We start from the raw sequence: 240,951 nt of genomic DNA on the forward strand, positions 1-240,951 counted from the left end.
AGAAATCTGTTCCTGCCTTTGTACATATACATTCATACAACTGTGGCTATGTATGCTCTGGTTCATTTCTCTTTCCACCAGAGTGGAACTTAATGTATGCCGTGCTTTGGCATCTCGCAGTCAAGTTATCACTTGTTTGTGCTGTCACAATGCAGGCATGTGGAAAGTACCCGTCCTCGAGTTATGTAAATACACATTTGATAGATAATTACAGTGTTTTCAACTAAAGCAGAGTGTGGACAGAATACTTAAAGCATGTGACAGCCGTCGTACTGCGCAGCTATTTCTTGTTTTGTCATGTGATTAAACCCCACACACACACACACACACTTTGACCCTTGGACCCCCTTTTACTTCGTGCCGACCCACGTTCTCGTTGAGTCTGCCAAGTCCAGACCAGGCCAGCTGTGGTACAACAGAGTCCATTGTGTTCTGCTATATGAAACTGTTATGTAAGAAACAAAGAGTGACATCACCATCCACAGGGCCAGTTGACACCCCCACTGCACGCGACACAACCCCCCCCCCCCCCCCCGCCCAGCCCTCCCTCTGCAGCTCAATCATGGACCTACTAGTTGGGATATTGGCAGAAAGTAGTGTATGTGGTGTTCAGTGACCAACGGGGTTAAATGTAGAGTTGGTTTCTTTCTAAAAGCAAACAAACTGATGAGAAAAGAAATGATTGAGGAGATGACGAGGGATTTGTTCTGTGGTGTGGTTGACCCATTATCACATAACACACACACACACACACACGTTTTTTTTATTTATTTTAATACATTTAATAGTGCACTTTGATTAACCTGTACAGAAATAATATTAATAAAAAAGATAAAACATTTGTTCATTTCAGTAACACAAAGCTGAACATTTACAATAAAATAACACAACATCGTATGATACAAAACAAACATATATCTGAGGTATAAATATATTTGTTTAAATTAACTGTCACTGTCATGCGTTATTATTTGGCAGAAACACAGTTAAAGGGTACAGACGCTTACAATAATGAACGATGGCTTAGAGTATTAATCATACAGCTCCACATGACGTATGCGAGTCCTCAGATTAAAGCGTGAGAGTTACTAAATAAAGGTCGACTTTCAGAGAGTTATGAAGACCTTCATCTTGACTTCTTTTTTTAAAAAACACTGATACGACAGCACGGAGAAAGAAGCTTACATGAAGAGAGTTGTTTATATTCCTTCTTTTGAAATCACACAAACATTCAATCCGCCCTCTCCTTTACAGTAAAACCTGTAAAATCTCCACCTTTATAAAAGGACCATTGTTTCTCTGCTTACTTCTCATCTTCTATAGGACTAGCCCGAGGTTTCTGTGCATTTTTTTTTTCTGTTCTATCTTTGTGAATTCCATATAAGTATTTTACTTTTATTTTTTTTACATGTATACAAGTGTTAACAGCTTAAAACGATAAAAGAAGGTGAACTGACGGTGCTCTAACTCTAACTTTCTACTAGTGAGGGAAAGCTCAATATGGGGAGGAGATTCCTTTCATCAAAATCCACATTTGGTCCTTTACTTTAGATCTGTTGGTCTTTCACTTTAGCTGTGTTGGTGTGCCTCTTTCTTCAACACAGCTTGTTCTGGTTTTAAATGTTAATGAATGAATGTATATTTTGTTATATATTATAACTTCAACAACAAAATGAACTTTGGATCAAACTAATGACCTCATTGAAGCTAACTGGATTTGACTTCCTGTCTAGGTCCTGTTCTGGATGTTTCTTTTTCTCTTTTTTGGTGAGCCAGCCACCCGTCCTCATCTGTTTCTACCTTTCTCTACTAACATCCTAACCTTCTGTACCATCAGCTGTCACCTCACCTCACCACATCCTGTCTATTGTCTTCCATTCAGTCAGCACATTCACATCTTTCTGCACCAATGGATTCATCAATCAGCTGATCATAATATTATCTTCTATAATAATAATAATAAACCTCCTGTGCTTTACTGTAACAGAAACAAAAAGAGGTAACACCATACGGACACAAAGCCTTACTGTGAACAGAATACTGTATGTACACATTATGCTGCCACTGGAAACCAGCGTGAGGAATATTTATGTATTGACTGTTTGCTGCTTATACCACATACACAAGCATACACACACACACGCGCGCGCACACACACACACACACACACACTTAATGAATCGTCCGTTACTTCTCAGAAGCAATAGCACCCTTTTCGATGAAACCTCACATCCTGTTATCGGCGACGTCACATCCTTTGGCCCAGATAATTGTTTGTGTGATGTGCAGCAGCGCACTAAGAGCCCCAACGGAGTGTTTTTGGGGTTTTTTTTAACGGTAAAATCAGTCTGCAAGAACAGTCCTTCAATCCAGGATCAGGGGTTTGTCCTCTAAATGGGAACCTGGATGGGTTGAATGATTCATTTCCGGTCCTCTGTAGGATCCAACAGTCCGTTTGGGACAGACAGTTTCTGTTGTCCATGTTATTTGTCCATGGAGACAGTGAACGAGTCACGTATCCTCGCCACCTCTGCAGCACACAAGTGTCCATACAGTTTGTTGTACCACTCTGGGAAACGACCCCTGGGGGAAAAAAAAAACAGAAAAGAGTTGTGGTGTCAGCTCATGGTACGATCAGATAATAAGCATCGATTGAAAACAGAACTTTGCTCTTTGTTCTCACCTGCAGTCGATCCTGGAAATATATGTGAGTCTGGATTTGTTGGTCCCGCAGGGCTCGATGTAGTAGCGTGAGGTGAGGACGTTTACGCGGACGCCTACGATAGGTGCGCCTTCATGGTCAACGGATGTACACACCAGAGCACACGCTCCCTTTGGCAGGTCTGTCATCCATGTTCTGAAGAGGAGAGTAAAGGGTATGGATTACAAAACAATGATTCGGCAGAGCAGAATATTGAAAAAGGTATATAAAAAAAAAAAGAGGAGGATGGATAGAGATGAAGAGGAGCAAAGCAGAGCTGCCTACCTGAGCACCAGGTGGTCTCTGGTGGGATGTGGAGCCATGGTGTTCCTGACGTACTGGTAGATCTCCGTCCTCTCATCCAGGGTCTCCACCACCCGGCTCTCGAGCAGGTCCTCGTCCCAGTGGCCTTGCTCCCGCAGCACCCTGGTCAAGACTTCCTCTGCGCCTGCAGGCAACTCCACCGTCACCTTCCATAGTCGCAGAGGGAAACCGTCATGAACCTGGAGAAACAGATGGAGAAAAGCCCATCACATTACACACTATTCACTCTCAAAATGTAAATAATAGTTTTTTTTGTTGATCACGGGAGGGCCCTTTGTTTAGAAACGGATCTAAAGTGGTGCTGATTGACGGCAGGTGTCGCATATAGAGAAGGAGGTCGATGGTTTCAGACCGTGGTTCGATTGCGCAAAGGCAGTGAAAGGACAGGTGGGGAGATATTGTATATTTTTGTTTTCCAACAAAATTATAAAAAAAAACATGGAAAAAAAACACAAAATATGTGTATTTAATAGATTGGCATATCCAACATTACACTTGAAACCTCATAGAGTTTAGTTCTGAGTGACTGAAGACGTTGCAAAAATGTTTTTGGACACATCCAAGAAACAAAAAGGTGCGTCATCAATGTAAGTCTTTGTTTGATTGCTGAAAGAGTTTAAATATTTTAACATTTAAGAGTCATTTAAATATACATTAAGCCCTTCAGGGTGGACCAGAGAAAAATATGAAGTGAGGAAAGGTGACCCGGACGTTATTTTAGTTTGATTATTTCTCCCTCTTGTTGTTCAAGTGGGAAGCAAGCGGTGAAAAAACACAAGCGCCTCGAGCGTCTTGTGTAAGTGTCCCACAAGGATATTTAATCGTATTAGTCTTATTTACAGAAAATTAGAAATCCAGATTGAATTCACAACAGCCAGTCTGTACTTCAGAAAACCACCCGGTGCCCTTCAGCCAAGTCAGCTGCTCCATCCGTTCTGCCTTCAGACGATAAAGAACACAACACTCCTCGCCTTGTGACTCCTCAAACATGAGGAAAGATAACCTCGTACGCTCGGCCCTTTGCACACCAGAACTCCGGAAATGTAGGCCTGGGATAACGTTGGAGGTTGTGTGATGTTTTTGTGTGTCTATGTCAGGCTGATGTCATTCTGGGAGAGAGTCCAGTGTAACAAGGATGGGAACGGAGAAGCTAAGGGCAAGGCCAGTTTCACACGGATGCGTTTCTATACAGGAAACCCAAACTGCTGGTTTTCCATGAGATATTTAGAGAGGCACAAGAGTTTAGAAGACAGGAAACCCATGGAGTTAAAAAAAGGACAGTGTGCGCTTTAGGAATAGTTGCTTGTTTACATGTTAAAGAAGGATTGGCTGTCTGCTTTTTCCCTTCTTAATTAATCTTTCTGTTGCAGATATAAGACTGTATTCAGCCTCTGCCACAATCAAACGCTGACTGAGCAGTAGAAAAAACATAATCTCCTGAGACAGAAAGAGCTTTTCTCACCTTCCTACAGGACAGCTCGGCGTGCTCGGGCGTGGAGCAGCTGTCATATCCTTTAAACTTGTCCTTGGCGTCTTTAAGGAGGGCGTCCAGGCTGTCTCGGAGGTAGGCCCGGTAACCTCCCTGTGCCGCGTTTTCACCCGCCAGCTCCTCCAATCGTCTTGGCAGCAGCGCCTGCTCCACGTAAGAGTTCCTGCAGCGATTCATCTCCTCTGGGATCTGAAGGGAATGAGTAGAAGGAAGAGGATGAGGTTTTTTTTTATTTTTTTATATCCTTTCATTGTGGGCAGGATGTATAATAGACAAATAATGTTTATCTGACTGGGAGTGAAAGCTTCAGTGAGAACTTGATAATTAAGTTTGCTATTGAGATTTCGATCAGTAAGGTTGCGCAACAATTAAAAACAGGAACATAGATCACAATATTCTAATCTTCCTGTTTCCCCAGCTAATTATATCCCATTTTTCTCTCTCCCGTCTCTTCTTTACCTGCAATCTCTCAGGTTTAATTACATTACAATCTAAGAAAAGGATTTTCATTCGATCATAGAGGGACTCCATGTATATTCTTGTCAAATATTTCATAGCTCATCCTATTTGTATGACCTCCTACGAGCAAATAGAGATTTAATTTCGAGAAGATAATTCAGGCGCTCATTGAGTTTGGCTGGTGTGTGATGTGATCACGACAGGAAGTCAGGAAGCTCCCCTACAATCTAATCAAACTTTGAACAGTAATGACCCACGGTATGCACCCTATTAGCTTGCACTGCACAACGGCATAACTTTAGGATAAATGGGATTGAAATTGGATTAGTATAAGTGTAGTTTGCTGATTATTTCCTGTAATGCAGTAATGTTCCCTCCATGTGGGCACACAGAACCAGACTGCATTTACGAAGGAAAGTCAGATTGTGCACAAGAGAAGGACAGGTGGAGCCTTTTCTCAATGTTATTATTGCGTGAGCAGATGACAACATGACATTGAATTAAAGAGTTAAGCAGCAAGGACGATGTGTTTGTTTACAGGACAAACAAGTGGAAACAAAGTGTTTGACAGCGACAAGTTGCAGCGAGCCAGAGGTGACATTCAGCGTTTCAGCAGCTTCATCCCTTAAGTTGGCACTTTGCCACTTAGATCTGAGTGTCTCTTTGTGAGACGACACACTGATGTTTCAGTACTGACCCTGAAGAGTTTCCTGCACTCCTGGATCATATGTGCGAGGCCGTGAGTGGCAGCCAGGTTCTCATTCAGGTCCCTCTGGTCCGGCTTTCCCAGTGTCGTCTTCCTGTTCATCACCCTGTGAGACAAAAGTAGGACACCATGAGTAACAGCAGCCATTATTGATCCATAGACAGTCGACATAAGAAAGAAAACGGGTCAGAAGAAATAACGCGTTCAACCTTCTTTAAAATATGGAACAAAATGGACTTTTCCTAATTTGCTAAAGATGTTAATGTAACCTGTCTATTTCCTCTATCTCTCTCCATTCCTCCTCCTCCAAGCTTTGCTCTCTTCCCTTTTGTTCTCTGTCCTCCATCTACAGCATCCTGCTCTTTTGTTTCATTCGTGCGACCATTTCCTGTTTTTCTGAATGTACAGAAAATCACACAGTATGCAAGCTGCTCCTGCATTAACCGTGTTCAGAGACCAACCTCGGGGAGGAGCTCTCCTTGCGGCGCAGAGTGTTGAGATGAAACAGGGAGGGGGCCAGACAAACGGCCAGGTTGGTGGGAGTCATCTGGTTCTCAGCCACGCTGGCTGTCACGTCGCTCAGCAGGCACAGCAGCGTCCGTAGAGCCTCGCGGTTCTCGTCGGGCAGCAGCAGCACGGCGGCGCGCACAGCCTGCAAGCGGAGCTCTTTGGGCATGTCTAAATAGAGAGAGAGGGAGGGAACTTTTAATATCATATCAAACCCCCACCACTAATAACTAATGTACAGCTACACCATGTCATGCTTTTGCCTCGCTGGATAACAAAAAAAGAGGCTTGTTATGCGTCTTTCCTCACCTGCCAGGAATGATAAGTGTGTTACATAAGCCTATATGTGTGCGTACATGTACGCTTCCTCCTTCATACATGAGTGGTTTTGTTTCACCTTATATAAACAGTTCCTTAAGTAATACTGTATTACATATATCCCCTCATTCCACAGGTATTTCCTGCACTTATCTTGCTTTGTGTTCTTGTCACAGTTTCACAAGTTCTTGCTTAATTGCAGGCAAGCATGTGCAGCACTGAAACAATACACGTAGTACACGTAGCCTCTTACAGATGTGTGGCTGTGAAGTCGAGGCACGTGTGACCGCATGTGTCTGTCTCGAAAAAAGATCTTGTTTACAAGTCTGTGTTCTTACACTGATAAATCTGGAGGAAGGTCTCGGACAGTTTGCTGGTGAGCAGGGGTTCTGGCAAATCTCTGAAGTACTGCTTCAGCATGTCTGCGACGTCATACGCTGACTGGCCCTCGTAGTTGACCCCGCCCCCGTCTGCGCCGCTGGCCTCGTTCATTTGGCGGAGGGCTTGGATGCGAGATTTGACTCCTGATTTCCTGAAAAGACCCACCTGGAAAAAAGGGCGAAGGACAAACAGAGAAAGAGTCACGTCAGAGAAACCTGATGAGTCAGCTTTGAACTATAAATCCCTTATTAGTCTCGTTTTGATCCTATTATTAAGCCGTTAGAAATTTTGATTCATGTGCCCGAAGCGAAAACAAAAATAAAGTCTGTTAAAGAAGCAGGTTGTTTTCATTGAAAATACTCCTGACTTATACTCAAATCCAGAGCTTACAGTCAATATGGTTACATCACTACAGATCCTGTTGTCTGTATTTACAAGAGGCATTTCGCTGAATACTTCATCGTGTGTAGGACCTCATCAGTGGCCTTGTAAGGCTGTATGAAAGGGCAAAGCTTGGGAGGAAAAGAGCGAAAGTCCGTTGGCTTGCCCGGCCTGAATATTTTCCATGAGCTTTCACCACTCTCAAACAGAGGCGCCTTGTCCTGCTTTGACATGAAAAAATATCACTCCATTTACTGTTGTGCCGAGCATTAATGGCTATTTTCTCTGTCTTCCCTCTTTTTTTTTTCCATCCTGAATGTGCACAACGCTCTCTGAAATAAATCTTTCATAATGTTTCCTTATAAAACAAACAGACACAGGGGAATTGACAGCTGCACACTTTGACTGTCTCCAGGCCTCCTCGCTTCAGCAGATGTGTGACACAGAAGAGAAAAAGGTGGACAGGATCTGAGTACACACGCTCACAACGCGGGTATCAGATTATTTTTCCAATGCTCCTTCTTATATAACATCCTTTGAAAATCCATAGCTGAATATCAGACTGATTGCAGATGTCCTAATAAACGTTAGTTAACTCCAGTACCTTAAAGAAAAGGTTTTCCTTTAACCTTTGGAAACTGCAAATAGTACTTCAAGCTAACTGACGGACTGGCAGGGAATTTGGTGCAATATGTCCAAGCGAATACATTACATGCACAGGTTTACATACATGTACAGATGTGAGTTTATTGGTGTGCTTTGTGTTACCTGGTCGAGGCATTGGCTGCGTAAATAGCGCATGGCCTGCTGGATTCCCTGAGGGAGGGGCTGGCCCGTCCGCTGGACGATGACTTGTAGTGGCACACCGAACACATTCCTGTCTTTGTAGTCGCGCACCTTGATGCGCTTCATAAACTTTGGCACAGCCCTGCAACACACACAAAAATACACAAACAATAAGAAAAAGCCATGCAATTCAAATGTCAAGAAATCCAGATTCACCACCATCAAAGACAGGTCTTTTTTCTATTTCTTTTTTTTCTTTTTTTTTTTTTTTTACAATTGTCAGTTAAATTTAAATCAATGGCAAAACTCTACAAGACAAAATCAAATTTCAGCAGTTAGTCAGGATACCAAAGTTTTTGTGTATATGTGTTTGTTTTCTGTGTTTGGAAGGAGGAAACCAAGCATCTGCAGAAGCATGTCTCCAGGTTTATGAGGGGGGAGGATAAACAGGGTGAGGGGAGAATGGAGACGGGGAGGAGGTTGTATGCTCGGGTGTTAAAAGGGGAGGATCCCACCGCTTTATACATCCGTGCAAAGTGTCTGTGTCACTATTTGTTGTGTGTGTATGTCTGCATTTGGATGCAAGTGAACACCAAGTGTGCAACCACAACCTCAGAGTTGAAACACGCAACTCTGACTATTTCCCAAGAATACACCCTCACATTTACGGCCGTGCATCTCTCTGCATGGGTGTGAGTGTGTTTAGCAGAAAGACGCTATGCGTGACTCGGGACAAGCTCGTCTTTGTGAAAGCGAGTCCAAAGGCTGAGAGAGTGCTTCTCAGAACCACACTTTGGAAGAAAAAAAGATGGAAAAGGAGCACATTATGATCTCGGCACGGAATTCTGAATATGTGTGGGCCTCCAGCGGCCAACAAGTGGCCTCTGTCTTTCAATGAGCGCCAGCCTGTCATAAGACAAGCCTGGGTCAAACCACTTTCTATTCCTGTCCAAGGAGGAATGAACAGAGAAAGTGGAAAAATACAAGAAGATGATGTGATGTGCCATTTTCAGATAGTTTCAGTCATTGGAAATTGTAAAGTCGAAAAATATCTTAAGATGCCAAAACACAGGCAATGCTTTGCATGTGCTGATTTTGTTTGGTTCACATTAATTCCGTCTGCATTATTTATTTTAAATTGGAAGAATCTTTATGCATGTTTTTTTGTTCCTGTCATGTAAGCTAAGCCTTGGAATCATTTCAAAATCTCTGAATAGATACAATAACAGGGAGGATATTAGATCCCACTGGATGACTACAAACAGCGTATGAAGTGACGTCACATCAATAGCCTCATGGTGGTAGAGAGGGTATATTGGTGGACGGATAATTGCTGGGGACTGATCTTTCAAGCCTCCAGCTCCTGTAACACCAATGCGTGTGAAGCGCCATGATTGCCCCGTTGAGAAAAAGACAATGTACACCCCTTCCCAGCAATTATGGGCCTGGGAAAAGAATGTGAAACCCAAGCTCTGTGGACAGCCGTCACCATGCTACATAACAACCTGCAGACGGATGGCACCGGGAGACGGATTGGGATGGAAGGAGGAGTAATTGGAAGAATTGAAGGCATGTCACATGATCACATACAAAATCGCCCTGTTCTCAATACGTAATCTCTGTCCACTCACCAGCTGAAGCCATGTTTGTTTGTCGGGGTGTGTCTCTCCAGCAGAGCAGTGAGCTGCAGCAGGGAGAGCTTCTGCAGCAGATTCATCTGTAGCACTGACTGGCTGCTAATCTGGAGCTGGGCCGAGGCCAAGCTTGGCCGATGGGAGTTCTGGAAGCTTGGCCAGCGAAGCTTCTGCGGTCTGGAGTAAAGGAGGGAAAGAGACGGACAGACAGCACAGATTGAGTTGTGAGAAGAAGAGAATGGGTTGATAAAAAAATATAGCTCTCTAAGCCCTCATTTATGTGTCATACTTTTGTGTAAACACAAACTCAGTATTTGTAGTTTTCTGTGCTAAATGATCAGGTCAGGGATTAGAGGGATTTATGTACACATCAATCAAGAGACTAGCTAAGAGACTATGAAACCCCACGCCCCTCGAATGTAACTCTGCCTGTGGATTCCTGAAGGAACAGCAACAATCGCCATGGAGACCAAGCGGCATTCCAGTGTTTTCAGCAGCATTACGTAAGGAGAAAAGTCTCAGCGTGTCCCCCCAGTTTATCCTCTGCTGTCACTTTCAATGGAAAACTCTTTCTTTTACCCCACTGTTTGTCTTTCTATTGTGTTGTCGTCCTTGAGCTTCTCATGCACTAAGTTAGTGTTGGGCTGGGGTTTCACACAAAGAGACTAAATGATGATCCTGTTAGTAGGCTGGAGGGGGAACTATATGGATAGGATAAAAAAGTTATAGAGATATAACTATGCTAATATAAGATATGCGTTTGTATTGGAACTACTTTCTAAAAACCCAAATGAATTCCTCCTCTTCATATTGGGATAAAAACTGGGTCCAAAAACCATTTACATTAATTGCGTAGGTTTGCTTCCAATTTAGGTTGACTGACACTTTAATATTTCTGATGCATTTCTAATAAGACAATTGAGATTTCTTTTACTGACCTGCTGGATCTGGTCAGAGATGCCCCGACACCAGAGTCTCTTCTCTCTCTCATCCCCTCCTCTCCCTCGCCCAGAGGGTTTCCTGTGCTGTCCTGGTCACTTCCGTTCTCTGTCTCCTCCAGCCGGTTCTGCAGAGGAGATGACGGGCACGGGGAGGCAGAGTCCAGGGCCGAATCCGAGTCTCCTTCTTCCTCTTCATCCTCCTCCTCTTCCTCCTCTTCCCCTGCCACAGCCTCCGACCAGGCGTTGACAAACCTCTGCAGGCCGCTGACATGTTGCAGCACTTCCTCCAGCTTGCGTTCGTCCCCCTCTTCCTCGTCCCCCTCCTCCTCTCTCTCAGTGCAGGGGACGTTGTCGTAAAAACTGAGCCTGCTGTCGACAGAGCCTGAGGAGACTCGGCGCTGGCGTCTGCTTTGCCTACCCCTGAGGATCACCGAGTTGCCGTTATCGTTCCCGTTGTTGTTGCGCGAACTCCCGTCCTGCAGGGCTTTGGGGAAGGTTCCCGGTTTGTGACCTTCTGGTAAGAAGAAGAAGATCCCGCCATCCTCTTGCTCCTCTTCCTCTTCCGCTTGTCCGCTGTTGCCTTGAACGCTGCAGTTGTTCCTGCGGTTCTGCTCATCCACTGTCATCCCGTTGCTGGCTTGGCAGGTGATGGGAGGGGCGGATTTGGGCAGGGTTGTTGGCTGTCGATCTGAAGCTTGTTGGAGAATGCTGAAAGGGTCGAACCCCTCTAAATACATCCCTCCTCTCTTTCCGGACCCTGTGGCCGTGCTGTGGCTGCGAGCCCGGGTTACTGGGCTCGGCGTGCTGACCGCACTCCCGCTGCTCGCTTCGGACTGGCTGCTCCCGGTGCTCCCAGTGCTGCCGCTGCTGGTCTGAGTGGAGTAGGAAACAGAACGATTCCGGTTAAGTGTCATAGTTTGAGAGGGATTGCGGTGGTGATTGAGGTTCTGGTTGAGGTTGATACTGGAGATGTCCACGCAGTTGAGACTTCGCAGCTTGTCATCATCCAGACCCTCTTTGATGACAGGGCCGCTGATTTCTATCTTCCCTCCACCTGTGCTCCCCTTCTTCTTTCTCTTCGAGGTGGTGCCACTGCGCAGTCGCAGGCTCTCCATCCTCTTGAGGAAGCTTTTAGCTCTTGAGCGTGTGCTTTTGCCGCTGCCACCCCCTCTGTCCAGACTACCTCCCAGTCCTCCCAGTCCTCCCATCCCTGTTTTCACATCGAAGGTAAAATGTTCAAGCGCCTCCAAGGGTGATGGAGGCATCCCATCAGAGAGAGAGTCCTCATTGGCGCAGCCTGACCCGCCTGTACCTGAAGACGAACACATGCTCGCTACGGAGCTAGCACGAGTAGCACCAACCAGGACGGCTTCGCTTGTCAGGGACGGCCCATGGCTCTTCTCCTCTCCTCTTCCTGCACTCCCGCTGCTGTGGATGGAGCCCACTTCAGGCTGCTCACTGAGGTCGGTCAGCACACTCTCTGAGCTGTTGCCTTCATGCAGAGCCAGCTTTCCCTTTTGGGATACTTGGTCCTTTGGAAAAGTTGGCGTCGCCGAATCTGTCGTCAGAGATGAGAAAACCTCCAGCTCGTCCATACGTGACCAGCGCTTGCTGTCTCTCTGGAAGGTCCAGCGGCCACTGATGGCACACGGCTCGTCCTCATCCGAGTCCTCGCTCTGGAAACCCGGAGAGGGAGGGGACAAGGGAGGGGGAGAAGGAAATCGAAGGGAGAGATGGAAAAAAAAGGAGAGGAAAGGAGAAGAACAGTTAGAGGATATTATACACTGCTATGTTCCCTTTTTGTCTCCAAAATTCCTCACCTATGTCCAGGAAACTTTCTGGTGAAATTATTTTTCTAAGTGTTGTCCCATTTCACCTTCAGTCCAGTTGCCATTTAGACTTGACATAGGTTAGTTTCAATGACATAAAAAGACAACGCTATTGCACAGCACACTGCTTGGACAATAGATACAAGACAAAACAAACAAAGCCAGAAGACTGAGTTACACACAGAACACAAGCGCATTAACAACATGCGCACACCTCCCCAGTTTGGCTAATCTGTGTCAGGCCCTAAGAGGAGTTCAGGAAATTCCATTTTGACCCCCAAAGCTCCCAATGCAGCCGGCCAGACTGGGGTCATTCCCCCCCTCCCCCCCTACTGTCTTTATCCCCTCCGTCTGTACGTATGCACTCAGTGAGTGTGAGACAGTGTCACTGATGCTTCTGTCTATCCCAAAGATATCCACCCATTAAGAGAGAAGCTAAGATCAGAGTTTCCAAAGTCTTCTTCATACTTTCTAATCAAAGAGAGAGACTTCAACTCCATAAAATAATGACAATTTACACATTAATAAAACTCGTATTAAATTCTCTAATGTCTCTCATCTGAACCCACACAATAACTTGATAAGTTTACGGAAATTAAAGTTTTTTGTGGTAAGAGATCTAATGCCAGAAAATCTGTTTTTTTGACAAATAATATTCCATTATGAAAGTGATCCAATTCAAAGAGTCTACTGACTATTACTTGAGTGTCAGTGTTTCATTTCCAAATGGGCATCAGATACAGGCATAGTTGATACAATATTTTCAGTCAGAACATGATGTAATTTCTAACAAAAGTGGACAAAAGCACAACCAAACGGGGTTTCATACAGTGCTTTACTGGAGACAGTCACCTTAAGAGGACAAGGGAAGTGTTTGTGAAATTTTGCATTCTGTTGTAGCCTTTTCTCTCTCCACAAGTTATGGAATGTGAGATAACAGTTGTGCTTATCATTGTGTAGAAAGAGACGTTATTGGCCAAAAGAGCTTCTACCATTCCCCAGCATTTAGCAGATAGCTTATCCTCAAACCATCAAGCCACCAAAGCAGTCAGAGCAGTGTTGGCCGCTTTGAATGTGACAAGGCTGCTTCAGCAGAATTTAAACTATTTATAATTACAATTAGACAGATAGAAAGAACAAACCAGAAAGAATGAGAAACAGACAGATGGGGATTTAAGAGAGGGGGAATGCGAAGACATGAGGAGATCAATGCATTCCTTTGCTGTGCAAGGGAGGGAGGGGGGTGTCGTCCTACAAACATAGCAAATAACCTCTTTGACTCTTCTCCGTTGACTCCTTAAATGAAAGGTGCCGCAGAGAGGGTCATCCTAATGAATACCACCACACACAGAACAAGGATGTTACTATGTAGCACTTAAAGCCATTAGAGAAACTGGGTCGATTTAGACTTTCTAGTTTACATGCAAAGGAACATTTCCAAGAAGCTTGTTTCCTTGAAAGTAAGACCGAAGTGTGTCAGTCTTTTTTTTTTTCTTAAAATCTATGAAAAAGCACTATTGTAAAAGTGTAGTGTACAAATTATTTTTTCAGGTGAGGAAGAAGTATGAGGAAGTATTTGAGGAAGAACGGGAGCCTGCCTTGAGTAGGGGAGGTCCTGTTGAATGAGACCCCTTCATTTAGACATTAAAGCTACCCTCCCTCCCCCTAGGGTCCTTACAGCCCACTTGATTCAGAAATAAACCCAACAGGTGCCTTCTCATTAAACAAGACGAGAGAGAAAACACAGCTTTGCCCTGTGGGCAAGAGTGAACCGATGGCTGAGGTGAGGAAATCCAATTGTGGTTGAGGAGCAGAGCAAACAGGCTTTTTTAAACGGGAGGAGTGGAGTTAATATATGTGTGTGTGCGTACTTACTCTTTTCCTTTGCGGTGAGATCTCTAGTCGCATAAGAGCACACTTGTTGAGGGTGTTCAGTCTCCTGCAAACACAAACACACATGCAAACTTGGTTACATTTAAACAGGCATTAAAATATTCCAGCCCCTTGTTTTTTTTCCGAGAAGACAAGCTGCTCATCACCAAGAGGATACATGATGGAAAAAAAGGATGAAGTCTGGAAAAAGAAGAAGGGAAAAGAAGGACGGAGGGGGAGCTTGTGTGCACCCATGCTGGCTAATGAGCTGCTGAAGGATAATCCCCATCTGAGCGGGAAGAGAATGAGAGGGGAGACAGAAAAAGGAGAGAGCGAGGAGAATGAAATCTGCTGGAGTGGCGACGACATATTCGGGGAGGAGGGGAGGACAGAAAGCTTATCCCCCCCCCCCCCCCCCAGCCACCTGGTGAAGGGGAGCGAGTGGGTGGTGGTGATGGTGGTGGGGTCCACCCTCTCTAGAGAGCTCTGAGAGCAGATCATGTAACAATGGAGAGATGAAGGGATGGCGACCTGGGGATAGTCGGGGTTGTGGGGAGGGGGACTTGAAGGCAGCCAAAAGAGGAGACATTGAGATGATAGCTTCCAGATGTGTTGAGGGACACCTGCTGAGGTTTATTACTGAGAGTCGGAATTTGATTAAGAAGTCGACTCCATTAAAGAGCCATTAACCTCCTCCTCAGATGCTAATTAATACGGCAGGGCATCTACTAGAATGCAAACACAGTCCTCTCCAATGACACTTTGGCTATTTACTGCCATTGTATTTCATATAAAAAAAAGATATATGACGTCCAAAACATTCCACAGAGATTTTCTGTGGCAGATACCAGTATGGATATCTACCACCAGTGCTGCCAACAATGACGCAGCCTAGTAGATTGTAACTAACTGCAACAGTGTGGGGCGAGTAGAGCATGTAATATTGGCCTTAGCTGGTGAATGTAAGTAATCAGTGTATTCCCACCAATGTTCTTATTCATTTTTATATTGCACTGGTATCCAATAAATAAATTATATCAGTCAATACTCAAGTCGTGGTGTCAGAAACAGTCTTGGGGGGAGGGGGGAATTATATTGAAACATCTTACTACCATTAAGCCTTTGTCATTGAAAGTAACTAAGATCTTTGAAACTTTATCTCAATATATGGCCCGCGTTTGGAGGCAAATGAGCTAGGAAAGGAAACGCTGAAAGTAAAGAGCATTGCGTGACAACTGTGAAATTTCAGAGTGAGATATGTGCTTGCCAGGACGATACAAAAGACTCGGATGATTGAGGTAAACACTATCAGCCCTAGAGAAAGAAGAACATAATGAGAGAGCGAGGTATGGACGTAGAAAACTAAATGGAGAGATGGAAAGCTAGAAACATGGCTCCAAGGTGCTTATCGTGTCATTCTTTCATCTCGTCGGCAACTCTCCAAAGCATGCCTCCTTTTGAAGTCATGCCCTCATGCTTTGGTTGAGATAGCACAGCAGTATGAATGGTTCGTAATCTCACCTGCAGAGAGCCTCGATAGCGTCCCGATCGAGGAAGTCATGGTCTCTGGTGACTGAGAAGATGTCGATGGGGAACAGGGCGTCTGAACAGAGAGAGAGGGAGTCAGATTAGTTTGGGCATCTCCCTGCTGCTGATTGGATCAATGTGTTCAGATTAAAACTAAAGATACATCCCCAATGGCCTCAAAAAAACACCCACCCACTCAAACACCCACCAAGGCCCTTCCGTCCCACCTTCTCCCCCCCATACAAGGCTCGATGAAAAGCTAAAAGAGGAAGTAGCGTCTTAGCCGACCAAACAAACACAGCTGCAGCTTTCAGAGCCGGCAGGCAGGGGGGATGCGGAGCACAGAGGGAGAGAACAGGGGATTGATTGAAGAATGACAATAGGTACTCCAACACTGCTCAGAGGTCCCACTTCCTCTCCTCCTTCTCTGTCTTTCTCCTCAAGTCTTACTCAGTAACAGGATTAAGAGTGGAGCATAGCTGGAGTGTGCCTAAAATCATACAGAAATCTCAAGCACTAGTCTGGAACATCGAATGACTGAAGGATTGACAGATTTTCAGAGGTTTCTGGAATCTGTTGAATCCAACCCAAAATGGGAATCTTGCGTCTAAATCCTTCGGGGTGATGATGAGAAGAAAAAGCTATTCAGGGACAGCAGCACATTTAACCACATGTGCTGAAACAGGCTTATCAGTTGGCTTATCTTTAGTGGGGCAATAGTCTTGACAGCTCAGACAATATAGATTGTCTCAAGAGAAAGAAAAACATGTCTTGCATCGGCACAAATTATTTTTTCTCTGCGAGTGACATGTCAACAATCTACACAGTGATTGATTGTGGTTGGAACTTTTGTATTACGTCATGTATGTATGAAGCAGCCTCATCACCTGGGCGCAAACACAATGAGCTTTCCCTTCAAATAGGAAGCCTTAACGGTTAAGTGGCAACAAGCAATGACCTGTTGACAATGGTGTCTTGGTCTATCTGTCATCGCCCTCTAGTTACATAAGTGCAACTGGTATGCTCATGGTATCCCATAGGATAGCAGGAGTAGCTATATGGAGCGTATAGAATGCTTGATGTGTTTATGGGTGTTTATGCGAAGGGTCTCCAAAGAATATTTTCCAGACATTTGCTTTTGAATGAGTTATTTTAGAGGGTACAGAAAACACGTGTTGTGCAACATGAACAGTAAGTAAAAAAGACCTTTGACCCTCAGAGTTACTGTACAAGTGACAGCATAGTTAATGTTTGGAATATAGTTGACTATGTTAGGGTTTGTGTGGTTTTAACGGCACAGCAAAGTACCCTTTACTTCTAAGGAATGTTACGCTGGATGTGGCCTGTTGGCATGCAAAGGGGGAAGATGTGTATGTTGGTGTTTTGTGTGTTGGACACAGGACAAAGTGGTCATAATTCTACAGGAGCTAAACACAATCAGTTGTTAAAATGACTCACAGTTTGGTAGAATGACCACTTGTATCTTATGTACATGAAAAATATTTGTATAATTAGCTACACTACATTAGAAGCTAGCCTAAAGATGATTTAAAGTGGTTTGAAAAATACTAGTGAGTTCACACTTGATTATCAAAGTCTAACTATATCTTTCTCATAGCATGACCTAGGAGTGCACCTTCTTTGTCCCTGCTATGTTAATTACAGTTAATTGAAAAGCCTAGGTTTGGGTGTGGCGGTCTTTTGGTCCTTACCTTCATAAAGCTGGGCATACTGTGGAAACCCTGCTGCTCGCAGCCAGGTACAGGCCTCTTTGGCTTCAATTTCTGTGGAGAAAAAACAATGGAAGAAAACCAAGACATGTTAAGGTTTTGTGGGAGACATTTTAACCTGCTTTAGCAGAAAATATTACCTAAGTACAATTATTGCAACACACCAAATATCTTCTAAAAACAAGCGTCTTGTATGAGGAGTTGTAATTCTTCGACACAAAGATCTTTAATTATCATTTAAGTTCAAATAAAACCTAATTTGAAAAAGACGCAACTCCATCAATATAGTCAGATAAGACAAAGACCTTAATGCTTGAACATGCTAACAGCTTATCAATGTGAACCCCTTGACCCTTTTAGCTATCTCACACTAGGTCACTCTCCTCTCACATGCTTCTAAAGCTAGAGCTCAAAGCATCACTCTGCAAATTATGTTAACCCCATCACACCCCAAGTGTGTGCCACTTAAGCTCCTTATGCAGGTAAGGTGAGGGTTCCCACAGAGATCTCCAACCCAAGACGTTTGAGTTGAGCCAGAACGTATGACACATATTTACCATTTGAATTGAATTGTCATTTGTGACGTTTACATGCTTTTAAAAATGTTTTAAACATACACACAAGTATGTACATGTGTTGTGTCCATCAATAACTCCTGTTGGACATGTGCACAACACATCTCCAACACTGCCAGACAAACTCCATCAAACACAAGATGCAACATTTGGGCTTGCTGTGCTAAGTACCGACTGAATGTTGACGTCCACTGTGACACAGAAGCCATTGCAATGTCTACCAGTTATCTGTGAAAGCCTTTAGTTGACATATGCCAAATGGCTGCAAACACCCCGGCCTCCTCAGTTTCTCCTAATCACCCCCACTGCCAGCAGTCTGCATAGAGAGGACAGACAGAAACATGTCTCCAGGCCTAAAGGAGCTTACTTTACAATGTCTGCTTTGGTGAAATAACAGTGAGCACAAATGTAACACAACCTTGAGAAAAACTTGTAAACCAGACCAGAGCAACAAAGGCAGGGAATGAAACCACTGATGAAAGCAGCAACATATGGAATTACTGCTAAACATGTTACCTCTTAATTCTGTTAGCAATACTTCAAGTTTTTTTGTCTGAAATTCAGGGAGAATAGTCAAAAGTTTTCATTTGAGTTAAAAAACGTACAGACTTAATAGTATGTACTTTACACTTTTAGAAAGGTTGATGTGTTGAGTTTAGCATACCTGATCTACACATAGTAACCACCATTAGTATATATTATCTTTTAAACATCTAAAAGTTCCACCTTATTTCAAGGCTAGATTACACAAAGAGCCAGGAGCATAAAAAGAAAGCATACTGTGAGTTTTTTGTTGGCAAACAACAGAGATTATGCGGACGTTTACCCGCAATAAATAATGTCAGACAAATGACACTCTACCAACTCAGAACTGACTTGACACAAAAGTAAGGTAACCATAAAGTCCTGTCACACAGACAGACTGAGGCCAGAAGAAGACTTCTGTTTCAAAGGGTCTGTTCTCAACCATATATGAGCATTTACATACCAACAACAAGCCTAGACGGCAGACAAACCCACTAACAACAAGGTGTGACACGACCAACACAGGGTCTACCCTCTACCACTGCAGGGGCCTGCACTCCTGAAGCAACCACTGCGACACTAGCATGCACCCAAGTGTGAAACAACACATTAACATCTATGCTTTAGCCCAGTTTTATTTGACAAATCAACTCTCATGTGGAATGGCATGTGTCAGAGGCTGTGTGTTCAGTGGGTGTGTTGGGCTGAGTATTTTTGGTGCATAGTGAACCCGGAGGAACGTAAAAAAAACCCAAGGATAATTATACCAACATTCTCGAAAGCAAGCACTGCATAGGGCCAGAGATTCTTGTGTTTGCTCATGTTTTTTTTTTTTTTTGTGTGTGTACTAGTGTGTGCACAAGCTGTTCTGTGTGCGTTTGCAAAGACCAACCTCATGTTTAAAGACAACCCACTCAAAAGACAGTAAAGCTATTGAAATGCAAATTAGACATACAAACACGTGGTTAGCTTTCCACCCCCAAACCCCAAAAAGAAGGCTATGGGATCCATTAAGTGCCTTTGGAGTGAATCTATCCAGTGACACACCCCATTGGGCTAGAATGTGTGTCAAATCTACTTTACAGTGACATAATGTAGACTTGGTATGCCTTAGAAACAAAAATAATGACAGTATTCAACACGCAGATGGGTACAACTGAATAATATTTGCTTCTGCACCACATTTTGGGACCATTTGTTGAGTAGGAATATTTTTTACATCTTTTGTGTGGCTGCAGGAAATGGACAGGGGCATCTGGCACAAACAATCTAACAATAGAACCACACACACATAGTGTCTTGTCTTATCTGGGATATAAAAGGTTGGCTCAACCAAGCAATAAAATAGGTTCATAGGAATTAACTGAAACTGAAAATGTCTTTCTACAACACCCAAACCTTTGCATTTCTGTTTACTTCAGGTCCATGGTTTATCTTTTTTTCATTTTTGTCTTCCCTGACTGTCCAACCCAATTCTTTAGCCCTCGCCAGAGAACTACTTCACTTCCTTTTCCTGCTTCCCACACAGGAAGAGAGCTGAGCGGCGCTGCGGTGGCTGCTGACCACCACGCTATAAGGCCCTGCCTTCGTTTGTTGCTGGCCAGATAATAGGCAAGGAGGAAGCCAAGACAAACACTGGCTCCGGTGATTGTGTGTACAAACCAAACGTCCTCATGGTTTAGAAAGCTACAAAGTCCCACTCAACAAATGTGTTATAGAAAGTACTAAGCACCTAAATATGGCAGCAAAACTATTTAAACACTAAATTATTCTCAAATAGAAATCTTGGTTTCACTAACTTGATAATGACGCTGAAGTTTGGTCTCCACGTGCCAAGTTGGCAGACATACAACAGATTATAAATGGGAAAGGAGTCAGGCCAGCGCCACAGTTTCAAGGCCAACTACAGAGCTGAAGATACTGTCATAGTAAACTTATTATCCAACAAATGACCACATATTTCATTATATGCAGTTTAATTTTTATAGAAGCACCTTCAGGACAAATCTCTATTCTCTTCATGTACAGATGTACTTACTGTGAGAAAGAACTACTAGGAACAATGGCAAATGCAGCAATATAAAGTTCCACAGGAACCCTACAAGACTTTTGTCATACCTAAGATATCGACAGAATGTAATTCCATGACTGCAAAAGGTAATATTCTGCAGAATCAAATCTTCTTCACTTTTGATGATCTCATTAGGATCACTGGTTATGGGCCTGGATGGCATGGAAACAAAACAAATGTGGATAGATTCATACACTAATCTCAGCCCAGACCAGAACTTCTGGTCCTACTGAGGAAGCCACTCAGGATGTCTGAAACATGTCCGCCAGGCTGGACAGAATGACAGATGTATTCGTGGCTAAAACTGAAAATCAAGCCTCCAATAAGGACATGTTTTACAGACTAAATGTATTTGGTGAAGACAAATCCTCTCAGTTGGAATAAAAATAAGTTACATTCGTTCTGGCCAAAGGGAATGAGCAAAAAACAACAGAAATACAGTACTTCAAAGTGGGAAAGAAAGATAAGAGCGAGTAACAGCAGATAACAACATTAATGAGAGTTGAGCTGATGCTAATAGAGATTTCATATAAATCCCATGGGGCTTTTCTTTTGGAACCTGGCCAAAGCTGAACTGGTAAGCAGCCAGTCAGTGTTAAGCTTCACCTTCTGCTCTGGGGTATCCACTTCTAAAATTATCCATCATAGAGTCTTTTCCTTTCCCCTGCTCTCACCCGCCTCTCCTCTGTTCTCTCTTTTGCTCTGTGGCTGTTTCAGCTCCGCTCAGCCCCTCTCTTCTCTCCTTTCCTGTGGCAGGAAATTCTCACAATTGCCGACCAAAATGTCCCTCCCTTGCAGGAGGCAGCGGGGTCTGGCTTGGCCAAGTCTGAAAGCTCAGCTCCAGTGGGAGTTCGTCAGCAGCTAGCAAACAAAGGATGCTGCTCCCCACCTCAAAGGCTCTGCTATATACATGGCAAACTGGAGGTCAAGACTCTGAATACAGTTATCACCAAAGCTAGGTCTTTGAAGTTGGCATAGAAGAATGCTTGACTAACAACTGTTGTGAATTGAGGTGGCTTATCTGGAATTAGCCGATTGTCACTGGGTCTGAAAGTACCGACTGTAAGACAACCCAGAGGCAGGCAGGGGGGGTTCTTATCAACTTCAGGTCTGAGTGGGTCATTCTGAAGGAGCTGCAAAGTGGGTCTAGACAGGTAATGTGATAAACCAAGCCATACTCTGTGGCTTGATCTACACCAAGGGAAGCTAAAGCCTAGATGCTGTCAATGTTGTCATCCGCCTCAAGTCATAGACAAACTCTTGATGTGTCCATGAACTTTAAAAAACATATTTCTGTTTAATTTGAGCTCTTCATGAATGATCCCAATGTCATTGGAACAACTAAAGAGGACTGTTTTTCTTAATGTGACCAATTTATAACCCCTCCAGTAGTCTCCTGGAATGCAAAGATGGGCGATAACAGATTTTCTTTCTGATGGGTATATGGTTTTCTTGATTCCACGCCTGAGACAGCTGGTGTTCCCTGAGAGGGTCTGGCTGTTAGCAAAGTGAGACGATGCCAGAAATATCACCATCTGGCCGGTCTTAAGCTATGCCCAATTTACACACACACACACACACACACACACACACACACACACACACACACACACACACACACACACACACACACACACACACACACACACACACAGAAAGAATAATGTGGTTACCATGGCCCATTTAAGTTATCTAGCACCAGTTGGGACAATCATTGAATGGTCAGACATATAAGCACTCAAACACACAGCTGGTCCACATGGATCATCGCAGAGCTAACCCCAAAAGCCCCTGCGCTCTCTGACAAAAGATTTATGCTCACACAGAGGGTCCCAGTTGTGGTTCAGGTGATAAGCTTTCCAGAGACAGATGACAGCCTACCAGCGTGGGCCCCCACTTGATAACTATCCTTTCATAAAACAGATCCCAGGACAGCTCAGGTACCTTCAAACCAGTGAAGGCAAGACTGGAAAAACAACACGTGTGTCTTCTCACAGGACGTGGAGAAACAAAGTGCCAACTGGATGTAAATCTTTCAGATAAGGCCCCAGCTCGCTTCCTGTTCAACAAAGACTGCAGATGAAGCGCGTTTCCTTCATTTGCTCGTCTCCGAGCTCAACTTTAAAGTACCAACAATTCAGCCAAGCCATGAGTGAAAGAGGGGAAGAGATGTGCCGATGCAAAAGGAGGGAGTCAAATCTTCAGAGCGCGTCTATATAAGTGGACTATTGTTAAGAGTCTCAATTTAGATTTGTGAGAAAGAACATTGTCTGTGATCATGGTTAATGTAGGTAAAGATCACTCAGCTTGTAAAACAATGGCTGGACGTTTGTGTGTGTGTGTGTCTCTGAGCATGTCCCGGGTGGTAACATTGCACAACTGAACCACAATGTACTCATATCTGCTCCAGAGCTGAGGTGGCTGATAAGAAGCCATGTGTTGGAACAGGCAGTTAAAACTGTTGAGACAAAGGGCCAAAACCCACAAATGAAGTGAAGCCTGCCAGTACAAGACTGAAAACGCAATTTTATACAGCTACAACATCCCCCCCCCCCCCCCCCCCTCACCACCCACCCCAATAGCAAAAGGTCGGCAGGCAAAAGGCAAAAGGCACAGGCATTTGAACAAACTGGAGGCACTGTAATGGCAGAGACGTCGCGGACTGGTTCCCTCTGATAATCTCAAAAGACTAAATACGATTAAGCCTGAACATTCCAGTTCACGACCTTGTTTCCACAACACGGATCAACGTTGGATCCAATTAAAGTGCTGGGGTGTGTGCTAATAGTCCGCGTAAAGATGGGGACATTCAAACAAAGATTTGGTCAATGTCAGAGAAGCACAGTTATTTGGCAGTGCGTGTGTTATGATAACATTCACCTGAACAGGATTTTCATTTCTTTCGAGTTCTGCACAGGAGGAGAATGGAGCCGTGGAGTGAGGCTGCGCGTAAAGCGGGGAGATTTCTTATCTGACAGCCCGCAGCGTTGCGCCTCAAACAAGACTTAAACAAGAGATTTACGTTTCAGCAAAAAGCCAAATACAGCGTCACATAAATTAATTTAAAAAAAAAGTTACTTATCCCATTGCAGGCTGCTTATTACACCTATAACTCGTCTCTTTATTTTTGATGAACAGGAAAGCCGTTTGTCTGGGCACGCTTTAACTTAGAATTGAAAACCATGACACAATCATCATTGTTTGAAACACTTGGTGAAAGAGATCAGACTTACGTGTTAATATCATTATTTAAAGTCTCGGTCGCGACCAGCCTCAGCAGAAAACCCGACCTCCCGGTTACTGTCCAGTCCAGGTCTACTCCACTGTTAAGGCGAAGCCCGCATGATAAATCCAGAGGGAAGGGGAAAACTCAGAACTGCACAGATTTCTGAACGTGGTTTCTGGGCGTTTCGCGAGGCAATAAATCCATGGTTAAGATCTGATTGGGCTGCGATTATAAACTCAATTCCCAAACAAAAAAAAAAAAAAATGTTCAAATCCTCCCGACACTGCGAGTGAATGAAACGGTCCCCAGCAGGAATGTGAATGGAGAGTAGAGTGATTCAAGCTTTAGGAATGGACAACTCTGCCCGTGGCTCCACCCCCACCCAATCCGCTACTCCCCACCTGATAAGGAGCTGGAGGCAGACACACAAACCCACTCGGGACACCCTCGGCACCTCAAAACGAAAGAAGCTTAAATATTAAATTAAGATGTTTTATATCTGCGCACCAACGCAGCTTTTGGATTCTTTGTCTGCGCTTCAACTTTTAATCTTTCACGAACTTATTCCAATATTTGTTACTTTTTTTATTGTCGTCTAATTAAGGCAGACTAGTCCTTTAAAAATATGTTTTACAGATGTTACCCTCATTAAAACGAAAGTGACTAAATGAGCTCTGTGGGATTCCTCTCAATCCATTTCAGCTCCTGCCCTCCTCGCCCTTGCTAATAGGCAACAAATGACTCAGAGGTGGGTAACCAGTTTGCATATCATTAGAAAATACTAGAGACAACCGAGGGACGCTCTTTTGTGACACGAGATTAGTCTGGAAAGCGCAAGTGGCCCAGTGAAAAGAAGACTGCAGGTATGGTAATGCCTGTGCTCCTGCCCCGTGACGCACGTTCACCGCGTTCACCGACTCGCCAATATCAACATTTGGTGCTGGATGCAGGGCAGATGTTAGGAAGTGTTGGTGATGTAAACACTGGGATTGCACTACACTTTGTAAGCATCCACAAAGAAAGACAATATAATGACTATAATCAGTAATTACTGTAATAATAGGATGGATCAAGAGGTTGATTTCTTGATAACCCAACACATAGTTTACACAAACACATCATTTATACCCATATATCCATCTTTTCCTCCAGTTACAATAACATTAAACAACAGTGTTTTGGAAACTCAAATCAAGCCTTATTCTGAATATATATATATATATATTTTAAATGTAAATGAATCTGTGTGCCTGTTTAGGCAGGGTCACACATTACTCATTTTTAATTGGTCCATTTTTTTCAGCACAGTCTGCCCAAGCTTTCCTGTTTTCTCCACTTTCTCCCTGGACATTTCAAGCACAGTTTTCCAAGAACCTTCTGAAAACGTCAGCCTTGGCACGGTTCAGTGTTCAGTGTTATTGCTATGGCAACACACAGGCACTGAGATGGTGCATGAAAAGGGAAAGCCAGACGAGTCACCATGTGGCAGGGAAATACATGTAATCCACAGCTCGGTCTGCCAAGCGGGGAGAGGATGATGCAGAAAATCCTGGCTGGCTAAGTGAGCAGTCTGTTGTTGGCTGCTATACCGCTCCCAGCTGACAGAGAGAGGAGTCACAAGTGATTCACCCAACAGAGATCCTGCCAACTGTTAAAGGGAGAGAAATCCAAGTTTATATACAGCACAGGCCCTCGGTAGAGGAGTGGGGATATTTTGAAATGTATGCATATATTTTTTTACAAAACCCTAAAAAGATATGTGCATGATTCTACAAAAACGACATTTTCTGAAGAATGAATAAAGAATCAGTGTTTCATGTCCTGTTTCAGATTCCTGATGTATTAAGGCCTTTTTTTTTTTTTTTTTTATAAAAATGTTAAACTCTTAATCATTATTATTGCATTATACAGGTAGATGCTTCATTATGGTTCTTATACTCTTACAAAACATTTGATTTTAATCTGATGACATGATTCAGAAGTCAATGTGTCAACTTCTTTATGGGTATCATAAGTTATGTTGTAAAACCTAGAGAAACAACATTTTTGTATATTTACTTTGCATTTGTAATATGTATCAGTAATACTTTAACTGAGAGAACTACAACTCCCACATCCTGAAGGAGTATAATGGTATTTTTTTATTAAAGGACTATCAGCCACCAGGTTTTTTTTATATGCTGATTTGTCTCCAAACACAATTAACTAAATCATTATTTCATTATTTCTGCACGATCAGAATCATGTGCTTTCTTCACCCAACCAACAGTAACGTCAGTTTCCACAACACAGAAGCCGATTTACAAAGATACAGCAATCAAAAATAAAGCTGCAAAGCTTAAGATCATGGAATATTTTCAAAGATAGAAACCAAATAATAAATCCTTTTAATCAGTCTTTAAAAGTGGATTCTTAGGACACATTTTGGCAAGAAGTAATTTTGAGGTGCACTACCCATAACAAATATAGTTTAGTATACGTCAACATATTAGAGAGCGCATTTCAATTACATGCAAATGGAAAAACTTGTCTTTATAAAGTGAGGAAAGCTGCAATATTTACACCAAGCTTGTAAATGAAGGGAGTAAAAAAGATACTCATTGTCTATTAGTGTGTATGAGTTAGAGAGAGTGAGAGAGAGAGAGAGAGAGAGAGAGAGAGAGAGAGCGAGAGAGAGGTAGACAGAGAAGGATACATAGAGAGAAAAGCAAAGAGAGGAAGAAAAGATGAAGAAAGATTACCAAACAAGGCCAAATCCCTGAGCCACAAAAACCCGACCACCCAGACGCTGCGCCCAATACCCCGACCCAGCTCTACCCTCAAGCTGAGATGGGTCAACAACCTCAGCACACAGCTGAAGGGCGACACACTCTCAACGTTGTTTTGTGTTGATAAACACACAATAATGCCAGAGATTGTTGCTGAATGTGTGTGGTAAAGTGTGAGGGATCAGACGAGCAGACTGCCGCTGCTGCCAGTTTGCTCGGGGGCAAATGAGTGTGTCTCTTCAGAGTGTCTGCAATTTTCATTCATCAAAGCTCGTCAGAGTCAGGCGCTTGTTTGGCTTATGATTCAGATACGGATCAAATGCACACGAGAATAATGAGGGCTTTGGACAAAAGAGAGGAAACGAGAAGATGCATCAGTGTTACAGCAGGCAGACACGGGGGATTAGAGTGAATTAAATGCAACTTCTCCCTGGAAAAGGAATATAAATAAACACTTTTACCTTCATGGAAATTCATATAGGCATGTTTCCTCGGATTATCACATAATTCAGCACTAGTGGCTGTCCTGAACTATCATTTACTTTGCAGCAAAAATGCACAGGTGTAAAAAAAAAAATGCACCACAAATGTTTGATTATAATAAAATTGCCCCTGAATGCCCCGTAAACCTGTTGCTGCTGGGTTGTCGGGTGAAGCTACTGTTGTTGTAGGTTGTAAACTTCACAGTGTCACCTCTGACCCTGACACACAGGGGAAGGGAGGGGCTGGAAAATAGAAGGGGAAAAAATGGCCAAAGAAATACTTCTGTAAAGGACTTTACCAAGATAGAGTAAAACAAACAATTCAGAGACAAAGACGAGATGAAAAAAATGACAAAGACATAAAATTGGGAGAAGGATCAGAGATTTTTTTACAGGATCTCTCCGGGCTCGCCTTGAGGGTTTATGCTCCCCTTTTCTTCCATTTCTAACCCCAAACAGCGAGGCCAGGTGAGGGTCAGCTGACGGACGTGTCAGTCCAAAACACACACACACACACACACACACACACACACACACACACACCCAAGGCCGTGTCAACAAAGACCCACAGAAGAGATAACCACATGATGGGTCTGCAGAGGTCGTGGAGGACTTGCTCAAATTGAGATGAACATGATAGATTCTGAAGTTGAAAAGGCTTTGATCAGTCGGGTGTTTTTTTCTAAGGAATAGTATGAGTGAAATTTGATTAAAAATCGGGAAAGAAATGGGCAAATGTGTATTTACTAAAACAATAAGTGAACTAACTGTGTCTGTGTGAATTTATTCAGAGGGAAGGCTCTGCTGCTGTCCTTGAAGCTCGAATCTAAATCAGTCCGATGACAACTGTTTGCCGTCTGTCTTTCACTGATGCAGAACGAGATACGTTTTACTGCTTTGTGTGTGTGTGTGTGTGTGTGTGTGTGTGTGTGTGTGTGTGTGTGTGTGTGTGTGTGTGTGTGTGTGTGTGTGTGTGTATGAGAGGGAAAGAGACAGCGAGTGAGACAGAGAATAGGGGAAATAATCTTTTCATAACAGGAATCTCCAGAAATAGCTCATCAATGGTCTGGGGGCTCAGCCCAATAAGACACTGATTAGAGATAGAGAAGAAATAGAAAAAGAGAGCAAGGGAGAAGGAGAGAGAGAGAGAGAGAGAGAGAGAGAGAGAGAGACACACACACACACACACACACACACACACACACACACACGCACACACACACGCACGCACACACGCACGCACACACACACACAAGATGTTGGGGAGGAAGTGCAGGGGAGACAAGAGGCTTGGTCCAGCACACACACACAAACACACACACACACACACAAACAAAGGAAGTGTGAAGCAGACAGTGGGCCGAATGCCTCGCTGACACCCTCTCCGGGCTTTGATGGACTGACCACGATCACAATAGAGGCTGACACACACACTTGCACAAACAATGGATCAGGGTTGTACGACCACATATTTTGTCAACCAGGTGCAAAAAAATAAAATCATTATGCTGGATCATACTAGTATTTCACTTTTTACTTGTTCACTACTTAGATCATACAAAAAGCTTAAACAGGAAAACAAACCATTGAAGGAGAGAGTGTTAATGAGCTTATAAGTGTGTGCTCAGTGTGGTTTGGTATTCATGTACACATGTGCTGTACATATTGTACAGGATTTCATGTTTTGAACAACACTATCATAGGATTAAGGTTGAAGGATAAAGGCCGTCTCTTTAAAAACAGAGTGATTATGAATGATTCTACACCGCAGACTTGTTTTCTAAAACACTAATGAACATCATAAAAAGTGTCATTCTCAAAGACACCTAAAAGACTAAGAGCATAGCACAGATGCTACAGGTGGTATTTGTACAAATCTGCAAGGTGTGACAAGTGATGTCATCGACATTAAACACACGTAATCACACACACACACACACACACATGGTTTGAATCCAAACCGGCTCATTAGTCTTTTACTACACGATTAGAGTGTCAGAATGTTGACCACACATCAGGTCCGACACGAGACGTATTCAAAGGGGTTCAAGTCCTGGCTTAAGGTTTCTCTTGGAAAGTGTTTGCTTCATGTGGATTCTGATGAGCAGATACCTCAACAAGAGTTCTCGTGGTCCATGTAGAGCACATAGAGAATACATTGAAATATAGATTTTAGAAGGATATTTCATTTTCAGAGGTCTTCTTAGTACCTTGTTTACCTTGTTTATCATCTTCATGTCATCAGGCGTTTTCAGAGGAACTTTTACAGAGTTCTAAGAAATTGGTTCGAGTCCCTGCCACTTTCAAACTGACTTTTTAAGCCTCTTTGTCTTCTCAGTAAGTACAAATCCTTTATGAGAGGAATCAAAAACCATAAACAGATGTCGCATATTATGCTACATTTGCATCTAGTAGTGGTAAAAATGAATAGAAACAAGAACAATATGATTTAAATATCGAACAGTATTCAATATTTGTGTTTGGCACCCAATTTTTTGTTTTTTTTGTTTTTCAATAACCGAAATATGAAACAAACTCCTCCACAGTCTACATAACACAAAAATGTTGGCAATGTGCTAACCCCCTCTACTCTTTGTATGTTTGTAAGAGATGTTAGTGTATCTTTCAGATCTTAATGAGATGCCATGGTAATGAGATTATTGACATGTAAATTTAAATGGACCAGCATTCCTCTTTCTCTATCTGTCTCTCGCTTACTATCCATCATTAAAAGAAAAACACGAGATTGTATTGTGTTAAAAAATCTGGTATAGAAAAATATTGAAGTATCCAAAATGTTGACGACTTTAAACTATAATCGCCCATCTTCTTTATTAGTATGTTACTATTATAAAACCTACATCACACAACAAACCTGCAGCTCTGACAGAGACATCCACCACCTTGTTATTGTATTACTTCCTGTATGTGTTATGAGTGCAAAAAAAAAAAGTATGGAATGCATGACAAGCTTCAATGATAGCATTTCCTCTCAGGGAGTCAACAAAAACTGTGTGGCCAAAAATTAGACATAATGTCAAATACAGAGTTTGACTGCTCTGTAAAATGTCATCATCTAAAAATGGAGGAATTCAATGTTTTAACAGAGCATGGGAACTGTGATGAGTAGGATAAATTAAACATATTATTGAAATCTTTGTCTGCTCATTCACTTCAAATCCCAGCAGCACTTTGAGGGTCTCCTTGGGTAATTACTCATTGGGATTACTTGGATAACCTTTAGTTGTTCTTTCTGTTTAGGTATCAATTTGGGGTTGGTTTGAGCTTCTTCTCTACTTGGACCAGGTTTGACTGTCATAAAGACCTGTTGAAACTGAAAGGTTTTTAATATGTTAGTTTGGTATCAGGTTCTAAAAAATCGTGTTATTCGTTTCCAATAATATGTTACACATCAGAAACAGGATGTTCACATTAAATTCTCAGATTGATTTAAACCATTGGGGGCAGGTTTGTGCTGAAAAGGTAAATTCTTTTCACTCAGTCGACTGTAAATCTTTGAGCATGGCCGACATCTTTAAGGAGTTAAATCACTATTTTTCCATTAAAACACAGCCATATGTGACTTCTGCTCAACCTTGGCCTTCACACAATGCCAGAGAATCATCGGCCAACTTTTAAATGTGTAAATGCTAAAGCTAACAGTTTGTAATAACATGCACACCTTCTGTGTGCGCTCTTAAAATACTAAAATTATCACAACTTTTATGAAAGACTTTTTTGAAGCAAACTGGATCCCATGTAAGTCTGCTGATTAGAAGCCCTCTGATCAAGATAACGAACTCACATAAGCAAACAGCTCCATATTACAGCTCATATTTTTCTCATTAGTCACGCAGATTAGTGATGGTTTTCTTTCGCCTGGCAGAGGAAGAGCCTAACCTAAGGGCAAAGGTTGGAGGTTTGGGAACAAGACATAAGAGGTATTTCTGCAACTAAAGATCATTAAACTTAAATTCATAAAGGAAAAAAAGAGTTAAACTTGTACTATGTGTCATACATTTCCATTGAGTTGGTGAAATGGGATCTGGAAACACACACAACAAACAATGAGAGCTGAAATTTCTCATTCAATGATTCAGGCCACATTTTAAGAAAGTGAAAAACCTCCATGTAAAACTGCAGCGGTGTCTCTGCAAACGCTGCTTGATTATTGTCGTTAATCTCAAACTCAAAACAACATTTTATGGCAAAATGCAGATGTTAGCAGCCTGAAGTGAGTGAACCAAGCTTGTGTAATTCATTTTTTAGAGGCTTGAACAAAAGGAAAAGAGTCGCTGTGAGTGTGTGTGACCACATTTTCTAAGAATTACAAGCGGTGGAGGTCTTCATGGGAAACCAGCTGAATACTTGGGGAGTGGTTAATGATGCCAACCATATGGTTGTGACACAAAACACATTTTGTGCTGAGTGCAAGGCCTGGAAATGTGAAGAATTCCCTTTATCCAAACCTACTGAGGTATGATAATTACTGTTTTTAACAATTTTGTGCTTAACAGTGCCTCATTTTCCAAACTGAACACATAAAATACTTATTAAATAATACATTCAAAATCATATCTTATATGAGTTTAAAGGTTACCAAAGTAGAACCAAGCTGGTAAGTTTAGTTTTCGAGATTGTTAGGCTTAGTTTTTATACCCATCTAATCTTTATTCAACAGATTCTGCATAAAAATGCAGAACCTGTAAATAAGACAAGACTATAAAGTTCTGATTTTTGTTTGCAGTTCAGGTAGTATCATCTAGGGGTGTGAATCTTTCAATATCTCACGATTGGATTTGATTAAATCCAATTTCGATCATGATTCTTGGAGTCACAATTCGATTCAAAACTGATCGTCTAATTCAAACAGTTACAACAATACATTCCCTGGCCTATATGTTATAAAGGGGTGCTTATTTAAGGATTTATTTCAGTCTGCTGTGTGCTAAGAAGCTGCAAATTAGTGTTTGACCGTTAAAAGCACAATCAAATGTGTTTAAAATCCTGCAGATTTGATGTTTTTATCGTATATTGGCCTGTTGCCATAATGTAAACACAGAGGAAAAAAACCTATAACAAAGAAATTGACAGTAAAAGAATTAAGGGATCATAAATCTAATAAAACAAGCAATGGATCTTGTTTTTTATTGTCCATTGAAAATTGGCTGGCAGATGGATTAAGTGATTCCTTGTGCACAGCTCAGTAGTCTACAGCCATTGTTCCTCTTATTTCTGCTTTGGGTGATGGTATATAAGCCCGGTATTTGTATAGTTCCTGAAGTACTTTACTTTAATTTTGCAGACCTCGCATATTGAAAACAATGGGTCTAGCTTCTTCTTACCGGGGAGATTTTATCCAAGGTGCGACAGAATGAAGACGGTACTGAATGTCTTAATGCTCCAAAGACAGTCAGTATTTTAGTACGTCGGACACAGACATACATTACCAATGGTAAGAGCTAGATAATGTGAACAGCACAACTGACTAGCAAGTATCGACACTTGATTGTGAGTCTGTCGCTTTTTCCCTACACCCCTCGCATCATCCACTAGCGTCATAGCAACACTGGCTGTAAGCAGTAGAATAGTTTGCATGTAGAGCAAAAGGAGGAAAACGCAATAATGTGATGCAATCCCATAAACCATTGGGGTTCATGTATTCAAAATATTATTTTAATTTCTGTCTTTTAACAGGCATCTCTGGATGCTACTGCAGCTTACAATTCTCTACTGGACTTCATCTCTCATCGCCAACTCCATTCCTGCTTCTCAAGTTGCTAGACGGACGGCAAACCATGGAGTTCATGAAAGGAAACTCTTAATAGAAAAATTCCTATCCTAAAATGTTAGCTACACCAGAAGCAGGGCTCGACATTATAACTGGCCCGCTGGCCCGGATGAATGATTGATAGAGTCCGGGCCAGCTGATTGCACGTTCAGCGTTTTTTTAAACGTCGCGCTCATAACTGCTACAGCATCAACGTATCATATCAGAATGGTTCAAGAGTAGCCTAAATTGGTGGCTGTTATTCTTCGAATCAAAAGTAACGTTCCTGGGCCAGCGGTTACAATGGTCGGGCCAGTGATATTTGAAAACCAGTGGCCCGGAGAGCTTAATGTCAACACCTGTTGACATTTTCTGCCACTCCCAACTTCAGGCGATTTCTGAATGTCTTTCAGCCTTTAACCTTTACAGAAATTTCCACTAACAGAAAAAGGCACCTTTTCAGCACTGAGTCTCATTTAAGTAGGACAGGTTTTCTTGGTCCCTTATATAAATCTTAAAGACATCTTGGTCTTTACGAGCGACTGCAAAGGTTAGGCTAATCTGAACATCTACAACTCCATTTGTTGATAAAAGTTCAGGTGATATGATCAAAGGTTCCAGTACAGCTACTAAATAGACCTTTAGGTTAAATTGTTTTGTCAAATAGATCTTCCCTGCTCTGATGGCTACCACATGGCACATCCCAATCGGCTGTAGAGTGGATTTTGACTCTTGGCAGTCATGGCGGATTTGAAGTAATCATTCCTGGAATAAAATGTAACGGCATCAGTCTTTAAGAATGTAATCTCGTTGGATATCATCAGGCATTGTGATGAATTGTTCTGGATGCAGATGGAGTTGGCACACATTGGTAGGAATGGGTGTGAAAGGTCCGCCAGCTACCTTTCAGCAGCAATAAATCATGGGACCTTGGGTGCGAGATTTAAGATCTGCAATGAGATTATGAGCCCTGAAGGGAAATTGGTGGAACGCGGTGTGTATGAAGAAAGAAGGGTGGGAGTCAAAGGATGTTGGAAGTGCAGAGGTTATGGAAGGTATAGGGGGAAAAAACCTGATGCATAAAGGATGTGTGTATGTGTTTGTGAATGCATTCCTGTTTGTGTGATTGGTATGTTATTATCTTTTAAATATATGGCTGTGTGTTCTGCATGTGCACACCCACACCAAGGTGTCCAATAACCCTTCTGACAATAGAAAGTGCAGGACTCTCGCCCCTTTTGTGATTTTCTTTCCTGTTTTTGACTTTTGTCATGCCGTCCTACACAAGCGGAGCAAAGACCAAATTCCAGAGTACCATACGCCTGTTCTGTCCCTCTCTCTCTCTCTCTCTCTCTGTGCAGAATCAGTCAGTGAGTAACGCAGGAAGTTGATGCTTTAGTCTTCCCTGCCCTGACCCGTGACCTCCTTTGAACCCTGACCTCTTAGCGCGCCATGTGACAAACCATGCAGACATGTAGGTTGTCATGAAAAACACAAACCAGGTTCAGGGAGGAGATTACCACTGATCCCGAGGCTCCTTTGTAAAAAGTGCTCAGAGCAGGTTTGAATTTCAGTAATTTCTTCCAAATCCCAACTTCTAACAGCTTCTGTTGTCTCGTGTCATATTTTAGAAGATAAGACAGATAAGAGAGCTACTGCAGATCAAAGAGTGGTGGGATGCAGAACAGACACACCATGATGGGTCCTGTGACAAAAATGAAGACATTTCAAGTGCCTCAAATCCGTTTTTAGAATTTTTTCACTGAAGTTTCCTAGCACTGACATAGTATTTTTTCTCCCCCCACAGTTTTGCTGCTACATGAGCCTAGATGAAAAAATTCTGTCACTCAAAATCTGTTTGTAAAATGGTAAAAACACGTTTTGAAAAAGAAAAATGCTAGTGTCACTCAAATTAGCATATTGACCTAAATAACTTGTGCAGATGTGCTTCCAGTGATTAAAAGACTTATCACCCTCAAGGTCAAACACGGCAAAGCAATTTTGCTTTACACCTTGTGTGCAGGTTATTTTCTGCCCTTCAGCTCTGGGCTGACAAACTGCAGACGGAAGACAGGCAGCCGGTGGATATTAACTCATTTCTCATGTCACAACCATGACCCACTAAAACCAGGGACGGACATGAGGCTAACAAGACAAATGCTGCGCGCGTGCAGGAGTCAAACACATTCAAGCCTTAATAGACTTTAATGCGTGCTTGGGCACGTATACATTTATTTACATGCTTGACATGTTTTAAGGTAAGCTTCTGTAAGCATTGACCAACAAGGAAGGTATTTTGATAAGATTATAAAGGGCCTCACTGCAGCTGGAAATCTAAATGTTTGTCTTTATGAATTGCTAACCCAAATCCACCGAGCTTAGGAATCTTGTGTATTAAGCCAAATACAAATAAACAGGAGGAAGTTGGTGTATATGTTTAGCTGTGTCAGGAGAAGGCACCAACCCTGTAGGTACTCAGCGGGCAGAGACTTGTTTTGATATGCTGATGACCTGATTCTACTCATTTAAAGTTGAGCAGAAATAAAAAACCTCCCTTTTAACCTTTTAGACCAAATTCAGAGCAACACTGTGCACCAATTTCTCTTTGAGACTGCTTTCCTGTAATTATACACTATATGGGGCTCACCTACATTTAAATTTAAACCAAAACTTTTTAACACTTAAATTGAATCCCTCCCAATGTTTCATCCAACCTGCATAAAAACCTTATGTACTCAGAAATACGTTCCAAAATGGAAGCTAGATATTGCCAAAATGCTTGACTGGCCAGATAAAACCCCAAGCTTGCTATTTGTCGTAATTATGAGTTTTGATCATCAGTTTTGATAATTCTTTGTTTCCTTTTCAAGTAGTTATAATGGTACATTTATTTGAGTGTCTGGTCATTCGATCACTTAAATAAACTTTAACTGGTTCATGTGTATAGCCCTGATGCCCCAAACCTTCATTCAGCTACTCTTTCTCTCTCTGCTCTACACTCAGACTCTCTGGGTTTATTTACTTTAGCAGCTAATGGAGAGCACTGATGTGTTTGAGGGTGATGAACAGGATATGTGATTCCCCCCCTCGTCCCTCTGCTCCTCATCTGTCCCTGGGGGATGATAGCTCAACTCCTGAGTATCAGGGGAGACTAATACTGTCCAGCTGGAGGTGGGCAGCAGGGACAGAACCTCCATATGCCCAACAGATTGGACCCTGGCTCGCATGCTGACCCTTCTCTGTTTTCCCTGCTCATCTTTCTGAAAACAAAAGAAATGGATTTTTCCACATCTTTGCAAATCCCTGCTCATCTTTCTGAAAACAAAAGAAATGGATTTTTCCACATCTTTGCATTTGTCATCTTTGGATTTTTCCACATCTTTGCAAATAATTGTGCCCATGCATATTTGTGTCATGTGATGGTGGCAGGGAATGAAATGTGAAGAGATCAACATAGTCATTTCAACTCAAATCACTCCATCTATTGTTATTTCTGTACCAAATGGATGTTTGTTTTAATGTTCATGACAATTTATCCAGTAGTCACACCATGTTGAGACATTAAGCATCAAACCTGGATGTCAACATCGTGCTGGAGAAACTAAGTAACTTGAATTTTCCTTTTTTTATTTTATTTTACACAAATCCAGAAAAAATTATGTGAGAAAATTTCACAGGAATGAATAAAATGATATCCTTTGTGGTGTTAGAGGTAAGAGCAACGAGTCAGCAAGGTCACATGAAGAATTTCTTTGTGAACCAAGAACATTTTGGAGCAATTTGAATTAAAATTAAAAAATGTTGTTCAAGCATTTTGTGGTGACGCAGCCTGACTAAGGTTTTAGCAGTTGCATATTGTTATAAACCCAATCCTCCCTTAGATTATGGATTGGAGTTTAAGTTATTTAAATTTCCACTTATTTCACAAATGAGGTCAAGTGATCAACTCTGTAACGGAAAAAAGGGGAAAAATGAATTCCTTGCTGAAAATTGGAAAGTGTTACAGTTTCAAACAAAGTCAAATCACATGATGCCAATGCAAAATAAATTACTTTCAAACAAAGAATCCTTTTCTCAGTGAAACAACAGAGGCCTTGTGATACTTGTGTAGACATCGTTTAAGCACAGGGAGATCAAATAACGTCATTGTCTAAGTAAAAAAAAAAAAAAAAATCAGGCCATAAAAAACAAACTTTACTTTACTTCCTTTCTTTTAGTGATAATGGCTTGGAGGCAATTAGACAAGCACATGACAAAGAAATCTGTTGGGTTACTCTGTTGTGGCTTTATTCACCTGCAGGTTTTAAACATGATCCTCAGAACTGTCATGCTCATGAGGCTTTGGGCAGCAGGGCTTTTCTAGCTCACATTTCAGTGCGTGCATATTGGTAAGAGCCACTTAAGTGGTTCACGTGACAGTTGTATTGAAAGTGCTGAAAGGTAGGCTAAGGGGAAGAAAAACCTAACATGTTTACTGTTCATTATGTTTCAAATGAAATGAAAGGAAAGGGCAGAAGGCACACAAAGGAATTTGTTAGAAACATCACTATAGAACCAACTTCACCTCAGGCAGAATCGAACAAAACCTCATTTTCGTAACATTCCCAAAATTCCCTTTTCAGGACATCTCAAACCTGCTGCTTTGCTGCAAAACAATGAATGAAAACTACTGATGGCAAATCTGTCAGGGCATTTAGTCCAAGACATGCCGGACACACATCGTGTTCACTGACCCTGACCTCAACCACACACGCACATAAAAGACATTAAGTTGTCAAAGTGTCACTTACCCCACATGCTAATGCTAAGCGCTCCAGTGCTTGTATTATTAGCAGCTGTAAGGAGTTAAAGTGGAGGTCGGCCTGGACACGGAGGGTGACAACACTCAGCCAGTGGCCTTGTGTTCACCCATTCATGGTGGCAGAGAGGTTACGATCCCTGAGTGACTACAAGGTGAAAGGTCTCCTGCAACACCTCTCCATCAGGAGACAAACGGACATTAAGTGAGCGTTCAGTCTAAAGAGAGAGATTATTTTCTAGCTTCTCAGAGGTGGTAGTCCTGTGCAATGCTTGTGATGTATCACATTGTTGTCCTGCTGTAAACTTTTCCAAGATTGTAGGACAATGCTGTTCAATGTTTCAACAGTGGCCTGCAGGCATTTCTAAACTCTTTCTCAGAAGCTCATGCTGAGTTTCAGCAGCCTCAGACCTCTAACAAACTCTTTATTTCGTCTTAGAAAGACTCACATTTCTTTTAGTATCCCATATAATTGGTAGACATGGTTTTGTACAAGAACTACTACTGAAAATTACCCAAAAGCTACTCATAACAAGGATTTGCAAAAAATCTGTCATACCTACCAAATGTCCTTTGGACTGTGTAGATTAAAGGGCTCACTTTGGAGATGGTCCTCTTAACCTTGTTGCTTTTAATTGTAATAATCAGGAATCTTCAATTCCTCCCAAACACAATGACAGATGTAGACTGGAAAGCATGATGAGATGGAAAAAGGGAAATGCCTTTGCCCCGAGGCACCAAGGTGGCTGTCAACGTCCTCATAAATAAAAGCACCAGACCCTTTCAGCAGATGAGGAGTCAAGAACCAGATCAGCATGAGCTGGAAGTGGCATGTTAAGCTGAATACCATATTAAACGCCATGCTGAACATTTGTGATCACTATTTTTCCCAAATTTCTTGGCAAATTCACTCACTAAACATAACATACTGTCTACCCTCTATCCAATATCCATTTGGATTCAGCCAATGTCTATATCATATCATCTAGGCTACAGAAATCGCTCTCAATAAAGCAATGTCAGGCGCTGGGTTGGTTGGTTGGTCACAAACATTGTTATCTTGGAAAATGGTACAGCCTTTTATTCTCCCCAAAGGAAAACTCTGGACACTTTATGTTCAAATACCTGATCTTTTGTTTGGGACTATAAGTATGTTAGTTCTTATATGGTGGACGTAGTTAACATTATCCCTTCAAATCAGATTTTCACATTTTAACCTTGTCATTGTGATCGGGTTAGCGATGTAGATATCTGCATTAAACTAGTACAGCCTCAAAGAGCTACTACTGGAGATCACGAGTCTCCAACAGAAATCCTGTTTTTGGTCACCGGACTAAAACTTGAACTAAAAGGCCAGTTTAGTGCTGAGAACAATATACATACGTCTAGACGGATATCTATGACTTTGACTGCTGAAGTACATGGGGGTATTTTATTGATGTGAAACGTGTGATGGTTAAATGATGCAGACATAGTGCCAGCCTTCCCAGGATGATGGATTGCCCATTTGAAAAGGATTAATTCTCTCTTTTCTTTATCCAAATTGTAATCAGTCATTATCATTTGGGTTAAGATTTAACATATAATGGTATTGACTTTGTATTCCCTTTATTAGACAGCACCTACCCAAGCCCAAAGTAAGTTTTATATTTTTTGTCCTTGGATTCTTGCAGTCTTGTGACCTGCATGGATAACAAGATGTCTATTCTGAGCTGAGGATAAATATCTCTGTAAACTTTTGGGATTTGGCTGTTAAATGGATGACCATCATGAGGAAAGACATTTGTTTGGCTTATGACTTTTCTGTGCATGGAGAAAATGTATGTGTGCACATCCTCCCATCAAATGATAGAAATGTAGCTGGCAAGTCAGTGGGGTGCTGAAAAAAACAGTCTAATGATAATAATCACAGGGTATCATGTTTTGGCAACCAGGGAGACACGTGAGAAAATGGGTCAATGTGTTTGTGTATTTAAAATACACTGGCACAACATCCTGGAATCTGTTAGGTTGTAGTAAGAAGAGCTTGTTAACGAATAAATACACACAGTGAGGGACATCTGCAAGCATGAATAGCTCATGTTACTTAAAACTGACAGGTATCCAGGATAACAGTTGTATCTATTGCTTACTTTTTGGATCTCTTTAATGTTCTATTTGACCAAATTCCTTTTTTTCTGTAATAGGTTACACAAATGTGAAATACTTTCTAAGATGTTAGTGTCATCCCCCTTTAATCTTTACTTTCTGATAAACTCCATCGGGACTTATTGCTTCGAAACTTGATTCCCCAATTGATGGCATTTAAAGGGTTAAAAATATCAACAAGAGCAAAGGGATTATCTCAAATCCTCCTGTGGATTGGCTGAGTGAATTAAAGATGGATAACCCTCTCGGACCTGCTAGCGTTGCAAAAAGCAGCAGGCACACAGGAAATGAAGGCCCAGCGGAGAGTAAACAAACAACATACCATGAGATCAGGCAACCCAACGGGCAGTTAAGGCACCAGTGATGAGACTATTTTAATGGGGCACTAAAACTTGTTGTTCGTGCCCATCTGGAATAGATTCTTCTGGAATGTGACTCATTTTACGACTAATGACCAGTGCCGAGTCGTCACGCCATCATCTTCCTCCTCTCGTTTCACATAATAACTTTGGGTGAACTCTGCATCACTGGAACGGCAGGTACTTAAACATGGCTTTTAAGAAACTGTCTTTCATACCAACTCTAATATATAGAAAGCTGGGCCATGTCGCCTTTAGCCAAGGCGACATGGCATAGACAGGAGGCTGCAGGAGTCGCAGTGTAATGTTAACAACAAACCCAAGGTGGTGGATGAAGCAATAGAGTCGGATGCTGTGCCTTTATATCCATGCTACGTGTAATTAGATGGAGTGATAGTATAAACTAAAGATTGGATAGATCAAGCTGGCAAGCAGACAAGAGTATGAGGTAGCTTCATTTAGTGCACAAATACCGAAGTAAGTGTGTGTTCTCTCAGATAAAAAAAAATCCTTCTGCTGTCGTTTATTGTATGACTGTGAATCCTTTCAGAAGATTCTTTAAACAAGAAAGGTTCTGGTTAACATGCTGTAAAACACGTTGTCGTCTTGGAGCCGGTGGCAGCAATGACAAGCATTAAAAATAATGTAATTGTGGAGATCACATAGAGGAATTTCATTGAATTAAGTGTGATTAGTTGGTAAAAAAAAACAAAAAAAACTCCTCGTGGTATATCTAAGGTCTGATACACATGAATGCATTCCCATCATGTGCACATATTTGATCAGAAAGCCAAGTATTCTTTATTATTCCAGTTCTTTGTTGCTTTTTTTTAAAATGCCATGTGCCATTTTCAGGTGGGGCCAGCCTCGATCAAGTATATTAAAGCAGTTGTATTTATTTCAGCATCCAGCTACCATTCATCTCACCTTGAATTGATACCATCATATCACCATCTGTCTGCACTGACATCACTGACAATGTCCTGCCCCTTTTGGATTGAACATACCTTTATGCTCTCAAGTGAAGAAAAGCTGTCATTATATTTTTTATATTCTTAATCATGTTTGGTCAATTCAACCTTCTGGTACATATTTCCTTCATTGGTTGGTTTTGTAATTGACATGTATTACTGTCCTCTGAAGCCATCATCACCAATCAAACCTCTGTTGGTATCAGTATTAATACCAAAATACTTAAAGCTGGGAAGGCACAACACACGGGTACAAGCCAAGCCAATGAAGACAGCTCTGTATCTGCCAACAAAGCCGCACTGCTTACAACAGCACTCAGAGCCCTTCTGCTGACGGAGAGAGAGAAGGTGTAGGAGGGCAACAGCCTGAAAGTCTGCGGTGTGAAATCAGACATTCTCGAGTGCCGAGGCAGGAGTGAATTCCACAATCTGTGCAAATATTTGTGCACACCACTTTGGGATTCCCAAGCTCAGCAAAATCAGGAGTTCTATAGGAGCGTCGGCCGATCTCTGTACATTGTCAACAGCCATTTGAAACAGCAAGCTGGTTGTTCCAGGTCAGTTATATCTGGATGTTCCCGTCTGTGAGGTAGACGAGTGTTTGCCAAAGTTCTGTGCTGAACAATCACATCGGCTTCCATCTGCAGGGGTAAAAGCATGGGCAGCGAATGGGACAATGCGAAGTCAAGAGCGAGCATCAAGTGGGCCACTTGTGGTCTTACTGAAAAGTGCCAGACGTCCCACTCGAGAGATGATTAGAGCGAAAGAAAAGAAGAATCAGAGAAAAGGCTTTTTAGAATTTTCCCTCCGAATCAGCAGACTAAGGCTGCAAATAGATGCTTATAAAGACTTAGATCTTCTTGGTGTCTTTCATGATTTATAATAAGATAAAAATCTTTTCAAAGAATAATAACTGATTGGTATGTGTTTCAGGCTAGAACCAGGAGCTACAAGATGGTCAACAGCACTTTATTGCTACAAGCTACAGAGCTGCTTTCTGAGTCAAACATTATGAGTGAGTTAAAGTGTTAAAAACAGAAAGTGAGAAAAGACCGAAGGCGAGGGAGCGCGAGGTAGAACAAGCAAAGTAAACAAGTTTGGTGTGAGCTTGTCGGAGTCACCGGGTTTAGCAAAACATTCCAGAGTGTTCCAAACAAGCGGCCTTGTGAGTGCACAGGGCCAGAAACAAGGGGGCTTTAAATCAGTGAACAGGAACAGTGTTGAAGGACTCTAATTCAATCATAAATATCTCAAAAGTGTTCACCCTTACACACAAATTTAAGTGACTACCAGTCAGCTATACTACAACAGCAGCAGCAGGACTACCAGTCAGAAATAAATAGACAAAGTATTGAAGAGGAAGATGTTATGGTTCACTAACACGTGCGGACGTTAGCAAAAGTTATCACAGTCCATATCCTTACTATGTTTTCTACATTAAGAAGAACTAGTGAAGAAAGAATAATGTTCATTTAAAACACCATGAACAGTGGTTTAGATGCAAGAAAAATGTAATATCACTGAGCCAAAAAATAGTATTGTTTTGCTAAAACATGGTAGAAAGACAGCAAGCAATGTAAAGACTGCTTAATAATCTTTACAGTTAATTACAGTAGAAGTTGTGGAAGGTCTTGGTTATACCATGTCCAATGAGAACAATGCATATTACTTACCACTGGTTCATTTATAACAGATACCAGGTGAATCAAAGTTGATGTGACTATTATAAAAGATTCAAGTCACACACAAACAGATCCAAAATCTACTGAGAGTCAGACAGGTGGTGCACTGTTATGAACCCAACATTATTCCTTAAGTCAATAATTCACTTTCACTTGTACTATCAGTGGAATAGTATTAGCTACTGGGTTGCTCAATGTCAAAGACAACAAAAAGGGGAAGCTCCAGAAAATGATAGTAGGTCCACTTTAAGTTGGTACAGGTAAAGACATTTTTCTCAAGGCAATAATGAGCTGTAATAATGTGAGAATCTGACATTTCACATGTGTAAGTAGTCTTATATTTGGCCACAAGCTATTTGAAAAGCTTGCTTCCAGTAGGACTGATTTGTTTTTGTAGTCAAGAGCTGAAAAAAAAAGAAAAAAGAACAGAGAGAGGAAAGGACAGAAGCTGGGGAAGTGAGAGTACATTCAGTATGTCTTTGGCATGTTTCCCATCGTCAGGTCTGGTCGAGCTTGAATGTAATCTTACAGTGAACATGTACAAAGAGTCCTGCAGTATAAGAGTCTGTGCATGCTTTTAGGCATGCACTCACACTCACACACTGTTTTGACGACTCTTTCAGTGGTTTAAGTGTGGCACGCTTCTCTCATGGGACTCACATGGGTTTGAATAAAATCGCAGGCACAAACAAGAGATGACAGGAAACACTGTTCTTGGCCTACTTTTTCACATCCTCATGACTGCGATGGGATGAAGGCACAGAAGAAGACAGTTGAGCGGTTCGTATGCCTTGATAAAATAATCAGGAGGTACTATTTATAGTCGCACAAATTGAACAGCTTGACCTAAATGTGAAGGCATACTGAAACGTGATGTGCGAACCGGGGGAACTGTTGCCAGGAAGAAACATCAAAAGCTGCTCTACAGAATGAGCGGTTAAACAACGCCACTGGAAAGACCACATGACAAGTCATCGTAAACAGATCTGTTGTGGGGAAATGAGAGACACCAAGAAAAGATTTGAACTATTACTGGAGGGTTGTGGTCTGAAGTGCTCCCTTTGACATCACAATGTAGATACAAAACGCCTGTTTTTAATTAGCAGATATGTTGTGTGAGAACCTACAAGATCTATCAAAGCTTGAAACAAATGTAAGAAGAAACCAAAAACACTCTGATTGTCGCTAAGACCGCAAATGCATATGCGTCAAACCAAAAACCAGCTGAAGACAATGTGTTAAAGCTGTGTTCAACACAACAGCAAGGCACAAATGTGTGTTCAAAGATAGTCATGTCTCTTATTATGTAGTTTGATCCCAGCAGTTAAAACGTTTCTAATCTTGTTGATATGCAGAAGAAAAACACATTTTAAATTTGTGTTTGGCATGTTTCCAAAATAAACCCCTGATGAAACTTTAATTGCTCGGTCCACTCTTGAGCCTGAAAGTATCTCATTGAAGCTAATTTGTTACATGGCCGCCTGTCGCGTTTCCATTCAAAGAGACTTCTGCTGATGTCACAGCAGTGTGCCCTTTCTGACTTCCTCTTTAGGCATCCTTGAGGCGTGAAATGGCCCTGCAGGGACCCTGTAGAGTCCTGTAGGGCCACAATAGAACTCAGGACATCTGTGTGGTTTAACAGTAAGCAGGGCTTGAGCAGACCGGAACATGTCCATGGACCTCCCACTGGCCCACTCTTAAGCCCCGTACAAAAGCCTGGTTTGCCTCTTAACAATAACACATTCATGCACAAGAGGGGTCACGAAGACCAAAATCCAACTCAAACAGTAGAACTTCAAGGTGACAAATATATTTCCATTAATCAATCCACTGGTCTTTTATTTTATTTGACTGGATCAGTAGATGAATTAAAGAGGGCTCTACACAAGGCTTTGTTGGGATGGTGATATTTTCCAGTGGGTTACATTCAAACGGCCTACTTTAATCCCTCAAACATTTACTGGAGAGTTATGGTCTTAATTGCTCACTTTGACATCACAATGTGGAAACCAAGTGTCGAAATGATGTGTGAGAGCTTATAAGATCTATCAAAGCTTGAAACACATGTTGGAAGAAACCAAAAACACTTTGATTGCAAATAGACAATTAGTGGATGACGTTTTCAGTTGGTTATTCAGTGGGCTGATGGTTTTGTCCAGTAGATGCCAAACTTCAATCAATCAAGCAGTACATTTCTATTTATATAGCGCCCAATCACAACTTAAGTTATCTCATTATACTTCAGTCAAGGGGAGGGTTGGGATGTCATGGCAGGTAAAGAATGCTTTTTAAAGGAGGGACTGCTTCAAGTTTGTGTTCAAGTCCAGACTAACAAAAAAACAGCCAAACTATCAAAAGATGAATCTCTAGATAAAACCTGTGATTGGATTAAAAGCTGACGTCAGCAGGAGTTGTTCTTATCATTGTCATGGTTGCTGTGTTAATTCTTCATGGAAGCGACTGAAAATACAGTATCTGAATTCATGTGAATGTTGGTGAAACATGACATGATTGCAGCAGCTGAATGCATGTTCACACCCATTTTACATTCCTGAAATTAAACCAGAGCATAACAGCGTAGCAGAGTGAAGCACAAATCCAAATGCTGGGAACATTTCTTAGTGACAATGGTTTATTGACCAACCTGTGATGATTATGCAATAGTATTAGCCTTGTAGTGTCATGACAGGCACAATGAGTAGGTAATACTCTAAAGTGGTGGAAGAAATATCCGCCATCTGTCAATCCATGATTATATTATGACACCATCCTACTGGAAAGGCACGCCATTATAAATGTGACCCAACACATCGTAGTGCTGTTCCTGTAATCAACACAAATCTCTTGCTTTCCACAGATTATCCTCCAACTGGGACGCCTGGGTTCAAGTCCGACCTGTGGCTCCAATCCCACTTTATTCCCCACTCTCTCATTACGATTTCCTACTCTATCAACTGTCCTGTCTATTAAAGGTAAACCAAAAATAAATAAATAATAATAATGATCAATTCACTTCAAACATATATGCACCTACGAGTTCCTCTAACCTCAAGGTTTAGGGGATAAGAGAATGAAGTGAAACAGTCAAAATGATTTTTTATTTTTTTGATGCACTGTACTATTTTGTCTCAATTTTGTTAACTCAACAAACAGAAATGTTTTCAATTGAATCTCTGTTCAGTCTTGGTAGTTCAGACTTATGGCAGAGATAATATATGTATTCAATTGACCCAAAACTAGAAAATTATGGGATAGGCAACTCTTTATCTTCGTCCTAAAATCGACAACTCTAGTCAAAGGGTTTATTTCAAATCTGTTTGTCAGTAAACTTGATAAATTTAACTGCGATTTAGTGGACGGACTAAAGGAAATATTTTGCAGGCAGGTCTGATGACAGACTATGTCATTGCCCTCTTTCTTTCTTGCTATCAGCTCTGATTTTAGATGCCCTTCGACCTCTTTAAACCATTTCAGGGGCAGAAAGCATGCCACTCATTCCAAACTTTGTTTTCTTCAGGCTCATATAAAAACCAACGTGTGATTTTTTTGAATTTAGTGGTAATACCATAGAATGAGTCAAGTCTAAAGGCTTTTTTGTAGGGTAATCTGAATTCCTCTAAACCATTATTCACATGCTGATGAATAGGCTGGAAGTCCAAACTGTACTCAGTCTCAGACATACAGTATCTGTGTCTGTTTTGTTGGAATTTCATATCTATAGCCTAAAGGAAGTGTTAAGAAAAAACATGCTTGAAGCCTTGGCCCCTTAAAGTTTCCATTCATACACCTTAAACACCAAAAGGAGCTCTGAACTGAAGAGGGCGTTGATTTAAGGGCCTACAAGGACAAAAGCCTGACACAGCAGGGATCTTTTTGATTATGTCTCCCATTGCCAAAGTGCACAAAGATTGTTTGTGACAGCTGGTTTTTGTCAGTGGATACACTCAGTGTTCTCGGGGACATAATTTCCCCTTTCAGCTGTAAACATGCTTAAAAATGCGATGTGATCATAGGCATGACAAGGGTGGGAAATGTCAACAAGGTGATTGGGTTTCAGGATGCGTGATGCTGCACAGAACTGACACGCAGTCCTTGAGAGCATGCCCTTAGTAATGTTAGTGAATGAACTCGAGTAATAGAGGGTCAGATACAGCAATAGTATTATCTCCATATGTTATAATCAATAAATATCAAGTCCTGGTTTATCTTTCCGTGGTAGTTATGCACCAGAAAAGTCAGTCTGGAATATCTAAGGGCCAGATAATGACTGACCATATTCACATGACTGCCATTTTTCTCTGACAATTTGCTGATGGAAAGCTCAAATGTTCAAATGTTGAACTGCTGTGTTTCATGTTATAGGTCATGAATATGTAACGTATCTACCAATCATAATCATTTTACTGATTGAACTATAAGACCATTGTTGGTAAAAATATAAAGGTACATCAAGCAATATTTGAAGTTCTAACAATATTTGACACAACATTAGCTACCAATAGAGAACAGCTTAGATTAGCATTCAGCCATTTCCTATCAGCTATGTAACTTCTGCTTCCCTCGGTCATGACTTTAAGGTCGGTTTTAATAGCTCAATGTGTTTAATATTGTCCTTCATCCAATTAAATATTGCCAAGAAAACATAAAAACAATGTAAAGGAATCGTGTCCTGGCATGAGCAGCAGTTCTAGACCTGAAATTGTACACTTGGAAAGAGTCAGAATAGCTTTTGTTGTTGACAAAACTGATGTCAGAATTTCCGCCCCTTCCTGATATTGATTGGCTGGTGAGGGAGAAGTGACATTGATGAGCGCAAAATTGTTCACAAGCATGAACAGCTTTCAACTGAGAGCTCTGTAAGCGTAGCGACAAAAAAAAAAACCCCGCTGACGCTTAAGGTTGTCTTTTTGCTCTGGACGCTCAGTGCTGAAAACGCTGAACCACATTGACTTTGCATTGGAAATGGGCGCAGCGCAAATAGTGCCATCTGTAGAAACAAGCTCTTTAGCTTTTAAACACAAACGTGACATCAGAAGAAGATGCCATATTAATTATTTGTAATGTAGGAATCTCAAATAGTGTAAAAAATGTAAGTTATAATCATAATCACAGGTTAAAGAATATGGAATCAGGCCAATTTGATTTGGATTCACACTCTAAGGAAACATCTATATTAAAAGCTTTTGAAGATTTATTTGCCTCTCCTAAGTAACGCGTTTCTGCACTGTGAGGTCAAAAACACTAATGCGTAAATTCACTCAGTCATAATGGTTCAATTACACATGCATTTCCTGTCAGAGCTAGCACAATCTGCATACATCTTGAAGACTAGTGAAGAGCAAATGAAAGGAAGGGGAATTAGTGCCATGTCAAAGCTGTAATTAGATCCTGTCATAATTCCTTGACCCACTTTTTCAACTCTTTCATCTGGGACAGTGAGCTATTTGGCAACAGCCTGAAACATCCTGGACACTGTTTGTAGGTTGATATTTATCACCTGGTGCTCACTACTTCAATAGAGAGGTGAGGCCACAGGGCACTGACCTCTGGGTTCAGTGGGAAAATGTGGTAACCTCCTTTGAACAGCATCACACCAGCACCTGCACTGACTTGGGATATGTCGAGATTTTCAAACATGATGCGTCCAAACGTTGTCAACGGCGCACCTCTTTTGAAAGCACTTTGAAGGGGCCAGTAGATGATATCAGCCATCTGCAGCTAACATTTACACGAGCCGCCACGTTCAATCCATTCTCTTTGCAGCTGCTCTTACATGATGGAGGACAGTCTGTATTATTTAAAAGCAAGCTAGCCAGGGAGTTGGATTCTAACGCACTCAGTCCAAGGAGTGTGCAAAACCAGCTCATTAGTTATACATGCGGGCCAAACCCGATTTTCAAGCAACTTTGGGTGGCAGGTTAGAGGGAAGAAAACGCTACACATAGTGTCACTCAGATTTCTGTCCAGAGAAATGAATCAGTATACATTAACATCCACCAAAACAAGTAAAGAGACAATTGTAAATATAACACTACCCAAGCAAAAACCAGATCAGAAACCGTGCTACAAACATGAAGTAGTCAGTGTCTGTTTTTCTCTAGTTTTTCTGCAGCATCATCCCACATCCATTAAATGCTGCCTATTCATCCGTTTGTCAGACACATGGCAGAAGCTTTGCAGAGAATCCTGTATTCTCTCTAAGAAAAGGAATACGCAGTTTCGCATCATGTCATCAAATTTCAGTCTAGAGGTAAAAGAAAATGCTCCAAAACAACATACGCCACACACAGGCATACAAACAGGTACCTGAACTGTACACATGCACACAACTATAGTGTATCAGTCTTAACCTTTGTCACTCACCTGCTAGGTGACTCTCCCGTGCTGTCTTGCTTAGTATGTCTCGTGCTTTGGTGGTGGAGGTCCTGATGTGGTCACTGAACGACCTCTGCAGCAGCAGCAGCCTCATAGAGCGAGACATGCTGACAAGCATCCACCGACAAGAATCTACTCCTACGTCCTCTCCACACCTGTTCCTGATCTGATAGATTATCGTGCGTCGTCAGTCCCACTCCTTTCCACTGCTACTACAGTTAAGCATACACCATATCTCTATGACTAGTTTCCCTTTTCTATCCTCTGCACTTGATTTATTTCATCCTACTTCTCTATCCCACTCTGTTCCTGCCTGGACCGCACACTCCCATCTGCTGCAACGAGCATCAGTGCAGTAACTGCTGGGACACATCCAGCCAGTGCTGCAATGCTCTCATATTCTATTCTGCCAGTGTGTGTGTGTGGGTGTGTGTGTACTGTATGTGTGTGCTTGTGTCTCTGTGAGCACTTTTGTGCATAAGTGTGAGTAAGTGCTTTATAACACGAGCTCCTGCACTCTCTGTGAATTTCTGAGTGGTTAAGAATCAGTTACCACCTCTCTCTTGCTATTATTTTTCATCTTCCATCTTTTTTTTGCCTCTCTTCTCTGTCACTTTCCTCCTCTCTTCCACTCTGTTTACCCACTGCCTCACCCTGTCTAGACACAGAGAGCATCACACGCCAGTTACATAACCCAATGCCAAAGCAACCTATCCACCTGTCCTTGTCAACACAGCACAAGACATTGCAGAAGTGAAACCAATCGATAGGAAGTGAGATGATGAAGTCACCCAGGACAGATTAGAGAATGAGAATGACATTATTCCTCGTGAAAGTACGTAAGGACTCATGCAGTATGTGTCACCCAAAAGGACATTGAGATGAAGAGAGTGAAAAGACGACTGCAGGAGTCAACTGCTCCCACTACCCTCCTCCTGCACCACAGAAAGCCTGCAGTTATTCCCCACAGCCAATAATAACTTTTCATCAGCCATTCAGCCATGAGAAACGCTCCAACACATGACATCACTTTAGTGTGAATGCATTATGCTAGGTACGCACATTCAAATGCCCTCACACAAGCACAAGTAAATACCATTAACTATTGAGGAATAGGAATGCTCTGTTAAATGTGTGAAAATAAAGACTGACACAGCTGAGATAGACACAAGTCAAAGGAATCCATTACTTGAAACCCTCTAATTAATATTTTATTCATCATGAACTCTTAAGAGGTCTGTGAAGAAACTTAGTCATCAGCGACAGGGAATAATTATAAGCAGATCGGTCGTATTCGAAGTGCAAAACGAGTGGAGTGTGTTCGTTATCTTCTTCTTTTGGAGCCCCTGGGAACTCAGAAATACAATCGGCATCTAACTAATAACTTAAGGTTCATATACATAATTGAAGACATCTATAAAGTATTTAAATCAGGCTCTCTAACATAACTGTACAAGTCACCAATTAGATTCATCATTTTGCATTGCAGAAGCATAATAGCGAACATTGCATGCTAACTGCTAGCTATGGGATGATTAGCATAGCATTTTTAACTCACCATTCAGTGACCAATTTAAATGAATCTTTTCCATTGGCAGGGCTAACTGAGATGCCTAAAACGTACTTTTTAGGGCTTACTGTCACAGGCGCCATTGTTATATAGTATGCAAAGCCACATCAATGTCAGTCAAAATGTAATTTTCCACACCCATACAGTTTGGAAATGGTCCATACCAGTAAATGAGGCAAGGGTTTTCTACTTGTAATTCAGGTTTATTTTAACTCAATTTTTTGGCTTAAACGAGTCTTTTAACTTTGATATCATAGATGTGTCCAATATTTCTGTTTCTGTTTTTTCGGGCTAAACAACAGACAGTAAGAAACATGAATACTTGATGTTGAGCGATACATATTCTTAATGGTACCTACTTTCTGCAAGCTTGAATTATCAATGTTTTCATGTCAGCAAAGGGTCTAATTACTGTGTGTAATGTGAAAAGGAAGCCTGAGGTGATAAACCAAATAGATAACTACACTCTAGTTCTCCTCAGCTATACACTTTTTTGTTTTTTAAATAATCCTTAAGCACATGGTTTTGGTGTGACAGCCTACTTCTTCACTGTTTTGATTCAGTGTTGTTGCTCTAAGATAAGTCATCTGAAAAACAGCACTCATATAACCATCGTATGCCACCTTCTCAACACCAACCTGCTCAGATTCAGATACAGTGTCTACCGAGCAAACAAAGTAAATTATTTTGAAGCTATAAGAAGGTTTACATTTTTGTTGAGTTGAGTTGTCACACCCAATCAGAGCAAAACGAAAAATGAACATTATACTTAAGTTTCACTGGTTGTAAAATAAATGTAAGCATTGGTGTAAACTTGTAACTGCTGGCTAACCATGTCACAGTTTTAAACTTTAGAATAGTACAATACAGTATGATTGTGACCCTTTTTACACAATTAATACTTATATATAGATGTGTGTTAAATGCAAGTTAGTCTTTACCTGAGTGTGCTATTTGTATGTTCCTGTAGCTGAGTGCAGTAAGTGCTGTCCAGAGTGCCTCCATTACATTTCACACTTAAGAAAGTCAGTCATGCCGATTGCTCCAGCATGTGGAGGTAATGTACATCTGCTTATTGCAGCCTGCTGATAGCATTGTGCTCATCGCGCCCAATTGATTTTATGGTCTCCCGTGGTTTACTGATAAGGCTGGATTCCCGCGTTTTTGCTTTTTTTCTTCACACCCCTTTAGTCTGCCTTTCTGCAATTGTGAAATGACCTCTTAAACGGCGTCGTAAAAGAGGATTTGGACGAGCTCCAGGAAAACAAACACCCGATAAAAGTTTCACGTTTTTACTATCCTCCCTCTCACACCTGCTAAGCTCTCGTGACATCTGAATCAAATTACGGTTTTCAGGCACGCTTGTGATCTGTCCCATTAGACACACAACTGCAGACCATCTAGGTCAGTACTCTTGTCACAAATACATGCCAGTGTACTCTCCGTCTCTGGTATACCTGTGATAAGGGAGCAAGACGAAGACTGTAACCTGGATATGATGGAAAATATCCTGAAGGGTGGAGAGGATGGTGTAAACTGGGTGAAACAATGGAGTACTCATTCTTCAGGAAAGAAAGTCTTGCCAAATGCCTGTTCTGTAAAACAGATTTGCAGCGTGCCAGAGGTGTGCACCTTCATCTACGTCGGGAGAGAGTCACCTGCCAACATACTGACCTAGAAATGGAGACTGAGGAGGTGTTTCTGGGAGGACTTCAAACAGTGAATGTAAACAGTTTGTGAGAGTCAATCATCAAATAGTCTGCGTAAAACAATGCACTATGCGATTCCTTATTGCATGGCCAAAAATGTGTCAGTATGTTAAAGCATGTATGGCGGGGTGTGCCCAACTGTAATTGTGTGCGAGTCCCTTTGATGTGACCATCTGCTCTGGGTCTAACTCTAATATCAAACATTCACTCCCTCACTATGTATTTCTGCCCTACTTTTTGGACAATCTGATAACTTGGCAATGTGTGTGTGTGTGTGTGTGTGTACACCGGTTCATTCAAGGCCTGTAACTAATCTTTACAGAAAGATATCAGAAAACCAGACACCGTAAGATAACAAAACATGTAATATACACCCATATAGAGTTTATACAGACTGTCTGCATCGCAGCCTTTCTGCATGTTCTAGACGATCTCTCACCTGACACCCAGACGAGGGAAATAAAGCAGCCAGAGAGAGACAGAGCCTGCTGAGCAAGGCCTGATTCATTAGCCTGGGGACAACATGGGCATCTCACCCCAGCCACACTGGGAGATTTACAATCCTCTGGTTTAGGATGAAGGTTGTTGCAGGATCATTTCAGATGAAGCACGATTTCATGTCACTAATAAACCCGTTACATGATAATCACATCGAGAGGGACCATTCTACTATTTTTCTTGGACAACACTATGTTTCATTCCAAAGCTCTCCAGCCAAACATCCCAAGTTCTTCTATATAGGACGACTCTACAGAATACTTGTTAGGATTCTACAGTTAGGGAATCCCCACAACATAATTTACTTAATATACTTCCTGTGCCAACATTCACTTCTGCAGCTATGAATAACTTTGTCCCTCACAGGCAGAGACAGAAAACAATGCGTGGAGGTCTGGGTGAGGAATGTACATGTAGCTTATAGCGGGTGTGCAGTTTAAGTTTATTTTTAACCAGAACCCTCCCTAACCTTAACATAATGGTGATTCTACCAAACCATGAGCTAAAACATGTGTTACGCCTGTTATTATTTCACTCAGCTTATCTCCTTTTTTAGTTTACAACCACTTCTCATGATGGTTAAATGAGTGTGCTTTCACATTTCTAGCTGTTTACTTGTTCGATTGATTATGTGATAAGGGCACCAATGTTTTCTGTTGACATTTGACAGTCAGTTGTATCGTCCCCTTTCATCTTTATTTTTCTTCTGTATGAATATGATTTGCAAGTTTACAAGTATAGAATGTTTGGTACGTAACTGAACAAACGGATCACATGTGAAAACCCAATCAGCTTCTGAGCTGCATTTTCCTTCAAAGTTATCGTTATGCTTTCTTTGTCTTCCTGATCCAGATCGAAACCATTCTATATTTCTGCACTTACAAAGTAGAAAAAGAGAATTTGTAAAAATGTGGCATTACAAAATGGTTCTTAAAAAAATAAGATTTCTTAATGCTGCATTGAAGTAGTAGGACTCTGACAGCTTATTAAAATGATCTCATAGGAAAATGAGAATATTCCTCTGTGTTTATTTCTACTGAATTTCTGTCTAATCCATATTCCACTGAAGCTGAATTCATATACCATATAACACTTTACAGTTTACTATCTACAGTTACTCATCCACCAGGTTCCATATAGAAAGAGCACAATGGCCTATTTTCTTACAAAAAAAAAAAGGGAATGCCAGATATTTTCATGCACAAAAGGTGACGCAACACGTACCAGTCTACTAAAAACTGGAGCTAAAATAGGAAAAATGACTGTACCTCTGTAAAATGTTCTTTCTTTAGAAGAGGGGAGACTTCTGTTGATGTAACTCTGGGAGTTTAGCAAGCTGACTTCCTGTTGTAAATTCCCCTTAATGCCATGGTTTCCTGCTCAGAGTACTTCAGCACAGATGGAGTTCCATAGAAAAAATCTTAAGACTATCACAAAAGCTTTCTGATTACAGTAAAATGACGACATGATAAGATGAGAAATAAGTTTATTCAAAGGATTCAAAATAAAGTCTGTGGAAAGACCTCAACAAAACAATGCATACAACATTTACCTTTCACAAACATTGCCTTATTCCATTTGAAATATAAGGTATGTCAATCATTAGAAATGTAGAATTAGTTGCCTTAAAGGGGAAGAGATCGCACCTTTGAATGTACACACAGTTGAGTAAGAAGTGTGAAATATAAATGGAATGAACTCCAGCATGTTACAGTACGGTACCAGACTCCACACAGGAAACCGAGAAGAGAGTGTGTCAAATGGGAGGGGTGAGGAGGGGCTGCTTGTGGGGGGGGGGGGGGGGGGGGGTTGAGGTCCGTGTAGATTGACGGGGGAGGCCAAGAATGTGACCTTGCACACACACATTCACACAGCAGCTCCTGTACTGGGTATGAAAGGGGGGGGGGGGGCAGACAAAGTGGGATCAGGCAGACTCAATAAAAGAGCCGGAACACGAAACAGAAACAGAGCCATCAGTCATTAGCTTTTTTTCTTTTTAAACTTAGCTCCAGGTTACATTTATCAAAGCACCTTCTCAGATGTGAGAGATGTCTTGAAGGGGCATTTGCGCTGGTCATAAATAACATGAGCACATCATTCAATGTAAATGCTAATTATTGTTATCCTGATGTTCTCTGAAATAAGTGGAATTGAGCATGGAAATTGGCCTGCTTCGAGGATTGGACATGTGCTCTGTTCGAACCTTAAAACTGGATCACAAGATCTGAGCATGATCGGGGATTCTCCGTCACCATCTGTTCAAAAAGGACTTTGTTTGTTGTTTGCCAGACGAATAAAGTCACATGACAGAACAACATAATGACATCAGATTAGATGTTTGGAAAAGTTTGAGGAGGACGTTATTCAAGAAATGATGTGTGTTCCTTAACGTAAAAGTTAGATGAGAATATTAAAATGATTGTCCCACTAAATGTGGTTTTAGTGTCAGCAGACAATCAGCTGCAAGCCAGGGGAAAAGTTAGCCTGGTTACACTATAACAGCTTTTACATTTCTGTTTTGCATTTTTAAGATAAACTAAGAAGTGCAGGTGGGCAAATACTGTCTTATACACAGCTTTTTACTTCATGCAATATTAAATATCATATCTATATCGCTACTTAAACTTCTCCTACTGCCCTAAAGGATTATAGATTCATAACTTGGTAATAAAGGGTATTATAAACAAATAAATGGTTATTTAACAGTTAAGTGGAAGACGGTTTACAGTGTGTCATTTTTATTTCAAGGGGCTTCAAATTTTTCAACAATATAGTCAATAGTCAACAATATCAGGAGATTTTATAGTGCTGAGGAATAGTATGACGTCATGACAAACATTGTGTTTGTTGTCAAACAATCATGGCCATTAAAAATCTGTGTGTGAGTGTGTGTGTGTGTGTGTGTGTGTGTGTGTGTGTGTGTGTGTGTGTGTGTGTGTGTGTGTGTGTGTGTGTGTGTTTACGCATTTTGCATCTTGCATGTCTAAATGTAAGCAACCCCAAAAAGGAACCATTATAGAGTAATGGGTTAATCTTAATATATCATTGATATAAAACTGTGAATGTAAATTCATTAAAAAAAAAATTATCTGGTCATAAATTGTTTCTGTTTTTTGAAAGGCAAGAAACGGTCAATCAGATAATGCTCTAATAACTTACAGTGCATCTTTCAAACCAGAGTTACAAGGTGGTAAACTAAACAGGCTGAAACTAAAGAATACATAAAACAGTCAAATGCGACAACAAAGAAGACTGTTCAGATGTGTCATACAATGATGAGAAATACTGGGATCCCCCACAGGTCAGGGGTAACTATTATGTAACAGTAAAAACAAAGCTGCCTTTAAAATTAGCCCCAAATACCAGAAACATGGATTTGTCACTGGAGTTCTGAGAAAGGAGGAACTTGAGTATACAAGCGATAACAGAGAGAAGGAAACCAACAGGAGCGCCAGACAGACAGAAACGATGAGACAAGTCATTCACAGGAACTACCAAGTCCCTGAAGTCCAGGTGCCCCTCCCCTTCCACGACTCCACTGAGGGTGCTAAAACGTTTCCTCTTTCCTCAGTTTTTTTTTTTTCCCTTCCTCCACCTACAGCCTAGGTTGCCGACTGCGAGGCTGTAAGTCCAGGTAAAAGGTCAGGCTTGAACCCTGTTATTGGTTGAATGCCCATCATTGTGTTCTGTTTATATATTCCCACTGGTTTATATTTAGGCCAGGAAGGTACAACATGTTGCCTCTAACTTCAGCTACAGTAAGGGAGAAAATAGACCATTCTTAGACACAGGAATCTCTGTGGTGTTGTGGGGTGTGTAGTACTGTGTTGACAAGCTCCGACACTGATTGGGGAACCAAATGGGAAGTGAACATGTTACACATTTAGCTGTCAACATTCAGAAGTAGGAAGGATGAGGTGTTCATGTCAATCACTGCACGTAGCTTGTGCAAAAGCAGAGTTGTGTGCAGCTGGATGAGTTCAACAATCTGTAACTGGGTTTGAAGTACACAATAAACAAGCTGTTTTCACAAATGCACTCCTAAAAATTAGAGCCCGACCGATCAATGGACCGGCTGATAATATCGACCAATATTAGCATATCACATGACTTTCGGAATCAGCTAATTTTATCTCCAATAAAGGGCCGATATAACTGGTTTATTCAATTTAGGTGTATTATGTATTTATTTAACTTAACTGTTCATTTATTTTTAAATTCGTTTTTCAGTTCATTGTTGTTACTCTGGTCAATAAAGGCTTTTGTTGGATGGAAGATAGATCTAATAAAGATGTCGATGCATGGATCGGTATCAGAATTTTTTTCTCTCCCTTATACTGGCCCCAAAAATCCCATATCGGTCAGGCCCTACTTAATATGTTCAGAACATTTCTGGACAGTCTGCCCCTGAAATCTTACTGAGTTGCTTATTCACACATGTCCGTCTTCAAGTCAAGTTTTCACTGTTGTGGCTGAGAGAGCAGACGTCTCAGGAGTCAGGACATGACAAAAGACAGAACATTTCAGGAAATCAGATTCCAGCACTACTATAATTTTTTTTTTTTGCCGTATGTCAGTGCTATCTGTTTTGACATAAAATGTCATGTAGCATTGTAGTTAGGTAGACATCTCAAGACATGTAAAGGTGAAGAAAATACTCTACATGCACCTGATCTGTTCAGTCTCCCCTTCAGTTCCTAAGACATGCTTAGGGCAGCTGTCATTAGAACTTTGATTTCGATGTAAATGATATTTTAAAGTCAGAAACAGTAATGACCTGTAGCATCCAGTTGACATAGACTTAACAAGAAGAGTATCTTGGTTACAAGGTTGACAGTCAAACACTTCACAGTGGCTTCTTTCATCAAATTCACTCAGTCTAAAAGCTCCTTTTACTAAACACTCAACCACTCCAACAATCAACCACACTCTCCTTCACCTTCTCAATCAGGAGGGTGAAGAAGAACCAATGGGGTTCTTCTTCGCAAAGAAGAACCAATGGGTTTAATGCTAAATGATTTGAAGTGTTTGGATGCCATTTCAAGCATAACACCTATACTATTCAACATAGTTGTGAGCATTTATAATTACTATGAATTCTTCATCTGTTGCTTAATGACTGTTATTTTACATTTTTTAATCACTCATGCAACCTAAACAGGCCAGCGTTTTTCAAGAGGTGTGAGGTCATAGGTCATAATCAACCTTAATTTGAAGATAAGAATAAGGAGTCTTATCTTTTCTGTAAAACAGAGTTTGCAGCAGAGAAAAATCAACCTATATTCCACAGAGGTGTATTGATGAACCTCATTGCTTATACTTGTCAAAATCAAAGTGATAATCAAATATTCTATTTCTTTGTTTTGAGACATTAAGATTCCTTTAGTTCACGGTTATGTCTTCACTGAATTTCATTTCAGTGAAGGAGCTTGTAGAATGCATTTTTCCCCTTAACATACAAAATGTGATGCATTATGCTTTAAAATAATGGTACTAAGCTGGCACGGGACATTAAATAATACGCTTTTGGGCTTCCTTTACATCCCGTTTGGTGCCTATTGACTTTGATTTAAAAAAGATAACTCACGTATGTCTTTCATCACATCCCATGCATCATCTCCCGCACCATGCCCAGCAACAGATAAGGCCGGTCATGCAAATATGATGAGTGACTGCTCTTATCATCTGCTGATGGCAGGTAGTTTGGTGTGAGCCTTTCCAGTGCAGTGGCCCATTGCAGGCCCACATAAAGCTCATGCTTGAGGAGGGACAGGAGTTCCTTAAAGAACACTTCTAAACAACAGGTTTCCAGTCATGACACTACGCCACTCAGTAAGGTACACTCAGCACTGAGGGGGGGGGGGGGGGGGGTCATCAACAGTCTTTAAAGAGTGAGCGCTGTGCTTCTGTTGTCACAGAGATGGTCAAATTAACCATGAATGAGCCGTCTTTCACAACAGGAGCCTTTAGGGCATGAGATGTGATGTAACACTGTCACAAATGTGTCATTCCCAGGGGCTTGATATAGAAGATATAGAGGGGGGCTTTGAAGTGTCACAATGAACACTGGGCTTTGTTCTCCATCAAGTCCCCCAAAACTCTGCCAACCCCAATCATATCCCCTCCCCCTTATCGCAGAGTCCTGTGTTCCATCACACAGGCCCAGATATGGAGGTTACATAACTTGCTCACAGGAAGTCGCACTGATTCAATTAAGAAAAATGACCCGGAGTGTGTGACTCCTTTGAAGTTTGCATTGGGTTCCTTTGCAAGTATTACCCTCCTTGTAAACAAAATGTTTGTGGTGTGCCAAAAGGTTGTGCTCACATGGGCCAATACAAATATCTGGACAGCTTTTTTTTTCCACATTTCCCATGAAACGTTTCAGCAAGCAGCAGTAATTAGAGGGAGAGACAGAGCAAGAGGACTCCCAGCGGGTTTGGACACAGCAGGGGGCAATATGAAAGCCTCGTCCCTGCGTCCAACCACCTCTCTGGTATTGTTTACTGGCGGGCTGACGACACAGGGGGGTGTTTAATGAACACTGCTCCCCTGCCGGCTGTCTGAAAGTGGGTCTGCCGTTCGGTGTTTTCCTGATGACCCCGTGCATTAACCAGCAGACTGCTGACAAAGAGGTCGGAGCCAGAGTGAAGGGGGCAGTCACTGGAGATTGGGTTTCTTCTGAAGATCGATTCATAATTAAGTGGTTGACAGCAAGCTTTGCAAAGGCATGACATAACTTCTGAATACTGAGAAGGCTATTCATTGTTAGGATGTCATGAGGACTGTTATTCCAAACAGCTCAACAGTTGAGCTAAAATGAATCAAGTCAAAGAAATTCATGTAGGAGCACCGGATAGTCTGGCTGTTATGTCACACGTCCCATGTAAAGAGGCTATAGTCCTCATCGCAGCGGTCATGGGTTCTGACCTCGGCCCTTTGCTGCATGTCATCCCCCCCACTCTCTCAAACCCAACATTTCCTCTCTCTCTTCAGCTGTCCTGTCTAATAAAGGCAAAATGGCCATGAAATTAACCTTCACAAAAAAAGAAATTCATGTGAGCAAGGAGAATATTCTTGAACACCATGGAGAAAATGTAGGCAAAAGGTTGATTAAAAAGTTGTGGCATCAAACACGACACCCAGTCTGGCTCTTATCTTGGAAGGCGGCATGGTTTGATGGTTTTGCAGATGAGTCTGGGATCTTATCTCAACTTTCATCCAGTGTCTCACAGAACAAGAGCCGGTCCTCCTCCACTCAAACCCCCCCCCCCTCCTTCCTCCCTTCCTCCCCTGTTGCCCCATGTTGTGAACACCAGACGAGGCTATCAATCAGAAGACACAGACTGCACTGGCACTCATACTTTTTCCAAACACAAACATAACAACGTGATCAAAACAGAAAGAACGCGCCGCCATCCTTTTGATCGTCAAGCCAAGAGCGAAGTGAACACATACAGACAAAAAAAGATCATAACACTGTTAATTATTATTATTATTATTTTTCTACTATTGATGTATAACCATAGTTATTGTATTTGTTCTGTGTTGTTATATGATGCTTTGGAAATATTGGTATTGTCACATTCATGCCAATAAAGATGTCTGAATTGATAAAAAAAGATTTAAAGAAAATAAAAAAAAAACAGCAAGGACTCACCAGCTTTTGTGTTGTCAGGAACGGAGGAGGTGCTCTGGGAAAGGGAAGAGAAAAAAGATTATAGTTACAATAGTTTCAAGTATGATACATTTACATGAGTCAAATATAAAATCATCTGTCTAAATAAATACCTTCATAGCTCTTCAGCAATGTGTTGAACATATCTAATCTCTTTACATGTCGTCACTTCTTTATTAATCAAATAGCTTCACAATCTGAAATCCAGTCAAGACCAAACAACGGGACGTAACAGTGGTGTTCAAAGCAGATGACCATGAGAGTGACTACAAAAATAAATCATCAGCATTCCAAACATATTCTGTTCTGTTCCTCCAAAAATCACTTAACGGTCTAATGAAAATGCCTAAAAGAAGCCGCAGCGATGCATTGCCACACACATAAACTAGACCAACATCAATCATCCACACAAAGAACTTGGATTCTAAAACATGTGCATGATTTTCTGATTCTGAAGAGAAGAGTCTTAAACAATGGTCAAAACACTCTTTCTAATCTACTTCAAAGGAATCCAAAATGTGAGCATGCAGCACATTCTCGTCAGACTCAGTGTTGATCCAACCCTCATGTAGACTTCACTGATAAAATCACATTTTGTAGTCATAACTGATTCAACCTCTTCGGGGCATTAAATATTTCCTTCTTTGGCTCTGTTGTGGGTTTTAAGGAGAATGATATGACAGCTGGGCTTTCTGGTAAAGAAGAGTATTGTGTCATTTCATTGGAAAAGTGCGTTTCTGCTTTCTGTGTTTGTGTTAGTGTGGTGGGCAGCAGTTAGTTGGAATGCAGAGGTCTTCTTTTTTTTTTTGCGACTGACATTTGACCTTTTGGCTCCTTGGTTGACCTCCACGCCCTGACCCATTTTAATCCACACTCCCCCTGGAACAGATCAGAGAGGACGAGCGGGACCAGGTACATTCCCAACACAATTCACCCACTTTGTCCACATTGGCTTTCAGTGTGCAGAACTTGTCAAAACCTTTCCTCCTGATATTTTAATTGAATTTGGATGCCTCCTCTTCGGTGGTGATTTTCTCCCCTCAGGCCTAATTAAAGTGCTTTAGCTCTGTCCTGCTGTGAATACTTATAAGCCTGTTTACTGTTTGGCACCTACTTAGACAGCAGAATCAGCACAGCCAAAAGCACACCAATTATCATCTTAACGGACGTTTGGGGAAATTGCTCTGTTTTTACTTGTTTTCCAACAGACTGAAGCCACTCATCAGCAGCCACTTAGCTTAGGCACAGAGATCAAAAATAGGGTGAACAGCTAGCCTGGGCCTGGGCAGTGTCCACATTTAATAAACTCCACATTCAACTCTAATGAAAGTTTATTAAGTATAAAGTATAAAGACTTCTTTTTGTCTTGTAGAGAGGCATTTTTTCACTCTCTCTGGGTAGCATGACAACCTCATGATGGCCATCTTTTTAAAGAGATCCTATACTGGCTGCTGAGGAGAAGATGTTTGATTACGAGGGCATATAATGCTGCCCTGGTGACGTGCATTCCTAAGGCAAAACAGGCATAAAGGGCATGACGGTATCGGAGGGAGAAATATTTATGATAGGCATTTATGATCAGTGTTGTCTTGAAGTGTTGTGGAAATTACTAAGACTTGACTCCATACAATAAGACTCAGTTGACTCAGATGGCTTACGTTGAATGAAAGTTTATACATAAGAAGAATACTCATGAGGAGACATGGATCAACGTCACACTTCTGTTCTCGTGTCTTGCTCAATCACATCTGCAGAACTCTTTGAAAGGCATCGCATATATCCCAAAAGACATTATCATTATCAGGGTCGTGTCACATTGACCCACCTAGACTAAACTGTGACGTCAATTAAACTGGAGCAGTCAATAAGTCTACCAAACGTCCTTGCAGATATCAGGAATAACAGTTGACACTCTCTAAGCTGTACGTGGTGTTCTCATAACAGCTGAAGTCTGTCAGGTCTGACTGACATTAGAGAACAGTGAATAAACCTAATGACATCTGTACATTATAATCTAAATAACTACAGAAATTCCACCACATGAAGCAGTAATGAAGGTAAGTGACGTGGGAGTTAAGATGCCCATGCTTGGAGAGCACATTTTTTAACCGCAGGCAAAGTAAAGCAAACAATAGCCCTTTTAACATCGTGAGTTCAAGGCGGGACTTTTACGCCCCTGTTATGCGTCATCTGCGATGTAAAAATGCGTGGAGGCGAAATGGTAAGGCTAAGGTCGCTATTGGAGGTAGCAAAAGAGGGCAAGTTTTATGAAACATCACGGCCAGCAGGGCAGGAAAACGCTGTGTGTGAGTACATGTCTGATACTGTGTTTGTGCGTAATAGAAGCCTCAGCTGTTTGTTTTGTTTTGCCTCGTGCTTCCGCAACACTTCGAGAAAAATCACACATTTGGACATCAATACTATGACGCCATTACAGGTAGACTCGCAATGTTAAAAAGGCTAAGGCTAAAAAGTCTGCTGTTCAATTTGCTTTCTGCTTTATAACTCCCTTAGTGGTGACTTTGCACAAATAACACGCATTCAAACCTTCACTGTGCTGTCCTCTCCTGCCAGCTATGTCTCTGCCTAAGCTAACACCAACACCAAACATGTGATCTAGCGAGATCAAGAACATGTTGGGCGACATAATTTACCTATCTAACGATATGTTAATGTAGAATTTCTTTATCTTCTCAGATCAGTTCACTGTGATCAAACATAAAACTCTACAATTCTGATGAAGAAGCTCTTGAACACACTCAGACTTTGGAGTAGCAACCACAGAAAAGAAAGAAAACTTGAGACTACAGTTGTTTGGTCTCTCACATATTATGGGGTCCTTGGTTCTTATGAAGAAGCATCACGAGCACAACGCAGTCTGACAGGAGCAAGCACAATGCCTGCTCTCATATATGAGTTTGTTTGTTGAACATGTTGGCTGATTAAAGCCGGATAAAGTTGTCTTGGTCCCAATCTGTCTCTCTCAGATTGTTTAGAAGATTGTGAGCCGTCTGTGCATACAAACTTTATCTGAAATCCAAACAAGTCCATCCGTCTTTGTACGTCTGTCCAGGTGTGTAAGTATATATGTGTACATAGTGTGAACATGCACTTATGCATCAAGGGTGGGCCAAAACAGCATTCAATCACTTCAGGGGTCACGTTTCAGACAAAAAGTGGGTTTAATTCTCCCTGTGGACAAATAGCTTTATGATTTATTGCTGATTAATGATCTTTAAAAGACACAAGGGAGAAGCCCGGCCAAAGACTCCCACTCACATCTGTCACTAAATCACCGGCGCAAACAGAACAACAACAGAGAGGTGAAATCAGAGATAGATTTATATTCACTACTGGTTCAGCTGTTGGACTCCAGAAACATTAGCTCTGCTTTTTTCAGTCACCAAAGAGTCCGTGCTGCATTCCCCTGTGTGCACACTGCACATATTGTGAGGTTCAGTCAAGACAACACAAAGACTCTTTCAAAAAAAACAAAACATCAGTTGTATATGAACCATCTCTCTCTCTCCAAAGGCCATTGCGCACCCCGTTCAAAATAAACGCAGCGGACTCAGTCTTCAAGGTGTCTGTGCGTTATGTTTTTTTTCTCGGATTACAGATCCAAAAAACAGGATTTTTTTTTTTTTTAATCGAACTCAGTGGGCAAAGGCCTTAACAGTTTATATGTAGTGAAAAATCACCTATACTGTTTTCAGATACCTTATGCAGTGAAAATGAGCATGTATTCTCCACATACATATCAATCCACAGCTGAAAGTAGTCCCTGAAGCTCCTGTGAGAAACTGGATTTTTGCATGTCCTGTGGACCAGCTGAATAATCCTCACAGGAGCTTTTAAAATACCTGTTTTAAGATATAAATTACATTTGCAAAAGGTAATGGAATGTTTGTCTGCCTTTATTAAACAAAGACAATGGAAAAACTGTAAATGATAGGTTGTAATGACTAAGCTTAGGACTGACTGCTGGGAGAGTCAGACATTTCAGAATTGCCTACATGTAGATTGGTTTCATATATTTGTAGGATTGATTGCAATCAGCAGAATAAAGAAAAGTTACAGCCTTTATGTTTAATTCTGTTGGTATACATTGAAATATATATATATATATATATATATATATATATTATTCTACATTCAGCATGCACTGATGTGTGCATCAGCACCAATCATTTATTACCCAACATTAAAGGCACAGTGGTATTATCATGATTTTTTAAAATTCTATAACATCCGGCGTTCATAACGATAAGCTACATCTCCACATCTCACAGAAAGAGCGGCCTTGACTAATGGAAAAAGTATGGGAGGTCTGTGTAGCTTCTCTGCTTAACACTAACAAGACATTTCAGTTGACCAGAGTGCGCCCTTCCTATTGTGTAAACAGCACACCACGGGTTCCTGTCAATGACCCATGAAGTCACTTAGACACAGTGTAAATCTCACCTTTACACAATGCTCTGTTTTACCTCATAATAGCAATTACAGTGGAATAAATGTGAGTCCAGAGTCGAACAGGAATGTGAATGAATGGGTGCCAGTAAGTACCAGTGTTTTCATAGCACCACGCTCACATATTTCCCCATGTTTTCCTGCGTTCCCCGTGGCATGCCACAGTGCAGGTTGACTCAGTGTGGGGTTGTGCGGGCCGTGTCAGGTGTCCACTGGGAGCTGTAGGCTGCACAGCACACAAGCGTCAGCTGCCACATTTACTGCCACTAATTTACTGGAAGAGGGTTGTGTGGGGCATGGGGGGTAAGGTATGTGTTTGCTTTACTCACACATGTGAGTGTGTGTGTGTGAGTGTGTGTGTGTGAGTGTGTGTGTGTGTGTGTATGTATGTGTGTGTGTGTGAGTGTGTGTGTGTGAGTGTGTGTGTGTGTGTGTATGTATGTGTGTGTGTGTAGTGGGGTGCAAGCATGTGCGCCTGCATGATTAACCACAGTGGGGTCATTATTGTCATTACTGCAGCAAGAAGCCGAGGAAAGTAGGGTCTTAAAACAAATAATTAGAGTTTGAGAAATGATTAAAGAATTGCCAAGAGAAATGTTTTAACTTGTTTCTGAGATCTTGGAAAGAAGTCGTTTTTTCCAGGTGAAAATAGAATGTTTGATGTCATGATTAGAGTTGAAACTAAGAAGTAGGGCATTTCAGTTTTATATTAAACAGGGATGTGTATACGTGTTTCAACTCTACTGTGTCTTCGAAGACTCCTTTAAAGACTGCCTCTCCACACTTCAAACTTTGATTGTCATCAGGAAAGTCAAACTTTTATATTAGATATTTGACTTTTGTCAAATATATACCTGATTCCTCTATTTTTTCACCCAGTGCAGCACTCACTTCTATCAAGCTGCTTACTGATGGTATATGACATTTAAACTCTGTGACTCAAACTAAAAAAAGACTATGATGCATACAGCCCCACAGGTTAAACAAACAGAAATGTTTAAATCTAAGTTTTTGTCATTTAAAAACACATTTTGCACAAATGTGGTCCCACACATATCGAGCATCTATGGACGTTTTTGGATATCAACCACAGTTTCTAATAACCTTCTGAATAATGTTCAAAGAATGACAAACGCAGCATGAGCTCTAAATCATTCACTAGTATGACATGACTCACTCCTGATATAACACTAAGGTGTTTTATATCAGGAATGATCTAATCAAAGAATCTGACCAAATATTTGTCGGCTTTTGGTGTTTGACAGATTTCAAATAACCTGCTGCTCTTACATTTTATTTGTAACCAAAGAACATCCAGCCCTCAGAACAAACATTGTGATCGTTTGCTTTTTTTTTTTTTTTTTCTTTTACAGATGTACGCAAACTTCACTTAGTTAGAGTTGTTAAGCAAGCGATTGGCATGAGGCATGAGCAGTCCACCATGCCTCTGTCAACCCCACCGCCACCTCTCATCCCCAGCCCCCCTCCTGCACTGCAGCTGCGCTATGTGTGTGTATGTGTGTGTGACCACCCATGGTCTCTGCTGGCCAAGGATTAGGGGGCTCAGGCTAACCCAAACCTTTTTCTCCACCACTTAACGCAAATGGCTAAATTGGTGCAGATGGCTTATGGTCAGGTAAGCTGGCGGCTCCAGCACCAGACGTATAAGGTAACTGTGATGGAAGGAGGGCAGAGAGACTTTGGTGCAGGTATGTGTGTTAGTCTGAGTGCACACACATACTTGTCCAGAGCCTTTGGAGATGTTATCTGGTGCTCATTTCTGTTTTTTGACTGGCATGAATGTGCTCTTTCTGCCCTGCACTTATACAAGAATTTGTTCTCAGCGCTCTGCCGACCCCTGAGTGCACGTGTGCAGGGGAACGTGGGAAACAATTTGATTTTCGCCTTATCCTTGAGGAAAACTCTAAACCCATTCCCCCTCCTCCCCAAAACCCCAACCCTAATACTCCCCCCCCCCTACATCCCCTTTCCACATTTTAACAGTTTCCATATGTCACACTTGAAGTGTGTCAACAGGAAGTGCGATGACTTGGTGTAATGATGCATTGGAACGTTTTCCTGCAGAAGATGTGTATTAGGGACCAGATGTTGGACTTAACAGCTATTTTGAAAAGAAAACTCCTCAGGAGGATTTGGGGCTCTTGGAAAGGTCTCAGTAATGCATATTGACATTTTTTTATGACGCTTAAAGCATGAGTGAAATCTATAGCATGAATGGGTCCACTTTCAGTCTTTAGTTGTGTGAGGAGGTTAATGATTTAACCATTACCCAATGTGCTCTTCCACACACACACACACACACACATGGGCCGCTAACTGAGGCCCACACTCTCGCTCAACCTTGAGTCATGAGATATGTTGTGCACGGGCTGATGTTGACTGAGCGAGAGTGAGAAAAGTGGACAAACAGACGCAGACATTCACGTATTTACCTTTGTAAGAGTAAGCCAAAGTATCAGGCTTCTTATTTCAGACAGTGTCTGCTAGGATTTAAGTGCTGGGCCCCTTCAGCATAAACCATGAACTGCTGACTGGTTCAGGGAATCCATCAACGGACGCAACCGTAACTCTTGACCCGTCTAACTGAAAAACTCTTCCTCCCTAAAGACAAAGAAGTGGTCATCACCAAACTTCACTACTAAGGTCATTTTTACATACATAAATCACCCTGCTACTATGTGAAACTGTTGTATGTAACTTCAGGTGTAACTTTAGCTGGTACAAAATTTGTCATGTCTTTTTTGCACAATTCTCAAGATTGATTTGTTAAAAGTAGAAAGGTAGGATAAAAGTGTTTTCACGAAACAAAGAACACCAAAGGCAAATGGTTTGACAACCCAATAATTTATGGTCCTGAAGTCACTCTTTGGGCCCTATTTTGGCGACATATACCGCGTTTGCACTGCAAATTGGCGCGTCAGACTATATTTTGGTATTTAGGCAACACACAATTTAATGCAGAGGGTGTTTAAGAATCAGGTGCGCCTGCGGGCTAACACATAATTATCAACATGGCGGATTTCAGGCTTTATTCCTGAATAGAACGGCTCATTTAACTTCTCTTGTCATTGTGCCCCTGAACACACAGAACATACACAGGACACTGTATGAGATATATATTGATGGCATATTGAAGTTATATTTCACTGAATTTCTCCCACAACATCAGAAATGATCAGAACATGACCATTAAATAAAAAAAAATCCCCAGACACACCAGCACATGATCGAAGAGGATCTATGCTGACTAATGTTCTGTGTTTTCAACATCAAATAAAAAGGTAGGCTGAAAAACATTTCACTTACTTTCTCTGCTGGAATCCTCAGCTGAATTCTCTAATACACGCGTAATGGACATTGGACATTCTGTTTCAATATCTGTGGGCTCGACTACCAGCAGCACCCATAAGAATTATTATAAATCCAACTCTCTGTAGCATGAGAGCGTCTGAGTGTGTGTTCTGCTGCACATTGGAGTGAGTATGCACAGAGAAGAACTTGGAAAAAAAAACAGAAACAAAAGCTTTTTGTCTCGCAGCCCTCTGTCCCATTAAAAATTCAGTTTGAATGTATCATAAAATGCACCGATATTAAATACATCACACAATAGGGTTCTTAATGTCTTTTTTTAGGCTCTCTGGAACAGGCGGAGTAGACTTAAAATCATAGAAAAACATCTAAAAAGCACAACAGAGGAGAACTCATCAATTCTTTTTCCATTGTTGGTTATTCTGACAAAATGAAGCCATGGTTTTCTTTGTCTTCTTCCATGATAAATCTGAAATGTACACTGATATCTGTCTCAGTACACTGATAGAGAGGCAAAATGTGTCACCTGCAAAATGTGTCACCTGTTCCCCGCTCACCATCAGGTTGACTTTTGTAGCTTATGGACCAGAGATAATGTGGATAAGCCTTTCGATCCCGACTGCACCAACAATGCTAGCCTGTGGATTAGCTGCTGACATTTTTGGGAGAGTGGGTTAACAACACAGAGGGATTAGACTGTCCTCTGTAGAAGACCTTGGTGGCCCCAGAGCAGTCCCTGCTGCAGACACACAGCTTACTGACTAACTGGAAGGACATGTGGGCGAGACCTTTGCTGGGTCACAGTTTCGTAACATTTAGTAAAGAATGCACTGTTTTGATGTAGAGGGCAGCTCATGAGGCTTCGCAGCAGGTTATTAATTACAAACATGTTGTGCACAGGTACAGTTTGAAATGCCACGATATGATATTTAGTGACAAAGATAAAAAAAAAACTTTAATGAGTAGGTTTACTGGGTAACTAAACTGGGAGCTATGGTGAAAGAAATAACCTTTTCATACATGCACAAAACCCCTGAAAAATTGTTCAGGGTGGGTCGCCTGTATGAATGCAAACTGCTGAATGGCTCACCTTGAAATTTCCGGCAAGCCCCCTAGTCAAACCTTTGCAAGAAGTTCGGCTGAGCCAATATGTGAAGGAAGCAGGAAGATTCAGGAAGATTCACCACGAGCAAGCAGGCAGGGTTGATGAGGTTTAAATCCTGCGACTGCTGTGCGACCTGTGCGATAGTTGCGCAAGTAATGGCGCAGCTTCATACTCTACGTTGATACTGTAAATAACTGTATTTACAGTTAGCATTGACATAAAGGCAAAAACTGTCCTTGAAGCTTCAGAATCTGTGACTTTGTCTGCCATCTTGAGTTTTGTTATTGTATGCCTACAGTGATAGGACAGTGGGTGGGGTAGGAAACAGGGAGAGAGTGATTTGAACCCGGGCCGCACGCTTTGGAAGATGACAGCCTCTGTACATGGGGGCGTGACCTAACTGCTAGGCGATCTGCGTCCCATAAGTGAAAATCCTCCGCTGTGAGCGACATGTGTGAAAGAGCAACTCAAAATGAGAGCAGGGAACAGAGAGCAGAGGGAATGCAGGGCTAACAGTGCGTGCATGAAAAAGGGCTTTAGATGCATATTGGCTGAGGTAATTCAACTTTAAGGCGAAACTGATTAAACACAAATGCTCAGACTGAGCGTCAACATTTAAGTCCCCTATCCTTGAATAACTTTGTCCTTAATTGCACCTGGTTTTCAATAGATTCCTCTTTGCATGTCTTAGCATTTATGAATGTGTGTTTCTGTGTGTGTGTGTGTTTGAAGGTGCATCCAGTTTGTTTGTTCGTTCTCTGATTTATGGCATTTCATTATCAGCCGGCTGCAGGGGTGTTTCCAGATGCCTGCATTTTCCAGTCATCCGCAAGATTTACTGTCAACAAGTACCATCATCCTGAAACTATTCCCCGTGCTTTTTACTGTCTGCATCACGTAATAGATGTACGCTCCGCTTCACTGACTCAATGCGTGCTCTAAACACTGATAACTACTTGTTAGCAACAATCACAGTGGAGGGTTGATTTCACATCGGATTAAAAACTAGGATCAATTTAAGCTTTTTTTTAAAGACTACGAAAAACCATATGGAGCCAGTGAATTATACCTGTGATTAAGTTTATGTGCTTCAGGCGTCGAGCCACAGTGTGTTGTCATCAAAACAAACACAGACAGAGCTGCCATGTAGCACAGCGGTGTAAACATGTAGATTTATGTGATATTTCCAAGAAGAAGCTACAACAGAAATCTCGTTCTGTGAAACAATGAAATATAGTAGATCTATATTGACAAAAGAAACAGTATGCACAATGAGTCAGGCTGGTACATGAGGACCATTTCAACCAATTTCACAATGATGGCATGTTTCATCTTTGTGCACTTCATTGTTCCTGCTTGTGTTTCTAACATTTATCTGCCAACTACAAAATTAGAGCGACATATTTAATTCAATGTGTCCTCGCTTCTGTTCTTGGAGTGCTTTATGCAACTTGCTCTAGCCTTGAATCGGCAGGAAAAACAAGATTTCCTGGTGGGGGGGGTTGAGAAGAAGTTAATTTTCCTCATCCTGTTCCAAACACAAGCCTTTTCTTTTTTCTTGTCCATTTTCTTTTTTTTTTTTAAACCACAGCAGCAGGCCCATGTTTGTCTCCTTGTCACAGCTGTGCTCAGCAGAGAGGGTTGACCTTGGGGACAATGACACCACACAAAGCAGCTAGCCGGGCTGTGACCAGAACCACTGCGAGCACCCCTTGTCAACACTGAATGGCGGTTAGTTTTACAGCTCGCTGACTCATTCAGGCCTACGACAGTCATTAAGCCAAATATGTTGCTAAACATACTTATTCCTGCAGGAATTGGAGTGGACTATCCAAAATGGGCTGGAAGTGCGATAATAATGCAGCTATAGAAAAGAAAAGTGAGTAAAGTCGTAAAATATTGAATGTGATTGAATATTGAAAAGGTGTGGTTTGGATAGAGGATGTTTGGGGACAGTGAGGCTGCCAAAGCGGAACACGGAGGAAGGACAGAGCAGAGATCTGCTGGTGACCTTAGCACGCAAACCACTGCACTTCTATTGTCCAGCAAACTTCATACAGATAAAGAGCCACGTACATACAAATCAAACTGGCAGAGAGTAAAATCTGTCCGTGATTTAAAAAGTAAAAACGTCACTAATCTCATCCTCTCCTTTGAATAAGGACATTAAAACTCCAGATTGGGGAAATCTGGTACTTTCAGAATCAGCCTAAAAAAGGAGCCAATCTCAAACAGGCAAGTTTTGTTTGGAGCGCTGTTGCCGTGGAGACAAAAAACAGATCCAAACATAGGGTTAGAGGTTGCCCTCTTATGGAATGTTTACCAAAGTCTGGATGAGAGCAGGTATGGAGCAGCGTCTTACCTGTCGCCATATGGATGACATGTTAATCACTCCTGTGCTAAATTTAACAGACAGCAACGGTCTGGGCCGTGTTCAGGGGCTTAAGTCTTTAGGGGGTTCAGAGTAAGTCATGCCTGTGGGAATGCTCTGCACTGAGGCTGACTGATATGTTGTTTCCGACTGTAACATTCAGAGGAAGGTGGTCAGGGGTCAGCAGCCTCCACCCACCTCTGCAGCTTGGCACATCCTCTGTAGCCGCAGGGATGATAAAAATAGAACCGAATAACAAATGGCTCTCACTCCACGCATAACTTAAGTTCGTCACTGTATATAGATTCCCTTTTAACAACAGCGCTGATTATAACAAAATGACTTCAGATAGGAAACACCAGAGTAGGAAATGTTTCTTTGAGAGAATACAATCAGAGCTGAAGCTATTCCTCGGATAAGTCGATTAAAAAATATATTTAGTTTGAATGAATCTATTCAGTAAAATAGCCAGCTTTGGCCTCAGATCTGAATTTGTTTCTCTTCCTATGCTCTTCTCTACATGTATGCAAGCTAACTGTTTGGATGTTAGATTCTTATTTGGACAAAAGTAGATATTTAACAAATTTTATAAAAACATTTTTGCATGCCAATTGATAGGAATAATGATCATAGGTTGACGTTAAAAATATAGTTATCCAACAAATAAGTGATGCTCTGCAGTCTTAAAAAACAAAAACAAATAAAGCCACCTGTTGCAACACAACAATGCAAACCGAATAACATTACATGACACCTGCTCCACTAAGGAAGGGATATAAACCTGCCAACAAAAACACACTGGGTAAAGAATAGCTTATACACTATGAGAAAGAAGCACCTGCTGTGGCACAACATCCGCGGCATTTTAGCCCCACAATCGATGCAAGAACAGCCACCTGCTGAAGGCTAACAATAGCCACCAGCTAAGCTATTCACTTGAACCCGATGCCTTATCCACAACTGTGACTGAGCGATGCTGTATATGCTGAGTGAATGTCAACTCATCACCGGCGAACACAGACACATACCAGCACTTCACATTTATCATTGTTACATAAAGGACAGAACAGCATGAGTGTGTACAAGGTACAATCACACCAAAGTGATACACTGAGTGCAGGGAGGTGTCAGTGGGGACAGGAACAACACAAACACCAGGTACCTCTTGCATAATCCAGCATAAGATGGAAGGAATGCGAGTGCATGATGGTAAACACTCCATGATCCGCACCTCTTCAAACCTTACCCCCATCAAAATATGCTGAGATAAACACACATACTATTTCTCTGCTCTACAACGATCCACAAGACATGAGGGATGAGACAGGAATATGTGTTTCCCCCTGAATTTGCTAAATGTACAAAAAGTTTTACTTTCTTAAAAAAAAGATTGTCTTAAAAATTCTTCAGGTATTTTTGGGGTAAAATCTAAATAAAGTCAGAGACCTTAAGTGCCCTGATCCCACACTCCTACAGCTACACTATGCGGCCCTCTAACTTCTTTCCAGATTGTCAAGTTTTATCCTCCTGCTGACCTCATCATGGAATAATCGATCTTTACTTTATATTTGAATAGAATAATAGAATAGAATAGAATAGAATTACTTTATTGATCCCAAACTGGGAAATTGTGGCGTTACAGCAGCAGGTTGTCCAAACACACAATATGAGCAAAAAACACAATGTTAGCAAATTTAAACACAATATAATATTAAATACAAAGTAAATAAGCACTAAAAATATAAAAACTAAGAATGGGAATATATACAACCAGGATTTAACTTAGCATTACTCGTCTTAAATATGAAAGATTAAATGTAAATGTGCAAAAACAACCAAGGTTGTGACGTAAAATCACCCACATAGTACGTATACTCCTTTTCTCACCTGCTTGACCCCTTTGTGTAAATCACAGGAGTGTTTACAGTAGCTATTTCTATGTTGTGTTTTCTTTAACACAGTTTGCAGTCATCATTCACCTTCCTAAAAATATATATATGTTGTTTGCTGGGTTAACTAGTGAATACCTTCTTTATTGGTTTAATGTCAGGACTTGTTCAAGGCAACACATGAAAGAGCATTTAAGCACAGAGTCTGTTATGCGTCTTACTTTAGAAGAGTCCCTGTCATCAATAAATCAGGTATATGGTAAACATTTTTTTTCAGTGTATGATCTGATTGTGTTGATGTGGCTATTTAATATGAGATGAATAACATACAAGGGAGTGTTCTGACTGAATATATTCCAAAAGACCAATATATTGGGATATATTTCTGAAGCTTGTAACATCCAGGATTATTCAACACCAAGTCAGAAAAAAGTATTGGATTAAACGCGATCAAAAATGTTTGAGGCTTGAGGTTTGTGGTGTTGTTTATTATTAACAGATTTGGAAAGTCATTCACCTGATAATCTAAAGAGACTGTCAAGGATACAGCTTCATAGTTGATACTAGAAGAAAGGATTGTGATTACTCCCTATGACAACAAGACAGCAACAACTTTATTTGCAATTACAAGTGAGTAATATTGTTAATAAAGTTCATCATTTTTTAGTGCTTGAATGCTGTATTATGCTATTCATGACTTGTAAAACACAACTGTGATTTCTGACTGAATGAAAGCACTAAGCTCAGCCCTGTTCTTCCTCACATCTGCTCTGTGTTTACATCATTTGAAGGATTTGTATTGTCTAGCTAAAAAGATTAAGGGGGCGTCACGACTCTGTGTGTCTGAAAGGACCCATCAGTCCCCTACTACTATTACCCAGTGAGCATCCCCTTCATGAAGTCATCATCTCTCTGGCCTCAATCAATCACTCTGCGGGGCCTCCACTGTAAAAAGCCTCCTATTAGGCGCAGTGAAAGCTCTGTTTACCCAAGCTTAGTGAGTTACCTTGGGTTACTGCAAGAATGGAGGTTGTGGAAACAGTTGGCCACAAACATAATGCTCAGCACGTCGCCTCTATATACCACTACGTTAATTATTACACAAGAGTGACATATTGGCAGCTTTTAAGATGGTGAAGACTTGTGACGTGCATCAAGACAAGGCAATATCTACAAAGAATTCTGAGAGATAATTCAGGAATGTGAGACTTTTTTTTTTTAAATCTAGGATTCAGGCTTTTCTTCTGGTTGCAGTGTTTCAAACTTGGTAAAGTGATCTTCAGGTGTAGAAACTTGCTTTTCAATCATTTTTCATGAGATAAAGAGTACGTTCAAATAGTTTTTAAAACACATGTTACTTGTTAGAGTAGCTCAGTCTGCTGGACAAAAGCCACGTTCACTTTGACCTCATTCTGACGGCGATAGCTAAGCAAGGCTGACAAAGTCATTAAGTGAGCAAGCAAAGGAGTCTGAAGACGCATGTCTCACTTGAAGCGTGTCCCCCCCCCCCCTTACTCACCCCTGCCCTGGCTTTTCACCCTTATACCCCCCTTCTGACCCCTTTTGTTGGGGAGAAGGGGTCTGAATCTTTGGACTCAGCTAATTATAGAGTTTTAACGTCTGCTTGACTAAGCCCTAAGTGCTGGAGGACATTCCTACAATTGGGAGATTCACTACAAGTGTGTGTGTGTGTGTGTGTGTGTGTGTGTGTGTGCGCGCACTTTCTTCAGCATGGTCCCAAGAGAAAAAGAGCTTGTTTTATTGGAAACGTGAGCCATTTAAACAGCAAATGTTCAATTAAAAAATCTCAACACATTGAAACTGAATTAAAAAAAAAAGGGAAACCAGACACTATTATAAAACTGCAGCAACTATACGTACACATTATGTTTCTAGGTCTTAGAATCATCAATATTGATTGGGAGGTTATGAAAGTTGATAATTTCTGTAATCTCTCTGAATCTTACTTTGTTATATTTTCATAAACTAAAATGATTTTAAGGTTAACATTCCCTATTGGAGACCCAAAGCCCTTCCAATTTCAAATCTTTCCAAAAATACAAACTTGACCTCCAAGATTTAGATTTAGAGGACTTGCCGACTGTGCTATAATGTATATATATATCTATATATATATATATATATATATATATATGTGTGTGGATTAGAGCTTGTGACTTACCCCACTCTTAGGTTTTGCTCCGAGGGCTGTTGTGGGTCCTGAGCTGGAGGCAGCACCAGCGTGCGGATGTGGTGGGTTTTGTGATTCTGCTGGTAAAGATCTTTCATCAAACTCCTGTAAAAGGCAAAGTCACAAAATTGTAAAAGTCATTGTTAATTGATGATCAAGAGAATGTTTGAATCAATGGAAAGCACACTACAAAGTTCATAACCACTGGAATGATGCCCAGTGTCTATAGGCATTGTTATGCCTAATATGGCCACTAGATGGAACGATATGATTAAGATGAAGATGAGGATGGAAAGGAAAGAAAAAACAAAATAAATGTAATTTGTTAAATAACTTTTGTTTTCTTTGTTTTGAATGCTGAATCCAACAGTAACAGCAAGCGTGTACCTGGCGTTGTCGTCGATGGAGGGTCGGGGTGCTGTCCATAGAGGAGGTGGCACTGAGGGCATTGTCTATTTCCTGGTCCAACTGGTCCAGCTTCATCAGCAGCAACACCATCGAATCGAGGCGAGCATGCTCTCGCTGAATAAAGACACCAATCAGAGGAAAACAGGATTATCACTGAACTGACCAAAACGTTTTACATTTACATTTGTAAACAACTGTGCCACAGGAGGTCATCCAGGTTCGATCCCCAGTGTCCTCGAGCAAGACACTGAAGGTGTTGAGAGGTGGAATAGTACCATAGACATGTAGCCAGTTTTCCATTAGCCTCACTAATAGATATTTTTGACGACTGGGATGATATCATGTAAGGCTGGAACCAAAGAAGATTTGTATTGAGATGTTCCTCACATCCAGGTAGACAGGTTTCCAATCTACTTAAGTGTAATACTGGGATAGCTTACTCTAAACTTTAGTTCATGTTAGCGTTCATCATACTTCAACATATGACAATAAAAGTTTGATACTGACATTCTTTGTGTTTTCAGTTGAATGGTGCACTTATCCATCCACTGATGAACTTGATGAACAGTGATTTCAGACTATAACTTTCGATATACATTTTGTTAAGTAAAATCTGGAGTAGCAGCATGCCTAAATGATTTTTATCACATCTATCAGTTTGCTAACTGAACCACTTAGCTGGCTATTATGGGTTAAGATACAGACTTGTTTAGTTGGAAGAACTATAATGAGCTCGTTGTGGCTTTATTGTAGAGCCAGGGGCAACTTCTGGTGTTCAAAGGATGAGGTAATTCTTTATTGCTCCCCAGAGGGGAAATTCAAGAGTTGCAGTGGAGGACACAAAAAAGCAAATAAATAAAAAGTATATACAACTGGTTACTATAGGAAGCCAATGCCAAATAATTCCATTAAGGTCCCATATTAAAATCACCATTTTTAAACCAAAAACAAATATGATTTCAGTTTGGCTTGTAAAAACAAAAACAAAAAAAAACAACAATTTGGTAGCTCATTCCCTTATTGGCCCGCCTCAGCTTTACTTCTTTACCGGCTCTAGATTGAGCAATAGTTAGCTTTAGACAGCATTTCCAGAAGGCAACAACCATCTTTTAGCTTCATAGGGCCTCTTCAGAAACCAAAGTGTGACATCACTGAGACTACGTCCTGTGTTGCACACTTAAACAAATCAGTTTTAAAATGACAGTGCCATTTAGTGTCTATTTAAGTTGTACTTCTTATTTGTTACTTTGCTCCTTGTCCAGGTAATTTTGCCTCTTATAATTGAAGGGCTCTCTTTTGTACAGTAAAATCATTCTTCTTTCCCTGCTGCTTACTTCCTTTCCCTCTTCCTTTTAAACTCGGGCTGATAACTCTTATCCTGACACTTTCACCCTCTGCTCTTCTGTATCCTTTCTACAGTTAAAATAGTCACAACTGTTTCCTCTCTTTTTTTCCACACACCCTGTGCATTTCATGTCTTTTTTTCATTGACACTGTACCTTTTTTTTTTTTTTACTTTTATTACTTCAAGACAATATATTCTTCTCAGTCCTCTAATCTGCAGAGCTCAATTATCCACTGTGATGCTATGATAACAAGTCTCATACTGACCTCAGGTGGTGTGTCTCCAGTAAGACAAGCTAAATGACATACAATCCAGCCGGCTCAAAACTCCACCAACCACTCTGTCCTTGTTTGCCATCCCTCAGTCCTGTTGTTAAACGCAACATAAACCTCCATCTGAAGTTTATTGTAAAATCCCTTTCTGGTGTTCTTTACATGGTGCATGTTTTCATTTCCTCCTTCCTTTCTTTCGTCCAAGCTCTGGGCGTGGCTCTCTGTCTGAGCAGCTCCCCTGAGACAAACCCCAAGAAATTACATCACACAGCTTGTTCATTAGTGCCAAACAAACCTTGTTACAATTTCCCTAACGGGCCCCGTTAAACACTTTATAGGGGTGATATCATGGGACGAACAGCAATCGTACATTTGTGAAAACATGTGCTCTGTCCTGTCTTTGGTGTGATGCATAAAGTGATGTGGGATAAATTAGACACTTAAGACAAATCATTAACATATCTGGTGAAGTGGCTAATGTGGCTTCACCCTCTATTAGTTTACTTTACAATGGGTGTGCTGCGTTAACGTGATTTTTTATAAGCTGACTGATGCTAATGTGTGTCAGTTTGACAGGTTTACGGATCCCAGATAGGATCTACATCACGATTAACAAGCTACAGCTCCAACCCTGGCCCCTGGCTCGTAGCTCCATCCCCTAATAACATCTTATGACTGGAGAGCTTACATTTATTTTCCAGTTAGGGCCCAATTAGCCTGTCCAAAGCAGTTCCTATTGGGTTTGCTGAGAGAGCACATAAGACACAGAGGGCCATGTGTGTCATGGAAATGTGTCTCTCATTGATGCATTCATTGGCATTCCTAGCCGGTAGAAGAGCAGATCGCTACGTTCTGTCTGCTTGGAAAAGTATCACAATGAAACATTGTACGGTGGTAAAACAATGACATCTTTACGAGGCATCGCTGAATGAACAAAAGCATCTGGCTCGGGATGGCAACAACAACCACAAAACAGAAGAGTCAAAAAACAAGTGCACATGATGTCAGGCGCCTCAGCGAGGCAACGTGCTTTAAAGGGGCATTCTGGTGGTTTGGGTGCTCTCAGAAGGTTTCTTTTTCTTTCTCTCCCATCTTTTGAGGTTTCTGTTACATTCCTCTCCACTTCCTGTTTTTATAGATGGGAGACAGTTCCCACACTGTTTGAACTCTGAGACCCTTCCTTTCCCATTCCTAGCTTTCTTTTTCAAACCCCCTCTTACACCCTGTGCCCTGCATCCCATTTCTCAGACCTGTCAGTGTCCTTTCCTGTGAGGCAACAACAGTGAGCAGATGATTACATATCAGAATTCTCTGCACATAATGTTTACTGTGGGTATGTTATTGGTTTAACCAAAAGACAGGCATTGAATTTTTATATGAGGCAAAAAAAAATGGTGCACTGAGACTGAGACTGAGATGATGTTGCCAGGTCGTCTGCAGTCAGATAAACAACAATTGAGCCAATGTGGCCCTCTGGTCAGGACACGACCTTGTTTCTAAAACAAATAAACACACTAACAAAGCCCAATATCAGGCTAATCTGAAGAAATTATGCAAACCAGATGGGTTCATTTTACAAACTCAACCTGCAACAACAGCTTGAGTCACAGAGGGTATCTTGTCAGAGATAATTCCACGCTGTTGTGTCCATCAGTTGTATAGAAAAAAAACAACAGTTATTTTCCTTACAATAATCAGGAGCTTCTTCTCTTTCCTTTAACTACAGCATGTTACCTCCCTTGGGGGTTTTATTGTAAAGTTGCACTGCCTGACCTTCTGTCAAGCACATTTTCTTGGTAAACTGCCTTCATACAGTATGTACACCACAGGGTAAGAACCACATGGTGCAGTCAAAGAGGAGGCGAGCCAACGCCATATGGTGCATGGATTGCCTTGGGGCCTACACTTTTATGGCTGAACTGTTTTTTGTTTTTTTTCCAGGAGCCAGTTTTTTCGGATACTTAATCCATTAGTTTAAAGTCATCCAAAAAGTGAAACTGGAGCCAGTGTTAATAAATGCAGCACTTGTTTTCCATGTCCCTTCTCTGGTCTGTGTTGTTGTCTCAGTTTTGGCAGCTGAAAGAGTGACATCAACTTTGGTCATGATAAACATGGCCACAAAAGAGTCAAGGTTGCAATCACAGATTACTGTTTTATTAATGCTGTGAGGAAAACTAAAATCTGTAGAATTACACAACAACACACATTATAATAACCTAAAAGACGGTAGGGCTTAAAGCAGAAAGGTTTCATTAGCATGCATTGGTGTATTTTAGGGAAGTGACCAGTAACTTATTGTCAATTAGAGCAAGTTAAAAGCAGTATACAAGTGAATAAGATCAAATGATATAATAAACCTGGCATTATATACAAATCAAACCCTCTATGTCCCACATTCAGACCACCAAGCCACTGCTGAGCTGACATGTTGGATAGTAGAGTTAACTGATAAAAAAGTGGGAAATGATAAGTTAAGTTAACAGTAGTTGATAATCTTGTTCATTCCCTGCTGAGTGCTTACAGAACTAATCAGATATTAACAGCGCATATCTGAAATGTTTACTGCTCTTTATATCATGATATACTTTCCTTTAATCATAGTTCTTTTGTTTAATAAATGCTTTAAAGAAATGCCACATATACACTTATTCAACCACAATAAGCACATGATAATGTTGATACATCTGCTGCTGCTTTACTAAACTATTAGAGTTACTTTTAAGGAGGCCTGGTCTTTTTCAAGACGTATGCTTCACAAGAATTTAACCTTCCACAATAATGTACTTGTCTAAACAACATTCTTGATTCGTGCATTCATGCCTTCTTGATAGGGCCTGTGTGTGTAAATAATGGATTTCTTGTTTTCATTCCTAAGAGGCAAATGGCAACTTGTAAAAGTGAATTAATTCTGTGTCAGTTCTCAGGCCTTTTCTTGTTTCATGGAGTCAAACATATGAACTGTTTTTATGCAGTTATTGCACTTTGCTCTTTATACCTAAACAGCACAGACCAGAAGGGCTTCTGCTACAGTATTTGCTGGAGAGCTAGTCTTTCACCCCAGAGATTACTTGAGCCTCCAAGCCCCTCTGTGTTCATAGTCTCCATGCCCTTATAGGACCTTGTTTTGCAATGAGCAGTTGAGAAAGAGTAAAACATTTCACAGATCCCCCCACTCACACAACTGCAAGCATGTGAGAGTGAAGTCATTGTTTTCCTACGTGCTTGCCAGAGTGTGGGACAAAAATGATTTGTTGGCCCAATATGCCCAGTCAGTTCAGAAGAAAATAACTTAATTTCAAGTTTCTGAGGTGCACGAGTCGTGTGTTCTCAACACAAACGGAAGGACAAAGACAGAAAGTATTGTAGCCTTCGTCAATCATGATCTTCCACAACTATATTATATGCATCCTTACCTTTCTCATGCGCACTTTGACCACGTTGTCATCCCTCTGATCACCAGGTTCATTTGTTGCTTCTAAAACCGGACTGGAAAGTTGTGTGTTACTGTAAATAACAGCTTTTGCCTCATCATCTGTCTCCTCCATTCTAGACCCAGTAGTTCCCATCCTGTGGTGTTCTCCTTGACCATCTGCCACCTTGGAGGCAGGTGACTCACCAAGGCAACACCCACAGCCCTCTAGGTTGCCATGGAGTTCCTCTGGTGAGAGCTCATCGTTGACCTCTGCAGTGCATGGAAGCAGGTTCTCTAGGTGCTGTTCAGTGGCTGCATGTTTATTGCTCACGCAGAGGTGCTGAACATCTGGACTTTGGGTGAAACATGAGATCTTTTCAGGATTCAGTGCAGGGGTGTCATCTGGCTCAACGTGGCTAACTTCTGGGATTGTATCCAGTTTTGAGGCGCAATTTTCCAACTGCATAGCCGTGACTAGATCCTCAGAACAAGCTGACTCTTTGGACACTGAGATTTCAAGGATGTTTTCTGTTGATTCACTGATGGAGGTCGTTGTTTGTTCATCCATGTTTGGACCCTGACTGTTAGCCTGTACTGGGTTTCCATCTGAATATTGTTGCTTGTCTAGTTTTGCAGACGACATAGCGTTGTTAACTGTCAAGGAGCAATGCTGACCATCGACAATAATATCAGTTGATGTGACTGGTCCATTCTTGACTTCAGATGCAATCTCACTGCCTTCAGCTTGTACACTTTCTTCTCCATGATGCCTGTCCATCACTGTTATTTCAACATTGTGCTGTTTCAATGATATCTGGGAGGATATTTCACAATCATTAGCAACATCCGATGCCCTAGTGGTGCCATGATGATCCAGCTCTCCTTCTTGAATGTCTCTTGAGTCATAATCAAGTCCTGTATTTCCATTCAGATGTTCTTGGTTGTTTAATCCATCCAGTTTTTCTGCAGAATCTGCACTCAAGCTTTCATTTGCTCTTTCGTCAGATACTTCTTCTACCACAAAAGTCACAACTGGTTCCACTGTTTTGTTAGCTTGTGACATCACTTCGCCACTCTCCATCATATTAAAGGAACAGTGTTGGAGACCATCAGGTAAGGTTACATTTATATCCGAATGGCCAGAGGTGGAAATGGTCTCTTCCTCTACATCTACATCTGGGAGGTCAGTGTGAGGATCCAGTTCTGTGGATGACCGGTTTAGAGCAGATATCTCAGGAGGTCTGCAGTCACCCTGTGTATGGCTCTCCTTTGTTTCCTGTTGATTTGGAAGTTTGCCAGGCTTCTCACCAGCAGATTCAGACAGTGGAAGCCCATTGTTAGAAGAGATAGAGATGCATTGTTGCTCTTCACGAAGAAAATGTGGATTTTTAAAGACACTATCATTATTGCAAATGTCAGAATTCTGGACACTCTCGGCACCATCTTTACCTTCACCATTAGTAGTTTTCTCGCCGTGACTACTGCTACAAACTGAAAAAGAATGGTCTGCTGTGGACATCCCACTGTTACAGTTAAATAGAAATTCCGTAGAATTTCCAACAACTGTGGTTTTGAGATGCTCTGATTCAGAGGCCCTTTTAGGAATGTCATCTTCCACAAACTCATGAAAGTGATTAACTGATTCGTCCTGCGAATCCAGAGGAACTTTTTCGTGACTTTCCATCGACTGTTCTGGTTCTTTATCATCATTTGTGAGCTCAAGAGTCTGGGCCGCATCCTCTGGGGGCAGTCGGTGGCAGCCCTCTGGCATGGAAGCACACCTCATACGTCGACCTTGTTTGGAAGCCCCTGCTGCCATCCAGGGACCCTCGCTGTCCACCCCATGACAGCAGACCAGATCCAAATCATCATAACTGTACTGTAATCCTGAAGGATGCGTCACATGCTCCTCCCAACTTCTTTTCCGTATGGCTACTGGCATGGTGGACAGCCAGTTTTATGCCATAGAGCGCGTTTTGTTGCCAGGGAGAAAAATGGAGAACCGGATCTGCTGCAAGCGAGAGGAAAAATGGGATGAGAAACCAGTGTTTCCAAATTATGAGTTAACAGAAAATAAATGAGCAGATGACAGCATGATACATAATGTTTTACTTTTAAAGTAAACAGTTGAGGAGTATTTCAAGAGGGGCGTATTTATGTTGCGTTCACAGTTTAAACTCTGCTGGATCTGTATGAGATGACAGCATCCAAGATTTGCTAATCTTAGTCATCTTAATCATAGAGAGATGATATCTTAATAGCAGAGCTGTGCCAGATGTTACTTTACAGTCTGATAACTACATTGAATGTCCTTCTTCTGATACAGTTGTCTTTGCCTATAGTGTAATGATGCTCTGAGGAGTAGAGTAAACAAAGCTTCTAAAACATCAAGATAATCAAGATAAATGAAGGTGTCCCTTGTTTACATTGTAACATATCTGTGAAGTGAACTGCAACAAATTTACACCGCAAATGTTCCCTAAACACTAACTTTAGAGATGCAAATTTAAAACTGGTCTTGGAGAATCAGGGTGTTGGTTCTCTTTCTTTCTATATCTCACCATGCACTCAAAAAACTTAAACTTCCAATGACAGCCAGTGTCCCTGAACAGCTGGGTCTGCACAGGCCAACAGCATCACATTAATCAAAACCAAGCTCTATACTGCGTTTTTTTTTCTCCCTGTTGTTCTAGGTCAGAGTGTACAGAAGCAAAAGAACACATAGATTCAAACAGCAGTAGGTACTTGATTCATGCTGTAGATCTGCCATAATATAATACAGAAGTTTAACTATATAAGCAAGCACAGGGTTAAAAGGACATCCTGGATAAGCCGTGATGTGTATGGAAAATTAGGCTTTAACATGATGACAAAATCGCTCTCATTGTTCACGTTACATGGATCACAAAAAAAGTTTCTGGACACTATCTCACTGAGCTGCTTCTGACCTAACATTTTATAAAACATGTTATCAAGATTTGAGATGGGTGTTTGTCTTTTCACTTCATCACCTCTTATTTCCTCAAGAGAAGATCCGGTGGGTCCCAACTGTCATCTGCACCCTCTGGCATGAGCCTAAATCCAGTTTTTTTCAAGAAATCCAAAGGAGATTTGTAAATATTGTACCAAAGTAGTTGCTCCTTCTACTCGTCCTTAAACCAACAGCGCAACTGACACCTCAATGCATTTCAGATATTTTATGCAGGAGTTTGATCAATGTTTACTTCTTTTAAATTCTTCAGTGGTTTAAATAATAATCCAGTCGCTGTATAGTTAGAAAAAAGTCAACCGGCAAGAATCCAAAAAATAGGTTGTAGATCCAGTATTTTCTTTAAGATCAGTTCTCCAGAAACGTCACAAGTTGCCTTTTCATTCATCCACTGAAAGGAATGCGTCCATGAAATATGAATCCATCTTTTTCCATGCGAGTTGATATAGGTTTTTATTTTGTAAGAAGTCCATAGTCTTGGTTTCTTCAAGCCATTTTCTGGACTCCAGTCAATATCCTGGCTGTGAAACTGTCCGAAAGGCAGTGAAGCCTCGGAAGGCAAGCAGAAAGCCGGGGAACAGTGAGACGTCCAAAGACAACTTCCATCTTGATCACATTAGGGTTTTTGCTGACGCTGAAAGCAGAAGGGTCGGGGTGGTGTAAGAGGGGCTGGGTTTTCTTTCCCCCACTCCACCCCTGCTCTCCTCCGTTCTATCCTTTTTCTCATCAGGTCCCCTCCCCACTGGTTTTGACAGGGAGTCTGAGTCACATCCTTGGAGCCCCATCCCCCGTCTCACAACTCACCCAGCACACTATACGCATTTATTCCCTCCTCCCTCCTCTAATGTACTTTCTCCCCTCGCTGTTTCAAAAACTTCCTCTCCGCGTCTTCTTTCAAATCTGGTCTCATTCCTCTTCTAAGTGGACGTTTTCCCTAGTTCTGCCTAAGTGTGCTGTTTCACTTAGGGTGGACAAGGCTACCACCAGTTGGTTTTGATTAGTAACAGACAAGCTGCCTCGCAAGACCTCCTGGCTGTGATCCAAGAGAGATTGCTCTAATATTTTGGCAGTTATTCCTGGAGCATGCTTTTCTTCTAAAAATGTGTCATCTTGTAACTGGTCAAGCATTCTTATCCAAACACACTGGTAATGACAAAAAAATAGCAAAGCTTGATATCTCTACAGATAAGCACGAGGAACACATTTTTTTAAAATATCTGTCAATTGTAAATCAACAACAAAAGTTTTATGACAAAAGGTAACATGTTGGAAGTGCTTCTGACTTCATATCTATATAGTATATATAGTCTATATAGTAGACAGAAAGGAGAAAAAACGTTAAAAGGAACAAAATGCCAGTAATTCATTTCCTAATATAGTAATTTGTCAGAAGCACTCAGCAGCCAGACAAAGCAAAAGCAGCAGTATTTACATATAATGTGACTGAAATGATTTACATTTAAATTAGCAAAAAATAATCACTGTATAAAATCATACAAGTGCTACAGCAAGCTATTTCACCTAAACTAACTCAGTAGTACAAAGACTAGTGTGTCAAAGCAGCAGGGACAAAATGGAATGAAGCCCCTTCCAACAATCCCTGTAACCCCAGCCTCTGACCTTTGGGTCATCCAGATGTTAGGTGAGTCCCTGGATGAGTCTTTTCTTAGGGGCCTCGCTGGGAAACTGTACACTGCCATCAATGTTGGCTCTCCAGGGACACAGATGGTTGTACTCAAGGGAAAAGATCCAAGTTCAACAAGACTCCTCTGTAGCATGTCACATGATGCGCTCTGTGGTTACGCTGAGTGCAGTGTAACGAAAGGCAGATCTTTTCGGTCACAGTAGCTTCCATGTGAATATGGCTTGTGATTGAAGAAGAGAGGCTGACACAGAGCATGACTCGGTCTATCCACTCATTACTTCATGTGGACATCCAACACGGGTCTTTAATTTGAAAAGCCTTCCCCTTCTGTCCTAACATCCTGCACGGCCACAGGATAACTGGTCTACGTCACAACTGATCCTTTAGTGACACTGTGCAAACACATGTTCAATCAACAACATGTGTAACAAGAATGTCCGCGCATGTGAGCTGCAAGAGAACCGGGCATTTAAATGGAGCATTAAAGCAAAATGTAATCCTGAACAAAACGTCTTCGGCCAGGCTCGCTGCTCTGTTGCACTCACAAACGCTTTGATGTCAACTGCAAGCATGCTAACACGCTTGTGTTTATCAGATAACAATATTTACCATGAACACCATAAGTTAAGTGTGTTTACATAAAAGTCTGGTCAAAATCTAATTGCAATCATTATTGTTCTATTTCAGTACAGATCACAGTGGTTGACCAAGGGGCAACCTTAAGGGCTGACAACAAAAGCCAACAAATAAGTGCCAGAATCTGCAGTTCCTCAGGAGCCACTTGACGTTGGCTCTAAAAAGTCGTTTTCAAAAGTGCACTCCAGGCTGCCCCTGAAATCTTCCTCAGTTGGTTGTTCACACACATAACGCTGCCTTGTCACATATGCTCACCCTGACTTCAGAGAGAAATTTAATAGGTTGCTGGCATTCGTTTGTTTCGGGTAAAGTCGGTGTGAATAATTCTGTTGCTTGAGCTTACACATGAATCTCAAACAGAAGTTTTTTGCCAGTGAAAGTACCAAAAGTGATATTACCCACAGGCCCCATGTTAAAATGACCTACTTAATAGCAGCAAAACACAGCTTATTTTCTGGTCCAAACAAAACAACTAATAATAGCTAATACTTGCCAATACTAATACTTTCAATATTCATGGCAACTTTAAGCAGGATACATTTGTATATAACTTGTATGAACTTATTGATATTTTCTCACTAATTGGGAAGTGTGAGATGCTTACCATTCCTTGCTTGTTAGATAATTTAATATTTGTCATACTAACATTATGTAGTGGCTGGTGCAAAGGTGTCAGGATTATTGTTGACCTTTCCCTCCTGAAAAGACAGAGGTAGGACGCCCTCCCACAAGAAAAAAGGGTGGGCAAGCATCGAGTCTGCAATGTCTGACATGCCCTCATAGTTTCTTTTATCTGATGAAGAAATAATTACACTCGGCAAATGCCACAAATAGAATTTCTTTCTTATGGAAACATGAGGTTTAGGTAGCTCACGTCACAAGCTAATAAATTAGCATGGTGTTGACATTTTATTTATGAAAACTTGACATTGACAAATCTCCATCAGAGATTCTACTTAAAAATATAGAATGCGGGGACAGAGACCTTGAATTCAGCATCCATGATTATATTAACTGCTTGATATACCGTAATACCCGAAAAGTTCACCGTCAGTCCAAGAGGTTATATCATCGTCGGAAGGTAACTGATGGGTTCCATACCCTACGCTCCTCTCAGGCATCACACTCTAGCCGAATAGGGAAAGAAAACCATCATGGCAGCAGCTGGTACACTTAAATGGAGGCTTCAAAAAGGCAGGGGACAACACATTGGCTGTTGCCAGTGGTTGCGTCCATTGTTTATACAGTCTATGTGTCAGATAGACAGAGACACCAACATTACCGTGTCTAGAAAAATGCCACTAGCATAGCTAAGGATGAGTCACTTTTCAGTTTTTGTACAAATCTTCACATCTTTTGACAGCGTCTTCAAGAAACCATATGAACAGAAAAATTCCAGGATTTTTGTGGTAATTGGAGTGTGTTTGAGTGTGTGTGTGTTTATCATCTATTTTTGAAACTGTGTCAATGATCATGTATTATGTATGTGGGTTCATTTAAAAGTTTGTATTTGTTTGCCCTTTAAGAGTCATCATTTCAGGCCAGACTGCGGCCAAGTTCCGCCACACAGCAGACGAGCATGAATGTTGTCGCAGGCATGCAAGCACCATTGGTCATATGTCTACAGCCGTCACATACAAGGTTAAGAAAGAGCCATTCACGATTCACCCTATAATCCCCCACTGTTCAATCCCTCGCCTTCTTTAGTGGAGCAGCGAGGGCCCAGAGGAAACAGCCTCACATTCCTCGCTGATATAGTTTATTATTGGAAAAATAAGCCCGTCTAAATCATGGGCATTGAAGAACACAGGGTGTTTGCCCATGTAGGAAAATGTAGGTGACGCTCGTAGAGAAAAAAAAACACTGAGTCACTCCGAGTTCTTACGTATACAAAGACTGCTTTGAGAGGATTAAGTTGCACCCCTTTTTAAGGCTTCCTTAAATAACCGCTTTCTACTGTACATGCCCAGTAGTTATGTGAAGTTGTAAAAACAGACTCTGGGTTCATTTACACTGAAAAGAAAACTAAACAAAATGCCAGAATCTCATCTGGAGATCTAAAAATAATACCAACAAACCACAGCAAGATCCTTGCAATGCTTTCCTGTCACTTGCTTTGCTCCGTGGTTAACGACTTCTTTTGAAAAGACCAGAGTCGTGTTGGTTGAAATAGCAACGTTTGAGGCCTGGTTGGGAACTTAAGCAATCGCAATATTCTTTAATGAAACATCCTGATGTAGCTGATGCAACTTACAAAGCCGACTGAGGGCTACATTGCTGTCTTTATTAAAAAAACAGTCTTAAATCATCCCTGGATTTCAACTCCCTTTGCTCCCGTGGGTCTACATGCAAGAAGTCGTCGTGGGAGAATCTGAGGGGGCCTTGGCCACTGAACATGGGTTATAGTGTAGTGTGACTGTTACCGTGGGAACAGGAAGTACAAGTTATTGAGGATACAGACCATAACAATCTCCAGGCTAAAATAATCTCTCTAATCTTCTTTTGAGAGGATCTGTGTGTGTGTGTGTGTGTGTGTGTGTGTGTGTGTGTGTGTGTGTATGAGAGAGAGCGAGAGAGAGAGTGCATGAGACAAGCGGAGGACCTTATATATGTGTATTAATGTTGCTCAGTATATAAGTTCAGTGCTGTAACATGTTTGTTTGTCAAATCAATTTTTACAGACTTGAGTCTTCTGACTTATAATTTATCTATGAAAACTGTGGAAAATACTGCATTAAAAACAGAGAAAGTCCTAATTCTGCTCCCTTTGAACTTTTTATTCCTTGTTTATTCATACTTTTTTCAAATGTCGTGTTGACCATCAGTTTCACATTAAAAGATGTTGCCATTTAAGAAGTGACTGCTCTTATTTCAAAAAAACATCCTGCATAAAAGTCACTCTGTTTGTAATGAATCACATTCCCTCTCAAGAGGCATGATGATCCATTCCATTAATTACTTGCCTGGGATGAATATCCTACTTTGTTTTCCTGCATGTAAACATGATATGCCAAATTAAAATGATTCTGATGATGACTTCATCTGCTTTGGTGAATAAACTTGCACTGGTTTTGCTCTTCTTTTATGTCACAATCACCCAGTCCACACCCATTCATACACCGATCGCAGAGGATGCTCTGAAAAGTATCCATCAGTCTCTACTAATCCCTACACACACATTCACACACTGAAGTTCATGCTACTGGAAACAAACAAGTGTTCAGTGCCCAACAACACTTTGACTCTAGGAACTAAGATCGAACCGCAGACCTTTGGACTGAAAGAAGACCGACTGTTCCTCTGAGCCAGAGCTGCTTTGTAGACACCTTTTTATATACAGCCATATTGGAAAATGGGATACTAATCTCTGAAACCTAGTCCCTAAATCCCATTTTTAACATTCTACCTTTTGTCCCTCACTTCTCAGCTCCTTTGTAAACCACTTGGAACTGCAATTGAATTCTGAAAGATGATGTATAAATAATGTTTGATTGATTGATGGAATCATTCATTGACGACAATGTAAGATGAGATTTCAATGCTCCAGTTATCTTTAAATGTGATTTCCAATTGGAAAGAAGGCATAAACAAAGGTGCCAAAAAACAAAGCCTTTGTTTCTTGAAAGGATCGCCTCTCTTCCCTTCTCTTACTTGCTCCTTTTTCTGACCTTGTCTTATTTCAGATATCGTAGATCTCTCATCTCCTCCACCTTCGGATGAATGGTGTCCAAAAGTCTGTTCCTGTTCTCCGTCCTCTATAAGGTAAAGAACATGTCTAACGTCCGAGGACCTTCTAGTTATCTCATTGCACAGAGTCTAAGGATTGTCATTGACTTGACTGACGACAAGCATCCTTCATCTCCGCTAAACAAACCGTATCCTATCGATTTGTAGTTAATGTGACATCACAACATCCTGTTTCAGCTGAAAAGGGCAAACATAAAAGATCTTGCGATATATAAAGAAGTTTCTACTCAGAATATCTCTCTGTATCAAACAGAACCTGCATATGGATCAGACAGGACGAGGAGGAAACAGCAGCTGGATTTCATCTTTCGACTCTTGACTCAAACAAATGTCCCATAACCCTTTAACCACCTGTGGCTGAGCACACTCTCACACTTCTGTAGCCTTCAAGTATGCTCAGGCCAACAAATATACAGAATACTCACATGTACGTTGGCATAACATGTGGTAAATGTTTCACTCGCTGATATCATGAATCACAATGCAAACTACACTGAATAGACTGTTTTCCAGGCAGATGTTAAACTTTGATTGTTTTAGGAGTTCCACATGAATGAGAGGGCAGTTGTCAGTGCCTGATTATCGAGGGTGATGTTTGTTATACCAAAGGTCAAATGAATCACACAGAGTCTATTGGGAAGCTTATCACACCTACTTCTTTCCATTCTTGCAAAAAAACAAATAGGTGCAATTCAGAAACTCCAAATTACTTGGAGTAATTGTACTTATTACTTTGGAATTACTCCCATGCTCCAACGCTTGACATTATAACAGCTTAATTCTCAAAAGTAACCAAGGACAGGGTCTCATAATATTTATCTTATTGTCTTGCTGTTTATGAGGAATGATTCTTGAGATCCAGCACAGTGACGTACTACAACAACCCCCACCCAGCCGGGATTCTGCTGAACATATGCTGTGCTGGCATTGACTCTTCCACTGGAGATCCAGGAAAACGTGTTGTCCTTGGACACAGTTGCCACAGCAGCATCAGCAGGAAATACTTGAGACAGAGAGTCAGAAAAGAAATCAGGGGAAAAGGAGCTGTTTCATTAAATAATGAGAGAGAGAGAAAACGGATAGTTTGGTTTCCGCCCTTGTAAGTTTGAAGTTTTGTTTCCAAATGTAACAGCTGCCCTATACACTGCATACATTCAAAAAGCATTCCCAAAGGCTTCCTACAATATCTCCAACTCTGTACTCTTGTTTTTCACTTGAATCCAAACAGATACAATAGGAGCTAGTATCAGTCCTGAGTAGTTGATGCATACTGTATGTGTTGGTATATCATGTTTTAAAAAGGGATTACGTATAACGTCTAAGGCTGAAGGAAACATACATTAGTCAGGGATGGAACTGATAAGACTGCCAGAGTTAAATATTTACCATCACTTCCGTTCTCCCACGCTGTGCAGCAGAAAAAAAACATTTATGGTGCAATAAGAGAAAAAGGGTAGTGAGTAACCTCTTTTTCTGAAAACCGTTTGACATTACAGCCCACTCAGGAACTGCCCAGGTGAGTAAAAATATTTGCCAGGAGGAGAAGAAACGTCCTGAAAAAAAAAAAAAAAAAAGCAGGCAGGCTGTAATGTCAACTCAAAAATGATGCTACCTAGAACATCTGACTCATTTTAATAGCACGTCCAACAAACTGCAAGAAGAGGGGAAAACGAGTGCACCAGGCCAGAAACTGTAGTTCCAGAGACTAAAAAATAGAGCCTAATGAGGCAGCTTTTCTAGAATTGAATAGATTTTTAAAGACAGCGAACAGAAACAGGATTATAATAATAATAACTTATATAGCACCTTTTAAAAACACAGGTTTACAAAGTGCTTTGACAAACAAGAACAAAGCAAACTAAACCAAACAGAGAAGAACACAAACAACAGCAAGAACATAACAAATGCAAAATACTAAAAATAATTAAATACAATTCAACAGAAAAGAACCCAAAGTGCACGATACCCAACAGACATATATAACCCCGACTGTCACAAGAACCATGATGAGAACCCAGGCAACACAAGAACCCAACAACACGAGCTGAGACCAAGAGGACCAAAGATTTAAAAAGATGTAAGAAACTAAAAGAGCTGAAAAAATAAAAAAAGATAACAGCAATAAGAAGGTAAGAGCAGTAAAAGAAATAGAAACAAGTGGTTAAAGGATCAAAAAAAGAAAAAAACTATAATATTAATAAAAATAATAAAGTAAATATAAATATGAAACAAAGTAAGTAAGATAAGAAATCACCAAGTTAAAACATAAGAGGAGTTAAGATATGAGCATAAATACGAGGTAAGAGCATAAATAAAAGAACAGTAAGAAGTAAAAGAAGATAGAAAATAGTAAAAAGCAGTAAGAAAAGACATTAAGAAGACGACATCACATAAAAGCCAGTCTGTAAAAGTATGTTTTAAAAAGGGATTTAAAAGAATCGAGGGAATCTGCGAGTCTTATCTCCTCAGGGAGGTCGTTCCGAAGTCGAGGGGCCCTGACTGAAAAGGCCCGCTCACCTTTAGTTTGTAAGTCTCGGATTGAAACTGTGATTTACAAACACTCACCTCTGCTAGGTTACAGGAGGTACTGTGCTTCATCTTGAGGGGCGGCAGCAGTCTCTTCTCACCAGTCAGCTGTTTCTGGGCAGGATGAGGTGCCTGTGGTCCCTCCTCCAGCAGAGGGACTACCATGCAGGCTCTGTAAGTAATCAATGCTTATGCATCTAATAAAATAAAAAAAACTGGTTGTAGTAACGTGACACAGACTGCTGATGGCGACAAAACCCCAAACTTATCATAGTAATTAGCTGTCGTTCACGAATACAACCGGCTACTAGTATCATAAGGGATGCAGTATATTGACTACCCGAGGCTGGCTTATTTTCACAGTCACATAAAACATAGAAAGTGCTGGAGGTAAAAGTTAAAATACAAAAAACACGTCTTATACGTCTTATAATATAAAACAGTCACGTTACAGTTCATTACTTCTTTACTCCAGCAAACGTCGCCAAAATCTACACGTGCGTCTGCTGTCTATCAGCAAGCTGCCACTGTGCTGCATTCACGGTACCTCGTGATTTCCTAAAGACCTACCCATGCGTGTACATTACTTTGAGTCGGTCTCAATATAATAAAAGAAACAGTCGTTTTTCTTGGGTTTGTCGTGTTTCAGTCCGATCTAAAGCTCTCTAAGGGTAATTTCGTTGCTATGTAGAAAATTAGAAAACGTCAAAGAACTCTTAGGGGAAATACCAAAAGACTGTCAATAATATTTTCTTACAGTTTCTGGGAAATACCCACAGGCAATGACCTAAATCTCCAGAATTCAGAGTGTGTCGTCTGATTGTTCTCTAAAGACAATTTCAAATATTCTTCTCATAGGAAAAGGTTATCTTAAAGCTATCTTTAGGAGTTTTGGAAGAGAAAACTAGTTCATGAAACAAGTTGACAACAAATAGCAGAACAATGCACGAACAGCGTCTAGTCTATTTCCCCTTTCTACTGTTTCTAGTCATTAGAATAAACTAAATATACATTCGTAAACACCAACCACCACTATGATACCGCGCTATTGCGTTTTGCTTGTCGTGGGATAGTTTCAACATTTCCGTTAGCCCGTGAAGGTAACATAAGAAATTTGACTTCTTCCGCGTTTACCTGAAGCTCTGAATGCAAGGAGGAGTTCTCACGTTTTTTTTTTTTTGGGTGTGTTGCTGCCTGGTTTGAACATGGCAATAAACAAAACGCAATATTCATGTCATGCAGTGGGTCATTTGTAGGAAAGAAAACGGAAAGGGAAATTGGCTGAATAGGCGGACAAAGTGCAGCGTTAACCGAAGAAAAGTCACGTAAACTTTTGCTGTCGTGAAGTTAAACAGAAGTTCCCCCGCCGTCGTTTTACAATGGGCTGTTGCGGCAGCACAGAGGTAAGTTAAAAAATGTAACAAAAAAATAGGAATATACTGGATGTTATTAGAATGAAAAGACAGTTTGCAGATTAGTTTCCCACAGTGTGTTTGAGTGTGTAACCACAACGTCACGTCCTCGGCTGCAGCAGCTTCCGAGTTGATTTGTCTGCTGGGTTGTTTTTTTGTTTTTTTTTGGAGCGGCAGGGTGGCTACTGTCCCGCTGCAAGGAGTCCACACACAAAGCGGAATTAAGGAGATCTGTGGCATCTTTTTCACCATCTATTATTTATGCCTTGGCAGGGCAAGCGTGACTGGAAACCACTGGAGGAGCGCAGCTGCACGGACATCCCATGGCTCATCATTTTCAGTTTGTTTTGCATTGGGATGGTAAGTTTACAACTCAAATGTGCGTCGTTTAGGATGCACACGCAGTTTCTGGTACTGTACGTCACTTCGGCTCATGCATTAGGCTATGTTATTCATGAAGGATTGGCTTTAATTCAGATCGGAAGATGGTGAAACCCTGTAAAAAAAAAAAAAGAAGTAAAACATACATTCAATGTTTTCTATTACGTGCTGGACTAACTTGTAAATGAATGCATGGCAAAAACTTTGAAGATAAAGCGGTCCTATGATGATGCCAACAGCATGATAGTCTCATTTTTACGTTCAGATTTGTTTTATAACTGATTCACAAAAGTGTCCTCAAACTTTAAAGCATTGCAGTCTGTGGTTATGTTAAAAAGAAATTGTGTTGTACTTAAAAGTATGTTTATGAAATCAATCCACTTTACCACTTTATTTACAATTAAATACGCTTACTTAATGGTAGAATCTCTAAATAATTTTCTTAAGATAAGTTGGTCTACTGTTGTATTTGCCAATTAAAGTACCAAATTCCTATATATATATTTTTTATAGATGATGTTATATATCTGTTGTTTATTTCTTAATCATATTTATTAATCGGACGGCCGTGGCTCAGTTGGTAGAGTCGTCGCCTCTCAACCGGAAGGTCAAGGGCTCGATCCCCAGCTGAGCAACATGTCCGATGTGTCCTTGGGCGAGACACTTAACCCCACATTGCTCCCGCTGCTTCAGTGGCGGTGTATGAATAGATTAGTGTTGTACTTACTCTCTGATGTACGTCGCTTTGCATAAAAGCATCTGCTAAGTGAATTGTTTGATCTCTCTGCTTGATCTGGTGTTGTCTCCAGGTGTGTATCTGTGGCTTCTCCATTGCCACAGGAGCTGCCTCCAGGCTCATCTCAGGATATGACAGTTATGGCAACACCTGCGGCAAGAAGAACAGCCCGATAGATGGCGTGACCCTCAGTGGCCGGGACATGACAGAAAACAAGCAAGTCACATTTGTCATAAATCACGACCTAACATGTCACAGAGGGAATCACAGAAATCCGTTGTATCTTTCTCTGTGATTACAGAGTTGAATCTTATTTGTCTCTTGTCGTCTATTAATAGACTCAGTACATGCACAGATTTTGAGACTTTGTATGCACTATGCAGGGATCTGCTGGGGTCAGAGAAAGAGGCACCAAACATTGCATGTGTGCATGCAGCGATTTCATCATGTAATCCTAATCTTTTCTAAAAACAAGTTGCTGCCTTTACAGACACTTCATGTTGCCTCCTGTTGTGTCTTACATATTTGAGCATTTAAGTCTTTGACTCACGTACAGTCAATTTAAGAATGCACACTCCAGTGCAAAGGGAATAGTTCGCTGTCATCAGAAAGAAAGTTTTATGTTGATTCATATCATCTACGCTTAGCTTAACTGATGTGTGTTTGTACTGTGTTCAGGTGATTGAGTTCATTAATATAAATGGAAATTAGTGTTATCCTTTGGTGAAAATATATGTGAAAAGTCTTTGATTATCTCCCTCTGTTTGTGCCGCGTCGTTCCATCAGATTGCAGCTTGCAGGCTCAGTTTTAGTGAAACAATGGGTCATGCTTTATTGATGGGCTGATTGCCCATGGAGGCTTTGAATAAAAGGCGTTGAGCTACAAAGAAGGATCTGTACGGCAGAGAAGCAAAATGTCAACATCTTTCATTTTGTGCCCAGGCTGAACAGTCCAAACTGGGAAAACAGGAACAAAAAAAAAAGCCAGATATTTTCATCAAAGGGAAAGAGTTTCTTGCTGCTAACTTTGAATTAAAGTGTTTAATTTTCTAATATGTATTGTTGTTCCTGGCAGGTACGTTTTCTTTTTAGATCCCTGCAACCTTGACCTCATCAACAGGAAGATAAAGTCCCTCGCCCTGTGTGTCTCCAAATGTCCCTCTGCTGAATTGAAGACCTACAGTGATCTGAAGCAGTTTTCCCTGAGCAACGGTGAGAAAACAGCACGGGTGACCACGACTTAAAGAAAAGATGGTCAAGTGTACATTAGCTAATTGTTATGACAAACGTTCAACAAAAAAAAGCATATACATATAATAACTTTATTAATGGTTTTTAAGCAGGATTATATAATTGAATTTAACTGGAATGCAATGTCATTTTTTTCTTCTTCTCTAGGATCTGATCTCTGCTCTTATGATATTTCTCCAACAAGATACACTGGCCATTCAGAAAGATTCACGAAATGCCCCAAACTCCCGGTTCCACCAAGGTAATCAGGGATACTTTTAAGGATACTGTTAGACATTTTTAACAACCCAAAGATGTTTGTCACTGGACAAGACTATGTTTCAAATAATGGGCTGGTCATGGGTTTCCTAATGCTGACAATAGAGATACTATCTAACATTTATGTACTTCCCTTTTTTTTTTAAATCATTTTTGGAGTAATTTAGATTTTTTTTTAAGAGAGGGATTAGCTGTGTGAGATTTGGCTTTAGAACTAACGACTGGAATTGTATTCTTTCGCAAAATCTCACACAGCGGTTCCCTGCGTTGGAACTTCTCATACTCCTTCCAGGACCAAATAGATGTGGAATATTATACAGCAAACTCTCTAGATCGATACTCTCACATCTTGTAGACGACACAAGATGAAGATGTCAACCCACATCCTCTCAGTGGGCAGATGTTTCACTGAGTGTCTTTTTTTCACGTTTGTAGTTATTTGGCTTTTTTCTGTCTCAACATTATTTTTAAATAAAGGAACCGTCAGTGATCTCAGGGCTGAACTCTCCTGTGAGGAACTTCCTTTTTGTGTCAATTCTGGCGCTTTCTGTGGAGGAAGCAGTATGTCTTTGCCTTTTGCTGATCTTGTCCTGTCATGTGTAGTAGTGTTTCATCGGTCAAATGTGTCACTCATTGTTAATCTTTGCTTTGTAAAATATAAACATCAAATATAAACTCCGCTCACACTTCCCCCTCTCTTCTACTTTTATAGCAAATCTGTCCCAATATTCCACCGCTGTATCCCGGTGGACGTCGGCTGCTACGCTGAATTCGCCCAGGCCTTCATCGCATTCGTCGGTGACAACAACACGCTGCGCCGACTCGCTGCGGGAGTGATGGCCAGCAAGGAGATCATCATGGGCCTTTGTTTGCTGGCTTTAGGTATAACTAACACATGTGGACATCTGGCTTGATTATTATTAAAAACAGATATTATTGTTAAATAGAAAATCGTTTTAATCTGATTTTGAAAATTGCTCCTTTGTTCTTTACTAATGGCTTCTCCCACGGCGCACATCAGTGTTCATGAGAAATCCGCAGGAATGCAACATTCAAAGGGAAGCTGTTTTTGTCATTTAATAACAGGAAATGACTGTGCGGTCTCCGGCATTTTATCCGCTGGAGGTTTGCCCACAGGGGAAGAAAGGCAGAATTAGTCCCATGTCAGTTTTAGTCTTCTTTTTATTGATTTTAGCTGTATGATCAGTCTTTTCTGCGTTATCTTTGCATGAAGGAAACATGGATCATAGCAGCACAGAGTCCACCTAAAAGGCAACCCATAACCTCATTTGCAGCCTGTTAAATGGACGCAAACCCCTCATGTTTTTTTCTCCTCAGTTCTGTCCCTGATCATGATGGTCGTCATCCGTTACATATCCAAAGTCCTGGTGTGGATCTTAACCATTCTGGTAATCATTGGCTCTATAGGTAAATGCTCCAACACTCTTACAGCTAACCACCTCATTGATTGTGTCAGTTCATGTGTCATGTTATCATTTTTCTCTCAATCCCATTTGAGCGGATGCAAGCACATGAGTTTTCTTTTGAGCCCTTTTTTCTGCTCTGATGTTTGGCAGGTGGGACCGCCGTGCTCTGGTGGCTCTATGTGGACCACAGGACCGCGGCTAATAATAACACCTTATCAGTGTTTGGGAAAGAAGTGGCCTCTGACAATGTTAAAGCCCTGCTTGTGTATGCAATTGGCGCTACAGTTTTCACAGTATGTCAGAGTACATTTCTCTTGTTTTGACAGTTTCACTAAAACACAAAGTATTCAAAATGAGTACTTAAATTTGAAGAAGCATGTACGATTTGGAGAACTGGTCTCTGTGTAACCCTCCAGGTAGTTCTCCTGATAGTGATGTTCATCATGAGGAAGCGAGTGGCTCTTACTATCTCCCTGTTCCATGTGGCCGGTAAAGTGTTCATCCACCTTCCCCTCCTGGCCCTGCAGCCTTTCTGGACCTTCCTCTGCCTCATGCTCTTCTGGGTCTACTGGATCGCCGTGCTCCTCTTCCTCGGAACCGCAGGTTAGGACAAAGGCTAGCTCGGACTGTTTCGCACATATTTCCAAGTAGTTCGATTATAGACTGTCTAGTACGCAGACTTCTATTTTCCCCAGCATCATCTGCCTCATGGCATGATTCACAGACAAGTAGAATATTAAGTAGGTCATTTTTGACATTTTGTCTCGATTTGGGGGCATGACTTTCCTCCCACATTTGGAATCTTGTGCAGTCTCGTGACGTGGGAGGATGGAGGCAAGAACAACTTCTCTCTTCATCTCCCACTTTCCTCTTTATGCAGCCGGGATTACATTTCAGCTAAGTAGAATTGAGGACTAAAGGCACACCCAAATACATCCCAAACATCCCATTTTACTTCTGGATGTCTCAAATGTTTGGTTCTATTTTGGTACCAATCAACATGTAGGCAACCATGATAACAATTACTGCAAGTACAGTTACATTTACGTTTGAATGCTGTGAATATTTTAGTGATTTAAGATGAACTGATATCTTGATTCGATCCATTTTATAAAAACTTTCCACAGATAAGAAGAGTTACATTTACAAAATATGATGATGTGCATATCAGACACTTTGGCACCAGCTAATGGGAATTGTGTTCAACTCTAACCAATGAAAGAGAATTAGAGGTTACAAGTAGGGGTGGGACAAAATATCAACATGACATTTTGGTAGCCCTGACTTCTGTGATATAATTATGGAATTTCTGGTGCAAGTTATCAATATAGCATTTAATAATAATAACATAATGCTCTCAACAGATTGTAGTTTGCAATTACAAACCCCTAGTTACAAGGTCAAATGAATCAGTAATGCGTGGCACACTGAAAATTACTCTACTGTCACTTTATTGTGAGCAAACAACGTATTTTGCCTGCAGCTTCCTCAGGTTGGCTCAGATTATTGATTTATTTTTCATTGTATGTTTCTTCAACCAAGCGGCACCTGCAATCTTGATTTAAGTGTTGCAGTCTGCAGTCAAAGGTGAACATTTTAATGCACAGGTAAAATACAGAGAGACGTACAGTTGATGCAACGTTTGAGCTCTCATGTAAAATGAATATATTGTAAAACAAGAGACTCAAACTGCTCCTTATTTTTCCCCGACAGGAACAGCAATAAAGAACAACTCGACAGGCGTGGTTGAATACCAGATTCAGGGGCCTCTTCAGTACATGGTGTGGTATCACGCTGTGGGTCTCATCTGGATCAGCGAGTTCATTCTCGCCTTCCAGCAGATGACCATCTCCGGAGCTGTCGTCACCTACTACTTCACAAGGTGCAAACAAGAAACAGAAAATCATTTATGTTTCAGTCGCATGAAAGCTTGTTATGTTTTCTTTGTGAAATCCCAAGTAAGATGGCGGGGAGGGGGATTTAGCATTTGAATTATTCATTCTACCTGCATCTGATTAACTCCAGGAATAAGTCTCAGATGCCAATTACTCCCATCCTGTCCTCCATGGCACGCACCCTCCGCTACCATCTGGGGACTTTGGCTAAAGGCTCCTTCATCATCACGCTTGTTAAGATCCCTCGCCTCATCCTGACGTACATCCACAGCCAGCTCAAAGGAAAGGTGAGCTGTGATATTCAATTCACAACCTTTATTTTAACTCGAAAGACACTGAGGTTTAACCCTCATTTACAGTGACGTCGAGCTCCCAGCATAAAAGCGGGGACACAAATAAAAGCGACATAGTGCAAGGTTTATCTTAAAACACAACAAATAAAATCAAACTGTTGTGGCTTCATGTTGACTCAGAAACTGGAAGTACTCTTGTCATTTTTTTATACATATATTTTCTAAAGGTTTGTTAACTTTCTCTCTTTTCCTCACGCTCTCTCAGGAGAACGCCTGTGCTCGTTGCATGCTGAAAGCTTGTGTCTGCTGTTTGTGGTGTCTGGAGAAATGTCTCGCATACTTGAATCAAGTGAGTAATATAAGGATGGGAAAGAACGCTCATGTTGTGCATCATATGGAGGAACCTGAGTATTCACAGTGCCCATGTCGCATTATTTCAGAACGCATACACTGCTACAGCCATCAACAGCACCAGTTTCTGCACCTCTGCCCGCGAGGCTTTCCTCATCCTGGTGGAGAACGCCCTCCGAGTGGCCGCCATCAACACCGTGGGCGACTTTGTCCTCTTCCTCGGGAAGGTATGTCACCTCAATCAGGCTGTATTGTCCACACACTAAACTGCTCTCAATGTTTTCTTACTAGTCCCATATCTCCACTCTCAGGTGCTCGTAGTCGCCTGCACAGCCTTTGCCGGCGTCCTGGCTCTGAACTACCAGAGGGAATACACCGTGTGGGTCCTGCCTCTCCTCATCGTCTGCATATTCGCCTTCCTGGTGGCTCACTGCTTCCTCTCCGTCTTTGAGAATGTGGTCGACGTCCTTTTCCTCTGCTTCGCTGTGGACACAAAGTATAATGATGGCAGCCCTGGACGCGAGTACTACATGGACAAGGCTTTGATGGTGAGAGAAAAGAGAGCTTATAGAGAGAACCTCAGTTTGTGCTTTCAGGGGCGTATTGGACATCATGCAAAAAAACTACACACAAGCTGATTCACTCCGACGTGTCATGGGTGAAGGGACCGATTGCTTTGCTGAAGAAATATATTTTTAAGCATCTACCTTTATGTGAAAACTTTCATTTTTATGTCTCTCAGACTGCTAAATATTTCTGCCAATTACAGAGAGCAGACTTGGACCTCTGCTGTGTGAAAACCTTGTTTGGATAACATTTTGTCAACAAAACAGAGCCGATCTGATAGCACTACAAGGCGATTTTATTTTGACTTTACTAAGCAAATTGTTGTAAAATCCGACAAGCACACACCTCATAAGCAAGCATCACCATTCACAAGGCCGGAGAGATCATGAGAAGGGATTCCAGCGACTTTGATTACTGGTTTAAACCAACAGCAAGGAAATCATGTGGAGAGGTTTACAGTAATCATACACAAATGTTCCTGCAATAGGCCCATTGGTTCAGTTGTCTTTTTTATGTTTAATTATTGATTTATTTATGATGTGCTCAAGTTTCTTTTCTTCTGTTGTGAAGTGCCTGCAGCTCTAAAGCTTCAGGCTGTGGGAACAAATTGTTTGTTATGAATCCAACAACAATGTTCTCTGATACCTTATCATAATCCTTTTACTCTTAACATTACACCAAATGGTATCGAACCAAAACCACATTTCTGTCTTAAATTTTACGGTGAGTTTAATAATTAATCTATTACTCTCTTTTCATTGCTAGGAATATGTGGAGAACAGTAAGAAAATGGGTCGTTACAAGCCAGAAGATGGAGATGGACGAGAGCTGAAGTCGATGGTGAGTAGTTAAATCTTTGTAGTCTTTCCAGTGTGATGCTTGTAGGTAGAAAGAAAGCCTGCAGTAGTTCACATCTGGTTTCTGTTCAGAACGTTATTTATTGATTTCTTTGTGTTGCAGGCACGTGGTGGCACTTAAGCTTGATCAAGCTTCAGTAAGACTGCACAAATACTAAAAACCAGCCAAAGCTTATCTCAGAGTTTATCATCATGCCACTCCAGGGAGAACCATAAGATAACAGCAAACTTTGTACTGACGGTGTACATATTTTCACAAAGGATGCGTGAAATTGAAATTGTGTATTTGTAGTGACTGCAAATTTGAAGTTCAACACTAATGACTTGTGTTTTTTTTTAATTAGATGGACTTCCAGTTATGTCTTTTTTTCCTTTGCAAACGTTCTCTAATATTTTAATGACATGAACAGTTGAACATGTTCTGTTGTATTTGTCAGGGACTAGTTAGCTACTGTTTGGTGTACATTTGTACTAGAAAGCTAACTCTGTTTTTGTAAAAGTCTATTCACAATGTTTTATTACTTCTTAAAGTTTTATACTAAATAACATGAAACCACAGTTCTGTTTTCTTGGTCTTTTTCATCGTCTACAAATTATAATTAAAAAAAAACACATCTATACAAATCGTGCTAAAGACTATTTAGTTATACTGTAGAACAGTGGTTCTCAACTAGTGGGTCGGGACCCAGAGTTGGGTCACGGAGCCATTTTCAGTGGGTCGTGAATGTGTGCCTGGAACAAAATTTGAGTAAAAAAGTACTTGAAGCGCTTTTTAAACATGTTTTCTGTGTTCAGTTTCTTTCTTCTGTCACGTTTTGTACCGACTGAGGTTACCAAAAGTTTTTCAGTAAATAAATTTGATTGGTCGAAAAATGTCAGACATTTGTGTCGCGATTTTTCACAGAGGAGTTGGTGGTGGGTCCTGAGGCTAGACGAGTTGAGAACCACTGCAGTAGAACACCCACTTCTCATCAGCAGGGGGCATAAATTACATTTAGTTTCATATATGAAGTGCGCAAAAAAACATAAATGCTTCAGAATTAAAGAAAAGAAAAGAAAAGAAAGCCATGTAACACCTGGTAAACAAAATAATTAGTGACAATTTCAAGTCTGTATTTTACATGAGCACAAAGACAAGAAAGGTAATGTGCAGAGGACAGACAAAAAGTCAAGAGATTCATTTGAATGTTAAGAAACACATTTGAAACATTAGATAAAACTGTCCCTGTGTTTAAATCAAGATGAAACTGAAGCTCAGGTTCATGAAGAGTTGATGTCGGGGTTAAAAAATATAAATACTGTTCAATTCAATTCTTTAAAGATGGACTGTAAGTTCATCTTCACCACAAAATGTGAAACAGAGATTTTTGTCCACCTACTGTCTTCTGATAGTAACTGCTGAAGCTACATTTAAGGTTGAACTTTAACCACCAGAGGGCGGTAGATTCCTTAAAATAAATGACATTGGTTTCCAGAGTGTATTCACTTGGGATTTTATGCCAAGAAGAACAAAAAAATATTTGATTTAACACCTGGACTAACAAGTTCTCTGTTTCTTCTTCAGGGAAAATAAATAATTCTTGACATTTTGACGTCTGATCACGTTATGGATGTCAGTCCAGAAAGTGTGACCCATTTACTTATCTGTTGAAATGGAACGTCATTGAAGAAGCTGGAAAGTCATGAGACACTGTGAAAAATGTTCACTATAAAAAACGACTACTCTCACCATCTTTATATATTCACTAAAGTATGTCAATGGTAGTTTAGTGGAGGGATCTGTTGAACATATAATTCACCAAAATATTTTATATTTAGGCTATGTAAAATCCTTAAATCTTTATTGTATTTCATAGGCCTGTTGATAATGAATTTCTTTTTAATTGTGTTTTCTGATGCAAATAAAATCAATTTCATGTTTTCCTGCAAAGCTCACAAGTCAATTTAAACTACAAAATGTTCCAGATCACCAGGGAGATAGACTCACACCGCCATAAATCCGATCCCCCTTGAGAGTATCCACAGTCCACTGATGTATAGATCACTGCTTCATCCCCTCCGGTTTCTTTCTAAACCAGCATTGACCAGACAAGATTTAAGCCACTAAGCAGTTAGAGGTTATTGATGGGAAAACTCTCTCTGCACGCTCCTGTCGGCCTCCATAAAGCGCAGGAAACCAGAGGAAAGCAGCTCGATGGCCTGTAGTGAGTCACACCTAAGTGATTTCTGTGTAGTACTTACAGAACACAACCATTCCTGGAAGCCTTTTGTCACAGGATAGAAATACAGGCATGTTGTGCCGGAGGTTGCTTAAGGAGGAAGCAGCAAGACCTGAGAACAGAGAGGGGAGTATTTCTGCTGTGTTAACTGGAGGGAATAATAGTATTCTGATAAGTTTGGTTTTTATAATGAACCAAGGCTGAATGAATGAATGAAACCTTTATTGCCCCTCGGGGAATTTTTTCTTGCATCAACATCATGATCATATATAAGAGACAAAAGAGCAACCATAGTGGACCACACATAATAACATGAACAAAACTCATTCAAATACATCCCTAAAGGGCGACAGTGGAGTAGTGGTTGGTCCTCACACCCCATGTACACAAGGCATAGACTTCCAAGCGGGCGGCTCGGGTTTTCCCGCATGTCGTTCCCCTCTCTCTCTCTCTCTCTCCTTGGTCTCTAACACTGTCCACTTCTCTAAATAGGGGCCCAAAAAGTGCCCCAAAAAATCTAAATAAAAGCCCATAAATAAACCTTAAACAAATACATAATGAAAGCATTTCATGATTACATGTAAGAGTTGTCAAGTAATAAGTTCAGTAACGTGCAGAGTGTTCCAAGTTCAGTATAATCAGAGCGTATGAAGCTGCTGATAGCTGCGTGCTACAAAGGATGTGATGCCTCTTTTAGTCCTCATCCAGGTGCATTCTGTACCTGCAACCTGAACTCATGAGTTCATACTGTGACCAAAGAGGGTGTTTTGGGTCTGCTGTGGTCTTGTTTGCTGGATTCAGTATCATGCGATGTGTCAGTTAAAGAATGCTGCACATTTTCTCCCTCTATAGTTAAACAGTCTTGTCCAGTTTGTTGTTATTCAGCACAGACAATGCTCCTCTCCCAGCTCTGCAAACAGTAGGTCAAGAAAGCAGAACTGGACATTAATCAATCAAACTTTATTTATATAGCACCTTTCAGACAAATTAAATTGCAGTTCAATGTGCTAACTGGGTAACTGGTTTGTGGTTATTGGTCTAAATAAACAGTTTTTTTTGCTCTGTTTGACTGCCACATTCCTTATTGCAACATTTCAGTATTCTCTAAATTTGTAGTGAATTCAACATATATGTATTCTGAGCCCTTCTTCATGTTTTTAAACCTTTATTTTGACACAGTTTGAAGTATATTTTCTGTATTTACTTATTCTCTACCTCTTAATTTAAGCTCTAAAGCTACGGGTAAACAGCTCACAACCATTAAACCTCTTCTGTCCTGCTCCTATATGGATGGCTATTGTTTGCGCTGACTCAGGCGCAGTAACATGAGCCTGATGAGTGTGTGTGTGTGTGTGAGTGTGTGTGTGTGCGTGCATGAGTGTGTGCTAGAGAGTGTATTGACCAACAGTGACTTAACCATTAAGGTGAGCTTTACTGCCTCCTCAGCAGCTCGCCCTGGAAGCTCAGAAAGGCACAGACCTGTTTTGTTTTTTTTCCAATGCTGTGCACATCTAGCACAGAAACAAGACTTCAGTGAAGAACAGAGCTGCTTCAGACGGCAAACGGAGAGAAAAACTGTTAAATAAACAATAGGAGGTAATGACTGTAAACATAGTTATTGTAAAAAGAGGGGAAAAACTCACCTATACTCAAAGGTCATGTTTAATTCAGTTTTCATCCTCTCAAGCCACAAAAGTCAACACCTAGTGAATTATGTAGTCTCACTATAAAGATAAAGCAGTCTATTGTGATACTGTTGATTCAGGGTTTGTATCTGTACTTGATTTGTCAAGTACATTGGATTGCACTTTGCATAGAAGTTGTTAAAAAATTCAATAACAGGTAGTGTCCGGTTGGTTTCTTCAGCTTTTGAAGCAAATGTTAATTTGAGATCACAATGCTGCTTTTCCTGGATCATGACTTTATTTCCGTTGTTTTCTGGAGAGCTCGAATTGTTTTGTTTTTTCTTGTTATTTGGGTTAACAAAGCTGATTTCCCCTTCCTAACAGATTGATTAATCTCATTATTTTAGGTGACAAAGCTTGATTTCTTGTGATAACGGCATGAGTTTTTGGCGATCTTGAAAACAAAACAGTGTGCTGGTCATTGCTATAGGCTAGATCCACAACATGCCATGCTGCCACGCCACACTAATGAGGTAAGTTTCTACGTTTGTTTTGTGCATTTTCAAGTCTTTTAACACAAGTTAAAAAAAGTCAACATTGCAAGAAAGCAACTAGAAATAATTTGTTATCAGAGAAAAAAAAAAACAATTCAATCTAGCATAGTCAGATTAGAGCTTCCGTACAAAACATAAAATAGTAGCAGAGACATTTGTCCCTGATTTGGCTTCAAGTGGCCTCTGTGAGGAAAAGGCGGCATTGTCTATAATGCCGCTGACAGCACGTGCCATTTGTTAAGTGCACTTTTTGGTCCAAAGTCTAATTAGAAGTGTAGGCCACACATGTATGACCGGTCCTGAACCAATGTTGAAATGTTATTTGAGATATCTTTGAGTGATGTGCCAATACTTTCATATAGTAGCTGTTTGTAAGATAGGGTTAAGTATTTTTAAGATAATAATAATATATGTTGCTCAACACTAATTGCAAGATTTGACACTGTGACATTGACACTATGATCAAATGCTTAATAACTCCCGTTGTTAGATTTTCTGCAGCTGCGATCAAATTGGTCTCTATCAGACTGATTTATGTAATCGCACAATCCTGGATGGTGATTGCACCTTATAAAGCAAAAAGACAAAACGCCTCATCCTGCAGCACATTACGGGAGTGATAAAAGAACCTGCGTCACAAAGCACCGCTAATCCAAGAAACCTGATTTCAGAACATCATAAGTGCTTCCTGCAATTTGAGGCATTTCCCATCAGCGCACAGTCATACTGTCTCCCTGTACGCAGGCCGATCACTTTTTATTGTTGGAAGGTGTCCAGCTACAGGCTCACACACACAGTGAGTGAGGAAATCAGATTGCATCTTTTCCACATATCCATGGTCAGCACATAAAAGGGGCAGAGGAAAAGTGTGTGAGAATGAACCTTTCATATTTACCCAGTGACTTCCTTATGTGGAAATGCTGCCAACACACACATAATAGTGTGTGCATTGTGAATTCCAGTGTGGAAAAATGTTGTTTAAATACTTTTCCAGGTCAGTGATTTTTTTCTTTTTTCCAGCATTCTCATGTAGTGTATGCTTTGCTCTACACATACTTTTTGCACATGTGCTTGTATGTGCTGTGTTAACCATGCACCTATGCTGGTGTTACAGCAGCTCATAAAATATTCAACTGCTCTTCTCCTACATAATGCAGCAATGTCCCTGCACACAGAACTCGTTGCAGAGTTCGTCACTTCTGACCACTGTCAACTTTTCTCTCCTTTTAAATTTGGCGTCAAGTGATGCATAAAAACATTCAGCTTCCACTCATGACAGATGTTTCATTTCACCTAAACTCACCACACCCCTCAGGTGCACATTTTAAAATAGGACAAAGGTCATGAAATACTGACTGAAACATGTGGGTTTTTAAGTTCCTGTGTTCACATTATATTTAACATGTGCAATGTGTACAGCACAAAACCGCCGCCCCATGTCTGCCTTTTTACCTAAATAAGCACGTCAAACGAGAAGCGAAAACGTCAAACATGGAACAGAAACTCCTATCACGAGGAAACACAAGGTTTGCACCTTGCAGTCACGTCTGCGGTCTAAAGAACACTCGAGACATATATGCTGTCAAGCAAAACCTTGGTCAATATAGCTTTTATTTCAGCAAATCATACATACACTGTAAAAAAATGCATCTGTATCGTAACCTTAAAACACTATCAGAGCTGTGATGACAGTGTGATTGGTTGAGAGTGGCTACAGTGTCTGAGGTCTTCAAATGATTTGCATGTCATCACGCTCATGAAAACAGCACACTTTAAAGACTGAAATATTTCCCAGTTTCTAAAAAGTGAAAAGAAACTCAAAGTTGAAAGGAATGATGTGAGCAAAAAAAGAAAAGAAAAATAACCTACAGGACAGTTAGATGGCACTTTGCAAGTCTTAACATGGAATTTCAACTAATGTTTGATTTAAAAAAAATAAAATAAATGAAGCCCGACGGCAGATTGGTTATTGAAAAATTAACATAGTTGCTCAGGAAATCCCAGGTCTGCATAAACAGTCACAGGGCTCAGCAGGAATACACAAATCTGGGACTCTTACAGATATACACTATAAGTAGATAGAGCAGATCAAGTACAAATGAAGCTTTTAAAAACAAAAGAAAAAGCAAAACACTGTAAGATGATCCTTTTTTTTTTTTTCAATATATAAAGCTGTCTAAACCAAAGCTTCCTCTAGCCGGTGCTCTAATATATAAACCATTTTCGAACCCAGCAGAATGTTATAAGTGTTGTTTATGCCTTAACTGTTAAGTATAACTGTGCTTCTCTACATTCTAGCTATCCTATGTCACAAATCAAAATATCTGAAACATGGCCTATGTCACAAGACCGAAAAAACACAAGCCATACCAAAAACCCGAATGGTATGTTAGCTTAACAGCAAAGCCGCTCTTATGCAGCGTTAGCTTACGTCGGTCCAATTAGCATGCTTCACCTACTATCACCGCCCATCTCTCCTTACCAATAAAAGGCACACCTTACCCATCATCCCCCGCCCCCCCCCCCCCGCCAGACATTTTCAACAGGTCTGCATGGCTCTGTGGATTTTAATTACTGTGCAAGAGATTTATTCAGTTACATGGCGAGCATGAGACTCAAAGCAGACATTTCTAAAACACACCCAAACTAACTTTTGTCGGAGTGGGTGTTTGCGACGTGAGCTGTGACGACGTTTTCAAAAAAAGAAAAAAAAAAAAGGCCGGTAAACATTTCCATCACACAGATTTGTGGCTCACGCAGAGCAAAACACAACGCAAGCGACGTTTCATCTGTAAAACTTCTTAAGAACTGTTACTTTTTTTTTTTTTCCCAACCCTCCAGCTTTGTTATATGTTGAGTTCCAGAAAGGTTTAGCATCTGGTTTCTACAGACTGAAGCAACATCAAGTAGCATTAGTAATGCTACCACAAATCTGTTCCATCTTCTCTATTCATCCAACAATGGATTAGAAAAAAATAGATCATATTTCCCCCCCCCCCACCTTAACACCACCGGCCAAGCAGTAATTGTCTTTCCTTTGTTGCTAAGCCTTAGAGATAATTTAACTTGAATTGTATCCCAGTGAAAACAGCGAGCATGCCGGTTCTGATTGTTATCCAACTCACTGCTTTTTTTTTTGTTTGTTGTTGTTGCCTTGATTCTCCTAATGAAGCATGTCTAACTCTTATCTTGTTTTTCCACACAGTTACAGTCACAGTTACAAATCAAGATGAAAAGAAACCTAAAGAGTGCAATATTCTCTTATCTACATCTTCAACATCCCACCTATACACAGGAACATTTGATAAGGAGCAAAAAAGGGAGAGGGGGGGAGGGGGGGGGGGGGGTGTTGGAGGAAGAGGATGAAGGATAAAGGAATGAAGAAGGAGGAGGAAATCTCTTTAAACATGGCGCCTCAGGCATCAACACGCTCAGGCATCAGAGTGCAGCACAAGGACAGGACACACCAAAACATGGACTGTCCAATGAGGGGAGAGGTCTTCGCACACATGACCAAATCCGAAGCACTGGATTGGCTGTTGAAAAGTCCTTATAAGTTCTCTGGTTGGCTGACACACAAGTGAACAAGTGCCATTAACCGATCACATTTTATACTTAGAGAGGAAAAGAAATCATAAACATTTGCCTGGAATATCGTTTTGTTTTTTTTGAAGTTTTTTTTTTACTAATGAACAAACAATACACAGAGAGTAGTCCGTAGGCTGTTAGTACGATTAAGTATCTGCCCGGGGGAGTCACCTAGAAACGTGCAGTTTGACCAAACAAACAGTTTTTTCTTTTTTTTCTTTTCTCTTGCAAAATTACGACAGATATTCGTCGTTGTCGGCATCGTAGTCCTCGTCTTCGTCGTCCTCGTCGTCCATCCCTGCCTGGTCGTTGAGGACAAACGAATCTTCATCGTCATCCGTGAACAGCGAGTCCCCGCTGGCGAGGTCTCCGGAAGATTCCAAAATGACGCCTGGAAACATGAGAAAGAAAAACAAACAATTAAATTAAAGGTTTCAGAAACTAGCACGCTGACATAATGAGTGACACCGCTTTTACGTTTTAAAAGGACATATGAGCGTTTTAAAATTTAAGGTATATACATATGAGCTTCCAGCAGCCAGTTAGAACTAGCTTAGCATAAAGCAACCTGGCATTGATCCAGGATGATACTGTACCTTTAGGAATATGTTTTGCTGGAGTTAAAACAATAAATGTGCCGATGGAGGTAAATCAGACTTCTAAAGTAAAAAAAATATCACCTTTGCAGAAAGTCAGCTTTTATTTTTCCAGGACTTGTATTAAGGTAAGCTAACTAGCTGCAGGTCATAGCTTAAAATTAAGAGGGGAAAAAAGGTAAGTGGCATCAAGAATGTCCCTTGAAAAGCAAGAGAATTCACCTACTTCCTCCTGAGTTGATGCTAATATCTAAGGATAACACCCTCTATGATGCAAATCAACTATGTGTTCTCTTGTACAGAAACACACCATGTTCTCCTCAGAGTTTTGCTTACCACAGTTTGCAGGGCCGTGTGTGCGTGAGCCGGCCACCTCGTTGCCATAGTGATCCACACACCAGCACTGGCCACTGCTGCTATGACACTGATGGGACCTGTAGTAACCGTCCTCATCACAGGATGGCAGATACTGACCTATAGATACAGACATAAACACACATTCAGTGAATGAGGGAAACACACGGTGTGTTTATGTGTGTGTGTGTGTGTGTGTGTGTGTGTGTGTGTGTGTGTGTGTGTGTGTGTGTGTGTGTGTGTGTGTGTGTGTGTGTGTGTGTGTGTGTGTGTGTGTGTGTGTGTGTGTGTGTGTGTGTGTGTGTGTGTGTGTGTGTGTGTGTGTGTGTCTCACCGAGCAGTTTCTTCCCTGCTTGCTTTCTACTGATACCGGAGAGCTCTGCTTTACATGGGGAGTCTGAAAAGAAGAGACAAGGGACCGTGGTCAGAAAATGCAGAAGTCTGCTTTCTTTTCTTCTGTTTGTGTGCGTTTTGCTTCATTTCTGCATTTTGCCTCTTTTTTCTTTGTGATGTTTGTCATGCCGCTGTCTTTGCTATAACAAAAAGAAAGGTCTCATCTGTCAATGCAGTTTCTTTATGACCAAAAACTGCTGCTACTGCTACATACTGTATTTTAATGTGTTTGTTTAAAACTATAATCTTCTATTCTGCACATGATAAATGGGCTGTTTTGACTGAATAAAAGGTGACTTTTATTTCTTTCTGCAGAAGTTGGCTCATAACACAAGAAAAAGGTTCTTGTTTATTACAATGAGAGTCCTGATTTTTGAGTGTTAGCCATCTTTTCTGATGGTTTTGAATAAAACTGTACACACCAAATCTTACTCGAGATTTGTTAACGTTGCACAAGTTACAGTTTCTCGTTACACAGAAAAGCTGTGTCAGGGCAAAACTACTAAATATGTCTAATAGGTCATGAAAAGTGATTTTGTTTGTATGCATCGGGTGTCCTTAGGGATTTGGTTTGGCAGTCTGCTGTGTAATGTTGCCTTTCCCATTAATATAAGAATTTAATATGATAGGATACAATACGATATACGAATCAGTACACAGTGCTTTGACACGCTACGATATGATACGATACAATACACTTTATTGTCCCCTTGGGTATTTTGCATAAGATCTGCATAAAACCACCATAAAAAAAAAATGAGTATGACCCCATGACACTATTGCACACGACTATCAGCATGAGATACATTGCCATACTGATTGTGAGCAGGGCAATGCCACCACATTCAAAATGAATTAAGTATCATATTGAAATCATAAAGTTTGTATGGTTTTTATCAAAAGATATAGAGCCCAAAGCTTGATAATGTCTGTATTTGCATGTATAACTTGGTGTGAAGTGTTTTTATTTGCATGTGAGTCCATGGTGACAGCGTACCTGTGAATCTCTGGAAGCATGTGCACCACTCGGAGCCGGTGATAACTTTGTCTGTGTGCGTATCGCAGGATTGAAAGAAAGCATCGGAGCACGGCTCGTTCCTGTCCAGGTAGAGGCTCTTGATCTCTGATTGGTCCAGCTGGAGGTCAAAGTTTGTGTCCAGACGGGAGAACATCCAGCCCAGAGGGTCCTTACAGATGGGTGAAGCCCCGACCTCGAACTCTGCGAGGAGGAGAATGTTTTTTATTTTTTTTATTTTTAAAGTTTGAGAAGTTAGGTGCAGCCAGGTATGAGTTAGATAATGCGTGACAAAATGCATTTGTGATTTATTAATGCCCTGTGACTCACTGTTCTTCTCCGGCTTCTGGATCGTGACTCTCTTGTGGTCGCCGTTTTCGTGCAGCACTCTGAACCAGTCCCTCAGACGACTCACCACCTCCTTCAGGTCAGACTCACTGCAGACTGAGGAACAATAACATTAACACTTAATGATGATGAAAGGATGCTTTATTTCCCCCCCTTATCCCCTGTGGAAACCAAAAGTCAGATTCAGCAGCCCTGAAAGTTGCAGGAATCCAGTACCAGGGGGGGCTTTAGTTTTGTCAGGAGGGGGGGGGGGGGGCTTCACCAGGGGCTCTGACGCCCTGAAAGACCTTTTAATTAAACAGAATTTACTGTTTTCTTCTGGGAAGCATCCCAGCTTGCAGTGTGTGCAGCCATGTGTGCAGCCCCCGCGTACCTTTCTTCTCTGCAGAGCTTGGTTCAGGCTGAGCGGGGCAAGGACACATGCCAGGACACTTCACGGCGATCTTCTTTCCTGTGATGCACGCCTGGTAGTCCAACTTACACTGAGCGGGAGCGACAGGGACAGACGAGGAAGTAAAACCAGGATGTGAGTCTTATCAGGAGGAAATGTGACTGTAAGGTGCTCAGATGTGTTTATTATTATTATCATGGGTGAGAGATGAAGTGATTTGACTGTGTGAATGTGAATGTGTGTGTGTGTGTGTGTGTGTGTGTGTGTGTGTGTGTGTGTGTGTTTGTACCTTGGTGGAGTAGCTGTGTCCATCTGTGCCACAAACTGGAGCGGGGTGAACCACAGGGCAGGGTTTGCACTTTGATCCCGGGCTCTGGTACAAACTGGCATCTTTAAAACTAGAGAGGCGATTCAAAAGACTGAGTTTGCACACACTTAAACAACAGAGGAAAATATTTCAAATGAAAACCTTGTGATGAAAACCTAAACGAAATCCTACACAATGATAGAAAACTAAGAAAAAAGGAAGGTTTTGTGCAATGGTTGTCGGTCTGTAGTCAAATTTGAGGGGTGGGGTATACACTGCACTTTGCATAGTACTGTTTTCTAAGCATTTGGATTCAACGCTGTTTTCTCTCTCTCTCCTTTTTTTTTTTTTTTTACATCAGTTTCAGGAAACGAGAGGATTAGGATTTATGTGTGATTATTTTCTGTTTTCTTTCTTTGTTGCTGGAATTGTGTTGCTCCTGTCAGAATGGGAATTGAGGTCAGTATGGCATTTTACTGTCCTCTGTCCAGTCTGCAGTCTACCAGACAGACACACGCACACACACACACACACACACACAACACACACACACACTCACACAAAGCCCATTCATATCATTTGGCAGGACTTTCGTGTCCGTTGTAAGGCAGTGCCAATTCTGGGGTAATTAAACTAAAAAGTAATGTCACACAACAGTCACAAGAGAGCCGGGGCAACCAGTAAGTAGACCAGCTGGCTGGGGGGGGGGGGGGGGAACAGAGCCCACCCCTCTGGTGTAACTGTGTGAATAAGTGAACAAAAAGAAAAACAAGACTTAAAAGGAAAGACAGAGTTTTGATTTGCTGGTAATCCACTCTTATTTTATGTTTGATTTCAGGCTTTGTCATGAAAAACATGCAACTGAGGGCCAGCCTTAAACTGATGCCCAATTAAAAGTGTGTGTGCTGTTACCTAACTCTCCTCTGGCTGACACAGGCGGCAGTCCTCGAGTCTTCAGCCACACACACCTTGTGGCGGCTGCATTTGATCTTAAGACAGGGGTCTTTTGCCGGATCAAGGGCTAAAAAACACACACACACACACACACATACATACAAAAAATAGATAAACAGTCAGAAACATGCGATTAGTATTTGTCCAACCGCATCACAGCCTCTCTATTTTTAACTTGAAAGGACAATCGCTTTAGCACAGAGAAATCATCCAAGGTTACATTTCACTGATGTTCTTTGAAATCCTTGATCAATAAAAGTTCTGTTAGATCTTTCTGTGTGTGTGTGTGTGTGTGTGTGTGTGTGTGTGTGTGTGTGTGTGTGTGTGTGTGTGTGTGTGTGTGTGTGTGTGTGTGTGTGTGTGTGTGTGTGTTAAATCCAGCAACCCTCTGTTCAGTAACTGGCAATGTCTCTCTCACGCTGAACTCAAAGCTGTAATACCGTTAAGTACACTTACAGCTAAAAACAGATGGAACTGGTTTTAAAGGCTACTTCTGGCCTTACATCATCCTGTGTTCTCTCACCCAGAGCCTCAAACTGATCCCGGATCAGATCTCACAGCTGACGACCGTAGTAGGCTTTAAAGACCAGTGCTGACTTTAGATCTGAGGGTTCAGATCTTTGTCGGTTGAGACAAGCTGACGCTTTCTGACCGCTTGTCAGCCGTCAAGAGTTGAAGCTGTGCGCCGGGTCTGAGGCCGTCAGCTGATCTGGGAACAGTTTGTGAATGACCTCTGCTCTAAAGAACCTTACTGTAATCTGTGTAGCAGCTTTGGCAGATTATCCTGCCTCCATCCTCCAACGCACTGTCTAATGCCATTGTTTCATTGACATGCGTGTGCGTTAGGGGGCAGTTGTATGTGTAATGTGTGTGTGTTTGAGGATACAGTGAGAGTGAATGTGTGCGTGTCCTTATGTGCCTGGATGTGTGTAAGGGCTTATCACTGTCTCTGACACGATGGAAAAACCTGATGACTTTTCTTTAAGTAGATTTGAACTGGTTTGTGTGGTGAAAACATTGAAGGATTGCTTGGAAATAACCCAATTTATACAAATGCACATCTGACATATCAACAGTTATAGTGTTGAAAATGTCTAAATCAGACCTATGAAAGTTCTCACATGTCCACCAGCCTTTCCTTAACGCTGCAAATCCTGTTAGCTAATGAGTGAGTCACAGGGCTGGTGTATATTGGTTACCAATGTTTAGATCAACAAATGGTTTCAACGGTCTTGGTTGGTGGAAAAGACTGAAATGATCAGTTAAACATGGCAGTATAAGAAGGGTTAACCTAATGTAATTATGCACAGAGCTGTAGTGTCAAGTTACCTCAGCGAGGTTTTTGTTTGCTCCTGATTGTTTGTCTGTTCCGCCCCGTTTACATGAGCAGTGTTGGCAACGAGCATAGGTTTGGGTAATCACATTACAAGTAGACAGCCCTAAGTACAGGTGTGAATAGATGTAAGACACGTCACATAGGGAATGAGACTATCTACAGTGCTTTTGGGTGGTTTGTTTATTTGTTTGTTTGTTTTTAGCAGGACATTTAAAACACAACCAAACTAATGGAGCATGTTTATTTTACCTCAAATGTATATTCATCTTTGGTTTGTTGGATTGATGGGAGTATGTTATGAAGGGAACTTTTCCTGCTGTTTGTTTTCTTTACTTTTTCTTTTTACAAAATTGGTCTCCACCCTTATTACTATTTTGATTAACTAATCATCTGGTTTGTATTTAAGGAGCTGATCGTGTGCTGAGGACTGAGACCGTTTGGGGCGCTATGCGTGGGTTGTTACCCAACTTTTTGATGACTTGCCTTGTTTTTTTAAAGTTCTATGATGAAATAGTCAATTTAATAAAGGCTTTTTACTTTTTTTTCCCAGAAGAGAGCATTGGTTTTACCAACTATTTGAGTTCCATGTGCTTGTGTTTGAATGATGTCTTTATATAGATGTTTTCTTCTTGGGGGTGTGGCCCCCAATTTTCAGAAACTATCCCCTGAAGAAGACCTCTGGATGGAATTTTGTCGTTTAATACATTTTCTTGTAGCGTTGAGGTAGTGTTCAAACATTTATCCCTTTTATGGCTGCAATAAATAAAATACCAAATTTCGGGTTTGTTGTGTTTTTTTCTGTTTCCTGTCTTGTGTTTCTTCTTTGTTTGTTTGATCACAAAGCCAACTGCACAAACACTCCAGGCTCTCTTCCTCACACACACACACACCTTGATCGAAGGGCTTGGATGGAGTCCATGTTCCAGGCTCCTGAAAACAAGATAAACCAATGAAAAAGATTACAAGATAATATTCATATGTCATCCAGAGTGTAATACGTGACAGATGAAGCAGTGGTACAAACCTCCACTTCCTTTAGGAGAAAGCATGGTAAGGAGAGAAAAGTTCAGTTTGGTTACATTTCTCTTTTTTCTTTTTTTGTTGTTGAGTGGAAACTTTGCTGAATTAAATAAACTGATGGAAATAAAGGTAACATGCACCAATACACCATCAAATCAAAATAACATGGAGTAAGCAGTAATGAAGATGAAGAATGAGATAGGGTTGATGTTACGACTGCATGCAGATTTACGCTGCGTGCATAAAAAAGGCCCCCTGTGTTGCTTTCTTCTCATTGTACCTCCATATGCTGTAGCTCTTAATGGAAATATGTAAGAGGAAAAAAAACACATCAGCATGAACAGCTCGAAGATATCAAAGGAATATTTACGTTTATTTTTCGCCCCTTAAAAAAAATAAATTCAACATGAACTGTAATCAGAGACATCAGGCTTTCTGAACGAGGGTAAGCTGGAGACTCTTAGGAAGGTGAAGATGGGTTTAATGTCAGCCTTATGTTCTAAAATACTCCCTTCTTTGTTGAATTTAGAGAACAGCCTCTTTGCAGTGCATAGCAGAGGAGAAACACATTAACAAGCTTTTGTGGAAACTTTAACCTGCATCTGATTGACTTAAGCGCACAGTATGTAGATTCCACCACCAGGGGGCTCTTAATCAAAACAATAACAAAAGATGATGTCGAGACCTCCAGCCCCAATAAAAATGAAGTCTGCGTTAACCGTAGTCAAGACAAACGGACGAAACCGACCCGAGGAAGAGAAAACGTTTACCAACGATGCATCCAAGTTTCATTTACATGACGTTTTTTTAATCACAGCAGCACATACAGCAACAGTACGGCAGCTGTATGTGCTGCAATTTCTTACGCAGCGGTCTTTGGCGAAAAATCTGGTGTTTCCATGGCAACAATAAACATGTCTGTTATGGTGGCATCCACGAAAGAGCAGAGCTGTTGCAACTATAAAATTCTGGATTTATCTGGATTTGATAACTGTTGGAAATATTTGAGCTAATTTAAGTACTCAACAAAAATATATATATATATATATAACATAAGTTGCGATTAAATTTAGTGTATTTCAGTGTATTTCAATCCCTGAAATGAGAAGCTTCATGGTAAAATAAAAAAACAAGGCGCTAAGGAGAATACTTTAAAGCGTTATGTAAAGAACGCTTAAGAAAGCGTAAAATAAAGAAATGCAAATGTTAATTATTTTTCCACAACAAGAAAGTTGTTTTGACAGTCAAACTGAACACTCCGTTGCCTAGCTTCATGTGCTTCAACCGTCTAAATAAGGAGAGCACAAAGGTGAGTGATTTGCTGGCTTTTATTAGAAGGCCAAGAGGGAGACACACCCAAGGGTGCTGGCCTGTGATGCAAATGTAAAAGGAGCTTAAGAAACAGCGAGCGTGTGTGTGTGTGTGTGTGTTCTGACTAGTTCTGACTTGGTTTGGTTCTTTCAAACCCAACACTCTCTCATTTAGATACTGTGCAGTAGCTTGCTTTATTTATTTTACATCAACATTCATTTACTAGGTAACAAGATGATCCTTGTTGTCAGAATACTAATTCAAAGTGCACACACATGGCTTTAGCATCTTCATTATGTAGCTCAGGAAATATTGTCCCTCTGTCTTTTGGGTGTGACGCGCCAGAACACAAAGGAAGGAGGGGGGAAAGAGAAAGAGAAACAAAATGTTATCAGCAAAAATCCCACGGTGTATCTCTCCAGAGGAAAACATCTGAACCACCCGGTGAGAGCTTTAATTTTGATAATTGTTCACTGTAATACTGTTCAAATGTTCATGTACAGGATGTATCAGATTTAGTGAGTGACAATGTTTACATCTTATTTTTGTTAATTTTGGACATAGTTACATCACATAAATAAATGTGTTTAGTGTTCTCCTCAGCTGATTGGCTTAGTTTGATTAATGTGTCATTTTTTCTTCGTCAGGTTTGTCAGACATTCTTGTTTTTAAGTTGCAGTTTGAATAACATTTCCTGTATCGTCAACCGCAGAGGAAACAAATACAATGACAGGATCGCTGACCTGTATTTCGTGACATTGATGCATGTTTATGTTTGACTCAATTGTTACTGAACTCATACCAGAGTTTGAATCTTACAGATATGATTCTAGTAAAGATCAAGTGATATTGATTGATTGAGGTTCACTGATTGTCAAAATCAGGGCGGATATCGATGTTTAAAACGACAATTTAGCCGAACGCTGATTAATTTGGTTTTGACCACAAAAACACGTCAGAGTTTGTGTATGCCAACGGGTGACTTCCTCTTCCTCCCACCAAAAAAAACTATTCTCTGAATCAGTAGCTAGGTGTACCAGATGCCAGCATTACACTGACATGACACAACAGATAATCATCGGCTTCTGACTTTGTCTTGTAACACATCATTTGCCGATTGGCCGATGTCTGTCAGCAGTGCTGACATCAGCTGCTACCGATGTTAAATCAATGCATCTGTGCATCCCTAATATTGATACCTACATACAGAAATACTGGCCCTATAGGCACTCCATATAAGGTAATTTCTTGTTTTATTCATAAAGAAAAATTGCAAGCAATGAAGCAAACTCCTGCGCACTGTATGAGTTGTGTGAATACATTGGCAATGTCTATTTATCTATCTATCTATCTTCTTTTGAAAAAAAAAAAAAAGTTTGGTACTTTTCAATACCAGCATCATTAAAACAACAGATTGATAAGTATCGAAGTATTGACATTTTTACAGCCATATCCTCAACACATCAATGCAACTCACCGAGTGTTTCACCTGTTTCAATACTCTGGATGCTTCATTAGAGAGTCATTCATTATATGACCTGCTTTGCTGGGATATCCACAACTCAACCAGCCTGAACTGGTTCTGTATATAGACTGTATAAATAGATGAATGAAATAACAGCTTCTTAAAAGTGAAACTTAGACAGTTCAGAGCTCCCCCTGCTGACTGGCTGCAGTATAAGTCATAAACTCAGTTTCAATAAATAAGATTTGAGCGCTATAAACAGTGGTGAAGTGCGCTGTTCTGTGAGCGTAACATATCAAACACTAATACAAACGTAATTTAGCTTCCCATCGCAGTGGGTGTCTGCGTCAAAATGACAATCTGCTCTGTTTTGAATGGAGCCGACTCGGCGGACCTCAGGGATCTTTAGCATTTGATTGTTGAGTTAGATTTGTGTTTATGGTAAGTGAAAGGGGCGGGACATCAAAACCACTGCAGTCTAATGTGCAACTATAACTCCAAATATGTCAGCGACCATCGTGAGGGTTATTTTAGCTTCACTTTTCATCAGCCATGGCTATATACGGTCAATGGTTCCATCCTAATCATCTTCAGCATTATGTTAAGATATCCATAGATTCCACTTTATGGTTTGATTGCACATTTCATTCATGTATGTGCCACATGTCCTTATAGAATGTGACAAAAAAATATAGCTTTAACTGCCTCACTTTGTGCACTCTATGAGGTGAACCGGGTCGCCTCTTTCCTTTTTCCTCAGCTCTTATTATTTCCATTATTGCCGCCTCTTTCTTACCTCCTGTATTTCCACTACATGCTCTCAATAACTCATTATATCATGAATCATGCCTCTCTACTTTCTGCTCTGAAGGACAGTACTGCACTTTACTTAAACATGTGTAATATGAAGGGAATCCACATGCTGAAAGCTTTGCAGAGATAGAGCCAAAGAGAGAGGTACTTTTTGTTTCTGGACAAGACGGTTCCCCTCCAGCTCTGCAGACCATTCGGTCTGAATAATGAGAACATTGCATTATGGGGCCGAGCCCTCCAGACCAGTCAAGACAACAAAAGTGCTCGCGGTGTGATTTCATAATGGAATCAACGGATGCACGCAAAATGCACGCACACACAAAAGAACTCTGCAACACACACATACGCACAGCCACATACACACAGAACTCTAAAAAACCAAACAAACTTATCACCACAACACATACTGGAGTGCCAGAATCTGTCAGCACTACCAAACATCAAATAACTGGATGAATGCACTCCACTGCACATGCATGCAACCAGCTTCCCACTTTCCAAAAAACCACACACAAAATGAAAATAAATTGAAAGTGCGTCTAATGGCCTCCCGAGTCAACACTGAACATAAGAATTCTCCAGTTACTATCTTTCAATCTCATTACACCTTTATTTTTCCATTACAGTGTTGTCGCACATTTGCTAAAACCACAAACAAAGACGACAGTGTGCATACTGGTTTGGAGTTGTTTTACCTGTCAATAACTGCCTCTGACAACCACTTTTCTCACCTTTCCTTCCCTTCCCCGTCTCCTTGACGCCTTTCTCTCTAACTTCCTACAGCAGAAATATGTGCATGTTTTCATTGTACTGGCTCTGCTTGTCTTGCTCAAGCTTGTCGCCAGCATGCACACACACAAATACACACCGAGGTGCTTTGAAGTGGAAAAAAAGGCCTCCAGCTCTGTACCTCCCCTGCATCATTCACCCTCCACAGCTCAAGCAACACAGGACGGACATACAGGGTTTGAAAATCACACGCAGTTAGAGCAGCGGTGAGAGGAGAGGATGAAAGGTGTAATCTGTTCTGATGAGGCCGCTCAAAACAAGATTCTCTCCTATACCTAACATTTACGCATCACTCTCATCATCATCATGCATCATTCATCGTGTTTGTCCGTACTTCTTCTTCTTCCTCATCTTTCATCTTTACTCCCTTGCAGTGCTGAAAGCAAGCCAAGGTCCAGTACACGGAGCAGAATGTCCAAAAAAAACAACTTGTGATGGCACCAGTGCAGCTCAGAGCGCTCCAGGCCCCTCCAGCCATCCTTACAGGACGTACAGTAAATCAGTGGCCAAGATCTTATCTAGTGCACTTAACAGGAGACCCACTTATGGGCCTTGCTGAAAGATGAAAGCGACAGTAGCCTACATGCCTAAAATTTAAAATTTAAATCACAGAGAAGCAGGGCCCGGCACATACAACTAAAACGCTGGTGTAATGGATGGTTTTGCTTCAGTCGTGCAAGAAGGAAAAATGTGAAATTCTCATACTGTGCTGTTTCCTTTTTTTATTAGAAAGGTTATGAAAAGAGGTGCAAATAACTCAAGTGTTTGAAAAGACTTTTGTCCCATAATATAGTCTAATTCCCAAATGTCAGCATGAAAACAAAGTTTAATCATCAGTTTCGATTCCAATCAATCAATTCATCAATCCATCGTCACAATCTGTGCGTGGTGAAGCCTTTCTTAGTTAGCTACCAGCTAGTTTTAAGCTGTGAAGCAACAGATAATGGTGTAAGGATTTTGGTTAATGGAGACTGTTGTAATCTGCTGCCAGCAATGTAAACAGTTAGCATCAGCTAGCCTATAACAGAACTAGTGAAAAAAAAAACATTTTTAGTTGGCCATATGCTAAACTTACTCTATAAAGACTTTCTTGAAGAAACGTTGTGTTGTATCATGAAACTATTTTCCGCCACACCAATGCTAATCCTAGTGCCTGTAGCCTATAGCGCTCCAACACTGGTGTTCATTTCTGTTCTCAGGTTTTCAAACGCTAACTTAGCCATGAATTCCTGGAGAAAATATTGGCCTATTTTTTAAAGTATACGTCAGGAAATGTTTTTCAAGGTTAGGAGTCTGATTTAGCTTACTCAAATAACATTTGGTGTTTTTATTTAGCTTTCTGTAAAAAAATATAAAATAATGCTATTTAATGTATAACCAGCTTCAAAGTCCAAAAACATTGCCCAAGTGTCATAACATGCTCATGTAGTCCACTTCCTCTTTAACTTTCGATCGCATTTTAATATTAGCTTTGGCTTTTAGTTCCGTCAGCTAAGCAGCACCTGGAGTTAGCATGAGCAAAAGCAATTTCACTTTTTTTTTTTCTTTCTTTTTTTTTAAACAGGAACTTTGCTGTCTGGTACAATCTGTTTAAATAAATGATGTGTATATAACTATCTTCTAGCAACATCCTCTATGGAAAAGTAGGATACATTTAGACTAAGATGGATGTAAAAGAGCAGACTGATTTAATCCCTACATGTTCTTTTTCTTCTCACAAAGGTCATGTATACTTCTGTCTGTTACCTTGCAGTCCTACATCCCTGTAACCGTAGTCTTTATGTATCTCATTGGACCAGTTGATATATACTGTACATGTTTACAGGCAGTGCAGCATGTTTCAAACTGCTGACACCATTTAATGCAAACCAGCCCCTCCAGCTGTGACCTCTATATGCACAGTGTGACTCTGTGACAGTATCGGGATGTGTGCATGTGTGCCATTAGACGTGACCATATTAATCAGTCTGGCGTCAATTCTAACTAAAGTACAGCAAATATTGAGCTATTATTATAGATACACATACTGATTTACTTTGATAAGACTGCAGACACAGTCTTATTTCATCCAAATAATTTCTCATTTAATTGCAATAATGCCAAGCTACTTTTTAAATGTGCAGGTTTTTATTCTTTCTATAGCAGTGGAAACGTCCAATAGGGAACAAGTATGAAAACAGAATGGTAAGTAAGTTACCAAGACTGTCCTCTGTCTCTGCTTTCTTTTATTGTTTTGTAGAATACCTTTGCACATTGTGCCCTTAAGTCTCTATAAGATCTCACAGAGACAAACAGACAATCTGGGACACACAGCACCAAAACAGGAAATGAAATGCACGCACCTCTATCTCTAATGCCTGAGCCTCAAGGTTAAAACTCAAACATGAACGCACACAGGGCCGTCAGTTTACTGCCACTCACTCCACTGTGCCTCATCTATCTATCTATCTATCTATCTATCTACCCTTTCCCTCTTTCTTTCTCTCTCTCTCTAAATAGAACAGCACATGGCCAATCACATCTCCTCTCTGGCATTTGGTCCTGACATTCTATTTGCATAATCCAAATCCTGCTCAACAGTTGAACCTGAGGTGTATCACATGTGACCACCTGAGCCGGCAGGTTCCCGCAGCCTGAATGTGACGGGGGAAGGCAGAGAGGAGTAAGAGATAGGAAAAGGCTGTTGCGTATAAAAACATGAAAAAGAAAGTATTAAGGAGGCACTTGCCATAAACTTCAAGAGCAAGGTACCCCTTGCTTTCTGTTCTCTCTGGCACCAAATATAAAAAGGGTTGTACGACTCATTAATGCTGGTGTGTGAGAGCCAAGTGTATTTTCTCCGGTGCGTTGTTGTAAGTAAAAAAAGCCTGTTTCTCATAATTAATGTGTGTGCCCTTATATGTTAATACAAGCTTCTTTTTGTAGTGTGTCTGCTTGTGTGCGTGTGAATGAGTGCAAGCAGTAGTGTGTACAAATCACTTCTGCTTATGTGGGTCCATTTACTGCAAACTATGCTTCGAGGCAAGATATCGTCCAACCACACACGATCCATCTGAAACGAAGATACAACCTTTTTTTTTTTTAAAGACTTTTTACATTGAGTAGAATTTTAAGGCATCAATCTGCAGACAACATCTGCTGCTTATTATCTGTCATTAATAGGGCCACACTACTGAAGAAATAAACACTTTTCTTGACATATTTTGATGGATAATTTCTAGCGAATGATGGGTGTGCAGGTAAAGAGCATAAAAACATTCTATGCAGCAACCCGACAAGGGGCTGAAGATCTCGCGGGGAGCCTGATATCATATCATTTCATGCATCTATCAATAGCGACCACACAGCCAAACAAACAGTTGACTGTCAAAGAAACAGCTGGCCTCACTGAACAATCTAAAACGAATAAAAAAAACAAAGTAATTCAATGTATTCAGGCGCACCTGCTTGGCTGTGTCACATCTGGAGGAACGGTTTGTTATGCAGGGAAAGGGGGGGGGGGGAATGTGCCAGTGTTTCATTATCACATCCATTACTACCTTATTCTGTATCTGTCTGCACGTGCATATGGCCTCACTGCTGACTGTAAAAAGATGACAACTTTAGGCCAGCACCTATTGGTTTTATTTTTGTCGACACTGATTATTTCTTCAGTTAGTTAGTTGATCAAATGCAAAAAAAAGAAGGGTTTGCTCAATGTCATTATCCACAGTCTGAAGTGTTGTCATTGAATCTTTTTGTCCCAGCAAACTGGCTTAAACAGAGAGATTTTATTTACCGTCATAAATGACGAAGCTGCAAATCCATCTCACCAACACGTTTCACATTCACAACTCATTCATTATCAAAACTGTTTCCTTCCCGTTTCTTTCGATCAACTTATTGATAAATTCGCTCATTGTAGCAGCTCAAACTAACATGGTGAAGTTATGAACTTGAAGACTGAATCTTTGTAAATCCTAGTCCTGACCAAACTGAGCCGACAGTCCCTGTTGTTATGTTTACTTTCCTGCTCCATGGACAGGTGGCAGGTGCTCTGGAGAAGGAAGGGAGGGACTGTGCTGTCCATCAGGACTTGACTCCAACCGTTCAATTTATAGCACATTTGGTTCCTCACCCAATCCGCTTGGATCGAGGGTTTGGTCTCCAAAAACCTGCCACGCGTGATCATCAGTCAAGATTCAAGGCTTTGCTGCAGCCACTCAGGGCTTAAGCCTCGTGAGCTGGCTGGCCTTGCACGGTCGGTAGTCTATGTGCCATGAACACCAGGAGCCGGCAGCATTACTCACCTTATATAAACATGTCAGTCAGGGTAATGGTGGCTGACAGCACCAAGACACTCAGCAGAATGAAGCAGATCAGTACCAAGAATCAATGCTACAAAATGTTCCTTTATTATCCCTACAGGATGTTTACACTGCTCGTGCTCTACTTTGTGCCCTTTGTATCTGTGTTACATGCTGTTTTTTTTTTGTTTTTTTTACATTACGATTGTAGGCCTGTTTCCTTTTTTATAACACACAAACAAGAATCAGAGAATGCGTAAAATTACTTCCACGCGATGATCATCCTCTGGTTTCCTAACATCACCCCGTGTAAGGTTGTTATTGCTTTAAAGAAAATAAATCCTCCAGGTTTCCCTGCTGCGGGCTGCCTCCCTCACACCTGCCCATAATTAGGCCCCATTTTCGGGTACTCAGTGTTGCCTCTGTGGCGATGTGCGTTCGTGTGTTTCTCAGAGGCCTTGTAGCTCTCTCCATGCTATCGCTAAAACACGGTCACGGGAAAGGATCATCTCAGCCTCGTTAGTGTATTTACTGTCTCAGTGGATCTGGAGATAAACCTGTGACAAACACCACAACACAACGGGCCCCGTGACGCGTCGCTTGGACACAACGAGAAAACGAGGAGCGCATGATCACAAGCCAATGAGGGGTGGCTATAGGGGAGAGCAAAGAAAGGGGGGGGGGGGGGAGCTGTAAATGAGATAATGAGGAGGGAAAGGGAGCTAATAATATGACTTACATCTCTGAATTTATCCCATCTTCCGGCGAGCCACTTATCATCCAAAAAATTGCCGCTGTCGGAGCGAGCGGAGACGTGTCCAAAGGCGACGGCGCACACACACAGCAAGGCGACGCTCAGCATCTGCGGACACACAACAACAGCACGGAGAGAGGAGGACATCAGAGCGGGCTGGAGGACACTGCATGTGTGTTAAAAAAAAACAAAAAAAAAAACAGGCAGTTCAATCGGAATTCACGCTAACAAAGAATGCTAATCGATAGCGCTGAGTGTTCATCACGCGGGGGTGTTTTTTTTGTTTTTTTTCTCCCTCCTACCTTGTCGCATCAACCGCTCTCCAGACTGTTTGTGCTCTCTGCCGTTTTCTGTCACTAGTAATAGCAGCGCTCGCTCTCTCTCTCTCTCTCTCTCTCTCTCTCTCTCTCTCTCCGCACCGGCTGTCTATGCGCAGCAGAAAGTGGGAACGCGCATGGCACCGTGCGCGCGCCTTCCTCTTCTCTCCTCAGTGCGGAGGAAAGAGTCATGATGGCTCACTGTGAGCTGCTATCAGGCCACCGCCGAAGTGTCCCACACTGATTACCTTTTATGACAAATAACATAAATTGCCATGAAGGTTGATAGAGTCACATGACGGCAAAAACACACAACCTTGCAAATCCACTTCAAATATATAGTTTCTTTGTCAAAATGAATGTCTTTGTGTTTGTGTTTGTGTGTGTTTTATTTGTCACACTTTCTGATTAGTTATGTCCATCACATGGGAGCTGTTCATGCTTGTCTGGGCAATAGTGACTCGTGGGACTTTCAAGAGAAATTCCTGGCAGAGGTGAGCTCAGGACTGTAAATTGATTCTACAAAATAACATGGTGGTTTCCATAAGAAATGCCCCTAAATGGCCCTCTCAGAATGATTTGTAGAGGTGGGTGGAACCGCTTTCCTGTTCTTTCTGGGACGTGTAAAAGCCCCAAACATTCTTCCCTTCGAGTTGTGTGTGTGTTATTGGAGGTGGGGGGGGGGGGGGGGAATGTAGTTGGTGCGGGTAGACATACAGATGGGCGAAAAATTCCAGAGAAAACACTCAAGCTTTTGGGAAAGCGCTTCAATTACGCCTGGATTTGATTTCTAAACATCTCAAACCCAAATTAACATTTATTTCTCTAAATTTAGAGCACTGTCAAACACATCAGGTCAATATTGCCCAATGACTCTTGACTACACAAAAGGCCAAAGAGTATGAATCATATTATCGAATTGCTCATCAGTGAATTAAGTGACCTCCTCATGCCCTCGATGGACGCACTAACTGAGATGTTTGACTGCTCATTTATTCAGTGTCTTTATGCCATTTGTTTAACCAATCTGTATGAAGCTGAGCGACATGAACAGACGATGAGAGAATGTTTTGAAAATAAAAGAGCCAGAAATCCCTGGGAAGATGGAGAGCATGCTTGAGAGTATTAATATTATAATTCACTCTCTTCACAGAGAGGCCTGATGGTCAAGAGGGTCACAGCATTATTATGCAGAGCTACTGTAGAAAGCAACCTTGACCTCAACTCCATATCTTCAGAAGAAGAAAAGGGAAGAGATGAGGGTGTGTGTGTGTGTGTGTGTGCATGTGGAAAACATGACAGTGTGCAGATATTTGAAAGTCAAATTCGAATTATGAAGCATGCATGACTGCATCAGAGGGACACAGGAGGTTGTATCTTGGTGCTGCGCACTGTTGAGATGCTAAATGGATGGTCAACTGCATGAAGACTCAAAGGTAGAGACGAGTAAAAAAGACTGTTTGATGTGAGTTTTGCGCTCACCCCATAAGGGAGTGTTCAGCTTGTAAACAGGAAGCTGGTCGTAAAGGAGTGGTTGTGGTTAAAGGAGAAGGATGAACTGATCTTCTTTGAAGCATGCTTTGTTCTCTCACATCAACAACACGAGAGCTCATCTCGGTTATGACAGGATAATTGTGAAGAGGGAGGTGTGCAGGACTGCGGATGACGCTGCCATTCTTTTACGAGTTACTGTTAGCTTTGGCTTTATGACATTTGTGCAGATGAGAGCAGTAAAAAGAGGTGTTTTGTGTGAGAGTGTGAGTGTGAGTGGGTCGTCCAGCCCAGGGGTTCATACATTATTCAGTCTCAGACATTAAAGATGTAGATGTAGATGTGGTCAGAGACATATGCAGGAGAGACACACGGGTTGCTCACATACACAAAGACACGCACATATCCAGACAAACAAGCACAGAGACGTGTGTTGTTGCCTAATGAAACAACATAGATTTTTCATTCTGCTGTAGTTTGATTTTTCTCTTTTTCTCCTCCTTTGAGTAAAATTCATGAGCATCACACATTGTTGACTCAATCCCGGCACAGACTGAGAGAGAGAGAGAGAGAGAGATGAGAGAGAGAGATGAGAAAAAGGAGAGGTGAAGAAAGGAATGAAATGAAGAAATGGGAGAAAAATAATGCATTGTGTTTGTGTGTGTGTGTTTGGATAGAGGCATGAAACGTCTCAAGGAGCTGAGATTTCACAGCCCAGTGACTCTGTCATTGTGCACCTGCTCTCTGAGACAGTAGGAGGGAGGAAATGAGAGGAGAGAGAGAAGGTGAGAGGGTTTGAGGTAACAGAGAGTACAAAATCCATCAAGATGGAGTTAGGGATGAGAGTACCAAAGGAATTTAAAGAAAATAAAATGTTATAATCATTTTGTGTATTTAACTTTGATAAACATTGCCAAAACATTGCAGCCTTTATGTGATTGCTCTATTTTTTTTTTTTTTTTTGGGGGGGGGCTATTATTATTTAGAGACAGATCAGTAGAGTAGAAGATGGGGAGAGAGAGAGAGAGAGAATGTGACATGTGGGACCAGAGGCACAGGTTGGATATGAACCTGGGCTGCCTGCCCGGCCCCTGTACAGTACATGTAGCTAGCACACTAACCACTAGGCTACCGGCTTCCAATTGTTCAATACTATGGTTGTAATTATTTAAATGTAACAGATTTATCTCTTTTTTTGCATTCTGAAGATTTTGGAACCAGCATGCAGAGACTTGCTGAACATGAGCCCCATAAGTGAATCTGGATGTTGATCACTCTGACTTCTTTATAAAGTAACTTTGTGCACAGGTGTAATGTCATGCTGGAACACTAAAGGTCCCAAAACTAGGACGACTTTAGCAATTTGTATTAAGGTACACATATCCAACAATAACACTTTGTTTTTAAGCATGTAACTAAGTAACATGTTACCCTTCACCAGTCAATATAAAGTACAAATGAATGCCTTATTCAGCATTAACAGATAAGATAACAATCATCCATTATTGGTCTGAAGAGGGGAAATTCAGGTTTTGCAGTAACTCCAGAAAACAGAATAACCAAGTAGATAAACTAAAGGTAAATAAAAACAGGAATCTATAATGTGAATAAAAGAAACTGGTATAGAAAGGAGTAAAGTGAACTATACAGAACTATGAAGACAAGCTGCAGTAAATGATGAGTTAAAGTGACAAGTGGTGCTTTAAAGCGACTCAGTATGATTAATAGCAGCGGGTTATATAAACAGCATCAGAGTCAGGTCAGTGTAACACATACAAGTGTTTACCTCAATAACCTTCTTATTACTGCTCATTGATTGTATGTAAAGATGTTGTTGTGCTTATATTACAATGTTGATATGCTGTGCTCGGGAAAATGATTTTTTTTCGACACAGCCTGCAGCCTGCAGCCTATAAGAGAATTAAAGCTGTGCTGAAAATCAGAACAACAGCACTCTCTAGCATGTGATAACGCTTAAATTAAGAGTCAACATGCTGCGCACACGCATGCTTATTGACAACTAGTTTATGGTGAACATGTGTGACATAAAAAGTATTGACAGATGACAGATGATGAGTTTTAAGCAAAGGTGTTCTTCACAGCCGACATTTTGACTTGTAACAGAAGGAAAACTATGCAGCATTCAAAATACCAGAAGGGCACTAAACATTTCCCCCCCAGCACTCATTTAAACGAAGCAAGAACAGGGAAGGCTACAAATAATAACAATTAATCAGTGCCATGAGGGTATATCAGGAAGTCTTCAGGGAGCCAGCATTATATGAAAATGCGTTGGTGTGTCAAAATCTCTGCAGTGAAAATTTAACTTCCAGAAGAACTAAATGCAATTCAACCATAATTAATTCTATTCTATAATCTATATTTTTTTTACATGCATTTGCAGCAGCTTGTAAAATGAATGAAAGGCTCTCTTTTTAATCAAAAAGTACCTGATGACAGGTTTCTATACACTTGTAGAATATGTCTCCCTATCTCTGACTCTATTTAATAAACATTAACGTTATGTGATGGTTGGAGATGCACGGAGCTCTACATTTAGGGCCGATTCCGACACAGATGTTTGTTTCATGACTTCTTTTGGTGTCAGACTCCTACAATGCTGACATTCCCTCTCATGTTTGACAATGAAAACAAATCAGAGTATGTTCAACAGGTGGCTTCATCTTCCCCGATAAAATCGCCTTCTCTGACATTGGTCCCTGAGGTAGGTTTGTGTCACATTGGAGTATTTCATTTAATAAATACTTTCTCCCGCTCTCTTTCTCTGTCCATCAAAAGAAAGCTAATGGAAAATGAAATCAAACAAGAGGAACATTTGGTGTGTGTAAATTTTAAATTGGATTTCTTGTATCTTGTCTTCAGAGAAATGAATTGTCTGGGTTGTGTTGCTTTCACTTTAACTATACTAACAGTTTCACTTCACCAGAATGAAAAAAAAAAAATGTTGTTTGTTCGGTTTGTACGTTTTTGTGTCAGGAGCATTTTAGTTGTGGGTGTGTACACATGCACGTGTAGGCGTGTGTGAGCGAAATCGTTTCAGACTCGGCTCTGGATGTGTGAATGTGTGTGTTTGTGTTTTATGGACAAGATGGAGAGAGAGAGAAAGAGAGAGAGAGAGGGTGTGTATGTTATCTTGCAGAGCAGACGTTTTGAGCATAGCTGTGACTATAAGGTCAGTGTGAGTCCTGTGTTTTAGCCCCAGGATGAAAAGCTAATAGCAGAATAATGACAGAGGGGGAAACTGCAAACAGGAGATAAGGCCGACAGAAACAAAATGGCCATCGTTGAAAGGGTGCTGATTACAGAGCCAGGGAGCGAGCACAAGGGAGGGAAAGAGGCTAGAAAGAGGGAGAGGGAGAGAGAGAGAGAGAGAGAGAGAGAGAAAGAGAGAGAGAGAGAGGAGAACAGAGTAGAATAGGTTGTGTAGGAAAAAGGATGGATTGAGGGTCTGACCTGTAAGTCCTTCTGTGACCCAAAAAGCACCAAAAGCTGCATCCTTCACTTTTAGATTTATTACAGTGTAGAAATGACACTTTGCATGGATGCTTCCTGAAAGCATAGCAGTGTTTATGTCAGTTAACATTGAAATATGCATCTAACATTTGTTTTCTCACAGGAACTGTTAAGAGTTACATGATTGTGCAAGAGAAGAGAACTTTAATTTGTTGTGAAAGGTAAACTTAACCTAACAGCTGATCAGTAGATCAGTGCATTGATGAGTCACTGGAGTATCATGAATCCACCAATGGGTAACATGCTGCAGACTGTGCTAACGGTGTTTGTTCCCCCCCTTGTGGCGATCATTAGACATTACACTCAAAGAGCAGAGGGGCAAAAATGAAGCACACATTAAAAAATCAAACGAAACATGATTTTTTTTTTTTTTTTTTTAATGTGCATTTTGAAATGAGGAATGTAAATTATATTTCATTGTAACAAAATAATTGGTGTTTTATCACATTATATTTCATCTGTATTATGCACATACTATAAAACATAGAAAGGGAAACACAAATCCTTGGCTTCCTCTCTTTGGGCAGTGACAGGCAAGCTGCTGTTCAGTTCATCATGAGCATTATTTAAATTTCTTCTTGCTCAGATTTACTCCAATGGTAGAAAGAAGAGTGTGGTTTTAAAAAGCTGTTGTCTTAAAATACATAACTATAGCCTGCATCGGAGGTGCCCAACCTCCCCCCGTCTTGTATCTATAAGAAAAGCATAGTTGCCCCAGAACCCACATGGAAAAATAGTGACACATTGCTGTCAAAAATTAACATAAATTGTAATAATTTTAATTGATAACTTAATCACTTACTTCAACATGTAAAAATCATATTTTGACAACCTCAGAACAGAAAAATATGTAATTTAAAGTTCAGTGTACTTCCAAAGTTTTCTTTGCCTCCACTAACACGAGTGAATAAAGTATTACCACTGAGTTAAATTCAAACATAAAAAAAGAGTGCAATAAAACAGAGTAAGGTTGGATTTATAACATGCCTGTTGTAATGGATTGCAGTACCACTCTGTTTAATTACCTTCAAGACACTTTGCCTACTCAGTACACTGTCAGCTTCCATATGGCTCGCTCCACACTCACACGTAGTTTTCTCAATCATGACAGGGACATTTTTTATGAATACACTTGGCTTTCCCCATCATTTAAACATGCTGCCATGCCTCATGAAGTTCATGCACATCAGGCATCAATTGCCTTTAGCCACTGCTAAGCTCTTTATGCACTCTATGTTTTTTTTTCTTTTATGCACTTCTCTGTCTGTGTCATGAGCTGGTTCTGTGCAGGAGTGACCACACTTAAACCATCATACAGTCTATATGAAACCAAGGAGCCATCACCATAGTAACATCATTCACAAGCACAATTTATTGACCTTTGACAGTTTTCTTTGTTTTGCAGCCACGTGGCTCAAGTATAAATCAATTGATGATCGAACACCATCAACACTTAAACAGTGTGTGGGAATGTTATACATGATGACCTTTTGTAATATCTTGTTTTTATACGATATAATGTTTGAGAACTTTGTATTATTCATGATTCATTGGGTGTTGTTTTTAATTGTTTATATTGTTCGGTGGCTGGGAAGTGCAAAGCAAAATGACAGACTTGAGATGAATTTACATTTTGAAAAACAAAATTACAAAATCCAAAACACATTTACCAAGGACAATTTTTTTTGTTATTGGTGAAAGTGTTTTGGTTTTGTAATTTTGTTTTTTTCAAAATGTAAATTTGTCTCACATTTTGTCATTCACTTCCCAGGCACATGTAGTACATTGTAATGTATGTTTTTTTTGCCTGCTCTGGGACCACATATGTGAATTAGCTGTATAGGCAACTCTTAACTTATAAACTAAAAGTAAATGAACTTTCCTAATATGTTTAGCAGAACGGTTATCGCCATGGTTTCGGGGGTAGCTTGATGCACCAAGTCCTTGTCTCCATAATATTGTTAAAGCTCACACCATTCAGTCGTTTGCACAGACGACATTCTGTGTTCAATAAAGTCAACATGTTCACACACTAAAACATCTGAAGCAACAGCGTGTGCAATACATCAGATCGTGTTGAAACATTTCCATTGGTAAATTCAGTGAAAGAAGACCTTTTTAAGTTCTCAAGCTAACAACTGGACCTTCAATGTCCTCACGAGTTGTTCTCAGATATCTTATAATGAAAGATGTCTGCAATCTATTTCAGATCGCTAAACTGCTTTCAATGACAAGTTTTTGAAAAAATGCATTACCCAGGTCTGCACACACTTGAGCAGAAGACAACCATGTGAACTTAACACCTGCATACTTACTTGTTTAATTCACCTAACACTAGTTGCATTACATGCTGATTATTAATGGTGGTTTCAGTTATCTTATATCATCTTAGGACATAAGAATCTTATCTTCCAGTCATTTAATCCTGGTTGATTCTTTCTAAGATACATTGACTTAAGATAAAGGGTTGTAAAAAGACAGCGCTTCATTATCCCCTGTTTTACAAGACACATAAATCACAGCTTAAATAAACCTTTGATGTGAGTCTAGATAACTGATTACCTGCCATTTCCCACTATGCAGCTCCAAACTGATCCTGCATGTTAATGAAATTCATCCAGGGGATCAGACACATCTTTATGAAGGATTTAGTCCCACTGTGATCAAATTATTTGTGGATTAGATCCCTTATATCACAAGTCATCCAGCTCTTTTATTGAGAAATCTGCAAACTCCTCATGCTAAACCTGCCCACAATCTCCCATGTCGTCCTCCTGTAGCTGTCCAGGAATGATTATCAGAGCATGCTGCCCTTGAGCTCACACAGCAAGGTTGGAGGAGAATCTGGCCCTGAGGCCTGCAGGCTGTTCTCCAGCAGCTTCACATGTGCCAGTTAATTCATATTTTGCCACAACCAGATGCTTGGCAGTCCTTTTCTACGAGCTAGCGGTCATCACTTCACAAAGTCACAGACTCCTGCATTTCCAACTGAGAAACTAGAACAAAAATCAATCCTTACTTGCTGTGAGAAAAAACTCATCATCCATATCTTATCACTCACACTGCGTCGAACAGTTTTCTCCTCTATACTCTCCTCTCTCTCTATGCTCTCCCATCAAAAATGTCCTCTTTAAAAATCTCCACTCTGTCCTGAGCTTTTAAAATTTCAGGTCACTTTTGAATACACATCTTCCAACTTTCAGCAAATCAAGTGTCATGCAGCAGCCTCCAAAATGTCTGCAGGAGCCATCATGTGTATTTTACCTCCTGTGGATTATTTTGTCACATTGCACTTCTTGTTTGAGTTCAATCACTTCAGGTCATTTGCACCTAGTTGTGGTGTCAGTCATGCATGCTCAGTTGTGTGGCAAAGGCAGATAAAGAGGTTGACCGTCAGCGTCATTTTTCGAGTCGTTCTTTGTTATTATTTATTATCATGTTTTTGGTCTTTTGTTTCACAAATAAAGGGTCAAATGTCATGAAGCCTTTGGTTTTATCTTGAATGTGTGCATCACTTCTTCCCCTAATACAGTTTCCACATTATCTGTTCAGGAATAATATTAATAGAGGGAAGGATTATTGCAGAACTGTTCTATTAATCTGTGTTAGTTTAACCATGCTGCACCATTATACACTGCTAACTGTGTATATAATGAGCCAGGGTCATGTAGAATAGAGTTAATGTGATTTAAAGCCTGTGAGGAACTTCAGTTACTGTGGAGATTTTGGCAAGCCCTGTGGAGAGAGTGGCACTTTTACTTTCCCTGATCTTGCCCTTTACACATGTGCAAGTAGTGTTTTTTTGATGCAAAATTGTATCCTGCTTCCTGTTTTAACTATCAAACATGTGAGTCATTGAGAATATCTGCCATGTAAAATGTAATCTAAGGCTGTTTCTGCAGGATGCTGTTTATCGTCCTACCCTGCAGCTTCATCTACAGGCATTCAAAATGACCGCATAATATTGTCAATGATAATCTTATTTCCTTTTTTATTTTGGTCACATAAAGGCATCTGTTCAAATTTGAGTCAGTTTAGTGACCGGCCAAAAAAATCCTCACAGGAGCTTTAAAGTATATGAAGCACTTTATTTTTCATTCCACATCACCGCTTCAAAACCATCTATTCCAAATATTCCTCTTTTAACTCTTTGAGGTAAGCTATGTTTGTGTGGTATGAAACAATCTGCTCATCCCCTGTGGCCCCTGGCTGAACTCTAAATATCAAAAGAGGACACTTTGACCCTCGCAGCCAGCCGGCAAAACAGAAGACAACCATACACACAACTTTGTCTACATTGTCATCTTCAACTAATGGTTATTATAAACTCATGCATGTCTTAATCACACAATATATCTAGTATTTGTTATTAGTAATCAGGTATAGTGTAGTTTTTAGAATCTGCAGATGTAGGATATTTTAAAAGTCTTGTAATCTAAATGTAAAGTTTCTGTGTTTTATCTAATGTGGACATGATGATCAAGTTTCAGTGCAACTTAACATCTATATACACTTTGCTGAAAACACACCGTGCTACTGGCCTACTATCATAATGAACATGATCAAGATCTTCTCCAATTTACAGTACAAGCAATGCCTTTTGAAGATCATGTGATATCTGACGCCAGAATATGTTTCAGTGCTGAATGAATGCACATTTTCCATTAGGTCATACACATGATAATAATAATGCACTTTTCTGAGTACTCAAATCTAACAAAGAATAACAACAAAACACTGAAAACAAAACAACAAAGAAATCACATAAAAGAAGGAGGATGAGAATAGAGTTAGTGAGTGGTTGTAGGAAGTGTTGAAGAGGTCAGTTTTTTTTCTTGAAGGAAGTGAGTGTGGGGGAGTCTCTGATGTTTTTGCATGGGAGCAGCAATGGAGAAGGTCCTGTCCCCCCCAAGGACTGATGGTTTGTCCTGCAGTGTGTGTGTGTGTGTGGGGGGGGGGCAGAAGGTTTGTGTCAGCAGAGTGCGGGTGGGAGTTTGCCGGTGGAGGAGCTCAGATAGGTAGACGGGGAGGAGCCAGGTTGTGGAAGTGGTTGATGTGGCCCTCTCTTCAAACTGAAATCATATATCATGAATGTTTGTTTGGAGAAGTTTCTATTTGAGGAGAGGCAGTCACAATGCTTTTTACATGTCATAAAAACCTTGTGAATTGTGCGACATAGTCGGTTACAACTTTGTCAACAAAATATCAGCAATTTAGGGAAATGTCTCCTTTTACTTCTCATAATCAAATCAATGATTGATCTAGCAGTAGAAGCATACAGGTCTAGTCAAGTTAATATGATTATGAAGCCCAATATCTACAAATTTCCCCAAAATGATTTTCATTATGGTTTCACATCCTCTCTGTCATAAGATTATATCTCTAACCATCTCTACACAACATCATTTCTAGGAGCGAAAGCTTTATCGAGTTTAAATGTTGCATTACATTACCTGTTTGTGCATCTCTTCAATAATTAAGGTAAAGTGATTTATCTCACAAACGTATCTCCTACTGGTTACTTTACTTGTAATAACACTGTTTGTCCACTAGGGAGCAGGACAGAACATTTATGAAGGCAGGGTCTGCAACATAAGTGCCTATTCACTGGATAATAAAAAAAAGTTTACATATTGAGTCCCTCCAAGGGTTGTCCAGTGACTTTAATTAAAGAGCCTTGATGAATTAAGTTTTTCAAATTCAGGTTTGTCATGATCTATTTATATGTTTCAACCTAAAAAACAAGTATAACCACTTACAAGGTGTTTATTTACATAGTTTCTGATGAAAACGCAGGCTGCCCTATAGGCCTACGTCAGCTCATTGTTCTGTGTGTACTAGTTTTTACTGCATAGCCCTGCAGAATCCAAAATATGCCTCCTCATCTCTGCTCATTTTTCAGCTTTCTCTTCCTTTTGTTTGCAGACTTCTGGCCCATTCACTCTCCCAGCGCCCTCAGCAGCTTTTGACCTGTCTGAAAAAATGCAAGTCTTAGCATCCCCACTCTCCCCCTTGCACAGGCACACCGGCGCACACATACACACACACACACACACACGGGACACACACGCACACGATGTCCACCACAACTCTCCATGGGAGATTTCTGTCATGCTCTGAAGATTGGGTGTCCCAGGGTGATTAAGTATTGATACAGAGCTCAGGTGACACACCTGATATCTGTAGGGGAGGCAGGAAGAAAGGAAAGGGTGGGGGGGGGGGGACTGTGAATAGAACAGAAGAAGAGCAGGGGGAAGGGGGAGAAAAGAGAGAGTGAAATGGAAAGAAATTGTGAGAACAAAATCAAACGTATCAGACGAATGGCGAGTAATCAGTAAGTGTTCAACAAACCGGCTCTTTTGATTGGATGGCCGAGTCGATGCTCGGGGCCTGGCAGCCAATGGCAAAACGGCATTGCTGTGATGAGTCAGGGCATTGCAGAGGAAATGGGATGCAGAGGGCTGTGAATGTATTGGAAGAATTGAACAGTGTGGGTTTGTAGATGCATACACAAATGGCTCACTGTTTGAGAATAAACATCCTATTGTTTTTAACTACACACATCATGGCTCTACTCTCAAGCCCCTTACCCCCTCCAAAATGACTTTGCATTCCCTCCAGTTTATGTGTGTGTGTGTGTGTGTGTGCATGTGTGTGTTTACCATGTAAACAGACCGGTCTCTTTGTGTGACAGACAGGTCCCTGTGTCAGCACATTTACAATGAACTCAACCCCTAAATCCCTTTTCCCCCTCCTCTTTTCTGCCTGATAAACATCTGTTCTCTCTTGACTGTTTGCAAGTAGGAAGATTACACAAAGAGCATCTTTCTCGCCCCCTCTCCTGCAGGTGAACTACAACACCATGACAGCTTTTCCTAAAATGGTCAGTAGCGTGTCTTATTGCTCTACGAGACACCACAATCTTAACAGTTGGGAGTTGGTTCGGTTTATAGTAGGTATCCTGTCATAGTAGAAATGACAACACAAAACACACACGCATGCGAAAACAAAGGTGTGGTGTTGCAGGTAGTGTCATAATTTTATGTTTGTTGTGCACAAACACACACACGCACACACACACACACACACACACACACACACTGTCACCTCTTCCTGAAGGGAGGGAGGGGGGGGGGGTCTTTAAGTTGTTACTAAAAGCTTGTTTCATTGATACAATGAGATAAACATTTGGGTTGCCAGGTTCTAGAAACACCCCCCCCCCCTCTTTGCTTTTTTCCTGTTCATTTGAATCAGATTTGCATATTTCCCCAGGTCATCGACTTAAAACTTGCATACGCCTTCTTAATGACATTTCAAAATTTGCCTAGACTTTCGATTGATTACTTACAATAATGCAGGATTCACAACAACCTCTAGACGTCAAAATGTTCTTGTTAGTAGCATATGGCCGGTCAACAAAACGTAAATGAATGATTTACCCTTTAATAAAACAACCAGAAAATCCATTAAGATAAATTCAGTTGCACTAAGTTGTATGGTTTTGCTTTCCTATTCTTTACTGAATATCTCGTGAAAAAAAAACTTAAATTGAATTAAATAAATCAACTCTTAATAACTAAAAGCCTAGATAGAATAATATATGATACAATTCATTATTTGGTGCATTGTAGAGTTGTTTTACCCTTTTATGGAAAAGGACTAGGCCTATATTTTAATCATTATCGTTATCATTTTCCTAATTAGGCTAGTTATGGCACAGAAATGATAGGCCTACAATTGAAAAAGGTGGCCAACCACTAAGTCCGGACTAACCAAACACTCATGTAAAGTATCAACATAGAGTCACCTGTCACAGGGCACCTGCATGAGTCGATACTCCACCCTTGTTTTGCTTTCTCAACCAACCACACTCTCAGTTTTGTTCCTCCCTCCGGCGCTCTCTTGGCTCTCCATCTCCATAAACAGCGCTAGTCCCGCCTGTCACCGCCCCTGGGAGAGGGACTGCGAGTTTAATGTTCCCCTTGCACGCCGTCGATATCAGGGGACTCATTTTACTTTAGCCCTCACCACTTTTTATTTTTGTGTTTTATCTTCCCGAGACTTTTTGGAAGAAAATTGGACTACAACAGTTTTTTTTTTTTAATCCCCGCCTCTCCTGGGCAACATTCAAGTGACAAGGTAAGGCCGGAACAGCAGGTTAATGCCTGCACGTTTAGTAACAGGTGCAAAGTAAACTTAAGTCTACAAAACTCCATATTTACTTTGTTTTTACATGCTTATAAGAGCAAAGTGTCAGCTATTGTCGGTGAAGGTGAGAGTTAGGCACCGGTCTGTGCTATTTGGCTGTTTTTTTTTTTTTTTTTTACTGAAAGCTCAGGTGTCACATGAAACCTCTAGAGTTTCACCTGTGTAGCAGGTTGCTGTGCTGCGTTCAGGTCCTTTGAGAATCATCCTCAAAGAAAACGTGAACATGATAAGGCTCCTCAACTCAGCAGTGGGTTGATTCTCACACAAATGTGTCCTACTTATATTGTCAGTTTTTAATCTGATGTGAAGTTAGTCTTTGTGTCCCAGAGCCTGTAATAAAAGCTCATTTTTCTCAGTTTAGTCCATTGAAAAACTAGCTTCTTTATGACATTACATAATGCAGTTTTTTTTTTTTAACCCATTTCATGCACTCGGATAGTTTGGCTGTCTGTTAAAGCGACAGATAAGCAGAACCATGGAACACAGACCATTGAAACTATAGACAGGACTTAGCCTATTACGCCTGCGGCCTAATTGTATACATAATAATTTATGATCCCTTTGTAGTCAGCAGCTTTTGGGAGGTGAAAACTTCACCTCAAACTCTTAAAAGCGCCTGAAATAACTTATCTAAACACACCTGTGCCAATCCTGTTGAAGAGACGCAAAACTCCTAATGTTTAAGAGAGGGAAAAAAACCTCTGCTTTGAATCTACAGGGGAGAATTGTCGGCAACCTTGCACCAGCACTTCCTCGCTTGACAACGTCACACTGCGATGGCTTGACTGGGATTAATATGTCCTCGAGAGACTCTATGTGGTGTTGGTTGAGCACTCAAACAGTCTTGTGTGTGCTTTGAGGTGTGCTTTTAAAGCCTAACCTTGTTATAATGGGTAAAGGTTAAACCACACCTGGATTTAGACTGGCTGGCATATCCTCCTATGAGTTATGACTCTGGGCGGAATATGGCCTACAGCAACATTCACATCCTTTTTTTTTTTTTTTTTTTTTTTTTTAACAGCCTCTACCTTGGCATGGGACAGTCAATATCTGTGTTCCACTCTCTGTTTGTTTTCCCTTAAATTCAAAACTTGTAATCTTAATTTATCCATGAAGTGGCATGCCCTATAATCCCCCTGTCTACTTAGATCAAAGAAGACAGAGTACTTTTGTTTCCCCAGTATAACATCATTAGTCTAATTAATGAACATATTATTAACAGATACTTTGTAGCAGACATTTAAAGTGAAGCTGTTGGCATCTTAGCAGCAATAATTACAGTCTGATAGGTTTCCGGTTCTCAGCAAGCGTTTCATTATGATGCGGAAGCTGAAGTGACCAGATTGTCACAGCCCATTGGTCGGTATCTTTTATACTATTAATACCATCCTGTTTAAAGCCGCCCAGCCGTTCGTGCCCTTCCAGGGACCCCATTTTTCTTCCGTTTGCAGCAAACAAACCCAAGATAAGTTAGTCACATTCCTTCTCAAAGATATGAGTGAGAATAAACAGTTTTGGTCTAGCTTGTATTTGACTTAATATCAGCTCTTGGAAGTCAAATTTCACCCTCCCTGCACGGAGCGTTGAGATAATGAACCCCCACTGAGTGTGCAGCAGGGCTGCATCTCCTGCTGTGCTAAATGTAGCTAATGTCAGTCTAGATTATGGTATTAGAAAGGGTAATTACTATATAATAACCAGCTTGTGTTACTGTTAATGGTTGAACATTCTTCCTGTGGAGGCTGTAATCAGCTAGATTTTCTCTTACACACAATCCACAGCTGTAGTACAGGCCAATCAATCAGAGAAGAGACATTGTGATGAGTATTATTCACAACATGTGGTCTATTCAAGTGGTATTCAGCTACACAAAATAACCAATAAATGCTGTTTTCACAGTTTACTATAAGAACACTTTAACTAAATCATTCTTAGTTTGCCTACAATAGTAGTTGATGCATTGGGAAACTTCAGATGCAGTTGTTGAAATTTAAGCTAATAAATTTAAAGTCCAGTTTGGTACAAAATGTACATGGGAAACATTAATTAAACATGACTTGTAACTAAGCCTGTGTGATATGAGACAGTATGGATGTGCCATATCATTGTTTGTTATTGCAAAAAGGGTACAAAGTGAGATAAATAAACATATCGGTCAGCCGATAATATAGGCCGATATTAGCGCATCAAGTCACTATCGGTATATAGATATGCACTGATACAACTACATTAATCCACCAGTAAATAGCATTTCATTTGAGTTTCATTAAATTTAACTAGCTAACTAACTAACTAGAGTGTTTTATATGGATTACAACAAGCGTTATCACTCTCCACAGTGTCGAGCGGTGATGCAGTGAACACGTGCAGTTCAAGTTGAGTGCCCATCTTTTCTTCGTCATATAACCTTTCAACGCGTGTTTGATTACTGCATTTGAGGGATCAATGCAAGAAATGTGTACATCTATATTTATCTATTGCTACATATCGAAACATAGATCTAAGAAAGATATCGCTATATTCTCCCTAATATCGGTATCGGACGCAAAAATCCCATATCGGTATAGGGCCCTTGTGCATATGAGCTACAACTCTAATTTCTATGTCTATCTGCTGTTCTTTGTGATTTACACAACACCTGTGTTTGCAATATGACCTGCTTGAATCTAAAAAAAAATCCCATATTTTTTTTTTAGGACTTAATTTGTACTAATTACTCTGTGAGTAGCAGATACATAGTTTGAGCGTTTTCAGACTGCATCAAAATTGGTGTTAAACATTGAGCATTGGGGGTGCCGGATAGCCTAGTGGTTATGTGTCACTCCCCATGTTCTGAGGCACTAGTCCTCATTGCAGCGGTTGTGGGTTCGAATCCAGCCCTTTGCTGCATGTCATCCTCCATTCTCTCCTTACAGCATCTCCTGTCTCTGTTCAGCTGTCCTATCCAATAAAGGCAAAATTGCCCATTAAAAAAAAAATAATATATATATATATATATATATATATATATATATATATATATAGATATATATATATCTATATATATCTATAAGATTGGGCATTGTACCCAGGCATCCATCCAACAGGTAAAAAAAAGTAAGATAGTTAGCCGCTTGTTCAAAGTCTTTAATTTTCTTAATCTAGATAATTCCCTCAGCTCACCTTGTGCGCTGCGTAACCAAACTCCATTGTCAGTAATTTAAGTCATGACGCATCACAGTCCTCAGTCGACAGACGCTGGTTTCTATAGTTACCATCAACAGTCTGGCCTGAGAAGCGTTTGCAACGCTATCCTCGGGACATTGCTCAACAAAATGGCCACCACCTTGAGTTCCTACCAGGCCCCAGCTGTCTGCAAAAGAAACTTCATATTGAGGATTAACAGGTGGCTGATGCACTACAGTATCCAACCATGTTAAGATCCTGTCATGTGTTTCAAGCCCTTTGATACGTATCTTGTTCAAATCCACACCTACAAATTGTTGCAGCCTCCTCTGATCTCAAGGTGTTTCGATTGTGAAATGAAATCCACGCAAAAAAAAAAGAACATCTAAAGTCACCCAATGGGCTGCAATGGGCTGCAATCACTCTTGAGCTGTATTTATAGAGTTTCCTCCAGAGGTCAGGTCCTTTCTTAAGGTGGGACACCCTATGGAAGGAGAGAATGGGTTACTCATTGCAGATGTAAAAGATGGATAATTGATCGCCCGCCGTTAAAAGGTTTCCAGTGTAGATGATTAATCCCAGCGAGAGGGACACAGAGAGTGTAGGCATATAGGGCACAGGCTACGACGTGGTGGCATGATAACGGCTCATTGTCTTTGCGTTTGTGAATAGAGCGCCTGGGGGTTTAGAATGACGTTGGTGCTACCCACACCATGTCAGTGATGGCTGTGCATTGTGAGTGTGGAATCGAAATATGGAGAGAGAAAGTTGATTATAGGGAATTGTAAATAATGGAGGATTAAAACATGTAACCATGCAGATACTGAGAGGTTTTGTTCTCTTATTACTATTCTCTGTCTGATTGACAGAACTGGGGAGAGGTGGAGTTTAGAATCATCATCCTGATATATATAATATTTGAAAATGTTGTCTCCTCTTATTAGGAATTATGTTTTTTGCTGTTGTTGTTATAGGTTTAAAGAGTAGGTATAATTTTATGATGACACTCTAAAAAACATACTTCTTTACTTTTACTGGGTGCTGATTTTATCAACCATTTTGACTAACAATAATAGCAGTATTTTCAAAATCTGTATTGGTGTATACAGTACACCAGATTTGCCATTCAGTGAACCAAACCAACAGCATAATTACTACTCCCCCCCCCCCAACAGTTTTAGGTAAATGATCACACCACAATGAAAAACATTGCCAGTGCAGTGGAAAGTTAAAAGTAGGTCAAAGCCAGCGGCAAATTTCTGGCATTAAAAAAATGCAGCAAGAGTACAAAAGACTGCAGTTCCTCAGGTGTCCACTTCAAGCTTTTCATGTGTGGCTTGTTTGGTTTGTTGTCATTAAGGCTTAGAGTTGAGCATAATAAGGCCATGGCTGTATCTGTCTGCCAGAAGGATAGGTTTTATTTTAGCTTAGTCCGATAAACTGTCGGCTTTGTGTGTGTTGTTTTCATTGTTTGGAATGTGCAAGCCACATGACCAGATACCGGTCATTTGACCCACCTTATCTTCACCTCTAGTGTGCTTCTCAGATAGCTGTAAGTTAGTTGGAATTAGCATTTCCATTATAGAAACTGTCATCTCATGGTGTTTTCAAAAACTGATGTGTGACATCCCTGAGTCAATGTCCATGATTTTTACATTTGATGGTTAAAGCCAGAAATATGTCAGCAATCAGTTTTTTCCACCAGTCATGATGTACATTTTGTGTTTCGCTAGTACCAGAGACAAACTAGGTATAGGCTGGTAATCAAATTGAGGTATCGTTATCAGGAAGGAAAACTGTTGTTTGATACTTCTGGTATTTTAATATGTATTTACAACTATTTATGACATGGTTGCTGACTGCCTCCTGTTTTCATTGTACTGTCAGGCAATAACATGGCTCTTTTTTTTCCATCATTACAGCCATGCTACTACCCTCATCACTACTCCTCCTCCTCGCCCTCCTCACCTGGAGCCCCAGTGCCTCATGGGCTGCTAAAGTGATTGTGGTCCCGCCCATCATGTTTGAATCCCACCTCTACATCTTCAAAACGTTGGCCACAGCCCTGCACCAGGAGGGCCATGAAACCCATTTTCTAATATCAGAGGGCCGTGAGGTGCCCCCCTCTTCTCACTATCATTTTCAGCGGTACGCTGGGATCTTTAACAGCACCACAGCTGACAATTTCCTCCAGTCTAAAGTGTCTAACATCTTCTCAGGCCGCCTGACATTTCTAGAACTGTTTGACATTCTTGACCATTACTCTCAGAATTGTGATGCTGTGGTCGGTAACACCGAGGTAATGACTCGCCTCAAGGAAGCCAAGTTTGACCTGCTGCTGGTGGACCCCAATGAGATGTGCGGTTTTGTGATTGCTCATATCCTGGGTGTAAAGTATGCAGTGTTCAGCACAGGCCTATGGTATCCTGCTGAGGCGGGTGCTCCGGCCCCACTTTCATACGTTCCCGAATTCAACTCATTGCTGACAGACCGCATGACTCTACTCCAGAGGATCAGCAACACGGCAGTTTACCTGGTGCAGCGCTTTGGAGTCCATTATATAGCTCTACCCAAGTATGACAGGATTATGAAGAAGTATGGCGTGAAGCCTCAGGTGGCCATGGCGGACCTCGTGCAGGGCAGCAGGCTTTGGATGCTGTGCACTGACATGGCTCTGGAGTTCCCCAGGCCCACCCTTCCTCATGTGGTGTACATAGGAGGCATCCTTACCAAGCCCCCCAACCCACTGCCACAGGTCAGTACACAAAAAGACTACATACAAACACAAAATACAAGCAAATGAAGAGTTTGTACTGGAGGGATCTTGTCTGATTCATTTTTTTAAATATGTGCGTCCTAGTGGAAGTACATGGAGACACTTTAAGGCGCATGTCCTCACATTCATTCATACTTCATATAGAATTCTCTGTTATCCTTATTATTATATAATTGATACTCAATTTCCACCCCATGGCCTTATACACAAATAAGTGTTTACAGTATAATCATGTGGGAAAAATATGTGTGTGACAAATTTAGGTCATCTCATTGTATGTTTTTATACTGTATATTATTATGGAGTCTCAATGCTTGTGTCTGGTTAGTTCGCACACAATAAGAAACGTGCTATGTGTCTTAGTCCATATATGTAAAAAAAAAAGGTCATAATTGTGTCCATATGTGGTAAGTAAGTGCTCCCTCTTAAGTGCTCCCTCTGAGTGCTGAACATGAGATGAGGGCTCTGTGTCCTTGGTGACGAAGGCACAGCACTACTGTGGTTAAATAAAGGTAACTACAAGAAAGTTTGACTATGAGATCATGTAAATTGTGTGGTTTGCGTGACAGGATGGAGAGCCAGTGTGTTAGGTGTTACTCTTTTGTGTTTTCCTACATCGACAGGTCTCTAACAGCCACCTTTTACTGACTTTACCTTTACCATGTGTGCAACTGCCATGAATTACAATACTTTTTTTTATATTTAGTACACAAGGATTGGCACTGGCACATTACAATCGGGATGTTCAAATCCTTACCTTAACTCTCCTCTCTTTACAATTCAGTGTTTTTTGTATCGACCCTTGCTTTTACCCTTTACTTGTATCTCTTATTAGCTTCCATAAAGTGCTCCTTCCTAGACGATGCTTGGGTGAGGATGGGTTTGGATTGCATAGATGTGTTGGATTTTTAAGCATAGAGGGAGGGGAGTCATGGAGAGCAGAGGCGGGTGATGACGGTGGCTTAGTCCAGCTAACGTTTGGATGCGGCGAGCAAGGACCATCGGTATCTACTGCGTGGGGTTTTGGAATGCCTGCCCAGCCAATAGCGAGCATTGTGCCATGTTTTGTGGAGGGAGTCATAATGGAAGTGGTGGGAGAACGAGACCATTGTTCCAGGCAGTGCTCCGGGGACACTGAGACTCTTTTATGGGGTCACTGAGGCTGCGTTGTGGGGACAGTAGGGCCCAGTGTGCCCCTTAGGTTGCTCCGTGCCAGGGCCGACCACAGCTGGAGCGTTTGCCTCCCTCCCTCTACCCATCCTCCACTTCTTTCCCTCCAACATGGCTGCTTCCTGATCCCTCTTTAGCCACTGTTCAGTTCATACGTTTCAGCTCTGAGTGTTGTGATGTGGCTGCGTAACAACCCAATTATTCAAAACACTATTCTCTTCTTTAAATCAGACATTGTCTGTAAGGCCTGTGCCACACTAAAAGTAAATAAAGCGTGGCTGTTAACTGTTTAAGAATGGACCTTAGTGTTGCCATGTAGAATATTTGTTATGTGGGATTGTTGGTTGTCATTTTATGGTGTGTTGTAAATTATACTCAATCAGTTGGGTTGAGAGTCTAGGCCAAGTGTCCCCCCTCATATAATGAAGTGTATCTATCAACTCACCATTCCCTTAGAAGCCTAGCCTTTGTTTGTTTTTCAAGTTTCAAGTTATTCGTCAGTGAAGATCATCCATACAGGTGTCATTTTGTATAATACCAGTGCTTTGTAGAGAGTAAGATGATGTACCTAAAAAAAGGTACTACTTGCCAGCCTTATATAAAGTGGTGTGTTTTTCACTCAAGTGTCCCAATTTACTAAATTATAAAGTAAGTAAAAAAACAAGAACAATTTGTTCCAGTTTTTTGCCTTTGGAATCACTGTAAAAAAAAGAGTGACAGGACATATTTAGGAATATTTTCAGTCTATGCACAGGACCCCCCCATCCCCCATCCCCTTAAAGACAGAGTACAGAGCCCTCACAGACGTTAATGATTTAAATATGTCAGGTGGGCAGAGCATGAGTCAGTTAGGGCTTGAGGATGGTATAAAAATTAGGATAGCTCACATTTTCTTGACATCACATACACACATCTGGTGCAGCATTAAACAACAACAAAGCCAACCTCCATGTCCTCTTGTGGGTCTTACATTACAGTGTATATATGTAAATATATAAATATATATATCTCAAGGAAAACATGCTATGTTGAAATGCTGGCTTCTCTGACAACAACACGACAGCCAGTATGTCCCCCTTCTAAGTTTCCATTCCGGTCCATAATGGTTTGTTTTTGTTTTGACCAGAGAAGGTAGGCAGTTTTAAGGCATCCCCACACAGCGGTTTTTAGATGCCCCTAAGTTTGCCAGATACGAGACCAGTTATGACGGCAAACCAACAGGCGTTGCAGCGATGGAGGCAGGCAAGCCAAATGGTTCAGATATGACTAATTCTACCAGACCTAAAAAGCCTCAGCATTTTTCTAATAAGCTCCACGACCAGAAATGTGGTAAAACTAGGATAAGAATTAGAGCTACTTTTAGAATTTGAAGAGGTTAGAAGAACGCAGAAAGGTTTCAAGACTTATGCAGAGCTGGTTAAACACTGAAGCTTCCCTGTCTGTGTCATGGCAACCTGCATGTGCATCGACTCTTTAAACTCTACGTGTAAGAGTTACATATTTCTCGGTTGAATTAATTAAGTTGAATAAGTGCCACCAACAGTGATTCATTAGCCTACATGTTGCCAGACTCTCTTAGAGTTATTCACTTCAACTTATTTGTGGTTTACTTGTCATGTTTGAAAATGTACACTACTTCATTATAAGAGCGTTACTTTACTCTGGGTGAGTCCCACAGGAATGTCTGCAGATATGCTGACTGATGATCATTTGATAGAGTTTGCATCAGGGCCCTCACACACTTGAGAATTTGACTGCATAACTCTTAAGCACTCACACACTTACCAAGAACATGCCTTAAAATATTTGAGTTTGGAGATTGCCATTGGGCCATGACCAGGATGTAGTCTTTGAGATACAGCACAGTCATCCTTCCCAAAAAAGATACTGATCTGTTAAAAAAAAGTGAACGTATCGTAATACTGTTTTGTTTGTAAAATGCCAAAGTGGTTACAAGGTTACAAACAGCAGGCTCATATAATCCTTACTCGCAGTTCTGAGTCATTACCTTGTTTTTAACAGCTTCCTGCATTATTTGACACTTTTGTAAAACAAGAACAACTGAACTAGGATGTTCACGAGGCTTCAACACCATGGCAGCCAAAATAGAATCCTAGACACCCGACATTTGCTCATTTCTTGTTTTTCTATAATCAAAAAGAATTTTTTGACAATTTTGATTGATTTGCTTGCAATTTTTTGACAGATTCATTCCTCTCACCTATAAGAACATGAAATGGATGTAGTTTGGTACTTTTCGATACAATCAACCAATAAGATAACAGAGGTCGCATCTTTGTAAAACATGTGATAACAAAAAATGATCAAACCATGTGGAATTATCAAAAACTTTGACAACCGCAGTCTTCCTGGTATTATTTACAGCCCATACCTGCAGCTGCAGTTGAATAGCTAGGGTCTCATTTGTTAAACGATTGTTTAATTCAAACTCAGATTATCAGTGAGCTTTATTCTAATTCAGAAAGTTAACTTGAAATGTTCAGGGGGTTTGAAATCCACACTTGAGGATGCTATGAATCACACAGAACAAGTGATAAGAAGAACACATTGTGAATCATTAGTAAACTTGATGGAAAGCAATAAAGATAGTTTTTATGATGAATCTGTTTGGTGGTTGCTGATCTCTTCAAAGACAAGCAATCACAGAGAAGATCGAGTTTGGCTATTACATTGCAATAATCAATTATTACTAAAGTTTTGGATATTTGATTGTTTTCATAGACATAAATAAATTGATTGTGAAAAGGACAGAATGGTAAGGTTAAAAAAAAAGGACTAGATGTCAATACTAATTTGAAAAAAACATCCAGACTACAGCACAAACAACACTTTTTGAAATAAGCTTGCTTGTTGCGCTCATTGTCCCTCTCTTCTGTTTCCACAGGACTTTGAGGCCTGGGTGAATGACACAGCGGAGCATGGCTTTGTGGTTGTGTCGTTTGGTGCTGGGGTCAAGTACCTTTCCCATGACATCGCTCATAAACTGGCCGGAGCCCTCGCCAGGCTGCCCCAGCGTGTAGTCTGGAGGTAAAGTTTGTTTCCTTTACTCTAACTGTGTAAACTTCAGGTTATTTATGCCTTTGGGGCTCAATAAAGTAAATCCTTTCTTTCTTCTTCTTTGCGCCACATTTTAGCTATAGGATTAACTCCCATAATCTGCTGTACACCATCGGTACAAACACGCGTTATAAATTAAAGACAAAATGTTGTTCCTCTGACATTCCTCGTCTGGAGACCATTCCTTGTTTTGTTTTTTTTTATCTGAGGTCATCCAGATGATCAAACAGCATGGAGGAGCAGATTCTCACCTTCGATCTTTGTCCTTCTTATCTTTGGAAAACTTGAGACAGAAATGACTAATCATGGCTTCAAACAACCAGCAAAGTCATGTCAGAGATGTTAATGATCTAACACATGCTTTGGATTCAACTATTAGGGCCCTTGCTGCATTTCAACCTGTATTCATGTTGTGTTGAGATCATCAGAACATGCAGTTTCAAATGACTATTCATGCAGAAATATTGCGACAGCAGTAGATCTTTTGTTAGTGAAAGACTTCTTTTTAAAAATGTTTTTAGTGCATGTTTTTCTCCTGCCCACATACATTTTATTACAAGTATAAGGTCCCTGCTGTTCACATAAAGTAACCTAGGTCCACTCTGAACAATACTAAACGTTTAAGTTAGCATCCATGCTGTTTCTTATTATGACTTGAAGGTCACGCAGTGGATATGGTACCATCTGAGCTGCCCGTGCTATGATGTCACCAGGTCAGGTATATAAACAGCAGGCACTGGAAATAATGGATCAGAAATCACTCATGTGGCACCATTGCCTCGTTCTAAAAAAACACAACATACTGAGCTTTGACAGCTTTTTAAACGTTTAAATTACCTCCCTTCAGAAACAATCTGTGAGCTAGTAAGCTAACCCGACAGTGAAATCAGAACAAACGAGGGCTACATCAGATGGAAACCGTAGAGCACCAAAATGTAGAACTACATTTAATTAGGTTCTTCTCAGTAAGAGGAACACACCTGTGGAACACATTAACCCTCTGAAACTAAAAACAGACAGAAGTTAAACAGTGGCTGAGACTGAAGCAGTTTGTTAGCATTGACTGTTTTCTCTTACAATCCTCATTTTACTGTTTGGTCTTATTTTACACTCCTATTTGTATTGAGTTTCATTGGCTATATATGTCTAGTATTACTGTTGCTGTATTTCTTTCAGTCTAATGCTTCTGTTTTAATCCTAAAAGCCTATAGACAGGGACAAGGGCTGCAAAGTAGCATCTACGCTGTATTTGACATATGAAGCAATGTTTACTGCATGTATCCCTTGTCAAACAAACAAATATAATAAATAAATAAAATATTAAAATATGATATAATACAATAAATTGAGATAGGAGACATTAAGATACAAAAGAATTAATTGTTCCTTTAGGACAATTTGACTCCAGTGCTGCACACATGAAGCTGCCTCCACAGTAGAAACAATAAACAAGAACATGTCTATCACACAACCCCCATGTTCCACAAGATCGGCATAAAAACAAAACAAAATCAGAAGAAAAGAACACCAAAACACTAATGCAGAGCCCATACAGCCTCAACAGAAACATTATTTACATTTTGATGGAGTGGGGCACAAACAAGTAAATATAGGTACATGAATGTAGCATAGCTGTTACCCACAGTGGTGTGTGACTTTGTAGGCCATTTAATGGCCATGGCAAAGACAAACTGCTTGTGATAGATAAACAAACACATAAACAGCAGCGTTATCTCTGCATGTTATCCACTATAATCACAGCTATACGTATTCCGGATGAATAAATAATGAGACAGCCTTCACAGAGTTATCTAAATAGTTTGTGTTGACCCAGTAAGAGACAGATAGGTGTGTCCAAAAAACAAATCTTATCTCTTGTAATTATTTACCTAGCAACAATCTATTGTTCATGACCTGAGCAAGAGGACGCTAAAAACCAAGAGGAGGAACGTGGGCTTGATAGAAGGAAAACAAAGCGCTTTGAAATTCAAACCTGTACCTGTTAATGCTTAACTCTTACCTCTATATAGTTAAGAGTTTTTAATTTACCTGCCCCCAACCTATGTCTATATTAACACAATGGAACTCCTTAACATGTAAATCCATTCTATGTTCAAATAGTGCATTATTAATAAAGCCTGCAGGAACAAAGCCTTTGCCCTGTGACACACATAGCCTCAGGGCTGTCAGCTGACTCTCCTACCGGTATATGATGCAACCGGTTGGTACAGGGATATGTCTGTGCATAGGTCGCTGGCTGGTCTCTAAGTTTAATGTGACAAACACACGACCACACTATTTATCATGATGGCATATACCTGACAGCATGGCCAGGTAACCTTTGATCAGGTAACCTCTGTGGCACATGATGACAGTTTAAAAAAAAAGAACTTGTCACTTTTCAGGCTTTTTGTGGAAGTTTTGAGTATTTTCACATCTGTTAGTTTTAGGTCTAGTTTTTAGCTTCATTTTAAGCATTGTGTTTACAGGTTAAAAGGTTGTGTTTACACTTACAGCTCAGTTAACATTATGTTTTAATAATAATTGCCCATAGATTGGCAAATGTGCCTCTTAAAGTTGCCTTTTAAAGAGTTGAGATTAACCTCTAGACACCACACATGATATGTAACCAACGGCGAGTGACAATGTATCAGGAACATGTTAATAATAAACCACTTTGACCTGAGGAAAAGACTGTTGAGGGACCATGTAAGTGTGAGAAGAAGAATATTGACCCATGAGCAGAGAGGTAATCTTAGTATGACTTTTAACTGTTATAACACGTATTACAGCAGTGTAAGCAGTTTAGAAGGGAGTCTGTTAGAGCAAACAGGAACATGAATCTACCATCAGAGAGTAAGAGGGGGAAAAGTAAAGCTTGGATCAAATATGACCCCTCGTACAGTAGGGCTGGGTATTTCTCCCACAACCCCACGATACAATATATATCACGATACAGAGGCCACGATACGATACATATTGGATATACATTGATTTTGGATAATGACCATGTCCGACACAGAATTCACTACAACAGCTGTTTTCTTCATTGTTGAGAATAACAGCAGAGGCAAAATGATCCTACAACTTAGAACACCTTCCTCAGTTCATGTCCTCAGAGATCCTAGCAATACATTGTAATGTTTTAATCCCAGCGCTATGGCAAAGGTGTTATTGTGAACTGCACCATATGTCAATTGTCTTTCAAAACCGTCATGACAGCTTTGCAAGGAGCCCATGACGATATATCACCATATCGATTTTTTGAGCACAGCCCTATCGTACAGGCAAACCATTGAACTGTTGCTGTGATATTTAGATGCATTTTTTTTTTTTTTAAATGTACCAATATTTTAGCCTCCTAGCCTTTATTCACACTGACTGTGTAACTGCATATCTCTCTAGGATAGAGTGGAACGGTGAGGAAGAGGTCTAGAAGCCTGCTGCTGCATGCTAGGAGCAAGGTTAAACAACACACACACTTTATTATAAAAGGTTTGGGGGGGATGGAGATCATGCAAGACGCTGGGCAGAGTCAAAAAGAGCGATAAAAGATGATCCAAATGTGGTCGCCATGTCTGCTCACGCTAAAGTGGTTGTCAAAAAGCTTGTGGACTGAAGTTATTATGTGTTATCATTATTATGTGTTATGTGCAATCATAGACTGGATTTACCTTTTTATGCAAGGTTGTGTGCGGAATAATGTGAGATACTTTTGAATAAGAAGCTGTAAAAATGAAAATGAAACACATTCTTTTGTTGTAGAGCACTCTTCTTTTTCACAGCTCAAGAGATATTAGACGGTGATGTTTTACAGAAAAGGTATCTGACCAGCTGATACGCTCCAACACTTTGTCTCTAGTATTAGATTGTATTCTGGCTTTTCGTGACTCCTCCACTCCAAGAGGATGGAAAAGGGAGAGGGCCCGTGTGAGGGACAGGGACCAGGCCAGATGAATCGTGTCATTGATAATTGGCCGCATGAATGTGGACTTTGATTGGCAGCACAGTGAATTGGTGCTTTGTTGAAGAGAGAAAGAGAGATGAAAGGCTCTGAGTTTCGGAGGAAGGAGACAGAGATGAACGGATGGGGTTTGTATAATGTAGCATACATATGCATTGTGTGTAGCATTTGTTGGAAAATGCTTCCCCACACGCACAACTTAAGACGCAATCAAACAAACACACAATGCTGTACACATTCAGCCATGCATATAGAGGACGTATGTTTGAAACCTAAATGTCTGGGACTAGACAGGCAAAGCCTTTCTGCTTTGTTTGAAGGGTAAATCGATGTACATTGAATTCTCCTTTGTCGACTCTGTGCATCATGTAAACATTATGCAAAGATGATTCACTTAGTCTTAACAAAACTTTGTTCACACTGCTGTACAGTGCATATGCTGCTCACTTTGCATGTTTGGGTGCCAAACACTGACAACACTCTTTGAACTCAAGTCAAAAACTGTTGATACATGAAATTACAAACAAATATCCATCCAGCCATTATCTTTACCGCTTTTCCCGTTTGGGGTCGTGGGGGGGCGGGAGCCTAACCCAGATGTCATTGGGCGACAGACAACCAGCCACATTTACACCTACGGACAATTTAGAGTCACCAGTCAAGGAAGTATACTCTTTCTTTTTTGCTTGACATATCTGACAGATGACTGGTTGTTCCAGTGTCAGTAAAACATTTACACATGTGTAACTGTACGCCTTAGGGCTTCATTTGGAAAACAAAGTGTACATCTGAAAGTAAACACTGTACACACTAAGTGAAAAAGTGAATCCATCCATTTCAAAGCCAAGTAGTACTCGTAAGATGCTCTGCCAAGATCCTCTGTGTTGTACATTAGAAAAAGTATGTAAATAATCCTGTCTGACCAGCTGCTCTGATGAGCAACATGAAATATGTTTTCTCACACACTGGGGCAGCATTATCTGCTCTAAAGTTTCATAACTCACAGAAACTAAGCTGCTTCCTACCTTCATTATTTTCCTCTTTCCTTTCCTAGATTCTCTGGAGTTCCACCCAGTAACCTTGGCAACAACACCAAGCTTGTGGATTGGATGCCTCAGAATGACTTATTAGGTGAGTTAATGAAAGAGACGCTATATAGAGTCAACTTCAACTTCTAAGATGAAAAGCAATATTGACATATGGAGTAAATGCATTGCACCATACTAAGTGAAATGTATAGTACAAAAATGTTTACGCCTTAAAGATAAACATTAGCTTTGCAAACTATCTGGTGCGTGGTTGGGTTTATTTACCTTCCCATTATGTGATGTGGAGTGAGACAACATAAGCAAATTTGCACAAGTCAGTAAAGAAGAATGTACAGCTATATTCATGTGACCTCCTGATTTGTCTTCTGCCGTGCTGTAAAGGTGCCTTTGTTGTTAGATATTCCAATTCTGTCTGGCATTTTGAAGGGACAATAGAACTTATTTATCTGCAGTCAAACTGTCAAACTTCAGAAATCATAGTGGAACAATGAAGGGCCCTGAGGGAGTGATAGTTTTACCGTTTTCTTTCTTCCATTGTTAACAAAGGTAACGTGAACTCTAAAGATAACATGTATTACTTTCTATTTCTTTCTTAGTTTGTGAGATCTAGTGCGATGACAATAAAATCATTTAGAATCACATATTCAGCAAAGTCCGTTTCTGTATTACCAAATGAGAAAAACCAGCACAGACGGTGCTAAACGACATCGCTCCTCCCTCCTGTTACACAGGCCACGCCAACACCAAAGCCTTCCTGAGTCACGGCGGTCTGAACAGCATCTACGAGGCCATGTACCACGGCGTGCCGGTTGTCGGTGTGCCTTTATTCGGTGATCACTATGACACCATGACTCGCGTGTCAGCCAAAGGTATGGGTATCATGCTACACTGGAAGTACATGAGCGAAGAAGACCTGTACACCGCCCTGACCAGCGTCATCAAAGACAACAGGTTAGATTCACAAACATCACACACAGCGATTCGTTCTATTTGTGTAATTTTTTATCAGTGCCACCTGGTGACCATATATGGAGGCACGAGAGAGAGAGAGATCGTTCTGACTACTTGTGTCATACCTTTGTCTCTCCCTGCTTAGGTATCGCCAGCAAGCCCGCGTCCTCTCCAACATCCACAAAGACCAGCCGGGCCACCCTGTCACCAGAGCCGTCTACTGGATATGCTACATCCTCCGTCACCACGGTGCCAACCACCTGCGCTCCGCCGTATACGAGGTGTCCCCCTACCAGTACTTCCTGGTGGATGTGGTTCTCGCCGTAGGGTCCGCCCTGGCTCTGACCATCTATGCCTTGCGATGGTTGGTGGGACTGTGCAGGGGGAATGTCAAGGACCAGGGCAGAGGAGTTGCCGTCGTCAGGGATGAGAGCAACATGGCTAATGGACATTGTCATAGCGAGAGCATTGCTAACGGGAAACACAAACGCAATGGCTCTTTGAAAAACGAGAAGAAGATAAATTAATGTTTGGAACGGCCAAGAGGGAAGAAGACGTCAGAAGAAGAAGTAGAAGAAGTTGCCCCGAGGACTCAGCTCTGAGATTTATTTAGTGGTTTTTATATAAGCTTTGACGGAAAGGTTTTCATTTGTCTGCGTCGAGAGGCTGTAGGATCACAGAGCATGGCAATGGGTGCTCGAATCTGTGTGTGTGTGTGTGTGTGTGTGTGTGTGTGTGTGTGTGATGTATGTGTATGTGTGCACTGAGGCGAATTTAACGCAAACTCCTAACAGCAGCAGCTACAGCGTTACTATACCAAATGGGAAAGTCCTTAAGGAAGATGCAGAGGACAGACACAGTGCAGGACATTGTTTCTACATGCGTGTCTTCCCCTTCCTGCATGCTCTCTGTCCTCCTCACCAGTGGAAGGATGGCAAAGACGGGAAATCCTGAGCGCCAACCCCCCCCCACCCCCACCCCCACCGCCGGAACAAAACGAGACTGATAACTGTTGAATTATTTAGGACTTTCCTGTCAAAAACTGCAAAAAAAAAAAAAGAAAGAAAAAGAAGTCTGGTAAAAACTGTAAATAGAAGACAAATCTATTTATTACTGTACGAATGTGTTTTAACGATGGACCTTATTACGCGTAATCTTATTTCATGTATCTGCAGTGTGATAGCATGATGGTAAATGTACACTCCCTCCTCTTGGCTAACATTGTCTTGTTTATGTCGGTGAAAAAACAGTCATTGTGAGCCTGCATGCTGCTTTCTGCTGTGGCATTATCCACAGTATTCACGGTGGCTCTGTTTTTTTTGTTTTTTTTAAATCCACAATAGTGCTGACAATATTCCTCAATTTTTTCCCCCACTTTGCACCTGGTAGTGCCAACCTGTGACTTCACTTAAGTGTGAAAAGCCCAATTGTCTCCTTCCTGACAGTTAGCTCTTGTCGAGAAGAGCCCCATTGACTGCTGTTTGGCATATCAGCGTGAAAAGGATGATTGTGTGATTATCTAAGGATACAATAATGCTAAACTACCAAAGCTACTGTGGATAAGCCCCAGCTAGAACAGACATGTGCTCAGACTCATCCAGTCAGGTGATCAGGGATGAGTCAGAGCATTATTGATTCATGATAACTTGCTTCGCTAGTCCCACATCTCAATTCTGCATCCCTCCTCTATTTATTTATTAATAAGTACGGATTCATCACTTGATTGCCATGTTTAGTGCTACACATGGCTTCTCACGTCATTCCTCTGTGATTTAATTCACTTTTCACATATTGTAAGTCTTATGGATGCAGATGTTTAGGTTGACGTCGACCCTGTTTTATCACAGTAACACTGTGCGAATGATTCCTTGCAACGCAGATATTTGTGTATGAAGAATGCTCAGTCAGATAATGTGTGCTTGTTAGAGTTTACTGTACAGCTTTAGAATGAGTTTGTGTTGTGGATGAGAGACTTGTTTTTTTTTTTTTCAACCGCTGAGAGCTAAACTAGCACTGGCTTTTTGGGGCTATTCTGTGAAGTCATGTCATCATACTGAGTGTGAGCCCATGCAAACGTTTTTGAAGTCCGAAGGTTCTTCAGTTTGAGCACTGAAGTTGCCTTCTGTAGTTATTTTTTTTCCGTCTTGTTTATCAATCCATTATTTTTCGTTTGTTTTTCCGCCTTATTTCACATGAAGGGGAAAAAAGAGTGAATTTGTTTCTGCAACAGAAGTTAACTGCACGGCTTCTGCAATCCATGTATCCGAGTGACTCTGAAGTACAGAGAGGACTGGACATGGTTCCTGTAGAGTTTTTTAGGGATTTGGTATAACGCTATAGTGGACATCTTAGAATGCTAGGTGCTTGTGAACACGGGACACGCAAATCTCTTCAAACATTTCAAGATGCACAGTTTGTCAATCCAACCGGCCATACAGATACTGTTTTTCACTCCTTTGTTCCAGCAGCACACTCAGAAAATCTACTTCATAAAGTTTCAAGTCGCAGCCTCAATTGGAATTATCATCAGAGATGTACTCACATGGCGAATATGGCGAAGTAAATGTAAAAAAAAACGTAACTTGTCAAAGTTGTTGAGGACCTAACCTCATATCTACATGCTTCCAGTGTGTTCACACATCCTGTCTGATAATTAAGAAAAGCTTTGTGATCTCCCTTTCTCTATGAGCTACCATTACACCTGCAGAGCCTGACCCAGCCCCGCTGAAAACACACACGACTGTTATACTTGAATCATCATCATTTTCACCTGAAACAACTACAGCTGTTACGAGAGCTGGGCGGGCCTGCAGGTGCTAAACAAGCTATGAACAGAGTCTGGTGAGGAATACTTTTTTTTTTTTTTTTTTTTTTGAACATGTAACTTTTTCCATTATTATTTCAGTATTAATGTCGAAACCCATAATAATGTTCAGTGTCCATATTCTATTTCACTAATATGTTTCTGTGCTTCATCTGACACGTCTCTGGTTTCTTGTTATTCTTCAGCTTGAAGACGTTCTCTATTCTGTCGTCAATAACAGCGCACTTCCTTGTTCCACTTGTCCACCTCTTTGTCTCACTCCTGAACCCCGGTGTTTTCAGCTGTCTTTGTAACGCTTGTCTTGTTTGTTCGAGTCCACACCCTGAATATGACCTCCTTTTAACTTGCTTTTCTAAAGAACACTTCACTTTGATTTCAAAATGACGTTAAGTCCTCAGTTTTTCTGTCATGAGTGTCCACGTTGTAACTATGTAAACAAAATACTAATGCTGAATAAAAATGACATATTTTGTTTGCACAGAGGATTGCTAATCTTTTGTTAGTTTAGATTTTTATTTTTATTTTTTAGGACAGACGACAGAGTCTCTCAAAGAGGAGGAAAACTTTTATTTACCTAAAAAGAAGCTATTGTCCACCAAGCGAGCAGCCCGGGTTTGAATCCGACCTGTGGCTCCTTTCCCGCATGTTATTACCTACTAATCGTCTTCCTGATTTCCAACTTTCTCCACTGAGCTATCTCTATAATAAAGGCATAAAAAGCCCCCCCCAAAAAATAAAAATAAATAAAAAAGGATGTAGTTAGGTCGCGCCCCATGTACAGAGGCTATAGTCGTCCAAGTGGGTGGCCTTGGTTTGAGTCCAAGCTGTGTCACTCCCTGCTCTATTATGATTTCCAACTGTATCTACTGTCCTGTCAAATAAAGGCAAATGCCCTAAAATAAATCGAAGGTCAACTTATTTTAAATGAGTTGTTGCATGTTACAGAACGTTATATATTGAGACATTACAGCAGTTAAAGCTGCCAGACTGTTTGGTAGGGGATGTATAGGCTTTCTGTCAGGAGTAGTTTCCAAGCAGCAAGAGCTCCTGCGGTATCAAATGGTAGAATCATCTAAAGTAGCCAAATGCACACACACACAAGCACACAATTCAGGTGGATGGATAGTGTTATCTAATGCTGTATACTCGTGCTGAGTGAGGCAGGGGTAACAAAACACCCGGCCTGGTGCCCTGCCTCGCTCACCGGCCCTGTTAATAATTCACGCCGCCTGCAGGGGCCTGCAGACCTCACACACACAGTCCAAAGCATCTGCAGGTATGTTTAATTCACGTTCCTGAAGTTGTTTTTCTTTTGTTGTCGCTGGTGGCCAAATCGGGCCCTGCTCTGTTAACTGAGACAGGAAGGGGTGAAGCAAATGGAGGGCCCGCGTCTGCTGATGAGGAATCTGATATGGCAGAAAGCACAGCGGGCATCATTCATGACATCGTCCATTCATTCTCAGCCGGCCCTCCCTCTTCAGACCTTGTAAGTGCCTATTACCTACCTCTCCTCTCCACCTCTAAGGACAATCATCCAGAGCAATTAAGCACTTTGTGTTGGACTAAGTGGACTCACTGCATGGAGTCACAGTCCTCCCTCTTTGCACAAGATGCTAAGTGATGGATGTGCCAATAGTTTGACAAGAGGGTGTGCTCTAATCTTCTGCACACTGACATCCACAGTCTGTATGTGAGTGAGGGCTGAGGGGATTAAGTTGGGATTGCAAGTGTGCGCCTCTCTAAGGATGCTGGATTTATCTTGTTAGGGGTTTTGTGTGTGAGTGACACGCTTCAGGGTCCATCCCAGTTTTGAGACTACTAATTTACCTAGTATGACCTTTAAATAATGATGGCTTACCTGCAGAGTTTATTTAGCTCGTCATAGCCCATATATACCCAGAATTCCACCTATAGACCATCCCATAGGCACTTACAGATGCATAGGTAAGCCCCATTGGTCAGGGGAAAAAAGCTTCAGAGGGGCCTTCTATAATGTATATGAAAGCAACATTATGCTCTCTCGACTGGTCAGCTATGCAAAGAGTACCCTACACCAATTATAGGGTTTCTATGGTTGCCCCATGTTGTATACAACTATTTGAAAATAAGACTTGAAATAACCCTCCAAGGGCAGTATCATTCAGAATAAATGAATATAGTGAGAGATAAAACATGTGATAGAGTGCCTTCTTTGGCAGTCAAATGGGGATGAACATTTTCATGTAAATGTTAAAAGACAAGTTCCCTTTAAGGTGCTCCATTGTTTGTAGCAATTACGATGTAGGTTGACAAAACAATAAACACACAAAACAAACAAACAGGAAATATAATATAAAGTATCCTCTCGTGGCCAATTTTTCAAGAAAAGTGGAAAAGGGCCTGCATGTTCCTTTTCAGCAGATATGTGTCCAGACAGAAGAGTAGATATAAAACGAAGTCAAGTCTTGTTCTCTTGAATAAAAATAACCCCAAACTCCTAGCTGTATTTTTGGGATTTAGTTTTTCTTATTGGGGCAAGATGTCACAGTGTGTGCAGCACCTTAGCTCTTTGAGCTAAAAATATTTGTTTTGCTTCCAAAAGCACTGAACACAGAAGCTTGTACCACTTGTTATCAATGTACCAAAAGAAAGTCAAGTATGCAGTCTTTATGCACGTGGTGACAACATCATCATCATCGTAAAAAAAGCCTGTTAATGTTACAATTCACTTAGCAGACGCTTTTATCCAAAGCGACGTACATCAGAGAGTAAGTACAACATTAATCCATTCATACATCGCCACTGAAGCAGCGGGAGCAATGCAGGGTTAAGTGTCAAGGACACATCGACATGTTGCTCAGCTGGGGATTGAACCCTCGATGACTCTACCAATTGAGCCACAGAATGACTCTGTTATAGGTTTTCTTTGATGTTTCTCAGACCGGAGGGAGGTTGAAAGTTTTTTTTTTTTATATTCTAAGACATTAGGATCAGCACGGCCTAGAGCAGCATGTGTTGATTAAATAAGAAGGTCAGAGAAACCGGCACTATATGGTAGGAAGGCGCGAAGGAGAAAGGATAGTGAGGCAAAAATATTTCTGCGAGTTCCACCTTTGTCCACTAGAGGGAGATAGTGTTCCATAATCAAATGTACTGCTCACCTGCTGCTTCTGTTTTTTTTTATCTGTCTAACTCTCTATCCTCTTTTTTTCCCCTCTGCCACTCTGCCACTCTGCCTCGACCAACAGCTGATGGACCTGTTGACTGAAGAGACAACTGTAAGAGGATCTGAATTCTGATGCAAAAGTCGTGCAATATTTCAAATGTGTGTAAGTGTGAGTGTGCGGCTTCTTGTCGTTTCTTGCGTGGAGGAGGGGAGCTGCTGTTTTCATTCTGACCCAGTATAAGACCAGATGTAACTCCAAGAAATTCCCCTCTATAAAAAGCCCAAACTCTGTATCACAGTTGTGGCTAAGTTATCAGGGAAAGAAGCTCTGGTAGAATCAAATAAAACACAAGCATGAATGTGTGTTGTGTGCATGTGTGTGCGCGTGTGTTTTTGCAAAGTTTGAAATGAAAGTTAAATTATCTGTGCGGAGAAAGAGTGTCACTCCAGCGGCCTAACAGATGACAAAACAAGAAAGGCACAAATTCTAGTAAAAGAATAATAACAGCAAAACATGGCAATTGTGAACATGTGTTTTCGTAATGTATGTGTGTTCGCGAGCCAATAGTACGTGTGTGTGCGTCAAAGATAGATGGAGGCCTGTCACTGTGTCGCCATGGAGATAAGAGAAGCCTGACAGCAAGGGAGAGAGAGTTTGACAGCTTTTATATCAATCATACTGACTTATAACCGTGTGTGTGTGTGTGTGTGTGTGTGTGAGTGTGTGAATGTATGTGTGTCTGCAAGTTGAGGGGTAAGGAAAGGGTCTTAAGCCCGAATCAAAAATAAATCAATGTCATGTGGTTTTTGTGTCAACAGCTGCTGTCAGTTTGGCCTCACCTCTCACCATAATCTCTAAACTCCAGTGACCACACGTACACTCACACACACACTCACACACACACACACACACACACACACACACACACACACACACACACACACACACACACACACACACACACACACACACACACACACACACACACACACACACACACACACACACACACACATGAAGCGATGACATACAAATAGACAGATGCCAGTGTGTGTCATCCATTTCTTAGTGCTTGGGCTGCACCCAGAAGGAGAGGGTTGGCCAAATGTTGTCCTGGCACTGAAATCTACGTCTTATAGCTTCTCCCTGATCTATTTCTCTCTGTCTCGTTCAAGTTTTGCTCCTTCACTTTCTTCCCTCTTCCTTTTCCATTCTCTCTCTCTCTCTCTCTCTCTCTCTCTCAAAACCCACTTTTATTCCCTGCCTGCCATCGTCCTCCAACCCGGAGCCTCTGTGAATCTGTAAGCTGATGCGGCGTATCTGTGCGGAATTGGGAATTCAATTGGAGAAAATCAGGCTTTTGAGTTTTCAGCCAGATATTTAATTATGGGTGAGGGGGGGGGGGGGGGGGGGGGTGAATTATAGCTGTGTCACTACAGGGGCACAGTGGAGAGGGTAATGTGACTAAGCAAACAATAAATAAGCACTGAATAAACACAAAGTCAATGCCATGCTTGATTAGAAACGTAACACCCGCTGCTGCACTCGCTAAACCTCCCATAATTACTTACTTTTTTAGAGCCAAAACCACTCCATTCTGCGATATATACAACACGATATATACACACAAATATTATCTGAAGCCTTGGCTCAGTAGAGGATCTCAGACAGTAGCCGAGAGGGAGGCCAGAAGTGAGATGAAAAGATAGAGATGAAGAAGGAGGTGCTTGGAAGATAGTAAGATAGTAATCTAACCTCCACTGTGATTAGCTAGTGACCTCATAGGCCTGCTGTCTGCACAGATAAAGAAACAGGAGGAAACACACACATCCTCCACCGTATCCCTTATTTTGAAAGCCACAAATCATTTGATTCTTATCAGATCTTCATTTATTTCATTTTTCTTGTCTCTTTCGCTCGGGGTTTTCTCCCGTTTCATATTTTTCTCCCAAAGAGCAGCGTAAAAGATAAAAATCTCCCTGCTATGATCTGTTCTCAGAATCTTTAGTTCACGCAGCCTTTTCTTTTTCTTTGTTCCACTTAAAGTGCTTTCTTCAAGTTGAAAAAACAAGTTCAAACAAGGTAAAGTCGCCGTATCTGGAAAATTTCATTTTTACTTAATATAGAATATGTAGCTGATGTCATTTTGCTGACTCACATTTTGAGACAGAGTGGGGAAAAAAATAAATAAATGATGTTCGGCATCCTAAGAGCATCTTAAAGAAGACTACCTATCTTTTTTAAGTGATCACTTTCAGCTGGTGATAAGATACTTGCACTATAAGTTTCATGCTCTTTGCAAGCCGGTGTGCTCCTGAAGGCATCATCCGACGCCAAATAACTGTGTTAGTGGCCTTGTCAGATATCAGATGTCTTTACTGTCAGACATAACTCACTTTAAAGTCAGACTCAAAGCAGGGGGATAACGTGATTATCTCCTCTTGTACTGTATATCTGTTGCACCTACACACGTGCAGGAACACATTCACCTCCATTGAGCCAGTCGGCAAAGCTCTCCGTCATTGCCAGCGGTAGCCCGGTGCTCTTTGCTTGGTTGCAGGTTGATGGATGAGTCTCCCTTGAGCAGCTCTGTTAAAGCGCCTCTCTATCAGGCCTGCATGCCGCACGGGCCCTCACATTTGATTAGATCCCAATGGAAGCCAGTTGCTCCCTGTCATCACTCATACAGCATGGGTAAGAGATGCAACAGAGGCAGCCATTGGAGCACGGCGCCTGACACACTGAGGAAGCCATTTTCGCTGCAAAAGAGGGGGATATTATGTGACTCGTGTACAACTCTGTCTCACATGGGTGGCGCTGCACTTGGCTGGAGAGGAGAGATAGTCCATGCAGGGTGGGGTGCAGGCGGTGTCATGAAGAGCAAAGTGTTATTGCTCATTCTTCAAGGGTTTTGATTCAGAAAGAGAAAGCTCCGTCTAAGATTCTATCAATCAAATTGCCCTCCTCGTCATTTAAATGAAACCTGAATGAGAGCGATGGGGCCATTACAGCACTCCAAAACTCAAAAGCATTCTGCTATTCTCTCACCGTTGTCTGTCTCCCTCCTTTCTACCTCCCCCCTTTCATCTCCCGCCTCTGGTATTTACATGTCAATGACTTTCGATGTAAGTGCCTTTCCCTTTTTTTTTAGCCTCCTATTTACATGTCAGTGGATTTCGCGGCTTGATGGCACGACGTCGAAATGAAAGTAATTTGCTCTGTGACAGTCAGACCATTTTCCCAGCTATTACTCTCATCCATTCTGGTCAGTGAATACTGATGACAATGAAACCACAGAGCTGTGAAGACATTTTCCTAGCCCTCATGTTAGTGACGCTGGTGTGGCATTCATGTGGTGGCCCCATTCACCTCCAAGGGATTAAAAAAGAAAAGAAAAAGATATCAAGCATCATTGGCCTTTTTTGTCTGTTTTTTTTTTTTAAACAAAACAAAAACTGAAGTGCATTCAACCGAAAGCTTTGTTCTCATTTTTGCTCTGGTTTAAAGTTTCCGGTGAAATACAAGGAGACCAAGTCTCTATTCTGACTTCTCATCTTGGAAGCAGTTGTAAAATTGTTTATTGCTCCAAAGCTGCTTGGTCACTGCAGCCTTAAGTCAGGCCTGACATTCTTTATTGGACTACACAGCAATGTGAAAGCTATTACACTTCCAGTAAATGTGATAGTTGCAAAAAAAAAAAAAAAAAATGGAAAGCAATTTCGACATAAAATCATGGGACTTCCCATTTGAGGGCGAGGAGATAAGTCGGTTTAAAAATAAAGACTAATTTCCTTTTAATCAGCAGCACACACTTGAGCAACTAGAGTGTTAAAATCATTGTTGCAGAAGTGATTTGAGGATTGGGGGTATGAGATATATAGTGGTGAGAGGGTGTCCAGGGTCTGCAGCTCACATGTCTGGATGGACAAAAGCATGCGCACACGCACATGCACACACACACCAACGCTCTGCTTTGTTGTTTTTAAGTGTTCCGTCTGCCATTAATGATTTATTCTTACAGGCAGGACAGAAATACGACTGCTTGTGACTGAAATATTAATGCCGCTGTATGAATTATTAATAGGGCTGATTTCTGGAATAAAGATGCAGTTGACCTACTGTAGTCAAAGGTGAGGTACAGTGGTCGCACTGTTTTTGTTCGAAGGACACCGCCATGCATGCACGCTAAACACGGCGGTTTCACAACGGCGACCGTTTTCACGCACGAGCAAGAGGGAAACCCCATTGTGTCTAAGTGTGCAGGAACGTGTCTCCCCCAGCTGCTTTGAGAGTCTGCAACAAATGCATCGGTTCCCTAAGACATGAATGTATGAATGAGAAAAAGTTGCCCTGAGGTCTACCTGTGGGTGGCGTTTTTTACTCTTTAAACAACCGCACTACCCACAGATTGTGAGAGAGTCAGCTGACAAAGTTGCAGCCGAGCTAATATATGCAGCTCTCTTTTGCCTAATCAACCTGTATGCTTTTGAGTCTGTTTGTGTTTGTGCTGCATCCAAATGAACCTAATTTGGCACCAAAAAGCTGGAGTAGTAAGTGGGAATCTTAGCCCGCTCTTAGACCCGGCGAGCAGAGAACTGGAGTAGAGTCATGGCACGTAAACAGTCAAAGCCCTGCTTGTTTCGATACATTTTTTTTTTTTTTGACTTTGAAGAAATATATCTAGTCCTCTTAAAGTTCTTCCTTATGTCCTTGTCTTTTTTTCCTATCTCCCCTTAAAGATTCATAAGCCTTCAAGATATATCTTTATAAGGCTTAATATACACAGTCTTCCCTCCCTTTACTTTGGTAACTTCCTTTTTCTCTGTTTCACTGCTGGCTGCGTTCTCAGGCCCGTGCTTGTCCTCCTCACCTCGTCCTCCTTCCTCTCTCTCAAATTAGTAGGCCATTGGATTGATTTTTCACCCACTCGTTTTATCACAACCCCCGACCCTCTGCAGACTATTCGACGATGTTGGACTTATAGCCGTATAGCCTTGATAGATAGATATGGAGTTCTGAAGATGAGTTGCACTTGAAGCTAAAGGCAAAGGAGACAGTAATACATGCTAATGACTCGTAAAAAAAAAAAAAAATGAGGCCCTGGAGGAGCACAAAGAGTTTGGACGATAGGAAAAAATGTCCAGTGCAGGCATGTTTGAAGGAAGGACGAAGTAGAAAAAAAAGGGGGGGATTACTTTTAAGTGTATCGGCTTCAGTGAAGTTTGCTGGCTGGGGTGTGCTTCGTCCTTCACTTTTGGTCAAGAGGACAAGAGGGGATGGAGGGGGATGGGTAAACAGATATTATCGCTCTCCTTGAGGGATGGAGGGAGGCAGAAGGGATAGAGAGGTAAGCGCTGGGAGGAAATGGAAAGATGGAGGGATGGAGATAGGAGTGAGTAGTGGTGGGAGAAACAAAATGAAAGGGAGGAGGAAAGATGCAGAAAATAAAAGACAGACTCTGGACTTTCCTCTGCACCTCAGTTTTGTTTTGAATTGTTAAATGTTGGGGTGATTGAACAAGGATTAAAAATCAACAACATGCATCTCAGCTCCAATTTGTACAAAAACCTCAGGGTATGACTGCTTCATGTTTTCTTCAAATGTACTGAAACAAGTCCATCTTTCATAGGAAATAATTCACACATATACAGCGCTGGTTTGTTCATTTAGCAGCTCGGATTACATCTTTTTCAAAATCCAAAATGCCTTCTTTTACATAAAAGCTTTGTGTCTCCATGTTCCATTTGCATTATGGGTAACAGGGTGAGTACCTGGGTTGATATGGCAGGTTTCGATGAACGAGATTTCTAATGCAGAAAGCAGAGGGCTTTAACAAACATCATGCACAGGCACAATAGTCTGCAGAATTCTGATGGTGCAGAGAAAAGAAAGAGTGTGTGCGTGTGTGTGTGTGCAAAAGCGTGAGTGCATGTGTGTCTCTAAATGATGAGGTTGAGTCCCAAGCCACGAGTTAATGGTTCCCATAGATTTATTGGCTGCACTGGGGGTACTTTGTTTAAGACTCACGAGACAAGTTGCAATATGTCACCTACTCAACCAGGCCGCAGACATCAGACTGAACAGCTGATCTTTCAGGATGAACATGGGAGTGTGTGCGTGAGAGGAATGGACGAGACAAGAAAAAAGGGCAACAACAAAGACATTTTTTTTTTTTTAAATGATTGTCAACGTGAGCAACAGAGAGACATTAAGTAGTGGTTCAGTGAAACCATAAGTGGTGTTCGGTTGGTGGTCGATTCAAGCCGTGGATATTGGATCCACCGCTCTATGACCACCTGTGAAATCACAGCACCGTGGCGTTTGAAGCCTTTAGGCAAAGTACTTGTCTCTTCGGCAATAGTGTTTTCATAACCAGCCAACAGGGAGGAGATCTAAAGAGAGAGGCAGGAGCGCTAATCAATAGGAGAGGGCGGACTGGTGTCAAACGGCAAATAAACAAACAAGCCATTATCCTGACACACTTAACACACACGAGGATGCAAGGGAGGAACACAAACACACACGCACACACACAAGCGCGCACTTTGATAAATGTATGAAAAACTGGGTGTAAATGTGCAGGACTATGCAAGCTGCAAAATTCAAACAAACTCATTTATATTCACACTGAATGTGTCCTTTGCTCACAAGTGTGTGTGTGTGTATTTGTGCAAACAATTCACAGGCAAACAAGCTAACTAGGTGCATCTGCGCCTTTTAAAAAAAAAAAAAAAAAAATGTTGGTGCAGGCTTGAAAAGAAGGTGTAAAGAAAAGCAGGAGCAGAGGAGTGGCCGCGGCCGCTGTAAACACTGATATTACTGTATTGATCAAACCCTCATATCTGGTGGCAGTAAGATGGCCCACAGGCGTGACTGTGAGCGTGCTCAAGTGATCTGCGCGTCATCTACTGTGTATGCATGTGTACGTGAATGCTTTATCTCTCCCTGTCAACAATTTGTGTGTGTGTGTGTGTGTGTGTGCGAGTGTGTGTGTGGGTGTGCATGTGTGTGTTGAAGTTTGTTCTGGGCAGCCCTGGTGACAGAGGGAGCGGAGAAGGAGAAGTTGTATCGATTTTTTTTAGCCCGGCCATGCTAGAGAAAGATCTGTTTGGGTGGAATTGTGATTACCTCCCTTTCTCGCCCCCCTCCCTCTTTTCCCCGTGTCTTTCATTCCCCCCTCTTAGCCTTTCACTTAGCTTACATGCTGTATCTATCCCTCCAACATCTCACCCATCTAAATCATTAGGCCCATAGACTAAGCGTGTGCTGTGCTCTTGCTGTTGTCGATTTCTGGATGCCAGATGGTCTCGAAGGGAATATGTTTCAGAGTGTTATACATCTTAGAGAGAGTGTGTTTATACTCCAACTAAACCCCAATTTTCCACATCAGGGTTTTGTGTTTGTCTGTCTTTTTTGTGTGAGTGTGCACTTTTTGTAACAATGACACTAGTTGTTGCCAGGTTACCCGAGCACATCCATTTATTGTTTCTTTGCATTTCTGTGCATGTAAGTCATCAAATTCACACAATGGCCATTTTCTTATAAAGCCTTTCATAGGGTGGAAGGCACACATGCTGTTGTCATGTTGTTATGCTTTGGTTCAGGTAGCAAGTGTTCTAAACCTATGGGAGTCTGACTATTTCTATCATTTCAACACTTATGAATTGATCGACACCTAATCAGACAATATACGGCGGAAAATCTAGAGGGCTATATTTTACAAGGTAAATAACATTAGCTAATATTAGACAACTGCTATTGTAAGCATTCTACCACATCCTTCCTCCTATCTAACAAAAAGATAATGATTTGCTTTATGAGATGAGATGAGATGAGATTCAACTTTATTGTCATTACACATATACAAGTATAGAGTAACGAAATGAGGTTTGGCATCTCACCAGAAGTGCAAGTAAGCAGAAAGTGCAAGAGTCTGTGCTATGTACAGTAATTACAAAATTTACAGATGTAGACTAAAAAAAGTGAATTATTAGGTATATATGGATGGCTGGATTAATGGGATGCTATAAATATAAATAAATGCTATAAATGTAAGTGTACTCTTAGGATTATAATATACAGATTAAGGTGCAGTGAGCATGCTATACTAGTTTACAGATAATATAAAGAATATGGACATAATATGAACATACTATAATACAATAATACAGGTGGATGAGAGATGTGTGTGTGTGACCAGGAGGAGTGGTGGGGGGATGATGGGTGTGAGGTGATATGCAGGGGAAAGGGGGGGGTCAGCAGGGGGCAGAGAGAGAGAGGGAGAGAGAGAGAGAGAGAGACAGAGTTCAGAGTTTGGGGGGTAGAGTTTAGTAGACGTATTGTTACATGACAAAGTAAGAAATGTCCTTCATGTCAAATGTTTATTCTCCCCAAACATCGTTTCTGTCTGTAAAATTGGTTGTTATATGCTGATTTAAGTGAGAAGTTTAGTTTACTTATTTTGATTGATACTAAAAAGGGGTAAAATGCCAAGATTGAAAGCTCTGTTGAGAAATGCAGCAGAGTAGAAAAGGAAAGGGAAGAGAAACACTAACACAAGATTTATTCAACTTCACAAAATGTGAGTGTCTGCTTCAAACTGGCACAAGAATCTTTACTGTCGTGGACTTTGCCGACCTGAGAGATCTTTGCCTTTTTTTTTTTTTTTCAGTAAGTTATAAATGTGTGTTTTGGTACTGTAAGCTCAAGGGGCGGAAAACAAAAACCAAAGCAGAGTCTACTGTGCAACTCTAGCTCCAAATGATGTCAACAGCGCTTGTTGCAGAGGGCACTTTTGCTTCACTTATTTTGGCTTCAATGGGAGGAGTTGAAGATGTCATCATTGTCGACAAACACATGTAGCGCCACCCATATTATGCAAAGGCTTACATGCGACATGCAAACGTTTTCAGAAGTCATAAACATGGTATAAAACATGCCCCATTTACTTTGCCAAACTTAATCCTGACTCGCTAAGTATGGCTGGACTGGCCAGCACAATCTGACCCTGGATCAGTGTTCCTCTGTGTGTCTGCACATCTGTCTGTGTCTCTGGTCGCCAGCTTGTCAGTCCTGCTATCGGCCTGTTAAAGTGGAACAGACGGCAACACAAAGGCAATCTGTGTTTCTCAGTGTGCGGAGTGAGATAAACAGATAAATGATTAGTTGCAATAGAGGAGAGGGAGTCTTAGTGTCATCATTATGAGGGGGAGAGGGATCTGGATTAAAAACAGCGGCATTGTCTCTAACAGATTATTGAGTTTGTGTGTGTGTGTGTGTGTGTGTGTGTGTGTGTGCGCGCGCTCTTGCCTGTTTGTGTGGTTGGCTGCTTTTCTCATTACAGGATTAAAGAGCATCTGGTTCAATGTTTCTACTCAACCCTGCCACTCAAAGTCACGGGGGAAATAATACACTGTTGTCTTATGAAGGTGTACTGCATGTGCTTGTCCATGTGTGTCCATATGTGCCTATGTGTGTGTGTGTGTGCGTGTGTGTATATTTGTGTGTTTTCTGTGCACGTGATCCCGCATGCATGTCAGCTGGGACTTGAATGGAGCTGGACACGGGCAGAAATGAAATTGCTGTGTCTAAAGGCTGTGTCACAGAGAGTGGAGAAGCTTGTATCGTGGGCTCCCTGTGTGAAAAAACTCTTGACTCCAATCTATTTCTGGTTATATAATGAAAGGTGGACTGAGAAGGGCTAAGCTGGAGCTGCTGGTGAGTACAAAGCCGAGAAAGAGAGGGAGCGAGACAGAGGTGGAAGAAAACAGAGAGCCGAGACTCATGGGATTTGATAGACAGATAGATAGATAGATCGACCAACAGACAGAAAGACAGATTACAGTATGTCTATATAAAACTGGACTGTAATGGTATGAATGCTTTTATTGATTTTCTGTCTAATTGCCCTATATGTAACGTGCACATGCACATGCACAAAGACACAAAACTATGCACTAACAAGCTACAGGAGGTGCTATTTACATCCTGCTGTCATTTTCATGCTGTTCCACTGATGGACATCTGGTAGTATTAATCCGGCACAAACACAGCAATGTGCCAGCGAGGCCAAGAAGAAGATTGCAGCATGAAAGTAAACCACAATGCAAACAATCTAGGACAGGAACATTTAAAGAAAATCTGTTTGTAAAGATTTTTTTTTTTTATCAGGAAGAGAATGCACTCAAGTAGTTTGTCTAACAGATTTTTTTTGGTAAATAATGCACAGTGTTAACATAATTTACTCTCCTTCAAGATTGTTTTATCTCTCTCCTTATAGCATGTACAGGAGTTATAAGTAGTGAGGCGACCTTCACTGAAAATGAGCCAGGGATGTTTTTTTTTAAATCTGTTATCATCTGACTTAACAGAAACAGGCACACACATCCAGTCACTGCTACTTATAGCTAAAATCTGAATAGTTGGTATAAAGACTATTAGTGTGATATTCTGTTAGTCTACCATTTCGATTTGTGTTCGCTCCCAATTTTTATTTTTGTAATCCTGTTGCTTTTGCATCCTATCTAGTCTTACTTCCTGCCATTGTTCTGTTTCCTTTCTTTTGTCCCAACACACCTGTGTCTCATCTGCAATGAGTCTGACCTGTATGTAAACCCCTGTGTTCCCATCAGCATGATTGTCACTGTCTCCTTAGTGTGTTCATCATGTGCTCCAGCCTTGAATTCCTTCGGTTTGCTTGCCCGGTTTTGAACTTTGTTTGGATTTTGTGGATTTGCCCTTATTGGATTTTTTTCCCCTCCCTGACTGCCTCTCTGTTTATGACCTATGAACATTTAAGTAAAAAAAAAAACCTATTCTTACTAACTTACTGCTTTGAGTGTCCTCTGGACTTTCCTCTGCACCTCAGTTTTGTTTTGAACTGTTAAATGTTGGGGTGATTGAACAAGGATAAATAACAACAACATGCATCTCAGCTCCAATTTGTACAAAAACCTCAGAGTATGACTGCTTCATGTTTTCTTCCAATGTACTGAAACAAGTCCATTTGACAGACACTACTACCATCTCTGCATCCATTAATGTAAAACATACCTGTGTCTGTACATCTCTTAGTTAATCTTTTTTATTTTGACAATTCAAACAGGGATTGGTGGAGTTATACCATCAGCTATACCACCAATTGTTTTAAAGGGTGTGATGATTATCTGTACTGTGTACATTACACGTTAAGAAAGCTCACAGAGTGCAATCCTTTTTTATAGATGTGTTAATTGGAGTTATGACATGATACGAGTCTGTGCTGACACACAATGGTGATGGGTTAATGTGTGAAATTTCCTTTACTGATTATTTTAATGGGAAAATCAATGGGGATCTGTCAGCGGAAGACAGTAATGGCACGAGTTATTTGAGACATAGCTCATATGTCAAAGTATGTAGGACTCACGCAAGATCTGATTACGGAAAACTACACCAGAGCATAAAGTCTGTCTTCTGAAACATCAGAGCACTTTATTCTTTATTTAACTGTCTGAATTCAGCACTTCCTGGTTCCTCAATTTGGCACACAATGCAGGTTTCTTGAAGAATACTGAATAAATCAAACGACCTCTGCTTTGACAGCTGTATAGAGAAGTGAGGTTTTTTTTTTTTTCAATGAACGCAAAAGATGTAATAGATAACATAAAACAATATATACTTCTGATAATTTAAATGCGAGTATAGATGTTGTAGAAATCAAGATTTTTTAAAAGTTAAAAGTTTGAAGAAAGGTTAAAAAAAATGAATGAACCTCTAGAATGCCATCAAATGTTTTTTTTCAATTACTTATTTTGCTTTTCACTCAACCCAAACATTACACGAGCAAAAAAAATAAAAATAAATAAGTGTGCATCGTAATCAAATAAATTGCATTTTTATTTGTGACTGACACATCTATAATAAATCATTGTGATTGTGCTGCCGATGGTGTTGTGCGCCTAATAACAGTTTATGTTAGTATTTCTACGTGTTTGTATGTGTGCGCTTATTGCCTGGGCTCCTATTAATCAGAACCTATCACTTGTGCCTAATGGAGATAGATTATCAAGCAGAGAGACGTGACTGTCCCCGGAGAATGCCTTGTTTCAGGGTGTGTGTCTGTGTGTGTGTGTGTGTGTGTGTGTGTGTGTGTGTGTCTGTGTGTGTGTGTGTGTGTGTGTGTGATATAGTAAATACTCCAATAACAGGGTGATTTTCTGCTTGACTACTAGAGCCACCATCATTTGCGTCCCCTGCCCCCGATCAGGAGGTGAGGGTGTGTTTCTGGAGACACAGAGGTTAAGCACACTCATTTATTACACTCCCTGCTTGTGTGTGTGTGTGTGTGTGTGTGTGTGTGTGTGTGTGTGTGTGTGTGTGTGTGTGTGTGTGTGTGTGTGTGTGTGTGTGTGTGTGTGTGTGTGTGTGTGTGTGTGTGTGTGTGTACATTGTATGAGTATAATTAGCTGCAACTATGCCTGCTGGCGTTCTCTACATTTATTTCCCAGATAAACAAGACTTTAGCAGCACCTGTACCGGCTTCTTCTGTACGCCTGGAGTTAGAGAAGAGTTTGCCACCAGCTGCAGCAGAAAGCTTTAATCCCTCAGATATACCTTTATTATCCACGCCGCTCAGGGTGAAATATCAGCCACATACTGATATTCCTCCCTTTAGTCCCTGAAACATGTCCTTGCATGGATACCCTATGCGCCAAACCTCTCGGCCGCTTTGTACCTTGGAGACATGTCAGGTGTACTCAGCCGAGCAGAATTAGCACACCAGAAGGCCTCAATCTGTACGTCACATTAATTCAGCAGCTGAACAATATGAAGTGTATGCTTAAGTGACAATAACAGACCTAAACAAACTCTTACTGATCCTCTCAACACTTAATCCAAGACCGACACACTCCTGCAAGGAAACACACACTTGTTTCAGTCCATTTTACTTTCATTAATTATCACTCAGAATGGATGAGAGCTCTCATTTCATGGGGAGTAGCTGATATATGACTTTCTTTAAAACAAGGAGACTCACAGTCATGCAGATAAACCGTGATATCAATATTCCCTGACATCGCAGTGAGTAAAGGGACATATTTTGCGGGACAAGGGGCTGCTGACGTAGATTGAAACACTTTCTGTACATGCCTACATTGAAGTGAGACATCATGCAAAATGCAATTTCAGAAGATTCTGCAAAGAAAAAAAAAAGAGGTCAAATCTACAACACCAGAATCGTCAGTGGAACAGTTTACCTCAGTGTTTCACAACCTTGTTTGGCCCTGACACCACTTTGACTTCACTAAACTCCGGCCACCCCAGACACCCAAAACACACACACAGCTTCCTGGTTAAATCTATCTGTTTTTTAATCATGCAACAGTTTTTCTACTGTGTTGCAAGCGAGCATTCATGCATATTTATGCTTTTTCTGTAGGCTATATTATTGTGGACAGAGGAGGAAAGGCTGGGATGACATTTCTGCACAATGGATGACGGAGACTCTGCAAGTTTCTTGTTTTGGCAAAGGCTATGGCTCACAGTGGCCTGTGCTCAATGTATTTTAGGTAACACTTTAAATTAAGTTCACAATATTCACCATTAACTAGTAGTCATTATAAGGACCTTATTCTTCATGAACATAGCTAATAGTCTATTAACTAACGGTTATGAGCTTGTTATTTTGCTTGGGCCATACTAAGGAAAGTAAGATCATAATTCAGCAGTAATAAGGAGGGTAGTGAGGGGAAACTCTTAATCAATGGCCTATTAGCCATATATAATGATCATGTAGAATAAGATGCTGATAAGCGCTTCATAATGACTAATAAACAGTATGCTACTAATTAGCAAACAAATATGTTTATGGTGAATATTGTGAGCTTAATATACAAATATTCTCTTTAAATATTGTATTTATTGATCAATAAATACCAATTTAAGGTGACCCCTTTTGAATTACATGTGACCCAATGTAGGGTCGGGACCCCCAAGGTTGGGAAAGCGTGGTCTACCTGTTAACATCAGAACTTTAAATAGCTGCTTAAGACCCCCCCCCTCTTTGTGACGGCTTTAAATACAAGTTGAGCTTGACATTTTGACATTTTATTACGCTCCAATTATATGTGGGGTTTTTTATTGTTCATTTTTCTGACATTCTTCCTTTTATGTTGTTCTTTGAACCTGTACAGCACTCTGAGATTGTTATAAATGTGCTGTATAAATACACATCGACTTGACTTGACTAACAACAGATGACCAATTTTGTACCTATGGTTTTTAATTAAATTGTAATTTGTAGATGGTTTAATAGCTACACAGAAAGAAGAGAAATTTAATAAAATACAATTTTGGACTGCTCATGCCATTTGAAGGTCAGCCACAACAACAACAGAGGGTTTTTTTTGGCTCCATGGGGGGAAAAAAGAAACGCAAAATACCCAAATAACAGCCTCCTGGCTTATTCTTCCATTTTTCTCTTTCTTCTATTGATTGTCAGCTGTCTTCTGGGTAGTCAGACTTGCCGATGACCTTTAAATTGTGTGTTCGTGGGCCTGCGTATATATGTGTGTGTGTGTGTCATTACCTTTGTGTCCAGCCGCAGCATGTGCTCTCTTTGTGTTCTGTCATGTTATCATATTTTCTCCTGTTCTTCTCATCGATTTCCTGTCATCAGGTTGAAAAGTGGACTTTTGTTTCACAGAGTTAGCAAATGCTGCGTGTATCCCTCCTCCTCTGTGTCTCTTATTTCTTCCTCTATTCTGCTTGTCTCTCTTATTTCTAAAATACAAGATTCCTCTCTCATGCCAATCTTTACCTGTATTTTTAAATCTGTCCGGACGTTCACACTCTTCTCCCTGAAATATTCATCACTTGTGGTTCTTCTTTGCCTCTTTTCATCTGCGAGGTTGTTAGACGAGTTTGCGTAACTTATTAAAGACATCCGTATTATCTGTTCCTTCTTTTGGTGCCATATAGTGCCTCATGTCCTAGAAAGGGAAATCACATCAGACCTGTCATAACACATCTGATATGCATGGCTTCGTTTGTTTGTGTCTCCTGCTTGTGCCTCGAGATGTGTGAATGGCGTGCGCACCCCGCATGTGTGTTTGCAATGTTAGTGGTACGCACGGCTGAGCCTGGGCCTCTTCTGCGATGCTAAACAGCAGAAGAAGAAGAAGAGGAGAAGGTTAAGTAGGAAGGTCGGCGGAGTAGAGAGAGGAAGATATCCATCACAGAAGCCAATACATTTTCCGTAGACACCCAGGCTATTTATTTCTATTTCTATGAAAAAGGAGACACTTCTGCAGGTAAGCTGGCAGCCTGCCTGGGGCCAGCTTGACACATCCTCTGCAGACATTTGGAGGAGAACTTGAAGCCCTGAAGTAAACAAACTGACTGGGCAAATCAGCTTGAAAAGTTGCTTACGCTGTTCCTGAAGTACATTTTTTTTCCTGTATAGAGGCTCGTTCTGTTAAAGGGCTAATATGGATATCTACTTCATTAAATTGTAAAATGACTTTATTATATCATTAGACATAAAGGAAACATGCTATGTTGAAGTCCTGGCTTCTATGACAACAATGTAGCAGCCAGTATGTTCTCCTTATAAGTTTAGATTACATTAGGGAATGGTTTGTTATTGTTTTGATAGGCGGTTTAAAGCCCCCCTCCCCCCCCCCCCACACACACACACACACGGCCGTTTTAGATGCCCCTCGGTTTGCCAGGAAAACATCAAACCAACAGGTGTTGCAGTGATGGAATCGGGCAAGCGAACTGGTTCAGATACAACAAACTTAATGTTTTTTAATAAGGTCCACAGGCAGAAACGTAGGAAAACTAAGATAAATGCTGGAAATGCTTTAGAAAAATAGAGAGAGGGTAGAATGCAGAAAGATTTGAAGACCGATGAAGAGCTGGATAAACACTGAAGCTTCAATGTCCGCGACATGGCAACCTGTGTGCGCATCGACTCTATGGAGGAGGGGGCAGGGGGGGCTCTCCAATGTTTTGAATTTGGACTGCAGTACCCATTTTAAACAGCAGGTGTCAGAGTTACATATTGCTCCTTTAAAGCTATAAGGACATCTTTTTTTTCTTAAATATTTGAAAAATGAATCCTACCTTTATAACATCAAAAAAAGATCGTCGGTGTATCTTACTCTTATTTTTCTTTTTTTTCCATTTTCAAATACGTACTTTGGCTAACAAGCAGCTGCAGCTTACTTTTTTAATGATATTAACTTTAATTTTATTAAGGTTACACTCTACACACATCCTTGTCTCCTGGTTGAAAAAATGATATTTGTCAGACGAAGCATTCATCCAGAGTCTCTTCCCTATGTGGACTCCCTATAGGGAAGATGAGAAATCTGAAGCTACATCACAGCTTCCTCCTGTGGACTCATTTTCAATCACTACCGCCTCTAGAGGTCCCCAACGCCAATACACACGCTGCTTGCATGGAAAACTTTTTACAGTAGTATTTTAAGGCGACAGTTTGAACATTAGTTCCAGTTTAAGGTCAGAGTATTGACGCTCAGCCCTGCCATAATCAACAGATCGTAAAGGAACAGGCGTGCGTTCAGCGGTTTGAGGAGAGGAGCTGCTTGCACACTGCTGGTTTCATTACATGACAGAAGCAGCAGCTGGAGCTACATCAACAAGTTTGATCTACTCTTTAGGTTGAGGATATTTTAACGACGCATTTGAAAAAGTCTAAAAAGTGAAAAATTGGAGGGCCCAAAGGTAACATCTTACACAATAGGCTATATGATCAAATGACAACTACTATTATTATCATCATTTAAAAAAATCTTTCTTCTTATTTTATATTCTTCTACAGCAAACCAACATGTTCTTTCCCCTATTTCTCGACTTTATCTCTCCTCACCTTCCTCCTACGTGCTCTGTCACTACCCTTCTTCTCTTTTTTTAAACCTCTCTCTGCTTCTGTTCTCCTCTCTTCTCAAGCTCCCGTCTCCTCCGCCTCTAACACCTCTTGTCATTATGGCTAACTCCTGCTATGACAAGCCATGGCTTGATCTATTTCTATCTCCTCTCTGACAAGTGTTACATATACACCAACTGTTCTTGTGTGTGTGTGTGTGCGCGTGTGCGTGTGTGTGTGATCTGGGGAAAGCTGGGGACATCTGTGTGCACGCAAATTCACTGCACGTGTGCTCGGCAGCTGCGTAATTAAAAGTTGACCATCAGCGTTTAAATTTTCATCGGCAACATGCAAAAAAAACATTTTGAAGGGTAGGGTAATGCTTCTGAATTTTGTAAGCTAACAGCAGAGTGGTCCTTTATATGCAGACGACAGTGCTACCATCTGAAAGAAAGCACATTCAATTGCTATGGGAGACAACTTGAAGTAAAACTTAACCAACTTTAAAACCTTGGTTTCATTGTATTGGTCATGTCTCTAAGTTCTGACCTCTTCCCTGGATCACATCAGCTTTTAATGGTTAGAAATGATCATCTCCGGTGTTTAGCTCCAGAACACCTCCGGACATGTTCTGAGCCTTATTTGTCTCTGACATGGACAGGCGAAGGTCAGCAACGCCAGCTCTCCTCTGATATTCATCAGTCCTGTGAGAAAAGTTCCTCAGGTGTAATGTTGCCTTGTTGTTAATTATTATCTGAACTGTATTGAGTTAGAGAGACCTATAGCTTTTACAAGTAGCTGCTGGAAGCTTTTTGTGCCTACCTGCACTCTTTCTGACAAATCCAACACAACCCTAATGAGCTTGCCTTTAAAGGGCTGCGACCTCTGTTTTAACAGAGAGCTGTCGTCCAACTGGTTAACTTTTTCTTGGTGTTTTCTATATTAAATACATTCTGAGCAATCATATAAAGTAGCTACAACATCTTATACACTTTTCTTCATATAGCAGTAATTCAAATAATCTTAAATGAACTTGCGAGACAAGTTTTTCTAGGCTCAATTACATTTATTTGGTCATTTTCTGCAAGTTCTTTTAGTTTTTATGACCCACAGCTTTACTTTTTTAAAATAGACTCGCAATTCTAATCAGCGTTGTTTCTGTTTTAAAGGTAAAGTATAATTGGACAGTTTTATGACAATGTTTACATTCAAATATCTAAATTAATAGAACATTCACTAAGCCTATATATATTTTTGTATTCAGTACTTACATTACCTTAAAGATGCTGAAAGATGCTGTATTTTTGCTGTATGTGCTGCTTTGATCAAAACGTCATGTAAATTATACATGGATACATCGTCGGTAAACATATTGTCTTCCTCAGGTCTGTTTCGCCCGTTTGTCTTGACTATGGTCGACATGGAGTTTGTTTTCGCCGGGCGTCATCTTTCTGTGTTGTTTTGATTGAGATCCCCCTGGCGGTGGATTTTACATACTGTGTGTTTAAGCATTAAATGCTCTGATAAATTCACTGTATACCTTCTATTGAACACCAAACATGCACAGAGTTAACGATTGAAATAATAAATCAGCATCAGAGCCAAATATTTCCAACTTGGGTTGGTAGAGACCAAAAGAGACCAGTGATTATAGGACTAAAAAACTTCAGTTTGAAGAAGAATTATGCAGATTAAAAGCTGTTGTGGCAATGTGTGCTTTTTATTTTCCTTTCTTAACTACCTTTTCTTAAAGCTTCCCCTTTAGATAAATACACAACAACACATACGTTCAGCCAAATATGGCCCACAGGAGCCTTTCATTGAGTTGGGATGTATTTGCATTTTAGTATACCTGCATACTGCACCTTGTTAGAAAAGCATGTGTAACATGTGGTTATATGAAAAAGGTTTTTGTCAGGTTTAGGCATATTTGTATCAAGACAAAACATGTGAATTAGGTGAAATTAAATGCATTCATTGCTTAAGTGAAACAACATACCTGGGTAACGCTATGTACATGATGTTGAACACCAGTAACCTTTGAAAGTCCTGTACGTCTTCTCTATCACACCAACTGCTGCCTCAAACTGACACGAACATGCTAATGCAGATACCTCTTTAGCCACAGAAGATAACAGCCCCAATAAACCTAAATATAGGTCATTGTAAGCTGTAATACAAACTACCAACAGTCTCCCTACATGGACTGTATCAAATAATAAAAAAGGACATCATCATAACCTTCACGTCTGCTTCTGTTGTCAGCTTCTTTGCCACACACATTTTAATCCCTCTTCCATTTTCCCCCCCAAAAAACTGAAAACTAACACACATGAAAGTTAAAAGTAGGTTGAAAGTAGAAATGGAAAAAGTTGAGGATGTACTTTGTGGCACAAAGCAAACCATATGTTCTGGAAAGAGGCCCAACACAACACACTGCTGATTGATCACCCGTCCTGGATGGCAAATGTTTTTTTGGCAGCCTGTTGATGTCAACAAGTTAGCTGTGTGTTGGTGTCTGCCGAGGCTATCACACACTCATGTCTTTGCTGTTCCCTCTATGGGGGTCATCAAAAACTTCACTGTAATCTCCCTGAAGACCATAATGCATTTAGTGTGTGTGTATGTGTGTCTCAGCTAATGCAAGACCCCATGTCTGCGTGAGCCAAGCGATAGCGTGGTTTTCATTTTGACCTCTCTTGTACCCTTCCCTCAGGGACAAACGATCCAATCAGAGGATAAGCCTATTTCCAGACCCACCCCCTGGGAGCAAAAAAAAAAGATCCAATCGGATAAGGGTTCATCTCAGATCAGAATCAACAGGGGAGGTGGATAAGGGACCACACAGACACACAACCATCGAATGACAGGCATATACAGGAAATCGACAACTATACAAACACAAAAATGTCAACACGTAAGAGCGCAAAAAAAAAACCCTCAACAGATGAAACTTGTCAAGTAATGAGTGGATAATCAGCTATGCTTTCTGTAAAACACACAGGACGGGGTGGCCTATCTTGTGTGTGAGACTTCAGAGACAGAGATAGTGGCATCCTGCTTCTTTGGTGCTGACTGCGGCAGAACCCCTCTGTGATAATTCTCGGCAAGTGCTCCAGCAAGTGGGATAGCAAACTCACTGAAATGACAGAAATAAGAAAAGCCCACCGTGATTAATAAAAACAAAAAATAAAAATAAAATGTCTGGCTGGGACATTTGAATAGGCAGAAATCAGGGAGTAGTGCGGGCTCAGTGCTTTAATGCACCCAGATTTTGCGTCCTCTCCTGCTGTGTGTACCCTTGGACAATATCTATTTGCCTTTTTCTTCCATTTCTTTTAACTTTTGATGGAGAAGTTCTAAAGCCCTTTTTTTTTTTTGTTATTTAAAAACCAATCTGTTTCGCAGACTTATGTGCTTATACCAAAAACCCCTCTGACATTTGTGCGGTAAAAATATCAGTCTACTATGAGGCTGTATGTATGTGGTGTTGTTGCTGTGACTGTTTTATGGCCTGGCTCAGTACACTGTTTGTCTTATCAGGTGGTTATCTGTTACAGATTATGCACAAAGTCTTATTGGATCGCCGTGTGGCTCTGCTGCTGTAACCTGGTCCAAGAAGCTCTTTCTATCAGCTTCATGACATCCTTCATGATAAATTACCCAAATGCAGCGTTTCCTTCTTAAGAAAAGAAGTGTTGTGTTTTGGGAGGATGCATATATCTGTAGTAATGGCCTGTATGTCTGCTGTATTATTGCTGTGACTGTCGTATTGGTGCGTTCCATTTACCTCGGAACCTCGGATAAGAGGTGGGAGTGACGTCACACCCGAGTTAACTGCGTTCCAGTTGCAAGTCAGAAAAGCAACACGGGCGCCTCCAGGAGTACTTTTCTTTTGTTAGCTAATCCCTGACAATAACAACACACTGCGTAATAGTTTGCGTTTGAAAATAACATGACAACGTGTCTATAGATAGAACTTGCACGATGCTATCGGTGTGCATGATTTCATTACACAAAAAGGGGACTAAGCTGCTTGTAGACACAATAGTTACAGCTTAAACTTTCCTGTTGATGCCCGTAGCAGCCATGTTTGATTTTAACTCGGACTACTGAAGTTGCTCTGAGTGTCCGAGTCGGAATGCCGATTTCAGGGGGGCGTTCCTGATTACTTTTCAGACCGGCAACTCAGAATTTCCAACTTCCAAGATCAAATGGAACGCACCATAAGGCCTGGCTAAGTACACTGAAGAACCCCCCGCCCCCCCCCCCCACACACACACACACACAAACCAAACCAAACCATTAGCCGATGCTAAACTTGAGGCTCCTCTTGACCTAAGAAAAACTCTGAATTCATGAATCCAATGTATTTGTATTGACAAATAGGACATGTTTCCTATCACTCCACCGTTGTTGTTCAGTGTCTTAATTTGTAAATAACCTGAAATAAGCTTTTCCACTTGAAAAATGCAGAGCTAGCTGCAACCATAATACATGTATAATGCTGCTGTGTGGGCTTCTGTTTGGAGAAGAAAGGACAAGTTGTGTTTTGGGAGGCTAACAAAATATGGTAGTTCATTGATTACCTTCCTCACTGTTAAATGATGCAGCATTTTAGGTCATATCTGAGGCCTTTTTAAATGATGTTATAAGTATCAGGACAACTCCTCTTTCTGATTAGCATTTCCTCTTTCCCCCAAACTATCTCTTCCTATTTTCATTTTGCATAAAGCTAGTTGCACATACAGTATTTGTGTGGGCTAGTGAGCCTCGTGGTGCAATTGTCCCCAATGTCACTTTAATCTAGGCTTGCTTCTCTCTACACTCGATCTAACGCTTTGAAGATGCAGAGAGACTTTAATTCCCTCTTTTTCCTCAAAGTGACACCCAAATATGTGCACAAACACACATTCACCCACCCAAATATTCACTGAAAGGCTTCATTTGCATCCATCGTTAAGCCCTACAGGAACAATTGAGATCTATGAAGCATCACCTCCTGTTTAATTGTTTTGTTGCCCAGAGGATGTAATGATTATGCATGCTACAACATGCCTAAATGATTGTCTTTGTGCATGTCAATATTTGTGGGGGTGGAGAATGGGCTTATGTGTGTGCAAAGTCTGAGTGTAAAGAGATGTTGGGGGGGGCTTTTATTTCTGCGTCTATATTGGAGCTGTGTCCTGTCAAAAACGGAACATCCCGCAGTATTATTTCAGTAGGATGTGGGCGAGAAAGACAACTTCTTTTGTTATTTCACATATGTTTCAGAACCTTTATACTCATTTTATAAAAATCCTGCTGCCTACACCAAACTTTTATATGTATTTGCATGGCTGTGTGTTTTTGTGTATCGCTGAGGGCAACAAATGTCCTTTATCGCTGTCAAAATGCCAAATAAGTTATCAACACTTGCCTGCCTGCTGCTGTGACATCTATGCCCACACATACGCAGGCAGACACGCACGCACGCACGCACGCACGCACACACGCACGCACACACGCACGCACACACGCACACACACACACACACACACACACACACACACACACACACCACACACACACACATCAACGCAGACACACTCACACAAGTCAGCAGGCATACAGAATCACTCTGGTTGTGCAGACACACACAACCAGCTGAACTCACACGGCGTACATTTTATTAAGGTGAGAGTGAAGAATTGGCATTTGGATGAAAAGCATAATTTTTTGGGGGGTAAAGTGTGTTTGCTGTGTGCGCTGTATGCATTAATGCTTTTGGCATTTCTTCACTGTCAGTTAAAAACAGTTCTCGGATATAAATGTAGATTTTCACCTTTGTGACACACAAACACTCACTCAGCTGTATTGACTGGTGTCTTACTTAGAAAGCCTGAGGCTGTTGAGTGGGTTGGATTTCAAAAAATTCTCTCTGGCCATTTATAATGGCTACTTTGGACGGTGATACGATGAATTAATTAGCAGGACCAAATGAAACTGAATTATCCTGGGGTTTGACTGTTTCTTTATATATATATATATATATATATATATATATATATATATATATAAATTGTGTTCTTAAAGAGATGGAAAATCACTCACAGGCATTCAACATGATATGCATACAAGAAAAAACACTGACTGTAGTCTTGTTGTGTTAGCAAATGAATGTATGTGTAAATACAGAACCAAAGCACAGATAAAGCTGCGCTTTGTGAAAATACACTTGAAATCTCACAAACCTTAATATCAGTGGACCAAATGTGTACTAATGTGTCTTTTAAAGAAAGATGCACCACAGCCATAGAGACAAATCTAAATTGTGGGTTTGTTATTTCTTAATTAACAAATGGGTCTATTTTTTTTTAGTGTAATATTGCCTGTGTTTTGTGTTTGTTTTATGTTTCTTTTAAGTACCTATTTTAAGTACCTGTCATAGGATTACTGATAAAAAAAAATTAGCCTGCGCTGATTCCAGTAGTAGATGTAAATATACATAGATGTGTATTTCTGATATGTTAATTCATGTGAAGTGTCCTCATTTAATAAATTCAATAAAATAAATAAATAAAATATATAAAGACATCTCTGCACTGGTGGAGTAATAAATTACATACTGGTAATGGTGGAGTGTTCAAAGGACAAAAGAAAAAAAGCAGGAAAGGAGAGTTTGTCTTTGAGAGTGTTTTTTTGTCCTCGAGTCTCACAAAAAAATGTCATAATCCTATTCACACTCATTTTTCTTATTAATCTCCTGTCTTTTCCAGCTATTTTTATTTTAATTAATGATTGTACATAGAAATGTAAGTGTGCCAGTACCTATGCAGTACATACACCTCCACACAGACACACAGACATGCTGGGAGCTTTGGTAATGTAAGGTCTTCGCTGCAGGGGATGGTAAGGATAATTAAATATTTAACCCTTCCCGTCGTGCTCTCTTATACACATTTCTCCTTCTCTCTTGGAATCTCCACCACACACACACACAATGTGCTCTGACTTTTTTGTTTCACTGTATTGAAGCTATTAGAAAGTAGATGTTCATAAATTTCCAATTCCCAGTTGTATGGTCATTAAAGTAAAGTGAATATAATATGCATCTAATGTGTATAATGGAATATAAATAATGTAACAAGATCAAATTTATACTGTAGTTCTTACCTTGAGGTGTCCTGAGACATAAATAGTAGACGAGGAATAAAGTGGAGAGTGCTGCAAAGCACAGCAGAGAGATGTCTCCTCCATTAAACCATTATTATTTCAGGTCATATTTGGGTAAGGGAGAGCAGTGAGAAGGTAGGTACCCCTCAGTGTTTAAACTGCCTGTCTGGAGTAAAACATTGTTTATATTTGACTGACTAACCACAATGGAAGAACAATGTTAGCCATTCAACCCCAACACTGCACAAAACTGAAGACATAAAGAAGGTGGAATTAAAGTTGTTAAATGTTATCATCGAACTAAATTCATCCTATTTTTTTAAATAATGGGGTTGTGCTACTTTTTTTTTTTTTTTTTTTTTTTAACTTTCATCCTTAAAGCTCCTGAGAGGACTTTTAAGCAAGAGTAATAAAACAGACTGAAATTAATACGAACGTATCATAATGACCTTAAAAAACACACAAGACTACCAGCATAAAGATGGACTTTTTCAATGTCGTCCGATCGGACACACAGGAGGAACCACTCTTTCCACAGGGGTCACCAAAATCGATACAAGCGAAACCTAGTTGAAACTAGTCACAGATACTAGTTACTACTATTGAAAAGTGACTAAGTTACTAACTCAGTTACAGCATTAACATTGGACTCCTTGGTATGCCGAGCTATGGCGAGCTGCACCTGGGTCTCCGGTGTATTTGCAGCACAGAGCTCTCTGACATCTAGTTAAGTAGAAGCATGTTGATGAGCTCTGTGCTTCTTGAAAATATAATTATACTACTCTTGGCAGTGAACGGAGTTTTCCTACCTGCTCACAGACTACAACTCACCACCATATTGTTGTTGTTTAACTCGAGCAGGAAAAAGTAATGTTGTCATTTCTAAGACAGAGAGCTGACACCTGAATGATCATCAGTCTGTGTTTGCTGCGCGCGACATTCTTCACACCCAGGAAGCTATACTGTGCTGACGTTAGTGTAGCCTTGCCTGCCGATTCCTGTGTAGTCGTCTGTGCCTTTACAACATTTCTGTAATATTAATACAGTCATTGAATTTGAAAAGTAACCAGCTACTCTACTAGTAACTCAAGATCTTTTCCTGGGAGCTCCTGAGCTTTCTTAGGTTCTTCAGGATCGTTGGAGGACGGCCTGCCCGCCCCCCCCCCCCCCCCTCCCCCTTTCCTTCTTCCTGCATCTCATCCTATCTCTCCCTATCCCATCTTCAAGCCCGGCGCAGTTTCAGTAGATGTTTGTTTGTCATAAGCCTAGATTTGCCCAAGATTTCTGCCTATTAAAAGGACAAGTGCTACGCTCATGATGGATTAACGCTGGGGCTTTGTAATATAACAATTAGTTTTTTTACCTGCTTTTAGTGTCTTGAGATAACACTTGTTATGAATTGCCGCTACTCGAATAAAGATTGATTGATAGTTAGTGGAGTGTTACTTCCAACACTGATTGTACTTCATACAAAGTCAAGTCAACCAGACAGGTGCATGCATCCCCGATCAAGTCTTGCCCCTGTCACAACTTTAACCCCATGTCAGTCTTTAAAGAGATATAACAATATCCTCTGTACTCAGGCGTTTCTGCTGTACTGCACCGACATCTCCCTTTGCACCCCACTGAGGATGAGATTACATTAAAAATCTCCACAGAGCAGATCTTATGTGACAGACATGGCTCGCACATTTTGCATGCACAAAGGTTAAAATCCAGCAAGCCATTTCCGTTTCATCTCATTAAACCCCGGCTGCATAGAGAACTTACCCTGCTCACTCTATGGTCCGCTTGAAAAGCATTTAGGCTCGATATTCACCCACTGCCTCGACAAAAACAAGGCACATGAAATGATTTTCTACGAGCCTGGAATGAACTCCGCGTGGTTATTGATGAATAAATTAAGTTCTTTTGACATTTTGCAGAAGACCCTTCCAGCACAGAGAATTATAACTTCATTATGCTTTCATATTATTGGAAGCTCTGCATCAAACTTTAAACATCTTTGTTCATCAGAAATGAATGTGTTTGAAGTGAGCATCTTAATAAATTGGAGTGTGCTTTGTTAAGCCAGTGATGCAAAAATCAATGTTATACTATTCTGAATATCAAGCGGACAAGTGAGTTGTGAAGATTGGAAAACTGAAACACACATTCCTCTACTCCCTCAATCACAGACTCACACACTCTCACACACACACACACACACACACACACACACACACACACACACACACACACAAGCATGAAGAGGGTCTCTGTCTTTCATACTTGTATAATAATTAAGCACAGAGGAGCCTGCTCTGTGTGATCATAGCTGTGATTTATTTAAACACCCCATCACTGTTTCTGCTGCATACATTTGTCTAAATTCTTCGAATGCAAACTCACACGATAACAAGTTCGTCTCGGAGGATTATTTTCCGTTTTTTTTGCTCTTGGTTGTAAAACAAATGAATAAAAACACATTAGTCCCATGTAGTGGTGTGTAAGCAAACGAGGCAGATTCATGATAATGGCCGAAACTGCTGGTAGCAGAAGTACATCTATGATTTAAACATATAGGTCAGATCGGGCTCATTAGTGGTTCATAGTGAGTGCCTTAGCACTGCTGGGAATAGTAATAATAGAGGACATGTTTATGCATGAGATTCGTAGCATGGCGCTGCTGTGTGGTTGCTGCATGGCATGGGCTTGTGTCCAACTGCTCACACAAAATGTGACATTGGTAAATTAATGACGAAGTGATACAGCTGGGGTGACGCTGGGAAATAAATTAGGCCTTACGAGCGAGCTCTTCCTTGGAGATTTGAGACTTCAGAAGGAAGCGAAGAAGAAAGGGACCAAGGAGGGGAGGAGTAAAGGCGATAGAGGAGGAGAAGAAACGCACTGAGATAGAAGAGAAGAAACAATTTCAAGATTTTCTCCCCTTTCTTCTCTCTCTCTGCATGCTTCTTTTTTACCTCCCTTTTTCATTTTCACCGTTTCTGGTTTTTCTTCACTCTTCCTCTTCTCCTCCCTGTCATCCTCCCCCATCAGGCCCTGGCCCGCACTCCCAGTCTGTCGGTTCTCCTTTGAGAAAGCAGGAGGTGAAAAGAGGGGAGAGGAAGGGGGAGATGAGGATGGGGGAAAAAGAGAACAAGCGAAGGAGATGGAGGATGATGGCTTTCAGAATGTAGCTACAATTTCAATATTAAGATGGGATACAATTTCAATAATAGAATTCGACCTCGCCTCCCTTCCTCTCCTGCCTCTCTCTCTCTCTCTGGGGGGGGCCGTGCTGTCAGGTTGCGTTTTCACCAAGATGGCTTAAACTGGGGGGCTAATCCATCTTGCTCCGCTGAGGACGCTCACAAACAACATAATCTGACATCATGCGGCCGCTTCAACACTTGGAAATTCAGATGAAGATGCCTTCAGCTTTCCGAAACTCACGGCTCTCTCCTATGAGTGTCGGTCCTGACAGTCTGCCAAACTAGTGAAAATCACAGAGGGGCTGTGCGCACAGTCAAGGTGACTTACACCTTCTGAAACACCTTGATGCACACAGCCACACACACACACACACACTCACCCTGTTAGGACAGTAAGTGCATTTGAAAAGTAGCTCGACTCATGTGGTTAGACTGCTCTTCATTTGCACTTCATACTCGACGTACATATCACGGCACGGCAGAATTCCGCTCTTCTTTTAATAGTTTTTCACTCAAGTTTCTCCTCTTCGACAAGCTAATTAAAAGGTCTTCAGCTTTTTGATGGCTGTGCTGAAAACCTCATCTGCACCTGTAATGCTGGCACTAATAGACTTAAGCCCTACACTGACAAAATCTAACTTTTTAAAAAAGGTGTGTTTGACCTGTCACGATGCAAACATTATATATAATGTGAGCCGCACACAGGACAAACACAGCAGGTCAATCTTTTGTTGTGTCCTGGCAGCAAAATATTAAAGTATGGGTTTTGGGTGTCCAGTCTGCCAAACAGGAAGTGGAGGAATCAAGTGGACTTTAAAGTGTGGAGAACTCCGACTGTACCATTTTAACTACAATACATGGGGGTTGCTTCAGGGTTTTCATTTAAAAAAATATTCTTAAAAACTTACTCTCTTAATTATTCTTAATGGTTCTATTTATAATAATGTAAGCAACATGTCTTTAGATTTTTTTGTTGTTGGAAATTTGGTTTATATGGCTTAAATGATTGTGAACAATTCTTTCTTGGTCCGTGGGAGGAGCTAAAGTTTTCAAATTCAGAGGTAGAAGCTTAGTCAGTTTATTGCTCGTGTGTGTATGGTTGAGTTAAGATCGGTTCATAGGTCGCTGGATTGTGGATTTTTACATCAAGCTCCACCACAACCAGCTCTACCTTTGCATGGTGAATTAAGCTTCATACCCACTCACCAGGTGGAGATTACAACTGCCTCCTCCATGTGTTCTCGCACCTCTTCTTAAAGGAACAGTACACAGTAAGCTGCTGACTTTACTGTCATTTCTTATAGATGAATGCAATGGGCTTTTAGACTAATCCTGGTTCAGCATTCAGCTCAACATAAACAAACATTTACCTTGAACAGTGAAGCAATGAAGACACACTGATAATAAGGGAAAAAAAGAAATATCCACAGACTTTGAGTTGTCCCATTTTTTGCTTTTTTAAGCATTTTATTTTAACCAATTTAACTACATGAGTTTAAAATAATCCAACATGAAAAGCATTAATGGTCAACTTTATGTTATGTGGCATGTAAAGAAGAGATAGAGACATTATGGTCTACCTAAGGAAAATACCATCAAAGTAAGAAAATAACAAGAAATCTAGGTTTTAAACCTCCACATTAACATACTGGTTTATCTATCAAAGTCATATAACAGCTAATGTTTTAGTGACTCTAATGTGACTTAAATATGGTTCATACTTTTAAATGTATTCAGTCTGTAATTGTTACTCATCCTCTTCATCTTCATCTACATATGACTGGGTTTGAAACATACTGAAATGAATACTAATTTCTTTACATGATCTACAAATGAGGAAAATTAGCAAAATATTGATCAAGTCAATATAGTTATTTTAAATGCCTTTAGATGCTGCAGACATTTTTTTTTTTTACATTTTCCATATAGTGAATACTCATTGTGAATATGTTTTGACTTTTATAATACAGCTTTAACCCTTTTATTGTGTATTTTATAATAATAATAATATCACAATCGAAAATTACGACCTCTAAAGTTAGTTTATGGCCCATTGCTTATATATGATGTCAAGTGTTTTAATTATACAAACCAGTATCCAAGTGGAATTAATTGCATTTGATTTTTCCAGCTCAGTCCTTGTCGGCTGTTTGGCTGTCAGATGTTGAAACACTCATCAGAGTGAAACACTGCCGGTGCAATTTTTATAACAAACCCACTTTCGGAACACCATACCCAACATGCTTTGCTGTGAGAAACAAACACTGGGGCATTAAAGCCTGCAGTACCGGTTTAATATTACACCAGCGTCTATGTTGTCCCCTTTCATCCTTTCATCCTACTCGTCCATTGACTCCCAAAGCAGGAGCCTAGAATTCCCCTCTAACTGGAGCAGAAAATTCAGACTGTCTGCCTTATAGCCCTTATCCCCCTTGCTTCGCACTCTCCAACCTGCACACACTCTTCTTTTGCCCTTGCCCTTTAAGCTGAAAATAGTGCGTGCGTGCATGTGTACCTCAGTGCAATAAAGTGTCTGTGCATATGGGTGTGTATTTAAACCTGTGTGTGTGTGTGTGTGTGTGTGTGTGTATGTAAGAGAGAGTGGGGCAAAATGAGGACATATGGCTACGAATTCCCTCAGATCCCACCTAAAACATTGCAGTATTCAAGGCATAAATCACCCAGATTGCTGAAACACACAGGATCCCTCTGTCCTTATGTTTATGCGCCCATGTGTGAGTGCATGCACACGTACTGCACACTTCTCCGTGCACACAAACACACACACACACACACACACACACACACACACACACACACACACACACACACACACACACACACACACACACACCTGTGCACTAGTCTGCAAGTATTTCCCTGCAAGCACCCTCCGGTCAGCGTGATGATCGCACACATTCATTTGTGTTTACCTGCCTCTTCACTTGTAGGGACATTATCTGGCATACGTGTGTGTTCTTGCACAGTTGTGTTTGTGTTTTGTCTGTGTTGGTGTGTATCATGATTTGCATACCGGTGTACCATAATGGGGCTGCTCTACAAATCCGGGCCTCTAGCTCTGGTCCTCCTCTATCTCAGTCTGTCTCTGTTTCAGGTTCAGTGCAGGTTCTCTAATGCTATCACTCTCACCATATGGTGGGAGCATCAGTTAAATTGCTGCTGTTTCAGCGCTGCCTGGCCTGCGTACAGATCAACCACACACACACACACACCCACACGCGCACACACACATGCACACACACGCACACACGCACACACACACGTGCAGCACAGATTCTCTGGTTGGCCTGTGTACAGATACCAAACAAAGCCATATGGCCCTTCTCTTTCTTCATTTACCTCATTTACTGTACATAACCCTGGTGCACATGAAGGACAAGAAGAACCAGAAACACCTGTGTTTGCAGGCTGCCGAGCACAGGAAGAGTGATGAAGTGAAGCGATGCACACGGGACTTTCCATTTGGTGAGCTCTGATCCCTGCCTTCCTGCTGCCAGAAGCCTCCAACGCAGAGCATAAGCCCAAATTTATAAGATTTAATCAAATTCCGCCTTTTATCAATGATTTTTTTATGAAATGAACTCCTATCCAGTTTGAGTTGTTTCCTTAATATAAAAAAAGGTCATCATTTTGCCCTCAGAAGCCAGAGTTTATCTAAAAGCGGACAGGACAACAACACGTCCACTTGCCTTATCTTATCCCCGAGTATATGTGTGTGTGCCTGTATGCGTGCATGCCTGTGTGTCTGTTTTGTGGGAACAAGACTGTGGCTGCTTCCTCTCCTCCTAGCCATTAGAAGGGGCTCATATAACCAGCCTCTGGGCCTCCGAGAGACACACTCTCTATAAATACACACCACTTAAGGGCCTGTGGGGGGATTCGGTACACACATACACCCACTACACAAGCTGTAGTATCACAACTCCCTATTAAGCCTTCAAATGGATGTTTATGCTTTTGCTTAACAGGAACAGGCCCCAAAAAAACTGTACGTTTCCAAATATCAGCAAGGTCAAAAAAACAAAACTTTATGCTGAGCAGCGAATACATTCCACCACTTTAATGCCCCAGTTATTGCTTACTTTACCTATTTTAAACTACACTCATGTGTTGCTTTGATTAACTCAATGAATAAAATGTGTCATTTATAGCGGGCTTAGGGGAGAAGACGGTGGCATTTTTAGAGTTCAACATTTTGTGAAATAAGGTTAGTCGGTGCTCTCTTCATACATCAGCGCGTGCCTTTAGAACATCCTGCCATGTAGGAGATAAAACTCTGGAACAGATGTCCCTGTTGTCCTTCTGCCCTGTGTGTGTGTGTGTCAGTGTGTGTATGTGTGTGTCAGTGTGTGTATGTGTGTGTCAGTGTGTGTATGTGTGTAAGTGTGCACGTGGCAGTGAGTGGAGAAATCCTTAGCCATTAGTATTTTCGCTCTTTTAGCACCTTGTTTTGGCGGCATGTTCACTACTTTCGTACAGTGCCTCGTTAATGGACGGAGCACATGCACCTGCACACACATACAGAGAGTGCAAAAGTGCACACCCCTACTACACACATGCACACAGTGTTCTAGCAAGTGCAAACACATCTGCATACACTCTTTAAAGTTGAGTCCTTCCTCATGTCAGTAGCCTTTAGAGATCCAGCGTCCTCTCCTCACCTGGCCCCGGGCATCACAGCCCTGTTTCTTTTTTTTTTTTTTTTCCTGCATCAGAATGTCAGGCCTGTTCATTTTGCTGTCTGCCCATTTAGAGCGTCCCAGTAGAGTTTCTGTCTGTCTGCTTGTCTGATAGTCGGTTTGTCTGTCTCATCAAAGCCAGCTCCCTCTAATAGAGGTACCATCTGTGTATCTGTCTGTCTGCTCAGACTGTCTGTCCATCTGTGTGTCCACACACACACATATCCATGCCGCTCTCTCTTTCTGTCTCACTCTCTAGTTATCAAACTTGTTGTTAATTTATCAGTCCATCCGCCTCAGGCCTGTCATCACTCTGTCCACCTGTTTGTCTATCTGAGTGCGAGAAAGGTACCAAGATGCGTTTTTTAAATCCCCCTACCAGAGGACATCATCATTAATTGAAGCCATTACAATATATATATTTTTTTTACTATTCCTGTCGCTGTATGCTGAATGGTTTATACAGTGGGAATGTATTGACGGTTTTTCAAATAAAATCCATAACATGATGTATTAGATGATTTTATTTGGAAATAAGAAGGAGCTTTAAAGGTCCCCATGGGGTTGTTGAGTCACTATACTGCTGCAGAAAAATGATCCACAGAGTAATATAGACTATTTCTTTATAGAATGATGAAATGAGAGAACAACAAATAACTGAATTAACATAAATGCAATTGGTATAACAATACATGCATCACCTGCCCTAAGATTTCCCAACTAGAGTGTGATTTCTGGTGTGACTCAGTAGCTCTTAACATAGAAACACAGAGGCAGGAATGTGTGTAGAAATACCCTCAAATGATAAATGGAAATAATCAAAAAAATATTTGTATCCTTGATATTGCAAACTGAAACTGAATAACCAAACAAAGACTGTAAAGTAAACTACATAGGAACAACCAGATCAAGTAAACCACACTTTTTAGCCTGCAGTCTGCTGTGAGGTCAAGTGTTCATGCCTGCTCCTTTCGCCCAATCAGAGAACTCTCAGTCACAGCCAGCAAGGTGCCCCCCCTTCAGAAAGAGAAGCTAACGTCTGGCCAAAATCTGAGCAGTTCTTTTTTTTTTTTTTTTTTTACCTCGAAGCTCCTAAAGTCACCGTATTTATTGGCCAAAATGTGTTTTTTCAAATATGCCTTCTTTAATGGACTGCACTAGAGCATTTGCATATTTGAACTAAGTGCTTCTGTCACTCTCCTTTGAGTTTGAAAGGCAATATTTACATGTTAAAATGTGTAACTGAAAACACCGGAATAATTGTTTGGAATAACAGCTCTGGTGCGGTTCCTATGCGGCAGCCTCACTCTGACATCTCTCCACTAATGCATGTCCATAGGTCCTGTTTGTGCATGTGTGTATTTCAGGCCTGTGTGTAAGTACCACACCTCTCAATAACAGAGTGTACACCAGAATGTCCCCTCTGGGATTAATAAAGTACACAAATACAAAAGGAATGAATCATTTTTATAGATTGGAATGCAAAACAAATTTTAAAGCCTTAAGAATCAGCAGACATGCCTTTGTCTACAGGGGCGTTTCCAAAGGAGTGGCATGGGCCCCCCTAGAAATCTGATTTTGGGCCACCCAAAAAATCCTAAACTGTTATTTGCCCTGTCAGAGTCGTTTGCTGAAGGCTGCTAGTAGTTTCAACGTGGCATATCTATATAAAATGAAAACTTTGCACATATATTTCACAAGACAGGGGCATCGGAAAGTAATACACTCTGTCTTTCTTGCAATGTGGCAACGTGTCGGGACTGTGCAGGAGTCAGACTGTGCAGGAGTTTGTATTTAAAATTTAAAGTACTTTAAATTGTGACTTTGAAAATACATCTTATTCTTGTGTCATTCAAACATTAAGCTGATGTTCCCAAGAATTTTGCTATAAAGAAGATATTTTTGGTGAGGTTAGAAAGGGTAAATATTTATATTTATTTGTGTGTGTTTGTGCCGCACATCACACTTCAGGCCAGCCTTGCATAAGTCAGTGTCCCAGTTGTGCCACCTGAGTCAAAAAAGTCTGGACACACCCCTGTTTGTCTGGACTGAAACAAAAAAAAAAAAACTCTCAAGAGGTAAAAAGGTTCACAAAAGCATAAATGTATCTATCATTCAATAAAATATAACTTGAATACATTTCAGGCATATTCAATCTTTTCAACTTTCCCTTTGGTTATTTTATCATGAGGAGAAATATTTAAAAAAAAGAAAGCTGAAAAGTTTTCATAACAGGTCAGAAGTGAGAGTTTATGTTGCAATCCACATGTGATAGGATGCATAAAGACTCACAACACTATGGCTCCCAAAGATATATTTATTTATTTGCTATACGCATTAAAGAACTCAACGTTTCGAGCCCGACCAGGCTCTTCATCAGGTACTGTAATCCACTGTGCACTTTATTTAAAGATATTTAAATCTACATGCAAAAATGCCTCTCCCCAGTCATTACTTGATGAGCGCTGATTTGGTTATATTTGTGTGCCTCTGATCAACAGGCTGCAGACTCTGTCTGCTTACTGCTTGTGTATTTTACTCACAAGTCGAGGTTTTATTATAAACATCATTCTTCATTAAAACTATCTATCTCAACAGTCTTGCATTATTTCAGTTTCTGCATGCCTACAAATATGCACAGAGTTATGCATCTAAAAAAACAGACAGAGGAAGCTGTAATAGTTTAAGCAATGATCAAATCAAATCATCAGATGGAAGAAGAAGAAGAAAGCATTTCCGAACATATATTGCATATTACAGGAGTTTACAGAGTTAGAGAACACAGCTGTGTATGGGCTGTGTGCACTAATGCAGGTCTGAATTGTTGGAACACAGCAAGCAGAGCAAATAGAAACAATAACAGCCCAGAGCAGTTCATTGAGACAGCACAGTACAACCCAGGCAGCATTAATTTGTTTTCCATACCTGCCTACTCATTTTCAGGGTCACAGTGGGGCTTGAGAAGATCCTAGAGACGGCAGAAAAACACCTCGGACAGGTTACTTGTGCACTGCAGGCGTATATATGAACAGAAAAACAAATTCAGACCTGGGGGCAATTGTCAAATCTTCAATTCCCCTTACTGAGACTCATTGGTAAACCAACTGAAACACACAACACACAGACTTTATATTAAAGAAGCCAACGCTGAGATTGAGATCTTACTTTGAGCTGACATCATCAACTGCTTAGCCACACAGCCATGGTCACACATTTTCCTCCCTTTTTTAAGACTACTTAGATGAGGTCAGCTATCGCAGGAGTCTTTGTACACGAAGATAGAAGTGTGCACTGACAGGTACACCTCGGGGTGGCCCTCAGGGGTATGACACGCTGCTGAAAAGAGCACTAAAGCCGCATCAGCTCAGTTTAGAGTCGTCGGCAGAGTGAGTTCCTGTAAAGACAGACAGCAACCGGTGCACAGTTTCACTTCAGTAAGTCTACCTGAAGGACAAAATGAAATAATTCTTGATATGTATTCACATGCACATTTGTATTAAAAATATAAATTTGTATAACTTCATGTCATCTGTAATCTTCAATCTCCCCCCCTTAGTTCAACGGATGCTGAGTTTGAAATGACATTGTTACATCGCGCCCACCAGTCAATCATGTCAGCTAGGCGCCTAACTATGGATGACGCATTTCATTCATAAAATCAAAACGGAGCCGTTTAAAAGATAAAATCACCCCCTCGTACAGTGTGTGCCCATGATGACTATAACTAATCAGACCTATTTGTTTTTTGTACCAGGTTGTAAACATGTTAATTTATGCTGCAGTGTGTGACTTCCAGTGTTCCTGGAGACAGCCTGAAGCGGACACTCGACGCACTGCAGGATTTTACACTTGGCTTAATTTTTCAAGACCGGAGCCTGCTGCTTGATATATATATATATATATATATATATATATATATATATATATATCTATCTATATATATCTATCTATATATTTATATATAGGCTATGAATATGAAGGATAAAGAAAAACATGAGCTACCTGCTGGCAGATAACGTCTTCTTCAGTCAGTTTCTTGTTAGCTCTGTATAACCCTTTTCACACATAGGGAAATCTCTTGGAAAAACTCCGGAGATTTGGCTACCCGGAGGTTCTTTAGGCTATGTGTGAACGCAAACAGACGCATTTTTCGCGCGGACAGACCCCTAGTATTTTATCCGCACAATATCGGAGTAATCTGATGTCTGATCGCGGCCGAATATACTCCGGAGATTTCAATTTCAGCCAATGAAAAGAGAAGGACGTTTGTATACAGTGACAAACGCAACCACCACGATCTCCGTGCACGTAATTAAACGGCTGTGTTCTGTTTTCTGTTCGTCAGTATGTTGTTCTCCTCTCTTTTGTGGATGTTGTCATTCCATTGGATTACACATAGCATTGGTATAAAGGCAAATATTCTCATCAAAACGTTGTGTAGCGGACTCTGTTGCTTCAGTTCCCCCGCTGTGAGGAGCATGTGTGAACGGCTAGTTCGGGAGAATCTCCGGCAAAGTCGTCCTGTAAATATGTAGATATTATCCGGAGTGCATATGTGAAAACGGCTTGAGATGAGCACAAACAGGTCAGGTAGTGCCCAGAGATTACCATTAAGTCATGAAGACCTACTTAGTAACTACTCAGTACTATGTAGCACCTCTGTCTGGTTTCAACACAAGAGCAGCTAATGAGTTATTAATGAATCGTTACTATTTTTGTGCTACTCAGTATCTGATGTGGGGACTGCCTTACTAACTTACCACGGATAAAACCATTTTTTAATTCTTTCTCACTCATTTCCTTAATTAAGTTTCTACGTGTAAGTGCTGTGCCGTTAAAGGTGTGAGCTTGAGACTGTACGGTTTTGAAACGATGCTCCTGCTCTCTCTATTTCAGTCTCTTGTGTCCGTGAGTGTATCTCAGTGTGTGAGTGCACGTTTTTTCCCTTCAAGTTGTGATCCATTACTCTGTCAGCTCCTTCCCATGATACTTAACAGCAACAGGAACATCGCACATCGTGCATGGAGAAAATGACTTCATCCTTTGGAAGACAAAACTACCTCATTCCTTTATGTCCCTCAGACTGCCTCTCTCTGCTGTAACTGTTACAGTCTGACTGTCTGCCTCCGTCTCTATCAGCGTCTGTGTCCCTGCCTCTCTGGATCACTTCTTTCCCTTCTAATTTCTGTCCATGACTCATTTTTTCTCATTTTTTCCCCTCTTTCTATCTCTTTCTCTCTGCCAATCACTGTCTACTTTCAAGATGCTGTGTCTGTGTTCTCTTGTCTTCGATGAAATGGAGATATGTCTCTGGAATGAGAGATGTTAGAGCCAGCAGTTTGCTACTTTAAACTTGATCGTAATGTGACACACACACACACACACACACACACACACACACACACACACACACACACACACACAGAGACTCTCCATTTTACTTCTCCTTTTCTACACTCAACCATGCATACACATTCACACAGAGATGAACATCATTATGAAATTAGATTAATTAGCATTAAGAATTTAAACAGCCCTAAGCTACATGTATCCGACCCTGGTCGCCCTTTTCATGCAAACTGAATACAGGAGTTAAAGTTTCAACTCCATCAGACAGCTTTAACAGTTCATATCGTGGAGTGATTATAGAACACACTTTTCCAAAACATTTTAATAATGCATTACATGAAGAGAAAATACTGAAGTACGATTCATAAACATTTTCAGGTCACACATGCTGCTGGCGAAAGTGTAAAAGTCAGCCATCATATTAAATGATTGATACCTGTTGAAGGCTGCAAAATCAAATAGCTTACAGTAAAGTGAAACTTGCTCCAGCCAATTGGAAACCTCTTGTTTTAAAAAATTGAAGCCAATGTAAAAGTGCAATAACTGCAGTTCCAAAAGTGTCCACTTGAGGCAGGCTCATCTAAACCAAATAATTAGATTTCATAATATAAAGCCGTTTTTTTTACAGCAGAAATAGTCATCTTTAAAGCAAAGTTTAAAAATGGTCTTTGTCGGGGCGCTGGTGGTGCAGTGGTTAGTGCGCGCGCCCCATGTATGGAAGCTGTAGTCTTCCAAGCGGGCGGCCCAGGTTCAAATCTGACCTGTGGCTCCTTTCCTGCATGTAATTCCCCTCTCTCTCTCTCTCTCTCTCTCCCTGATTTCTGACTCTATCCACTGTCCTATCTCTCAAATAAAGGCACAAAAAGCCCCAAAAAAAATCTTTAAAAAAAACAAACTAAAAAAAGGTCTTTGTCTCAATAGCTAACATCTTTATTCAATCACTAAAACGGTGGGGGTCATTTAAAAAAAAAAATAGCACATCCATTTTGGTTATATTAAAGGTCACATATTATGCAAAATACACTTTACCATGGTTCTCTAACACTAATATGTGTCTCTAGCCTGTCGACAAACCCCCAATTATTAGAAAAGCCCATACTCTCCGTCTGTTGCCTGCTCCACTTTTCGCAAAATGTGTGCTCAAACAGGCCGTTTGGAGATTTTTGTATTTAGTAAGAAAACAAAACAATGAAAAATGTCCAAGACGACAACAAATCAATCCAAACCAATCTATTGCATGCTTCGTCCTGGCTCACTGTTCTAAAGGGTGTACACTTGTTTTGATGTTTGATTTGCTCAAGAAATATTTCCGGTGATCTTTTTGTTTTTCTTAAAAGTTTCAGTTTCATTCAAGTTTTGAGACACTAGTGAAAGCACCACACTATCTAGAGATGGTCTTTATTGTCCCCATGGGGAAATTTTCTTTTTACAGCAATGTTTCTGTTCAACAGAAACCCACCAAAGAACAGTACACGCACAAAACACATTGTATACAACAAACACAGTTAAACAACAATCAGAAGGTCACACTTTGGCCTGTTCAGCGAGGCTTTTTGTTCAGGGCAGACACTTAAACGGGCCGTGGTGTCAAACACCGTACGGTCTGTGCTGTCGCTGCCGAGTGTGCGCCATCTCAACCGTTATCATGTCTTGATTTACAAATACATGCCATTACCTTGTCATGTAACGCTTTATTTACATTTTGCTTATTGTATTCATTTCCCTGTCTCTGTATCCAAGACTTTTATGAAATGACAGTTTTGCTTAAAAGCACCAGCTGAATAGGAGAGTGCATCTCAAGTTTGTGTTAATGGGAACTTGTCAGAGCACTGACAGCACTGATAGGCTGAAGTCAAAGAGTTTCTTTTATCCATGCGTGGTTTGTGAGAACATAATAGAATAAATGGATTGTACCCTTGTAATTACTGTATTTACATAAAATGAAATAACTTTGAATGACATGGACATAATAGGTGAGATCATTAATGGATTATAGCTTTCACCTTGTTCGAATACCTCTTGAGAAGCTAATTATGATATTCCATCAAACTGTGAAATACAGCTTTTTATAGACTCATTACGACCAGAGCGAAGCCGTTTTTGGGGTAATTTCTTGACAACAAAAGCTGTTTTATCTTCTGCAGCACAAAACAGAAACAAATCTACATTGATTTGCACTGAAAGAGCGGTATTAACACATGCTCATGATTTATATGGATCTTTTGAAATCATACATTTTGTTCTTCATCCAAGGAGTCGGTCATGTGCCAAGTTCGTGCTCGCGTGGTTCTTGTGTTTATGTGTGCACACACGCGCAACGGTCTCTTCTCTCTGCAGTGTTTCTCTACACAATGACAGCCCATTCAAATCCAATTAAAGCAACACACAGGGCTTCGGCGCATCATTCATTCATCTGCCACTCATCCCAACTCAAACTCTCTCTCTCTCTCCCTCTCTCTCTCTCGTCCCGTAGATGACAGGGTGGTAACTGGTTGGGTGAGCTGTACTGCTGTTTTATCTCTGAGTTCTCCTTTCATACTCTCTGTTGTGGGTTGACACCTCGGGTAAATGTTTTACTTGGCATTATGTCAAGATGTTTATATTACAACAGGAGAACAAATGTGTGAGCATCTTTCTTTGTGTTTATGGTGTTCCCATAATGTCAAGTTCAGAACTAACATTTGAGTTTACCAACTCTCAAAGTGGAAATTTTTTAAACAACTCTGTCGTATAAAGACTTTAAAACTTATATATCTCAGTTATTGACTCAATTTATGTCTTTATATTTTATTTGTAAAGCGCCAATTCATAGCAAATCTCATGACACTGTACAAAAAGCACATGTAGACTGTACTCTTTGATAAACAGTATATTCTTTACTCTATGGATCCCCCGACATAAATCCACTATGAGCACAGCACTTAGCAATGTAACAGAGGGAAGGTAGAAACCTCGAGCAGAACCAGAATCATGGTGACCAGCCGTCTGCGGAAACTGAGTTGGGCTTGGAAAGTGGAATAGTGTGAGATGTAGTAAGAGAAAGATTGAGATGCAGTGCATTGAATAATTGCAAAAATAACATGTGTAGTTATTGTTATCGTATGACATGATGTCTTTACCTTAGACTGTACAAGACGTGGACCTACTCTCAGTGACGTCCCCCATTGGCTTCTGGAGAGGCGTTATGAAGCACAACGATGACGGTCGCCATATTGGAAATGCTTAATCCAACTAACTTCTGGCGATTGGAGAGGTTGAGGTGAACATGCTGAAGACCTTGGTTGCTGAAACAAGCAAATGATTTACCTTAAGTGATGTAGAATTTAACTAAAGTGAAGCCGTAGCCTCCAGGCAAACAGCCACAATATGCCCACCTGTCAGTCAAGTCAGCCCCCGAGTTATTATGCCTAATTATAGCTGGTTCTCAGACTTAATGGCCAATATGAATGAGTTGAAAAAAAAAAATCCTTTCTTTACCAGGCTGTGAACATTCTTATTTCTGCTGTAAAAAATAGGCATTTCAACAATGGCTCTAATGAGTCCTTGATTGTTGGACACTTTAGGAACTGTTGTTTATTTTGTACATTTCTGCATTGGCTTCATTTATTCAACTCCAGAGTTGCTGCTTGGTCTTTGCTAGTTTTAAACACAGTTTGTGAAAGCATCAACAGAGGTTCAGGCTCAGGATCCACTTCACTGGATTTTTTCCAATGTAATCAAAACCACTTCACAAAATTTTCCAAGAGTAAATATTCACGCTAAACCATGATCAAAATCTTTCAAATGACATGTGGTTTCTTCTTCCCTAACCCCCCCGATACATTCAAAGTTAATAAATACTTCACAACACATTGAAAATCTGAAATAACTTTGATTACAATGTGCAATCTTAATAGTGCCATTTTATTTTATCGATACGGTTCTAACTACATCTAAAAACCAACAAACACAGAATACATAGAGATAACTAGACAAAAGAACATAAAAGCTGCTATCTGACATTCAAAACAAATTGCTTACAAAGTATTTGAACAAATTCTATGATCTCAAAATAAATGTCAATCAGAAGGAGTTGACGCCAGGTGTGATGGTGTGTATCATCCATGCTGCTCTACTTGTTATACAGCAGAGGCAGCTGCAGATCCAGGACATATACTGCTCTCTAAGTGACAACACTAACATGGCACTGACAGGGAATCCCTTTTGGCTGTTTATGTAGCCGCCTTTTCCAGGACTGCTACACTATCGCAACAAAACAGGCGAGCATCCCACTGCCAAACGTCACTCCTTAGCCCACATCTCCTGGAAGAAAACAACAAAGCTGGGCCATAAACACACCATCCATTAGGGATATGGTTGGTGAGTCATCAGGATGGCTTGGGATAACATGGGGAAATAAAGAATGAGTAAAGAATGGGTAAACTTATTGAAACCATTACTTTATAAATGTTTTTGTTGCCGGGTAGACTAACAGACAGGTTAAACAGGTGTAATGGCTGGGCCTGCTTGGTCACTTTAAACCTGACCTAGTATCATAGCAACAAGTAGAAATAGTAGGGGGCAGATACAAATAAATACAAGTCATTTATTTATTTCCCATAGTGTTTATACAGTATTTTTTAATTCAAATTATAGTCTGGCTTTTTTGTTAATGTTGCAACTTTTCAACTGGGTATTTTTTTGCATGGCATGCTCTCAAACACTGGAAACACTTCTAGACTGGGCTGTTTGGCCAACCTCTTTTCTTCTCCCCTCTTCTGATCATTAGATAAAATAACAAACTTTGCAGTTTTTGTTCTAAAGTTCCCACTTAGCTGCTTTAAAGAGGACATTTTATCCCCTTTTCCACATTTTCAAAGAGTCCCCCTGTGGTCTAAATGAAACATCTGTGCTGTGCTTTGGTCAAAATATAACATTCATCAAGCACCAGAGGAGGTTTGTGACCCTGTATAAACCAGCTCTCTCAGAATGCTCCGTTTTGGTGTGTGTGTCTCTTTAATTGCAATGACCCCCAAATATATGTTCACAAACACTGCCAAAGTGGATATGTCCCTTTTGAACTAAAGACTGAAAATGCTCTTAAACCTATGATTAATGTATTATTCATGAATCTTTATACTTGCCCTCTCCTTTAGACAGGATAAAGTAAATAAGAAGGAGTGGTATAATTTTAATTTGGTGTCATGAATTGATCAACTTAAAAGGCTTTACGCTGGGGTTACCACAACGTGTGACTCTTAACAACATGTAAACAGCTCCTGAGATGTACTGCTTCAAACATGTTTCAAATGTGCACCAAACATGATTTGTATACTGTATGTCAACATCTGACTGCTTAGTTGGCATTTATTTTGTGGGGTGCATTTCAACGGTCAGGTTGATATACAGTAAGCGTGTGTGTGTGTGTGTGTGTGTGTGTGTGTGTGTGTGTGTGTGTGTGTGTGTGTGTGTGTGTGTGTGTGTGTGTGTGTGTGTGTGTGTGTGTGTGTGTGTGTGTGTGTGGGAGAGAGAGAGAGAGAAGGGGGCACTGCAGGGAGCAGTATTTCCATTAATGTCTGTACTAAGTTGCAACTCAGCTTTTTGAATTATGTAAATTAGGTGCTGTAAATTCATGACAGAATCAATGGCTTTCATTTTTATCAAATCAATCAGGCCTCCATCAGTCTACAAACTCCACACCACTGCAGGACACACACACACACACACACACACACACACACACACACACACTGCAAGGCCTTATATTAATCCTGCCAAGACAGGTCTTAGAATAATGAGTTTTGGAATGATGTGTATACAGTCATAAATATAATTTTTGCTTTTAACCATCAGCTGATTCATGATAGTGTGTGTGTGTGTGTGTGTGTGTGTGTGTGTGTGTGTGTGTGTGTGTGTGTGTGTGTGTGTGTGTGTGTGTGTGTGTGTGTGTGTGTGTGTGTGTGTGTGTGTGTGTGTGTGTGTGTGTGTGCGTGCATGTGATATGGAGAGTGATGCAGTGAGGCCTTTGTGATGAGTCAACTATTGGGAAGTTACCAAGTGGATCGCAGCCTGAAACGCTATAAGTCATGGAAGAAGAAGAGTCTGGGCATTTTACTACATAACTGCACATAAACTGGCACTTCTCTCTCTCTCTCTCTCTCTCTCTCTCGCTCTCTCTCTCTCTCTCTCTCTCTCTTTCTCACACACACACACTTGCCAAACGACTGTTGTTTCCAGCATAGTGTTATGGTTATCAGTGTTTTAGTGACTGATATAATGCTCTTGTTTTGTGTGAGCATTTACTGTATAAATATGGATGACGACTTTCTTTTTCTTTCCATGGTACAAAACTGAAGCCAAACCAACACTGTGACGCGCTGTGACATGTTGCGCGGATGACGTCATTTCGAGACAAGACATGCACCAAAGGGATCGGCTGGTGGAGAAATTCACGTCATCGTCTTTCTTCCGCAAACCAAAACACACATTTAACTTACTGATAGAAACAACACTGACAACAGCAGAACAGATTCTTGTGTCGGTTTGAGGCTGACACTCACGGTTATGGAAAGTTCAATGACTCTTGTATTAGCTTTTGTCACATTTCCTCTCGCTTCTTTCCATTTACTCTGGTAATCCGGAGCACAGTGCCACGCTTGCTTTTTTTTATCAACAGTGCTGTCAATCTTGAAGTTACATCCGCTCTTTTTCGCTTTAAAAAAAAAAAAAGGCTGAAATGCTCAGAGAAATTAACACTTGCACATAAATTGACGCAGTTGTAACTATTTATCATGACATAATCTAAGTTTGAGAATATTATTTGATGTTCATTTGAATTTCTAGTTTGATCCATGTCCCATCTGTTAAAATCGAGGAGTCAAAGCGTATGACCTATACTGCAGCTAGTCAGCAGGGGGAACTCTAAACCATTTGGCTTCAACCTTTTGGGAGATTTTGTTCATATACTCTTTTTATTAAGTCAATGGTCTATACACATTTAAAATGAAAAAAAGTTGTGGGTGAAATGTAGACAAGTACTTTTGTATAAGTGCATTCTGTAGTTCCTGTACCATTGCATCACTCACAGGCTTTTACACTCCTTATGGTATGAATGCCAAAGTCTGTGTATGAGTCCAGCTCATACAGGGTAAATGCAATGTCTCATATTGAAACACTAATGCATTTCCTAAGTAGAGCTCAAGAGAGATTAGAGACCTGAGACATGTTTAAAACCCACCTATCAGGGCCGACATGCACCATATCAAATGTTCTGTACCTTTTGCATCGGGCTTGTTTTTCAATTCACATTCATCATAAACCCCCTATAGTTTACATCAAACAAGCTCCAGATTCATTAGAACAAAGAGCTGAATAAATATTGTCAGATCAGCTGGAGACTTGACAACAGAGCATAGGAGAAGAAGACACATTTAGAAAAAGTACAGCTCTCCAAAAGGCAGACCAAAGCTTGTAAGAATACAGAGAGATTGATTCCTTATATGGATACTAACGACGAAGCTAAAAGGTCTTCAACCTTTTTTTTTTCGCCAGCAGGGGGCGACTCCACTGGTCTCAAGAAGTAGTCAATTAAAAAAAAATGACTGGACTTCTCACTTGATTTGTTTCCTCTCTAACGAGTTTTTGATATCAAAAACGACTTTCTAGTCTTCTTTAATACAGCATTATAGTCGTTTTTAATGAAATAGTTAAATACACATGCATGTAGATAATGCTCTCGTCTAAGGCATGGCTACCTGGAGTCGACAAGGTGCTGTCAAAACTGATAAAGACTTTACAATGTGTATTTATCCTCTTGTTGAAACAAACAAACAAAAAGATGATTTGACAACGTTGTCTACTTATAGCTTAACATCTTAATCTCCATCTGGTTCACTTCGATATTTATTGTATCATATTTAAGTATAATTCAACAGAAGGCCTTTCAGAACATCATCAGGCTTTTACACATAATTGGAATCCTTACTTTATCTCATTGATGAACCAACAAAGTTACATTTTCAATTGTCAGACATGTGACTCTTATTTTAAATTGGGTTAAATGTCAATGAAAAATTAACATTTGTGGTGCCGGTGGCGGAGTGATTTACAGAGGCTGAAGTTCTCAAAGCCGGCAGCCCAGGTGCAACTCCGACCTGTGACTCCTTTTCCTCACTCGCTACGGCAGATATTTATAGTTCGTTTGTACAAAGAAGGTATGAACATAAGAGTAAAATCTGTGATGGTGAGTCCCTTGTACTTCACAAAGTTTTCTCAGGTTACTAGAAGAAGGTTGTGCTTCCTGTTTGGGCATACGACAAGCATCTGTCCCTTTTTGTTTTCCCATCTGTGTCACCACGTCCCATTCGTCTCCCGAGTCACATCGATATCACGCTCCCATTTCCTTCCTATATCAAATAAAGTCTAGTAGGGTTTTTTTTTTTTAAGCCCAACCTTGATCTGTCATTGAAGGCTCACATCACTTGTCTGTCTCATTGTGTTACACAAGCATTGCATTTTACCATCCTGCTCAGTTTGATGTCAGTCATAATATCAAACTTAAGATTGAACTGGTGCATCTTGTGTAAGACATTTTTTCTTTCTCTGTGCTCATTTTCACTTGTTCAACTCCAGATATGTTTAAAAGTAAGTAAAACAAAATGTGCAGGGGGTTAAACTTTGTTAAACAAGGGTTTCCACGCATAGAGGGCCGATTCATTTTAGCAGTTTCCGTCCAAAATAAGACAGCAGCTGTCATATTTCTGACAGACCCGTGTTGTAGAGGGGATTATCACAAAATAATTTCCCTTGTAACATGTCATTAAAAGGTTGGCTAGTTGGAAGAAAATAAACAACAAAACACAAAGCAGTATAAATTGCAATTACATCCATCCTCTTGCTTCCGACTGGGTTTTAGCGGCCCGGTGTCAAAAGGACCCAAGGCCTGGTACCGGTGTGAGACACAGTGGTTTGCAACCCCGTGGTCTAACCGACCCAATAAAAGGTTAATAAAAAATTTCAATTGGGAATAAGCAGAGAGCCGTATAGGCTTACATTACTACATTCTGTTGAGTAACCTAAAGCCTGCCCAAAAAAAACATCACTGCCCACCCTTCTTTTCAGCATGTCCAGGCAGAAACAACGGTCCTGTCCTCCAAATTCTCCTGGTCACCTGTTAGTCAGGATCCAGACCTTTGAATCATCTCCACTCAGCTGAAACAGGGTGTAACAGGCGCAAGACTGTGTCCCTAGAACCTTTGCTGTGGCGGAGAGAGAGAGAGAAAGAGAGAGAGAGAAAGAGAGAGAATCAGATAAGAGTTCATCTGCTGCTGTCAGTTTACGACTTCATTTCAACCGTCTGGGGAGAGTATGCAAGAAGGCATATATTAATATTGTATACATTCAAAATAAGGTAATTTTAAATATAAATGCTTCTTTGGAAACATAAAAGTAATCCATGCATAGTGGAGAAATCTCTAAACATATATTTTGGGTTTGGCTGTTATGTAAGGTTAGTGAGCTTAGTATAATACTCTGGAAAGTCTTTATCTATCAAAGCCCGACTGATAATATCGGCCAATATTAGCATATCACGTGACTATCGGTATCGGCTATTTATTTATTTATTTGAGTTTCATTGTATTGCACGAGCAGTTCTCTTTCTGGCTGTCACCAGCAGAGGGCGCTATATGGATTACAACAAGCATTATCATTCTCCAGAGTGTCAAGCGGTGATGCATGTACATGCGCAGTTACTGTCCAGTTGAGTGACCATTTTATCGTCATTACATACAATATTTTTTCCAAAAATGTTTGATAACTGCGTCTCTAGGATCACCTCAATATATGTGTATATCCAAATCCATCTCTACAGATCGAACATAGATCTAGGAAAGATGTCGGCCGACATATCGGTATCTGATTTTTTTCTCTCCTCGATATCGGTATTTGCCCCCAAAAATTCCATATCGGTCGGTCCCTGATTTAAATCAAGTGTTAAAGCAGAATTCTCTAGTTTAAAAAACATTATTTCTACGTCTGTTCAAGGCTTTGACACATGATAAGAATTTTACAGGTGTTTAGCTGTGAAGCGTTCATATGAAATGATATCTCACTATGCTCCTTTGTCTGTGTGTGATGTTCAAATGAGAAGCAAAAAGGCTTAATTGTCCCATGCAGACAACTTTATTTACCCAAGCAGAGATGAGCCTTCATTTTTATGCTGAGCTTTTAACATTCAGTTGATGCTCGTGACCATTATGTTAGGCTACCTCTCCATTGATATTTATAGATCATTATTCAACTTTCTTTGCCGCATTAAGGTGACTTACATCGACCTACTGCTTCTCCATTTGTGCCAACAGCTATTCACAAGAGTAAAACCAAGCCAACTGACTCTTGTCAAAGTTTGAAATGTGGGTGGTGATTCAGAGGCTTGAAACCTGGATAATTGCCATCCTGACTCTCAGAAAATAGCAATAAAAAAAAAAACAAGTAATAAATACTTTAAATAAATAGGTGAGAATGTTTTGAACTCGGGAATTTGCTGCATCAGTTATGCAACAGGGAGAGATGTGGTGCATATGTATTCTGGGAAAAGATACAGTAGAATAAAGCAACAACGAATAAGATAGCTGCTGCATTATTCATAAATCAAACCTTATCATTTGAGAGCTGCTCAGTTGGTTATCACTTTCTCTCACTAAGTGCTGACTTTAGGCTGATACCTATGCCCCGTATTTAAGGTCAGGAAATGTAACTGTAAGAGACATTTAAAACATGTTCACCACACTTTACACCACGGAAAAATGTTGATTCCAGTGAATGACTTTCATCCAGAAACATGTCGTCTTCCCTTGTAGCCAAAACTATTATTATATGGGAGTTCAGAGGACTCATACTGTAAGCCGTGTTCTCATTTGAACTCGGGACCATTTCTATTATGCAACAGCAAGATCCGACCAAACTATCTGATTGGACGAGAGGCATACCATGAGTGCTGATACAGAATACAACATCACTGGGACGTTTCACTTTGTGAATCAGATGGATCAAGCTGGTAGAATCACACAAAGCAGGTGTACACAGATTACTGTAAATCATAAAGGGGCTGGTCTGATGTAACGTTTTAACAGAGACAGAAATAGAGCAAGGGAATGTTTGTGTTTGTGTGTCGGTAGAGCCTAGTGAATGAATCAGTAAACAAAACTCAATAATCTGTTGATAGTTATTACTTTATATTTTTTTGCCTTCATTGGAAAGTGACAGCTGAAGGGAGACAGGACATGTTGGGATGAGAGAGAGTGGGGGATGACATGCAGCAAAGGGCCCGACATAACCACTAGCCAGTGCTGAGAGTTCGTGGGGCCCAAGGCAAAAATCAGTTGAGAGGCCCTTCAACCAGCGTTCAGCAAGGCAATAAAAGTGAATGTCAGATAGGGCCCCCGTTAGGGAGACTTCAGACTGTCATTGCAAAAATTCCCAAGCAGTTGCCTGCCTTGCCTGATGACAAGCAGCGCCTCTGCCTCCCGATGCCCTGATAGTTTTTACGACTGTATATTTTTTTTAATTTATTTTTGGGCTTTTTGTGCCTTTAATGGAGAGATAGGACAGTGACAGAGTCAGAAGTCAGGGCGAGAGAGTAGGAAATGAGATGCGGGAAAGGAGCCACAGGTGGAATTCGAACCTGTGCCGTCAGCTTGGAGGACTATTAGCCTCCATACATGGGGCACGCAAACTAACCACTTCGCCACCAGCGCCGCCACGACTGTATATTTTAAGCAACATCACACATGAAGGGGTGATGTTGTACCAAATCAGACACTGCAGTCACCATCTTCTCCACTCCACTTGACTTGTGCCTGTCACTGTACCTCAGTCATGCTGATGTTTAGAACAACATCACAACCTCAAGTGTGATTATTGAGAATAGGAGAATCAGGTCCAGGTGTTGTCTGGAGCTTTCCTTCACACATGTTGCACACTAAAGGAGACTGTCCTCGTCAATAAAACTGATTATGATAAAACACAAAGCTGCAGCCTTTATAGTCGACGAGTGGATGAACAGGCACAAAAACAGACTAGTGTTGTGGACCAAAAATCCTGAATCCTCTTCAATACAGAACCAAAACACCTCCTTTTTTAATGAAGTCAGGAACAAGCAGCAAGTTTTACCTCTTTTTTTTAACTGAGTCCCTTAATTGAGCTTCAAAAGTTAGGAATAAACCATAAAGTACCGTATATAGTTGTTTGCTTGTTTAATAACTATGACATATGTTTGTTGTTTTTCTGCATGGCACGCATTCCTATGTAGGCAATTGTGTGTGTGTGTAAATGGGTGTTTGAGTGGGTGCGGGTTGTCTTCACTTGCTCAGTGTGTGTGTGCATGTGTGTGTGTGTGCGTGTGTGTGTGTGTGTGTGTGTGTGTGTGTTCTGTGTTTGTGTGTCTCTGCAAAACTGTGTGTGAAAGTGCTGTTGGGGTGCAATCATTTCCTGTCTCCTGGTTAAGAAAAGATGTTGGCATGACAACATGACACTTGAGAGAGGGGTTGGAGGGAAGACATAGAGAGAAAACGAGGAAAACATCGCTCACCCTATCTCCCATAAATAGACACCTGGAGGTTTCATGTCGACTGTGAGAAGAAACTTGATCCCTGGATTTGCTTGTGAACTACCTTAGATCTAAACTTCCAAGCCAACCCAAAAAATATATAATAAAGTTTAAAAAAAGGGAATACACAATCTAATTATGACATTATAAATTCATGTTTCCTAAAATTACTTAAGCAAGAGCATGAAAAGCAACATATATGCTAAACAGATTTTTTGGGGGGGCTTATGTTCATGCCACAGAAATCCTGCAAAAAGAAAACGGCTTCATTCAAGAGCTGCATAGAGATTGCTTTGTTTTTCATTTACAAATTGGTTTTATGCGTTGTCTCTCTCTTCATTAATGAGAGGCTCCGCCAAGTTCAAGAGTCCTTACAGGATATCAGTCATTCAATAAAGCTGCCATATCGATCCCCTCTATCTGTCGTTGCTCATTTAATATTCCTGAGCAAAACGCACGCTTCATTCCTCCCTCACCACAGATACCAGCACAGACCAGCTTAAACACCGTGGAGGGACTTGACAGCTATTTGAGCACTCTGCAGAAACTTTTTCAAATGAGTAAGCATTCATAGTATCCAGCTGTATGGATGGATTTTCCATTGTTGGGCAGGCTCTGCAAACAGATAAAAGCAGAGGCCTGGTATCATGATTCATGATCAGAGTGTATGCATCTGCATCAAATTATCCAAAATGAGCAGATTAAATAATATATGGATTGGAATTTACACTGCAAAAGAGAGTAGGAGATAGAAATCCCAGGATGTTAACACCTGAATTATTAATCAAGATAATTCAGCTTCCAGTGACAAGAATATCCTTCTCTTCACTGCACTGCACACACACATATTTATTACATCCACAAATACCCAACACACCCACACACACACACACACACACACCCACATCCACATTCACACATGCTTTTGGATATATGCGCAAGACACGTTTATCTTGCCAACTCAACAGTTATCTCTTCAAAATGGGTCAAGACAAAATGAAAATGGGGAAACTTCTCGTTGCGTGAAAGAGATAGACAAGCCGAGAGAGAGGGATACACAAGGGAGGGGAGAGAGAAAGTTTTTGGGCGTGAGAGAAAGGGTGGGAGGAGAGGATTGTTTGATAGGAAAAGTTCCCTGCGAAAACTCCAAAGATCGCAGAGAGAAGGTACAGCTAATGGAGTCAGCATAAACGTCATTGTTTATTTTCACACATTTAGGCTCAGCTCTGTGTTTGCGGGTACATTTCTGTGTGTGTCACTCAGAGAAACACTACCAAAATACACACATTAAAAAGTGCTGCTCACTAGTGAAACTCTTGTTTTCTGCATTGACTCCCCCCCCCCTCTTCTTGTTACCATAACAACAGACATATAAAACCAATGTTTTGCTCATATTCAATTTGCCTCTGGCTTATTTTCCTCGTAGGTCAAAAGGTCCCAGAGCATCCAGTGTAATATTATTACATAGCTAATGATTCAGTTACTTTTTATATCTTAAACAGTGTTTGCCTGTGAGGCGAGGCGAGGGAGAAAGCAGGAGGTACCCAGTAAACCCTGAGAGAGGCAGAGAGACACTATGAGAGGAAGACAAGGAGGAGGATGAGAGAGCATCTTGTAAACACCCGCAGTGACAAATGCAACATGGAAGACGGATCGCGGTATGGTCTAATAAAAGCCATGCTTCCTTATTTGCTTTTCTTTCTGTCTTCTAATTGGTGTGTTTATCCACTCAGATGAATGGCAACCCAAGCAGTTTAATCATGACAAAAGGATAACCTGATTTATGTTAACACAGCTATTAACTATGGCATCACACAAACAGACCTCAAAGCCATTCACTAATGGAATGAGTGCTGTGGTTTCTGCAGTGCACGCTCCTTCTTAGTGCATTTTCTTCCCCTATTGGCTTTACAATAATTACATTTGGGTGTTTTTTAAAACCTAAATGGAATCAGCTTGAGACAACTGTGTAACAATGAGAACTGACAAACCATAGATCTATAAAATCTGTTATTTTTACTTTTTAAAGCCAAACTTTGTTTTTGTCTGAGCTAATCTATAATGAAACTGTAGCCTGTGTCCAGACGGTCCTGAAGGTAATGGAAAATGAAAATCATGACAAAATGTTCAGCTTTGATAAAGGCTATGAGTCTGTTTATCTTGCATGCTTTAAAAAGAAGTCTTCTTATGTCTGTTCGGTTGCCCTATAGAGGTCTTATTTTTAACTCCTGCCTATGAAGCAGGTGTCTGGAGTGTCATATGGTGATGTATAAGTCATACATGCACCTATATCCTCCACTTGTATCACTCTGTCAGACCTGACTGCTGGCTGAGGGATAAGAGAAGCAGTGATGGAAGAGAGCACGAGCACAGGTTGTCAGCTTTGTCTTCAAACAGATACAGCTGGATGTCTATATGCAGTTCACTCTCTGAACTTTGTTATGTATATGTGGTACCAGTTCTCTTTTACATCCAACTTTTGGCATTTTAAAAAAGTTCTAAAAAGGAGATGCAAATACCACTGATCCCACGCAAATCGCTCCATTGCATTGGCATGACTCTGGGACAAAAAAATGAAGATAAGAAGTCATTTGGGGCACTTAATTCACCTTTTATTTTATTATGTGTCTTGTTTTAAATTGTTTAGTTCTGCATATGTCTTCCAGGAGAGCCTATCAGAAAATATATTATCCCCAAATGTTCATCACATCACATCTTTCCCAGCACTCAGTATTCTTTCATTCAGCCTCACAATTTGCTTGATCATAGCAACCAGTTGATGGGAAAAAACCCAACTGATACCCTCCTGAGAAATTTCCAAAGACCCCAGTTAATCTCCCACACTGCTCTACACAATATTGTAGATGGATGATTCCTGGATGACATTCAACACTTTTTTTAACATCCAACAATTCAAAAATGTTTTTATAAGGGGCAGGTAGTGACTTAAGTCAAGTCATACGTATATACAGATAGGAAAGGCAACTTTATTACACATACACAGGGCAAATACAAGCATTAAAGGTCACATATTATGCGAAATACACTCTACCAACATTTTTAGGTTTAGGCTTTATAGGTTTTTTTAAGGCTTTTGTGTTAAAGTATAATATTTTAATTATGTTGCTAAATTTAACAATTCAGTTAATATTATGGTACTTTTCTGAAAATTCTCAATGACATTTGAAAGGCTTTGAATGTCAAGCTGAATAATGTTTTTAATTTATTTTAGGCCCCAGATTTAAGAGGAGAAAGGGAGAGTAACAGAGACACAATAGGTCAAGTTTCAAAGAAGTGAGCAGCTTTATCTTGCCTGAGGTTTATACAGTTTATGATCATAAATTAGCTGAATGATGATAATACCAGTACTTCTCCACAATGAGGAATTTGTGACGCATGATTTAAGCACCTTCTTCAAGCACATTGCGTTTAACAGTTTTTCCTCCATGCTGGAAATATAAAGGCCATCGGCAGTTTGAATGTGACAGTCAGGAGACACCCAATTTGTGAGCCGACTCTTGCAGATAACGACATTAAACATGTGTCGCTCTGCAACAACAAGCTGCTACAAAGAATGCTAAAAACAACACCAAAGGGCATTCTGTTCCTAATTTGTTGAAATTCATTTGTGGAATTTGTATAAAGTAGGATTATTTGAACGCATTGCATATGTCACAACCAAATAAAAATGATAAACATGCATAATTATTATAATTTACTTCTTTTCATTAACATCTCACAAACCATTAATGCTCTAACGATATTATAAGTTAATGTTGCATGCATGTGTGCTTTGTGTGTTGTGCATGCTGCAGGTCTGTAAGGCTAAAAGAGTAATCCTGCAGCGTGGATTTGCAGGATGCAATGGAGTGGACCATGTGGAAATGTTTAATAAGATATCCAGTGGGATTCCAGCACAGTATGTAAATGAATGGAAATCGTCTGCTATGAATGGCACGCTGTGATGTTGAATTCTTGGATGATATTTCATAGAATTATGTGGAGATGATTAATTATATAGAATGTTTAAATGATATTCAAACAAAAGCTCACTGTAGGTTGTTTTTTTTCCCAGCCTCAAGCTATTTCAACCTTTAAGTTCGTTAAACACACTCCAAGTTTTATGCAGAAAGTAACAATGAGAGATTTGCTGAGATTTTCTGCATAATTCTGTTCAAGTCCCTTTATGCAAACATGCCTCTGCCACATTTGTATCATAAAATATGACTATGAAAGAAGGACCCATTGAAGTGAAATAAGGCGAAGTCGTCGCACTGCTACTTCGTGCCAACACCCATGATTAATCGAGCAATTTCAGCCGTTCATTTATCTAATGACTTTAAGCATGCAGCTCATAAAGATAGAGGCAGAGAGAAGGGACAACTTACAACTGCATAGTTTTCATTATCCAGCAAAATATCTTCATAGCTTACTCTTAATTTGCAAGAAAAGAATCAGTTTATTAAGAACTGCTAGAGTAAACAGCCTATTAGAAGTCTTCAACCAAACACAGACGTCATTGCATTAATACAGTGAGAATGAGTCGCAGGTAAAAGGAAACATATATAGATATGAAACGATGATTCCTCCTTTGAGTGTGATGACAACATTAACAACATCCTCAGTGTTATTCTGATTGTGTTAGAGACACCGTCATTTTAAAGGCAGATGGAAGAGGGAGAAAGAAATAGAAGTCTTGCTGTCATGTTTTTAGTGTGTTTGTAGTCTGTGACTGTCTCAAAGCTTTGAAGAGATCAAGATGAGGAATAGTGAAACTAGCTTCATGGATTTATGTTTAAAATCTCTACAATTCACTTAGCAGACGCTTTTATCCAGAGCGACGTATATCAGAGAGTAAGCACAATCAATCAATCAGTCAATCTTTATTTTGTGTCGCGCCAATTCATAACAAATGTGATCTCAAGATTCAAGATTTCTATTTGTCACATGCTCATACAGATGTGCAGTGAAATGTAAAGACTGTTCCACAAGGCCATGCAATAAACACTCAAAGTACTAATACACACACACATATATATATATATATATACAGTAAAATAGACATATAATGTAAAATTAAAAAAAGAAATATTTGAATATACAAAATATGGAATAATGTGAGTAAACAACAGTGTAAAGTGTGTAAAGTGTCCAGGATGTCAAAGTGCAATGTGCAGATTGGATTGTGTGGTGTTTGTGCATCATGTAGTCACAGTTCTGTTTGTTATTCATGAGGTGCTGTTTTTAACTGAGGAAAAAAGCTCGAGACACTTCACAGAAAGCAGGTAAAAGACCTTACTCATTGTTATGTTACAAAGAGCCAACGTTAACACATCATGAGCACAGCTCTAAGAAACATTTAGCAAAGTAGCAGTGGCAAGGAAAAAATGTCCTTTTAAAATGCAGAGATCTTGGGCAAAACCAAATACAAGCGAGGACCTATAGGAAGAAGGAAACAATGTCAGTAAGTTCAAACAAACAGCTTTAAGTCTTGACACACTGACAGGCAGTGCACAGAGGCAAAGCACAACGTCGACAGCTGTTCTTGAGAGCTCATATCATCATCAAAACAATCCTAAAATCATCAATATCAAACAAAACCATCGACATCATTATTATCATTAAGTGCGAAGGTGTTCATGAAAGAAACTGTGTCTTTTGCTTTTTCCTAAAGGTGCAAAGGGACTCTGCGGATCAAATGGAGTTTGGAAATAGTAGTTTGATCCTGGGGGGGGCAATAGAGGAGAAAAGTCTAGTTAGAAACTAGTCATTGGCAGAAGTTAGTGGGCGGGAGGGAGGGAGTGTAGACCTGGACGATAGAGTTTAGGTTAGGAGGAGGCGTTTTTGTCACTTTTTTGTAAGCGAGCTGCAGAGTTTTAAGTTTAATGTGAGCAGTAACTGGGAGCCAGTGGAGGGAGATGACCAGCGTGTGAGCGAGTGACATGTGATGTTTTGGGTAGGTTGAAGACCAGTCCAGTCTGCTGCGTTTTGGTTTGATAGAGCATGTAGAGTTTAAGTTGGCGTCGATACATATTTAATCAAACCAATGTAATTAAGACATCATTAAAGAGGTTTAAATATTAAATACTTAAATCAGATACTAGTTGTTATTCTTCTTCTTTTCTTATGTCATACCTTGGCATGAAACTTGGTGTCTAAACCAGAGATGGCGGGGTGAGTAATGGTACATTTGGTTCTTTTCCTCAGTTGAAAATAGTTGTACAACTTGTGTGTGCAAACAACTTATTTCAACCCATATTTCAATTTAGACTGACCTCTTGTGACCTCTTTCATATGCTACAGTCCTCACTACGACCAAGAAAGTGGATCATCCAGTTCTGAGGTTCTTCACAGTGGCGCACAGTCTGTCAGAGAATAAAAATACTGCTGCTGGTTTATGAAGCACTGAATGATTTAGGGCCAAAATACAATAGTAACCTTATTGATTAAATACGAACCATCCAGACCGCTCAACCCTAACCCTCTGCGACCGGTCTGCTTTCTGTCCCGAGAGTCAGATCCAAACATGGAGAAGCAGGCTGGCCGTATCGTTTTTTGCATTTCAGTGTGGCACATTTCTTTTGTTAATATTCCCGAATTGTGACTTTGAACAAAAACATTTAAAGTTCTTTTAGAATTAAACGTTTTTAAAGTTCCAGATTTTTAATGTTGGTAATTAAGATAACTGAAGTGTGCAAGTTCCTGAAAATGTGTAACCGTTTACTGTTACTCATTTATACTGCTACCAAAAGGTAACTAAGTTATTAACTGACTTACTACATTTAAAAGTAACTATAGCGTTATTTCTTTTGCTTCAATCCTCATATTCATGTACACATCATTAAGTGTTGCTGTGGCAGTGAGAGAGGAAACAACTCATAAACTTCGTCACATTTTTGCCATTTTCAATATGTAGGTATTTTGCTAATTAGATCCCTGAAGGAAACAGACTCAACAGCTGATATGAGAAGCATGTCCTCAACAATATACCTTCAGTCTGTTTAGTCCTGGCTTACAGATCATTGAGCTGGCGGTGATTTAAAATCAAGCCTGGTCTGTTTGCATGGAGTAGCTCCTCCTTGGTCTGCCGAGCTGGTCTCCAGTGTTTGCAGCACCAAGCTCTCCGACAACTAATTCAGTAGAAGCCTGTTGTTTAGCTCGGTGATCAACACTAATTAACATTAACTAACACTAACATGATTAGTGGAGCTAGAAAGGGCAAATCAATGTTATCATTTCATTGGTGTGTGTGTGTGTGTGTGTGTGTGTGTGTGTGTGTACACATACATCATGCCACCCTTGCCGTCAGTGCCCCATCCAAAAAATGTCAGGACCTGACATACTACACATCCACGTTGTCATTTTTCATTGACCTGTGACCTTTAAAGAAAGGGTCTTTTATGTTTTTTTTTGGAAATCATGGTCATTTGAATATTCTGTTATATGTTTTTGCTGATTTGGTCACTCTTAACATTTGTAAACATTGTCATACTCAAAAAGCTTTTGCCTGAGTAACACTTGACTTGAGTTTGTTCCATAAAACGCTGATCCTTTTGACGGTCTGGGTAATACATTTTTAGAAATGATATAAAGTAGAACTTGTTCATCTTTGTTTTGTCATTGCAAGTCTTTCAAACATATTTTGAGTAAAACTATAACGCTTGACAATTGTTAATATTTAACACCAGAACAGTCTGCTTTGCTAGCTACAACAGGATCATTTTTATTAAGATTTATTTTTGAGCGTTTTGTGCCTTTATTGGATTGAAAGTTGGATAGAGTTGGAAACTGGGGAGAAATAGAGTTAATCAAAGTATAAATGTTATAGCCCTCTGTCTGTTGGTGTACAGTATAACTAAGTTAAATGTGAGTTCAGTGGCTGTATTAATGAGAGCTGTGATATTACATGAATGCTTAGCTCTTCCCTGTGCCTGTGTTGTATTTTAAACAAATGACAGAAAGAAAAAAAACCTCTTACTTTATCTCAATTATCTCTCTACTGTGATTACTTTAGCTATTCTAACGTTTCTATTCAAATCAAGTGCCTCATTGGAAGCTAATTGAGTCTGTAAAAAAACAAACTTAATTAACCTCTTACCTTCTAAAGCTTATCACTTTGCTATTTAATCAGCTATTTGCAAGACGTGCAAAGATGTCACATTTTCTTTTACAAAAGAAAAGAAAATGTTTATGTCAAGCATTATGTCGCCTTGCACATGAATGAATGATTCATCAGAGTTTTCCAGGCGGTGAGGCGCACTGCTTATTCATTAAAACACTGTATCTAATCAAAGCTTTCTTTGTACCCACTATTCAGTCCTATTCCATTCTCTAATTTTGTGTGTATGAGCTCGTCAGCATGTGCATGCATGTGCTGTGTGTGTGTGTGAGTGTGTTAACTGTTTGCCACGGTAATCCTGTGATCACTTTGCCACCACCAAACCGAAGCTGAGTTTCTCTACTTTTCTTTTTCTGTCTCGTAACAACTTCTGACTAGTCGTGCAAAAAACCACCCCAAAAAAAAACCTTATACACACGAATGCTCACAAACATGCACACACTTCTACATTAAGGCTTGCCAGTGCACACACAGATAAACACACAGACTGTCCAGCGTCTGACACACACTTCATTTGCGCTCTGACAGCTCAGTACATGTTTGAGATGAAAGAATTGACAGTTCAAGGTGACAGTTACCTCCAATCAGTCTGCTGTTGCACTGTGTGATTTGAGCTCTGTGTACATGAATTTTTGTGTGTTTATGAGTGTGCATGTGGCCACACGTGTGTGTGTTCTTTATTTTTTGTGGTGTTGGTCTACATAGGGGGTAGCTGACAGGTGTCCCTTCTTCTTAGCCATGCAATTTATCACCCCACTGGTGGTAAGGACCTTTGCCTGAATCGCAAAGCCCATACACCAAAATGCTCTCTCTCTCTCTCTCTCTCTCTCTCTCTCTCTCTCTCTCTCTCTCTCTCTCTCCTTCCATTTACCAAAAACTAATCAAATAAAACAGGCAATGATTTAACAACAATAATGATAATAATAATACTTTCGGCCTTATGAAGATTGATAGTAATTCTCCCAACATGACCTCACTGTTAAATTCTGCTGCTCTCTCACTCTCACATTATCCATACCCTGACAATAGCAGCAAACATATTTCTAACCAGAGGGGGAAAAAAAACTAAACATTGCATGCTGAGCAGCCACGGAGATTTTTAAATCTTTTGTTCTGTCTGGCTTAATAAAAATAAAATAAAAAGTGCTTCAGAGCTCGGCAGGAGCCAGCTGTCAGAAATAAACCGTGGCTATCAATATAACGCCCCAGATATCATTATTTTAGTTCTTTTCAATTAATTATGAGAGCGTGGTGAGACGCTACTTTAGATCTCATTTCAGGGCCTAAATTGGTTTGTGAGCATAAAAACCTTTATTGTGTAAGCCCTGCGGCTCGCACGCACACACTCTCTCACACACACACACACACACACACACATGCATGCACACACAAACTGGTGTGGAGAGTGGGTTTAGATGTGGAAGTTAAATGTATAATTTTGGAGCTGAAGATCAAAACATTTTGCTGGATATTGACCAGCTTATCATCATGCTTTTATTGGAAGTTAAAATCTCCCTCCTGATACTCGGTTCCACTCGATGATTTTTTTTTCTTCTTCTTCTATTGAAATGCACATTCCTTCACTCTCTCCCCGGTAACAGTAGCTTTCTCTGTGGGGAGCCCCTTACCACCACCCCCTCATGCCCGTCCTATTCTATTCATGCACCACCGCTGTACCGAATCAGCTGGGGGTTAGCGCTTTAAGGAGAGCAGAGGGTGGGCTAAAAGGTTATGAGGGAAGCGTGAACCGTGGTGAACAACACAAGCATAAAGACAGGCCTTAAACTTGAGATACAGATCCAATTCCTTTTTCTTTTTTTTTTCGTCTTCATTTTTTATCTATCTCTATCTCCTGTTTCTATTGCTCTCGCCTTGCTGTCTTCATCTGCTTCATCTCTCTCTCGCTCTCTTCCCTCCTTGCCCTCCTTGGCAGTGGACGGAAGGAGTCAGGGTGATAAATAGGTGGTGTCCGATGTGCTTCTCCTCTCCTGTCGTTCTCCCTCTCCCCTTCCACTCTCCTCCTTCCTGGTCTCGGCTCGCCGCACTCCCAGCTCAGCAGCGTGTTCACTCCTGTCAGCAAAAAGGGAATCACTGGAAACACCAGATCTACGGCTCACATGAAGACACACACACACACACACACACATTTCTATTCGTGCACACTTAGACACCCTTAGATGGACCCACACACATGTACCACATCAGTGGAGAGAGTAAAGAAGGCTTGATGAAATAGGGTGATGGTGGTGTGCTAATGTGTAAAAACGCACTCTGAGATTTACAGAGAGCCACAGTTGCACACTGAGCTTACAGTACATGCACAAACACACTCACAGCCACAGTCTATTAGTGTTCACAATGCACACAGTCTACATGAATTAACATCAGCGGTCACCAGCATCGACACTGCACACGCACTTATTTATCACAGGCATTTTCTCCCCCTTACTGCTGTGGTTGTGAGTGTGAGTTTGAATTATAAGTTTGGGTGAAGAAAAAAGAAGAAAGCGATAAAAAAAGAAAAGAAGGAAATACTAACACATAAGGAAAACAGAATTAAGGATAGACAGGACAACAGGAAGAAGGAAGTGTGATAAATGGGTGAGGGCGGAAAGAAGGAAGTGGGTGGGAAGGAATGACAGGAAGGAGGAAAAAGGAGAAAAGGAAAAATAAGTATACACAGAAGAGAAGGAGAGAAGGAAAGAAAGCCTTTGTATTCTGTGGTGGTCAATACCTACCTCAGTCATGATGGATAGTTGCCCTCCAGTTAAAGCTGAATGTAGCTTCATTCCTTCTTTCCTCTAGTGACATGCTTCCTCCCAGAAAACCATTATCAAAGTAAATGCTGTATCTCAAGCAGCACCATATATTTAATCCAATAAGAGCTCTGAGAAGTGCAGGGCTCCCTCATCCGTCCCCAAAATCTCCTGAAAAGACCACCTGTCTCGAACTTATCAGCACATCTCAAATAGCAGCAACACGTCATGCGCTGCATTCAAGCTTCTAATAACACAGCCTGCAGTGTCAGCTCCCCCTCTCACAACATTCTCAATGTAGTGCACTTCCCTTGACCCCGCACTTGGTAAGTGAGTGTGTCACTGGAGCTTTATTGAGGAACAATTGGTGTAGGCATCCCCTCAATACGGTCATGCATCACCTGCTGTATAATTGAAGAGGCTGAGTGCCTGTTAATGAGCCTCTGCTTGACCCTGGGCCTGTATTTGCATTGTTTTTAGCTTAGCACATGGCTAATAGCTCGCCTGAAGGCACGCCAACCTAGCGAAGGATCGAACACCAATTTCCTCCATATGCCAAGGGCGAGCTTACCACATCATTTGGAAAACAAGAGAAAAGGTGCATGCCTGCACGCGGACTCGCCCACTCGCTCTCTTTATTTCCTGCCACAACCAAAGAGTGCATGTCATGCGCACAAACACAATGAATAACTGGGCCTGTGTGGCCAGGGGGTACGTCCAATAGGAACAGCAAGAGGTGCTATTTATTTAGCTGATGAGAGTGAACCTGCAGGTAGACTTGCTGCAAGGGAGAGACGCTAACACCCCCAGAGAGCTGGATCTCTCCTTAACCCAGGAAGGCTGTTTGAAAGAGGTCACAGGGGGTGAAGAGCAAAGAAAGCATGCCACAAAAGAAAATTGAGCCTAAATAGAACAAGCTAGCAAACACAGCCACCCCTCAGCCCCCAACCTTTTTGTGAACATGTCTTTAAATTGGGTTGTAAAAATGTGTATCTCGGGGGTTTATATGAGAATCCAATCTGCAACACGGAGAGGATGAGCAACAGAGCAAGTGATAAAAACAAATAAATCAATTTAGTTGCCGGGTTTATTTTCCGATCACAGAGAGCAGTGAGTAATAAAAATTGTGTTACACCAATGTTAAGCTTGGCTTGCATTTTTCATTTACTTGCATAGCATTTCTCTGTGTGTGTGTGTGTGTGTGTGTGTGTGTGTGTGTGTGTGTGTGTTTATATCTGTGTATCAGCAAAAACAGCATTTTGAGTTTTTGTTCACCTAGCAGATGCACAAAGTCATAACATACACACAGTTACAGGCCACTGGGTTCCATTTAACAACACAGACATTTCTTCTGCAGTATGTGCGCAGAAATAAACATGTTATAGCCTCGTCACACTGTTGTCCATATGTTGTGTCTATTCTTCTTTCTTTCTTTTTTATTCACTTTCTATTGAAGGGGTTTTTGAATTAAAGACAGAAACTGGCAATGAAAAAAAAACACAAAAAACACAAGGAAAATCTCTTAACATAGATTATTCAGAAGCTATATGTCCCCAAGCCTGCCTGCAAGTTCCCACTCCCCCAAGTGTGTTCCCAATCTCATACATACATATACCTACACATACATACATATCAATCAGTAATAATAAAGTAAGAGAAATTACAATTCTTACATCCATGTTGGCCTATATATGTCCATGTTGTCATAAATAGACTCTGCACTGGTAAGCACCTTGGTGCCAAAGAAAACATATAGGACCACATGCAAAATATGAACAAATATTTTAAAGGGTTGGTCTGGTGTGAACCTCCTTGTGACATAATGTTGTCAATGTTCCACATTTAAAGAGCAATTGTTTTACATACATATGTTTTTTAGTGAAAAAATATGTTATAATTTCCTGCCTATTTACATAGGCCTTTAAATATATACATATATACACACACACACTAATAATATATGTATGTATATGTGCATGTATGTGTATGCATATGTGTGCTGTGTCTCTTCTTCACTTTCTTTATTGCGGGTATTATTGGAAAGTCAACACACATAAAGAGACTCCCTTAGAGGAGGAAAGCCCCGCCAATGTGTCAGTGCGTCATGTGGCAGGTGTGGTGAGGAGGATATTGATAGAAGAACAGCAAAATTGCTCCAAATCGAGAAACTACACAGGAAGTAATTTACTTGGGCCGTACGTCTCTAGGCACTCAACATTTAGAATAGGTTCTGCTACTTTAATTGAAAGGGAAAGAGAGACAGGCAGAGAGAGAGAAAAGCTGTTACAAACAAGAGCATGATTTATGAAATCCTCCCCTCTGTTCGTCAGAGCCAGCTCATTATGTATGCGCAGCAGTGAGAGTGTGAGAAGACGGATGAGTCGTCCCGGTGGCGGAGGAAGAGGAATGGCGGCGCTAAACTCTGCCGGTAATCAACTGGTGAAATTAAACATCAAAAAAACAGGACTGATTGTGTGCGGCAAAGCGATTTGTCTGCAATTAGCGACTGGTCGCATAACTCACAGACGGGCACGCATAAACACATTCAAGCTTAATGGAACAAGACTTGTCACCGGGTGTGTATTTGCATGTGCGTGTGTGTTTTTGTAGAAATACGGCGCAGGATAACCATAAAAACAGTAAGTTAATAAACTCGAGACACATTAACAGGACCTGGGGCAATTGGTGAACAGCCACTTCATTTGTCAGCAGCTCTTATTGAATGCTTTCTGAGAGGTAGCTGCTTGTATTTATAGCTGTGTCTCTGTCATTTGTTTATGCTAGTTTAGCGAGAGAGAGGAAGAGGAAAGGCCAGGAGGGAGAGAGGGAAACGGATTAGGCTATTGTTTTTGTTGACATGATTTTATACCCAGCAAGCAATTTGTTATTGACAAGACTTTAACAAGATGACTAAGGCTGCCGATGTGAAGATCTTCAAAACCGGTTCAAAAGCGAAAGTTTTGTTCATGGACTATTTGAAGATGTTGATTAAACACTTACGCTTAGACCGAGATGTCACAACGTCTGTCATAAGAGTCTTCACACATTCGCACAGATCTAAATCAAAACCAATTTTCATGTTTTCAACTCTTAACTCATACATATTGGGGATAAAATGATTCCATTACTGTGCAATGTATCACAGTCACCGACCAAGAAAAATGTAATGTGCAGATCCTAATGGGACTTACCACCATCAGCCGTTGAGTTCTCTCCCTCAGTTGCTTGCCATTAGGTATCAATTAACTACGTCGGCACCCGTCAGTTTTCAGTCTTCAAAGTCAGAACTGCACAGCCTAAGCACCTGCATGGTATTTTTCTTCTGTTTCTTAAAACAGCTGCAAAAACCTTCTTCACACAGCCCATAATCAAGATTTCAGCCAATGCTACAAAATGATTTGGAGAAATGCAGCTAAAATGATCATTTATGTCACCCTTTCCATGCTACAAATATCAAAATGTTAAGACAAAGTCGTGTTTTCTGACATGTATTTTAACTGGTTGAAATAGAAGTCTGGGGTGGGTCGACCCAGTTTTCAACCCAATATCTAGACATTGAACTCAGGGTTCGTTTTCACTTGGTAGTTTACCTAAATCTGTTTTCAAAGGTGCAACATGTTGAATGTTTACGCTAAAATGACTAAATTAATTTAAAAAATGACTAAACCTATGTTTTATCTACTTACATTACCTCAAATATTGTTTTGATTGCGGAATTTACATGCTGTGCTTTTCAGTATCTTAGCTTCCTTTACAACCTGTAATGTATGATGTAATGTATTGTACACCCACAACTTTGCAGGACAACATTTATGTTAAAACCTTGACCCAGTAAACACAACCTGCCTCTATGTAATGACAATGTATCAACGTTTTTTTCACCATTGACACCGACAGGATTGGATGGTAACCTGAGCATTAGAGCACTGTATGAAGCTGAGATTCATTTTAGACACTCTATGATTGTAATGCATCACTGTATTGTAGCAAGTACTGTTTACCTCAGCAGGGGTGTCACACAGCTAACCCCATGTCAGTGCTGAAAGTGATCTTCACTGGGCCTTCCCCACTAGCTAAGAAGCTGCTCTCATGTTTCCCTTCCCACTGTCTAATTGAATTCCCTGTTTATCGCAGGATTAGTTTGTCTGAGTTTAAGCCTATACTTTTCTTAATCTTTTACATGATTGCCTGTGGTTTTCTCAGTTGACAGACTAGCCTGTGACATAATCTATTTCCAGCTGCTGAGGACTTCTACTGATGCAGGCTAGTCTAACACAGATTACTGAGCAGTCCTACATGGTCACTGCAAAAAGTCCTTTGGCCTAAACAAGTGATTAAAAGATGGAGACATTTACTGCAAGCTTGTGTTGCATCTAGTTAGGAGTTGTGTGTGTTGCGTCCTCCAAAAATAGTCCCTAATTATGTTGTTAACTTTTGCAAAATGGGTGTTGAAGGAATTTGCAGGCAAATTATTAAATTGAGTGATTTAAGCAGTTCTCCAGGTGAGTTACACCTTTTTGTTTTAAACAGCAGAAAATCTATAAGCTGTGTTTTGCCCACACTGCAAGTGTCCATTTTTTAGTCGCCCACTGTGGAAATGCCAACATACGTAGCCATCTTAAAATGACGAGTGAACACAAGCAGTGAGTACAGGCTGGAATTAGCACGGTTTGACCTAATTCAGTGAGGCACAGGCCGGTGACAAACCACCTTTAACAGGCTGCTCAGGTGGGCACCTTTGTTACCACCTTGTGTGACCAGTGCAGGTCACTTTGGGTTTGCGGCACAATTAAAGTGTCCCGATTTGGAGGTTTAAAAATATGGTCACCTTACCCATAAGATCGGAACATCTTTCAGTTGATTTCATATTGATCTATTTACTCTTCCGAGGCATTTTGTTGTGTCTTGACATTTTATCAGAAAAGCAAAAAAAAAAAAAAAAAAAAGGATCTGAAGGAAAAGCTGACAGAACAGTTTGCTTTATGTTAGCTTTAATAAGTTAGCCAAATAATTTAGACAATTAAAAGATGTGACTGCACAACTGATTGTTGACTCAAAACTGTCTTTAAACTCCATTTGTGCACACGTAATAGGTCTACCTTCTTCAATTCTAGATGATCTAGCTCTGTATGCTAAATGGTCCATAATCTGGAGATGGCTTGCTATTCTTGAACTTTGCAAATTTAAAGGTACAAAAATGAGACGATGCCTGTGAGCTGGTTCAGGCAGACAACTCGAGCTGCACTGATTTCACACTTGATATGCGTCACTATACACAATCACCTGACAACACCTCCTTCCTTAGTCCTGCACCTGTACTGCACTCTTGCTCAGCCCTGCAGCATCCACCTGTAGGCTCCGCCTGGGGGGATAAAAATATACCATCCATTTACTCATCAAATTTCTGCATGTAGCATAAAACTAAAGAAGAGTGATGAGGTTGGAGCCTAGACGCCAAACACAAAATATTGTTCTGCTGCTGCAATAAAAGTGAGTTGTCTGACTGAACTCAATGTTTTGGCCATTCTAAATTATTGTATGACAGCAACTTTAGACAGTATTTAAATTGGTCTCATATTATATGGTCACAACTCTCCATGTGCCCAGCAGTGACTCAATTAGAATATAAGACTTAAACTAATATGAGTCAAATCACGACTGGTGGACAAATGGATGAAACTAGCCTCTATATTCAGATCTGGAACCTGTTTTCTCTGTGCTCCTTTCTCCTTTGAACATAAAATTGCTTCGGTGCAGCTCAGTCGGGGGGCCAGGCAGCAGAGAAATCCAGGGGGCTTTAGCATCAAATGATTTGTGTGAATTGCTCTTAGGCCCTATGTTGGCCTTTCACAAGTCTCACGCCACAAAGCAGGTGAAATAGAGTTGACCTTCACCTTGCTTTTGTTGGCAGCATGCAAAGGGAATGAAATCTGATGTGTCTCGCATGGCTTGATAGGGTTCATCAGTGCACACAAACTTGAGGGCGAAATAGGCCAACAAAAAATCCATATCTTCCATCCATGTCAAGTGTCTTTTTTTTTTTTTGGACAATTCCAGTCCCTCTCGATCTCTATTTCACTCCAGCAGTCTTCAATCTATCTTTTCCTCTTTACCTCTGACCTTTCCATTTTGGAGTTCCTCCATACCAATCTGCTCTTCCATCTTGTCGTCAACACTCTCTCTCAATCCTGCCATGCTTCTGACCTTTCAGTTTCCTTCTTCCTCCGTCCCTCTACCTCTCCTCTCCTCCTGGTCCGGGCTGTAATTCAGCTTGTTTCAGGGCCAGTTAGGCAGCCAGTGGAGTTAATCTGTCTTTTCAGGTCATAAATCACTACTTGGCGTCTCACTCGTTCTCTGTATCTCTCTCCCTCTTTCCCTCTTTCTTTCCTCTTTCCTCCCTCCCTCGCTCTTACCTGCTGCGTGGACGTAGAGCATACTTTGAGTTGATTGCGTCTGACAGTCCTTGCTGGTGTTCTTTGCACATGTGTTTGTGTGAGTTTGTGTGCAGTTATCACTTCTTTTACACCCAACAGATAGGGAGTGAAACCGCATACTCTGGAAGTGCCACAGCCTATAAGAAAAGATTGTTGAAATGTCAAGACCAATAAGAAGGTATGCTGCTCTCTGCTGTGCAGTGTGGATCTCTGTTTGTGTCTCAAACCACAACAATGTTACACGCTTACACTCGTAACAGATGGAATCTACTGGCTAAAATGTGTTCATAAAATGAGCTTATTTTCTGAACTTTCATCGTCAAAGGACAGATTGAAGCTGACTGTTTGTATACGTGAGTGTGTGCATTCTGACATATCTACGCCCAGGCAGGTGCATGGGAAACTGTTGGCCCCCCACAACAGACAAAACCACATCAGGAACTAAGGTGGCGGAAATTGATGGGGGGAGAAACACAGAAGAAAGAAGGGGAAGGAGGGAAAACAGCTTAGCGTAGCAGGAGGGAGGAGAGAGAAAGAGGGAGAACGCGGGAGGAGAGTTAAGGTTGAATAGCAGGAGGGCGGGAGCGGGAGAGCAGATGAATGAATGTGTTGTGGATCCATTGTGCCCGGCTCCTGAATGGAGTGTTAGTAAGCTAAGTAGTAACTGGTGATTTACAGCTCCGAGGCCATATCAGCTGAAGTGGCCAAACAATACCCTTTCATAAACAACATTCAGCAGCTTGCAGAAGCATGTAGAGCTGTGCTATTCCGGATCTAAATTGGGGTGAAGTGCTTTTGAAGGCTGTGGTTAAGAAGACACTTCAGCGAAGAGGAAGGAGAGAGAAAGAAAGAGAGACAGAGAGTGAAACTGAACTCGCCATATTGCTTGTCTTATTCTAGCTTAATTGCAATATTTCCTAACAAATGTGTTAATCACATCTTGACCCTGTTTGAAAGTGTGAAACGTGATCTTTTCGGTGAAATAACAAGAGACTGTGCAGCAGAGTCTATCACAAGGCTGACTTTTCTTGCTTGTTTTCGTGTGCATGCGGGGAGGTTGTGGTAGCACTGGAAATAATCTGCAAGCACTTTCTGCTGGCTGCAGGTTCCCAGAGATTAGCTTGCCTTTTCCTTTAAAGCTGTGAGCTACATTTCAGCACCTTAAAGCACTTTCCAACCGCTCCAACAGTAAGGACACACGCTAACACGGCAGCCACTTTGATAAAGAGAGGCTTTTCCAACTAGAAATGTTTAGGTTTAAATTTGTTTAACGTAGCTAAGCCTTTTTTTTTTCTGTCTACCTTTCACTTTCTCTTTGCCTGGTCGCGTTGTTGAGACGTCAGTCATTATGAGCAGCAGAGCGGCCCAGCGTATGGGACCCTGAACGCAGACCTATCCATTGCATTAGAACAACAAGCCCTGTGACGAATGGGAGAAAATAGAGGAGGCACTGTGTGTGTGTGTGTGTGTGTGTGTGTGTGTGTGTGTGTGTGTGTGTGTGTGTGTGTGTGTGTGTGTGTGTGTGTGTGTGTGTGTGTGTGTGTGTGTGTGTGTGTGTGTGTGTGTGTGTGTGTCCGCAGCTACACGTATGCCATTCTGATTTGTTAAGAAAGGAGATTCAGTCCACCATTCTGACTGTTTTGCACTGCAGAGTTGTGATAAGACCCCCCCCTACACACACACACACACACACACACACACACACACACACACACACACACACGCACTCACACACGGACTCACACACAGACACACACTCGACACACAACTATTCACCTAACTGCATACCGCAGTGCTGACTTCTCTGCATATAGATTGCAGGGAAGATTTTCCTCAAGAAGTTTTCTACAGAGGTGTCACAGGAATTAGACTTCCCCCCCACACACACACACACACACACACACATTCTTGCACACACACTCTGAAAAGCAACACACACATTTCGTGCAGCAGAAGCAACAGTTTGCTGTAGCTTTTCTCACCAAACCCTCGAGACCTCCTTTCAGAAACCCCAGAGACCTCAGCCTCCCTCCTAATGTGCCTCCATCCCTTTCCAATTCATTCTCTCCTCTGCTTCGTTCCTCCCCCTCCTCTGCCCTTCCCGCCCCAGAGAGTTCTCACTTCTGACAGAACAGTTAATCATACACTCTCTGCAGGTCTCATCCTATGTGTGACTGTGTCTGTGCAAGTGCATGTGTGTCTGTGTCTGCATGCATATGTGCAGAGATTCCCCATCATTTTCAGTAAGATGGAAGATCTATCTTTGTTTTTCACTCTTTTCTTTTCACCTTTGCAGCTCTTTATCCATCCTGTTTTATTATTGACAACACAGACAAGTATCAAAGGAAAAACAGTCTCACTTATTGAAGACCCATGCATGATTGGAGATTCTAATTCAGTAATATTACTTTGGTTTGTCGGATTAATGCTTTAAATTTATTCCACAGCAGAATCAGATCAAGTCCAAAACAAACTTCCCTGTGGGGATAATAAAGACAATTTTATACGTATTGTACAGTACCCTATTATATCAAACTATGTTGTATCCTACTGTATTGCATCATGCTGTCTTGCACTGTATCCAGCTGTATTGTATTGTACAAAATATTTTAAAACGGTTTGCTGATTGCCAGATAACGGCGGGCAAAGGTGTGAAAACGTTTGGAAAATGACTCCTGTAGTTTAAATAATATGTTCACAATGTTGTGGATTTTCTAGAGGCCATGAGGAAAGATTATTTTCAAATCCAATGTGAAAAGGAGAAATAATTACAGAAAGCAATGTCAAAAAACTAATTATAGCCTTTAGTAATACTTTTCCTTGTGGTTGATGGACCCAAATATTAGATTTAAAATAAACTCTTAGACTATTAGTCCACAATATGAGACAAGATACAAAAAAAGCCATATCCCACAGTTCCCATTTTCAAGCACATATTTTGCAAAGCAGGCTGTATGATAAGAATTTATTGTCTCCGAGCCCAAAACTGAGATAAGCCTTTGCCAACATCCCATAGCCATTGCTCACAGCCTGAGCATTACTCCTCATGATGAGTAAACTGACCCAAATGTGTAAAACTGTTGGACTGCTTCTTTAATCACAAGCAGCATGTCTTGAACTCTGGATCGTGTGTGATTCTGTTCCTGTATATAGGATTTTTTTCTGTCACTATTGTTCCTTTAATAAACAGCCCTTCTGTAGCTTTCCACACATTGTCGCCCCCTCCCCGTTTGTTGAGAGGTCTCTAGCACAGATAACAAAGTTGTTATCAAAGGTTGGCGTGGAAGCTTGCAGTTTTTATGTGAAACGGCCATTGCATGACTTGGAAAATATCTCAGCTAGTGAAGTGTGAACCGACTGGGCTTATGTTTGATTTTGATGCGTGAAACTACAAATGTGGTGAGAAATGTGTCGCTTCCACTACGCTGGCTCAGTTCTTAGTGGACTTTATTGGCACTGTCAGCATGGACAAGAACAACATGACAAGTCACGACTATCTGATTGGCTCAATTACAGACTACAGTCTAGGTTGATGGGATGCCTTGTGTGTTCCTCCTTCATAATAAAGAAAAGTGAACAGCTTAACAATGTTACATTTGAAAACAGTTTGTTTGATAAACAAGAAGCTCATTTCATTGCAGCATTTATGACCCTTAAACAACATTCTACATGATGATTTTTTTATTAACTTGAAGCAAGGCGGCACAGCTGCAATAAGCAAATCAAGACAGTGTGACAAACGTGAAAATCCATCCATCCAAGTGGACAGGGAACAAACCACAGCTGTGAACGGAGCACGGGATGCTCCACTGTTTCCCTAAGCAAGCAAAAGAGAAGCCGCTTTGTGTATTTAAAATTACATGTTGAAAATTCAGAAACGAAAAAACTCCTCAAAGCCATAATATTGGTGTTAAGATATTAGTCGAACTTGATTTATTGAAAGAAAGAAATGAAAGACGTGTTCCTGCAAAATAGTTTTGTTTAGCTGATTATGGAACAGATTGAAATGAATGAATATTGATCCCTCTTTATACATGTAAGCTACTAAAACCAAATAAGACTATGCTGATTTTATTTAGTTTTTTATAATGCCTGAAAACGTTGTGGCATGCTAAGTAATCAACAGCACATTGCAGAAAACGTTTATTTAATCATTTTCAGTGACATAGATTGGCATAGATTATACAGGTGGTTGTTAAAAGACAGCAGGATAAGATTTTTTTTTTTGTCAGAAAATACTGCTTACATATGTTCAGGACACATTCAGCAAAGAGTTAGAAGCGACCCCTTTCGCCACAATCAACACAGAGGTCCTAACAGGAGCATTAGGTTCAGGTAGGGTGACCCACTGTGGGTCTGTTTTTAATGACATTCTTCTTATTTCAAGCCGTCTACAGAGACGTTATCAAAATCCCCAAGCTACCTGAAACACAATGCTCCAAGCTAGCAAACTACATGTGACACATGCAGGTTGTACTTTCTCTTGTTTAGTCATATTTGATATGTATTTTAATGACTTATATGATTTTTGTGTTTGTTTGGATTGATCTAGCCTCCACAATGTGCTAATGCTCCACCAAAACCAATCTCTGCATCCCAGAGCCGCCCCAACACCATTCTGCTTTTAGAACTACAACTAACTCAGAGCATATATGGAAAGACAACCAAAATACTTTTCGAGTTAGTGATGGTTAGATAACAGATTTACATTTTACAGCAATTGCGAGTGTCTACACAAAGAATATTTTTTTCAGGTTAATATTTAACGTTCTCACAGAGGCTAAATAATAAGGTGCAAAATGGTCCAATATGTCTAATTCCTATACTGCTGTTAATAGAATAAAGTTTAAAGTATTTCTATTATGCTGCTGGTTGCATCTTTTTCCTCTGCCTCATACACGTTACAAGCTGCCCAGAGTACCGTGAGATCACTGCCTCCAGACATCAAGGACAGTTATAACATTCAGAAGCCATAAACATTCCTACAGACCCAGCCCACGGCTGCTGCTGCTGCTGCTGCCGCCTCACCTTTGTTTGCAGATTGAGATTCAGGAACAGTTTGGTCCCTGGAGACATCACCTCATGCTGTCTGAGCACTGCCCACCACTGCTCACTCTCTCTACACATCTGCCACCGGACCGGCAAACAGTCAGAGCAGGACACACATACAGTGTTGGACTCAAGTGTGCTACCTGTTACTGTTTCATTCACAGCAGTCATTTCTACATTGGCTATAGCGACTGTATCATGTCGATTTCAGCATGCACCCTTTGCACTCCTCACCCCTGCACTATTATCTAATGTAAGCGTGTACATATTCAATGTTTGGTCATAGAAAGCAGGAAGTCAAATTCCTTGTACATGTAAAATTATCTGCCCAGTAATGCTAATTCTGATTCTATGCATTATGTGCATTTCATTTACATAATGGGAAGCATGATTTCACAAGAAGTTAAACTGTCGTTCAAAATTATACATGTTACACAAGGTTGGGAATCACTGACTTAGGATATAAATGTATGTTGTTAGGAGATTGGTCAACTGAGCCAGTGAGCTCTTTGAGCAGAAAGTCTTTCCTCAATTTTCCGTGAAATTCAATAGATTTTAGTACTTAAATAAAAAAATGAAATTGTTGTCTTTTAGATTTCTTTCAAATAAATGTGATGTCTTTTGATATATTTATTTCATAATCCTTGCTGTCCTTATCTTCTTAGGACCTGTCTGTTTTATTTAGCTGTTTTTGAAGAGCACTTTGTAACCCGGACTTTGAAAAGTGAGTGAAAAGTGCTCGTTAAATCAAGTTATTATGATTATTTCTTCAACGTTTATTTCTTTTTTAAGAAATCAAATATAGAGACCAAAAATATTGTTGTTCTTGGCATTAACTATGATGACATTTTCCGTTCTTGAACTGGTTAAATCTGTGTTTGTCAGTATATAAAACGCTTGTTAAAGAGCTTTGGTGGCTTTCTTCTATAAAATGAATATAAAAGAGTTAAGTTATGTCATGGCTAATTTAACACTTCCTTTTCTCATGTCCTTTGACCTGAAAGCTGCAGAGTTTGACTGTGTAAGTTTTCATTTTCCCTCAAGCTTATATGATACGCCTTTGGACACACACACACACACACCGATCAAGTGTGCATGGAAGTGTGGGTGTGAGGGAATCTTGCAAGTCAGCATTTCAGAGGTGTGAAAATTGCTCTCGCTCTCCGGGATATTTTTAATTTCCTATTAAACATAATTACACTCGCATGATTTTGCAGGGAGTACCACACCCTTGCACACTCATGCACGCCCACACACACTCTTTTGTCTGTCAAAGACAAACTCTCCAAGTTCACACTGCGTGACTGCCCATGTGACGCTCATCCTTGTCCTCCATTTCATTAGACAGGGGGCCGAGTGAGCTATTCTGGGAGAGAACGGGAACTCTTTGTTGGTTTCTCAGCTGAAGAGACGTCTCCAATGGCAACTGAGACCTCTGGCCTCCCCCCTGTGGTGTCCAGCTCTCATACTTGTGTTTGTGAGTGTCCATGTCTCTCTTACTGTCTGTGTGTGTGTGTGTGTGTGTGTGTGTTTGCATGGTTTCAGCCCTCTGTGTTTGTGGTGTCCAACCTTTGAGTGTGTACCTGTGTTTTGCATGCACAGACGGAACAGGATGCAATCTATCACTCATGGATCTATAACAGTGGCACAGAGCTAGGGATGAACACGTTAGTGTCAGATGCAGACGAGGGAGACGAGCACAGGAGAGGAGTGATGTGACTGTTATCGATCCTGCCTGGTAATTACAGCGCGATTTATTACCAGAGAGCACGGGGGGAGAGAGGGGGAGAATCTGAGTGGGGAGGTATCATATTTAGTTTGGGTTTGTAAGTCAGGTTTTTGGTGAGAGAGAACAAGGTCAGAGGGAGACAGAGATAGATCACTTTACCCGCTCCTTCCCTTGAGTGCTGTGCGATCTGATCACTGTTGTGCTTTCTGACATCCTTCCCTGTCCTTTCTGTCTCCACACACATCTCCTGTTTTTTTTTAATTTATTTTTTAAACCTCTTACACGTTCCTTGAATGTTCAACAAAAGCAGACACATGTATGTTCTCTTGAACACTCTCGCATACATTCAGGCTCTCCATGCTGGGAGCCGTCTTGCATGTCAGCAGCATCACTTTTAATCAGAGCAGAGATGAAGTGTTGATATGATATGAAATGAAGGTGCACTCTGTCACTCCAACAACAAGCCTGCCAGTGTTTGGGGCTTGTAAAAGTGTGGGAGTGCTGGGTTGTTTACAGAGATGTGTGGGCGGTAGGCATGATTCTGTGGGTATACGAGCGCATTTATGTGTGTATTTCTGTTTGTGCTGTTACAATATTGCTCTTGAATATGTCAGAAAAACTCTGTTCTCATTGGTGAACCACATCCTGTCTTTTCATTGAGACACAAAGAGCACAGGAACACACTACTACAATCAGACAAACATGTGTTTGGTTCAGCTAGAGACACGTGACAGAATGTGTTTTTCCCCTATAAAACTTGCTTTTCAGTTCTGGCCTGAATAGTGTCGTTCTTATTGCATTTACACCACAAAGAACTCTGACACATTCATCCCCATATTCTGTTTATTAGAAAAATAAAATATTGTGCATAAAATCTTTCAAAACAAAAGTCAAGTGCTAACTAAGAGCCAACCTAAAAATTTACATATTTGAATATTTTGTTCTTTAAAGGTCACATATTATGCAAAATACATTTCACTATGTTCTACTAACACTAATATGTCTCCCTAGCCTGTCCACAAACCCCACTTATTAGAAAAGTCCATCCTCTCTGCTGTTGCCCGCTCCACTTTTCAGAAAATGTGTGCTCAAACAGGCTGTTTGGAGATTTTCCCTTCATGACATCACAAGGGGCAGTATTACATATTTAAAGGTACAGACACAAAAAACTGCCTTTTCTGAGCAGGGCTGAAATGGAGGGGTTTATAGGGTTGTTGTTTTAAAGAGGATAATATGTGACCTTTAAATTACAAACTTGCATGGGTACATTGAATTTCAATCTGTTTAATTGTAATTCCATATTTTTGAGTTTATTGTGGTTTTAAGATGCTGAACGCTGTAATTTCAAATTGCATTGTACTTATAAATGTCCAATTATGAACAAGAGTTAAAAATCAGTTAAGTAATAAACTATTGCTGATCCCCTCTGGTAAGTAAGACTGAAAAAGGAATAAAATACATTTTATTTTGACAATAAATATACATCTGAATTATTTAATTCCATGCAGGCTCAAAAAAATGATCCAAAAGACAACACACAGAGCAGTTATGTATATAATTTTTTTAAAATGGACGTGTGCAACATGTTCAGTTTCACATCGTTTCAATCCAGAGCATGAAACTGATTGTGTTGCATCATAGCACCAAACATTCCAAAAATAAAACTGGCTGTAAATTCATCTATGTTGAGGATCAAATCATTGCATATAGGTCTGCTATAGAAGTATCATTCTATATTGAGGGATGGATTAGATAGAAATAAGATGTTAATCCGCTACTGGTAAATAAAGAATGCATGATTGATAGTATTTGCAGGAGAGTTTGCTGGTGTATGTTGCTATGGTAATCCTGCAACTGGCAACATTCCAGTAATAGATTGATTCAGGTTTGGTTATTCTATACACTACACCCAAAGATGGAAGTAGAAAATCTCTCCTTACTGTGTGTGTGTGTGTGTGTGTGTATCATTGCCTTATCAATCTGTAAGCGCTCTATTGATTGGCCAAAAGATATTCCCTCTAATGTGCTCAGGGATGAGGAGTGGGAGAGGAGGAGGAGGGGGGGGGGGGGGGGGGGGGGGCAACTTTCACTTAGCCTCCGAGCTCTTAAGAGAACATCTATCTATCAACATTTCCAGGCATGCATAGGGAGAGTTCAGGAGCGGGTAGATGGTTCGATCACACATGCAGACACACACACACACACACACACACACACACAGAGGAGAAGAAGAAGCAGGAATCATTAAAATAGCAACAGCATCAAGCAGCCAACACACCTAAGCAAAACTGAGGCTTGTTGTTGTTTACACTGTGGGAGGCAAAGAGCTGATACATCTCTGAGAGCTGCTTGAGCCATAGATCCCTTCACTTTGTAAAACAAAAACAGCCAACAGAGAAGAGGGTCATTATAAGTGCCAACTCAGGGTCCTGTATTTGTTTAGTGTTAGCATGCAACAATCTGTCCAACGTTTTGTTTGTTTTTTTTAATTAAAGGAGGGGACTGTGTGCTCTGTCTGGACGCCCCCATGCCCTCACTCCTCGGCTGATGTGATGCATGGTGATGATAGTGTCTCTCCCTGTTTTTAACACTCGAGTTCCATTTGCTCTCTTCAGGCCTCGCACACAAGACCCGGGACTCGCAGAGCCACCATTTAGCTCTCAGCAGGCTGAGAGGAGAGGAGAGGAGAGGAGAGGGGAGGGGAGGAGAGGAGAGGAGAGGAGAGGAGGGGGAATCAGTCGCTCCTGCTCTCTTATCTTTCACTTAACAAAAGCCTCTGATGAAGACAACAAGCATTCTCCCCCCTTTCGCTCTCTTTTGCGCTCTCTCATTGGACTGTTGCTCTCCTCTGTTTCACTGTCAGACAGCTAGTTGAACATGGCAGCTCAGACACTTTTCTCATCTATAGCCCTTTGTGGTGTGTGTGTGTGTGTGTGTGTGCTCCAGTATGTTCATGTACGTGAACGCTCACATGTTTGTGTATAGCACAGAATCGCTAGTGTCTCTGCACTTGTAAGCCAGCGCCTGTGTATTGTATATTTTTAAGGCCTGTGAGTCTGTTAAAACGGTTCCTCTTGATCGTCCAAATGTCGTGATATGCACAACTTACTCAAACCCAATCCCTGTTATCTCTGTGAGACTTTGCATTTAAAAAAATAACCACAACGTTTGTTAAATACAACCAGCTACGCTAGTTACTCACTTATTTGTTTTAACTTGATGTATTTAAACTATTCATCAATGTCTAATATCAACATCAAATATACACAAATAAGTTTTCGCTTTTTGGGCTATTTATGCCTTTATTTTAGAGATAAGAGTGCATAAAGTCAGAGATCGGGGAGAGAGAGAATGGGGAATGACATCTGGGAAAGGAGCCACAGGTCAGATTTAAACCCGGGATTCCCACTTGAAAGACTTTAGCCTCCGCACATTAGCCATTAGGCTACCGGCACCCCTACAAATCTTAAATAACTTTATAACACAGAATGCTCGAGACTTTGTTTCTTCTATTTCTTGTTTAATACTTGCATGGCACCCAAAATATTAACAACTGAAATCCAACAAATGTTGTGTAAATCCCCTCGGGGCAGATGTGACTCAGGAGGTAGAGCGGGTCGTCTGCTAGGCGCCTCCTGTCCGTGTGCGCCTTGGAGAAAGTTGCAATAAAAGTGTGTTCCATTAACCTTTGAAAAAAAAGTTTGAAACTGATACTTATCTCTGTGAATGTTATTGCCTCCTTAAACTTTATTTTTTTTTTCCTATTCAAACTGAAAAGGAAACAAATAAGATTTTCGTTCCTCAAGAATTCCACGCAGGTGCACTTCTTTATCTTCAAATTAAGCTTGTTTTGTTTGTTGTAATTTTTTTTGTGTGTTTTTTTTGCAGTATTCATATGCTGCAGCAATTTCATTAACAAAAAAATGGGCAAAACAATTGAAACTTGTATTTCAACTTTTTGACCCTATAACTTATATAACAAAATCAGGAATTTAAAGTCCAAAATTGTCCAACAACAATATTACAAGACGACTACAAATTGCTGGAAGGAATTGTAAAAGTGACCATATGTTTGTGCTTTATTGTTCTGCTGTTTGCGCTGAATGTCTATGTCATCGTCTACACACAAATGCTTTCAAACACACACACACATTGTTGCCTATACACTGCATGCAGCTTGTGTGCCGCTGTCTACTTTTCATTTCTGGCTTATTGTCTCCTGCTAGCAGCGTGGCAGAAGTGGTTCTTGTAATGTGGAGGAAATGGGTGAACAGCCTCTCTAATTACACTTCACCCACTGACACTAATTTACATACAAACACAATCGCACTCCAAAACCAAAACCTTCATTATCTCTGGATCCCATTCTGTAGGGCATGATAATCTGGCTGTTATATTTCATTCAAGCTCTGTTTCTCAGCTGCACTGCTTAGTCATAACACTGACTGAGAGCCATGAGTAGGGACGTTTTCATTGAGACTGTCTCCCATGAAGGTCTAAAATGTTTCATACAGAGTAAGTGGTGAGTAAACGGAAACAGGGGTCCTTCCTCATTGCTCCTGGTTTATCATTGCATCATTTCCATGCCTCTTTGTTTGTTTTTAAGGGTCTTAAAGTTGTTCAAACCCACAATTGGCCTCGGCATCACCCGACAGCACA

General features: G+C 40.8%; 4 protein-coding genes and 1 long non-coding RNA gene across 9 annotated transcripts; 3 read left to right on the forward strand and 2 right to left on the reverse strand.

Moving 5' to 3' along the window:
• Positions 1 to 753: 753 nt before the first annotated feature.
• Positions 754 to 85,136, reverse strand: dlc1 (DLC1 Rho GTPase activating protein). Of its 3 annotated transcripts, XM_020661258.3 has the most exons (18): positions 84,595 to 85,136; positions 81,585 to 83,594; positions 76,534 to 76,668; positions 76,138 to 76,251; positions 60,773 to 60,806; positions 17,568 to 17,639; positions 15,850 to 15,931; positions 14,332 to 14,395; positions 10,625 to 12,303; positions 9,684 to 9,863; positions 8,035 to 8,194; positions 6,843 to 7,050; positions 6,141 to 6,357; positions 5,671 to 5,785; positions 4,488 to 4,703; positions 2,987 to 3,204; positions 2,684 to 2,857; positions 754 to 2,583 (listed from the first exon to the last, which is right to left on the reverse strand). In XM_020661258.3, exons 2-18 carry the CDS (start codon positions 83,523 to 83,525, stop codon positions 2,484 to 2,486), a joined length of 5,709 nt encoding a protein of 1,902 aa, XP_020516914.2. In that variant the 5' UTR covers positions 83,526 to 83,594; positions 84,595 to 85,136; the 3' UTR covers positions 754 to 2,483. The 3 variants fall into 3 exon arrangements, with proteins under 3 accessions (XP_020516914.2, XP_020516919.2, XP_020516922.2); XM_020661263.3 differs by lacking the exons at positions 60,773 to 60,806; positions 76,138 to 76,251; positions 76,534 to 76,668; positions 81,585 to 83,594; positions 84,595 to 85,136 and adding an exon at positions 49,324 to 49,663; XM_020661266.3 differs by lacking the exons at positions 60,773 to 60,806; positions 76,138 to 76,251; positions 76,534 to 76,668; positions 81,585 to 83,594; positions 84,595 to 85,136 and adding an exon at positions 23,990 to 24,308.
• Positions 70,087 to 76,653, forward strand: LOC136179845 (uncharacterized). The gene is made up of 3 exons (XR_010666780.1): positions 70,087 to 71,426; positions 71,510 to 71,574; positions 76,517 to 76,653. It is a non-coding gene; the product is annotated as an uncharacterized lncRNA (long non-coding RNA).
• A 9,119-nt stretch (positions 85,137 to 94,255) lies between the features above and the next one.
• Positions 94,256 to 103,112, forward strand: LOC109975583 (choline transporter-like protein 1). Its single transcript, XM_020625926.3, has 16 exons — positions 94,256 to 94,529; positions 94,812 to 94,898; positions 95,729 to 95,871; positions 96,731 to 96,867; positions 97,054 to 97,147; positions 97,877 to 98,046; positions 98,503 to 98,592; positions 98,742 to 98,884; positions 99,008 to 99,194; positions 100,305 to 100,473; positions 100,617 to 100,773; positions 101,045 to 101,128; positions 101,220 to 101,357; positions 101,442 to 101,678; positions 102,463 to 102,537; positions 102,658 to 103,112. The coding sequence occupies exons 1-16, from the start codon at positions 94,506 to 94,508 to the stop codon at positions 102,673 to 102,675; spliced, it is 1,953 nt and encodes a 650-aa protein (XP_020481582.2). The 5' UTR covers positions 94,256 to 94,505; the 3' UTR covers positions 102,676 to 103,112.
• Positions 103,113 to 108,545: 5,433 nt separating this feature from the next.
• On the reverse strand, positions 108,546 to 127,099 carry spock3 (SPARC (osteonectin), cwcv and kazal like domains proteoglycan 3). 3 transcript variants are annotated; one of them, XM_065958075.1, is made up of 11 exons: positions 126,975 to 127,099; positions 126,658 to 126,780; positions 117,125 to 117,164; positions 114,857 to 114,965; positions 113,927 to 114,035; positions 113,620 to 113,728; positions 113,229 to 113,342; positions 112,881 to 113,102; positions 111,825 to 111,887; positions 111,473 to 111,610; positions 108,546 to 110,931 (listed from the first exon to the last, which is right to left on the reverse strand). In XM_065958075.1, exons 2-11 carry the CDS (start codon positions 126,778 to 126,780, stop codon positions 110,774 to 110,776), a joined length of 1,185 nt encoding a protein of 394 aa, XP_065814147.1. In that variant the 5' UTR covers positions 126,975 to 127,099; the 3' UTR covers positions 108,546 to 110,773. The 3 variants fall into 3 exon arrangements, with proteins under 3 accessions (XP_065814147.1, XP_029131296.1, XP_065814142.1); XM_029275463.2 differs by having other exon boundaries at positions 126,658 to 126,838; positions 126,975 to 127,066; XM_065958070.1 differs by lacking the exon at positions 126,975 to 127,099 and having other exon boundaries at positions 126,658 to 126,958.
• A 12,840-nt stretch (positions 127,100 to 139,939) lies between these two features.
• On the forward strand, positions 139,940 to 159,679 carry ugt8 (UDP glycosyltransferase 8). Its single transcript, XM_020647312.3, has 6 exons — positions 139,940 to 140,153; positions 145,310 to 146,142; positions 150,239 to 150,381; positions 155,430 to 155,506; positions 156,156 to 156,375; positions 156,521 to 159,679. The coding sequence occupies exons 2-6, from the start codon at positions 145,312 to 145,314 to the stop codon at positions 156,900 to 156,902; spliced, it is 1,653 nt and encodes a 550-aa protein (XP_020502968.3). The 5' UTR covers positions 139,940 to 140,153; positions 145,310 to 145,311; the 3' UTR covers positions 156,903 to 159,679.
• Positions 159,680 to 240,951: the final 81,272 nt, after the last annotated feature.

The sequence above is a fragment of the Labrus bergylta genome, chromosome 1 (assembly GCF_963930695.1).
Source record: "Labrus bergylta chromosome 1, fLabBer1.1, whole genome shotgun sequence".
In the NCBI taxonomy this organism is placed as follows: domain Eukaryota; kingdom Metazoa; phylum Chordata; class Actinopteri; order Labriformes; family Labridae; genus Labrus; species Labrus bergylta.

What these genes read in the sequence shown, in the direction of transcription:
- LOC109975583 (XM_020625926.3), top strand. Translation starts at nt 94,506, where the DNA reads ATGGGCTGTTGCGGCAGCACAGAG. An exon ending in CCTCTTCCTCGGAACCGCAG is followed by an intron (nt 99,195 to 100,304) that starts GTTAGGACAAAG and finishes TTTCCCCGACAG; the next exon opens with GAACAGCAATAAAGAACAAC. An exon ending in TTGTCCTCTTCCTCGGGAAG is followed by an intron (nt 101,358 to 101,441) that starts GTATGTCACCTC and finishes CTCCACTCTCAG; the next exon opens with GTGCTCGTAGTCGCCTGCAC.
- dlc1 (XM_020661258.3), bottom strand. Translation starts at nt 83,525, where the DNA reads ATGCCAGTAGCCATACGGAAAAGAAGTTGGGAGGAGCATGTGACGCAT. An exon ending in GCTATCGAGGCTCTCTGCAG is followed by an intron (nt 14,396 to 15,849) that starts GTGAGATTACGA and finishes TTGTGTTTGCAG; the next exon opens with GAGACTGAACACCCTCAACA. An exon ending in CTTCCTCCAGATTTATCAGT is followed by an intron (nt 6,358 to 6,842) that starts GTAAGAACACAG and finishes CTCTCTATTTAG; the next exon opens with ACATGCCCAAAGAGCTCCGC.
- spock3 (XM_029275463.2), bottom strand. Translation starts at nt 126,819, where the DNA reads ATGTCCTCCTCTCTCCGTGCTGTTGTTGTGTGTCCGCAGATGCTGAGC. An exon ending in GTCAGCCAGAGGAGAGTTAG is followed by an intron (nt 114,036 to 114,856) that starts GTAACAGCACAC and finishes TCGCCTCTCTAG; the next exon opens with TTTTAAAGATGCCAGTTTGT. An exon ending in CCAGAAGCCGGAGAAGAACA is followed by an intron (nt 113,103 to 113,228) that starts GTGAGTCACAGG and finishes TCCTCCTCGCAG; the next exon opens with AGTTCGAGGTCGGGGCTTCA.
- ugt8 (XM_020647312.3), top strand. Translation starts at nt 145,312, where the DNA reads ATGCTACTACCCTCATCACTACTCCTCCTCCTCGCCCTCCTCACCTGG. An exon ending in CCCCAGCGTGTAGTCTGGAG is followed by an intron (nt 150,382 to 155,429) that starts GTAAAGTTTGTT and finishes TTCCTTTCCTAG; the next exon opens with ATTCTCTGGAGTTCCACCCA. An exon ending in GCCTCAGAATGACTTATTAG is followed by an intron (nt 155,507 to 156,155) that starts GTGAGTTAATGA and finishes CCTGTTACACAG; the next exon opens with GCCACGCCAACACCAAAGCC.